This window comes from Aquarana catesbeiana, linkage group LG01 (genome assembly GCF_042186555.1).
Source record: "Aquarana catesbeiana isolate 2022-GZ linkage group LG01, ASM4218655v1, whole genome shotgun sequence".
NCBI lineage: Eukaryota > Metazoa > Chordata > Amphibia > Anura > Ranidae > Aquarana > Aquarana catesbeiana.
Window position 1 is genome coordinate 256,277,846 of NC_133324.1, and position 288,358 is coordinate 256,566,203.

At 42.2% G+C, this 288,358-nt stretch overlaps 1 protein-coding gene across 5 annotated transcripts; it reads left to right on the forward strand.

Moving 5' to 3' along the window:
* The first annotated feature begins 32,077 nt into the window (after positions 1-32,077).
* On the forward strand, positions 32,078-200,104 carry GLT1D1 (glycosyltransferase 1 domain containing 1). Of its 5 annotated transcripts, none has more exons than XR_012243962.1 (13): positions 32,078-32,363; positions 54,039-54,187; positions 62,749-62,854; positions 75,327-75,378; positions 83,293-83,329; positions 83,685-83,741; positions 117,114-117,209; positions 132,062-132,111; positions 140,360-140,403; positions 154,077-154,197; positions 172,096-172,194; positions 184,162-184,295; positions 199,409-199,535. XR_012243962.1 is itself a non-coding variant. In XM_073628031.1 (13 exons), the coding sequence occupies exons 1-12, from the start codon at positions 32,296-32,298 to the stop codon at positions 184,207-184,209; spliced, it is 927 nt and encodes a 308-aa protein (XP_073484132.1). In that variant the 5' UTR covers positions 32,078-32,295; the 3' UTR covers positions 184,210-184,228; positions 199,409-199,482. The 5 variants fall into 5 exon arrangements, 4 of the variants coding, with proteins under 4 accessions (XP_073484132.1, XP_073484116.1, XP_073484124.1 ...); XM_073628031.1 differs by having other exon boundaries at positions 184,162-184,228; positions 199,409-199,482; XM_073628015.1 differs by lacking the exons at positions 140,360-140,403; positions 184,162-184,295 and adding an exon at positions 119,593-119,618 and having other exon boundaries at positions 199,409-200,104.
* Positions 200,105-288,358: the final 88,254 nt, after the last annotated feature.

The window sequence follows — 288,358 nt, forward strand, 5'->3', positions numbered from 1 at the left end:
TACAGTGTTGTATGACCGCGCAATTGTCATTCAAAGTGTGACAGCGCTGAAAGCTGAAAAATGGCCTGGGCAGGAAGAGGGTGTAAGTGCCCTGTATTGAGGTCGTTAAAGGGATTGTAAACCCTCGAGGTTTTTCACCTTACTGCATTGAATGCAGTAAGGTGAAAAACCTCCTGTCATGCAGCAGCCCCCCCGAGCCCCTCATGTCCTGATTGGATAGATTGATAGCAGCGCAGCCATTGGCTCCCGCTGCTGTCCTTTAAATCCGATGATGCCAGGGGCGGGGCCGAGTCCTGCTGTCTGTGCCAACAGACGTAGCAGCAGGACTCGGGAGTGCGCCCGCACGGGTGTCCCGAAGGAGAGCACTCGAGAAGAGGAGGAGCCACCAGCACCGCTGAGGCACCCCAGAAGAGGAGGATCAGGGCCACTCTGTGCAAACCCAACTGCACAGAGGAGGTAAGTATGACATGTTTGTTATTTAAAAAAAAACAAGGGTTTAGTAACCCTTTAATGGCACCCCAATCTTAGTCTGTAGGGTTCAATATTGAGTTGGCCCACCCTTTGCAGCTATAACAGCTTCAACTCTTCTGGGAAGGCTGTCAGCAAGGTTTAGAAGTGTGTCAATGGGAATGTTTGACCATTCTTTCAGAAGCACATTTGTGAGGTCAGGCACTGATGTGGATGAGAAGGCCTGGCTCCCAGTCTCCCCTCTAATTCATCCCAAAGGTGTTCTATCAGGTTGAGGTAAGGACTCTGTGCAGGCCGGTCAAGTTCCTCCATCCCAAACTCCCTCATCCATGTCTTTATGGACCTTGCTTTCTGCACTGGTGCGCTCTGACTATCTGTAATAGGTGTCATGGTGGTCTGATGGGTAGAATGTTTGCTTTATTCTGGTGGAAGATCACACTTATCTCACCTAGCAACTAAGGATTCATCACTGTTTCACTGGACTGAAGATATTTTGGTGGTGGTTTTTTATGGACATTTGATTTGATCTCACATGGACATTATAATTTAACTTTTTAGTAGGTTTCCAGGTGTATACTGTGTTCTATATATTTTTATTATTTATAGAGCATGGTATGAAATTATATATTTAGTTTCATTTACATATTTAGACTTCGGTCTCACTACGAGCTGCTCTACATAGATTTATCAAGTTTCACATCACTATTAGTTAATATTGTTGATCCAGGGTGTGCGGCTTATTAATTACACCTATTTTTGTCTGCATGTCTGATCGAGTTCCCCCTTTTTCCTCCCTAAGCCCGTTCCAATCCAGCCACTGTTGCTCTCCTCATTTGGGCAGATTGAAAGCAGGAGCCATTGGCTCCCGCTGCTGACACGGGACTGTGGCCAGGTCCCGCTGTCTGTGTGAATGGACGCTGCAGCGGGACTCGGGAGTGAGTCTGCAGGGTACCCCCATGGAAAGCGGTTTTCCGTGGGGGCACCTGATGAAGAGGAGGGGCCTGAAGCACCTGCGGGGGACCCCAGAAGAGGAGGATTGGGGCTGCTATGTCAAAACCATTGCACAGAGCAGGTAAGTATGACATGTTTGGTTTTTTGTTATTTTTTGTTATTTTAACTTCACTACCACTTTATTATTAATTTGATCTTGAAAGAAAATTGAAAGCTTTCTTAAAATGTTTACAAGCGACAGAATTAATCAACTGAAAGAAACAAAAACTTTACATTAACCACTTTCCGCCCCCCCGCCCACAGTATATTTACTGTAGCAGGATGGTAGCTCCAGGCTGAGGGACACACTGGTATGTCGCTCAGCACATGAGCACTGGCGAGCCTCCTCCGGGCAGGCAGCTGCGTGATCCTGGTGGACACATCGGATCACAGGGGTCGGTACCTGGCCACTATCATGTTATCGCTATGACCAAAACAATCATATGAATGAGTAAGCAAAACTGTCATGAATGGCTTCCAATAATGACAGCTTGCTTACTGTTGTGATGGTACCTGTCACTCTGTACAATGTGATTAACTGTAGCCAATCACAGCATCACAATAGTAAGCAATCTGTCATGAATGACTTTCATTCGTGACAGTTAAAACTACTGCTTATAGCAGTGATTGGCACTGTTATAAGCAATAGCAGTGTAAAAAAAAATCCTAATTACCCCTGACTATGACGTTAAGTTAACTGTTGAAAAAGCATTCTGAGAACATTATTTATGCAAAAAGGTGGGGCAGGAAAATGTGAGTACTGTGACAAGGTGGGCATTTGGCCTGAGTACGTAGGACAGAATATAGTGGAGTTTCTCCTAAAGTCAGGTATGTGCCTACCTTTTATCATGATATGCTAGGGTGGAATCCCTGGCCAGCTTGGCACGGAACAGCTTCGAATCCAGGTCACTTACAGGCTGAGAGGGATGGATAATGTCATGATCTCTGCCTCAGCATGGCGGGATACCTTGTTGGGGGGGTTGCCCCCCTGGCAAAGCACCTTTCCCTCATGAGGACAAGGGCCTCTTCCCCGCAACCCTGGCTGGGTGGCTGTGGAGGTTTGAGGGTGGTGGGGGGGGGGGTACTTATTAGAAACTGGAAATCCCCTTAAAAATAAGAGGGCTCTCAAATACTACCCTAACTCCAGTTAAATATGAATGAGTAAGGGGTACATAGTACCCCTACTAATTAAAAAAAAAAATTGTAATAAATAAAAATACACACTTTTTGACAAGTCCTTTATTAAAAAATAAAAAAACAAAACGTCTCACAATGTAAATCCATTGTCAATCATGTTGTCCAGCAATGCAGATCCTTATCAGTCATAAAGAACTATACCTGCTGATATATTTGATCCCCCCCCCCCCCTGGCAAGGTACCCTCTCCATATTGAGGTTATGGAATCCGCACACTCACCCCTTCCTGCTTTCCTGACCTTATGGGCTGCATGCTTGGATATGGGTCTGCTATGGAATCTGGAGGAGACCCCACACCATTTTTTTTAACATTATCCCTGCCCCTTTGTTTATATTCACTTGTCAGCTGGAAATCCCCAGCTGACCGGGGGAATGTCACTGGTTGTAAGGACAGCCTGAAGAGACCTGTCACATTAAGCAGTGATGTAAATTCTGCAGCTACATATTTGACCTCCTGCTGTAACCTGAGGTTTGGCTGAGATCAACACTCTTTTATTTTGACAGTCTCCTGAAGCAAGATTCAGTCCAAACATGAGAGATCATTCCTCAACATAATTGATGTGAATGTTACTAGGGGAAAAAAAAAATAGAAGAAGAAGAAGGGTGGTGCAAAAGTGGGCAGTCATAACAACAATGGTGATGTTCAAGAAAGCTTGCCCAAGGGGTTCCACATGTTGTCCAGAAGCTGATGGCTGCTTCCTCAGCAATAAATATTGTCGTTTTTTTTCTGGAAACGTGTATATGGGACACATGCATCATGCAAAGTATTCTAAAAATCAATTATATAAATGTTGGTCAAACAAGATAAATTAAAGTGTAACAAAAGATATACAGTGTGTGTGTTTATATTGTTGGAACTATGATGAAGAAAATAAACATATCTCATAAATTTCAGATGGAGATGAGAGGGTGCAAAGGCCTCAAAACAGAGGTGAAGCCCAGGGCAGTCACATGAGAATTTTCTTCAAAGTAGAACATACTGCGTTCTTATCACTCAGTTAGAGATCTGTAAATACCTTGTCTGATCAATGTAAAATGTAAAAAACTAGATTTTATGATCTCTAAACAGTACTCAATAGAGAAGCCTTAAAGTAACAATAAAGCTGGGGAAACCCAGCAAACTCCATTGTTTTCCCAGGTGAGATGATGTGGGGGATGTTTACCCAGCTGGACACTTCTAAGAATTGTAAATTAGACAACGTTAATAGATATCGGGTTTGTCTACTTAGCCACTTGACCACTGGGCACTTAAACCCCCTTATAACCAGACCAATTTTCAGCTTTCGGTGCTCTCACATTTTGAATGACAATTACTCAGCCATGCAACACTGTATCTATATGAAATTTTTGTCTTTCTTTTCACACAAATAGAGCTTTCTTTTGGTAGGAATTTAATCACCGCTGGGTTCTTTATTTTTTGCGCTATAAAAAAAAGACTGAGAATTCTGTTAAAAAATGCATTTTTCTTCGTTTCTGTTATAAAATGTTGTAAATTAGTAATTTTTCTTCATAATAGGCCAAAATTTATACTGCTACATATTTTTGATAAAAATAACCCAAATCGGTGTATATTATTTGGTCTTTGTGAAAGTTATAGAGTCCAAAAGCTATGGTGCCAATATCTGAAAATTGATCACACCTGAAGTACTGACGGCCCATCTAATTTCTTGAGACCCTAATGCCGCATACACGCGGGGGGAACTTTTCGATCAGACTGGTCTGACGGACTTTCTGACGGACCTTCCGATGGAATTTCGAGTGAAATGACTTGACTACACACGATCAACCAAAGTCCGACAGATTCATAATAAGGAAGTTGATAGCCAGTAGCCAATAGCTGCCCTAGCGTTGGTTTTAGTCCGTCGGACTAGCATACAGAGGAGCAGATTTTTCGACCGGACTCGAGTCCATCGGAAAGATTTGAAACATGTTTTATTTCTAGGTCCGTCTGACTTTTGGGGAAAAAAAGTCTGTTGGAGCCTTCACACGATCGAATTGTCCAACGGAGTCCGATCCTCCGGACCAAGTCTGCCGGAAAGTCCACTCGTGTGTACGCGGCATTACATGCCAGAAAAGTACAAATACCCCCCAAATGACCCCTTTTTGGAAAGAAGACGTTCCATGGTATTTAGAAAGATGCATGATGAGTTTTTTGAAGTTGTAATTTTTCCCCACAATTCTTTGCAAAATCAAGATTTATTTTTCTTTTTTTTCACAAAATTGTCATATTAGCAGGTTATTTCTCACACACAGCATATGCATACCACAAATTACACCCCAAAACACATTCTGCTATTACTCCTGAGTATGGCGATACCATATGTGTGAGACTTTTACACAGCGTGGCCACATATAGAGGCCCAACATGCACAGAGCATCTTCAGGCGTTCTGGAGCACCCAGACCAATTCTGACATTTCTCTCCTACATGTAAAAATCACTGGCTCCTCCCGACCGGTTTCGTCACTGGACACGTGACTTTTTCAAAAGACCTTTGAAAAAGTCACGTGTCTAGTGATGAAACCGGTCAGGAGGAGCCAGTGACGAGCAGTGCTGTGTGTACACTGTTGGCGTGTGAGGAGATCCCAGCTGTTAGCTGTATGCAACTGACCTTATCATATGCGATTTATTCTGCTGAAAAGTGTGAGTGAAATTTTTTACCCTTATATAGGGATTACATATCACACTGCCTGCGCAATGGTCTTTCTTTCTTTGTTGTTTCATACTGCGGAAGTTCTTTGAAAGCCAGAAGCCAGCCCATGCTAATGAGCAGCTGAATATATGAGCAAGCCAGCTATCACTGGGGATTACTCATTGAAACCTGTCTATATTCATCAAATCACCAAAGACGTTATATTTTTTCACAGCAGTATGCTGTCCTATTGAGATACTGTGCTCTGTGGTTCATCACATTAATATATCTTATCTTAATTTTCTCTTTTTAATTGTGTTCAATAATTTATTATCACATTGATATTTAGTTATAGGATTTTGTTATGGTGAAGGATGTTATGTTATTTATAATAGGCTCTATTTGATTATTTTGCACATGATTAATCATTAAGAGATCACACCGTGTTATATTGGGAGGTTAATATTAGCGCATTATACATTTTGAATTTATAAAATTTTTTACTGGTAACATGTTTTGAGTTACAGAGAAGGTCTAGGGCCAAAATTATTGTTCTCGCTCTACTGATCGCAGCGATATCTCACATGTGTGGTTTGAACACCGTTTTCATGTGGGCGGGACTTATGTATGCGTTCGCTTCTGCATGTGAGCACACAGGGACAGGGGCGCTTTAAACAATTTATTTTTTTTATTGTTCATTTTACTTAATTTATTTTAGTTTGATGCTTTTTTCCAAAAAATACATTTTTTGATCACTTTTATTCCTATTACAAGGAATGTAAACATCCCTTGTAAAAGGAATATGGCATGACAGGTCCTCTTTACAGTGAAATATGGGGTCAATAAGACCCAACATCTCACCTCTAGGCTGGGAAGCCTGAAATTAAAAAAAAAAAAAAAAAAAAAAAAGCGATCCTGGCTTCGATCGTAGCGGTGAGTCGGTAGAAGCACCTGAGGGCGGCGGGAGGGGGGTCATCCCCTTTCGCCTCCCGTAAGAATGATCAAGTAGTAGAACAGCTGCTATGATCATTCTTATAGTGTAGGGAATCGCCAGCTAAATAATCTGATATCTGAATGATGCCTGTAGCTGCAGGCATCATTCAGATATCCACGCACAAATTCAAGGACGTCGTATGACGGCTGGCGGGCGGGAAGTGGTTAAAACGCATTTTATTTTTTAACACCAAGTTGTCCATTTATACAATATTTCTAACACATAGCATGTACATAGCAAAAATGACACCCCAAAATAGATTCTCCTACTCCTCCTGAGTACGGCGATACCACGTGTGTGAGACTTCCACATCCTGGCCACATACAGAGGCCGAGTACAGCCGAGTATGGCTGAGCATGGCCGAGTATGGCTGAGCATGGCCGAGTATGGCTGCGCATGGCTGGGTATGGCTGGGTATGGCAGAGTATGGCTAGGTATCACCGAGTATTGCAGAGTATGGCTGGCTATTGCAGAGTATGGCTGGGTATCACTGAGTATTGCAGAGTATGGCTGGGTATGGCAGAGTATGGCTGGGTATGGCAGAGTATGGCTGGGTATCACCGAGTATTGCAGAGTATGGCTGGGTATTGCAGAGTATGGCTGGGTATGGCAGGGTATTGCAGAGTATGGTAGGGTATTGCAGAGCATGGCAGGGTATTGCAGAGTATGGCACTGTATGGCACGGTATTGCAGAGTATGGCACGGTATTGCAGAGTATTGCAGGGTATTGCAGAGTATTGCAGGGTATTGCAGAGTATTGCAGGGTATTGCAGAGTATTGTGGGGTATTGCAGAGTATTGTGGGGTATTGCAGGGTATTGCAGAGTATTGCAGGGTATTGCAGAGTATTGCAGGGTATTGCGGTGTATTGCAGGGTATTGCAGAGTATGGCAGAGTGTTGCAGGGTATTGCAGAGTATGGCAGAGTATTGCGAGGTATTGCAGAGTAGTGCAGGGTATTGCTGAGCATGGAGGGATGGCTGAGCATGGATGGCTGGATGTGACTGCATTTGTCACAGAGCAGCGCTGTGGGCACTACACACCCAGCCCACAGCGCTGCTGCCATCCGATCCCTCCCCCCCTGTACCGATTGGTGGCGTATAAGCCACAAAACGCGTAGAGCTATCGATTGCCTTGTCCTTATTAATTTATCAAGATTTCTCAAGATATTATGCATGTCTACCTCTCCAGGTCGTGTGAGGCCATAGGTCTCGCAGATTTACCACTTCTCTCATATTATACACTTTTCCTGTAAGATGAACTGAGGAATTTAATGTATTTACATCATATGAGATTATTATCAATTTTAGCATGTTGTCATTATTACATGTGTACATGGACTGTCATCAGGAGTCTAATCAGTATATGCATGTAATTTTTGTACCATTGCTACCAACATTATTTATGCTTTTTTTATCTAGTCTTTCAATTAAATTCCTTTTTATTCTTCTAAGTACTCCCTTGCTGTCTGACACTTCATTTAAAGTCCCACCTTCCTTGCCAACATATCCTCCTCTCCAAATGTTTGGTGGTTGAAAGAGATATTGCCTGAATCTACAATAAGATACTCAATAGAACTTTTAACCAATAGAAAAAAAGTTACACCTTTTGGGCTAGGCTTATTATAAATTTTATGAGCCTGTTGTCCGAGATGGTATTTAGGATCAGGATAGATGCCATGGGGACTCAATCAGACACGCAGACCCTGGATCAACAATTTTAAATAATAGTGATGCGAAACTGCGAAAATGTAGAGCAGCTCGTAATGCTCTAAATATGTAAAGGAAACTAAATATATAATTTCAGACCCCCCCCACCTTTTTTCTTCCCTAAGCCCGATCCAGTCCAGCGATGTGTACAAAATGGGGGGGGGGTTAGGGGGAGCTGCAGCACAGAAGGTTTGTCATCCTAATGTATTAAGGTGAAAAACCTTAAAGTGATTGTAAAGTCTCGTTTTTTTGTTTTTTTTAAATAACAAACATGTTATACTTACCTGCTCTGTGCAGTGGATTTGCACAGAGTGGCCTGGATCCTCCTCTTCTTGGGTCCTTCTTCGCTGCTCCTGGCCCCTCCCTCCTGTGGAGTGCCCCCACAGCAAGCAGCTTGCTATGTGGGCACCCAAGCTGAGCTGCAGCTACGCGTGTCCATTCAGATACGGAGCTGCGGTTTGGCCCCGCCCCCTCTCTCTTCTAATTGACTGATGGACTTTGACAGCAATGGGAGCCAATGGCGCTACTGCTGTGTCTCAGCCAATCAGGAGGGAGAGGCCAGGATGGCCGAGGGACTTGTGGACATCATTGGATAGAGATGGGGCTCAGGTAAGTATTAGGGGGCTGAGGGGGACTGCTACACACAGAAGGTTTTTTTATCTTAATGCATAGAATGCATTAAGATAAAAAAACTTTCAGCCTATGTTGAGAGGCCCGTTAACATCTTTACACCTCAACCCTACGTTCCTTCATGGTATGTCTTTCTACGTCTGTCTAGGCCCGTTAATATCTTTACGCCTCAACCCTACGTTCCTTCATGGTATGTCTTTCTATGATTGGGCTGGCCTTACCGTGATGTTCTAGCCCAACACTTCTTTCAGGAAGGGAACTTACTCTCACGGGAAACTATCAATGACTTGATGTGCCCGCATCAGATTCCTTTTTGGTCGTATCTCCAGATTAGGCACTTTCTGACTTCGCAAGGCTCATCTGCTAGGTGGGGGAGACCTCTAAATCCAGTGGAAGCCTTTTGCAATCGCTCTCAGCCACAACGACATGTAGTTTCCTATATTTATAAGTTACTTTTAGATCCAGCTCCTATCTCCTCTACTCCTTCTTGTCATGCATGGGCCAGGGACCTGAATTTGACTTTCTCGGATGTGGAGTGGGAAAACAAGTGCACCCTTATTCATAAGGGCTCACTCAATGTGACAATCAAGGAAACGGATATAAAGTTTTTACCCGGTGTTATCAGACCCTGTCCAGACTTCACAAATTCTACCCCACCATCTCCAATCTTTGTTGGAGATGTGGAATAGAAGTTGGCACCATGCTTCATGTGTGGTGGTCGTGCTCTAGGCTTCAGGCCTTCTGGAAACAAGTACACAGTATTACTTGCAAAGTTACCGCTTACAATTTGGACTACTCCCCGGCGCAATTTGTCTTACACCCCACTTCTCTTCCACAACATGTATGTAACAAATCACTAGCAATGTGCATGATTATAGCTGCTAAATTATGTATACCATGTCATTGGCTTTCTCCGATAGTTCTGTTGACTTGTGAGTGGTTTCACAGGATTACCCACATAGAGGACATGGAAGAATTTATCTACATATCACAGGACAAGATGTCCAAATCTACAAACATTTGGTACTCTTGGATTGAGTATATAGAATCTTCAGACTTCCAAACATATATAGTGGTCGGTCCGGGTAAGCCTGAACGGAACTTCCTTATGTCTCTCTCTCTCTCTCTCTCTCTTTCTCTCTGCTTGTATTCTTGGGGCTCCTACCCCTCTTTTTTAGTACAATACTCCAATCTCAGAATTTGGACTGCAGTCGTTTAGGCTTAATGTTTTTATTTGTTATCCTGGGGTGAGTCAAGCATTTTAGGCCTTGTAGGCATACTATACCAATTTCTAGTATATGTTTCTTTTATGCCTCTTATGATGATCTCCCCGACATAGCTCATCAGTTTAAAGTTGTTAAGTTCTTGTTGGTCCTATTTCTTTGGAAGCCGTCATGCTGAAATCATTTGTGTATTGACTGTACTTTCTCTATTTTTTTGTCTATTCTTTTGCAATAAAAAAAATTTCATGCAAAAAAAAAAAAAAAAAAAAAAAAAAAACCTTCTGCCTTTACAACCCCTTTAAGGCTTTAGCCTAGATGCCTAGATTCACACTGCTGGGGGATTGAAACTGTGCAAGTTCCGCTGAACTCGCACAATCTCATTCCCGCATGATAGTCCGACTTCAGGGGCGATTTCAGAGACATCTGTGTAGGTTCCTGCACAGGTGTCTATTGAAATCGCACCCGAAAGTCACAAAAAGTAGTACAGAAACTACTTTTAGGAATCAGTGCGTCGCCGCAATAGCCGCCGATTTGGCATGCGATTTGACATGTCAAATCGCATCAATGTGAACCTAGGCTTACAACCACTTTAAACATTAAAGTGGTAGTGAATTCAAAAAGTTTGAATCCACTGACAGACAGGTTTTTTATAACAAAATAGACCCTAGAGGCCTCTGCTTTCATAAATGTCCTTCTCGCCTGTCAGCGGTAATGTAATCTGAGTGTATGCATGTGCAGCTCAGATCACATTTAGGGCCCATTCTGTGTGCTGCGGTGATGTGACTCCTGTATGCATGCACAGGAGTAATGTCACCACGCCCCGGCCATTCAATCGGCCAAAGATACGAAACCTGGAAGGAAGCCTGGGCGAAGATGGAAGGACCGGGGGAGCCATGACAGCGTTGCCCTAGAGAGCTCTGTTTGCAGGTAAGTAAGCAGGGGCCCGTTTTTTACACTTTAAAAAAAAAAATATTCTGCAGACTTTACTACCGCTTTAAGCAGCACAGGGCCCATAGACCCGTGCCCAATCTGCCTTTTTGGTAATCTGGCATTGCACCTGCTTACAAGCCATCAGAAGAAGCCTTGCATTCATTTATAAAATGCAAAGCTTTCTGTGAATGGCAGTGCTGAGCGCAACTTAATTTTTTTCTGGGAATAGGATGGAAAGTTGCAATCCCACTGTCGGAACAAGGTGCTATATACTGTGTACTGTGACAGTGGCTGCATGTGTTAGTGATGGAAATAGTTCTTTTAGACTGTTTATTTGGCTATTAATAATTAATCATAATAATAGATTTTCCTTATTTCATAATTTATATTATTATAGGCTGTCTTGTTATATGCCGATTTTGTGTGTTTTTTTATTTTAGTTTATGTTTTTTCATAGTTTTATGGGTGTGTAAGGGGTAATTAATAAATATTAATATTTATTGATATTGTTGTATTTTCTATTGTATTGATGCACTTTGTGAGATAATTGTAATATCTGTGTTTGGTTGTCTGTATTTGGTTGTCGCCTTCATATTTCTTTCAATAGGTTTCCTGGAAATTGGTGACATCAGTGTTCAGATTTCATTTAGACTGTTAATACTACTTACAGTCATTTCTTTTCCTTAGGACATATATAACCACAAAGTAACACGCTGTTGTGCAATTAGAAATGTATTTTGCATACAGTATTATGGTACTGGGAATGATTGGAACAGGACATGTAGAAATCACCACGCACTAGTGATGATGACGTATAATACTTTGTAAACAGAAACCTGTTTTGTGAAAGCTGAAATTCAATGGGAAACTCCATTCCAAGAGAAAAGTTGAGTAAGTACCCTTATGTCTCGAGGGCAAGACAGCGTAGAAGCACAAAAATGTGAAGTGGGAACCAAACAGACCACATCAGACAGATTCAATTAAAGGTGAAATGTGGAAACCAGCAAGTTTTTATTTTAATTAATACTTTTCAAGCTAAGACTACCCCAATTGTGATATTTTAAAGATGAATCCACCCAAAATGATCACTATGTCAGACAGTAAAGTAGAACTAAAGGCAAAACTTTTTTTTCCTTTTGGATAGAGCAAGGGAGGGTTATAACCCATCAGATTTTTTTTTTTCGCCATCTGTGTCCCATTGCAGAGATATTGCTTCCCGTCCTGTCCCATAGCCAAACAGGAAGTGAGAGGAATTCCCTACAAATTAAGGGGGTCCCCAGGTCACCAGAACTAGTGTCCCTATTGGAAAGTGTGCCCTCTATTACTTTTCTGGGGACAACCCAAAATTTGGGTTTTAATTTCACTTTCAATGATAATGGTAAACAGGACAAATAGAGAGGGTGAATCTCCTAACGGGGGCACAGACTGCAATAAGAACTAACAGGTATTCTAATTCATCTCCACTCTATCCAAAACTAAAGAAATAAGTTATGTCTTTAGTTATACTTTAAACCACCTGACAGTTTGTTATATTTCTTAAAGCGGGGTTCTCATTTAAAAAAAAAAAAAAATAAAAGTCAGCAGCTACAAATACGGCAGCTGCTGACTTTTAATTGGACACTTACCTGTCCCAGGGTCCAGCAATGCGGGGGATCGAAGCCCCGCTCGTCCCCCCCCTCCGCTCGTCGGCACCGGCATTTCAACTGTGGGCGCCTGGCTGTGGCTTCACAGCCGGGCACCCACTGCGCATGCACGAGCCGCGCAACTTTACTGGCCCTGCAATCATCTGGGACTGGTCACGTGTCCCAGATGACTGACAAGAGGGAGGGTGGATAGGCGATCTCCCTTCCTGCGCTGTGGGAAGTTATGTCAGGAGCCCAGGCACCGAAGGAGGCAGACTACGAGGGACCCCCTAGCAACAGGCATTTAGGAGGTGAGTAAAAAAAAAAAACAATTTCTCCAAATGTTTTTTTTTTATTTTTTTTAAGAACATTACAAATTTTTTTTTTTTTGGGGGTGGAACTCCACTTTAAGGACTCTATTGGTGAGAGATTTGCACTAAGGCCCCTTTCACACTGGGGCGGGGTCGGCGGTAAAGCGCAGCTTTACTGTCGCTGTTCGGCCGCTAGCGGGATGGTTTTACCCCCCGCTAGCAGCCGAGAAAGGGTTAACAACCACCGCAAAGCGCCTCTGCAGAGGATGCTGCTAGCAGAAGATGCTGCTAGCAGGACTTTTTTCCCCGTCCTGCTAGCGCACCGCTCCAGTGTGAAAGCCCTCGGGGCTTTCACACTGGAGAGACAGCAGCGGCTGTTTCGGGTCGGTTTGCAGGCGCTATCATTAGCGCAATAGCGCCTGCATACCGCCCCAGTGTGAAAGGGCCAGGGTCTGCACACCTGTTGTGGCCAGTATGAGCGATTTCCACTCTTCCTGTTCAATGCATTGTTTTTTTATGCTGTGCTAGGGACATTGTAAAAAAAAAAAAAAAAAAGGAGCGGGAATACATAAAGATAGGTGCAGACAACCAGAAGTCAACAGTGAACAGGAGCAGAATCAAAAATTAAGGACAGGGATCCCACTTTTGGAGTATGCAAGACATATAGGCGGAGTTCAGGGGCTAAGGCCTTGTTTACATTTATGGTCTGGGGGGGGGGGGAATAAAAACAAATAAATAAAGTGAAATAATCCCTATGTGATACACCTCTTATTAGTGTTGTTGTTAACCACTTAAGCCCCGGAAGATTTGGCTGCTGAATGACCGGGCCATTTTTTGCAATACGGCACTGCGTCATTTTAACTGACAATTGCGCGGTCGTGCAAAACTGCACCCATAGAAAATGGACGTCCTTTTTTTCCCACAGTTTAGGCCGATCTGTATTCTTCTACATATTTTTGGGAAAAAAAATTGCAATAAGTGTATATTGATTGGTTTGCGCAAAAGTTACAGCTTCTACAAAATAGGGGATAGAGTTATAGCTTTTTTATTATTATTTTTTTTTTATTAGCAATGGCGGCGGTCTGTGATTTTTTTTTTTTGAAATTGTCGCTCTTTTCTTGTTTATAGCGCAAAAAATAAAAACCGCAGAGATGATCAAATACCACCAAAAGAAAGCTCTATTTGTGGGGGTAAAAAAAAAGGATGTCAATTTTTTTGGGTACAGCGTCGCACGACTGCGCAATTGTCAGTTAAAGCAAAACAGTGCCATATCACAAAAAATGGCCTGGTCAGGAAGTGGGTAAAACCTCCTTCTGGACCTGAAGTGGTTAAAGGATAAGTTCACCTTTTTACAAAAAATAATAAAATGTACATTTTTTTGCAGGTAAAAAGCGTGCATTTATTATTTTTTGTTTATCAGCAGATTGCTGATGCCATGCAGGACTCCTGCCAACCTGTCAGTGTTTCTGCTTGCTCGTACCTCATACAGGCAAACCAATACACTCTGACAGGAAGAGAGAATAAACTACCACAGCACTCCACAGCCCAGTGGTAGTTCATTGAGAACTACAAGCCGACAGCTGCTAAGGCTGTGGGGATTTGTAGTTTTCCATTCACAGAACACTGAATGAGTGACGCGGCTGGGCGGGCAGAGCAATCTACTATGTAAAAATGTCTATATGTCCATAATACCAAGTGGAGTTCCACCCAAAAATGGAACATCCACTTTTTGGATTCCTCCTCCCCTCCGGTGTCACATTTGGCACCTTTCAGGGGGGAGGAGGGAGCAGATACCTGTCTAATACAGGTATTTGCTCCTACTTCCTGGCATCGCTCAAGAAGGAACAACTTGCGCATAATTGGCTTGCCAGAGTCGATCCCGGCCTCCCACCTTACAAATATATGTGCGAAAACCATCCCAGAGCAACTTGGCCTCCGCATACCCTGCACTGTGGAACGGGCGCATCGTATGGGTCAACATTCTGACACACGCGCTAAACCTCGGCATGTGATAGTGAAATATTTAAACTATGCTGACAAAAACACCATAATGCAAAAATTTCGTCGCACGCGCTCACTGGTGGTAGATGGCGCGAAACTGCTGCTCTTTGCGGACTATTCCATAGAGGTAATGAAACAACGCAAGGCATTCTCCTCGGTATGCTCCACTCTGCACCACAATCAAATCCGATTCTCCCTAGCTTATCCAGCTGTCCTCCGCGTTCAAACGCCTGAAGGGGAGCAACTCACCTTTAATACACCTGAAGAGGCGGAAACATACCTAGCCAATAGAAGCTCCGAAATGGAACACAGCGCCGCTGCAGAGGGCTCACCATCGTCATCTTCACAGCACGAGTATGGACCCCCTAAACACCCCCGAAGCCCGACCAAACCTCCATACAAACGCAGTCGTTTCACCAACCAGGAGGATCGCTCTGGGAATCGTTGAAAGACTTCACATCACCACCTTTTTCACCTCGCCATCTACTAACGGGTAGTATCAACCCATCTTATATGTTTTTCTTAATTTTTTATCCTTAAGACAAAGGTACTTATGATGCCTCTAGAAACTGCCGTACATGCTCTCTATGGAGCACTACCTTTACCAGCCTGTAGCTAAAAGTTATGCATTTACAGTTATATGGTCATGCAACTCAATAACGGAGGTGGCCTCCCACTACCTGGGGGACCTTCCTTTTCAGGGACACCTGCAATGTTTTTGTTTTTCGTATTTTTTATCTTCTGGTTTGTTTAGCTTAACTTATAGAGAGGGGCCTTCCCCTGTGTTTAGCCTACCTCGCCATTGGTTAGTTTGAACCTGCACTGCTTCCTCAGGGGATCCCCCCCAGACTACCCTCCCTTCCTATCCTGTACCCACTCCCCCCCCTTATCCCCCCTTTCCTTTCCCCTACCTGCCCTATCCTCACCCCCCGTTGCTAACACCCTGCCCCTAAGTGAGGAGCTGGCAGTCAATGAGAGCTATGCTAACTAGAAAGGTGAGACCTCATGTGGAAAAAAGAGAAGTCCACTTGGCAAGTTCTATATTTCCTTACCCGATACTCTGCCTTATTCATTTTTATAACTTATTGTTGCTTAGAGAAGTTTAAGTTCATGTTTGCCAACCTAGTTCATATGTCTTCAGGGGTTCTGAGGCGCTTTGGTGGCTCCCAAAAGGTAGATAGCACATCTACAAAGGGGTTCTTATACAAACCCCTAAACCAAACCACTTTTAACTACCAATCATGTCACAGTCTACAGATGGGAGTCACCTAAAGTTTGTCTCGTGGAATGTTAAGGGGCTGCGTTCCCCAAACAAATGAATGTTCATCCTCAGACACCTGCGGCGTCTCCGGACTGATGTGGCTCTACTACAGGAGACACATCTGGCTGCAGACGACCTGCAACGTCTTCGTAGAATGTGGGTGGGCTCTGTTTATGGCTCATCGGCAGTAGGCCGTAAAGCGGGTGTTGCTATCCTTCTGCACAAGAATTTACAACACACTGTTAGGGATGTCAAGGTTGACTCGGAAGGAAGGAAAATGACTCTACATCTGACTATAGACGACAAACCTGTAGCACTTACTAACATCTATGCTCCTAACTCTCCTGACACCTCCTTCTTTCAAGATTTAGCGAAATGGGTCCTAACTACCCCAGAAACGTTACACTTAATGGGTGGGGATTTTAATTCAGTCATGTCCTCCCTAGCTGATCGCACAGGCCCCCCTACACATAGAACACACACTCGTACCCCCCATCATCTGCATCTACCCAGCTGTCACAATCCGTCGCCTCCATGCAATTTGTGGATGTTTGGCGCTTGATGCACCCGACGGATCGGGAATACACTTTTTTTTCGCCCCCGCACAATACGTTCTAACGAATAGACTATTTTTTTGCCTCCCCGGCTCTAAGCTCCGTAATCAATGCACCAGACATACAAGACGCAGTGATTTCAGACCACAGCCCAATTGTGGTTCACCTAACCCAAACGGCTCGTTCATCTCCCTCCCCTACATGGCGCTTCCCCTCCTATCTAGTTGACAATGAGGACTTCCACCATACACTATACTGCGCCTGGGAGGAATACATCTCCACTAATGGAGCTCACATTACAGACCCTAACCTCTTCTGGGAAGCAGGCAAGGCCTTCTTACGGGGTAAAATAATTTCATACACAGCCCAGTTCAAAAAAAGAGCCAAGCAACAATATAGTAAGTCAAGCGAAGCCTTACGCTTGGCACATGAACAGCTCACATTAAACCGCACCATAGAGAACATACAAAAATGGAGACAGGCTAAAAGCACCTTTGACCTCTGGGCAGAACAGCATGAAGCGGCCAAAACATCATACTCTGATGACCTAGACGTCCTACCCGTATCTCTGCTCTTAGAGCTACGACAGGCTCTCTGGTCACCTCCCCAGCTGAGATTAGCAACCTACTTGTGGAATACTACACTAATCTATACAAAGCTGACCCGACTGACTTACCTACTACTAACTCTCTGCTTGACAAAATACCTCTACCCAAACTCCACCACACACAACTGGAGACAATTAATGCCCCCATTACTGTTGATGATATCCGATATCCGATCAAAAACATGGCCTCGGCCAAAGCCCCGGGACCCGACGGATACACCGCCGAATTTTATAAAATGACCAGGGAATTTATCCCAGATACCTTAAAGCATGTATACGCAGCCATGTGGGACGGAGGACCCTATCTTCCTACGGGAACACAGGCCCACATCAAATTAATCTCTAAGAAAGGGAAAGATCCCCTATTACCGGGATCATACCGACCGATATCGTTAATCAATGTCGATGTCAAAATCCTATCCAAAATAATTGCGTCACGTCTAGCTCCCCTACTGCCATCTTTATTACACCCAGCCCAATCTGGCTTTGTTTCGGGGAGATCAGCTACCCTAAACATTCGCAAAGTATTAATGGCTCTGGAGTATGCTAAAACCCACCCTAACCAAGACATTGCCATCATGTCCTTAGATGCAGAAAAAGCCTTTGACAACATCAGTTTCTCCTGGCTCTTTAGAGTGATGACACAATTTGGATTCTCAGGCCAGATTTTGCGATTCCTTCTACAAATGTACGCATCCCCTACCGCACGTCTTGTTACCCCTGATTTTATTTCAGACACGATTCCATTAACAAAAGGAACGAGACAGGGCTGCCCCCTGTCTCCACTCCTGTTCAATCTAGCAATCGAACCCCTGTCCAGAATGTTAAATTCAGTTGATGGAATCAGTGGCATCACTCTAGATAACCACACTCTCCGTTCGGCGCTATTTGCAGATGACATACTATTGTTCTCCACCGACCCTATAGCAGACTTTGACAGACTCAAACAACTTTTCACAGACTTCAGACTTTTCTCGGGATTCAGAATCAATTTCGATAAGAGTGAGATCCTACCATTACACCCCCATCTCTCCAGTAAATGGAAACACCTATCCCCCCTGGCCATAGCCAACCAACATATTACATACTTGGGCATTAAAATAGGACGTGAACCATCCTCTCTGTACTCATTGAATTACCCCCCTTTGATAACCAAAATTGTGAAGGAGTTGGAGGCTTGGGGGACCTTACCTCTCTCGCTCTTTGAGAGATGCCACCTTTTCAAAATGGTATCTTTTGCACGCTTGCTTTATCCAATGCAGACCATACCTCTTCTAATTAAACATTCAGATACCCAAAAAATCCAGAAGGCCCTAACTGCCTTCATATGGTCTCGCAAGAAACCTCGCATAGCGCTGCAGAAACTATGTCTCCCGAAGGGTGAGGGCGGGGCGGGACTGCCCAATATGCGTTTCTACAACCTGGCATGTTTACTTAGACAGGGCTTAGACTGGTTAACTGGAGGTTCTAAATATTCTAACTTATCCTTAGAAGAGGCTATGGTGCACCCATATGACCTTTCGGCCATCCTCCATTCCAATCCCAATGCATTACCCCCCCACCTCAAAACCAGTGTACTTATTAAGGATACGGTCATTGCTTGGATAGAAGTAAGAAAGCTGCTTAAACTGCCATCCAGCATCTCGAGGTACCTCAAAATACAAGGCAACCCTATGTTCCTTCCATCTATCATCCATAAAGCTTTTGGCCAATGGAAACTTAAAGGCCTCACTGATGTCTCGTCTTTCTATCTCAACAAGCCGGGCAAATTCATACCCTTTCAAACCCTGATGCGGGAGTACTCCCTACCACCAACTCATGTTTTTTTCCATCACCAACTCATCAACTATCTCAAATCATGTTCTGGCCCCAATACCAATCCACTTGAAACATCCTGCATTGATACTCTCATCAAAAGCAATAACTATTCCATCTCCAATATTTACTCCTGTCTCATACAACATCAAACACGGAAATATGCTCTCAAACCCTTTCAGAAGTGGTCACACGTATTAGAAGACGAGTCCCTGCCAGAAAAAATCCTTGAGGGATACAAAACAGTCCGCAATCTTACTGCTTCCGAAACTTGGAGGGAAACGCAATTCAAGATCATTCACAGGGCTTATTTTCCATTTCACTTCAACAAGGCGGACCCCACCCAAGCGCAATGTTCCTGGTGTAACCTACCTCGCCCCACCTTGCTACATAGGCTCTGGGACTGTACCAAGATTGATGATTATTGGGCTAAGGTGATCACTTACATCAACGAGGTCCACAAAATTCAGTGTACTAAGGACCGCCTATTATGCCTGTTTAGCATACCCCCTTCACCCTCATCGCCAACGAGGGTCTCACAAAATATTCCACATTGGGCTCACCTGTGTCTTCTAGTGGCTCGCAGGACTATTATGTCTCACTGGATATCAGCGACTCCACCTACCCTAATAGTGTTTAAAAAGGCCTTGGCATCACTTTTCCATCTAGAGAGATTGGACACCATCACCCTTAATTTCCGATCGACTTCCCGTTTTTTTAAAAGATGGAGAAAATACATCGAAGTTACATTCGCTCCACAGGCACTAATGGATATAATGCACCCATTCCGCTACACGAAATGGTACTTGACAAAAGATCTCACCAACTCTCTTGGCCGACTTAAAATACCCCCCACCCCAGATTCCTTTACTTTTAACCCACCGTAGGATATCCACAAATTCATTTTGCTCCTTAACATCCACCCTCCCACATTTATTACTCTATATTTCTTAGTATAGTGAGATCAATCAGGATATTTATTATACCCTGACCAATATATACCATGCTCAGCCAGGTATGTACAGATGCTGCCTCCACTCCTGAAGATATCTAGATGTTAAGATTTCATATGTCGAGCAAAGTTACGCTCAATAATGTTGATAAGATGGCAAACATGAACTCCCCTGACCTCCCCTCCCCCTCATTTTTCTTTTTTTTTTTTTTCCTGTTTTCTGTTTCTTCTCTTTTGTTCTAACTGATATGAGAAGTCTTTAATTTAACTACTATGAGAAGTCATTGTTCTTTACAGATTGTAACAATTAATACTCTGTAACCTGTGTTACACTCAATTTTATACTATTGTATGCCATAAAACCCAATAAATATTTTTCAAAAAAAAAAAAAAGGTGGGTAAAAGTAATTAAAATTGGCACAAAATTGTGTGAAGTCTTCAGAGTCTGGCGTGTCTCATGGTGCCTTGGGTGACACAGAGTAGCAGAATGTTTATGGCTTTATAAGCAGTTGAAGCAAATAGTATCATGGAGAATAATAATTCAGACAACATACATTTTTAACCACTTCCCGCCCGCCCTATAGCGGATTGACGTCCGGGAAGTGGTTCTGTTATCCTGACTGGACGTCATATGACGTCCAGCAGGATAACATGCCGCAGCGCGCCCCCGGGGGCGCGCATCTCGGCGATCGGTGGAGCGGTGTGTCAGTCTGACACACCGCTACACTGATCTTGGTAAAAAGCCTCCGGCGGAGGCTCTTTACCACGTGATCAGCCGTGTCCAATCACGGCTGATCACGCTGTCGATAGGAAGAGCCGTTGATCGGCTCTTCCTCACTCGCGTCTGACAGACGCAAGTAGAGGAGAGCCGATCGGCGGCTCTCCTGGCAGGGGGGGTCTGCGCTGATTGTTTATCAGTGCAGCCCCCCCTCAGATCACCCCAATGGACTACCAGGGATGCCACTAGGACCACCAGGGAAGGGGTAACGTGGATGGCCAGGTATGTACCCCATGGCCATCCACATGTGCCCAATCTGTGCCAATCAGTGCCCACAAATGGGCACTGATTGGCACTATTATGTCAATGATATGCCCAGCAATGCCCAGATCTGCCCAGCAATGCTTTATCAGTGCCACCTGTCATTGCCCATCTGTGCCCCCTGTAATTGCCCATCGGTGCCACCTGTCAGTGCCCATCAGTGCCCACCTATCAGTGCCCATCAGTGCCACACATCAGTGCCACACATAAGTACCCATTAGTGCCACCCATATATACCAATCAATGCCACCTACGAGTGCCCATCAGTGCCGCCTATGTGTGCCCATCTGTGCCACCTATGAGTGCCCATCAGTGCCGCATACCAGTGCCACCTATCAGTGCCCATCAGTGTCACCTATCAGTGCCCATCAGTGCCGCCTATCAGTGCCCATCATCAGTGCCCGTTAGTGCCACCTCATCAGTGCCACCTCATTTGTGCCACCTCATCGGTGCCCATCAGTGCCGCCGTATCAGTGCAGCCATATCAGTGCCCATTATTGAAGGAGAAAGCGTACTTATTTACAAAAAAATTTAACAGAAAGAAAAACATGTTTTTTTTTTTTAATTTTCGGTCTTTTTTTATTTGTTGCGCAAAAAATAAAAACCGCAGAGGTGATCAAATACCACCAAAAGAAAGCTCTATTTGTGGGAACAAAATGATAAAAAATTTGTTTGGGTACAGTGTAGCATGACCGTGCAATTGTCATTCAAATTGCAACAGCGCTGAAAGGTGAAAATTGGGCTGGGCGGGAAGGTGTCTAAGTGCCTGGTATTGAAGTGGTTAAACTAAAAAAAAAAAAAATTCCAGCTGGATTCAGATTACCTTCAATGGGCACAGTTCCACTTTCATTTGTTTTATGCATCGCTTTGTTGGAAAACTAGTCTTTGCCTACCATGCACCACATCTAGATCGATACATGAGTACGGCAATGTGCAGTTTACATGAGCTTCTCTGTGCTTTTACTGTAATCATAGCAGAAATAATGACATAAATCATGTGTAAACAAAATGATTCTGACAGTAGAATGTGTCAGCAAATAATGCTCTCGATGGTTGGCAACTCCAACCGCGTACTAGAAGCCGTATATTGGCAAGCATAATCACAACAATAAAAGTGATTAAATAAAAGATGAAAGCTCAAACAATGAACAAGCCAGGCTTCCTGATGGCCTGGAAAAGGGGGGACGAAAGATAAATTTGTTGAATAGACTCAATTAACATAATTACATTTTGTATTAAGGATACAAAACACTGTGATGTAATTATACTTTAAATGAAAGCCATTAGTAACACTTACAAATACAATGTGTATCCAGATGTAGCGCTACCCTCGTGAGGGCCGCTGATAGGACCTGTACCCCACTGGTTGCCCCGACTCTGCAAATCCTCTGACACCCTGGGTTTTGTCATTTTTACCGCTGACACCAATAACAAGAAACCTACACGGTATTAGTGAAACAGTTCAGGTTTGTTTACTGTGATAAAATTGACACATAATAGTGCACAACATAACACTATAGGTAATGAAGATATTTTATCTGTACAACGTAGCACTAATATAAATTCTGTTTTGAAGTTTAAAGATTTATGGTAGCAAGGTAAAATACAAAAAACACAGTGCAACTAAGTTCAATCACAGAAACTTATGTGAACAGGCAGCAAAGAGGCAGGGGACTGACACTTAATAGAACTATGTCACGCAACTCCTCTTTATCCCCTCAGCCCACAGGCACTTAACAACAAACAATCATCAAACATAAACAAATTGTTGTAGTTAAATTGGCTGGCTCCTTTAAGCAGAGTTCCAAAGAATGAGAGCAGGTCCCCTTGTGTTAGACAACACTTAGTCACTCGTGACACTAGGGAGGGGATAAAAGGGGATAATGGCAACCCCACCGAATCCGGCAAATCTTCAGCTAGCACCTAAAAGTGGTTGTACACCCTGTGCAACCACTTTTACCTAGAGGTAAGCTTATAGGTGCTTGAAATATCTCCTAAACCTCCACGGTTTAGGAGATATTTACTAAAAAGAAGAGCGCCGATGCCATCGGCGCATGCGCTCTTTGGAAAGGGAACCTTGAAAAAGTCACGTGTCGGTTGACGCAATGCGTAGGAGGAGTCAGTGACGCATAATATTGAGGCTGGTCAGCAGCTTGTAACGAGCGGTGTGAGGATTCACTGCGCCCCAAGCGGCTGATTGTTATCGTCCATCCAGGCATTTGAATATCCAGGCTTATGTGAGTGCACTCGCTGCACAATGATGTCTCTTCTTTTTTATTGCATATATTCGTGATACCTGAGAATATCCTTTTGGAAACCTTTACATTATACAGCAATATTGGGGGAATGTGCTGAACAGATTCGGCTTTCATTACATATGGGACTATGCCTAATAATATTGATGAGTGAAATGCATACTTAATACAACTCAGAACAGCTATCAACCAACCTCAAGTTGGGAACCTTTCTAACTCTTTAACCATATACATTTTCCTATACTGATATTGGACAATATATATAGAGGTTATATTTTATTCATGTTTTATTTAATGGTTACCACAGACGGCATCCTGGGTTTTATTTTTATTTTTTATTTTTGTGGAGCACAATATTGCAGTGTATAGTTTTTAGTGTTCCTGACCCAATCACACCCACATTAATTCTAAGCAATTGATTAATTGGAGGGATTTATATATATACACTGAGCACGGATTGACTGGAAGGTTAATATTACCGCAATATATTATTTCCATTTGTTACTTTGTTTTGGTGTCTGAACACTCTTAAGTTTTGCAGCTTTTATTATTTGGTTTTCTTCTAAGTCACAATTGGATAATTTTCACAGGGATATAACCCTATAACAACACATTTAGTTTCACTTATATCCATTTCAGCGCTTTAGTAAATTTTTTTAGGTTATTAAAGGTACAAAAATTCTCGTAAGAAAGAATACAACTTTGGAAGTGATGTAATGTAGTGTATTGTAATGTAATGTATTCTTTTGTTTCCGAGCATGCGTAGACTTGGTCACACAAATTTTTTCGTACAAATACCATACTAATTACATGATAATTGTTAATCCTGTTATCATACGAGAAAAATATTTGGGCTTGTCCCTTCGGATATTTTCATATGAACTGTCGTGATCGTCTCTCCAAAGCTGTGTACTAATGATCAGATTATCGGATGATTGCTCAGAGTTCTCATTGTGTGTATGGCCCATTACACATACATCACTGTGGCACTGGCCTTACCAAGGCCCTTGTCTGTTTGCCTACAGATCATCCTCTCACAAACACTTGGACCATACTCTTGATCATCTGGCTCCCACTCTCCTAGCTGAGCTCTCCTGATTCCTGGACGGAGACCTTCTGTCTCTGCCGGGGTGGAGCCTAGAACCATGGTTGGTTCTCTACAAAAAGCGTAGCACAATCAACATGCCTGTTATTCACAAAACACGGACCCAGGATTATAGATTTCATCTCTCCCAGATCTCTAGGAAATCTCCAGTCTCCAGCTCCCAAACCGGGTTTTACCAACTGAAGAGCTAGTTTCCTCTGAATGGCACAAACCCCCTGGAGCCCCTCAACCTGCCTGGATGAGAGTCCTGGGTCATAAACTTTTTACACCACTATTCAAAAAAATTCTGCGCTATGGTTTAATGGCTAAAGTTATAATGAGTATCTGCCAGCACCTCAATTATATCTCCTTGAGATATAACTAAATGAAAAAGCCACTCCTGATGACGTCAAACTGACAAATCCCATTGGGCGAAGCTTCCTTATGTCACCTATGGCAGTTTCAATTTGCTTACTTCCGTCCCGTGGAACACAGGAGCATCCCTGACGTACTGTCATGTGTTCTTAGCTTACAGTTAGCAAGCATATCATTTGTGTAAGTGTTGTAAATGTTTTTTTATCATAAAAAATAAAGTGGTAATACATTATTTGGAGTATCCCTTTGGTCTGGTTCATGTATTTATGTGACAGTCCCTGGAGAAAACGAGACACATCTGGGCACAGCCCAAAAGGAGACAAAGGAGCCCTGGAGGAGAAATCCTTTAAGCACTATTAGACCCACTTAGTAAGTGTGACGGTGAGTGTAGGAGTGACGGTGAGTGTGGTGTTCAAAGGGGGAAACACGTGGACACGGACACTGGAATTGCACTTTGATTTACTGCAATAAACACAAAAGACACATTTCTGGCACTATATAAGCACTTTATTGGAATTTTATAATTAAATGAATTAAAATTTTTTTTTTAATGATATAGTAGCACAAATAATGTCATAGAAATTAGGGGATTATAGTTATATATATATATATATATATATATATATATATATATATATATATATATATATATATATATATATTTATATTAATTACAGTATTTTACTTATATATATATATATTTGTAATTTTTTACAACTCACATTCTATCATCCTTATTGGATTTTTGATAATAATGAAGTGATTTTGTTTTGTAGGCATTACATTGGAGAGGGGGAAGTGTATTATAGTATTATAGTGTTGCATTTGTTTTACTGATGAACAGGAATTGAGGTGGTCCTTACTTTAGTGGAACTGGATATACAACATCGTTTGATCAAAAAAGGGAGGAGGTGTATTGTAGTGCCACACCTATATATATTTTTTTTGTTCTTACCCCATGGGAGTGCACAGAATTGCCACAGAAGGTATAAAAGACAAATAAAAAATAACAGACAGCCAAGTTTACACAGATCATGTTGACTACCAGAGAGAACTGTATTGTTCTGAACACAATGTAACATGTGAATGTCCGACATGAGGTGTGTGTGTGGGGGGCATTGGGGAGAGTTAAAAGTGAAACCATAGCCAAGAGAGCCAAATTAATTTGCTCAAGGCTCCACAGGTCCTTTTATGTAGCAACCACTCCAGACAAGGACAGAGCTCTCAACATCTAATGGAAAAGGGAGAAGGCCTGGAACTGAGTGAAACGCGTAGGGACCTTGGGAGCCTGGGCTGAGGTTATCATACACCCTCTTATGGAGTTTTGCAGAGATGTGCGACTTCCAGGACTTTTACCTTCACATAGAAAAGAGAGGTTATCCTAGAAAAGAGGAAGGAAAAAGGTGGAGAGTTGTAAACGAAGAAATGGGGGGGGGGAATGGGAAGAGGACCCCAAATGGTAGGTCAGACAGGGTAACATTATTAAGTGTCACAAAGCTGTAAAGCTTCTGTATTTGTCATTTTTACATATTCTTTAGTGGAATTACAAGTACTAAGATGAATTTGAAAAACAAGTCTTTTAACTATGCCAACTTTATTTTATTAGCATTTTGTTTTTAAATCTTATACAGGTATATGAAAGAACGTTTTTATAAACTTGCTTAAAGGGGTTGTAAACCCTCCCGGTTTTTCACCTTAGTGCATTCTATGCATTGAGGTGAAAAACCTATTGTAGTGCTCTCTGGCTGGTGTCTCAGCTCTTGATTGGATAGATTAATAGCAACGCCCATTGGCTTCCGCTGCTGTCAATCAAATCCAATGACGGGGACGGGGACGGGGGGGCGGTGCCGAGTCCTGCTGTCTGTGTCTCTGGATGCAGCAGCCGGACACAGGATCGCGCCCGCACGGGTGTCCCGAAGGAGAGCGCTTCTCCAACGGGTCACTCGATGCGGGGAGGAGCCAGGAGCGCCGCGGAGGGATCCCAGAAGAGGAGGATCGGGGCAACTCCATGCAAAATCAACTGCACAGAGGAGGTAATTATGATATGTTTGTTTTTTTAAAAGAAAAAAAAGGGAACCTTTAGTGTCCCTTTAAAACAAGCACTTTTCATGCGTTTATTTTAAACACTTGAATTCCAGGATGTTTTAAAATGGCCTATGGAGAATTTAATAAAGGATGCTAGGTTATATAGGGTGGCCTATGGATAGCAAGTCAATAAGGGATAGCTAATTACTTATGTAATTGTCCCATATAGAAAATTCAGATGAAAGTTGTTCAGTTAAAAGCCCAACTGAAGTCTCGTTTTTTTCTACTTGTTATGTGGTCAGGTTGCATAACCAAGAATATTACATTTGTAACAAATAGTTGTAACAAAAGCCTGATTAAGGATCTCTTCCTCACTCTGTCCAAAACTAAAAGTTTTGAGAGAAGTTACGCTTTGGTAATGTATATTATAAATAGCACTTCCTATGCCTTCCATAATCCACCAATAACCCCATCGAATACATCTTAGTGAATACTAACTGGGTCCTTTTTTCTGGAAAAGATGCCTTTAATAGATAACCTAGAGCTAAATTCATGAAATTGTTCTCTACCCAAAGTCACTCACATCCATCTCTGATTTCAATCTTGTACAGCAGATAACTACAAAACACCCATAGGATTACACAAAAGCTGTTGACCCCTTTACCATTGGAGGTCAAATTGGCATATGCTATTCACTTTCCAGGAGCAGGCTGCCTCTTGAGGCCGGGTACACACCTAATACCGATGCGGCTTACAGCAGGGGTCCAGTGCATTCCTGCTCTCCATTTCAGGGATGAATCTGGCCCAAATTTTAGCCTGAATGAGGGCTGGTGAGCATGGGCTGCCTGGGAGCGGGGGGGGGGGGGGGGGGGCGTCAAGTACCGCTGGCAGACGGGGTTGAATGGGAGTTTTTCTCCCTGTGATCGCCCAGAGGAAGAGAGAGCTGGCTGGATCATCAGAGCATGGAACATCCCTGTAGCAGCTTACATTTCAATTGCCGTGTGTTCCCAGCACTTGCTGTCACGTACAGCCCCGCCTCTTGGCCCGGGCAAATACACAAAAACGGAAAAGGCTCACTCAGCTTTGGTTGCAGGACCTTGCTGCACTGGCCCACCGCTGGCCTTCAAACCGGGTTCTCCAGCCCCTCTGGGTTTGCTCACGCTTTCAGAAACTTCTAGACTTCCTCTAGCCCCCTTCGACTCTCCAGCCGCCTCAGCTTTCTCGACCTCCCAGAGCCTCTCTTAGTCTCCCAGGCCCATGTAGCTGTTGGGACTTATTCAGTCCTTTACGCAAGAAGTCCCCCTCACAAGGGATGCAGTCTTTGGTGGGAACAACCAGGTCTCCTGACAGGGGTCTGTCTTAACATTGCAGCAACTGGCCTAAGCTACGCTCAGATCTGGTTTGTCGATCCTGCACACTCGTGCACCTACACAGGCTATAGGCAACTAGCAAAGCCTGGACACTGGATTGATGGTTTTGTCCCACCCAAGACACTTCTGGAACGGGCTTTTTGAGTTCAAGTGTATGCGAATATAAAATCCTGTGTTTGTCCGCAAAGCTTGTGTACACAAGAGCAGCCTTAGCACTGTCATCTACTCTGTAAAAGTAAATCTACAAACCTTCATTTTATGACGTACAGTACATCAAATGCAGGAAAACAACTGTCTATGTACCTCCCAACATACTGAGTCAGAATAAAAAAACACATTATAGCATAAATTATGTAGGCAATGAACCCCCGCCTGTTATGTGGGCCATATTGAATATGCAAAAGATGAGTAAATTGGCAGGTGTTTTTTTATCGCCACCACTTCTCCTTTATGTTCACCTTTTAAAATAGTAAATGCAATTATTTAGTGCTTGGATACAAAGTTTTTTGCAGTAAAGGAAATCTTAGTAGTTGAATAATACGTTTCTATAGAGATCTATGCATCAGATCACAAAGAGGGACAGAACAGAAGGAAAGTGGGATTTGGTTACAAATGAGGAACAGTTAGTACCATGCATGGGCACTAAACCCACCAATGTATCTGTTTCCTAAAACCATTACATTCAAGGCATTCCTAGAATGATAACTGTTAGGCCCCTTTCACACGTGCGGACAGAATGTCTGTATTTCATCCATCCGTTTTCGGATGAAATACGGACATACATGCATCCCTATGGGATAGCGGGTGTCAGCGGATGAATATCCGCTGACACCCAATATCATCCGGCCCCGCTATTGTCCGATTCTACAGACGGAGGAAAATCCTATTTTATATAGATTTATATATAGATATATAGATTTACACAGTTGTGCTCATACATTTACATACCCTGGCAGAATATATGATTTCTTGGCTATTTTTTAGAGAATATGAATGATACCACAAAAACATTTCTTTCACTTATGGTTAGTGTTTGGCTGAAGCCATTTATTATCAATCAACTGTGTTTACTCTTTTTAAATCATAATGACAACAGAAACTACTCAAATGACCTGATCAAAAGTTTACATACCCTGGTGATTTTGGCCTGATAACATGCACACAAGTTGACACAAAGGGATAGGAATGGCTATTAAAGGTAACCATCCTCACCTGTGATCTGTTTGCTTGTAATTAGTGTGTGTATAAAAGGTCAATGCGTTTCTGGACTTCTAACAGACCCTTGTATCTTTCATCCAGTGCTGCACTGACATTTCTGGATTCTGAGTCATGGGGAAAGCAAAATAATTGTCAAAGGATCTGCGGGAAAAGGTAGTTGAACTGTATAAAACAGGAAAGGGATATAAAAAGATATCCATGGAATTGAGAATGCCAATCAGCAGTGTTCAAACTCTAATCAAGAAGTGGAAAATAAGGGGTTCTGTTGAAACCAAACTACGGTCAGGTAGACCAACTAAAATTTCAGCCACAACTGCCAGGAAAATTGTTTGAGATGCAAAAAAAACCCCACAAATAACTTCAGGTGAAATACAGGACTCTCTGAAAACATGTGGTGTGGCTGTTTCAAGATGCACAATAAGGAGGCACTTGAAGAAAGATGGGCTGCATGGTCGAGTCACCAGAAGAAAGCTATTACTATGCAAATGCCACAAAATATCCCGCTTACAATACGCCAAACAGCACAGAGACAAGCCTCAAACCTTCTGGCATAAAGTCATTTGGAGTGATAAGACCAAAATTTAGCTTTTTGGCCACAACCATAAATGCTACATTTGGAGAGGAGTCCACAAGGATTATGATGAAAGGTACACCATTCCTACTGTGAAACACAGAGGTGGATCGCTGATGTTTTGGGGATGTGTGAGCTACAAAGGCACTGGAAATTTGGTCAAAATTGATGGCAAGATGAATGCAGTATGTTATCAAAAATACTGGAGGAACATTTGCATTCATCAGCCAGGAAGCTGCACATGGGAGGTACTTGGACATTGCAACGTGACAATAATCCAAAACACAAGGTCAAGTCGACCTGTCATTGGCTACAGCAGAATAAAGTGAAGGTTCTGGAGTGGCCATCTCAGTCTCCTGACTTCAAAATCATTGAGCCACTTTGGGGAGATCTCAAACGTGCAGTTCATGCAAGATAGCCCAAGAATTTACAGGAACTGGAGGCTTTTTGCCAAGAGGAATGGGCAGCTTTACCATCTGAGAAGATAAAGAGCTTCATCCACAAATACCACAAAAGACTTCAAGCTGTCATTGATGTTAATGGGGGCAATACACGGTATTAAAGCGGAGTTCCACCTAGAAATGGAACTTCCGCTGATCCGGTTCCGCCGCTCCTCCAGTGTCACATTTAGCACCTTTAGGGGGGGAGGGTGGAGCAGATACTTGTCTAATACAGGTATTTGCTCCCATGTCTGACAAAAGATCGCCGCAGTATCCGCGGCGATCTATGCCATGTCCGACCCCTCCTTCGTCCCCCCTGCTGTCTTCTGGGAGACACACAGGTCCCAGAAAACAGCTCATAACGCACAGCGGAACTCGCGCATGCGCAGTAGGGAACCAGGCTGTGAAGCTGCAAGGCTTCACTTCCTGATTCCCTTACTGAAGATGCCGGCGTCTCCACTCAGAGCCGAGGGATGGGTCAGCTTTGGGTGAGCACATTGTGGGCTCCCTGGACAGGTAAGTGTCCTTATTTTAGAAGTCAGCAGCTACAGTATTTGTAGCTGCCGACTTTTAATTTTATTTTTTTCAGGTGAAACTCCGCTTTAAGAACTGGGGTATGTAAACATTTGATCAGGATCATTTTGCTAACACTAACCTTGAGTGAAAGAAAAGTTTTTGTGTTATCATTCAATCATGCATATTCTCTGAAAAATGGCCAAGACATCATAAATTCTGCCAGGGTATGTAAACTTATGAGCACAACTGTATACAGTATATATACAGGGCTCAACATTTAAAGTCCTGCCAGGCCTTAAGGGTTACACCAGTTGCCCCACCCAACCCCTACCCTTCCCCGCCCGTAATTCTGCCCATAAACACGCCCTCATAAATTATCTTATGAAATTATGCTTAAATGTTTTATGCAGAATTAAGTTACAAAAATAAATATTAACAACTTTATCAATGCCCATCATTGCAGTCTCACCAGTGCCCATCAATGCAACCTCACCAGTGCCCATCAATGCAACCTCACCAGTGCCCATCAATGCAACCTCACCAGTGCCCATCAATGCAGCCTCACCTGTGCCTATCAATGCAGCTTCACCTGTGCCCAACAATGCAGCCTCACTCATCAGTGCAGCCTCACCTGTGCCCAACAATGCAGCCTCACTGCTCATCAATGCAGCTTCACCTGAGCCCATCAATACAGCCTAACAGCTCATCGATGCAGCTTCACCTAATGCAGCCTCACTTCTCATCAATGCAGCTTTACCTGTGCCTATCAATGCAGCCTCCCCTGTGCCCATCAATGCAGCCTCACCTGTGCTCATCAATGCAGCCTTACCTGTGCTCATCAATGCAGCCTTACCTGTGCTCATCAATGCAGCCTCACCTGTGCTCATCAATGCAGCCTTACCTGTGCTCATCAATGCAGCCTTACCTGTGCTCATCAATGCAGCCTCACCTGTGCTCATCAATGCAGCCTTACCTGTGCTCATCAATGCAGCCTTACCTGTGCTCATCAATGCAGCCTTACCTGTGCTCATCAATGCAGCCTCACCTGTGCCCATCTACGCAGCCTCGCCTGTGCCCATCAAAACAGGTGGAACTCTGCTTTAAGTAACTACTGTAAAATGGTGTCTGACATGTACTGCTATATACATCTGCCAAACACTGACTTTGCTCTGTAGGGAGAAATAAAAGGTCAAGTATAAGCAGCTATCAGTGTGCTCTGATTCTCCATACACAGCAATCCTAGTGACAATGGACAGTCATTCTCTGTTACTAAGTGGAAAGCTGCAGCTAGGAACCTCAGCGGCAGGGTGCAGTTTCTGGGGGAACACTTTGCGGAACGGAGCGATTCAGTGTCAGAGATAGAGGGGGTGTGATCGGTGTGCAGGTGTCCGGTGTCCCCCCTCCCTATACTCCACCCATGTGTACTCTGCAGATGTCACAGCTTCGGACACTGATAGAGACGTGGAACACAGACAGGGGACAGTGACAGCTCACAGCCGGACTGACAGCTATGAGAATCCTCTTCCTGGCCCCTCTGAGAGCACACACCGGGAACTCCACCACTGCCCTCAGGATCAAGTAAGAGCACCACACTGTCCTCACCCCATACATCACCCACCACATCCTATAAAGGGGACACATCACCCCATACATCCTATATAGGGGAAACATCACCCCATACATCCTATATAGGGGAAACATCACCCCATACATCCTATGTAGGGGACACATTACCCCATACATCCTATATAGGGGACACATAACCCCATACATCCTATATAGGGGAAACATCACCCCATACATCCTATATAGGGGAAACATCACCCCATACATCCTATGTAGGGGACACATCACCCCATACATCCTATATAGGGGAAACATCACCCCATACATCCTATATAGGGGAAACATCACCCCATACATCCTATGTAGGGGACACATCACCCCATACATCCTATATAGGGGAAACATCACCCCATACATCCTATATAGGGGACAATTCAGTGTCCTCACCCCATACATCCTATATAGGGGACACATCGCCCCATACATCCTATATAGGGAACAATTCAGTGCCCTCATCCCATACATCACCCCATACATCCTATATAGGGGACAGATCACCCCATAATCCTATATAGGGGACAGATCACCCCATACATCCTATATAGGGGACAGATCACCCCATACATCCTATATAGGGGACAGATCACCCCATACATCCTATATAGGGGACAGATCACCCCATACATCCTATATAGGGGACAGATCACCCCATACATCTTATATAGGGGACACATCACCCCATACATCTTATATAGGGGACACATCACCTCATACATCCTATATAGGGGACAGATCACCCCATACATCCTGTATAGGGGACACATCACCCCATACATCTTATATAGGGGACACATCACCCCATACAGCCTATATAGGGGACAGATCACCCCATACATCCTATATAGGGGACAATTCAGTGTCCTCACCCCATAAATCACCCCATACATCCTGTATAGGGGACACATCACCCCATACATCCTATATAGGGGACATATCACCCCATACATCCTGTATAGGGGACACATCACCCCATACATCCTATATAGGGGACATATCACCCCATACATCCTGTATAGGGGATAGATCATCCCATACATCCTATATAGGGGACAGATCACCCCCATACATCATATATAGGGGACAGATCACCCTCATACACCCTATATAGGGGACACATCACCCCGTACATCCTATATAGGGGACACATCACCCCATACATCCTGTATAGGAGACAGATCACCCCATACATCCTATATAGGGGTCGCATCACCCCATACATCCTATATAGGGGACACATCACCTCATACATCCTATATAGGGGACCCATCACCCCATACATCCTATGTAGGGGACAATTCACTGTTCTCACCCTATGCATCCTATATAGGGGACAGATCACCCCATACATCCTATATAAGGGACAATTCACTGTCCTCACCCCATACATCCTAAATAGGGGACAATTCACTGTCCTTGCCCCATACATCACCCCATACATCCTATATAGGAGACAATTCACTGTCCTCACCCCATACATCCTATATAGGGGACAATTCAGTGTCCTCACCCCATACATCCTAAATAGGGGACAGTTCACTGTCCTCGCCCCATACATCACCCCATACATCCTATATAGGGGACAATTCACTGTCCTCACCCCATACATCCTAAATAGGGGGCAATTCACTGTCCTCACCCCATACATCCTATATAGGGGACAATTCAGTGTCCTCACCCCATACATCCTAAATAGGGGACAGTTCACTGTCCTCGCCCCATACATCCTATATAGGGACAATTCAGTGTCCTCACCCCATACATCCTATATAGGGGACAATTCACTGTCCTCACCCCATACATCCTATATAGGGGGCAATTCACTGTCCTCACCCCATACATCCTATATAGGGGGCAATTCACTGTCCTCACCCCATACATCCTATATAAGGGACACGTCACCCCATACATTCTATATAGGGCACAATTCACTGTCCTTACCCCATACATCCTATATAGGGGACAATTCTCGGCCCTCACCCCATACATCCTATATAGGGGACAATTCACTGTCCTCACCCCATACTTCCTATATAGGGGACAATTCACTGTCCTCACCCAATACATCACCCCATACATCCCATATAGGGGACAGTTCACTGTCCTCACCCCATACATCCTATATAGGGGACAATTCAGTGTCATCACCCCATACATCCTATATAGAGGACAATTCACTGTCCTCACCCCATACATCCCATATAGGGGACAATTCACTGTCCTCACCCCATACATCCTATATAGGGGGCAATTCACTGTCCTCACCCCATGCATCCTCTATAGGGGGGCAATTCACCCCGTACATCCTATGTAGGGGACAATTCACTGTTTTCACCCTATACATCCTATATAGGGGACAGATCACCCCATACATCCTATATAGGGGACAATTCACTGTCCTCACCCCATACATCCTATATAAGGGACAATTCACTGTTCTCACCCTATACATCCTATATAGGGGACAATTCTCTGCCCTCTCCCCATACATCCTATATAGGGGACAATTTTACTGTCCTCACCCAATACATCACCCCATACATCCTATATAGGGGAGAATTCAGTGTCCTCACCCCATACTTCCTATATAGGGGACCATTCACTGTCCTCACCCAATACATCACCCCATACATCCTATATAGGGGACAATTCACTGTCCTCACCCCATACATCCTATATAGGGGACAATTCAGTGTCCTCACCCCATACATCCTAAATAGGGGACAATTCACTGTCCTCGCCCCATACATCACCCCATAAATCCTATATAGAGGACAATTCACTGTCCTCACCCCATACATCCTATATAGGGGACAACTCAGTGTCCTCACCCCATACATCCTAAATAGGGGACAGTTCACTGTCCTCGCCCCATACATCCTATATAGGGGGCAATTCACTGTCCTCACCCCATACATCCTATATAAGGGACACATCACCCCATACATTCTATATAGGGCACAATTCACTGTCCTTACCCCATACATCCTATATAGGGGACAATTATCTTCCCTCACCCCATACATCCTATATAGGGGACAATTCACTGTCCTCACCCAATATATCACCCCATACATCCTATATAGGGGACAATTCACTGTCCTCACCCCATACATCCTATATAGGGGACAACTCAGTGTCCTCACCCCATACATCCTAAATAGGGGACAATTCACTGTCCTCGCCCCATACATCACCCCATACATCCTATATAGGGGACAATTCACTGTCCTCACCCCATACATCCTATATAGGGGACAATTCAGTGTCCTCACCCCATACATCCTAAATAGGGGACAGTTCACTGTCCTCGCCCCATACATCCTATATAGGGGGCAATTCACTGTCCTCACCCCATACATCCTATATAAGGGACACATCACCCCATACATTCTATATAGGGCACAATTCACTGTCCTTACCCCATACATCCTATATAGGGGACAATTATCTGCCCTCACCCCATACATCCTATATAGGGGACAATTCACTGTCCTCACCCAATACATCACCCCATACATCCTATATAGGGGACAATTCAGTGTCCTCACCCCATACTTCCTATATAGGGGACAATTCACTATCCTCACCCAATACATCACCCCATACATCCCATATAGGGGACAGTTCACTGTCCTCACCCCATACATCCTATATAGGGGACAATTCAGTGTCCTCACCCCATACATCCTATATAGGGTACAATTCAGGGTCCTCACCCCATACATCCTATATAGGGGGCAATTCACTGTCCTCACCCCATGCATCCTATATAGGGGGCAATTCACTGTCCTCACCCTATGCATCCTATATAGGGGGCAATTCACTGTCCTCACCCCATACATTCTATATAGGGTATAATTCACTGTCCTCACCGCATACATCCTATATAAAGGGACAATTCAGTGTCCTCACCCCATACATCCTATATAGGGGACAATTCAGTGTCCTCACCCCATACATCCTATATAGGGGACCATTCACTGTCCTCACCCCATACATCCTATATAGGGGACAATTCACTGTCCTCACCCCATACATTGTATATATGGGACAATTCACTGTCCTCACCCCATACATCCTATACTGGGGACAATTTACTGTCCTCAACCCATACGTCCTATATAGGGGACAATTCACTGTCCCCACCCCATACATCCTATATAGGGGACAATTCACTGTCCTCACCCAATACATCACCCCATACATCCTATATAGGGGACAATTCAGTATCCTCACCCCATACATCATATATAGGGGACAATTCACTGTCCTCACCCCATACATCCTATATAGGGGACAATTCACTGTCCTCACCCCATACATCCTATATAGGGGGCAATTCACTGTCCTCGCCCAATACATCACCCCATACACCCTATATAGGGGACAATTCACTGTCCTCACCCAATACATCACCCCATACATCCCATATAGGGGATAATTCAATGTCCTCACCCCATACATCATCCTGTATAGGGGACAATTCACTGTCCTCACCCCTACATCACCCCATACATCCTATATAGGGGACAATTCAGTGTCCTCACCCCATATACCTTATACATGGTAACAATTCAGTGTCCTCACCCCATACATCCTATATAGGGGACAGATCATACACCCCACAGAGGGTAACAGATCAGTGTCTTCATTCCACACACCCCATACAGGCGAACAGATCAATACTCTTGGTTCATACATCCCATACAACAGAACACCCCATACAAGTTCAGTAACAATGTCTTCACCCCATACACCTCAAATAAGATCAGTGACTGTGTCTTCACTCTATGCACCCCATATAAGATCAGTGACTGTGTCTTCACTCTATGCACCCCATATAAGATCAGTGACTTTATCTTCACCCCATACAAGGTCAGTGACTGTGTGTTCACTCCATATAAGATCAATTACTCTGTCCTCACCTCATATACCCCATACAAGATCAGTGACTGCACCCTCATCTATGTACACCTCGTACACCCCATACCAGATAAGTCTGTGTCTTCACCCATGTACACCCCATGCAAGATCACTGACTGTGTTCTTACCCCATACAAGATCAGTGACTGTGTCTTCACCCCATGGGCCTCAAATAAGATAAGTGACTGTATCTTCACCCAATGCACCCCATATACGATCAGTGATTGTGTCTTCACCCCATGCACCTCAAATAAGATCAGCGACTGTGTCTTTGTCCCATGCACCTCAAATAAGATCAGCGACTGTGTCTTTGTCCCATGCACCTCAAATAAGATCAGCGACTGTGTCTTTGCCCCATGCACCTCAAATAAGATCAGCGACTGTGTCTTTACCCCATGCACCTCAAATAAGATCAGCGACTGTCTTCAACCCATGCACCTCAAATAAGATCAGCGACTGTGTCTTCACCCCATGCACCTCAAATAAGATCAGTGACTGTGTCTTCACCCCATGCACCTCAAATAAGATCATCGACTATGTCTTCACCTCATGCACCTCAAATAAGATCAGCGACTGTGTCTTCACCCCATGCACCTCAAATAAGATCAGCGACTGTGTCTTCACCCCATGCACCTCAAATAAGATCAGCGACTGTGTCTTCACCCAATGTACCTCAAATAAGATCAGCGACTGTGTCTTCACCCCATGCACCTCAAATAAGATCAGCGACTGTGTCTTCACCCAATGCACCTCAAATAAGATCAGCGACTGTGTCTTCACCCAATGTACCTCAAATAAGATCAGCGACTGTGTCTTCACCCAATGCACCCAATATAAGATCAGTGACTGTGTCTTCACCTCATGTACCTCAAATAAGATCAGTGACTGTGTCTTCACCCAATGCACCCCATATGGGATCAGTGACTGTGTCTTCAACCCAAGCAGCCGATATAAGATCAGCGACTGTGTCTTCACCCAGTGCACCTCAAATAAGATCAGTGACTGTGTCTTCACTCTATGCACCCATATACGATCAGTGACTTTGTCTTAACCCCATACAAGATCAGTGACTGTGTCTTTACTCCATATAAGATCAATTACTCTGTCCTCACCTCATATACCCCATACAAGATCAGTGACTGCACCCTCATCTATGTACACCTCATACACCCCATACCACATAAGTGTCTGTGTCCTCACCCATGTACACCCCATGCAAGATCACTGACTGTGTTCTTACCCCATACAAGATCAGTGACCATGTCCTCACCCCATGCAGGGGAACAAATCATTATCTTCACCCCATGCAGGGGAACAAACCATTATCTTCACCCCATACAAGGGAACAGATCAATATCCTTTCCCCATACACCTTAGATAGGGGAACAGATCAGTGACTGTGTCCTCAACCCATACTGTATATGGGAACTGATATGTAATCATGTGCTGTTTTCTCTAAGTGTATGTGCTAGCTCAGATGCTGATTGCAGTCTAATGCTGATACACATGCACTTAGATGTCCTTGTCCTGACTATTGTATGAATTTTTGCTGGCTGTTTTTGGTTTTTATTTCACAAATATTTTATTAAGCTTTCAGATTTTTTTATTATGGTTGTACAAAACAATTGTGTGCACAATACAGCATACACTAAATAACAACGGCAAGGACAACAACGTTCAGGGTTTTTAATCATTGTTCCTGGACATCTGTCTGTGCAAAATGTCCCCTTCTTTTAATAGGGAATAGATACTGAGGTTTTAAAGATGAAGGATAGCCATTCTTATAGCACCCCGGTAGGGGTGATCACACAAAAGTCAAAAGTCAACGATGAGGGTAAATAACTCTGATACCCTGGATCAGGCTTATCTATATTGAACTGAACTCTGTGGATCTATATACAGTGGGGGAAATAATTATTTGATCCCCTGCAGATTTTGTAAGTTTGCCCACTTACACAAAAATGAAGGGTCTATCATTTTTATCATAGGTGTGTTTTAAATGATAGAGACAGGATATCAACCAAAAATCCAGAAAAAAACATATGATACAAATTTTATAAGTTGAGTTGCAGTTCAGTGAGTAAAGTAAGTATTTGATCCACAAGCAAAACATGACTTAGTACTTATATATTAGAACAAGGGGGTTGGTTGGGACTTTATATGGAGCACAGCTAAGAAGATAAAGATATGCAATCACATGTTAGTGGATTGCAAAGAAATATACATAGAATAAAAAGGATAACATGATAGAAAAAAGTAGCACCATAACAATTTGTTATACATAATGATAACATGATTCACGATCAATATAATAGTAATAGATACATTTGTATATAGTAATAAAATTGTTCCAATTCATAATGCACATAATTATGTTAATGGTGATAATGATTAATGATAAAATTCATATTATTGAATCTCAGAATCACATGATTGTGTTCATGTAGCATAAGGCTGGGACTTTCGTGGAGAGGTATGAACGTGGGGAATTGAACGAGTGGACACAGTGAGTGAACCACAAACCAATGGAAAGTTACCTTAAAACTCAGAAAATCGTGACAGCCAGTGTGTTGGGGTCTCGGGGGGGGGGGGGGGGGGGGATAAAGTGTGTGCTCCACCTGCCTGCAGTCTTTGTAGCCTCAGGCAGCCATGGTATGCTGCCAACGTCACGCTGCATAACCAGGGGGCGTCAATGCCTGGACACCTAGTGTCGCTCGGCAATTAGTGCTCAAAACCTCCCCTCGTGTTGGTCGCAGTTGGGAAACAGTGCGTCTGCGTGTGACCCAAAGTGTAATGTTTCCACCTCCATGCTTGACTGTAGAGATGGTGTTCTTGGGGTCAGCATTTTTCTTCCTCCAAAGGTCCCCCTTCTCAAGAAGGCACATGTATAGTCATACCAATAAACATTTAAATGATGAAGGCTTGGGAGAAAGTGCTGTGGTCAGATGAAACCAAAATTGAGCTCTTTGGCATTAAAGCAGAGTTCAACCCAAAAATGGAAATTCCGCTTTAAGGGAAGGTGACCCCCTGACATGCCACATTTGGTATGTCATTTTTTTTTGGGGGGGGGGGCGGATACCCTCTTTTTAGAGGGTCCCAGCTCCCACTTCCTCCCGATGCACCACGGCATTGGAAGGGAGATGACCTCTCCCCCCTCCCTCTCGGTAATCATCTGGGACACGTCACAGGTCCCAGATGATTGCCCGGCCAGTCACGGCGAGCCGCGTTGCTCGCACATGCCCGGCTGTGAAGCCACAGCCGGGCGCCCACAGTAAAAATGCTGGTGCCACAGAGAGGAGGGGAAGATTAGTGGGGCTTCATTCCCCCCGCATCGCTGGACCCTGTAACAGGTGAGTGTCCGATTATTAAAAGTCAGCAGCTGCAGTATTTGTAGCTGCTGACTTTTAATTTTTTTTTTCAAGCGGAACTCCGCTTTAACTTGATTCGCCGTTTTTGGAGCGCTCTGGAGCAGGTTTTCATCAATGATGTCTCTGTACATTGCTGCATTCATTTTTACCTCAATTCTGACTAGTCTCCCAGTTCCTGCTGCTGAAAAACATCCCCATAGCATGATGCTGCCACCACCATGCTTCACTATAGGGATGGTATTGTCCAGGTAATGAGCAGTGCCTGGTTTCCTCCAGACATGACGCTTGCCATTCAGGCCAAAAAGTTCAATCTTTGTTTCATCAGACCAGAGAATTTTGTTTCTCATGGTCTGAGAGTCCTTTGGCAAATTCCAGGTGAGCTGTCATGTGCCTTTTACTGAGAAGTGGCTTCAGTCTGGCCATTCTGCCATGGATTGATGGAGTGCTGTAGAGATCGTTGTTCTTCTGGAAGGATCTCCTCTCTCCACAGAGAAATGCTGGGGCTCTGTCAGAGTGACCATCGGGTTTTTGGTCACTTCCCAGACCAAGGCCCTTCCCATGCAATCGCTCAGTTATTTATGTATTTATTTTTAGTTGGTTGCTATCACAAAGGGTTAATAAACTCCCATGTGATAACATTGGACAGGTGACAGGTACTCTTTTTGGAGACCCTAATATCTCCCCTGCCCTTCACACCATCTATACGAGATCTGCTCAGTTAGAGCCAGAAAATTGTGTATCTCAAACCGGAAGTGAAAAAATCATTGTTGCTTCCGGTTTCTTTGTACATGTGAGATCAAGGCATGGATATGCTTGCTCTCTCACCGTTCTCCAACCTTAAATCGGTACTTCAGTCATTTTTTTCAACGTTCCATCTATTAAATCTTCTGCCCTTGTTGTTTTAACTTTGGGTAGTAAAACTTTTTTTTTCTGCCAGTAAATACCTTATAAAGCCAACTTCCTCTTTCTTGTCTGGTCGTTAGCTTAGGCTTATGATATCATGCACAGCTCTCTCTCTCACTCTCCTGAAAGTTTGCGAGGACTCTGGAGAATAAAATGACGGTCGTTGCAATATTTTATGTCGCACGGCGGTCTTTTGAATGCAATTTTTTTTGGAAAAAATACACTTCACTGAATTAAAAAAAACTAAACAGTAAAGTTAGCCCAATTTTTTGTTTAAAATTGCGCACATTCGTTGAATGGCGACAAACTACGGTACTTAAAAAACCTTCATAGGCGATGCTTTAAAAAATGTTAACGGTTACCTGTTTAGAGTTACAGAGAAGGTCTTTAGCTAGAATTATTGCTCTTGCTCTGACAATCGTGGCGATACCTCACATTTGTGATTTGAACACCTTTTACATTTGCGGGCGCGACTTGCGTATGCGTTTTCTTCGGTGCGCGAGCACACAAGGAGGGGACGCTTTAAAAAAAAAAAACTTTATTTATTATTATTATTTTTTTTTTTTTTTTTTACAATGTCCTTTAAAAATAAATAAAGATCTGATCACTTTTACTGCTGTCACAAGGAATGTAAACATCCCTTGTGACAGTAATAGGCAGTGGCAGGGGTCCCTCGTTTTGCAGTTAAAAGTATTAAAAATGCCAAAATCTGCGTTTTTGAATACCTTGGATTTTTTTTAAATCGGCACCATTGGCAGCCGAGTAAACCAGAAGTGACGTTGTGATGTCGCTTCTGGGTTACTACATTGGAGACACGATCGAAGCCGACTCCGGCCAGCCAGCAGAGGTGCCGGCTGGTTGCTCACCGGCAGACCCGGGCGGAGTGGCAGAAGGCGGCGGGGGGGGGGGGGGGGGTTGGGGGGATGGGCAGTGCGTCCCCTCCTATGCCTTATGACAACAAGTGAGCGGCTGCTTAGCCGCATCGGTTGTTATCACTAGAAAGCTGACTGCCAGCTCTAAAAATTGACCCGGTACAAGCACTTCCTCAAAGTGACGTAGCGGGAATTGGTTAAACGCAAAACGTGGTTACATTTTTTCTCAATCTGCAGAATGAAATATACTCTCCTAATCCGCTCCACTTCTTAAGAAATCTCCACCAAATTCCGGGTAATTAACTGGGTAATTAAAACTACACTGCGTCTGAGCACCAGAAATCAAAAACACTATTAAATTAATTTAGATATACAAAACAAACTCACCCATCCATCTATGGCTTTATGCTTCATTTTGCTGAGAAATCACTTTGAAAAACACCCTCCTAGCATTTTTGGCTGTGGCCATCTTCAATAAGGGGTGAAAATTCATGTGTTTTTTACTTCCTGGAATCAATTTCCCCTTAGCTCAGGCATGCAGGCAAGAGGGTTTGCTTAGCTGAGAAAGCCCCTCCTAAAGACTCCTGGGATGTATGACATCATTTGCCTATGCATGGAAACCAGGAAATAACTGAAGAAATGTAAAATAAAAAGTTTAAAACAAGTAAATCTAATATAATTTCCTATCTACTTAGTAATGCTAGCAGTATAAGGAATACAAATAGTCAATATTGATTAAGGCCCGGTTCAAAGTGATGCGACAATCGATCTGAGCACTTGTTGCATCAGAAGTCGGACCCCATTCTGTGCAATGGAACCGTTCTGATCTGCGCGACTTGTGTCGCTCCCCCTTGGAAAATGGTTCCTGCACTACTTATGGTTCAACTTTGGTACGATTTGCATTGACTTCTGTTAACCACTTAAGGACCACCCCACGTACATGTACTGCAGCAGGGCGGTCCTTAAGCGCAAAATCACGTACCTGTACATGATCATCTACTTCGGCTCTGGGGCGTGCGTGCGTGCGCCGCCAGAGCCCCTCTTTCGCTGTGGTTGGACACAGCGGGAGCCAATCAGTAGGGCTGGCAGAAGCGATGTGCACCGGGAACCCGGCGATGGATCGAAGAGAGGCAGAATGGCGGTCTGCCTATGCAAACAAGGCAGACTGCCATTCTGCCAGAGAGGAAAATGGAGATCTCGTGTTTCTGCTAAGCAGAAACACAGATCTCTGTTTTCGTTTAGTCAAAGCACTCCCCCTACAGCACAAAAAGCACACATAGGGAACATATTTAACCCTTTGATCGCCACTGATGTTAACCACTTCCCTGCCAGTGTCATTTATACAGTGACATTTATCTTAGCCCCTCTAAAAATCGCTGATCGCCGCCATAACTAGTAAAAAATATTTAAAAAAAAAAAAAAAAGTCCCTAAATCTATCCCATAGTTGTAGACACCATAACCTTTGTGCAAACCAATCAATATACGCTTATTGTTATTTTTTTTAACAAAAAATATGTAGCAGAATACATATTAGCCTAAATTGATGAAGAAATTAGATTTTTTTACATTTTTTTTTATTGGATATGTTTTATAGCAAAAAGTAAAAAAATATTGTTTTCTTTCAAAATTGTTAGTCTTTCATTGTTTAAAAAACAAATATTACCAAAAGAAAGCTCTATTTGTGGGGAAAAAAAGGACAACAGTTTTGTTTGGGTACAGCTTAGCATGGCCGCGCAATTGTCAGTTAAAGCGATTGCAAAAAATGGCCTGGTCAGGAAGGCGGTAAAACCTCCGGCCGGCGCTCCAGACTCTTTCTAGGCGCTTACCATTGACTACTAGCATGTGAGTGTATTCTTTTTGATTATTTTAATAAAGTTAATGATTTTACACTATTGGAGCCTTTCTATTTTACATGCCACATCCACTCTGCTGTGGGCTGATGCCCTAATACCTGTCAGTGTGAATACCTCCATCACGGCACCAAGGTCTTTGATGTCTCATCCCAATGCAAGGCTTGGTTGTTATCCGGATCACCATGTACAAACAGCTTTCTCTGATCCTCTGTAACGGGGGATCATGAATTTCTGGTAAGCGGCCAGTCTTTATTCATGGTGGTGGATCAAGAACTTTTGTCTTCACACAGTGGGAATTCCAGATCATTTCGATTTTTATTCATCACTCGGGTGGTTTACATATATCGTATATACGTGGACTTTTTCACTGTTGCACATTAGTAATGCACATTTGATGGACTATCATCTGCCAATATATTTTAGTTTTTAATTGTGTTTTATTTCATCACTTTGTGTTCATTCACATATTGAATATTACTGTGGACTGGTGATCACATGTATGGTCACTAGTCCCTTCTAGCGCAATTCCGTTATTTTCCATTTTTGGTTAAATAAATTGCATGCAAGTCATGCCGAGGTCACGCTGGGCTCCGACTTCAAAGTAATGCGACACTGAAGTTGCGATCAGACTGAGAGAGCGAAGTTCCATTTTAAAAATATACAAGAGAGAAGGTGCCAATAGTGTAATATATTTTTATTGATAAAACAATATAAACAAGCATTTAGGTTATATTTCATAGTACTATCTTAGCACCAGATACAGCATCCAATACTCACACTCCCTCGTTCCCCTGGCAGTGGAATGTGTTGCAGCCAGAATGACATCACTGACTCCACCCTATGCATTTTGTCACTTCTGGACTTCCTCAGGATAATCTCAGAAGCAGGAGTTCTGAAGAATGTTCCAGTGAAGAGAAATCCTCTGCTGAATTCTTCTTTAGTAAATGCCACTTCCGGAACTGTTGATACCATTGTTTCCCAACAGCTTTTGGTGGTTTCTCCACCTGACCTTCATGTCACAACTGTGGCCTATAGTGACATGGATGTTGGCAGAAGGAAACGCTAAGCTTTGCAGGGGGCCAAGGTGATCGACACCCCCAGAAGTGTCTGTTTCTAAAGAAAGTCCAACAAAAATAAAGCACTGCTGCAGGTCGATCGAGATCGCAACCAAGGAAACTTAACCGCTTGCCGACTAGCGCACTCTGATGTACGTCAGCAGAATGGCAATGGCAGGCAAAAGGGTGTACGGGTAAGTCCCCTTTAAGAAGCGGTGTTGTGAGCGCACTGCTGCGGTCTTTGAGACCGCAGGTTCCGCGGACTCGATGTCCGCCGGGTGGCCGCAATCGTGTCACAGAGAGGAAGAACCGGGAGATGCTTTTGTAAACAAGGCATTTCCCCATTCTGCCTAGTAACAGGATAGAGATCTACTGCTCTCTGTCATCGAGAGCAGTGATCACTTTCCTGTGTGTTGAAGTCCAGCCCCCTCACAGTTCGAATCACTCCCTAGGACACACTTAACCCCTTCACTGCCCCCTAGTGGTTAACTTTCCGTGCCAGTGTCATTTACATGGTAATCAATGTATTTTTATAGCACTGATTGCTGTATAAATGACAATGGTCCCAAAATAGTGTCAAAAATTTCCGATGTGTTCGCCATAATGTCGCAGTCCTGATAAAAAGCGCAGATCGCCGCCATTACTAATAAAAAAAAAATAATAATAAAAATGCCATAAAACTATCCCCTATTTTGTAGACGCTATAAATTTTGTGCAAACCAATCAGTATACGCTTACTGCGATTTCTTTTTAACCAAAAATATGTAGACGAATACATATTGACCTAAACTGAGGAAAAAATTGTTTTTTTTATATATTTTTGGAGGATATTTATTATAGCAAAAAGTAAAAAATATTGCGTTTTTTTTCAAAATTGTCGCATTTTTTTGTTTATAGCGCAAAAAATAAAAACTGCAGTGGCGATCAAATACCACCAAAAGAAAGCTCTATTTGTGGGGAAAAAAGGACGTCAATTTTGTTTGGGTAGAACGTCGCACGACCACGCAATTGTCAGTTAAAGCGACGCAGTGCCGAATCGCAAAAAGTGCTCTGGTCAGGAAGGGGGTTAAAATAGTGGTTAAATAGAAGAAGTGGATGGCCGCACCCTCTAGTAGGATGCTTCAAAAATCTTTATTATAGCAAATTGAAGATAAAACACATCACATCACCAAAACATTTTTGTGTTATGAATAAGAAAATTTCAGCATAAAACACGCCAACAGATCTCCCTTGGATTTCGGTGCTGTGATGTCTTTTATCTACAATTAGCCATAATAAAGATTTGAGAAGCATCCTACTAGAGTGTACGGTTATCTACGTTTTAAATTTCAGTTTCTAAATATTTCAGTGGATGATTAATTTTCGTTATTTCGATGTTAGAGCATTTGTCAATTTAGTATTGCAATCTGTGTCCTTTTTGGAGATTCCCCCTTTCACATTAAAGTGTTACTAGACCCAGGACCCTGCATTCACTATATCTGGTCTCCTACAGTACACCGAACATGGAAATGCAATTAATTTAGTAAATATAAACTGCTATATACCTTTTCTCATCAGCAGTATATAGCAGTCTTGTGACTTCTATCAGTGTATGGTTAAAGCTTGTAGGAGGATTGTCTTATGAGGCTGCATGCCCCCTGACACTCTGTCTGGACTGTGCTGATTGGCCCTGTGCTGATCACATGCACTCCCCAAAGAAAAAAAAAACTCTAGCAATACACACCAAACTGAGCATGTGCAGCTTGCCCCCATGGCTCTGTATTATCAGGATGGGTTTGAACTTCTGGCAGATGTTTTTACTACTGTCCATGCTTTCCTATCCTGGCGACAACCACTTCTACATTTCTTGTAGCAGCATTATCGAGATAGGAAGTTCGAGAAAATCTCTGTTCCAGTGCTGCAGCCTATGTAAGACTTTTTAGTACAGTATACTACACTTGTGGGAGTGTTGGATTTCTCTGTCCACCAAGGTATGTCCATGATTCAGTCTCTTCGACCCCCACATCACTACAGGACACATAAGTATTATAGGGGTCTGAGGAAGAAACCACATTGTGCAGCCATTGGCTCCTGCTGCTGTCAATCAAATCCTATGAGGAGGAGGAGGAGTTGGGGCTGAGCTTCACCTACACTGTATGTTTTAATAGATGTACACAGTGTGGCTTGGAATCGAGCCCCCTTGAGTGCACCATAGCAAACAGCTTGCTCTGGGGGCTCTTGAGGAAGAGGAGGAGCCAAAACTACCAGCGTGGGACCCCAGAAGAGGAGGATTGGGGCTGATCTGTGCAAAACCATCGCACAGAGCGGTAAACATGGCTTTATTATTTTAGTAAAAAAAAAGATAAACCTTTACAATCACTTTAATATGCATTCAGTTTGGTAAGCTATTTCATTCCTCGAACATCTTGCATCATTTTTGCTTAGAAGCAACTAGTTTTTTTTTTTTTTCACTCATGTTTAGTAGCAAACCAAGACCAAAAGCATTAGTGGCAGTTTGTCAGTTACCATGGTGACTAATTGCCTTTTGATAGGAAAAATAACATATCATGTAATATAACCTGTTCTTTCACAAAAAAAGTTATTTGTACCTGTTCAAAACTTTTCTTTTTTTATGACGGTGCATTTGGTAAGTCTACTTTTATTAAATACAGAACACCACGTTAACAGAATTGTAATCGGATCCTGCAGGTTTTTGTACATACAGTAAGTGTTTGTTGTAATTTATTTCTTCCACAAGCATACAAAAAAAGAAAGAAATTGAAAGCGGAGTTCCACCCACTTTTTTTAAGTTTCCCCCTCTGCGTTGGTGATGATATTTCCATTACTCATTGGAATTTTTTTTTACCTTATTTGTCCACCAGAACGGTCCTCTTCTGCTGTACCTCACCACGGCAAGGTATGTCATATCTGGCCGCCAATTGGCTCCTGGGATATGAGTGTCACCAATTCCAGGAGGTAATGGGCAGCCTCCGCTTCTATTTCCATAGCCATGCTTTGCACGCAATGCGAGTGCGCAAGATCGGGAGGTCCATGCTGGGTAGCCAGCAGCACCGTATCCCGGAAGGAGCAACGAGTGGGCTTCAGAGGCCCACACTGAAGATGGGAGCAGGCTTGCTAAGGAGAACAGGGTGAGAACAACCTAATAAGAAAAACTTCATTTAGTACAAATGCTAGAATGTATTCGATAAGATAGATCCATCACGGGGGTGTTTTTTATTAAAAACAAAAAAGGATGGAACTCTGCTTTAATCTTTATATATTCATCATATTAACCACTTCAATACCAGGCACTTATACACCTTCCTGCCCAGACCAATTTTCAGCTTTCAGCGCTGTCACAGTTTGAATGACAATTGCGCGGTCGTGCTACACTGTACCCAAACTAAATTTTTATCATTTTGTTCCCACAAATAGAGCTTTCTTTTGCTGGTATTTGATCTCCTCTGCGGATTTTATTTTTTGCTAAACAAATAAACAGCTAAACAGCCAGATGATCTAGCAGGACTTAAAGCGAATACCCATAACAACTTAATAAAAAGAAACATACATTCTACCCTAATAATTATGCTATCAAAATGAGTGTGTGCTAAAAATTGCCTCCAGCATTGCTCCTGTTTCTTCTGGCTGGAGACTGCCATTTTTACCAGTTTAAAAAAACTGTAATGCCGCGTACACACGAGCGGATTTCTCGTCGGAAAAAGATATGACGGCTTTTCCGACGGGATTCCGCTTAAGTTTGCCTTGCATACACACGGTCACACAAACCTTCGCTGAAATTACGAGCGTTAAGAACGCGGTGACCGACAAGCCGAGAAAATTAAGTTCAATGCTTCCGAGCATGCGTCGAATTGTTTCCGAGCATGCGTAGGGATTTTGCACGTCAGAATTGCCATAGACGATCTCATTTTCGAATAGGAACTTTTCCCGACTGAAAAATTGAGAGCATGCTCTCAATCTTTTGCTGGCTGGAAATCCGCAAGCAAAAGACCGATGGAGCATACATACGGTCGCATTTTCCAACAAAAAACTGTCATCGATCATTTGTGGGCCGAAATTCCGATCGTGTGTACGCGGCATTACATTCCTGGATTGTTGGAAATGCAAACTGTTACATTTGATTTTTCAACCAAACTGTCAAACCATCTAATGACTTGTGTCATAACTGATCACATGTGTAGCACCATGACAGTTACAGTTCAAACATAAGCAGCTTCCTTGGCTGTAAGGGATAGGAGGGTTTAATTCCGCTTTAGGGCTGTCAGCAGATCGGCCTCTACAAACTCAGCAGTGCCTAAAAATGAAGAACATTTTAGCATGTGCAGAGCACGGTGAGACCGGGTATTACTGGATTTTAACCACTTCAAGAATTTGTCCCCTTAATGACCGGGCCATTTTTTGTGATACTGCGTTGCTTTAACTGACAATTGCGCGGTTGTGCGACGCTGTACCCAAACAAAATTTTCATCATTTTTTTTTTCCCACAAATAGTGCTTTCTTTTGGTGGTATTTGATCACCTCTGTGGTTTTTATTTTTTGCGCTATAAACAAAAAAAGAGCATCAATTTTGAAAAAAAAAAATGGCTATAATACATAGCCAAAAAAAAATATATAAAAAAACAAACGTATTCATCAGTTAACCACTTCAATACAGGGCAGTTTCACCCCCTTTCTGCCCAGACCAATTTTCAGCTTTCAGCGCTATTACACTTTGAATGACAATTGCACTGTACCCATATGAAATTTTGATCATTTTTTTTCCCCACAAATAGAGCTTTCTTTTGATGGTATTTGATCACCTCTGCTGTTTTTATTTTTTGCGCTATAAACAAAAAAAGAGCGAGGATTTTGAAAAAAACACAATATTTGTAACTTTTGGTATAATAAATATCCCATTAAAAAAAACAAAAACAAATTTTTTCCTCAGTTTAGGCCAATATGTATTCTTCTACATATTTTTGGTAAAAAAAAATCGCAATAAGCTTATATTGAATGGTTTGCGCAAAGTTATAGCGTATATTTTTATTGTTTTTTTTTTTTATACTAGTAATGGTGGCGATCTGCAATTTTTATCGTGACTGTGATATTGCGGCGGACACTTTTGACACTATTTTGGGGCCATTCATTTATACAGCGATCAGTGCTATAAAAAATGCACTGATTACTGTGTAAATGTGACTGGCAGGGAAGGGATTAACACTAGGGGGTGATCGAGGGGTTAATTATGTTTCCTAGGGAGTGATTCTAACTGTGGGGGGAGGGGACTCACAAGGGGAGGAGACCAATCGGTGTTCCTCTGTACTGGGAACACACCATCGGTCTCCTCTCCTCTGACAGGACGTGGATCTGTGTGTTTACACACACAGATCCACGGTCCTTCTGTGTTCACGGGCAATCGCGGGTGCCCGGCAGACATCGCGGCTGCCAGGCACACGCATCGGGTGCCTAGTGACGCGGGGCGCGCGTGCTCCCTAGAGTCTCAGGAAGAAAAGACATCATATGACGGCGGCCCGGAGGGACAAAGGGTTCCTGCCGCTGTCATATACATGGTAGGGAAGTGGTTAAGGTTGATATATATTCTTCTACATATTTTTGGTAAAAAAAAATCACAATAGGTGTATATTGATTGGTTTGCGCAAAAGTTATTGCAGCTACAAACTATGGGATAGATTTAGGGACTTTTATTTATTTTTTTTATTGTTTTTACTGGTAATGGCAGTGATCTGCGATTTTTAGTGGGGACAAATCTGACCCCAAATGTCACTTTTCAATGTAAAAATGACACTGGCAGGGAAGGGGTTAACACTAGGGGGCGATCAAGGGGGTTGAGTGTGTTCCCTGGGTGTGTTCTAACTGTAGGGGGATGGGCTACCAGGGACATGACAGAGATCACTACTCCCGATCACTGGGAACAGAAGATCTCTGACATGTCATCTGGCAGAACGGGAAATCGTCTTGTTTACATAGGCAGTTCCCCGTTCTGCCTCTGTACACTGCGATCGCGGGTCGCCGACGGACATCGAGTCCGCAGGACCTGCAGGCACACTCCCGCGTCTGCTATCTCCTGTGCAACCTCCAACCTGCTGCAGTTTAATGACGGCGTCTGGTCGACAAGAGGTTAAACAATATTTTATACCCGTAGAAGGGGCCAACCTGAAGTGATCTAGCAAGACTTCATTTTCTGACTAAAGTTCCACTTTAAAGTGATTGTAAAGTCTCGTTTTTATTTATTTTTAAAAAAAATAACAAACATTTTATACTCACCTGCTCTGTGCAGTTGGTTTTGTACAGGGCAGCCCGAAACCTCCTCTTCTCATGTTCCTCTTCGGCTCTCCTGGCCCCTCCCTCCTGACAAATGCCCCCACAGCACTCGGCTTGCTATGGGGGCACCCGAGCTGAGCTGCAGCTCTGTGTATCCAATCAGACACGGAGCTGCTGGCTGGCCCCGCCCTCTTTCTCTTCTCATTGGCTGACTGACTTTGATTGACAGCAGAGGGAACCAATGGCATAGCGCTGCTGTCTCAGCCAATGAGGAGGGGAGTCTTGGGCAGCCAGGACAATCCTACAACATCGCTGGATAGAGAGAGTTCTCAGGTAAGTATTAGGGGGGCTGAGGGGGGCTGCTGCACACAGAATGCTTTTTATCCTAATGCATAAAATCCATTAAGATAAAAAACCTTCTGCCTTTACAAACACTTTAAGTTTGCTGTAGGACAGGGTTCTCGAAGTACCGGCCCGGACCGGTTACAAATGGCTCACAGGTCTGGTCCACCAGGATCAGGGCCGGACTAGCCTACCAGGATAGCAGGAAATTTCCCATTAGGCCGCCTGCCCTGGGGCTGCTTTGAGCTGTGGCTGCAGTGGTGCCCAGGGCCGATCCTGGCTGCCAGCTGGGGCGGGGGGGAGGCGCTGCTGAAGCTCAAGTGCCACACTCCTTCTCTCCTTCCTCCTCTCCTTGTGTACGTCACAGCAGGGATCTCCTGCTGTGTCACAGAGCTTGGGTCTGAATTGTTTTAGCGGAGCTGTAACAAAGTGCCGCCTCCTAGACCGGCTCCTGTGATAGGTGGCACACTGATCCAATTCCCGGGAAATTCAGTGTCAGTGTGATGTGTATCATAGGAGCCAGTCTAAGAGGTGGGACTTTGTTACAGTGGCCGCCCGGTTAATTCAAATCCAAGCTCCGTGACACATTGGGAGATTGCCGCTCTGTGTGATCCAGGCACTGGTAGGCTTCATTTGATGGGCACTGGTGAGGCTGCATTTGATGGGCACTGGTGAGGCTGCATTTGATGAGCACAGTGAGGCTGCATTTGATGGGCAGAGTGAGGCTGCATTTGATGGGCACTGGTGAGGCTGCATTTGATGGGCACTGGTGAGGCTGCATTTGATGGGCACTGGTGAGGCTGCATTTGATGGGCACTGGTGAGGCTGCATTTGATGGGCACTGGTGAGGCTGTATTTGATGGACACAGTGAAGCTACATTTGGTGGACACTGATAAGGATGAATTTGATGGGCACAGTGAGGCTGTATTTGATGGGCACAGTGAGGCTACATTTGGTGGGCAATGATAAGGCTGCATTGAGGCTGCACAGTGAGGCTGCATTTGGTGGGCACTGATGAGGCTGAATTAGATGGGCACAAAGAGGCTGCAGTAACTACCACTGTATATAGTTTAATGTTGTTTTTGAAGTTTGAAAGTTTGCATGCGGCCCCCATGGGATATGAAAACTTGTCCAGTGGCCCAGTGGTAATTTGAGTTTGAGACCCCTGCTGTAGGATAAAATAGAGAATTTTTATCCTTATATTTATTGTTGAACAAGGCTGAACGCTGAAAGCTTTTTAATGCAACATTTTAAAACGAAATATTCAGAAAAAAGTGGGGTCACGGTAATCTGTCAAAGGTTAACTTTTGTACTATAAGCTATGTTGGAAAGTCACCTTAGAAACATGATTGTTTTCATGAAAGAGCAAGTCCTGTCTAAAAGAAAAAAAATGGCAACAATATTTTCAAGCAATTAAAATGGCAGACGGCCTACTGGAAAATACATTCTTGTGTACGTCTAATCATGGTCTTATCAGTATTCATTTTAGACTAGTACAAGACTCCCATTTTTTTAATGCTGCAGTTATTCCTGCGGGAATTGAAGCGTGTCTGAGCCTACTCATATACCTGTCACTCTTACGGATGTGGAAAATGAAGTCTTTGTCCTCTTGCTGCAATCCCCATAGTTTAAAACAAAGGAAGAGTACTAGATAAAAGGAGGAGACACCTGCTCATTGTTTGTGACAATTAGAAAATCAAGGTGGTGATATCCTGCCACCATATGCCTACTTTCACTGCCAGTGTAAACTTTGCCTTAGGATAGGTTCACACTGCTGTCATCCGATTTTGATCCACCTTTCAATATGATTATGTAGTGCAACTTGGATCCTGCTTTGAAGTTGTTTGCATATTCTATGGGGCCAAAATCATTAAAAAATGCCACCAAAGTAGGACAAAGACCTTTGCCAAAATCACACAATGCTGAGTACCATGTGATTTCTATTGTCATGTGATTCTGTGGGAGTCAAGTCACATCTAAAATCGCACTAGTCTAAACAAAGCCCTGTATCTGTCTAAGTTGTGATATTATCTGTTTTCTTTGCCATTCAGGAGTCATCTTGAAGCTGCAGGACATGAGTGTGATCTCCGAGACGCCTCTAGTTTGGAGAGCCCATTAGAAGTGGCAAAACTTATTTCCCAGAAGAGGTTTGATGCTGGGCTGGTCATCCATTTGTACAAAGCTGGAAAATTATTGCTGGGTAACATATTGTGGTTATTTTTTACTTGCTAGAAGTAGAGATGGGCTGAACACCCCCCTGTTCGCTTGGCACAGAATTCCTGAACAGAGAAAAAGTTCTGACCTGAATGGTGAATCCCATTGAAACCTATGGGAGCTGAGCTTGAAAAAGCAAAAGTCCCCATTTTAAAGGCTTATATGCAAGTAATTGGCCATAATTGGGGTCCAGGTACTGCCCTAGGGGACATGTATCAATGTAAACATTTAGTTAAAGGTAAATAGCTTTTACGGGAGCAGTGATTTTAATAAAGTGCAACAATAAACATGAAAAATCCCTTTAAATATAGTGCCTGGGGGGTTCCCTTAGTCTGCCTGTAAAGTGGCACATCTGTAGCATGTACAGAATATGCTGCAGCAAAAATGACATTTCTAAAAAAAAAAAAAAAAATACATGATATGACATTTAAATTGCTAATAATATAATACCATTGTGGGCTTTAGAAAATAAAAGAAAAAAATGGCATGTGGTCCCCCCAAAATCAATACCAGACCCTTATCTGAGCATGCAGCCTGACAGGCCAGGAAAGGGGGGGGGGGGGTGAGTGCCACCCCATTCCTGAACCAAGCCACATGCCCTCAACATGGGGGGGTGGGTACTTTGGGGCAGGGGGCCCCCAAAGCACCATAGCTTCCCCACAACTCTGGGGTGTGGGCTCCAACCACCACCACTGACCCGGAAAAGAAAAATAAGTCGCTCCACTGTCAACTAAGGCAAACCGTTGAATGCCAGGCTTGCTGTTTGACAGTTCTTATATAGGTAAAGGCGGGGCCACCTGGTGGCACCACCCCCTTGTAAAGTCACCAACCCAGCATCCCAGCATGCATCAGTCCATGACGTCGCCAGGTGGCTCCGGCCCATACATATATAAGAACCTTTTTTGGTAAATGGGTAGTGGTACTATGTACCCGATACTTATTAACATGGGGGGGGGCAGGATCTGGGGGCCCCCTTGTTAAAGGGGGCATCCAGATTCCGATAAGCCCCCTGCCTGCAGGCTTCCATAGCCCAGGGTTGTGGGGGCATGTGTCCTGGTATGGTTCAGGATGGGGCGCTCGCTTGTCCCCCCCCCCCTTTTCCCATTTGACTACCGGAGTGCAGGAGAGAAGAGGCTGCGGGAACCTTGCAGTATGGAGGATCAAGTAAGCAAAAATGTGCTTTTCCTGGTCTATCTATTCTGCACTGGTCACCACTACATCTGTGCATTTCTGCACTGATCACCACTGTATCTGTGCTTCTCTGCACTGATCACTATTGCATCTATGCATTTCTACACTGATCACCACTGCACCTGTGCATTTCTACACTGATCACTGCACCTGTGCATTTCTACACTGATCACTGCACCTGTGCATTTCTACACTGATCACCACTGTACCCCGTGCATTACTCCATTGACCACCACTACATACATGCATCTCTGCACTGATCTGCTCTTGTGCATTGCTGTACTCATAACTGCAATTCAGCACCGATCACCTCTGCACTGACCACCACTACATCTATGCATTTATACAATGATCACCACTGTATCTGTGTTTCTCTGCACTGATCAATATTGCACCTATGCATTTCTACGCTGACCACCACTGCATCTATGCATTTCTGCTCTGATCGCCACTACACCTGTGCATTTCTACACTGATCAACACTACGTCTGTGCATTTCTACACTGATCACCACTGCATCTATGCATTTCTGCTCTGATCGCCACTACACCTGTGCATTTCTACACTGATCACCACTACATCTATGCATTTCTACACTGATCACCGCTACATCTATGCATTTCTACACTGATCACCGCTACATCTCTGCATTTCTACACTGATCACCACTGTATCTGTGCATTTGTACACTGATCGCCACTGCACCTGTGCATTTGTATACTGATCACCACTGTATCTGTGCATTTCTGCATTGATCACCACTAGATCTATGTATTTCTACACTGATTGCCACTACACCTGTGCATTTCTACACTGATCACCACTACATCTATGCATTTCTGCACTGATCACCACTACATCTATGCATTTCTGCACTGATCGCCACTACACCTGTGCATTTCTACACTGATCACCACTACATCTATGCATTTCTGCACTGATCACCACTGTATCTGTGCATTTCTACACTGATCACCACTACATCTTTGCATTTCTGCACTGATCACCACTGTATCTGTGCATTTCTACACTGATCACCACTGCACCTGTGCATTTCTGCACTGACCACCACTACAGCTATACATTTCTGCACTGATCACTACTGTATCTGTGCATTTCTACACTGATCACCACTACATCTATGCATTTCTGCACTGATCACCACTGCACTTGTGCATTTCTGCACTGACCACCATTACATCTATACATTTCTGCACTGATTACCACTGTATCTGTGCATCTCTGCATTGATCACTATTGCACCCGTGCATTTCTACACTGATCACCACTGCATCCTGTATATTTCTCCACTGACTGCTTCTTTACCCACACACTACTCCACTGTACCTCACATTTCTGCGTTGACCACCAATATACTGTTACGGTTCTTCATTCACAAAGATATGGCTTTCAGATTGATGCGGTGCAGGAATAGTGAGTGCAGTGTACCCGTGGATTTGGTGCTGGTTAGCTTTGCTTTCCCATAGAGTTATATTAGGTCCTGTGGCTTTGGTGCACTTTCTGAAAACACACCAAAACTCCTGCATGCTGCATCTTTGGTATGCTTTTAGAGAGCACAGTAAAACTGCAGGACCTAACCAAACTCTTTGAGAAAGTGCAGATACAGTGGGGACAGAAAGTATTCAGAACCCCTTAAATTTTTCACTCTTTGTTATGTTGCAGCCATTTGCTAAAATCATTTAAGTTAATTTTTTTTTTCCTCATGAATATACACACAGCACCATATATTGACAGAAAAACACAGAATTGTTGACATTTTTGCAGATTTATTAAAAAAGAAAAACTGAAATATCACATGGTCCTAAGTATTCAGACCCTTTGCTGTGACACTCATATATTTAACTCAGGTGCTGTCCATTTCTTCTGATCATCCTTGAGATGGTTCTACACCTTCATTTGAGTCCAGCTGCCTGAAGAGCTCAGAGACAGAATTGTGGCAAAGCACAGATCTGGCCATGGTTACAAAAAAATTTCTGCTGCACTTAAGGTTCCTAAGAGCACAGTGGCCTCCATAATCCTTAAATGGAAGACGTTTGGGACGACCAGAACCCTTCCTAGAACTGGCCGTCTGGCCAAACTGAGCTATCGGGGGAGAAGAGCCTTGGTGAGAGAGGTAAAGAAGAACCCAAAGATCACTGTGGCTGAGCTCCAGAGATGCAGTCGGGAGATGGAAGAAAGTTGTAGAAAGTCAACCATCACTGCAGCCCTCCACCAGTCAGGGCTTTATGGCAGAGTGGCCCGACGGAAGCCTCTCCTCAGTGCAAGACGGAAGCCTCTCCTCAGTGCAAGACACATGAAAGCCTGCATGGAGTTTTTGGCCTTAATTCTAAGCGGTATGTGTGGAGAAAACCAGGCACTGCTCATCACCTGTCCAATACAGTCCCAACAGTGAAGCATGGTGGTGGCAGCATCATGCTGTGGGGGCATTTTTCAGCTGAAGGGACAGGATGACTGGTTGCAATCGAGGGAAAGATGAATGTGGCCAAGGGATATCCTGGACGAAAACCTTCTCCAGAGTGCTCAGGACCTCAGACTGGGCCGAAGGTTTACCTTCCAACAAGACAATGACCCTAAGCACACAGTTAAAATAACGAAGGAGTGGCTTCACAACAACCCCGTGACTGTTCTTGAATGGCCCAGCCAGAGCCCTGACTTAAACCTAATTAAGCATCTCTGGAGAGACCTAAAAATGGCTGTCCACCAACGTTTACCATCCAACCTGACAGAACTGGAGAGGATCTGCAAGGAGGAATGGCAGAGGATCCGCAAAATCCAGGTGTGAAAAACTTGTTGCGTCTTTCCCAAAAAGACTCATGGCTGTATTAGATTAAAAGGGTGCTTCTACTAAATACTGAGCAAAGGGTCTGAATACTTAGGACCATGTGATATTTCAGTTTTTCTTTTTTTAATAAATCTGCAAAAATTTCAACAATTCTGTGTTTTTCTGTCAATATGGGGTGCTGTGTGTACATTATTGGGGAAAAAAATAAACTTAAATGATTTTTAGCAAATGGCTGCAATATAACAAAGAGTGAAAAATTTAAGGGGGTCTGAATACTTTCCATCCCCACTGTAATTCAGCCTTTTGAGGGATCAGAAAGGAGTTGTTTTTTTTTTTCCTGCTGGAGCAAATTAAATCATGCTTTATTGGGTGTTTTTTTTTGCCTTCCTCTGGGTCAGCTGTGGGTATAGGATTGTGTATATGGAGGTTTGTGTGTGTGTGTTTTTTTTTTTTTTCCCTCCGTGGGTTGAACTGGATGGACTGTTGTCTTTTTTCAACCTGACTAAATATGTCATTCGCACCAAAACCGCGGTTACACTGCACTGCTCCTGTGGTACCAACACATCAGTCTGAAGGCACTGTAATGGCACAATTATTCACCAAACTGCATACAGCTGCAAAATGTAAACTGTATTAGGGCTCTTTCACACGAGCGCTGGTGGACTCCGCTTTGCTCAGCGGGAGATCGCTCTGCTGATCAAGTAGATGACAGGTCTGTCTCTGCTCACTGTGCTGAGATGGACCTGTCAGAGCCCCTCTCTCCTTTTTGGGGTGATCGGATGAAAACAGACCACCTGTCCATTTTTATCCGATACCATCTAATCTGATCCTCCAGACGGATGGAAAATAGGGTCACCATCCATCTGGATTTTACGCACAGGATCGGATATCGGTGGATGTCAGCAGACATGTCACCACTGACATTTACTGCTCCATAGAGGTGAATGGAGTGTCCGATCAGGTCTGCCTGAAAAACTGACAGGCAGACTTGATTGGAAAGTCTGTGTGAAAGGGGCCTTATACATTTTTTTACTCAGACTACATTGTATTTAACATTTGTAACACTAGAATTTTTTTGTAAGAATATAGACATACTTTTGCTGGTAGTCTTATAAAGAAATGTTATGCTAAGCTGCAATTTACAAATTAACCTAAAATAGCTAGGACAAAAAAATAAATAAATAATTATAATGAACACGAAGGCCTGAATTTGATTTATTCAGATTTCTGTTTGCTAAAGAAAGCCTGCACCATTATAATTATATTAAATATGCATGGGATAAATGCTTTGGTATACAAAGTGGTCAGGGCACACACAGCTAACCAACACAAGAATGTGTTAATGACATTACTGCTCTCTTAATTGAGATTTACAACCTGTCCTTATGTCTATAATCTTGTTTTGTCTCTATATTTGCTAAACAGTCTCCCATTAATGTGCTTGATGGTGCTAATAACTTTTAACATTTATTTTCTGCATGAGTACTTAAATCAACTCTTTCGTTTGCCAACTCTACTGCCAAATATAAAACAATCCACTCATAAATAACTCACCCATGCACAAAGTGAAAAAAACCTTGTTCTAGTCTGCCCCGTAAGACTAGGGCCGAAACAACTAATCGATTATGAAATTAATCGATTACTATTTTCATAATCGATTAATCGGCCAGTAACATAATGGGGTTAAAAAAACTAAAAATAGCCCTTTATAGTACAAAAAGAGCAAATAATCGCTACTGTAAATATTACTTTCCCTGTTGCACAGTAAAAAACTAACCCCTTACAGTAGCGATTATTTGTTCTTTTTATACTATGAAGGGCTAATATTTTTTTTTTTTTATTAACTCCATTATGTTACTAAATGTCTTATGCCGCGTACACACGACCGGACCTTCCGGCAGAAAAGGTCCGACAGAACGAATCCCTTGGACATTCCAATCGTTTGTGGGCTTCATCGGACCTTTTCTGTTGAAAAATCTGACGGACCTTAGAAATAGAACGTTTCAAATCTTTCCGACGGATTCGATACCTATCGAAAAAAACATTCGTCTGTATGCTAGTCCGATGGACCAAAAACGACGCAAGGGCAGCTATTGGCTACTGGCTATTGAACTTCCTCTTCTAGTCCGGTCATACGTCATCACGTTCGAAACGATCGGACTTTAGTGGGATCGTCTGTAGGCAAGTCCGTTTCGTCTGAACTCCGTCTAAAAGTTCTTCGGAGTTCAGTCCAGCGAGAAGTCCGCTCGTGTGTACACGGCATTAGGCCTGGTTCCCACCCATGTTTTTTTTGGTGCTTTTTGCAGAAACGCACTACAGTTCATTTAGCGTTCACATCTATGCTTTTTTCAGCTGCTGTGTATTTGAAAAAGGTCCTTGACCCTTTCCAACGCAAAACAGTGCTTTTTTTTTTTTAATATACTTCAATGGAGAAGCTGCAGAAAAGCATGTAGTGCGTTTTTGCAGCAATTTGTATTTTTTAATCTGGCCAACAACAAATTGGCCAAAAAAAAGGCATAAAAAAAAAAGCAAAAATGCAAATTGCAGAAAAATCGCGTGTGCAAAAATCATCACAGCAAAAAGCACTGCATAAACTAATCAAAAACAAACTGCATAGGTGTGTACCGAGCCTTATGCTGGCCACACGGATCAATTTTCAGATGAAAATATTCATGCGAAAAATCTTTGTACATTCGCTGAATGAAAGATTGTTCGAAATTTTCACTTGCTTTTAACATTCTGTTTTTAAAATGAATGTAATTTCTGAAAGAAAACCACATACACTGTCTGAAAATTCCTTTGACCAAGAAATTTTCTATTATTTCTAAATTTTCCCATCACTGTGGTTGAAAACAAACGTCGATTTGACCACACAAACGATTAGAAAATGGAATGATCGTTCTTAAAATGACATATTTTTTTTTTAAGGAAGACATTGTTTTTGTATGGCCAGCATATAATATTACTGTTCTGTTTGAAAATCTGCAAAACAGTCTTTAAATAAAAAAAAATGTGATCTGAGTCTGATGATATTTACCAGATTCACCCTTTAATAGTATATACAGTAGAGTACATCCCTTCTGTCTGTTATTCTCAGAGTGGATTAGAGATTTTGCTCTCTATCCATATAGTTGGTTATTTATATTTACCCCTGCGTATAGAGATATTTAGGAATAAATTGCCTTTTTTTAAATTTTACATATTAACTAAATTATACACCACACTTTTTTTTTTTAGCCCGGGTTCACACCTATGCGAATTAGAGGTGCGTTTCTGCACCTCTAATTCGCATAGCAGGAGAATGTGACTGGCTCCCTATTCGTTTCAGGGCCGAATTCAGGCATAGAATCTGCCCTGATTTGTCCCTGAAACGATGAACAGGGACGCACAGCGCTCCTGTGCGATCCGCAGCCCGTTGTGGTGTGAACCCGGGCTTAAGGTTATTAACCGATTAATCGAACAATAATCGGCCAACTAATCAATTATGAAAATAATCGTTAGTTGCAGCCCTACGTAAGACCCAGCTATCCTTCTTGGTGCGCCATCTTGCTCTTACATAGCATAGGGAAGGTAAAATCGGTAGTAGCTTTGCCGGTCCAAACTTGCTTCTCTCTCTGTTCCTCCAGCTCCCATCAGGTGCATCCCCACACAGCTGTGCCACTTGTCTACATGCCTCTATGATTAAGCCCTTAATGGGGAGACACATTGGAGCAGGAGGTGGACAGACAAGACTATATGTTGTTAATCCTCTAGTTATATTTATGCTGGTTTGGGTATCAGTGTGCGGCCCATGTATTGCAGAAAGGAAAATCGTTCAATCGTTCAAAATTTGTTCAAATCCCTCCCGCGTAGCCATTGTATTCTCCCAGTGGGAGAACACAGTGATTACTGCTAGCGGCTATTATAGCCACTAGCAATAATCTCATGCAACATTCGGCAGGCTGGTTGTATACATGTTGATCAATCCATCAACTTGGGTGCATTCAATCTGCCCATACATGGTTCGAATCTCTGCTGATTCCTGCTGAACCGACCGAGATTCAAACCGTCTATCGCTGGCTTAATTGAACAAGCTGAAGTTAGAAGCTGATTGGCTAACATGCAGAGCTGCGCCACATTTTGTACTCTCTAGTTTTAGTAAATCAACCCCACTCTGTTTGCGTACAAGGTTGGACATCTCTCCTGAAAGCAAAAAAAAAAAAAGTAAATACTGTCTTTCGTTAACAAATGAACAGGCACCAACCTGGACTGTAAAATTGATCATTTTACTGTGCGGATTGGTGTGGACATGGTGGTATTAAAGTTTTGTTGTTTTTTTTAATTAAGGAACATGTTATACTTACCTGCTCTATGCAATGGTTTTGCCCAGAGCAGCTTCGATCCCCTTATTTTCAGGTCCCCCTTCAGTGCTGCTGGCCACCTCCCCCCTAGAACAGTGTCAATTTTGTTGGTACTTGGAGACAATATTTTTAATTAACAGATAATCTGGACGTTGTTGCATGTGTTTGTACAGCTAAGGTTACCAAATAAAATGTTTTATTGTTGTGTTAAAGGAAATGGAATTCCTTTTGGGGCGGTATTTGGTGGGACAGACATCAATGAAGATGTGAAAAATGAAGAGAAATACAGGGTTATGGGAGCTGTCCTTGAAGATGCCAGGTAATTTAAGGTTTTTTATTGTTGACTCAGCCCAACAGCTGTGCTTCATGTTCAGCTAGAACATGCTATGCAGACTTTCCTCACGCCAGGAATAAGCTGTGACACGTTCATTTCCCATTCTATGTGAAATGTCAAGTTCACTGCTGGTGGTGACATTGTTCACCTAGTCACTTGTATGCGTCCCCATCCTGTTTTTTCAGTGCATTGATTTTACTTTTATTATTCTTTTATTAACACTTAAAACTGCACTCTAGGCAAATGACTAAATACACAATTAGAGTATATGGGATTTGTATTACCTACTAAATGATTTGTATTTCTATCTATCCAATCCTTAGATTTACAACACAGCACAGCCAGTCTGGACGCTTTGACTTTTTTCTTCTGCAGTTATAGTGATTGTAAACCTCAGACATGAAATATAAACAGAGCATATCCCTCTATAGTGTGTACTTGTCTCAATCCAGAGCACTAAGGCCCCATTCACACCTGAGCGTACTGGTTTCAGGCAGAAATTTGAGCGATTCTACAGCGTTTTTGCCGCGATTTTGTACAGGTCAAAAGGTCACCAAAAAAAGCAGAAAAAATGCCCAAATCTGCCTTAAAAAAAGTTCTAGGACTTGTTTGAGCTTCAGGCGCTTTGGAGATATTGGCTTCAGGCATTTTGGAGTGGAGATCCATCTCCATAGAGAATAATTGTTTTTTTCCCCTCCAGCGTTTTGTAGCTTCAGGCTTGAAGCTACAAAACGCTCAGGTGTGAATGGGGCCTAAAAGTAATTCCTGTCTGCTGCTTCCTTCCTCTGCTATCAGCATGAATCACTTCTGAGAAGTTTTCCTGACACCAAGAGAAAAATGGTGACAGGGGAGGGATCTCTGAATGACTGCCTCAGCTTTGTTCCTGTGTGGAGGGGGTGTGTTCCTTCCCTCCAATCAGCTCACAGAGTGAGCCCTGAAGTGTGTAACTGCATCTCTTCTCCCCCTATTTGTAACTTTCAGACAAGCTTTATAATTCAGCACTTTGAATGGATGTAGAACAGAGAAGACTGCAGATAGACAGATACAACTTATGTAGGAGGATTTGTTTCATCTCTGTGTATCCACAGGCCAGTCACTTCACTGGGTATATGGAAGGGCTTACAACCACTTTAAACTACACAGCTAAGTAACCTCCCCACACCTACCTTGTGAACAGACAATGCAGGAGCAGCAAAAGACTGATAAGGTCTTCTCTCTGCTCTCTCCTTCTGTTAGCATCATTTTTTGTCAGGACATGTGAACGTAGAACACCCGACTCACCCCATGTACTAAAAAAAAATAAAATAATATCTGTGCTTGGCTAGAAAACTATAACGCTGGCAGCCAGCACCACTTGGTTGGTTTGATCATACACCCACATACAAATATACAACACAAAAGGTGCAGCGCTTTGACCCCAAGAACTGCCTTTTCTCTCCTAGAGAGTGCTGTTTATATGGTGATTACAGGAGACTGAATTAAAACAGTATTAAACCCCAAAGCAAACATTTATTATATTGCGGCTTACCAATTCTTAGGCTTCATAGCCATCATGCCTACAATTACCACGGCCTCAGGAAAACTTAAAACCTTTGCAAAATCGTGGCAAAATGTTGTCGCAGTTGTGCCGTATTTTGCGTTTTTCCCGCGGCCAGTGGTCAAAACGTTCCTATCCTAAACGCTATTCTCCCGCTCTCAGGAGAGGGAGGTTAAAATTCACCTAGACGCAGCAGCTCCTAAACTCTGGTAAAAACCTATGTGTACATGGACACATACTGTAGGCTAATACGGAGTTGAGTTTAGGAGCTTTGTAAAAAAAAAAAAAAACACCAAACGCTTTTAAGCTCAAGTTTAGGAGCTTAATGGTGAATTTAATGGTTGTATTAGTTTTCTTTTTTAGGCTTTATTTTCTTTCTTTTCACCTGGTGATCCTGCTAATAAGTCTGTTGTTCAGCAGAACAAGCTCTCTTAAAGATGTATCAGTTAAGAGTGTTGATACAAACCAGTTAGCACTGACAGGGGTGCTTAAAATGATCAGCTTTATTCATGTAAAACCTTTATCCCAAAACTGTCGCTGTAACTGTTTGTATAACTGCCCTCCCCCCACACTGACAATACTGCTGTCTAAATGTGCCCCCTGTACTCCTAAGCCTAGAAAAGAAAACCAATGCAACCACCACATCTAGGATTTGGAAGGTTGCAATATAATCCATTTTTGTTTTTGGGTTTAATACCGTTTTAAGTCAAATGCTGGTCTTTACAGGTAGTTCAATTGTGTTTTTTTAAATATCTAAGTGGAGTTCAGCTTTATTACACTAAAACAAGTTTGACGTATGTCTTTCTGTATGTGAAATGTCTGCTTGCTGTGAGAACATCAAGAGATCTCTTTTATTCATTTAGTTACTCAGTTTTCACTATATATAATAACTTCCCCTTTTTTTAGCTTTTCGTCATTTCAAAAGAATGTGAATGCTTCTGCTTTCAGGGGCAGCGTGCGCACTTCAAGTGGGAGGGACTGTATGTCAGTTTTTTAATAGACTCATTCAGAAGCACTGAGAGTTTTTGAGTTTCGTTTATTTGTCCCTGGAAACTGATAGCGGTCAGCATTTGCCTTCTTTAAATTCAGTTTTTTAGGCTCGGTTTCCACTAGTGTGACTTGTCATGCGACTTGGCACTGCAAGTCGCATCCTATGATTTCCACTGAGTACCGTTTATATCTGTGCGACTTCAAAGTAGCCCCTGCACTACTTTGGTCCCACTTTGATGCGACTTGCGATGGTATTTAACCTGTTAAGGACCACCTCAAGCATATATACTGCGGCAGGGCGGCCCTCCTGCACAAAATTACGTACCTGCACGTGATTTTGTGCACTGGGTCTGTGGCGCGAGCGCCGCTGGCGACCCGCTTCCGCTGTGATTGAGCCAATCAGCTTCTCCAGCAGACGCGATGTCCACCGGGACACGCCGATCATTCTCAGGAGAGGCAGAATGACGGTCTGCCTATGTAAACAAGGCAGACCGCCGTTCTGTGAGAGGGGAGGATGGAAATCTTGTGTTTCTGCTAAGCAGGAACACGGATCTCTTTCTTCCCCCAGTCAAAGCATCCCCCACACAGTTAGAAAGCACTTCCTAGGAGCAGATTAACCCTCTGATTGCCGATGTTAACCCCTTTCCCGCCAGTGTCATTAGTACAATGACAGTGCATTTTTTTTAACACTGATCACTGTATTCGTGTCACTTTGTGTCAGATTTGTCCGCAGCAATGTGGCACTCCCGCTAAAACTCACTTATCGCTACCGTTACTAGTATTACTAGTATAAAAATAAATAAAAATGCAATAAATATATACCATAGTTTGTAGATGCTATAACTTTTGCACAAACCAATAAATATATGCTTATTGGGATTTTTCTTATCAAAAATATGTAGCAGAATACATATTGGCCTAAATTGATGAAGAAATTCGATTTTTTACATTTTTTTTAGGGTTGTCCCGATACTGATACCGAGCATTTGTGCGAGTACTTGTACTCGTGCAAAGGCTCCCGATGCTTGATCTGATACCTGGGCAGTCAGGGGTGATCGGTGCGGCGGTGGGGGGAGTTACAAGCACCGATCCCCTGGATAGATTTCAATATAGCAGCTTCTCCTCCTTCCCCCCTGCGGCTTTCAGCTGCTTTCAGCTGCTATATCGAAATCTATACAGGGGGATCAGTGCTTATAACTCTCCCCACCACCACACCGATCATCCCTGACTGTCCCCATAGCCTCTTCCAGTCCCCCTCTATGTCCTCCTCCATGCTCCTCCGCTCCCACCTCCGTGCTCGGCTCTCCCCTCTGTTCTCTTGTCCCCCTCCTTGCTCCGCTCCCCCCCTCCGCTCTCCTGTCCCTCCTCCGTGCTCGGCTCCCCCCTCCGTTCTCCTGTTCCCCCCCCTCCATTCTCTTGTCCCCCCTCTGTGCTCGGCTCCCCCCTCCGTTCTCCTTTTCCCCCCCCTCCGTTCTCCTGTCCCCCCTCCGTGCTTCGCTCCCCCCTCTGTCCTGGATCTTTCAGGATGCGGAGGAAGGAGTCGGTAAATCTGTAATTTACTGGCTCCTTCCTTTTCCGAATGAATAGTCTCTGTAAACTCTGTTTACAATGCTTCGGTTTATGAATGGAGAGGAGCCACTCTCTCCTGTCCATTCATTTCCAGTGCAGCTAAGGCTACAGAGAAAGGGACTCGGGAATCTGTGTCCTCAGTCCCTCTCCCTGTTTTTAAAGGGTAGATGTCAGGGGTCTGTTAAGACCCCTGATATCTCACCAAAGCCCACCAACAGGGCTGATAAAAAAAAAAAAAGAATTGTAATAAATATTTAAAAGGTTACATTGTAAAAATAATATTAATAAAAAAAACACACTGACAACCCTAGTGTTATAATAATAATGTTTTATAGCAAAAAGTAAAAAATATAATTTTTTTCAAAATGTTCAGTCTTTTTTGTTTCTAGCACAAAAAATAAAAACCGCAGAGGTGATCAGATACCACCAAAAGAAAGCTCTATTTGTGGGAAAAAAAGAACATTAATTTTATTTGGGTACAGCGTCACACGACCACGCATATGTCAGTTAAAATAACGCAGTGTCGTATCGCAAAAAATGGCCTGGTCATTAAGGGGGTAAAACCTTCCGGGGCTGAAGGGGTTAATCATCACTGGGTTTTTTTATTATATAAACAAAAAAATATATATATATCTATATAAAACTATATTTTCTACTTTCTGTTTTAAAACATATCCAATTAAAAAAATAAAAAATTCTTAATAAATTTAGGCCAAAATGTATTCTGCTACATGGCTTTGATAAAAAAAAATCCCAATAAGCGTATATTAATTGGTTTGTGTGAAATTTATAGCGTCTACAAACTGGTATATATACTGAAATGTATGCAGCTATAGAGGCTATACTGTAATGGCAGTGATCAGAGATTTATAGTGTGAATGTGATAGTGTGGCTGGCAATCTGGCGCTAACAAACACTGGCTGGGAGGGTCACTAATTGACACCGACGTTGCTAGTGACACTAATACAGTGATCAGTGATAACACTGTACCCTGACACTGTACTAATGACACTGGCTAGGAAAAGGTTAACATCAAGGGGCAATCAAGGGGTTAACTGTGTGTCTAACAAGCGTAATGTGTGCTGCTTTTACTTATTCTTCTGGCTGTTTTCTCTTCCTGCTTTTCAGGAAGAGGAAATAGCCAGATCGCTGTTTAATGTACATAGAGTTTTGTGTGTAAACACAGAACTCTGTGTGTAATTGGACACAGCTGATCAGCAGGTTTCAGCCAAAATCATTGGCTGAAATCTGCTGCCAAACTTGTGCTTTGTCCAGTCAAACCTAGAAGCAAGCTAGCAACGTACATGTACGTTGCCGAGCTCACACCTGCCGCCCACACGCAGTATATTTACTGTGAACAGTTGGCAGGAGGTTAAAGTGGAGAGTCAGTCAAAGCTAACTATTCTTAAGCCTACTTCCATCCCTAGTCTAAGCCTATTTTAACTGCCCTGCGAAAGGAAAGATCTGTACACTTACCTATTCTGAGGGCACTCCGGTCCGGTCACCTGATCAGCACTGTCTTCAGTGTAGAGGAGGGACAGCCGACAATGGACGCCCCATAGTAAGCCTATGAGTGACGTCACTGCACAGGCTCTGCAGCCGTTGGCAATCTCTCCTCTTCAGAATAGGTAAGTATACAGATCTTTCCTTTCCTAGGGTAGATAGGATAGGCTTAGAAGGGGGAGGTAGTAGATTTAAAGTGGTTCTAAAGGCAGAAGGTTGTTTATCTTAATGCATTCTATGCATTATATGACTCGGCTGTCTGGTACACTCTCTCCCGATTGACTGGGGCACATTGGCCATTGGCTCCCACTGCTGTCAAAGTCAGTGAGCCAATGAGGAGATAGAGGGAGCAGGGCCGAGCCGTGGCTCCGTGTTTGAATGGACGCACGGTAAGCTGCATGCTCTGGGGACACTCGGCAGGAGGGAGGGACCAGGAACCCTGATGAGGGACCCAAGAAGAGGAGGACCAGGGCTGCTCTGTGCAAAACCACTACACAAAGCGGGTAAGTATAACATGTTTGTTATTTTTAGGCAAAAAAGCGCAAGACTTTAGTATCACTTTAAGTATAGTTCGTAATTTGACTGAACTTCCACTTAACTCTGTAACTGTAAGTTGAAACAGGAAGCCTTGAGCTGCACATATAAATAGTGGGTATGGATGAGGAACTGAAAGTGATTTAGTTCTAGAAGGGACATCCCTCACCTATTGTGGGATGACATGTTTTCATTTTTTTTTATTTTCCTAGTTACGTTATATCTAGAAATCTAAAGATATTCTTTCTTCTGTCTAGTAAATTTGTGACCACTCTAGAAGCATCTGTCTGCAGGGATGGCTGTGTTCACTTGTGATTCAGTTTACATGTAATGAATTAGGCAAAACCATGCTTATGTGAATACACCGCTCCTCCACAATGGGGCAGCGCCACCTTACTGCTGGCAAAGTGCCACTGCAGCAGCGTTTTGCAGGCGGATTTAACCCTTTTTCGGCCGCTAGTGGGGGTTAAAATCGCGCCGCTGAAACGACAGTAAGGCGGCACTAAAAATAGCGCCGCTTTACCGCTGACGCTCGGGGCGGCTCAGTGTGAAAGGGGTCTAAGATTCACTTTGCCACATGGCCACAGACACAAGTATATTTTCAGAATAACAAAAGGTAGGAATCTGCAACAAAGTTTGTTAAAATCCTTGTCACCCAGAGGGGAATGTTTTTTTTTTTTTGTCAACAGAAGTGGAGTTTCTCTTTAAAGGAGTTCTATGGTCACATCACACACTTTCATTTTATAATATCAGCATTTTAATAACAATACAGATATTTATTTTTGACAGATCCAGGATAGGTTTACTTAAAAAATCTTCTTTTGTGTTGTGAGTTTTGCCTGTCTGCTGGTCATCTCTTACCACAACATCCTGCATTCCATGCGTGCTTTGCAGCTTCTCCTCTATTGTTTACTTTTAATCTCTAAGGACTACATGTCCCGTGGTACCGTACTACCTGCATGCAGTGATTGCTGTACTGACTCTGTCTCCTGAAACTCCTCCTCTCAGCTCCTCTGTAGTTCAGAAGGCGGGCTCTGTGAAATGTGTGACGCAACAGTGCCTATCAGCAGGGCATAGTGCATAGAGCAGGGCATCAGCAGGGCATAGTCACAGAATGCAAAGAAACAAATATGTGGGAATCTTCACAAAGATAGACTTCAGGATCATTCAGAGTAATAGCAGTAGACTAGAAATATTTGAAATACAATGTGAAAATGAATTTATGATTTTACACTATAACCACAGATACACTTTAATGTAGTGGACCATGTAGTGAAAAAGGTAGCGGTAGACTAGTCTGACGTGGTTTTTAAGAAGCAACAGAAACGTATGTAACTAGCTGAACATTAAATTGATGGAAACCTGAAAGTGTATTGATAAATGGAAAATAGGATTAGACTTCTGACACCACAATTTTTCCGCACATACGGCTTATTGTTACATTCATTTCTCCAGTGCTGTTTCTGATGTTTATATATGAATAGTGGCTTTTGAATAGCTGCAGATTGCTTAAAGTGATTCTAAAGTTTTTTCTTTAAACAAACATGTTCTACTTACCTGCTCTGTGGAATGGTTTTGCACAGAGCAGCCCAGATCCTCTTATTTTTGGGTCCCCCATCAGCTGTCCTGGCTCCTCCCCCCTTTTGAGTGCCCCCCAATAGCAAGCCTCTTGCTATGGGGGCACTCGAGCAGGCTCGTTCCCGGGCCACGCTCCTGTGATTGAGTATTGTCTATTCACATACAGAGTGTGGCTTGGCCCCTCCCGTCTGCTCTCTCCTCATTGGCTCACTGGCTGTGATTGACAGCTGCTGTGTGAGCCAGTGAGGGAAGAAAGACACAGGAGAGCCAATGCTCTCATGCACATCGCTGTAAGTATTAGGGGGGACTGGGGGAATACTGCGTTCAGAAGGTATTTACCTTTATGCATACAATGCATTAAGGTAAAAAACTTTCTTCTTTTAGAACCTCTGTAAAGTTGAGCTCCAGGGTAAGCCCCCTTATACTTAATTGAGCCCAATCTCGATCCAGCGCTAAGCCCAAGAACAGCAGCTCTTTCTGCTCTCTCTCTCCTCACAAGGCAGATTGATCGCATCGGGATCCATTGACTTCCGCTGCTGTCAATCAAAGTCTGTGACGAGGAAGCAGGGGGCGGGCCAAACCACTCTGTCTGTGTATATAGACGCAGGCAGGGTGGTTTTCGGGGCACTCGTAAAAAAGGAGGAGCCAGGAGCACTGGTACAGGACCCCAGATACTCCTATGTCGGGACTACTCTGTGCAAAACTGTTGCATAGAGCAGGTTAGTATAACATGTTTGTTATTAAAAAAAAAAAAAACAGAAAGCTTTCAATTACTTTAAATACAAGAGGTGCATGTGTTCTTTTTTGAACTCCTGCCCTTGTGTAGGAGTTTCTTTTAATAAAGACCAGTCATTGCTGCTCTCTCTCTCATTGTGCAGAGTGACTGGTCTTGTCTCCACCCCCTCCTGTAGTTTTTTGCAGGCAGCCTGTAGTGAGCGGGGTCTACTGGGCTCCTTCCACAGTAGGGATGAGCTCCGGCGTGTTCGCATGGCGCACGTGCCGAGCCCGCCAGGAAGTCGGCACGGCGCAGCGCTAATCACAAGCAGTGAGACATTTCCCGATGTGCGGCTGCAGAGATCGGGAAATGTCTCCCTGCCTGTGATTAGCGCTGCGCCGTGCCGACTTCCTGGCGGGCTCGGCACGTGCGCCATGCGAACACGCCGGAGCTCATCCTTATTCCACAGCTCTGCTGTCTGCACAGGCTACGTACAGCACTGCGATGATGTCACTTTTACAAGGTAATAAGTGTGTTTGCAAAGGCATTTGGTGCACATAAAGTAAATGTATATCTGTTGTGTCTATTGATAAATATATTTAAATGGAGGTTTTTGTTCCTGAAGTTCAGCTTTAAGCATATGCACACACTTCATAAGTGTCTAGGCTTAAAGATCGGTGATCAGGTCACATACTTTGCACTATATGCGATGGGAACATGGAAATGCATATACTTCACGAGGGAAGGAAGAAACTGCAGGGTGCTTTGTATGGTGCTGGAGGGGGTAATGTGAAGGTATCTGCTGGGAGGCTTTAATGTAAACTAAAAAAGGAGAACAGAGCAGATGCGGGAGTTTTAATGTAAACTGACTGACTCTGCTGCTTGTTATTATGCAATTTAAAGTATTAACAGTAAGGCTGGGTTCCCACTGTTGCGCTATGGTGACACAGGCATTACCATAATATAGAGCTGCACGATTCAGGAAAAAATGAGAATCCCAATTATTTTGTTTAGACTAAAGATCACGTTTTTCTCACATATCTTGGCATAACATCATCTCTCACATTATTCATAGAAATTAGGTTAACTTTACTGTTTAGTTTTATTTTTATTCATTGAAGTGTATTTTTTCCCAAAAAAATTGTGTTTGAAAGACCGTTGCACAAATACAGCGTGACATAAAATATTGCAATGACCGCCATTTTATTCTCTAGGGTCTCTGCTAAGAAAATATATATAATGTTTGGTAGTTCTAAGTAATTTTCTAGCAAAAAATACTGATTGTTAACTTGTAAGCAACAAGTGTCAGAAAAAGGCTAATAGGGCGTACACACGGTCGGACTTTGTTCGGACATTCCGACAACAAAATCCTAGGATTTTTTCCGACGGATGTTGGCTCAAACTTGTCTTGCATACACACGGTCACACAAAGTTGGCGGAAAATCCGATCGTTCTAAACGCGGTGACGTAAAACATGTATGTCAGGACTATAAATGGGGCAGTGGCCAATAGCTTTCATCTCTTTATTTATTCTGAGCATGCGTGGCACTTTGTCCGTTGGATTTGTGTACACACGATCGGAATTTCCGACAACGGATTTTGTTGTCGGAAAATTTCATCTCCTGCTCTCCAACTTTGTGTGTCGGAAAATCCGATGGAAAATGTCCGATGGAGCCCACACACGGTCGGAATTTCCGACAACACGCTCCGATCGGACATTTTCCATCGGAAAATCCGACCGTGTGTACGGGGCATTAGTCTTTAAGTGGTTAAACTGACCTCATTTACAGACAGAAGTGCATCCCTTTGATCTATTCTAAAAGAACTTAATGTTACAATGTTTATAGTTATCTCACAATGTTGATAAACATTTTGGAGGCTCTGTTTTTTTTTCTTTTTGACAGCCGTGAGTGAGCAGAGAACAGCTCGACACTGTTTACAAAGAATCCTGGAAATGCTGGATTAAGATCGTGAGGGGGGTTGAATCGAGATCATAATTTTTTAACAATTAATCATGCAGCTCTACCATAATATGTGAAAATACATTTTGTCTAATGTGGCTCCATTCATTTTCAGTGGCACTCCCAACACATTTTGCTGACAGATATGTGTAGCAGCATACAGCAATGCAGAGTAATGCACTGTTGTGCAATGTTAACCACTTAAGGTGGTTAACATTGCCCATAGCAGTTTTACTGCTACAGGGCGGCACCTGTGCATCGGATCACGTGTCCATATATGTGATCTGACACTTCTGGGTACGGGGTGCACTTACACTGTGATTACACACAGAGGAAGCCGATCAGTGGGTGCACGGTACTCAGTGTTCTCCGACACCCCCGCCGATCATTAGGCAGAGAGACAGAATGGTGATCTACCAATGTAAACAAGGCAGATTGCCATTCTGACAGGAGGGGGGAAGGGATGGAGTTTGTGTCCCTGCAATGCAGGGAATACATTCCATCTCTTCCCCTAGTAAAAGCACCTTCCACAGTATAGTAAAACACTGGCTAGGCACACAGTTAACCCTTTGATCGCCCCTGATGTAACCCCTTCCCAGCAGCCAGTGTCATTAGTCCAATGACTGCATATTATTTAGCACTTATCACTATTATGCCCTGTACACACGGTCGGACATTGATCGGACATTCCGACAACAAAATCCATGGATTTTTTTCCGCCGGATGTTGGCTCAAACTTGTCTTGCATACACATGGTCGCACAAAGTTGTCAGAAAATCCGATCGTTCTGAACGCGGTGACGTAAAACACGTACGTCGGGACTATAAACGGTGCAGTAGCCAATAGCTTTCATCTCTTAATTTATTCTGAGCACGCGTGGCACTTTGTGCGACGGATTTTGTTGTCAGAAAATTTTATAGCAAGCTCTCAAACTTTGTGTGTCGGAAATTCCGATGGAAAATGTGTGATGGAGCCCACACACGGTCGGAATTTCCGACAATAAGGTCCTATCACACATTTTCCGTCTGAAAATCCGACCGTGTGTACGGGGCATTAGTGTCACTGGTCCCCGAAACATGTCAGTGTCAGAATGTTCGCCGCAAAATCGCAGTCCCGCTATAAGTCACCATTACTAGTAAAAAAAAAAAATCCCATAGTTTGTAAATTCTATAACTTTTGTGCAAACCAATCTATATATGCTTATTGGGATTTTCTTTGCCAAAAATATGTAGCAGAATACATATTGGCTTAAATTGATAAAGACTTTTGATTTTTTACATTTTTTTTATTGAATGGGTTTTATAGCAGAAAGTAAAACATATTTTTTTTTTTTTTTTTTTAAATTGCCGGTCTTTTTTTTTGTTTATATTGCAAATTAAAAAAGAGCTTTATTTGTGGGGAAAAAAATGACATAAATTTTATTTGTGTACAACATTGCATAGCCACGCAATTGTCAGTTAAAGTAACGTAGTGCCGTATCGCAAAAAATTGCTGGGTCACGAAGGGAGTAAATCTTCCAGAGGTCAAGTGGTTAAGCAAAAAATGACATTCCAAATGAATGGTCTGCCCTAACACAATACACATTATTGCTTGGCAAAATGCACATGTTTAAAGCACCTCAACAGTGTGAAGGCAGCATAAAGATTCTACCAGGTATGCTTAGTTATATTTAGCCTCTTTGGTAAAAAAGCGTTAGGCCAGTGGTTCTCAACTCCAGTCCTCAGGACCCACTAACAGGCCAGGTTTGCAAGATAGCTGAAATACATCACAGGTGATATCACTTGCTGCTCAGTGATTGCAGTATTCTAGTCTGCAACTCCCCAAGGTAATACTTAAAATCTGGCCTGTTGGTGGGTCCCGAGGACTGGAGTTGAGAACCACTGCGTTAGGCTATTTAGTCTTCTCTTAGGTCTGACCAAATTCCCTTTAGTAGATATGTGTATGGAATCTAAGTATAAGTATGTTGTCTTTCTCATTAATAGTTTTTCTCATATGACTAATGTTAAAAAAAATAAGTGACTTGAGTTTTGTTGTATCATTTAATCATTTTTTGCTTATTCTTCTCTCCAGATTTGCTGTGGCATTTACTAACGAGATTAAAGACATTGCAGCAAAACACTGGGTATGGCAAAGTATGCTTTTTTTTTTTGTTTGTGATAAGTTGTAGGCTCCTAAAGAGAACTGGTTGGAACCATAAGGTGTCATACCTACCACTTAGGCTCGGTTCACACTGCTGAGAGCCCATGCAGTGCGACTTGCTTACAACTTTCATACCACATCTATGTGGTCTATGGGACTCTAAGTCGCATCAAAGTAGTTCAGGAACCTTTCAAAAGTTTCTGTGACTTGAGTTGCATTTACTGTAACGACCGCCATTGAAATAAATGCTTTTTTATTTGTAATGCGACTTTGTGTCACATGGCAAGGCAAAGCAGTGTAAACCAGGGCTTACATTTAATGTCTTGTGTATTTAAAAGCATGCTCCTCCCCGCCTACAGCGCCACCTCTGCCAATTAGCCATTTCTGATGGCCTTTAGAGAAACCATGAGGCTGGAAACAGCACGAAATTGCTGGACTCTTTCTTGTGAATTGCAGATCTACTTGCACAATCATGAACGAAGATGATCACCTTTAAACCAAAAATTAAAAATCTTGGTGTCATCTTACTGACTTCAATATTCTGCACTCATTTATGCTCAAGGTCTGCAGGAACAAAAGTTCATTACTGTGATTATTATTATACAGGATTTATAAAGCGCCAACACTGCACAGTGCTTTACAACATGAGACCTAAGAGTACAGCTACAATACAATTTAATACAGGAGGAATAAGAACAATAAGAATTATTCCAGCTTAATGTATGTTTGACTCAGATGTTTCTTCACCTCTTCTTTCTTTATTCAAACCAAAAAAAAATTTGACCTTAGATATGCTTTAAAGCAAAACAGCACCCAGCAATAGACCCTTGGTCAAATGCTGCCAGTAAGCATACAGATTGACTGTTAGTGTGTTGTTTAGCAAGATCCACGTGCTGTACATTCAGTGCTGTCTTCCTTTTCACTATAAAGTATATACTGTATACAGTATATAGTATAGAATATACTGTGTGTGTGTGTGTATATATATATATATATATATATATATATATATATATATATATATGTTGAAGTGTAGAGGAGAACCGCACACAGCTTTCAATCTAGTGCCAGCAAACAGGTCCTCCCACCGACCTTGTATATATAAGAATAAAGTTCCAAAGGTTGCTGCACTTAAACATTTGTTGCTTTACTCCATCAAATCTTTGGGAAAAGATTACAAAGTAAGTAGAATTATTGCAGACAAAGTCATTACAATCATCTGTTCAGACAAAGATTACGTTTCGGGCTGATTTGTGACATGTATCCATTACTAGGGTCCCTATATGTAAATTCTATAAAAATAAATATAGATCATAGTCTCTGTGAGAGACTATGATCTATATTTATTTTTATTTTTATAGAATTTACATATAGGGACCCTAGTAATGGATACATGTATATGTTTTACGTTTCTCTTTAGATCCAGTGGAATGAATCCCCGTTTGAGAAATTGGCCAATCAATTATTTGTTCAGTATGTAAAGAAGTCTGAGGCCGCACTATTGTGAACTGGATTGATAAAAACATTTGATGACATTTTATGCTGCTGATTTGGACATCCTGTAAAATTTAAATGATATTTTTTGTAATTAGATGTATATAGGTCTTTTTTTGTACATATGTTTATCTATGGATTCACAATGTCACTTTTGTTCTCTTTAATATGGAGGGGGTTAAACCTTTCGGATGCCGTTAGTTACTGGTGGTGATGACTAGATTGTATACATGTGTGGTAACTTGTTGGGTGTGGATAAAGGAGAGGGATTGTATCAGGGTTTTCACACACAGCCAGAGAAGCCTGAGGAAGAGCGATCTATGCTCGATACTGTACAGTTGCTTGCACGTTTGCACTTTCATGTTTTTTGGAGACTTCATGTAAAAGAAAAAATGTATCAAAGCATCCACATTATCTCACAAAAGTGAGTACACCCCTCACATTTCTGTAAATATTTTATTCTATCTTTTCATGTGACAACACTGAAGAAATAACACTTTGCTACAATGTAAAGTAGTGAGTGTACAGCTTGTATAACAGTGTAAATTTGCTGTCCTCTCAAAATAACTCAACACACAGCCATTAATATCTAAACCGCTGGCAACAAAAGTGAGTACATCCCTAAGTGAAAATGTCCAAATTGGGCCCAATTACACATTTTCTCTCCCCCGTGTCATGGGACTCGTTCGTGTTACAGGGTCTCAGGTGTGAATGGGGAGCAGGTGTGTTAAATTTGGTGTTATCACTCTCACTCTCTCATACTGGTCACTGGAAGTTCAACATGGCACCTCATGGCAAAGAACAAAAAAAAAATTGTTGCTCTACATAAAGATGGCCTAGGCTATAAGAAGATTGCCAGGTCCCTGAAACTGAGCTGCAGCACAGTGGCCAAGACCATACTGCGGTTTAACAGGACAGGTTCCACTCAGAACAGGCCTCGCCATGGTCGACCAAAGAAGTTGAGTGCACGTGCTCAGCATCATATCCAGAGGTTGTCTTTGGGAAATAGACGTATGAGTGCTGCCAGCATTGCTGCAGAGGTTGAAGGGGTGGGGGGGTTAGCCTGTCAGTGCTCAGACCATACTCTGCACACCTCATCAAATTGGTCTGCATGTGTGTGTATATATATATATATATATATATATATATATATATATATATATATATATACACACAGTATATATAAAATAATAATTTTTAAAACATTTTATAATACTTATATTATAACTATAGTGCATTGCGTAGGGAGCTGTGCTCAATGCAATTATATATTATACATTAGTTTATTGAAAAGAAGTTTGGGGCAAAAGGATTTTTCTTGGTACCAACAGGGATATTACAACAGAGGGTTAAAAACATATAATTTTTATTAGAAATATCTTTTAATTATTTTGTATTATATTTGTAATAAAAAGTATATGTTTTCAAACCCTCTATTTGTTGTAATGTCCTTGTTGGTACCAAGAAAAATCCTTTTGCCCCAAACTTCTTTTCAATAGACTATAGTACATGGTAGTAATAGGTAAGGTAGTATCTCCATTTTTTTAGATAGTTACATAGTTTCTAACATAGTCTATTTTTTTCCAAATATTGCTACCTCCTCCCATTTGAGGTTCAATAATTATCCTAGGATATATACTCACACTTGGGTCAGTTTAACTGAAACGTGCCCAAGTTAAATTCTCTCCCTGCTCACTCCCTCGCTGGTTTGCACAGAAGTGTTCCCGGGAACCAGACCTGCGATCCCTGTATCGCTGTATAGTTCTCTATGGAGAGGACTGTACTCCAGCACAGTTTTGTACTCACATTGCAGCAAACCGCATTGGCTTACAAGTGAACCGCACCCGGGATCACCTAGTCCAAGTGGTTGCAGGCACAGTGTGCTTAACTGGTCCCAGGAGTGGTTTGGAGCACTCACACTACACGTACATGCCCAAGGGGCTGAACCACACCTGGGACTGGTTGAAAGTGCTAGTGTGAGTGCACCCTTATGCCGCGTACACATGAGTGGACTTTTCGACCGGAATGGTCCGACAGACTTTCGGCGGACTTCCAACGGATTTTCCCAACGAACAGACTTGCCTACACACGATCACACCAAAGTCCGACGGATTCGTACGTGATGACGTACAACCGGACTAGAATAAGGAAGTTGATAGCCAGTAGCCAATAGCTGCCCTAGCGTCGGTTTTAGTCCGTCGGACTAGCATACAGATGAGCAGATTTTTCGACCGGACTCGAGTCCGTCGGAAAGATTTGAAACATGTTTTATTTCTAGGTCCGTCGGAATTTTGGGGAAAAAAAGTCAGCTGGAGCCCACACATGATCTAATTGTCCGACGGAGTCTGGTCCATCGGACTAAGTCTGCCGGAAAGTCCGCTCGTGTGTACGCGGCATTAGTCCTAGTCTCTATTTAATATTTTATAATGTATTATTGATCCTACCTTTTTCACTTATGTTTCTAATACAATTTGATAAGATGTAGGCCTCATGGACACTGGATGTTTTTTCAGCTGCTCCTAGGGGCATCAGACGTTTTTTTTCTTGCCTCTAAACTCCCCCGCTTGATATCCTATGTCTCCATGCACACATAGGCTTTTAGCAGTGTTTAGTGGCAGAGGCTTTTAGAGACAGGAAAAAAAGTCCACTGCCAGTGCGTCCAGGAGCAGTAGAATTTTGGCAGATAAAACGCTTGATGCTGCCTGAATGCATTTAAATGTGACTAAACGCTAGGCGCCTTTAGCACTTGAGCGTTTCTTCATTTCACTAACCAGAAAAATTATTCTGGCCAATTAAATTAATTTATGTCCAAGCTCTTGACGCCTGTAAAGGCACCTAAAAATTTGTAAAAGCTTTAGACACTTTTACAAGTGCCAGGCTTTTTTTCTGCCAAAACGCCAAAAGGAAAAGCGTCTTGGAGAGTTTGCAAACCATCCTGTGTACACGAGGCCTAAGGATTTGTTCTGGGTAACATTTTAGGAAGCCCAGTGTCTGGTGATTGGATTTTATGATTTTAGAAGCTTTTTTTTTTTTTTTTTTTTTTTTATTTGGCTGCCAATTATAAAATCTTTGCACATGTGCCGAGTGCCATAAAATCCAAGACCTGAATGTTCTGTTGTCATGGATTGCAATGTTTAATGCCAGGGAAAGCACAAATTAACTTTTTTAGGTTTATTAGGTTATTATGAATTTTCTGCTGTTTGATTCAACAGTTAAAGATAGGTCACAAATATGCAGTTTAATGATGGCTTTTATTGTAAGCACAATAATAAATAATAATATCAATTTGCTGGATGTAATTACAGATTATAAAAGGGAAAAAGGCAATAAAGCTTAGCTTCAGTAACGATTGTGGTCTAAATCTTCAGCTTTATGTATACAGGTGGGACTTTACTACAGCTAAATCATTAAAATCTGGCAGTGTTGCTACAACAAATTTCTTCTGATCCATTGTCAGTTAACTGTCTGCAAGCTATCTCAGATCTGTTCACAGAGTTACATTGTAGTTTTTTGGTAAATAACAATTACATCTGTTGCCTTTTCTTTAGCCTCGTACACATGATGAGAAAATCAGACAAAAAATATATATTTTTAAGTGATTTACGATAATCTGATCTTAAGTACACAGCTTTCCAGAGCGGAGCACGACAGTTCATGTGAAATTATCTGAATGGACAAACAACCATTTTTCTTTGTACGATACCAGATAGAACAATTTTAATTTAATCAGTAGAGTATTTGTCAAAAAATCGGAAAACCACGACCACGCAAACGTGGAAACAAAAGAATACATTACAATTCAATACAACACATTAGATCACTTCTGAAATTGTATTCTGTCGTACGAGAATTTTTGGAACTTTAGTAACCTATTGGATTTTGATATGAGACTAGCATGCTTAAAAAAAACAAAAAACCGACAATCATTCATCCGATATTCTCAACATGTGTAGGAGGCTTTAGGCAGAACCTCTAGTTTCACATTTTAAAATTGATGATAGGTTTGCTTCAAACCCCAGATGAACTCTCAGTTTAAATCAGCTATACATAGTCTAGGTGCTCAATGTTCTACAGTTTGCTTTGTTTCTAAAGTAGCTACATCTTGAGTGGAAAAGCTTAATCCCTTCCATCAGCTACAGAGTAGAACCCTTGCCTTGTGTCTGTAAGCAGTGGTCTCTCTGCAGAGGTCAAACAAGCCCCCTGTTCAGTGAGACCAGTAGCTCACTTCATTTAATGTTCATAGTGTTCTGGGATCCTTGAGTCCTTGGGGCACTTACATATACTGACTTATGAAAGAAAAGTCAAGACTGGGCTGCCCACTCCTGTACCTAGTATTTTGCCATTGGACACTGATGCTTCCCCTCATTTTGAACAACCGGTAGGAATTGAAGAATAAAGAGCTTGTGTAAGGAGCAGTCTCTCTGCAGAGGTAAAACAAGCCCCCCCCCCCCCCCCGTTCAGTGAGACCTATAGATCACTTCATCTAACTTTTCAGAGTGTTTTGGGATCCGTGAATCTTGGGGCGCTTTACATATACCATTAATGTGATTGTGTGATCCAGTGCTAATCACAAAAAAATATGCAGTCAAATCTTAATTACCACATATCTAAAGAAGACACGAAATGTCCATAAATGTTTTAAGATGTGACTTGATATAAGAAATCCACAAAAATGATCCACCAAAAAGTGCAAAAAAATTCCAAAGTGCTTGTGCTCGCCTTCACCAGTGTATTATGGCCACTCAGCTAATGTTTTGACCCCTGTTTCACCAGCGGTCAAAATCAGTGGCTCCCCTCTGGAGATAAGAGATGAATCTGGTCTGCTGCTGGCGCTTTGATCCTCTGTCACTCACACTTCCTCCAGCTGGCTCAATGAGCCCCAATAACTCCCACCAATATCGGATATATGAAGGAAAGAGATGTCAGAATCTAGTGCTCTCCGTAAATTAAAATATTATTTTACACATAAAATGAATGGTAAAAGACTCACAAGTGTGGCACTTAAAGCAGTGTTTAGCTGATCGGGCATAAAACCATCGGTTTCACATAGACAAGATGGTCGTGACATGATGTCAGCACGTAGGCTCCGCTCCAATACGCGTTACGTCAAGGCATAGACTTCTTTAGTAGGGGCACTTACATATACTGGCTTTAAGAGAGAAAAGTCAAGGCCTGGTCTGCCCACTCCTATGCCTAGCAATTTGACATTGGACACTGAGGCTGCCCCTCATTTTCAACAACCAGTAGATATTGAAGAATAAAGAGCATGTGTAAGCAGTGGTCTGTCTGCAGAGCTCAAACAAATCCTGTTCAGTGAGATCTATAGCTCACTTCCTCTAATGTTCAGAGTGTTCTGGGATCCATGAATCTTGGGGCACTTACATATACTAACTTATGAAAGAAAATGTAAAGGCTGGGCTGCCCACTCTTGTGACTAGCAATTTGCCATTAGACGCTGAGGCTTCCCCTCATTTTGAACAAGCAATAGGAATTGAAGATTAAAGAGTCAAGAAATGGCCTGCCCTCTCCTGCATCCTTCCACATTCTGATGGACACTGAGGACACCTGTCATGCTAAACAACTGTAAGGAGTAGTTGGGAGGTGAAGGGGCAGCATTTGACTGTTCATTCTGTGGTTGATATTTGCATGATTTTGAGCCCCCAGGATTTAGGTTCCCCAAGACCTCATGAAAGCACTTAGATGATAAATCTCAGGCTGACTTTTTATCTAATGTGGGGGTTGTGAAGGATCACTTTAACCCCTTCTTGCCTGGCCCACCATCCCTTTCAAAAGTTGTAAACACCCGAGGGGCAGGGACCCCTGTGACCACTGTGATTGGCTGTCACAGTGGACACATAATCAGGAGCTGGTCCCGCTGGCTGCCAATAGTTAGTCAGAACTGAGAGCTGTCTCTGTGCTGAGAGTGCGCAGTGAGTTCTGTCAATATTGGCTGCCTAGCGATGCATATGTGCGCCGTGTAGGTCTTAAAGCCCACCCTTTTGCTGACGCATATGTTACAAGATAGCAACAGGTTAAACATGTTATTAATAAGGCCTCTTGCACACAGTGTCTGAGCCCATGAAATGTAAATTCTGGTGTATTTCCCCACAAGGGAAGCCCAGTGCTATGTGCATGGGTGTATGCTGATGTTCGTGTAAACATGAGTATAACACTTTTCTTCAAAAGATAGTGCAATTCTAGTCACATAAAAAAAACCTAAACATTTTCTGAAAATGTGAAAAAAAACTGTCACCATCACATTTATTGTTGCAGGATTCAAACTTCCTGCATGATTGGCTTTCACTGCAGTACTAGTGGGAGAGTACGCTCTCCAATATATGAATTATGATGTTTTTATTCTGTAATAAAAAAGGCTTCTTTCTCTTTTGTCATTATTTTATAGCCACAAGCAATCTATAAAATACACATCCAACCTCAAGGTAAGAATTTCCATTGTTATTAAATGCGACAGTGCCTATATAATGAAAAGATGCTTGTATTTAACCAGGATTGGAAATACAGTAACATTTGTATTAGCGCATTTTGATGCTTTCATTTTTTATTTGCTAGTTATTAGCGGAGATATTAATAATGCACCTTCAACTTGCCATCTGCTTTACTACCAAACATGACTAATCAGAAAGGATTAAATAGGAATGTAAAAACCTCTCAAAGTTAGGAATGTTAGAGGAGGGGATTCTGTCTTTTTAAGTGCTTTTTCAATTTTGCTAATTCATCTGAAGTGTTCATATTATTTGTCAATTTTAGATCTTTTTTTTTTTTTTGTCTTTGCAGGGATAATGACGATGCCAAATGTATTATTTAATTGCGAAGACTTTCTTCAAAATGCAGGTAAACCAAAAGTAAGTTTATCATTAACCTGTCAGCCAATCAATGTAGTACAATTAATATAGGTTCTGTATAGCAGGCGTCCTCCATAACCGCACCATACCTTATCAGGGTCACCATGTTGCCCCAATATGCCCCAGGAGCCTAATGAAAAACATAGCGGAGTACTTTTCAGTTGGCATTTGCGTATGATTTTCAGGGGGCTCGCTGGGAAAGCATTGAGGTACCGTTGGCCTAAATTTTGCTTTTAACCAGAGAAATTTTCCAACCTTGGCATCAAGTGCATGTCTGGGCAAAATACAAAGAAACGTGCAGTACATCTCTGTAATACATGTACATTTTGCCATGTTTTATTGCATAAAAAGTAATAGTAAACAATACAAAGTAATATGTCAGTATTACTAATAAGTAATAGTAACATAAATCTACCTGTTGCTCCTGCCAGGAATCCGGTGATCTCCTTGTTTCCTGTTATACAGTACCTGACAGTGCTACCTCTGCTGGCTAGAAATACCAAGCAGTGTGGCTATTGCTGCCTGAGTTCCCTCCTGCTGGACTACAGAACCCACCCCCTTCCCATTCTCTCCCAGTAAAACAATATTGCTGCCTCCCAAAAGCCTGCCCACACAGTGTGTGTAGGAAAGTGGCTCTTGGGAGATGTAATTCTGGTGGGCATGCCTACATCAATAGGAACTGACCTAGGGCACCCTGCTAATACCTCCTCCCAACAGCTGCGCCTGCAAGAATCTTACAAGCCTGGAAAGCATCCAGTCACTGGAAATAATACAAGTTTTTTTTTCTCCAGGAAAAAGAAAAGAAAACTTAAAGTAGAACTGTAGGCAAAATTTGTTTTTTCATTTTGGATCCATGTGAGGATTATTTTTTTCCCTCTTTGTCCCAATGGGGAGATTTCCCTTCACTTCCTGTTCCATAGCCAACACAGGACGCGGGAAGAAATCCCTGAAAGTTAAGGGAATCTCTTGGGGACCCTCAGTTCACCAGAACTAGATTTCCTCTCTATTGTTTTTCTGGGGACAACCCAAAATTTGGGATTTTCTTTTACTTTCACTTTCAATGATAATGGTAAACAGGACAAATAAAGAGGGTGAATCTCCTTAATGGGGGCACAGACAACAGACAGGTGTTTTAATCCATCTCCACTCTACCCAAAACTAAAAACATGGGTCATGTCTATACTTATCTTTGAATTTATTTGTTTCCCATTTTCTAGTAATAGAATAATTAATGTGTTGCATAATTCAATTGAAACCACTGTAGTGCTAGTCAAAGGGCATTTTTAAAATAATTTCAATGGCAAGTTCAGTCATTAGCCCACCCGAAAATCAGAAACTATGGGTAGCTTTTGGAAAGCTGCAGAAATGCTAGGAAAAAGTGCCAGCGATATGACGCAATAAGATACAGTGGGGCACTAGAGGGTGTTTAATATACAGAACAAGTGTTACTTGAGTTACTTTGACCTGTCATTAGGTTTACGTTAAGTGAAATAACTTTATCGAAATTTGCACATGTATTTATATTTTGTAATTACAGTTATTGTGGAGTTTCCCCTCTATTCCTGTTCTGGTGACAGCTCAAATTTCTGGATATTCCCTCACTTTTATTCATTGAGACAGTGGTCACCAGAAAAAAAATAAGCAGTGAATCTTGCTAGCCAGGACACTAACAACCATAGGTGTGCGCACAGGGTGTGCTTGGTCACACCCTAACCCAAGGAACGGCAACCCGTAGATTGCGATCTACCTGTCGATTGCGGGCAGGTGGCAGGTAGACCGCGATCTTCCTTGCTGACCGCTGGGACCTGGACAGCACCAGCAAAAAAACATTTAATTGTGCATGCGCAATAAGTGTTAATTTAATTAAAAAATATGTTTGAATATATTTTAAAATGTTTGTTTACATTTATTTATAGGAGTGTTTGTGTGTGTGTGTTTATATATATATATATATATATATATAGGCGTGCGCATGGGGAAAGGCACACCCTAATCACTTCGTGCAGTGCCCCATACTGCCTGGACTTCCCTCGTGTTAGCTCCCTGCCCCGCGGTGCTGCTGGTTTCCCTCCTCTTCTCCCCCCCCCCCCCCCCGGCTGCTGCGGGAGATGTTTCAGGATGGAGAGTGGGAGAAGTGGCTAGTAAATATGTCATTTACCAGCACCTTTCTTTTCTAAATTAACATACTAACTCACTGTGTTCATTCGGAACTGAAGCATAGTACACTATGTTTACTATTCTTCAGTCTGTGAATGAACGGGAAGCCATTTACCACAGAGCACTTCCCATTCATTCACTGTCCCATGCAGCTGAGGCTGGAGAAAAAGGCATGTGTGTTTGAGCTTTGGGGTGCACATCCTAATGCAATAGGCTGCACACACACACACACACACACATATATATATATCCAATTGTCGGGTGAGTGACTCCTCTTGTAACTTGTGTAAATCAAGGAAAGGTGTCAGGGTGGGCTCCCAATTATCCACTAATTTCAATAAAAGGAACAAAAGGGACACAATCTTCAATGCAAAAGGTTTACGGAATATATAAATTATATATAAAGTGCAAATATTAGATACAAACATTAACTAAGTGTGAAAGAAAGTGTCAATGCAAAGATAAATCAAAAAGTCTCAAAACCAAAAAAATTCCTGTTTACGAGTGCATCATCTTAAACCGTTTGTTCTCAAGATGTGCCAGCAACATCCACCAACACCAAAAAATGATAAAGGGGCAGGCTTACCAGACCAAAATGACCCCCTTATTCAGAGCGGTCAACCCAAGCTCAAATATTATTCATCTACAACAATGGCACCTCTCCTCATGGAACACCAAGGTAAACCTCTGGACCCAGCACTAAATGGACTTCTCCAGATCTCTATTGGCTCATATCCATGTAGGAACAAACAAATATACCCTCCTCATAGTGTAGTAAGTTAAAAAGTACATTTATTCAATTAAATACACATTTACATTAGTACACATTTAATGCGTATTGTAAAAAAGTCACACCACTAATGCGCTTCGTCATCAGAAAGGACGGAATAAGGATATACAGTATGGCCTAAAGCGGAACTATACTTACTTTCTATCCAGCACTGTAGTGTCCTGAAGCTCCCTGCCGACCGCTGACATCTTTGGCTGGACTGCTTCCGGGTATTGATCTCCAGCCGTTTTCATTGGCTGGGTGGAGATGATGTCACTCTCACACATGCACGGGAGTGTATAGTGTGGACAGCCTGGTAAGAAAATTGAATGCCGAAGAGACATACTGTATCTCTTCTACATTAAAAATCTCGCCTCTTCGCATTTTATTTTTACTAAAACTCCACTTTAAATATATGCAACTTGCAAGAAGTTATAGCTTTGTATAGGGTTATCATTGAAAAGAACACTGTCTGTGATGCTCTTCTTTCTTTTTGGTGGATGCAGACGTTTATTTGAACTATAACCTCACATGGAAGGATTTGTGGAGATTAAAGTGGCTGTAAAAGCTGAAGGTTTTCTTTTTCTTCACGCATTCTTTGTGTGTTGCTTCCCCCACAATCCTCCTAATACTCACCCTCTCGATCCAGCGATGTGCACGAGAGCCTCGGCCATCCCGGGACTCCATCTCCTCATTGGCTGAGACAGCAGCAGGAGCCATTGGCTCCTGCTGCTGTCAATCACAGTCAGTGAGCTAATGAGGAGAGAGTGGGGGGCAAGGCCGAGCCACAGCTGTATGTGTCTTATGGACGCATAGAGCAGGGCTCGGGAGCAAGCATGCACCAATGCCCCCATGCGTCTTGCTTTTAGGGGACACTGGTCAAGGGGGAGGAGCCAGGAGCACTGACCGGGGATGAAGGGGATTGGTGCTGCTCTGTCCAAAACCATTGCACATAGCAGGTAAGTATAACATGTTTGTTATTAATTTTAAGAAAAAGCTAAACCTTTAATACCACTTTGATTCATAATTCTAGTTTGGTCATCCAGTGTAGTTCATACATGTGATTTATACATTTATGGTAAATCTGTATGTCCATTGCGATGGGGTACCTCATGTACCTATACAGTATGTACTGCAAATAATATAACTTTTTTGTTTTTTTTAACACAAAATGTACTATGTGTACATATCCAATTTCATTTAGCTACATACAAGCACTGCTGCACTTACCCAGTTTTTCTTGTAATATGTAGTTGCCACATTTGATTATCAGTGAAACTGGGAGGGCGCCATTTTCTTCTTTATTTCTTTTTTCTGCTCAGAAGTCTTGTAAGAGAACTGTGAACATAGAAAACCACGCCGCAGCTTCTTGCCTGCCCTGGGCTAAGGTTACTGATATCATGTTGTATGGCCAATATGTTTTGTAACTTTTTCCCTGCTCGGCTGAGTCTGTGCTGTCTTAATGTTTTAGAATCCACTGAAGTGATTAGCAGCATTTTGTTCTCCACATTTCAATTACTTTGCAATCATAAGTGTGAAATCAAAATTATACACTTGAAATACAATTACATTTTTTTTTTTTTTTTTTTTTTTTTTTTGTGCAGGGTCTGTATTTTGTGTTGGTAATGTGTTCGCATTTAGGCGTGCTTTATCAAGTGCCTTGGTTCGCCCAAGCATTTGCTACTCACATGAAAGAGTGGGTGTAGCAACAGCGGCAGAATAATGGCACGTCTGAAATTTCCAGAAACCCTACTGTTCTGCTGGTTGCAAAATTTGTCATGCAAAATAAAGGTGAAGTTTATTGCTAATTCCCAGTCGGTGCTGTGGATTTTAATTTTGTCTACAGAAGGGCTATGCTAGTTTTTGGACAGTAAAAGAACTGAACTGCTAACTATCAGGAATGAAGTTGTTAAAGGATGACTGCATAAATTTTCCCGTAATCTGCCTGACTAGCATTCCTGCTGTGTCTAACAAATGAACTGCTGCCACAGAGCAGGTTCATCACATTTTTAAGTACATGTCATTACTCAGTACGTGCGTCCCAGTTTTAAACAGAGCAGTGCCAGGTTATAACATCCATCATAAATCACTGCACATGACACTACCGATTTATTCTTGGATTGAAATAATCTTTCCCTATGAGAACATGATTCTGCCAGGCTGACTTGGTTTTAACTATTTACGATCTTGGGTGTACAGTGCATCCGGAAAGTATTCACAGCGCTTCACTTTTTCCATATTTTGTTATGTTACAACTTTATTCCAAAATAGATTCAATACATTAATTTCCTCAAAGTTCTACAAACAATACCCCATAATGACAACGTAAAAGAAGTTTGTTTAAAATCTTTGCAAATTTATTAAAAATAAAAAACGAAAAAAAAAATCCCATGTACATAAGTATTCACAGCTTTTGCTCAATACGTATGTATGAGTATGATGCTACAAGCTTGGCACACCTATTTTTGGGCAGTTTCTCCCATTCTTCTTTGCAGGGCCTCTCAAGCTCCATCAGGTTGGATGGGGCGTGTCAGTGTACAGCCATTTTTTGATCTCTCCAGAGATGTTCAATCCGGTTTAAGTCTGGGCTCTGGCTGGCCACTCAAGGACATTTACAGAGTTGTCCCATAGCCACTCCTTTGTTATCTTGGCTTAGGGTCATTGTCCTGTTGGAGAATAAACCTTTGCCCCAGTCTGAGGTGCAGAGCACTCTGGAGCAGGTTTTCATAAAGGATGTCTCTGTACATTGCTGCATTCATCTTTCCCTCGATCCTGACTAGTCTCACAGTTTCTGACACTAAAATACATCCCTACAGCATGATGCTGCCACCACCATGCTTTACTGTTGGAATGGTATTGGCCAGGTGATGAGCGGTGCCTGATTTCCTCCAGACATGACGCTTGCCATTCAGGCCAAAGAGTTCAATCTTTGTTTCATCAGACCAAAGACTTTTGTTTCTCATAATGTGAGAGTCCTTCAGATGCCTTTTGGCAAACTCCAGGCGTGCTGTCATGTGCCTTTTACTGAGGAGTGGCTTCCGTCTGGCCATTCTACCATACAGGCCTGATTAGTGGAGTGCTGCATAGATAGTTATTCTTCTGGAAGGTTCTCCTCTCGCCACAGAGAAAAGCTGGAGCTCTGTCAGTGTGACCATTGGGTCCTTGGTCACCTCCCTGACTAAGGCCCTTCTCCCCCGATCGCTCAGTTTGGCCAGGCGGCCGCTCTAGGAAGAGTCCTGGTGGTGCTAAACTTCTTCCATTTATGGATGATGGAGACAACTGTGCTCATTAGGACCTTCAATGCAGCAGACATTTTTCTGTATCGTTCCTCAGATCTGTAACTTGATGCAATTCTGTCTCGGAGATCTACATACAATTCCTTGGACTTCATGGCTTGGTTTGTGCTCCGACATGCACTGTTAACTGTGGGACCTTATATAGATAGGTGTGTGCCTTTCCAAATCATGTCCAATCTACTGAGTTTACCACAGGTGGACTCCAATCAAGGTGTAGAAACATCTCAAGGATGATCAGGGGAAACAGGACGCACCTGAGGTCAATTTTGAGTGTCGTGGCAAAGGCTTACTTATATACATGTGATTTTTTTATTTTTAATACATTTGTAAAGATTTCAAACAACCTGTTTTCACATTGTGGTTATGGGGTATTGTTTGTAGAATTTTGAGGAAAATAATGAATTGAGTCCATTTTAAAATAATGCTGTAACATAACAAAATGTGGAAAAGTGAAGCTCTGTGAATACTGTATTAATGTGAGAGATTTCTCTAGAATTCGGTGACGCAGGAGCTCTGTCTAGCCCCCCCCAGCCGTCTTCCTGTCTGATATGGAAAGGGACGGGGGTTCTAGCCATGCTGCGGACACTACTAGGACACCTCTGAGGTAGGGGGGGGGGGCGCACCGCTGTGGGACTCCTGATGTGATGGGGGGGGCTCCTTTGGGGACACACACCTGATGCAAGGGGGGCTCCACTGGGGACACCTGATGCAAGGGGGACTCGACTGGGGACACCTGATGTGAGGGGGGGGGTCCACTGGGGACACCTGATGTGAGGGGGGCTCCACTGGGGACACCTAATGTGAGTGGGGGCTCCACTGGGGACACCTAATGTGAGGGGGGGCTCCACTGGGGACACCTGATGTGAGGGGGGCTCCATTGGGGACACCTGATGTGAGGGGGGGCTCTGCCGGGGACACCTGATGCAAGGGGGGTTCCGCTGGGGACACCTGATGTGAGGGGGGGCTCCGCTGGGGACACCTGATGTGGGGGGAGCTCCGCTGGGGACACCTGATGTGAGGGGGGCTCCGCTGGGGACACCTGATGTGAGGGGGGCTCCACGGGGGGACACCTGATGGGAGGGGGGGTCCGCTGGGGACACCTGATGTGAGGGGGACTCCGCCGGGGACTCCTGATGTGAGGGGGGGTCCGCCGGGGACACCTGATGTGAGGGGGAGCTCCGCCGGGGACACCTGATGTGAGGGAGAGCTCCGCCGGGGACACCTGATGTGAGGGGGGCTCCACTGGGGACTCCTGGTGTGAGGGGGGCTCCGCTGGGGACATCTGATGTAAGGGGGGCTCCGCTGGGGGCACCTGATGCAAGGACGGACTCTGCTGGGACATCTGACGCAAGGACGGACGGCTGGTGGCAGGCGACGTGGCTAGTGACACGCTCAGGGATCCCACTGATTCTGCATTATGGTGAGTTGAATGATTTCATTTTATATTACAATGTAATAATAGAAATAATGCACTTCAATCATCCTGACACCATAACAACCATGTGTTAGTGCTAACACCAGGTGTTTATCTGCTGATTGTTAAACTTTCTATAATACACATATTTTTATTGTGTAGATCTGGGGCTGCTGTCCCATCATTTCCCTCTCCCCCTCTCCCCCTCTAATCCCTCACCCCCTCTCCCCCTCTCTCCCTCTCCAGCCCTCATTCATCTCAGACTCTAACCACACCCTATTGAGCCACGCCCATTTAAGCCACGCCCACTATGCCACGCAAACCACGCCCATTTTTCGCTGCGACCTGCTTCGCGATCCGCACTTGTGTATTTTCCCTAAGCCACGCCTACAAACGAATGCCCCGCCCCCTAATTATTGTACGGCTCCGCCTACAGCCACAAAAGTGTCCCACATTTTTTTTTTACAATGTTGGCAACTATGTCAGCACTGTAAAACTTCTTTTAGCCTGCCTCTATATCTGAGCCAAGACATACAATCAAGGCTGGAATTGTACATATTTTAATTACAGAAATTGACATTGTGGGGTTGAGTTACTAAAACTGGAGATTACTAAATCTGGTGCAGCTCTGCATAGGGACCAATCAGCTTCTATTTTTTTTTTGTCAAGACTTAATTAAACAAACTGAAGTTAGAAACTGATTACCTACCATGCACAGCTGCACCAGATTTTACACTCTAGTTTTAGTAAAACAACCCCGGGGTTTTTGAGACTAAGGAGATGGGAACTGTTTGCAATAAGGAAGTGACTGCTCTGGGCTTCAACAAAATGCTGGCCTCCAGCAGGAAGAAACAAGAGGAATGCTGCAGGGAATTTACAGCACATATTAATTTTGGTAGCATAATTATTAATGTGGAATATAATGTATATTCTTTTGTTAAAGAACATCAATTGTTATCAAATTGTTATGGGTAAAGTTCCCCTTTAATTGCTAGTGTTACAGGGAATTGGTAGCAAATATTAGAAGCGAAACAATCACCTGGCCTGAGTACAATTTGTATCAAATACAGTAAAACCTTGGTTTGAGAGTAACTTGGTTTGAGAGCGTTTTGCAAGAAAAGCAACATTTTTAAATAAACTTTGACTTGATATACAAGCGATGTCTTGATATGCAAGTAGCGTCAAGTCACAACTGAGTATAAAAGAGAAGAGAGGCGCCTCTTATGCCCCGTACACACGGTTGGATTTTCCGATGGCAAATGTTTGATGTGAGCTTGTTGTCGGAAATCCCGACTGTATGTAGGCTCCATCAGACATTTTCTGTCGGAATTTCTGACAACAAAAATTTGAGAGCTGGATCTCAAATTTTCTGACAACAAAATCCGTTGTCGGAAATTCGAATCGTGTGTACACAATTCCGACGCACAAAATTCCATGCATACTCAGAATCAAGCAGAAGAGCCGCACTGGTCCCGTCATACGTGTTGTATGTCAGCGCGTTCTTGCTGATCGGAATTTCCGAAAACATTTGTGTGACCGTGTGTATGCAAGACAAGTTTAAGCCAACATCCGTCGGAAATAAAGTCACGGTTTGGTTGTCGGAAATTCCGATCGTCTGTACGTGGCATTAGTGTAGCAATATGGTTACATTTATTGAAGGTACAACATTTAGCAAAATGTTGCTACACTTAGAGGTGCTTCTCTTCTCTTTTATACTCTGTAGCTTCTGCTGGATTTTGCTTCTAATCCCCTTGTGGAAGCTTCCATTTGTGGATGGACATTTTATGGTTACACAACCTGGTCACATTGCTATAATCTCTTTATACAGACTATAAATTGAAGGACTTATGAATAAATGGTTGTGGAATGAATCATTTGAGTTTCCATCATTTCTTATGGGGAAATTTGCTTTGATATACGAGTGTTTTGGACTACAAGCATGTTTCTGGAACGAATTATGCTCGCAATCCAAGGTTTTACTGTACAATGATTTTATACAACTATATCTACAAAAATATACTTAGAGTAATGGCGTCATGCTACTGATTCTCGCATCCAAGTTTTGACATCCTATCTTTAATCTGTTGCAGTTCCTGTTCTTCCAGGGCATGTTTAACCACTTCAATACCAGGCACTTAGACACCGTCCCGCACAAGCCAATTTTCAGCTTTCAGCGCTGTCTCACTTTGAATGACAATTGTGCGGTCATACAACACTGTACTCAAACAAATTTTTTATCATTTTGTTCCCACAAATAGAGCTTTCTTTTGGTGGTATTTGATCACCTCTACGATTTTTATTTTTTGCGCAACAAATAAAAAAAGACTGAAAATTTTGCAAAAAAACAAGTTTTTCTTTGTTTCTGTTAAAAATTTTTTGTAAATAAGTACGTTTTCTTCTTCAATGACGAGCACTGATATGGCTGCACTGACGGGCACTGATAAGGCGGCACTGATGGGCACCGATGAGGTGGCACCAATGAGGTGGTACTGATGAGGTGGCACTGACGGGCACTGATGATGGGCACTGATAGGCGGCACTGATGGACACTGATAGGTGGCACTGATAGATGGCACTGGTATGCAGCACTGATGGGCACTCATAGGTGGCACTGAGGGGCACTCAAAAGCGGCACTGATGGGTACTTATGGGTGGCACTGATGGGTACTTTTGGGTGGCACTGATAGGTGGCACTGATGGGCACTGATGGGTGGGCATGGATGGGCACTGATAGGTGGCACTGATGGGTGGCATTGCAGGGCATCACTGAATTTAATGTGGTACATGATGGTGCCAGTCAGTGCCCATTTGTGGGCACTGACTGGCACAGATTGGGCATCATTTGCACATGTGGATGGCCATGGGGTACATACCTGGCCATCCACATGTTGCCCACTTCCCTGGTGGTCCTGGGGGCTTCCCTGGTGGTCTAGTGTGGGCACTAGGGGGGGGGGGGCTGCGCTGATAAACAATCAGTGCAGACCCCCCCGTCAGGAGAGCTGCCGATCGGCTCTCCTCTACTCGCGTCTATCCGATCAACGGCTTTTCCTATTGACATCGTGATCAGCCGTGATTGGACACGGCTGAGCACGTGGTAAAGAGACTCCGCCGGAGGCTCTTTACTGAGATCGGTGGAGAGCTGTGTCAGACTGACACACCGATCCACCGATCGCCGCGATGCGTGCCCCCACGGGCGGGGGGCGGCATGTTATCCTGAAGGCCGTCATATGACGCCCGGTCAGGATAACAGAACCACTTCCCGGACGTCAATCTGCTATTGACTGGGCGGGAAGTGGTTAAGGCCCGGTTCACACTAGTGCAATGGCAGACATTGCATGTGTTCCGCACCGCATTGCTATGCATATCACATGCGATGTCTGTGCAATGCTAATTCAGCTTATAAACTGTATGGCAGAATTCGCATTACATTGTACCAAACTCAAGACCCTTTTTTTTGTCCGCCCCAGAATCGGATCGCATGGGTGTTCTGTCCACTGTGATCTGCAAACCAATCTTGGGGTGTCATTAACTTTGTATTGACACCCGCAGCGGTTCGCAGAGGGCAGTGTAAACCGCCGGCGAGTCAGGTGCGATGCATGTCCCACCTGGAGGCCCGAGCAAGCTGGAATCGGCTTTGATCGGGTCTCAGATCTAGTAACCCAGAAGCGATGTCATGACATGACTTCTGGTTTACTGAAGACTTAAAGGCGCCAGATTTAAAAAAATGACAGTATTCAGAATAGCCAAACTTAGCATTTTGAATGCTTTTAAGTGCAAAGGAGTGATTTTGGATCTTATAGACCCCAGATCTCTCCATAAAGAGAACCTGTCACTGCCTATTACTGTCACAAGGGATGTTTACATTCCTTGTGACAGCAATAAACGTGACCAAAAATAAAAAATTTAAAGGGACAGTATGAAAATATAAAAAAAAAAATAAGAAAAAAAAAAAGCATCCCTCCGCGCTCGTGCGCAGAAGCGAACCCATACGCAAGTCACCCCCACAAATGTAAACAATGTTCAAATCATTCATGGTCGAGGTATCGCCTCGATCAGTAGAGCGGGATAAATAATTATAGCATAAGATGCCCTCTGTAACGCTAAACAGGTAACCTGTAGAAATTTTTAAAGCGTCTCCCATGGAGGTTTTTAAGTACCGTAGTTTGTCGCCGTTCCAGGAGTGCTATTTTAAAGCATGACATGTTAGGTATCTATTTACTCTGCCTAACACCTTTCACATTCTACAAAAGAATTGGGCTGACTTTACTGTTTTGTTATTTTTTAATTAAGGAAAGAGTATTTCTTCCCAAAAAATTGCATTTGAAAGTCCGCTGCGCAAATACAGTGTGACATAAAATATTGCAACAATCGCCATTTTATTCTCTAGGGTCTCTGCTAATATATATATATATATATATATATATATATATATATATAATGTTCGGGAGTTCTAAGCAATTTATCTAAAATCTAACAAATAATACTGATTTTAACTTGTAAGCAACAAGAGTCAGAAAACAGCTTAGGCATGAAGGGGTTAAATTAATGGGCTGCCATGCCCATGAGATGTGAACCAAGTCTATGAAAATTGCACAAACGGAGCATCCCCACTTTCCTGATCTATATCAAGCAGCAAATCAAAATAAACAAATCAAAAAAAGTGATAAATCAAACAAAAATTAGCTTAATATTATGTGATCTTAACTAATAATCCAAAAACAATATTTCTGTGAAATCCAAGACATATATTCTCCTAGACTGTGCCACTTTTAAACAGAGCAAACAAATTGTGCAATCTCAATACAGTCCAGTATACGTGCAGACAAATCAAAAGGAACACACGTCATTCCCCTTCATGTGCAGCTGTTAAAACCTTCTTAAAAAAAGTGCCCCTCAGACTCAGCAGTGGCCCATCCGTTAGGAAGCACACAAGCGCCGCCCCCCCCATCCATGCATCCGGCTCCCTTATCTACATACAGGGCGCTGGACGCATGAATTCCAATGGCGGGGGTGTTTTTTTGAAGCACGTGATTAGAGCCAGAAGCTCTAATAGGCTTGAAAAAAGGGTGAGCTTCGGGCGCAGAGCACTGTGCCCCGATCCCACCCAGTTGTGTGACAATAGCAAATTAATGTTCGTTAATATTCCCTATAACCACACTGGTCCTCCCAGCCAATCAGGAAGGGGGTCTTAAGACCGTCACCCGATTGGCTGAAAGGACAGGTGATCCTATTGCATGCCGAGGAGGGAGGAGCCACACAGCAGAAGCAGCCATGATGCAGAGAGGACACAAGATCCGTTGCCCGCAGCCCATAGGGGCCTGCGACCTGCCCGTAGGAGTCCACAACTCAGCCGCTGCCTCCCTCCGGTAGGAGCCCGCAACCCGGTCGCTGTCCGACGCCTGTAGGAGCCCACCCGCAACCGATGGAGTAAGTGCGGGGGGGGGGGTTGCTATTGACCAACCAGAAAAAAAAAAAAAGAAAACACCAGCCGCCTCTGCTCAGACTCCACACCATGTGCTTATGGCTATCTCAGCTTCTCAGAGGGACCTCTGAATTGAATAATAGGTAAAAAGAAGCATCCACAGTAATGTGATCACTGCACTGCTCTCCCCTTGTTAGACAACATTGGTGTAGTGGGCTCAATCTGAAGCTAATCCAGGGTGTCAGTTAAAATGATATACACCCTTAGCCTCAGAAGCCCCCTTAACAGAAATGGCTTCTTGTAGGCAATTTATGTAACTGCCCACCAGTCATTACATTTTTGACCATTCCTCTATGCAAGATGTTTGTTTCCTTGCAGACTCTTCCCATTTCATATGACTTCACTGTGGTCCATGTTATCACATTTACAAAATACAAGATATATAAATAATAAATCCCATTACAATGTTAAAGGTTACATATTCTGCAGTACAACAATAAAATGCTAAATGTATTGCTTAAAGAATATGTTACGCTAAAGTGTTTTTTTAATACTTTTTAGATAGAGTAGATAGAACCTCTGTCTGTTTTTTCTGGCACACAAATGCCAGAAGTCAGGTTAATCAAATGGAAAAGCTTCTACCTGTGGAGGTTTTTGACTTTGTGGGTGTATTAGAGGGGAATATCATAGCAATATACAATTCTTTAAAGTGTTTTTTGCCAGAAACTCCTGCAAGGTAAAGCCATAATGTGCTAGTATGCACTGCATACTAGCATATTATGTGACACTTGCCTTAGAACAAAGCCCTCCAGCGGTGCTCTATCACCGCTGAAGGCACTTCCCTCTTTACCCGGTCTTCCTACTGGGTTCAGTCACACAGCCGAAGCCGCGATGACGTCCCTCCCATGCATGCGCGCTGTTCCTTCAGAGTGCATGCGCCAGTGACGTCATCGGTTGCATCAAAAGTAAAGATCTTCTAAACAGTGCAGATATTACTATAGACTTATCTATAGGTAAAAGTCATGCATGGGCGTTTACTCCCACAGTAAATGAACATCAATATCATGAACAAGCATCACCAGCAGCCTAGAAACATTAGATGGAGACTGGTCATGCATGTACTCCAAGCAACCAGCTAAATATACAACGGAATCACTCATATGTGATATCTGTAATAATTTGTAATTCTCTTAAAGGAGAAGTACGGTCAAAGCTCATTTGGTTGTACTTCTGAGGATCACAGGAGTGCAGTGCGTTCTGCACTCCTGTGACCCATTTTCAGTAGACAGTGGCTAAAGCCTGCTGTTGGCTGACGTTGAAGTGCCGTTCCAGGCTCAGGAAAGATCATGACCATATGGTTTGGATCCACCCACATGCCTGGGCCAGCACCCAGAGAAAAAATGGTCAGCTCTAGGTGTCAAAAAGGCAGTTTGAATCAGTGTTTATGACCAACACTGCTCAGACTGTGATTATTAAAAGATACAAAGTAGCATATTGTTACATTTATATGTTTTTGATCATTCATCTGCAGATCAAGGAGATGAACTTAGATCAGATGATGCAAGTTAAAGCAACCTGACCAGTAAATAATTTTTTTTTTCTAAATAAAATGTTCCTCCGTTTAACCCCTTATTAAGGCTGGGTTCTGAATTGGATGAGGGTTTCCCGGCATCCAGTTTACATGTCAGAAGATTGTGATCGGCTTTCTATGGAGGCGGTTCACACATCTCTGGAGCGAATTGCAATGGAGTCCTGTGCATCTTCTGATCCATTTCAGGTCCGGATTCAGCCAAAAATTCAGACTGAAATCGAACCTGAAATGGTGAACAGGGACACACCGGACCCCTGCTGTGAGCCGTTCCGTGCTTCAGTGTGAACCCAGCCTAAATCTTAATTTACTCGAATCAGCCCTAATTAACTCCTTAGTCTTCTTCTCGCCTTAGCTATTTTTTTCCTGCTGATTTTTTTTTTTTTATATTTTATTAACTGTTAATATTGTTTTTTGTTTTGTTTGTTAATGTTTTTACACATTTAAGATATATATTTACACATTTCCCAATTAAAGTGCAAAACTGAAAAAAAAACAAAAAACTTTATTTCATTTGTAAATAACTTTGCAATGTTTTGTACTAAAATCATAATTTCAATGTAATTTTAAACAGGACACATTTCAGAATGCATGCGTTGTCCTTTAAAAAACATTATACAGTGGGTATTGAAAAGAATCACCCCTTTTAAAATAATCACATTTTGTTGCTTTACAGTCTATAATGAAAACACAGTTTTTGTTTTATCCAGCTGTATTTACTCAGTGCAACTTATAACATCCAAGTGAAAGATATAACACCAATATATCAGAAAAAAACAGAATCAATGAGTTGAAAAAAGAATCACCCCCCCCCCTTTTGTCAGTATTTTGTTGGACCACATTTTGCTTTAATTACAGCCTTTAGTCTGTTGTGATATGTCGCTACTAACTTTGCACATCTAGACTTTGCAATATTTGCCCACTCTTCTTTGCATAACTGCTCAAGTTCAGTTAAATTTGATGGTGACCGTTATTGGACTGCAGTCTTCAAGTCATTCCACAGATTTTTAATGGAGTTTAAATTTGGGCTCTGACTAGGCCATGCAAGGACATTCACCTTTTTTCTCATTCAACCACTGTATGGTCATTTTTGCTGTGTGCTTTGTCATGTTGGAAGGTAAACCTTCTTCCCTTTGACAACTTTGCGGTAGAGGGCAGCAGATTTTCCTCAAGAATTTGGTGGTATTTTGAAAAGATGGACTAGGTTTCTGTGCTTAGGAGAAAACTGGTATGCAGCCTCCCCTGAATCATACCACCCTAGGGGGGGGTGAGATAATAGATTTAAGAGAAAATAGGGGTAAGTGGTGCTCCCTACGAAGGGGGGGGGGGGGGGGTAACGCTATGTAAGTGTATAATCAAAACACCTAAAAGTGTGGTGCTGGGACCTCATAAATATGTGTGAAACCGAACTTATGTAAATGTGTGTATCTCAATACCTTGTCAAATAAACATAGCATCAATACCTGTTAATGAGAAAATGTGAACCAATACCACTAAAGTAACATAAATAGCCTAATATAGCAGTGGGAGAAAATGTGACCATCAAAATCTACCCCTGCTGGCCCACAATATGTGCCTTGGTCAAAAACCATAAAAATTAAGATAAGTCAAAAATAATATAAGCTAAAAATAGTAATAATAGAAGCTAAAAAATATATATATAAATAATATAAGCTAAAAATAAAAACTAAAAGCTAAAATAATATAAGCTATAAAAATTAAGAGAAGTCAAGAGAATTAAGAGACCATAAAAATTAAAACCATAAAAAAAATTTTTTTATTTTTAGCTTATATTATTTTTGACTTCTCTTAATTTTTATGGTTTTTGTTCACATATATATTTGATGTGGAGTATTCTATATAATACTTACTTTTACTGGAGTACATTGAAAAAATCAAGTTTCCTCTAGATGGGACTTTAGAACAGGGCAGATAGCACAATGAAGTATGAAAAAGATATATAAAAAATATATATGATTTTATTAAGAAACATTTTTAAAATAATGAGCACAAGTGAATAATACACATATCAAAGTCACAATCAGATTCTGGACAAAACTGGTCATACAGTAGCAGTTCAATGAACACAACTAGTAATCGCAAAGATCTGTTGAGTTGATAATAAACACGACAGAAAAAACCCAATGCGTTTCAAAATTACTATTTCTTCATCAGGGGTGTATGCGATTTAGTCGCAGAACGTACAAACGTCTGCAATTAAACAGATAATCACAAATTAAATGCGGAATATTGGTTATACAAAAAGTTCAGTTTTAGAGTAAACACGTATATCATCACACCATAATTTAACATACGAATGTTTGGAAACTGACCATGCAAACTGTGTGGCTCTTGAAATAGTTTCCTATCCAGAATTTCTCGTTTAAAAACAGAATGTGTTGCAGCTGTCAGCCTGCGAGACCCCCGTCCCGGTGGGGTAAGTCAATACACCGACACAGGGAGGTAGGTCCAACGGCAGCAGGAGGGGGAAAGAGAGCAGAGTCCCACACAAAGGACAACCCCGGGTTGGCCCTCCGAGATGTACCCCTTGCTGTGAAAATATGGGAAGAAAGGGAAGACAGAGAGGTGGAGTCTGTTAAGTAGTTCATAGGGCTAGCCCCACCAAATCCACACCCAGCAACAATGGGAAGAACTAATAAGTCCCATCTACTCAGCAATATAGGATGTATGTATATATATATATATATATATATATATATATATGTGTGTGTGTGGTCGTCAGGGGGGAATGCGGGGGGGAACCCCTTGGTCCATATTTTGAGACATATTGCTGTCTTACATTGGGGGAGCATTTGACAGGAAACCCCTACATAAAGAGTAATAAGAAGAGATAAAATAAGAAGTGACAAAGTTCCAAAGCAAAGAGTGTTACCTGATCAACCAGAGAGCACAGAGCTGCAGGTCCTCGCTTGTGTCCACCCTCACTGCGAACAGATATCAGCTGGGGGGTGGAGGGGTTTAAGAAGCATGGGTGACTGGCAAAAAGCCAATCACCTCGTGCATACACTCGGAGAGGCGGGGCTAACCGGGGCGTCCCCCGAGACGGCGGCGCGCAAACGGCGCTTCTCAGCACACCAGGGGGCGTGTAGATGGTGATGCACTGCATCAGGGAGGATGCAGTGACGTCAGGCCCTAAGTTCACCTGAGTGCCAGGGGAATCCTGCGTGCACTGGCTGCGCCGCCGTGCGCCGTCCTCCTGGCGCACAAAACATTGGTCACGTGACCCGGGAGAGGACCGGGCACGCGATATCATGTAAATAAGAGGCCGCCCATGCCAAGATGGCAACGGGCGGCCCCTGTGCGCCGAGTGTGAAACCCATGCAGCCGTGGGCCTAATGTGACGGTGCACAAACACCCCGCTGCGCATGAGGCACGGACAGGCCGACCAGATGGCACACAATCATGGGGAAACATCACTAAATAGACATGCCCTAAAGCAAAAGAAGGAACAGCAACACCAAAATATACTGCATATTGTACAGCGTACATGTATACAACCATGCCAAAAGGGTGGGGGGGGAGGGGGGGGGAAGAAACATAAGAGGGGGATGCAGGCATAGTCAATATATATATATATATATATATATATATATATATATATATATATATATATATATTCTAGGCAAAGTGATAAGCCAGAATATAATTTACATCATGATAGTGATATTTGCATTATAAGCAATGCGGATTCTCGCCTAAATAGACAGTGTATGTACATTCTAAACAAGGCAATAAGCTAAAATATTCACATCATGATGGTAATATTTACATTATTAACAATGCAGATCATGGCCTAAATAGACATACATGGTTGCTGAAAGCACCTGGACCTGGAGTGGTCCTGAGTGGAGGTTGTAAACAATCATAAGCCAATGAAGGTTAGATGGGAAAGGAGAAGAGAGAGAAAACATCATGGAGGGAAAGGAATTCAAATACTTGATGGAGAATTAAACAATGGCCAAGGTGTCAGTGCATGTAATAAAAAACGAGCCGAATAATTTTGAATTTTTAAGTCGGGTCTGGTGGTTGCCATTCTGACCCTCCAGAGGAGAAACCCTCCAGGAAGGGCCTGTAGGAAATTAACCCATTTAGACCAGATGGCGAGGTGGCGTAAATCCACCTCTGCTCCCGTTGGAGCAGAGTTCTATTCCAATCGCCACCTCGCATCCCGGGATGGACACGGTCAAGAATCAAGAAAGAAACTCTGGGAAAAATACCATCATGGACATTGGTAACATGTCGTCCCAGAGGGAGACTTGGATTACATGTTTGCATGGATGCGAGATGGCGATAAGCACGTCGCCAAAATTCTTGGGCAGTTTTACCAACATAAAAGCACCCGCAGGCACATAGAAGGAGATAAACTACGCCAGACGTATTGCAATTTGCAAAATGTGGTGAGTATTTCTCACCATTGGGAAGTAATAAATTCTTAGAGGTGTTCATAAAGCGGCAATAACCACAGCCCCCACATGTGAAGGAACCAAAGCGTCTACATGGGTCCTTTCGGCCCCCTTCCCTGAACTCACTGGCCACCAGTTGATCCCGAAGTGACCTAGCCCTTCTAAAGTTAAAGGAGGGGGTATTTGGCACGAAAGGGCCTATGATTGGGTCCATCGTTAGGACATGCCAGTATTTTTTCACAATTGCTTTGATTTTTTTGTGTTGATTGGAAAAACCTGTGATGATTGATATTGGATTCTCTTTTCGAGTTTTGGAGGATGGGTTGTACAGTAGGTCTTGCCGGGTTTAATTACATGCCCTCTTATAGGCTTTTTTCAAACAAGTCTTGGAATAACCTCGACTCAGGAGTCTCGTCCTCAGTAAGTCGGCCTCCCTCTTGAACGTAAGACTATCCGAACAATTGCTTTTAATCCTTAAGTATTGACTGTAAGGAATGGAATTTGTAAGTGCCCGAGGGTGAAAACTGCTTGCATGTAAGATTGAGTTGCCTGCTGTTGGCTTTCTGTAAAGGCTGCTGCTTAGATAGCCATTTGCATCTTTGTGTCTGGTCACATCAAGAAAGGTAATGCTAGAGGTATCATGAGCCATAGTGAATTTGAGGTTGAACTCATTGTGATTGAGTTCTAACAGGAATTTGTCTAATAGTTCAACAGATGTGTCCCATATCAGGAACACGTCGTCGATGTATCGCATCCACATCACCATGAAGGGGGTAAGGTTGTCATCTTGACTAATTGCCAGCTCCCACTCCCCCAGGTACAGATTGGCGTACGATGGGGCACATGAGCTCCCCATCGCAACACCCTGCACCTGGAGGTAGTGGGAGCCGTTAAAGACAAAGTGATTATGATGACGAATATATTCCAGAGCTCCCAAGACGAAGTCCTTGGTAGACTGGTTAAGTGCATTGTCTCGCGAGAGAATGTGTCGGATGCATAAGAGCCCTTTATCATGTGGGATGCTGCTATAAAGTGCTTCCACGTCGATTGCCACTAAAGAGGCCGTTGAGGGGATACAGATCCCATCAATGTTTTGAAGTAGTTTCAGAGTGTCTTGTATGAAACTAGGGAGTTTGGCCACATAGGGGCGGAGGTATCCGTCCACATATTCACTAAGTTTTTCAGAGATTGACCCGTTGCCTGATATGATTGGTCTACCAGAAGGTTTCTGTAGACTTTTATGTAGTTTTGGTAGGCAGTAAAAGGTTGGTATACGTGGATTCTTAGTTCTTATATACTCCCATTCGTTTTTACTGAGTGCGTTAGAAGCCATGGCCTTATCAACCAGGTCATAGAATTCTTGTTTAAATTTCGTAATTTTGGTGTCCGAAATCTTCTGATTTTATTACACATGTTGACATAGAGGGCATTGTCCATGACCACTATGTTCCCACCTTTATCGGATGGTTTAATGGTTATGGATGTATTGCTGGCTAGCGATTTTAATGCATCTCAGTCCTGGATAGATTGTCCTGGTTTGATTGCAGGGTCTTGATCTTACATATTTCACTGCACGTCAGTTTTGATAAAAGCTAGAACATTTGCATTAGTGCTTAAAGGTGGGAATTTGTCGGACTTCTTTTTAAGTGAGGGTTTGGGAATTGCAATTGGTTCAGTTTGATCGTGCCATCCCAGAAGATGTTCGAGATTGATTTGATCGATCAAGTCAGGGGGTCGTTTTTTTCAAGGAGATCTATAAGGGCGTCAAGCGCCTTCAGTTCCTTAGGTTCAAATTCTGGTTTGATATGTTTTTCTTTGGAGTAGAGTTGTTTTAGAATGAGTTTCCTGGCAAACAGCTGTAGGTCTTTCAGGACCTCAAATTTGTCCAGATTTTGGTTGGGGCAGAAGCTTAAACCACGTGCAAGAACCTGGATTTGAATGGGGTCAAGAGTGTAGGAAGATAAATTAATTACATTCAAGTCGTTCGAGATGGGGCCTGGAGGTGGCTTGTGGTGATTATCAGCCCCAGCTTGAATTCATTGTGACTCCATTTTGTCACTATGTGTGACTGAGCGATCATATGCTGGTTTACTACTTATAGATTGCGCCATGGAAGCTGCTGTGCCTGTATTGATATTGAAGAGTGATGGCGGGATACCGCTGGTGCCTGCCGGATTACCCGGAGTGGTTTGATTAGGAGTAGAGGGCATGAATGGCCCCATCGCCTCCGTAATGTGCTATGTGCTTTTTGTTATTGCGTTTCTCATTTGAGTTTGTCCCACTGGAGTCTCTTTTTACTTTTTTTAGATTTTCTGGGCCCCCGAAAGCCCTTAGAAGAGAATGGTGAGACAGAGGAAGCATCTGAGAGGCCAGGATCTCCACTCTGTGTTTTTGACCTAAAATTTGGCCAAGCTTTCATTTGCAGATTTTTCCAGATTTTTATATGCTCTCTGTTCATGGAAAGCCCTCTGGTCTCTCTGGAATTTATTCTCTTTTTTTAGTATAGTATTCCTCTGTTGAAATGTTCCAAATGTTGGTTAAGTTCATTGTCATATTGCATGTAAAGTTCATGTTTCTTGAAGGCTGTTCGTTGAGTATAAATGGTCTTGAGTTCTTTGTCCAGGTCTCTGTTGATTCTATGGTATTCCTCCATAAGGAGAGACATCATTCCATTTGAGCAGGTTATTAAATTCTTCTCCCATTCCTTTTTGAAAGCCGGTCCTACATTCTCCAAGGTGGGGAATATTTGGACCCGCAGTCCCAGGGGATTGATCTTATGTTTTATATAGTTTTCAAATGATCGTATGTGCCAATGATTGGCGGACTTATTCTCCAATAATTTCCTTAGTTTGGAGAAAATGGATAACAGCTGGGTCTCCTTTTGTTCCTTTAAGGCAAAATCCCTATAGTGGCCCGACATGGCAGTGTCCCAATTGGCACCTGCATAGTTGGTCATGTTGAATTCAGTGATCTATATATTGTAGTGTGGTATATCAAAATTATAGGTGTAGACACAAGTAGAAAAGTGAAAATTAACGCACTAGATGAGGAGTGGATATCTACTATCCGTGACTGAAAGAATAATTGAAAAAAAGTGCTATATGTCACAGAGTTTACGCTAACCTGCCCCACATCCCTAATTGCAGTACATTGAAAAAATCAAGTTTCCTCTAGATGGGACTTTAGAACAGGGCAGATAGCACAATGAATTATGAAAAAGACATATAAAAAATATATATGATTTTATTAAGAAACATTTTTAAAATAATGAGCACAAGTGAATAATACACATATCAAAGTCACAATCAGATTCTGGACAAAACTTGTCATACAGTAGCAGTTCAATGAGGACAACTAGTAATCGCAAAGATCTGTTGAGTTGAAAATAAACACGACAGAAAAAGTCGCAGAACATACAAACGTCTGCAATTAAACAGCTAAACACAAATTAAATGCGTAATATTGGTTATACAAAAAGTTCAGTTTTAGAGTAAACACGTATATCATCACACCATAATTTAACATATGAATGTTTGGAAACTGACCATGCAAACTGTGTGGCTCTTGAAATAGTTTCCTATCCAGAATTTCTCGTTTAAAAACAGAATGTGTTGCAGCTGTCAGCCTGCGAGGCCCCTGGCCCGGTGGGGTAAGTCAATACACAGACACAGGGAGGTAGGTCCAACGGCAACAGGAGGGGGAAAGAGAGCAGAGTCCCACACAAAGGACAACCCTGGGTTGGCCCTCCGAGATGTACCCCTTGCTGTGAAAATATGGGAAGAAAGGGAAGACAGAGAGGTGGAGTCTGTTAAGTAGTTCATAGGGCTAGCCCCACCAAAACCACACCCAGCAACAATGGGAAGAACTAATAAGTCCCATCTACTCAGCAATATAGGATGTATATATATATGTGGTCGTCAGGGGGGAATGGGGGGGGGGACCCCTTGGTCCATATTTAGAGACATATTGCTGTCTTACATTGGGGGAGCATTTGACAGGAAACCCCTTCGTAAAGAGAAATAAAGCCCTGCATCTAGGCAATCCCAATAGTGAATAATGTGCTTTGAAAGGTATTGAGATACACACATATTTACATAAGTTCTGTTTCACATATATTTATGAGGTCCCAGCACCACACTTTTAGGTGTTTTGGTTATACACTTACATAGCGTTACCCCCCCTTCGTAGGGAGCGCCACTTACCCCTATTTTCTCTTAAATTGGTGGTATTTTGCCCCATCCATTTTTTCTTCAATCTTGACAAGTCCTCCAGTCCCTGCTGCAGAGAAACACCCCGATAACAGGATATTACCACCTCCATGCTTTACTGTTGGAACGGTTATTTGGATGGTGAGCGGTATTGAATTTCCGCAAGACATATGGTTTGGTGATGAGGCCAAATAATTCAATTTTAGTCTCATCTGACCAGAACATCTTTTTCCATGTGACCTCAGAATCTTCAAGGTACGTTAAAGGTGGTCAGATGAAACTAAAATCAAATTATTTGGTCTCAACACCAAATAAGTCTGGCGGAAATCCAATACAGCTTACCATCCAAATAACACAATTCCTAGAGTAAATCACAGAGGTGGTAATATCCTGTTATTGGAGTGTTTATCTGCAGCAGGGACTGGAGCACTTGTCAGGATAGAAAAAAAGAAAAGATGGGGGAAAATAATCATCAAATTCTTAAGGAAAATCTGCTGCCCTCTGCCAGAAAGTTGTCAATGGGAAGAAGGTTTACCTTCCAACATGACAATGACCCAAAACACACAGCAAAAAATGACCACACAGTGGTTGAAGGAGAAAAATGTGAATGTCCCTACATGGTGTAGTCAGAGCCCAGACTTAAACCCCATTGAAAATCTAAAATGACTTGAAGATTGCAGCCCACAAACGATCACCATCAAATGTAACTGAACTTGAGCAGTTCTGCAAAGAAGAGTGGGCAAATATTGCAGTCTGGATGTGCAAAGTTAGTAGAGACATATCCCAACAGACTAAAGGCTGTAATTAAAGTAAAAGGTGGTTCAACAAAATGCTGACACAAGGGAGTGATCCTTTTTCCAACTCAGTGATTCTGTTTTTGAATTATTTTTTCTGACATGTTGGTGTTTTATCTTTCACTTGAATGTTATACATTGCACTAGTGAATACAGCTATTTTTTTAAAAAAAGGTGCCTGTCTTCATTTAAGGCTGCAAAGCGTCAAAATGTGGTTATTTTAAATGGGGGGGGGGGGGGGTATTATTTTTTCTACCCACTGTATGTGTTTTACCTTGTTATCTTTAGCCAAGTAAACAGGTTTATAGCAGAAATGTAAAAATATTTCTTATCCATAGGGGAGTGAGCAGGTATGAGAGGTGAAGTGGTTAAGAAAATATAACTCAATATATTATTTAGCTTTCTGGAGTTCAGCACTGATAACCTTTTATAGAGTTACCAAGTCCTTATAACATACTTAAGTCCTGAGACAGCTGAACAACAATATTGTTGAGAGTCTCCTTGCATTGTTTAGCAGATCAAATATCTCCTGTCATTTCCCTTAAGCTGGCTCTTCATTCAGACTCAGTACACAATTCTACGTAATCATTATATCCTGTTTATGTTTTACTTTTATTTTGTTTTCAAGCCATACATTTTGTTAACTTCAATCAAGTAGTCTTCTACTGTTTAGGTTTGAAGTTCTGTGAACTCTCTTACCTCTTCATAAACAATGACGTATTTGCAGATCAAAGTTCCGTGTACATGCCAAACAAACTGTTCTCCTGTTGCTTGCAGAAGTATGCAGGCGTTTTAATGCATGTGATGGCCGAGGAAGCACGGATGCTTTATTTGAATGCTCTGTCACAAAGTAGATATAACAAGGCAGACTGGATGGTTTACAAATGTTCAATCTAAAGCAGTGGTCATCAACTCCTGTCATCAGGGCCCACTAACAGTTCAGGTTTGCAAGATAGCTGAAATACATCACAGGTGATATCATTTGCTGGTCAGTGATTGCAGTATTCTAGTCTGCATCTCCCCAAGGTAATACATAAAATCTGGCCTGTTAGTGGGCCCTGAGGACAGGGTTGATGACCACTGATCTGAAGGCATGTAGGCTCAAGGAGGTAACTCACTTGTCAGTTTTAATCTAAATTAATGGTTGTGTTCATTAAATGGCATCTTCATATTATGCAGCGAAATAAACATTTGCAAAGCAAATACAGCGTAAAAAGCACAATTTATGTGGATTCTAAGGACAGAGCTGTTTATATCTCTAACTACAACAAGTCATTTTGTTTTCTCATTTTTTTAAACTAAAATTGCTGCCTATATGCAAAAGAGCTGATCTTTTATGCCAGAAAACTAGGAATAATTTGTTTGTGCCTACCACATTACTCATTGTGCTGGGGACATCCTTTTTCCCCTGACATTTTCTCCAACATTAACACAGACATTAAAGCCCAAGTCCAGGAAATGTAAAAAATATCCCTCGCAGTGGACCTACACCCGCACTGCAAGCATTAACTGTTTGTTTAGTCTAGGGGAGAAGAGAAGCACTTTAACTTACCTTATCCTGTGCTCCCCGGCAGATGGCGCTCCCTGATGTTCTGGCGCTGGACTGTCCCTTGGCATCATCGCGTCCAATCCATGCCTATGCATATTAACAACTTGCGGAGAGTCTGCCCACAATGTACTGTGGATAGGCGGTCCATAAAGGCAAAGCGACGTACCTGTACAGCACTGACTACGCCTAAAGTGCACACCCCCCCCCCCATCCGCACTCGCTGTACACAGAAAGAGCCTGTCAGCAAGTCCCGGCCAGTGATTTATGCCTGGGACCTGCTGATCGGCTGTGTACAGCCCAGAGTTATGTGTTAAGAATCAACACAGAGTTCTGTACAGAGGAAACAACCTCTCTGTCACAGGGATGAGAATTTAAGAGATCTTTTAGTAAAAGCAGCACTCTGTACACACATTACACATAGTTAGGCTCACACATTTAACCCCTTGATTGCCCTAGATGTTAACCCCTTCCCAGCAAGTGTTATTAGTACTGTGACAGTGTGTACTGTAGCATTATCACTGATCACTGTATTAATGTCACTGGTGATGTCAGTGGCAGTTAGTCAGTTCCCCCCAGCGTCAGTGTCAGATTGCCCGCCGCACTATCGCAGTCCCATTATAAGTCGCTGATTTCTGCCATTACTACTTTAAAAAAAATTTAAATACAAATTCCAGTATATACAGTGGGGACGGAAAGTATTCAGACCCCCTTAAATTTTTCACTCTTTGTTATATTGCAGCCATTTGCTAAAATCTTTTAAGTTCATTTTTTCTCCTCATGAATGTACACACAGCACCCCATATTGACAGAAAAACACAGACTTGTTGACATTTTTTTGCAGATTTATTAAAAAAGAAAAACTGAAATATCACATGGTCCTAATTATTCAGACCCTTTGCTGTGACATTCATATATTTAACTCAGGTGCTGTCCATTTCTTCTGATCATCCTTGAGATGGTTCTACACCTTCATTTGAGTCCAGCTGTGTTTGATTATACTGATTGGATTTGATTAGGAAAGCCACACACCTGTCTATATAAGACCTTACAGCTCACAGTGCATGTCAGAGCAAATGAGAATCACGAGGTCAAAGGAACTGCCTGAAGAGCTCAGAGACAGAATTTTGGTAAGGCACAGATCTGGCCAAGGTTACAAAAAAATTCTGCTGCACTTAAGGTTCCTAAGAGCACAGTGGCCTCCATAATCCTTAAATGGAAGACGTTTGGGACGACCAGAACCCTTCCTAGAGCTGGCCGTCCGGCCAAACTGAGCTATCGGGGGAGAAGAGCCTTGGTGAGAGAGGTAAAGAAGAACCCAAAGATCACTGTGGCTGAGCTCCAGAGGTGCAGTCGGGAGATGGGAGAAAGTTGTAGAAAGTCAACCATCACTGCAGCCCTCCACCAGTCAGGGCTTTATGGCAGAGTGGCCCAATGGAAGCCTCTCCTTAGTGCAAGACACATGAAAGACCGCATGGAGTTTGCTAAAAAACACCTGAAGGACTCCAAGATGGTGAGGAATAAGATTCTTTGGTCTGATGAGACCAAGATAGAACTTTTTGGCCTTAATTCTAAGCGGTATGTGTGGAGAAAACCAGGCACAGCTCATCACCTGTCCCATACAGTCCCAACAGTGAAGCATAGTGGTGGCAGCATCATACTGTGGGGGTGTTTTTCAGCTGAAGGGACAGGATGACTGGTTGCAATCGAGGGAAAGATTAATGCGGCCAAGTACAGGGATATCCTGGACGAAAACCTTCTCCAGAGTGCACAGGAACTCAGACTGGGCCGAAGGTTTACCTTCCAACAAGACAATGACCCTAAGCACATAGCTAAAATAACGAAGGAGTGCCTTCACAACAACTCCGTGACTGTTCTTGAATGGCCCAGCCAGAGCCCTAACCTAAACCCAATTGAGCATCTCTGGAGAGACCTAAAAATGGCTGTCCACCAACGTTTACTATCCAACCTGACAGAACTAGAGAAAATCTGCAAGGAGGAATGGCAGAGGATCCCCAAATCCAGGTGTTAAAAATTTGTTGCATCTTTCCCAAAAAGACTCATGGCTGTATTAAATCAAAAGGGTGCTTCTACTACTGAATACTTAGGACCATGTGATATTTCAGTTTTTCTTTTTTAATAAATCTACAAAAATGTCAACAATTCTGTGTTTTTCTGTCAATATGGAGTGCTGTGTGTACATTAATGAGGAAAAAATTAACTTAAATGATTTTAGCAAATGGCTGCAATATAACAAAGAGTGAAAAATGTAAGGGGGTCTGAATACTCTCTGTCCCCACTGTATATCATAGTTTGTAGGCACTATAACTTTCATTAAAACTAATTAATATACACTTATTGGGATTTTTTTAATCAAAGACATGTAGCGGAATACATTTTGGACAAAATTTATGAAGAAATTTTATTTATTTTTTTTATTGGATATGTTTTGTAGCAGAAAGTAAAAATATTGTTTTTTTTTTTCATTTTATTTCGCAAAAAAAATAAAAAAAAAACAGTGGTGATCAAATACTGTAGCTCTATTTGTGTGAAAAAAATTATACAAATTTAGTTTGGGTACAGTGTTGCGTGACCGTGCAATTGTCAGTTAAAATAGTGCAATGCTAAATATAAAAAAATGACCTGTTCATGAAGATCCAGGTAAAACCTTCCGGAGCTTAAGTGATTAATCTTGATGACATCAGGACGCTGCGGGGGACTAGTCTAGAGTAAGGTTGGGCTCGGGCGTGTTTGCACACACCATGTGCAGAGCCCGCCAGGAAGTCGACACGGCGCTGCGGTAATCACAGGCAGTGAGACATTTTCCCGATGTGCGGCTGCAGAGATCGGGAAATGTCTCGCTGCCTGTGATTAGCGCAGCGCCGTGCCGACTTCCTGGCGGGCTCTGCATGTGGTGTGTGCGAATACGCCTGAGCCCATCCTTAGTCTAGAGGTGTGGAGGATTGAGTAAATAAAGAATTCCCGTAGACCTAAACAAGCAGATAACCCTCAGTGCAGGAGAAGCCCCACTTAAGGGGATCAGTTATACCTTTCCTGGAGTTTGGCTTTAAGTAAGGAAATGCTAGAATCTCTGTTAGCTTTTTATTGTGGTCTGCTTATTTTCTACAGATTTTTCCCCGGAACAGAAAACGAGGGAAAATCTCTCTAATGGAGCCCTAGATAGCAGTAATAGCTGACAGGGCATACTGACCTTTCCCATTCTATCCAAAACAATAAATAAAATGTTGAAAAAAAAAGAAAAATAGCAGTGTCTGTATGGATGCAAACACTAATGCCCCGTACACACGGTCGGACATTGATCGGACATTCCGACAACAAAATCCTAGGATTTTTTCCGACGGATGTTGGCTCAAACTTGTCTTGCATACACACGGTCACACAAAGTTGTCGGAAAATCCGATCATTCTGAACGCGGTGACGTAAAACACGTACGTCAGGACTATAAAGGGGGCAGTAGCCAATAGCTTTCATCTCTTTATTTAGTCTCAGCATGCGTGGCACTTTGTGCGTCGGATTTGTGTACACACGATCGGAAATTCCGACAACGGATTTTGTTGTCGGAAAATTTTATAGCCTGCTCTCAAACTTTGTGTGTCGGAAAAGCCGATGAAAAATGTGTGATGGAGCCTACACACGGTCGGAATTTCTGACAAGGTCCTATCACACATTTTCCGTTGGAAAATCCGACCATGTGTACGGGGCTTTAGATGTGCAGGGAAATCTGTGCAGCCGCTCCTTTCAGTGATTATTAACAGGCTGCTGCCAGTGACTGCATGGCACATCTATCCATGCCAGGTGCATAAACACACACTGTATGGGTCCCTGTACTCCAGGTAAACGAGCCCAATGAGCCCTCAAGGAGTTCTTGGTTGGCAGCCAAATTATTGGCTGCAAAACATGAACTTCTGGCAGCTTATCCACATGGTAAGTGTGCCCTATCAAACATGCAAGAACCTAAAAGAGACTAATTGACTCTTGTGATATCAAAAACACAGACATTTCTAGGGGGCAGAGGGCTAACACCAATTAGTTACAGCATAAAATATACCTTACATTCATTTGAAAGTGACATTGTGACTGTGACTGTGCAAAAAGAAGCACGCACATACCTCCCCATTGCTCCTCCGCTACGCTTTTAAGCCACTGGAAACAGAAAGAGGAGGCCTCAAGTTGTGATAGCATTGGGCAAATCACCAAGCAAAGCTGACACATTGGAGAAATGGGAATGAGTCACATGGTCCACAATACTTAGAGATACACAGTACTATTTTTTCTCCCAGTGGCTAGATGAAGCAACAAAGAAGTGAAGGTTGGGTGAGTATTATCTACTGGGGAGGAGAGTAAATCTGTTGTTTTGCCCTACGCAGGAAGAAGATATGTTCACTATAATTTAGAGATGAATTACTCACCCAAACTCCTAACTTTGTGTGAATAGAGAATTGTATTTTTAGCTTTTTGGAAAAGTCATATAACCCTTAAGGGTACATTTATGACTTGCATTGCGTTGTGATACAGCATTAACTTGTGTTTCATTAAGGAAGCCTATTCATATCGAATAGGCTGGCAATGCACCACAACACAGCCAAAATGAGTCATGTCTAATTATTTCAAACAAAGCACGGCTTATGTGTTGTGGTTCAATGCAGTAGGGGAGCATTGTTTTTTAATGAAGTAGTGCCTGAGGATGCCATTCAAAATAAATGAATGAACTTGCTAAGAAAGTGTGGATATTCAGATAGGAAGTTTATAAAAAACAATCCTAAAAATGGTGTAGTCTAGCACTTCACATCTTTATGAATAGCCTCCTTAGCATCAGTAATGTGTGGCAGTAAATAGAACATTTACAAAACACTTAAATGTGTTTAATCATTCACAGTAATTTAAAATACAAGCGATCAAAAGATCCACCTGCAGTGATTAGGTGAATGTCACATTCACTGCTATGTAAATATGTTGTTTCGTTTTTTCAGCTGTGTTATTTTTTTTTTTATTACTCTCACGTTAACTGAAGTGTGATAAAATGTGCTGTCTGGGGAATCTCTATAGGCTTGAAGCAGAGCTGTACACTGTGACTCAAAACATATACATTAAGGATCTCTCAAAGAATAAAACCTCTCTTGTTCTCTTATATTCTTATAATGTTCATTTCAGTCTATTTTTCCCTTTGCATTCACTCACGCCCTGTATTGTATTGTAGCATCTTGTTTTATCTTCTGTTCTATACAGTAACTCCCCATTTGCTCTTTTATCAACTTCACTTCACTTTTATTCATTCAATTAGCCACTCTTCCCTATTCGTTCCACCTTCATCACCTCTGTTTTCTTCTCTCCTTCAGCTGTTCTTTGCTTTTTTACTTTGTTTTGTTACCTTTTTTTTTTTTTTTTACCCTTTTCACCTTGAGTTTTACTAAAAGCACATCTGTACTTTAAAACCTCATTAGCTTTTTGTGAAGGAATATTCAAATTTATATCCAAATAATAATTTATAATCTTTGTCTTCCCTGTTCATTGAGAACCATTATATTATATCCAGACCTAAGCAGTTTATTGCTATGTTTAAATAAAGCGTGTCTGCATTTGCACTGTGACTGCAGACAGGGAGTGAAAACAAGTAAGGCATCTGTTCTGCATACCGTTTTGATTCCATTTCTTAACTGCCAGGAGCCATAAATGATTTCTGTGCTGCTCTGCACTCCTGGAGATGACAAACTGCTAGAAGCAAGCTGCTGTATGAGTCTAACTACAGAGCACATCTACAGATCAACATGGAGAACAAGGAAGGCATCAGGATTCCCCCTCCAGGAATCTACTTTGCACAGTTGGCTTTCGGAAAGAGTATTTATTGGGAGGATGGAAATGGCTTAGCTAAGCTTATCTGTCAAACTTTGGTCTCCAGTATTCAAACAAGCCCATTGTAGAATTGATATGTATGATTTTTTTGAGTGTAGTAATTTAATCAAATTTACTTGTTTGCATGTGTCTGGTATTACGATACAGACTCATACAAACTGAATGTAAATGAAGCAGTGTTAACACTGGCTTGGGTCTGTGATGATAACTCATGGGACAAAAATATAAAACAGGAAATTATATTTGTACAGCTTCCTGGTATCTTTGGATGAATTAGAAATCCTAGTTTTTATTAAGGCTTGGGTGGTAAACCCCAAAACAATTGAATATATGGCAACTTACTTGTGGCATCCTTAAATGTAGTGGCTGCATTTGTTTTTTTTTTAGGCTTTTTTCACCGGATCTGGCTTGTAACACACATTTTGTCCCCATGAGTAAGCTCCAGTGGGCAGAGTGAAACACGTTGGGAGCGTAGCCTAGTTACAGCAAGAGTTTTTTTCCTTTTCGGGGTGAATATTTTACATATATAAATAAAAGATAAACATTGTATTCACCCCAGTCAGTGGTATATGGTTTATCTCAACACTTTAAGGGCTCGTTTACAGTAGCAGTTGGGGGGGCGGTACAACCATGCAGTTGAGCTGTAGCGGCAAAGGCTGGGGGTGTACACCCTGTCTTGTTTAGCGGGCACTGCCACCTGCCAAACCTGAGCCATTCAGGTGATTGAATGTGATTGCCAGACAGTAGTGCGATCTTTAGTGGGTTAAAGCAATCAGTGAAGGGGGGGACATACTGTATCACCTCCTCACTGCCTGTCAAATGCCCAAGAAAAGTGATCCGAATGCTGAATCTGAATGCATGTGCAGTAATATCAATGTTTTCAAACCACCCTAGTTCACATCGCTGCGTTTGGTTCCAGCGCTTTAAAAAAAAAAAAAGAACCAGAATGCACCAGAACACATATGAGCGCGTGCAATGGGGAGAAAAAAAATCAAGTTAAATAAAAGGAAAAACTGGAATGAACGTCAATATTCAGAGCACTTCCTGTTCTTGTGTAACTTCTGGTTTCAAATTGTGCTCCTACCTTGTCACCCATGCACACTTATTTAACAACCGTGCCAGCATGAATTGAGCAGGTATGGTCCACAATTGTCACTGTCAGCATTTATGATTGCTGCTTAACTTGATTGAGGGATTTTCGTTTGATGTAGCTTGATATTTTTTTATATATGTCACTTTAAATCCTTTGCCTGTATAACAAATACAACAAGTATGCTTGAAAACCAATTTCTTTTCTATTCCTTTGGATACACTCTCATTGAAAGGTATCTATACACATGAGATGATCATTGCCCAGTCTGGCTAAACTCTTTAGGATTAGGAGATACTGCTTGTTTGAGGCCAGTAAATTGCAGTGGCCAAATTGTGACTGCTCCTGTGTCTATAGACACTGGACTGCAGCCGAACCCCCCCCCCAGCCAACAGTTCATTGGCTGCTATTGTTTTATACAATTTTAGGCCAGCCCCCAGGGTGGTTCTTTCTGTCACCCTGTTTTAATAAGCATGAACATGAATTACACACAGTCCTCTAAAAAACAAAAAAAACAAACAAAACTATAGAAAAAGAAAATATAGCATTTTGTTTAATTAACCCTTCAGTATTATTTGTTTGGCATTTGCCATATGTACTGGGCTAAGTTGGGCAGGATTGCCTTGAACTTTTATTTTTTTTTTTTTAGCCACCTGAACTCATTCTTTTAATCTGTTTTTCAGCTGCAAGCCAGAACTCATTACAGAAGCTTATAACCAAAATTGAAATCTGTTTATTCAATTCTCTTCCTTGACACTAAAATAAATCCTTTTGTTCTGCAGGAATTCAACAGATTTCAGAAAATTTACATATTTTCCTCCTGATATGTGGTCTCCGCAGAGTTAAAGACCCCCTCTATCTGGTTGATACGTTTGCAGGTAAGCTCCATTCTGTACACAACTTTTTTGTAAGGAGAGGACATCTAAGTAGTTAATGCACATAACATATTAGGAATCACACTCTATTATTAATAGAAATAAAAATATCCTCAGATTTCTGTATAGGTTTTGAATTGCATTTATAAGGCTTTATTTGTTTTTGGTTTATATAGCAAAGCTGTACTTATTTTTTATATCACATTTTTTTTAAAAATTTCAAATGCATTACTCATCTAACAATGTACAGAGTAACTTGGCTTGAAAGCGTTTTTCTAGACAAGCAAAATTTTTAATACATTTTCATTTGATAAACAAGTGATATGGTTTAATGAAGGTACAACATTTAGCAACTCACATGGTTGATGTTTAAAAGAGGCACATCTAAGTATGCAAGCATCCGGGGTAAAGCTGTCCGCCTAGGCCATCCTCCACACTGCCACTACGCCATCCCTTCCACGCTGTGCTCCCTGGGCGATTCCAGCTTCGCTTTCATATCGCTCTACTGCAGGGTAGTCTTCCCGGTCACGGTTGCAGACTGACAGCGGTGAGAGTCGGTGGTGCGGGTTATGGTCTGTGTGCTTTACCCCGGATGCCTGCATACTTAGATGTGCCTTTTTTAATCATCAACCATGTGAGTTGCTAAATGTTGCCATATTGCTACACTTAGAGGCGCCTCTCTTCTCTTTTATACTCTGTAGCTCCTGCTGGATTTTGCTTCTAATCCCCTTGTGGAAGCTTCCATTTGTGGATGGACGTTTTATGGTTGCACAACCTGGTCACATTGCTATAATCTCTTTATATGGATTATAAACTGAAGGACTTCTGAATAAATGGTTGTGGAACAAATCATTTGAGTTTCCACTATTTCTTATGGGGGAATTTGCTTTGATATGAGTGCTTTGGATTACAAGCATGTTTCCGGAACGTATTATGCTTGCAATGCAAGGTTTTACTGTACAGTGAAATGAATTGCTCCACATGACTTATTATTAAACCCTACATAGCTCCAATTTAGAAGTACTCACCTGTCACAGGCTAAAAACATCATTTTTGCTATGAATGACTGGTGCTATTCTCATTATAAAGCCCTCCAACATTAGACAGCACATATTGCAAGGGACTGTAATTCCCACAGACAAAACCTAGGAAATTAGGAACAGTTGGAGAGCAGAGAAGAGGTGTTCATTTGTCATATTAAGCGCATGAGTGTCATTTTTTATAAGATAGCTGAAGCTGACTGTCAGTAAATTAAGAATTTGTCTGCTGCAGTTTAGCGGTTGAAGAGTTCTTAAGCTGGCCATACATGTTACTTTGTGAATGCACAATCTGTTCAGCTTAGATAGAATTGTACAGAAATCCTAATGTACAAGTGCTCACATAAGATCCCTTGTAGTCATAAAAAACATGATGAGGTTGATGAAACCGCAATTGATAAACTGGATTTTTCCCATTACAAAGGCCTATGTTAAAGTGGTTGTAATGCCTTACATCTAACCAGTGAAGGGACTATCCTCAGGTGATGCACAGAGATGAAACAAATCTCCCTACATAAGTGGTATCTGTCTATCTGCAGTCTAAAAATGCTGAATTTATAAAGCTTGTCTGAGGGTTCAGAAAAAAGGGGAGCAGAGAGCTGAAGTTACACTCTGCAAAACTTAGTGAGGAGAGCTCTGAGAGCTGATTGGAGGGAAGAGGCACACCCCCTCCACACAGCACACAGGAACAGAGCTGAGACTGTTAATCTGCTGGAGGTCTCTCCAATCACCATTTTCCTCTTGGTGTCAAGAAAACTTGTCATAAGTGATTCATGCTGATAGCAGAGGAATGAAGCAGCATACAGAAATCTCACTTAAATTGAGACAAGTACACACTATAAAGGGATATGCTTTGTTCATATTTCATGTCTGAGGTTTACAACCACTTTAAGTTTACATACGCATTGTCGGCCATCATGTTCTATTTTTCTGCTTCTTTTGCTATGTACGTTACTTTCTTCCTCTCCCCTCTACTTGGCTCCTATCATTGACCATAAATACAGTCTCAACAACCAACTACTAACCCGTAATCTATTCCCTTTTATGTATATCAGACTTCTGTTATTTCTGTTTTACAGATGCTTCATTCATACTTATTACTTGTAGCTTTCCTAAAGTATACCTTTTCTTTTTTTTTTTCACCACCACAGCCATATTTATATGCATGTAATTGGTTAGAATAACTGACAGATGTTCAGTTGCTAAGGCTGGTATCCAGTTCCATAATTTTGCCTGTATGGATATCCATCATCTATCCTTAACGAAAACCTTGCAGCATTGCGTTAATGTCCATAGAGAGTTTTGAGATTTGTATTTAGTTTCACTATGTCTGCATGTTTATATTTCAGTTGGTGTAGGGTCCAGCTCTGTCCAGGTGAGATCTGATGAATAATAAAAATTTGGCTGAATTGCCAACTGCAAATTCAATTGCTAAAATCAACCCAATCATCATCACTAGTATGATTGCTGTATTCTACGGATGATGGATGTGAATGTTGTTCCCAAAGTCACATAAAAAGGCTCTCTCCATACTGTTATGTGCATATTTATATTTGTTTATTTTGCCATTGGTATATGTCCCCTATGGCTGTCAGTCAAAGCCTGTGAGATGGCCGAGCCACGCTGTTTATGTCTATGGACGCACACAGCACGGATCAGGAGCATGCCAACACGTGTGCCTCCATAGTAAGCGGCTTCCTATGGTGGAGTGGAGAGTGCTGGCGGGGGACCCCAGAAGAGGAGGTTTAGGGATGCTCTGTGCAATACCCTTGCACAGAGTAGGTATGTATCTTTTTTTCACTTTCAAAGTTTTTATTAAGAAACAAAAAAGAACAAAAACATAACAGGTATGACATGAGTCTACGCCAGAAAATGCGCAAGGTTGTGTGTAGAAATTGTATACAGAATAAATTGACAAATAACAGCCATAGCAACAAGCACAAAATATGAATGTACTATCAGCGCCAGAATAATCTAATATAACCAAAATGGATCAGGAACTAAACAAATACCCAGGGCATCAAATACCTATATAGAGTATGTACTGTGAACATAGATCCAGGATTCAGAGAGGACATTGGTAAACATATTAGGGATGTGAACGAACATAAGGAGTAACGTAGACTCCCGGTGGACTCATGTCATTTAGTAACCATACTAAAGTTTTATAGGAGTGAATAAAGCAGAGAAGTGAAGACCAGAAAAAATAAGGGGGTCGAGGAGAGTGGGCAAGCATAGTGAGGGGGAAGCCCAAAGTCCCGACCTGCATCCAGCTCCGTGGACTGGGCAAATCACAGTAGTGGCTGAGGGCCTGATTTGCTCATGGAAGCAAGAGGGTTTCATCAAAGTGAGTAGGGAGAAAGTGTTGTAACCACGGTAGCCACATTTTGGCATAGTAAGCCACTATATTCAGAAGGACCGCATCTAATTTGGCATGGATCATGTAGAACATCTTTTTTATTTTAGTTAAAAAAAAAAAGACCTACAACTGCTTTAACTTGCTTATGGCTGTAACTTGCAGTGAGAATTGACAGCTTTGCAAGGTGCAACAAGTGTTATTATCACTTATGCGTTGGGTATATAAGGCACAAAACCTTCTAGTAACCAATCATTTTCAGATTGGTTAGTGGTTCTCCAGGCCATTTATAGAGCCAAGTAAGGAAATCTTTGAGTAACTTTTAGGCTCAGTTCACACTACTTTGACCTGAAAGTCGCATGACTTATGGTGTGACTTTGCCAGGCAACTGCCTGCCAATTTGATGGCGACTTGAGTATTACTTTAATGTGACTTTGAAGCGAGGGAGGGGCTACACCACAGGGAATGCCTGGGTAATCTTTCTGTAATGTTGGATCCAAATCCGTTTAAAGTCTATGGGCACAAAAGTGAGTACACCCCTAAGTGAAAATGTCCAAATTGGGCCATTTCCCCTCCCCCGGTGTCATGTGACTCGTTAGTGTTACAAGGTCTCAGGTGTGAATGGGGAGCAGGTGTGTTAAATTTGGTGTTATCGCTCTCACTCTCTCATACTGGTCACTGGAAGTTCAACATGGCACCTCATGGCAAAGAACTCTCTGAAGATCTGAAAAAAATAATTGTTGCTCTACATAAAGTTGGCCTAGGCTATGAGAAGATTGCCAAGACCCTAAAACTGAGCTGCAGCATGATGGCCAAAACCATACAGCAGTTTAACAGGGCAAGTTCCACTCAGAACAGGCCTCGCCATGGTTGACCAAAGAAGTTGAGTGCACGTGGTCAGCATCATATTCATAGGTTGTCTTTGAGAAATAGACGTATGAGAGCTGCGAGCATTGCTGCAGATGTTGAAGGGGGTGGGGGGGTCAACCTGTCAGTGCTCAGACCATATGCTGCACACTGCATCAAATTGGTCTGCATGGCTGTCGTCCCAGAAGGAAGCCTCTTTTAAAGATGATGCGCAAGAAAGCCCACAAACAGTTTGCTGAAGACAAGCAGACTAAGGACATGGTTTACTGGAACCGTGTCCTGTGGTCTGATGAGACCAATATAAACTTATTTGGTTCAGATGGTGTCAATCGTATGTGGCGGCAACCAGGTGAGGAGTACAAAGACAAATGTGTCTTGCCTACAGTCAAGCATGGTGGCGGGAGTGTCATGGTCTGGGGCTGCATGAGTGCTGCCGGCACTGAGGAGCTACAGTTCTTTGAGGGAACCATGACTGCCAACATGTACTGTGACGTACTGAAGCAGAGCATGATTCCCTCCCTTTGGAGACTGGGCCGCAGGGCAGTATTCCAACATAACGACCCCAAACACACCTCCAAGACGGCCAGTGCCTTGCTAAAGAAGCTGAGGGTAAAGCTGATTGACTGGCTGGTGAAGCATGTCTCCAGACCTAAACCCTATTGAGCATCTGTGGGGCATATTTGTATATGTGCCTCCCACTTTTTAAGGGACCAAAAGTAATGGGACAATTGGCTGCTCAGCTGTTCCATGGCCAGGTCTGTGTTATTCCCTTATTATCCAATTTACAAGGAGCAGATAAAAGGTCCAGAGTTCATTTCAAGTGTGCTTTTTGCATTTGGAATCTGTTGCTGTCAACTCTCAATATGAGATCCAAAGAGTTGTCACTATCAGTGAAGCAAGCCATCATTAGGCTGAAAAAACAAAACAAACCCATCAGAGAGATAGCAAAAACATTAGGTGTGGCCAAATCAACTGTTTGGAACATCCTTAAAAAGAAAGAACGCATCGGTGAGCTCAGCAACACCAAAAGACCTGGAAGACCACGGAAAACAACTGTGGTGGATGACCGAAGAATTCTTTCCCTGGTGAAGAAAACACCCTTCACAACAGTTGGCCAGATCAAGAACAGGAGGTAGGTGTATGTGCGTCAAAGTCAACAATCAAGAGAAGACCTCACCAGAGTGAATACAGAGAGTTCACCACAAGATGTAAACCATTGGTGAGCCTCAAAAACAGGAAGGCCAGATTAGAGTTTGCCAAACAACATCTAAAAAAGCCTTCACAGTTCTGGAACAACATCCTATGGACAAATGAGATCAAGATCAACTTGTATCAGAGTGATGGGAAGAGAAGAGTATGGAGAAGGAAAGGAACTGCTCATGATCCAAAGCATACCAACTCATCAGTAAAGCATGGTGGTGGTAGTGTCATGGCGTGGGCATGTATGGCTGCCAATGGAACTGGTTCTCTTGTATTTATTGATGATGTGACTGCTGACAAAAGCAGCAGGATGAATTCTGAAGTGTTTCGGTCAATATTATCTGCTCATATTCAGCAAAATGCTTCAGAACTCATTGGATGGCGCTTCACAGTGCAGATGGACAATGACCCGAAGCATACTGCGAAAGCAAAGAGTTTTTTAAGGGAAAGAAGTGGAATGTTATGCAATGGCCAAGCCAATCACCTGACCTGAATCCTATTGAGCATGCATTTCACTTGCTGAAGACAAAACTGAAGGGAAAATGCCCCAAGAACAAGCAGGAACTGAAGACAGTTGCAGTAGAGGCCTGGCAGAGCATCACCAGGGATGAAACCCAGCGTCTGGTGATGTCTATGCGTTCCAGACTTCAGGCTGTAATTGACTGCAAAAGATTTGCAACCAAGTATTAAGAAGTGAAAGTTTGATGGATGATTGTTTATCTGTCCCATTACTTTGGGTCCCTTAAAAAGTGGGAGGCACATATACAAACTGTTGTAATTCCTACTCCGTTCACCTGATTTGGATGTAAATACCCTCAAATTAAAGCTGAAAGTCTGCCGTTAAAGCACATCTTGTTTGTTTCATTTCAAATCCATTGTGGTGGTGTATAGAGCCAAAAAGATTAGAATTGTGTCGATGTCCCAATATTTATGGATCTGACTGTATATAGACGTGTAAATGTGTGTATACATGCATACAATTCTTCTTCCTTTTCTTCAATGGTTCTGTATTCATCATTGTATAACTAATCTTTGTGAAGCTCCCTATTCTCCACTGATAAACAATTACTAGTGTAGAGTGAGCAGTGTGCCATTATTTCTGGTCAGATGCTTTACTGAGTGTGGCTGCGTTCACATACACAAAGGGGGCATGGAGAACGAATGTAGCCACCCTAGAACCGGAAGTATGAGAATAAAAAAAAATGCTTGCATTTGAGAAATGAAACTGTAACTCTAGTTATATTTAAACATATCACATTTATTTCATTTGATAAAAAATGTGAGTTTAGTCACTTTAGAAGTCTAAAAGGTAATGGCAGCTCTTTCTTTTGGGGCAAGTTATCAGCAAATCTCCTGCAGTATTTATAGCAATATGATTTTTATCATTAAATGCAGACTTCAGTTATTTTATTCTTTAATCCATGTCCTAGGTTAATCCATGTCAAAGCTTATGAATATTTAAACCTGAATAAAGAATTTGAACTACACTTACTTTGCTTTAAAATTCCCAGTGGCTAATATTAAAGGTACATTTAAGTTCCAATAAAAAAAAATTAAAAAAAGTTAGCCTTAAAATTAACACCAGAAATGCTGCTTCGCTGCCCAGAACGTCTATTTTTTTATCCTGGCATTGTTATGCATCAGCCCCCATAATTTCCCAAAATCATCCTGTTGTCAATATCCTAGAACAGGGGTCTCCAGACTGCGGCCTGAGGGCCAAATGTGGCCTTTTGCTAGCCTTTATCTGGCCCTTGGGGGTCTATTCCTTACACTGGTTTGAGGCACTATTCCTCCCACTGACACCAACAATGGGGCACTATTTCTTCCACTGATACCAATCATGGGATACTATTCCTCCTACTAATAGGGGCACTACTCCTCCTATTGACCACCAACCCCGAGGCCATATTTATTCTAACTGATGCTGGATTCAGGACATTTTCTGCCCCTGCTGGCCTCAATACGGCCCCCCTAAAGTCTGAAGGACACAAAACTGGCCCTTTGTTTGAAAAGTTTGGAGACCTCTGGTCTAGAAAAGAGAATACACCGCTCCAGGTGAGACCGCCGCCCACATCACACGATCTCTATAGTGGGTGCTCGCCACTGTCACACAGCAAAATAGAGAAGATTGGCCGCACACCATTGCTGTAGATGCTAAGTCCTGTGGCTTGTTCTCCTACAACTGTTTGAACAGTCATATGAGAACAACAAGCCACAGCATACTCTGTGTTCTTTGTGCTATCTTCATCTGATTATGGAATAATGGATTTAGCATCTACAGCAATGGTGTGCAGCCAATCCCCTATATTTTGTCAATAGACTGGTGGTCCTCCTGCTGCAGTTTTCTTTCTTCATGCAGTGGTGGAACATGCGTCATCATATATCAAACCAACTGTCCTCGCTTCCCAACAGCCCTTCTTGTGCCCTTCACTGGCTGCCTGGCCAAGAACAAACCCACATTTATAGGCTGCTATAAACCCATAATCTTGTGGTAGTAATCAAGTGGTAGTCAACTCTGCCAACATTTTTTTTTAAAAATTCCCCCTCTGCAGCGTTATGCCATAATATGCTAGTATGCACCGCATACTAGCTCATTATGACAGACTTACCTGTCAAATGCAGCCCTCCAGTGCTGTGCTGTAACTGAACCCCCGGTCCCCTATGCTTGCATCTTTGCCAAGTCTTCCTAAGAGATCTGTCCTGTTGGCCGCTTAAATAGTTGGGCCACAGCAGCATCACTCCTGCACATGCGCATGGGAGTCACATAGCCACAACACAGCAAAGGTGCCGTAAATGTGATGGGGGGGGGGGCGGCAGGTGAGAGCTGTGTGTTGTATAAATGGTTTTGTGTATAAGGTAAACACAATAAATATCCAGACTTCAACACAGTTGCAGGGTTTTGGACCAGTGTTAGCAATTCATTGAATGATTTTACTTTTCTGCACTGAATAACTACAATCTTATATTGCACATGTTGCATAATTCATAAAAAATGCAAAGGGTGCTTCCAGTATTGATTTTTGTTACCTATCAGAAATGTACCGTTGCTATCTGTAAACCTGGAAAATGAAATCTAGTTTATGTAAAATTAAGCACAACAAAATTCACATTATCTAAAGTTTTGATTGTAATGATAATTTAATTATCTTTTGCACCTGTTGAGAAAATGAGTTTTTTTTTTTCTGTGACTGCTCTGGTGTAAGCTGGTAGATAGCTGTAATATATATGTATAGTATGGAAAATCATAAACATTGGAAGATTGTTTTCTATTTAAAGTTTTTTTACTAAACTTTTTTCATACGGAGAACAGAAGCAGGCCTTACTCAGTTAAAATCTATAAGAGCGATGGCATACTACATTTCTTGCATGGACTGTAAGCAGTATACTCGAACAGGTGATCAACAAACACCAGGAGACCTAAGGAGGGTGTTGATCTCTCTTTAAAGAAATAAAATGTTTTGTATACTTTCTGAAAAAATATGTTGGCTCACTTTACAAGTTCATATTATGATTGGTGACCAGTTATGTTATATCCCTTTCGAAGTGGGCTGACACAGTTGTTTCAGAAGGTATGCAACACAATTTCTTTTTCATTTATTGAAGGACACAGGATTCAGAGACCGTTGTTTTATACTGCCACCTAGTGGCGGATATTGATACCGTTTAACCAAAAAAACACAGACTGGCCTGGTATATATTCCCACTCCCACCGTGTCTTTTTGCTAGTGTCCTAGAAGAATGGACACCTTTTCTCTATTGAGAAAAATGTAACCATGTTTGCTAGTCCTTTTTCCTGCTTTCAAGATTTTTTTTTTGTTCATTCAAGATTTCCTTACAGTTAGGTCCATATATATTTGGACGCAGGCACAATTTTCATACTTTTGGCTCTGTATGCCACCAGAACAAAACAAAACAATCCAAATAAATTTGAAGTGTAGACTATTTAGCTTTAATCCAAGGGGTTGAACATAAATACAGTTGTGCTCATTAGTTTACATACCCTGATTTCTTGGCCATTCAGAGAATATGAATGAGAACGCAAAAACATTTCTTTCACTCATGGTTAGTGAAGCCATTTATTATCAATCAACTGTGTTTCTCTTTTTAAATCATGATGACAACAGAAACTACAAATATGTCCCTGATCAAAAGTTTACATACCCTGGTGATTTTGGCCTGATAACATGCACACAAGTTGACACAAACGGGGTTTGAATGGCTATTAAAGGTAACCATCCTCACCTGTGATCTGTTTACTTGTAATTCGTGTGTGTGTATAAAAGGTCAATGAGTTTCTGGACTCCTGACAGACCCTTGCATCTTTCAGCCAGTGCTGCACTGACATTTCTGGATTGTGAGTCATGGGGAAAGCAAAAGAATTGTCAAAGGATCTGCGGGAAAAGGTAGTTGAACTGTATAAAACAGGAAAGGGAAATAAAAAGATATCCAAGGAATTGAGAATGCCAATCAGCAGTGTTCAAACTCTAATCAAGAAGTGGAAAATGAGGGGTTCTGTTGAAACCAAACCACAGTCAGGTAGACCAACTAAAATTTCAGCCAAAACTGCCAGGAAAATTGTTAAGGATGCAAAGAAAAACCCACAAATAACTTCAGGTGAAATACAGGACTCTCTGAAAACAAGTGGTGTGGCTGTTTTAAGGATAACAATAAGAATGCACAATAAGGAGGCACTTGAAGAATGATGGGCTGCATGGTCGAGTCGCCAGAAGAAAGCCATTACTACGCAAATGCCACAAAGTATCCCGCTCATAATACGCCAAACAGCACAGAGACAAGCCTCAAACCTTCTGGCACAAAGTCATTTGGAGTGATGAGCCCAAAATTGAGCTTTTTGGCCACAACCATAAATGCTACATTTGGAGAGGAGTCAACAAGGCCTATGATGAAAGGTATGGAGGTGGATCGCTGATGTTTTGGGGATGTGTGAGCTACAAAGGCACAGGAAATTTGGTCAAAATTGTTGGCAAGATGAATGCAGTATGTTATCAAAAAATACTGGAGGAATATTTGCATTTATCAGCCAGGAAGATGTGCATTGGACGTACTTGGACATTCCAACATGACAATTATCCAAAACACAAGGCCAAGTTGACCTGTCATTGGCTACGGCAGAATAAAGTGAAGGTTCCGGAGTGGCCATCTCAGTTTCCTGACCTCATCATGATTGAGCCACTCTGGGGAGATCTCAAACGTGCAGTTCATGCAAGACAGACCAAGAATTTACAGGATCTGGAGGCTTTTTGCCAAGAGGAATGGGCAGCTTTACAATATGAGAAGATAAAGAGCCTCATCCACAAATACCACAAAAGACTTCAAGCTGTCATTCATGTTAAAGGGGGCAATACACGGTATTAAGAACTGAGGTACGTAAACTTTTGATCAGGGTTATTTGAGTCGTTTCTGTTGCCGTTATGGTTTAAAAAGAGTAAACACAGTTGATTGATAATAAATGGCTTCATCCAAACACTAACCATGAGTAAAAAAAAATGTTTGTGTTATCTTTCATATTCTTTGAAAAATGGCCAATAAATCATAAATTCTTGGCCATTTGTAAACTTATGAGCACAACAGTTGATTGATAATAAATGTCAGCCAAACACTAACCATGAGTGAAAGAAAAGTTTTTGCGTTATCATTCATATTCTCTGAAAAATGGCCAAGAAATCATAAATTTTGCCAGGGTATGTAAACCTATAAGCACAACGGTTTATATGGACCCAACTATATATGCTGCATGTATTGCTATACAGATTGGCATATCCTCAGCAAAAGCTTTGAAAGCTATACCCCACTGCACTGTACGATTGCGTGCTTGGCTGAAATTAAAGGAATCCATCTTGTGGCACTCTCCAGACATGAGTGTACTGTGTTGGTTAGCCACAGAGCCCTTTCTGGATCTAGAGCATTGGAACAGCCATCTGGGGTGACCATGTCTATAAAGACTCACTTTCTGAGTAGGCAGAGCACCTCACAAAGACTTTTGGACATCATTATTACCCTTCTTTTTTTTTTAGTTTACTGCAGAAAGAGTTAACAGTGAGGGACTAACCGCTTTGTTATTAGGTAGAGTGTTGCACACATATACTCTGCTCTCTAGTTTCTTGTATTCAGCGCAAGGTAGCATCTTTCCGCTACTGCTTCTAGTTGCAAGAGGCACGTGGTTTTTCCACAATTGGACTTTGCTGTCCACCTACAGGGACCTGTCACCTCTGACCGTCTAAACCTCTCCTGTTACCAGCAGCCAGTTTGTGAGTATGAAAGACTTATCCTTGTACGCTGAGCTACATTGTCCCTGCTTGACAGCGTGACATGCAGTGGCGGCCCGTCCATTAGGGGCTCACGGATGCCACCACCCCATCCAAGCGTCCTTCCCCCTAATTTTCATGCAGGCCGATGGATGCATGGATTCCAATGTTTTTTTTTTTTTGAAGCACCTGATTAGAGCCAGAGGCTCTAATAGGCTTCAAAAAAGGGTGGGCCCGGGGTGCAGGGCACTGCGTTCCGAGCCCACCCAGTTGTGTGACAATAGCAAATGAATATTCACGATTCTCACACTGATCCCCCTCCCGGCCAATCAGGGACCCGTCACCCGAATGGCTGAAAGGACAGGCGATCCTATTGGACGCCTAAGAGGAGGGAGGAGATGCATGGCGGAAGCCGCTGTGATGCAGAGGAGGAGGAGACAACCGTTCGCCTTAGGAGCGCTGCCCGCCTGGAACTTAGATGGGGTAAGTGCAGGGCTGACCCGACGGGGGGGGGGGGGATGTGTGTGACCCTACAGAACGGAGGGGGGAGTTGGTTGTTTAACACCCCCCCCCAAAAAAAAACAAAACACTGCAATTGATGATATGTCAGATCCCAGACACACGGTGGGCAACTCTGCTGTATCGGGTCCCTCCAGTTCATGATCCACTAACAGTTCTGGTGCTGCCTGCAGTGCAGTCTTCTGAAGTGTCAGCCATGGTCCCCCTCTCTAGTTCTATCCTGAGAGAAAATGACTGCTGTTATGCTGGATTTCTTGGACCAAGCTGCATCCTTGAATGCTGAACCTGATCTCAGAGGCTGTAAGTGTAATGCTAAGTCTTCTTCTGCAGGATCATGATCTGATCTGCTTGCAGCCTTTAAGCCTTCTGCCAGAGGCTTTGTTTGATGAGGAGGCTCAGAAATACTTATTGTATGCAGTTTTCCCTGAAAAGTCTCAGGTTGTTGTCATTGCTTTCAGGCTTAGAGAGACCATTTCAGCTCTTTTGAGCGCTTTCAGCCTGTTTGAGGTCCTAAGACTACTAAAACCTTTTCGGTGCAACTAAAAGTCCCAGATGTCCTTTTAAAAGACTTCTGATAAACTGTCCACACCTTCAAAACATTTCTCAGCCTTATACCTATTTAAGGAATCTTTTATTAGGCCCCATTCACGTGTGCAAAAACATTTCTCAGCCTTATACCTATTTAAGGAATCTTTTATTAGGGTCCATTCACATGTGCAAATAGGGCCATGTGCAATCATATGCGGGAGTTCACAGCGATTACTTGCGGAAGGAATTAAAAGTAATGAGAAGCCAACAGCTCTTGGAGCTAATCATAGTGGCTCACATGTGATTGCTCATGCAGCGATCGGCTCTAGATTTTGTCAGTCTGCACCCAGGGCCAATCACGCGCAGGTAATACCTGTGAGAAATGTAAGTGGAGAACCAGGAAAGAGTCACAGAGGCCCATGGAATAGAGTTTTTTGAGGAGGAGGGGGTGGTCAACTACATTAAAGATATCAGAGAGGTCTAACGGTAAAAGTACTGAGTAGTTATTAATGGTTTTAGTTAGTGAGTTTTAGGAGAGCAGTGTCTGTGGAGTATTGCAGATGCAATTCAGACCGAAGATGGTTATTGAGGAGGTGGTAGCTCAGCTGGTTGTAAACAGGAACAAACAGATGGTCTTAGGTTGTGAAGATTTGTGGGATCTAAAGATGTTTTTTTTAAGTATGGGATCACCAATAGTTGTTTAATGGGAACAGGAAGCAGGGCCACATGGTTAGGTGGGCATTAAAAAAAAAAAAAAAAGAGTTAAGCAATCTCATCTATGGTAACAGGGTTAAAGGAGGGAAGTATTGAATGTGCAGGTGGACATGGAATGTTAGGTGGGAGAGATATCTTTACAATTGATATCTCATCATGAAATGTATTAATCTTATTTTGTAAATGCTTGTCAATTTCCTGGGCAAAGAGTGCGTTATTGGGTTGAGGAAGTGGAGGACAAAGTAGAGTTAATGGGTAGTAAAGAGCTGCAGGGAACTACAAATTGTCACTTTCTGGATATCTGCTTTAACTCTTGAAAGCCTGCAGCATTGTGCAACAACCACTTGCATTTATAAAAGGTTCTAGGACAATTGCAGCGCACTCCTATTCACTTGAAAGGGTCACATTTGCTGGCAGTACTGTCTACCGAACGAACATGACCTGCAGCAGTGTGTACTAGCATGGCTCATAGCCATATTTAACTGAAAGGAAGGGGGGCGGGGGGTGTTGGGGTTGACAGTAAACGTGCAAGTCAACCACCTACTTTTAACACTGCCCATGTAAGCAAGGCCTTGATAAATTAGCCTGAATATGCAAGATTGTTGGAGATCATTGCTATTACACCTCTTTTTCCAAATCAGTGCTTCCACAGTTGTGATCTCTGTAGCCCACTTTAAAATGACTTGCATCACAGCACGATCATTTGTAAAAGTTTAAAGGAAAAAGGTGATAAGCAGCACAGAAAAAGGTAAGATCGTAAAAGCAATAACTTTAGCATATTAGCAAAAACCATTATCTACTAGAAGACAGTGTAAAAAATATTTTTTTGCAGTTGACTGAGGGGACACAGTAAGTGCCAGAGGACTAAATGTAGCATCAGGCTGCAGGTTGGGCACCAGGGATTTAAACAAATTCTTCCATAAAAATATGACTGCGTTAAATGCTATTATGTATTTTTTTACGTTTATTTTTTCCTTATGATTTAGTGAAAGATCAGGTCCCATTTTAGGAGCCATTCATTCAGGGATAATGCCTTAGGGTTCACATCCGTTTTTTTTTTTTCCCTGTACACGCTGCTAGTAAGATTGCGAAATTTCAGCATCCGCTACCTCTGTGTTACAAGAGCATAAAATATTAAAAGTGCATGCTGTACTCGCTGCCCCTAAGCAGCAGTAACATGCTTCGCTGCACAAATATTTGCCTAATCTGAATAACAGTTCTCTTGATAATATTCTGCTGTTAATTAAATTGCAATCATAGCAACTCACTGTAAGCTTTACTAATTCTAGATGCTTCCGCTCCATGCACATTATATTAAAATCACATTAAATCATTTAGTACCAATCTAATGCAAATCCTTTATCCTAGAGTGGCATAAAAGGGAACCAACTGTTCACTTGGCTATTATTGGACCAATGGTAAGTACAGCTTTACATTTTTCTAGATAATTTACTAATCTGGGATTTAAGTGCATATATTTTAATATCATTTTATTGTTTTGACTGCTAATACATTTTTTGTATTGATTCTGCAGTGGTTTTTATATGTTTGGCTGTTTATCTTACCTTTTTTGCTGGGAACAATTAGTAGGTCTGGGTCAGGGACAGGCTTATACTCAAACACAGCCCCAGTAATTACGCTGGTACTGAGCTCCTCAAAACTCTTGTCGTATGAAACATGTTTCCTGTAACCAGCATAATTTAGATTTACAGGTGTTCTATATATATTGTATATGACTTCTACTGCCACCTTGTTTTATCTCATGACTTCTGGAGGACCTGGTATGTGAGCAGTGTCACAACATCATAAAAAATAAAAAGCCTTTTGTGATGCTGGATTGGTGTTAATGAAATTCAAATTTACATAAACACAATAAAATCCAACATGGCATATGCATCATGTGGACAAGTCATGAGGCAATAGGGATGCAGTAAGAGTAGTTCTAGCAAGTTATGGAATCACAGCTGCAGCAATAAGTTTAGTTTTGAGAAAAAGTTGTAGCCTTCTAGTTTGTTTGTAGTGTATGAGTGTAATTTCATAGACAAAATGCCTCCTTAGACAATTGTGAATCAAAAAACATTTAACTAAAGTAATTTATTCTGCATTAAATGCTGAGCCATATATATCTGTTGGCACAGCTGAAGGGGATAGTTGAGATCATCCAGGACAATTATCTTCGTAGGCACCTTCTACCTAAAAATGTTGGCCCAGTCAGTTTACAAGAATGACTTGGCAGGAGAGTCCACTGAACCTTTGGTTGCAGGTCATATAGTGAGGTCTTATTCTAGAAAAGCTTTTTTGTAACTCAAAAAAAAAGATTATTTGAGCAGTTTGCTCGAAACTTGCAGGAAATGTTTTCTATTCCCTTTCTCATTATTAAAGCCTGGTGAGAGCTAAATTTTTTTTTCTAGTTTTGGATAGAGTTGAGATTGCCAAAACAGAGACAGCTGTTTACTGACAGTGTTCATTGATAGCACTCCTATGTGTAAAAGTCACCAGCTTGCTAATCCAGGAGAGCTGTCAAATTGTTTAGGCACCTGCCCCCTGCCCACATCATTCTGCTGTCCATTTACATCCTTGGTCACCTCCTCCTCAGACTGCTCCTGTTCCAGCAGCAGAAAGATGCAGGTATGGTGTGAGGTAAGCATACCCCACAAAGTCTCGATCTGACAGCGCTCCTGTATTAATGTGATTGTAAAGACTGAATGTTTTTTACCTTCATACATTCTATGCATGAAGGTAAAAGCCTTCTAAGTGCAGCTCCCCCTCTATATTCACCTGAGCAGATCTCCATCCAGCAATGTTCAAGAGAGCTGAGGCTCTCTCGCTTTTCGTTGGTTTAAAGACTGCAATGAAAGCCTAGCTAGCCCCAGTTTGCTATGGCGGGGGAGGTGCCAGGAGTACTTGTGGGGGACCCAAGAAGAGGAGGATCGGGGCTGCTTTGTGCAATACCAATAAACAAACCTTTAGAATCACTTTATCAAGTTGATCATGTCTTGGTTATCCCTCCTCAACTGAAACTCCTTAAGTCTTCCCCCAGTGAGACCGCTCCGGCAATGGCCATCTACATTGTCAAACTGTAGGCCATCTACCCTGCCGACGGACCACTCCCCTCCAACTAAAGCTGTATACACACTATAAGAAAATTGTAAGAAAAATTTAGTACGTGGAACGATCGATCGGTAATGTGATTGTTAGTATTGTGCTTTCGACAGGTGATTCTGATTGTTTGGACGAAAAAAAAAAAACCCCAAGGTGCAAGCTCTAAAATTTTTATTGTACGTGAACGTCCAATTTTTGCTCAGTGTGTGCAGTAAAACATACAAGTTAATACCATTGTGTTAAAGAAGTCAAATAAATTTCATACCGCACTCTAAGTACTCAAATATACCACCACCAAAATATTCTATCAACATTAGTGATGAGAATCCTTGCGAACTGGGTGAGATAATGTCTTCCACCACCACCAGGCAAACAATCTACTCACCAGAAGAAATTGACATGCATTACAGATAGTCAGACCAAGCGCAGATACCAATAGGAGTGTGCCTTTTGAAGGGAGACTGGTCCACGGCCCAATATGCTCCTTGATCATGTATTCAGAGATAACAAGAAAAAGGGGCTCCTCATTGTGTAGTATAAAAAAATCCCTTTATTCCATACGGGGCATAGTAAAAATGATATGCCCAATTCAAAAAGCATGCAGGTATGCCGTTTGGGTTCCACCTGTGTTCCAACTAGCGTATCACGTGCTCTACGGACCGACACGTTTCGTCAGTAACGTCTGATGTCATCAGGAGAAGATTTGGTGGTGCATGGTCATTTAATTTGAATTTAATTATCTTTGGAAATTATATGGACGTTTATCATTAGTGCTTCAGCACATATGTTTTATGAATTCACCTATGATTTTTCAGCACTGTTATTTGTTTATGTATGCATATTTGAGTACTTAGAGCACGGTATAAAATGTATTTGATTTCTTTAACACATCATTAGACCCTCGGTCTCATTACCAGCTGCTCCCTAAAGTTATTTAACACAATTTACATTTATTCACGTTAATCGTTTTACAAGGTGAGCGACTTATAGGTATTTCCTAAGTTAAGGTAATATAATTGTGTGTTATATCATGATACACACTGTTCGTCCGATTTTTCTCATAGTGTCTCACCCACTTAACACAGCTACAGTCTCCGGGGATCACTGTTATTAATGGCTTTGTTTATCTTTTGACCCATTCTTGATGTGTGAATGTGTTTTAAGGTAAATAAAAAGCCATTCATGTTAACATAAGAAAGTGAAGTGAGGATAATTGTGTCTTTTTACTGTATTCAGAGATCAGTATTATGAAAAATCTAAGCAGAAATTCATTCATAAATTTAAAAGAAAGAAATTATGAATACAGAAATATAAAATAACTTATTTGTCAAAGTCAGTCAGCCAATCAGGAGAGAGAGGGGGCGGGGCTGGGCCACAGCTCTATGTCTGACTGGATACAGGAAACTGTGACTCTGCTTGGTTGCCCCATAGCAAGCTGCTTGCTGTGGGGGCACTTGACAGGAGGGAGGAGCCAGGAGTACAGATGAGGGACTTGAGAAGAGGAGGATCTGGGCTGCTTTGTGCAAGACCAACTGCACAGAGCAGGTAAGTATTAGGCCTCATTCACACGGGCACCGTCAGTTTTGCCACGTTAAAAATGTTTCAGTTCTTATCCGTTGCTTCATCCGTCTTCTGTTCCGGTAATCTCCGGTTTCATCTGTCTTCCGTTCTGTTAATATCCATTGTCATCCATTAATGTACACGTTTACATCCGTTTTTTCATCTATTTTGCTATCCATTTTGCTATCCGTTTTGATCCGTTTACAGCTGTTTCTGTGCCTTTAGAGAGATTACCCAGAAAGCATTGCTCCTCCCATTGCAGTTTTTCAGTGAGGTTTATAAGCTCCTCATGGGAGACATCTCTTGCCATGTTTCTCCTTGGGGATGTACTACCTATGTCCAACTACTGCCTGGGTCATAGGTTGAGTTCACAGATAAACAAAAATCAAACGGATCTTAACTGGTCGGACGTTGACGGACATTGTCTGTTAACGTCAGTTGATATCCATTTTCATGGATCTGGACATAGCCTTGTACGTTAAAAAAAACGGATAAAATTGGAAGCGGAGGGTAACAGATGGTCATCCGTTTGCCCATAGGGATGCATTGTTGTCCGGTGACAGATGGAAGAAAAACGGATAGACGGTCCGTCCGTGTGAAAGGGGCCTAACATGTTTGTTATTTTTATTGAAAAAGAATTGACTTTACAATCACTTTAAAAAAAAAAAGACATTATGGTCAGCATGCAGTATATACTGTACCATGTGATTGCGGCGTGATAGTACGGCAGTTGTATCGCTAAATATGACACATCCAAGCGTGGACCACGTTTCAGAGGGGCGGCCTGGCGCACTTGTAAACAAGCCCTTAATCGTAGAGATCTATGATTAAGTGAAATATTTTTTAGACGATGACTCCAGGGTGGGGATTGGCAACATGTATTGTTCATTTGAATAAAGTTTGATGGAAGGAAATAACATCATTATTGTGCGGCCTCTCTGTTTCCTGTACACGGAGAGAGGACAAGCTTCCAGGGTCAGCGCCCAGAGCACCTGCAGCTGAGGCGATTTATGGAGATTGGGGTGGAATATATCCTCCAGAACTGTACTAGCAAATCCAATAAAGTTTGAGAAGCAGTTATACTCAAGTTTTATTGCGTTCTTCTTACTTCTAGAACACGCAGTAGGAGTAACATTTCCTTATGAGGTGGTTTGATACATTATGTATAACTTCATTTACCCACATGTTTTTTATTATAAGATAAAGGATATCCATTGTTCTATATGCAATTTATACTGCTCTGCTGCACAAAAACATTTGTATGTCAAGCAGAGTGGAAGACAAATGTGCAAACCACACTGACACAACTTTTGATTTGAATAATATGCTTTTCTTCACAAGTAACCATTGTAGATATATTGTACGTTAAATATTGAATATCACAAAAATAAAAATGCAGAGTGCAATTTTCATTTTATCTATGGGAGCATATTGTTGAAATCAAATATTATGCTGGTCATTGTAGTGGAATAAACAAAATTCATGCAGAACTTGTATATGTATATGCTGGCTTTCGAGTACAAAAAACATGACCTTTATCATGACACAGTTGTCTTCTGATATGAGGCCATGCTATGACAGCAATAGTGTTTACTAAAAAATAGCATGCTGGTAGTTGTCTGGCTTTTTCTTGTCCTTTTCCTACTTTTTTATTAAGTAAAACCTTTTTTATTATAAAACAGTTTTGTTGAGAAAGAAAATCTCCTGTCAAGGTATGTTACAGTGCCTTGAAAAAGTATTCGTACCCCTTGATATTGTCTATATTTGTCATGTTACAATCAAAAACGTAAATGTTTTATTGGGATTTTTTGTGATAGACCAACACAAAGTGACACATAATTGTGAACTGGTAGGAAAATGATAAATGGTTTTACAAATTTTTTACAAATAAATATCTGAAAAGCGAGTCGTGCATTTGTATTGAGCCCCGCCCCCCCCCCCCCCTCCCCGCCCCTCCGGGTCAATGCTTTGTAGAACCAACTTTCACTGCAATTACAGCTGCAAGTCTTTTTGTTTTGGGGATGTCTCTACCAGTTTTGCACATCTAGAGAGTGAAATTTTTGCCATTCTTCTTTGCAAAATAGTGAAAGCTCTGTCAGATTGAATGTAGAGTGTCTGTGAACAGCAATTTTCAAGTCTTGTCACAGATTCTCAATTGGATTTAGGCCTGGACTTTGACTGGGTCATTCTAACACATGAATATGCTTTGATCGAAACCATTCCATTGTAGCTCTGGCTGTATGTTTAGGGTCATTGCCTTGCTGGAAGGTGAACCTTTGCCTCAGTGTTTTGCGGACTCTAACAGGTTTTCTTCTAAGATTTCCCTGTATTTGGCTCCATCCATCTTCCCGTCAACTCTGACCAGCTTCCCTGTATCTGCTGAAGAAAAGCATCCCCACAACATGATGCTGCCACCACCTTGTTTCACGGTGGGGATGGTGTGTTCAGGGTGATGTGCAATGTCTGACCAGAGCACCTTCTTCCACATGTTTGCTGCGTCCCCCACATGGCTTCTTGCAAACTACAAATGGGGCTTCTTAAGACTTTCTTTCAACAATGACTTTCTTCTTGCCACTCTTCCATAAAGGCCAGATTTGTGGAGTGTACAACTAATGCCCTGTACACACGGTCGGATTTTACGATGGAAAAAGTGCGATCGGATTGTGTTGTCGGAAATCCCGATCGTGTATGGGCTCCATCGGACTTTTTCTGTCGGAATTTCCGACACACAAAGTTTGAGAGCAGGATATAACATTTTCCGACAACAAAATCCGATCGGTTAAATTCCAATTGTGTGTACACAAATCCGACGCACAAAGTGCGACGTATGCTCAGAATAAATTAAGAGACGAAAGCTATTGGCTACTGCCCCGTTTATAGTGTGGGCGGCACAGTGGTGTAGTGGGTAGCACTCTCGCCTAGCAGTAAGAAGGGTCGCTGGTTCGAATCCCAACCACGACACTACCTGCCTGGAGTTTGCATGTTCTCCCTGTGTCTGCGTGGGTTTCCTCCGGGTACTCCGGTTTCCTCCCACACTCCAAAGACATGCTGATAGGTTAATTGGATCCTGTCTAAATTGGCCCTAGTATGTATGAATGTGAGTTAGGGACCTTAGATTGTAAGCTCCTTCAGGGTGTAGGGACTGATGTGAATGTATAATGTATATGTAAAGCGCTGCGTAAATTGACGGCGCTATATAAGTACCTGAAATAAATAAATAAAAAATAGTCCCGATGTACATGTTTTACGTCACCGCGTTCAGAACGATTGTATTTACCGACAACTTTGTGCGACCGTGTGTATGCAAGACAAGTTTCAGCCAACATCTGTCGAAAAAAATCCATGAATTTTGTTGTTGGAATGTCCGATCAATGTCCGATCGTGTGTACAGGGCATAATAGTTGTCCTGTGGACAGATTCTCCCATCTGAGCTATGGTTCTCTGCGGCTCCTCCAGAGTTACCATGGGCCTCTTGGCTGCTTCTCTGATTAATGCTCTCTTTGCCCGGCCTGTCAGTTTAGGTGGACAGCCATGTCTTGGTAGATTTGCAGTTGTGCTATACTCTTTCTATTTTTGGATGATGAATTGAACAGTGCTCGTGAGATGTTCAAAGCTTGGGATGTTGTCTTTATAACCTAACCCTGCTTTAAATTTCAACACAACTTTATCCCTGACCTTTATGGTGTGTTCCTTGGCCTTCATGATGTTGTTTGTTCACTAAGGTTCTCTAACAAATCTCTGAGGGCTTCACAAAACAGCTGTATTTATACTGAGATTAAATTACACACAGGTGGACTCTATTGACTAATTAGGTGACTTCTGAAGGCATTTAGATCCACTAGGTTTTAGTTAGGGGTATCAGAGTAAAGGGGCTGAATACAAATGCACGCCACACTTTTCACATATTTATAAAATCCCAATTACATTTACATTTTTGGTTGTAACATGACAAAATGTGGAAAATGTCAATTGGTATGAATACTTTTTCAAGGCACTGTATATACACTGCAAGGGTTTTATCAATTTTGCAGTGTCTGACCTGCTCCAGTTTGCACTCTCCGGGGTTAAAGGGTATGTAAACTCCAAGAATAAACCGCTCCTCTTTAAACTGTTACATAAACAATTGAAACTGTTTTGATAAATCTGTTCAATAAGTGCAAAAAAAGGCTTCTGCTGATCCTGGCAGAAGCCTTGTAAGCTGATGAATGTGCCCTTTGTTGCTGTCTTAGTTACATTATTATCTCTGATAACTATAGAAACCTCCCTTTTATGTTATGGAGAAGAGGAGAGCTGTAGATGTTCTGTGAGGATGAAAAGCCCAATGTTTTTGGAATGTAAGAACCCCCTTTCTCAGGATATGGCATACTTGTATATATTTAACTACTGTATAATTGTATGTATATGCCTGAAACAACTTTATCACACAATACTATAGCGCCTCCTGGAGGGATTCCCCCATCAACACTGATTGTGTTGATAAGGGAAATGAGCGATTTCCTGCAACCGTGGAAAGAAAATTGCATCATCTATGGCTTGCCTTAAGCAGCCCATACATGGGTTGCAGGAAAGAAATTCGCTCAATTCCCCCATCAATACTGTGTTGATAGGAGAATCCGGCAGGCTGATTGTACCTCAAGTTGATCGATCCATCAACTTGGTACATTCCTGCTGAACTGGCCGAGATTCAAACCATCTATGGCCAGCCTTATTGTCTGTCCCACCCCTGGCACTGTCCTCCCATACTCTTCACAGTCAACATTGGTGACTTTAAGTATTGATTATACAACTCCATTCTCCCCTAGGCTGTGTGCTAGAGCTTCCTCCCTTGTCACCTCCCAGAAGTGACTCATATAGATACCAGAGGAATGAAGCAGCAGACAGAAATGATACTTAGTGCTCAGGTTTGAGAATAGTACACTATAGAGAGTTATGCTTTGTCAGAGGATTCAACCACTTTAGGATTATCGGCCATCTTGGTTAGATTTCCCACTTTTATTTTTGTAGGTCGACCCACTGTTTACAAATGAAGTCAAAGCCAAGCTCAGCAAGTAAGTATGTTATGCCTGGCACACACAATGAGATTATTTGACAAATGATTTTCCGTTTTTATTTTTTCTTACATGCTAATCTCATATCAAAAAAAAAAAAAAGGTTACTAAAGTTACGTAAATTCTCTTGTGACAGAATAAAAACTCAGAAGTGATGCAATGTGTTGTATTTTCGGACAACAACTGTACTGGTTAAGCTAAAATTGTACGATTTGGCATCGTACGAGAAAAAAGTTTGTGCTTGTCGCATAGGATAATTGTGCATGAACTGTTGTGACCGGCTCTCGAAAGCTGTGTACTAACGATCAGATTATTGTCCGATCAATTCGAACACAGTATTTTTCGTACAATTTTCTGATCATGTGTATGGGCCTTTAAACTTTCCTTCTTTATTTAATTAGTCATGTACAGTGGGGGCAGAAAGTATTCAGACCCCCTTAAATTTTTCACTCTTTGTTATATTGCAGCCATTTGCTAAAATCATTTAAGTTCATTTTTTTCCTCATTAATGTACACACAGCACCCCATATTGACAGAAAAACACAGAATTGTTGACATTTTTGCAGATTTATTAAAAAAGAAAAACTGAAATATCACATGGTCCTAAGTATTCAGACCCTTTGCTCAGTATTTAGTAGAAGCACCCTTTTGATCTAATACAGCCATGAGTCTTTTTGGGAAAGATGCAACAAGTTTTTCACCCCTGGATTTGGGCATCCTCTGCCATTCCTCCTTGCAGATCCTCTCCAGTTCTGTCAGGTTTGATGGTAAACGTTGGTGGCCAGCCATTTCTAGGTCTCTCCAGAGATGCTCAATTGGGTTTAAGTCAGGGCTCTGGCTGGGCCATTCAAGAACAGTCATGGAGTTCTTGTGAAGCCACTCATTATTCATTATTTTAGCTGTGTGCTTAGAGTCATTGTCTTGTTGGAAGGTAAACCTTCGGCCCGGTCTGAGGTCCTGAGCACTCTGGAGAAGTTTTTCGTCCAGGATATCCCTGTACTTGGCCGCATTCATCTTTCCCTCGATTGCAATCAGTCGTCCTGTCCCTGCAGCTGAAAAACACCACCACAGCATGATGCTGCCACCACCATGCTTCACTGTTGGGACTGTATTGGACAGGTGATGAGCAGTGCCTGGTTTTCTCCACACATACCGCTTTGAATTAAGGCCAAAAAGTTCTATCTTGGTCTCATCAGACCAGAGAATCTTATTTCTCACCATCTTGGAGTCCTTCAGGTGTTTTTTTAGCAAACTCCATGCGGGCATTCATGTGTCTTGCACTGAGGTGAGGCTTCCATCGGGCCACTCTGCCATAAAGCCCCCACTGGTGGAGGGCTGCAGTGATGTTTGACTTTCTACAACTTTCTCCCATCTCCTGACTGCATCTCTAGAGCTCAGCCACAGTGTTCTTTGGGCTCTTCTTTACCTCTCTCACCAAGGCTCTTCTCCCCCGATAGCTCAGTTTGGCCGGACGGCCAGCTCTAGGAAGGGTTCTGGTTGTCCCAAACGTCTTCCATTTAAGGATTATGGAGGCCACTGTGCTCTTAGGAACCCTAAGTGCAGCAGAAATTTCTTTTCATACATCAGGGGACACAGAGCCATAGTAATTACTATGTGGGTTATAGGCCACCTTTAGGTGAAGGACACTGGCACGCCCTAAATTAACAAGTGCACTCCCTATATAACCCCTCCCACTACTGGGAGTATTCAGTTTTTTTGCCTGTGTCTAAGGTGTTGGTCACGAGTAAAGATGTGCTGTGCTGAGCTCCACTGGAACAATCCTTGCTGGGGCTAGCCATGCTGACCGGATCCATTCAGAGTGTCTTTCAGGCCAGGTTGAATGGTACACGGGCCACATATCAGAAGAAACGAGGTTTTTGCTTGCGAATGCTTCTCTTTCTAGAGAGCTGGACCCTGGAATCCAGTACTTTTGGTAGTAAGGCCAATAAAGTTTTACTGGCAGGGTGCTGTTGCAGGTCCAGGATTGTGGGATACCTCGAGGTTCCCCTGTTCCTGAAGGTTTTACGGAGCCCACTGTGAAGGGTGAAGATTGGGTCTGATGGTTTACCACAGAAAACCCTGCGGCGGGAAAAGGTAAGTGGAGATTTTTAAATTTTTATGAAAAGTCTCCTTTAAGTGTATAATGTTGTCATGTCTATGTGTCACCACTGGGGGCTGTATTGAGCACTCACCGCCTCATGCTGGAAACAGCCACTGTGTCAGGAGCGAACACTTCTTCCTTCTCCTCCGGCAAAGCAGCAAGATCCTGTGGTAAGAAGGGGTAACTTGTCCTCCTGTCGGTAGCCCCTGCGCTGGAATTCCCCCCTCGGGGGGATTAAAGGCCCAGATTCAATTTTAAAAAAAAAAACGCTGCGGCCGCCTGGCGGTTGTTTTACCCCCCCGCTGGACCGGCTCAGGATTCCAGTGGAACCTATAGCCTGCCGCTCTTGCGGGAAAACCCGTCCTTTTGAAAAGGAGGGTGGAGCCATAAAACAGCACGGGGGGGGCGGGGCTAACAGCATCAGCGTTCTCCGACGCCAGAAACACATGGAGGAAGTTTTTAAAAGCACACTGGGTGCTGCTGCAGGCTGTGGAGGGACACAAGAGCAAAGAGGTGGCATTACTTCAGGTTAATGACACAGGCATTTCCTTTGACACATTATTATTATTGCTTCAGGCTGGGCATTAATAGCAGCATTTTTTATTGCTGGACTATAGCCTAGCAGTGTATGCATTCTTTTGGTAGTGCCTCTGTTGAACATTAGGCTTTGAGTGGTAGTGGTTTGATTATTTTACAAACAACCTAAATCCATGTCCAAAAGAATGTCATCCTCCTCTGAGAGTGATGCGGTCACTCAGAATGAGCCATCAGGGGAGACTGGTGTTGCAGCAGCGCTGAACACTTCAGTCCCTGTATATATATCACACAGGAGGTTTTTTCTTCTACCATTTCTAGTGGAAAAGAAGATTGATGCTATGATCACTTTCCATAGTGGGTTCAATCCTAGCAGATCCCCATCCAGTGCTCAGGACCCTCATTTTGAGGTACAAGAGGCAGGGGATCAGGAAGGTCTTTCAAAGAGACCTGGAAGATACTAATATATCCTCTTCTGAGGATCCTAGTATGGAGGGAGTAATCTCACATTTCTGGTACACTCCCTCACTAGATTGGTTCGTTTAACCCTTTTGCTGCCTGTAGTGCAGTCTAGTGATGAGCCCACCCCCGGTTGGGATCACTAACCTTCCCCGTCTGAGGACGCCTATCCATTCATGGCTAAAAAAGCTGATATATTCAGAATGGGAACACCTGGATAAGCTGTTTTTTTCCTCCAATAAAGAGTATCTATGGAGGAAGAATTCAATAAGAAGTGGGAGGTTCCAGCAATTAATGCTGCAATCACCTCGGTGAATAAAAATCTCAATGTCTCTGGCAGGTTCAGTAGCGCAGCCGATTCTTACGGCAATTGGGGTATCTCAGTCCATAAAAGGATCAGTTTGTAGAGATACTTAAGATTCTTCCTGATCAGCAGGCCCAACAATGGGATGGCATATCAGATGCACTATGTTTTACGGTGGATGCGATCAAAAATTCTATCATTTAAGCCTCACGGCTTATGTTGGGACTAGTACATACACAGAGTCCTGTGGCTGGTAAATTGCCAGTCAGCCGAAGCACCATGTAAAAAACTCCTAGCCAGGTTGCCTTTTCATGGTGAGCGGTTATTGGAGACGATCTGGATAAATATATCCAAAGGATTTCTAATGGGAAAAGTTCTCTTTTGCCAGTAAAAGAAGAAGTTCAAACATTTCTCATTTTAGCGTGCTTCCTCTCCAGTACCAGGAGCATCTGCCCCTAGGCAGTTTCGACGGCCTCCAAGTCAAGGCCAAGAGTCCCAGGGCCAGAAGAGTTCTTGGGGCAGGTAGCCTGCAAAGCAAAATGCTAAGGCCTCCTTATGAAGGAGCGCCCCCGCTCGCACGGGTGGATGGAAGGCTTCTGCAATTTCCAAATCTGGCAGGAACAATGTCAGGACAGTGGGGGGGCTTCCTCAGTTTCTCTAGGTTACAAACTAGAGTCCCTAGAATTCCCGTTTCCTCGTTTTCTAAAATCAAATGTTTCCAGAAATCCAGGGGAAAGAAAGTCTCTCTTTTTAGCTCTGGATCATCTTTTATCTCAAGAGGTGATATCGGAGGTTCCCTTAGAGGAACAGAGTTCAGGGTTTTATTCAAACTTTTTCACGGTTTCAAAACGAAACGGGGAGGTAAGTCCTATTTTAAATCTCAAAGATCTGAACCGGCTCTTAAATATCTGGTCCTTTCACATGGAGTCAATCCGATCGGTGGTCTCCATTTTGCAAGGAGGAGAGTTCTGGCATCAATCGATATCAAAGATGCAGATTTCCACGTGCCGATATTTCCCGCTCATCAGAAATTTCTACGCTTTGAAGTAGAAAATCGCATTTTCAGTTTGCGGCTCTGCCATTTGGTCTAGCCACTGCTCCACGGGTATTCACAAAATTCCTGACACCTCCCTTAGTCAGGTTAACGGCCCAGGGCATAAGTCCTAGCCTATTTAAACGATCTGCTTTTAGTAGATCAATCAGTCTCTGGCCTAAATCAAAGAATCTCTGCTGTAAGCTACCTGGAATGCCTAGGTTCGATACTCAACCTAGAAAAATCCTCCTTAAAACCACCAAGGAGATTACAATACTTGGGGCTAGTCATAGATACCATACAAAGAAGGTATTCCTACCCCAGGCAAGAATCGGTTCCATTAAAGAACTGATTCAACTTGTCAAAGCAAAGAGAAATCCTTCCATTCAGATGTGCATGAAATTGTCAGGGAAAATGGTGGCCTCCTTCAAGGCCATTCCTTATGCGCAGTTTAATTCAAGACTGCTACAAAACGCTATTCGGTCTGGAACAAGAAGGTTCAGGCTTTGTTTTTTTTCCAATACTCTCATCCACCTAGGTGTGTCTGAGCCTCAATTGGTGGTTAATATCAGCAACCTCCAAAAATGGAAACTCTTTTTTTACCAGTATCTTGGAAAATGGTAACGGACGCCAGCCTTCTAGGTTGGCAAACAGTCCTGGAAGAAGCTTCTGTCCAGGGGAAATGGTCCAAGAACCAGAAAGGACCCTGTCCATCAACGTTCTAGAAATTAGGGCAGTACATCTGGCCCTGGAATTCTGGACGCTCAGGCTACGGAATTGTCCTGTCAGGATTCAATCCAACAATGCCACGGCTGTGGCTTACATCAATCACAAGGGGGCACGAGAAGTCAAGCAGTCCAAAAAAGAAGTGAATCATGTTCCAGCTTGGGCAGAAAGCAACATACCTTCTCTATTAGCAATGTCCATTCCAGGGATAGAGAATTGGCAGGCGGACTATTAAGTCGCCAACTATTGTTTCCGGGAGAATGGTCCCTTCACCCCGACATCTTCCTCTCAATATGTCAAGAATGGGATTATCCGAACGTAGATCTGTTCACGTCCAGATTAACAACAAAGTCGACAACTTTGTGTCTAGGACCAAGGATCCACTAGCGTGCGGAACAGACGCCTTGGTCTTCCCATAGGATCAGTTTTCACTGATCTATGCGTTCCTCCAGTTCTGCTACTTCCGCGACTTCTCCTCAGGATCAAGCAGGAACGAAGAGAGGTGATTCTGGTGGCACTAGCGTGGCGCCGAGATTATAAAGATGACAGTAGAAGTCCCTTGGATCCTGCCATTATGGCCAGACCTTCTAGCTCAAGGTCCGGTATTTCATCCTACCTTACAAACGCTAAATTTAGCGGTTTTGCTATTGAAACCCACATTCTAAAGGATCGTGGGTTATCTCCTTCAGTAGTGTCTACTTTGATTGATGCTAGGAAGCCGGTCTCCAGAGTCAGTTGCTTAGAATCTGGAAGGCACATATTTTCTGGTATGGATCCAGGGGTTGGCACCCCAGGAAGTATGTCATAGGTAGGATTCTTGAATTTCTGCATATGGGATTAGAAATTAACCTGGCCCTGAGTACGATCAAGGGCCAGGTCTCGGCCTTATCAATATTTTTTCAACGGCCTCTTGCTTCTCACTCTCTGGTGCGTACTTTTATTCAGGGGGTAACCAGAATTAATCCCCCTGTCAAGGCACCTCTAAATCCTTGGGATTTGAATTTTAGTCTTGTCGGCTTTACAGAATCAGCCTTTTGAACCTATATGGGAAATTCCCTTAGTTCTTTTAAAGAAAAATAGTCTTTTTGGTTGCCATATCTTCTGCCAAGAAGAATATCAGAATTGGCGGCTCTGTCTTGTAAAGAGCCATATTTTTAATCATGCATAAGGATAAGGTGGTATTGTGGCCTCATCCTAAATTTCTACCGGAAGGGATGACCAGTTCTCATTTGAACCAAGATATTATTCTGCCTTTTTTCCCAGAGTCTCGATCTAAGGAAAAGAAGGCACTACATTCCCTTGATGTAGTAAGAGCGGTTAAGGCCTATTTTTAGGAAACCGCTCAGATTTGCAAAAACTTGTCCTAAAAGAGGACAAGCAGCATTGAAATCTACTATTTCCAAATGGATTAGTTAAGTGATTGTTCAATCTTATGGTCTGAGGAAGAAAGTTCCTCCTTTTCATGTTAAAACACATTCCACCAGGGCTGTTAGTGCCTTACGTTACCAGGCCTCTATGGCTCAGATCTGCAAGGTCGCAACTTGGTCTTCAGTCCATACATTTACCAGATTCTATAAAATCGATGCGTAGTGTACTGCAGGCTGCAGTATAAGTCCTCTGGCCTCTTAATGCCCTACCTTTTATTGTGTATCCCTCCCTTCTGTTGCCATTGCTATGGGACATCCAACATAGTAATTACTATGGCTCTGTGTCCCCTGATGTATGAAAAGAAAACAGGATTTTTTAAACAGCTTACCTGTAAAATCCTTTTCTTTGAGGTACATCAGGGGACACAGAGGTCCCTCCCTTTTTGGTATACACGTGTATTGCTTGGCTACAAAACTGAATACTCCCAATAGTGGGAGGGGTTATATAGGGAGTGCACTTGTTAATTTAGGGCGTGCCAGTGCCCATCACCTAAAGGTGGCCTATAACCCACATAGTAATTACTATGGCTCTGTGTCCCCTGATGTACCTCAAAGAAAAGGATTTTACAGGTAAGCTGTTTTAAAAATCCTGTTTTTTTTTTTGTAACCTTGGCCAGATCTGTGCCTTGCCACAATTCTGTCTCTGAGCTCTTCAGGCAGTTCCTTTGACCTCATGATTCTTATTTGCTCTGACATGCACTGTGAGCTGTAAGGTTCTATATAGACAGGTGTGTGGCTTTCCTAATCAAGTCCAATCAGTATAATCAAACACAGCTGGACTCAAATGAAGGTGTAGAACCATCTCAAGGATGATCAGAAGAAATGGACAGCACCTGAGTTAAATGTATGAGTGTCACAGCAAAGGGTCTGAATACTTAGGACCATGTGATATTTCAGTTTTTCTTTTTTAATAAATCTGAAAAAATGTCAACAATTCTGTGTTTTTCTGTCAATATGTGCTGTGTGTGCATTAATGAGGAAAAAAATGAACTTAAATGATTTTAGCAAATGGCTGCAATATAACAAAGAGTGAAAAATTTAAGGGGGTCTGAATACTTTCCGTCCCCACTGTACAGGCCAGATCTGCTTAGCTCTGTAATCATTTGCCAGCACCTACCATGATCAGGTCCTATACCTGCATATTGAACATGAGAACTCAGCTCGATAATGCAGGAATTATAAACCTACTTCCACCAGTTAGTTAAACAGTTGTGGCATAGACTCAATTCACAAAGTATTAACACATGCGTACAGAGGTTTGTTTAGGCCATGTGATTGTCATTTTCAAATCTAACTGGACTCGGCTAAAAAGAAAAACTGCCCCTTTTTTTAAAAATATTGATCCTTCTACTGGTGTGTTAGCTTTGTGAATTGAACCTATTAATTAGCTGCTTGAAGTGTCCAATATGCTGGGCTTGTTGGCATTACATTATTAATAGAACTAGGTCATAATCAATATTAGTCATCCTTTCTTACAATATATACTGTGAATTTAACCAGTTCGATATCTAGTGAAGCAGCTTCAACTTAAAATTGGAACCTTTGGGAACGCTTTGGCAAATAATGAATAGCTGTACTTCCTTTTTAAGTGTTTCAACCTTAAAGTTAAAGTATAGGAAAAACGTTTGTTTTCATTTTGAATAGAGCAAGGGAGGGTTATAACCCCTGTCAGATTTTTTTTTTCGCCATCTGTGTCCCATTTTGGAGATATATACTTTTCGCCTTGCAAAAGTATTCACCCCCTTGGCATTTTTCGTGTTTTGTTGCCTCACAACCTGGAATTAACATGATTTGTTTGAGGATTTGCATCATTTAATTTACAGAACATGCCCACAACTTTGAAGATGTTTTTTTTTTTTTTTTTTAATTGTGAAGCAAACAACAAATAAGACAACATAACAGAAAAAGTCCAATGTGCATAACTATTCACCCCCCTAACGTCAATACTTTTTAGAGCCACCTTTTTGCGGCTATCACAGCTCCAAGTCACTTTGAATAGTTCTCTATGAGCTTGCCACATCCTACCACTGGGATTTTTGCCCATTTCTCCTTGCAAAACTGCTCCAGCTCCTTCAAGTTGGATGGTTTGCGCTTGTGAACAGCAATCTTTAAGTCTGGCCACAGATTTTCTATTGGATTGAGGTCTGGGCTTTGGCTAGGCCATTCCAACACATTTACATGTTTCCCCTTAAACCACTCAAGTGTTGTTTTAGCAGTGTGTTTGGGGTCATTGTCCTGCTGGAAGGTGAACCTCCATCCTAGCCTCGAATCACACACAGAGTGGTACAGGTTTTGCTCAAGAATATCCCTGTATTTGGCACCATCCATCTTTCCCTCAACTCTGACCAGTTTCCCAGTCCTGACTGCTGAAAAACATTCCCACAGCATGATGCTGCCTCCACCATGTTTCACTGTGGGGATGGTGTTCTTTGGGTGATGTGTTGGGTTTGCGCCAGACATAGCGTTTTCTTTGATGGCCAAAAAGTAAAGTTTTAGTCTCATCAGACCAGATCACCTTCCTCCATACATTTTGGGAGTTTCCCACATGCCTTTTCGCAAAATCAAAACGTGTAATTTTGTTTTTTGCTGAGTGTAATGGCTTTCTTCTGGCCACTCTGCCATTAAGCCCAACTCTATGGAGCGTACGGCTTATTGTCGTCCTATGTACATGTATGTATGTATGATACTTCAGTCTCTGCTGTGGAACTCTGCAGCTCCTACGGGATACCTTAGGTCCCTGTGCTGCCTCTCTGAATTATGCACTCCTTGCCGGGTCCATGGGTTTTGGTGTGCAGCTGTCTCTTAGCACGTTTGCTGTCGTGACATATTCTTTCCATTTGGTTATGATAGATTTGATGGTGCTCCTAGGGATCATCAAAGATTTGGATATTTTTTTTTATAACCTAACCCTGACTTGTACTTCTCAACAACATTGTCCCTTACTTGTTTGGAGATATCCTTTGGAGATTTCCAGTGTTTGGTTAGTGGTGCCTCATGCTTAGGTGTTGCAGCCTCTGGGGCCTTTCAAAACAGTGTGTATATGTAATGACAGATCATGTGACACTTAGATTGCACACAGGTGGACATCATTTCACTAATTATGTGACTTCTGAAGGTAATTGGCTGCACCAGAGCTTTTTATGGGCTTCATAATAAAGGGGATGAATGCATACGCACATGCCAATTATCAGTTTTTTAATTTCTGAAAAATAGTTTTATATATATATATTTTTCTAATTTTACTTCACCAACTTAGACTATTGTGTTCTGATCCATCACATATAATTCAGATTAAAAAAAACATTGAACTAAACTCTGTAATGTAACAAAATAGGTAAAAATCCAAGGGGGTGAATACTTTTGCAAGGCATTGTACCTTCACTTCCCGCCCCATAGCCAAACAGGAAGTGAGAGGAAATCCCTTCAAATTAGGGAAATTCCTTGGGGACCCCAGGTCATCAGAACTAGTGTCCCCATTGGAAGATTTCCGCTCTATGACTTTTCTGGGGATAACCCAAAACTTTTTCTTCTTTTATATTTTCTTTTACTTTCACTTTCAATGATAATAGTAAACAGGAAAATTAGAGACAGTAAATCTCTTTATTAGGGGCATAGACAACAGTAATAACTGACAGGTGTTCTTATCTCTCTCCACTTGATCCAAAACGAAATAAAAAAGTTTTGCCTTTTATTGTACTTTAAAGCGGAGTTCCGCCTGTGAAAAAAAAAATAAAGGTTAGTAACTACAAATACTGCAGCTGCTGACTTTTAATATAAGGACACTTACCTCTCCAGGGAGCCCGCGATGTTCTCACCCGAAGCTGACCCGTCTCACGGCTCTGGGTGCAGGCACCAATATCCTTACTAAGGGAAACAGGAAGTGGAGCCTGTTTCCTACTGCACATGCGCGGGGGGGGGCCGCACATTGCATAGTTCATCGCACAATAGTGCAGCGATCTATGGCCGGAAGTGGGAGCAGATACCTGGACTTAACAGGTACCTGCTCCCCCCTGAAAGGTGTCAACCGGAGGGGGGAGGAATCATTTCAGTGGAAGTTCCATTTCTGGTTGGCACTCCACTTTAACTGAGATATAGTGAAAAGAAAAGTTTGATTTAGCATATCAAATATACAAAATGGTAGGTTCACACTGAGCTGCGGGAATGAAGCCGTGCGAGTTCAGCTGTTCAGCTCCCGCATGTCAGCCCCGATTTCGGCAGGGATTTCACAGACATCTGTGCGGGTTTCTGCACAGATGTCAATTTTAAATCACACCCCTAATTCGCAAAAAATAGTACAGAAACTACTTTTTGAAATCAGTGCGGCGCCACAAATGCGGCATCGCACCGATTAGGACAGTGCCATTGCCGCCGATTTGACATGTCAAATCGCATGTCAATACGCACCAATGTGAACCAGGTCCTAAACACTGATCATATGATCATGAAGGAATACAGCTTTTGTTGCGTGTGAATTTTTTAAGCTGAACTCGAGGAATTATGTATTTTTTAAAGCTTACATTGCTTCAGTTTCATCACGGGCCGCTGGGGACTGCAGAAATGCCCTATAGTAGCCAGTACTACATACAGCCAGCTCTAGTAGTATCTTCCAGGTGCTGCTCTAGTGGCTTACTATCTGTATACTGACTTGGTTGCACGCTCAGCACCTCCACCATTTAGAGAACGTCTTGTATTTATTTCAATAACTTTAAGGTGTTCTCTCATTGGATGATGTAGAGAGAAGGGGCAAATGTCACCATCTCTGCCTCGTCGAATCAGAGAAAGCCTTATATTCATAAAAAGTAATACAAGATGTTCTCTGAATGGTGACGGTGCCAAGCGAGTGATCTGTTTCATCTGTGCCTGTCTGTAACCTGTGGTCTGTATACGATGGCAAGTCACTTGAGCAGGACCCGTAAGATGAAGATGTAGCCAGGCTGGGCCGATATAAAAATTAGCCCTTTAATCTTGCAAGGATCACCAAACCTTAAAGTGATGTAAAGTCTCGTTTTTTTCCCTATAAAAATAACAAACATGTTATATTTATCTGCTTTGTTGCAGTGTTTTTGCACAGAGCAGCCCTGGATCCTCCTCTTCTCTTGCTATGGGGGCACCCGAGCCAAGTGACAGCTCCCTGTGTCCAATCAGACACAGAGCCCCAGCCCCGCCCCCTCTCTCTCCTGATTGGCTAGCTGACTTTGACAGCAGTGGCAGCCAATGGCGCCACTGCTGTGTCTCAGCCAATCAGGAGGGAGAATATCGGACGGCTGAGACACTCGTGGACATCGCTGGACAGAGAGAGACCTCAGGAAAGTGTTAAGGGGGCTGAGGGGGGCTGCTGCACACAAGGCTTTTTATCTTAATGCATAGAATGCATTAAGATAAAAAATCTTCTGCCTTTACAACTCCTTTATTGTATATTTGTTCTACTTGTTTTTTTTTTCCCTCAAATAGTTTTCCCTTTGCAAATTAGTTATAACTTTTTTTAGATATGATTTTATAGCATAAAATCCACATCTCAAATGCTACACTCTACTTGAATCAGTACCATTCGGAAAAACTGCTACTTTTTATTGTAATGGTTACAGTGCCTTGCAAAAGTATTCACCCCCCTTGGCATGTTTTGTGTTTTGTTGCCTCACAACCTGGAATTAACATGGGTTGTTTGACGATTTGCATCATTTAATTTACAGAACATGCCCACGACTTTGAAGATTTTTTTAAAAATTTTTTATTGTGAAGCAAACAACAATTAGGACAACTTTGAAGATGGTTTTCCCAGTTCCAACTGCTGAAAAACATCCCCACAGTATGATGCTGTCACCACCATGTTTCACTGTGGGGATGGTGTTCTTTGGGTGATGTGATGTGTTGAGTTGGTGGCAGACATAGCGTTTTCTTTGATGGCCAAAAAGTTAAATTTTAGTCTCATCAGACCAAAGCACCTTCCTCCATATTTTGGGAGTCTCCCACAGGCCTTTTCGCAAACTCAAAACATGCCATTTTGTTTTTTGCTGAAAGTAATGACTTTCTTCTAGCCACTCTGCCATAAAGCCCAACTCTGTGGCGCATATGGCTTATTGTCTTCCTATATACAGATACTCCAGTCTCTGCTGCGGAACTCTGCAGCTCCTCTAGGGTTACCTTAGGTCTCTGTGCTGCCTCTCTGATTAATGCCCTCCTTGCCCGGTCCAAGAGTTTTGGTGTGCGGCCGTCTCTTGGCAGGTTTGCTGTTGTAACATGTTCTTTCCATTTGGTTATGATAGATTTGATGGTGCTCCTAGGGATCATCAAAGATTTGGATATTTTTTTATAACCTAACCCTGACTTGTACTTCTCAACAACATTGTCCCTTACTTGTTTGGAAAGTTCCTTGGTCTTCATGGCAATGTTTGGTTAGTGGTGCCTATTGCTTAGGTGTTGCAGCCTCTGGGGCCTTTCAAAAAGGTGTGTATATGTAATGACAGATCATATGACACCTAGATTGCACACAGGTGGACATCATTTCACTAATTATGTGACTTCTGAAGGTAATTGGTTGGACCAGAGCTTTTTATGGGCTTCATAACAAATGGGGTGAATACATACGCTCATGCCAATTATCATTTTTTTATTTCTGAAAAATAGTTTTATGTATATATTTTTCTAATTTTACTTCACAACTTAGACCATTGTGTTCTGATCCATCACGTATAATTCAGATTAAAAAAACATTGAACTAAAATCTGTAATGTAACAAAATAGGTAAAAAGACAAGGGGGGGGGGGGGGGGAAATACTTTTGCAAGGCACTGTATATCATTATATTGATACTAAGGAACAAAGAACTGCATGCTTTTTAGAATGTTGAGATATTCTGAAATGTTCTTCATTGATCTAACCCACTCAATGAGGCCTTTTCTGAAAGTCACCCCCTGTCCTCAAGGTTTTCAAAATTTTGGAAAGAGTGGTTTTGTGTGAATGAATGCCTAATGATTGTATTTAAACAAATTTTTCACTTGCGTAAAATATGTGGTATGAAGAAACATTTTATAGTTGGTCAGTTTAAAAGATCAATGAGCCTGTGAGTGGAACTGTATTCTTATTTTTTCAGCCTTGATGGAGTTCATCTTATTGAAGAAATTCCACAAGCAGATCTGCAGGCTGTAATAAAGAAAAGTTTTGCGGTAGTAAATAGTTCAGTGTCTGAAGGGATGTCGGCAGCAATACTTGAGGTAAGAGGTATCATATTTTATGTCCGGAGTAGAAAATGAATAAAGAACACATTAAATAATGTGTACAAAGTATTTTGCAATATTGGTGGTGTCATTAAGTGTTCAGATGGAATTTTTTAAGCATGTCTCGTATTTTTTCTTAATACATGGTTAATATGGCATATGCTGGGCTTGCTAAAAAGTAAGATCAGCACTCCTTAATTCAGCAAAGACCTAAAGCATAGGTAAAGGCAAAACTTTTTTTTGTTCTGGATAGAGTGGAGAGACACTTGTCAGTTTTTATTAATGTCTGTGCTCCCATTAAAACGGAGTTCTGCCAAAAAAAAAAAAAAATTAAAAGTCAGCAGCCACAAATACTGCAGCTGCTGACTTTTAAAATACGGACACTTGCCTGTCCAGGGCGTCCGCGATGTCCTCCCCGCTCCCGGGTGGAGGCGCCGGCATCTTCAGTAAGGGAATCAGGAAGGGTTTCCTCCTGCACGAGTCGCGCCTCCTGAATGGTCCTTACTGTCTTCTGGGACCTGTGTGTCTCCCAAAAGACAGCGGGGGGGGGGGAGGTGGAGGAGGGGCCAGACATGGCGTAGATCGCTGCAGATTCTGCCACGATCTATCACCAGAAGTGGCAGCAAATACCGGTATTAGACAGGTGTCTGCTCCCCCTACCCCCTGAAAGGTGTCAAATGTGACATCGGAGGTGGGGGGGACCGGATAAGCGAAAGTTTCATTTTTAGATGGAACTCCACTTTAAGGAGAAGATTCACTCTCTCTGTTTATCATTATCATTGAACGTAAAAAAAAAAATCTACATTTTTGGGTTGTCTCCAAATCTTCCAATGGGGAACACTAGTTCTGGTGACCTGGGGGTCCCTAGGAATTCCCTTAATTTGCAGGGATTTCCTCTCACTTCCTGTTTGGTTATGTGACAGGAAGTGAATGGAAATCTCCACAGTGGGACACAAATGGCGAAAAAAGGGTTGTAACCCTCCCTTGCTACATCCAAAATGAAAAGAAAAAATGTTTTGCCTATAGTTCTACTTTAACTTGTTAATCCACAAGTTAAGTCATTGGTGTCTTAGTGTTTTAAATAGACAGTTCAGTTACCTCCAGGCTAGAGTACATAAGTGGGTGCTTTTACTAATATTGCTGCACTGTATATTAAATTGCACAGAGCTGCCCCTTACCACCTCTTCTGTGGTCCCCTGCTAGCGATCTTGGCTCCTCCTCTTCTGTGTCTGCTCCCATAGCCATGTGCTATGGTGCAGATGTGCAGGCTTGTTCCTAAACCAGGCTGTGCGTGTCCATAGACACAGTGCAGGTTGGCCCTGCCCCTCGCTCTCTGCTTCCTGGATTTGACTGACAGCAGCAGGAGCCGCTGTTCACAGCCTGTGAGACCAAGAAGAGAGGAAGAGAAGACCTGCAGCTGGGCACAGCACTGGATCTATACAGGAGTCAGGTAAGTGTTGGGGAGGGGAACACAGTGGAAGGTTTTTTTTTACCTTAATGCAGAGAATGCATTAGGGTTAAAAACCTTTAGACCCATTTTATTCACTTTTAGGAACAAAGATCTTGTGACTATAGAAGAGCAGTCTTTGTGGCTGTTCAGGTCATGCGTGCCATTTCTTCACTAAATGTTGTCTTTGTATAATTCTACACACATTCTGTGATGTAATATGCTGGTTATCACCATTGAAAACAGAAGTAAGTAACATGAGCTGGCACCAAGGTTTAAAGTCCTTTTAGGCAAAAACATAGCTAGAATATATTTAAATCCTGCTTTAGTTTTCTATGCCCCATTATTGTCATTGTCAGAAATGACTCCCTTAGCACCGGTTTTGTACCAACAATCCTCAAAACTGCCACTATCACCCTGGTACCAAAATAACCCATTATGACTCTGGACAATTTAAACAACTTTCACCCAATATCTAACTTGCCCTTCCTTACCAAGATCCTTAAATGGGTTGTGATAACTCGGCTACAAAACCATCTGACCCTAAATTACCTATTTGAATCCCTCCAATTTGGTTTTCAACAACTGCACAGCACAGAAATTGCTTTGGTCAAAGTCACTAACGACTTCCTTTTAGCTTCTGATTTTGGCTCACTAAGTATTCTTATTTTACTGGATCTTAGTCCTGCCTTTGATACTGTAGACCACAATCTTTTGGTCTCTCACCTTGAAAGGATTGGCTCTGAAATGGATTAAGTCATATCTTGCTGAACGCTTTCAGTTTGTTTCTCTTGGTGGATTCCAGTCTGAAGTCTGTCCAGTCAAAGTTCCTCAAGGCTCAATCTTGGGTCCCTTACTTTTTAGCATTAACATGTTTCCACTTGACCAACTGCTTAGATCTCATGGGCTCAATTATCACTTCTATGCTGGTGACACTCCAATATACATCCACACTGAACCGTATTCTACTTTGGCTTTTTCTTTCCTATCCAACTGTATTTGTGATATAAAAACTTGGATGCCCCATAATTTCCTGCAATTAAACAGTGACAAAACTGAAATCATGCTTATTGGCACCCCCTATCAATTACGTAAGTTTAGTCCTAATAGATTATCTATAGATGGCACTGTACTTGAGCTTCAGTCTAAATTGAAAAAACTAGGGGTGATATTTTATGCTAGCTAGCTTAACCTTTGCTCCACATGTACAAATTGTTGTCAGAACATCCTTTTTTCAATGTCCACCAGCCACAAAAATCCCCGTTCTGACAGGAGAGGAGAGACAGATCTGCTGTTCCTACTAATCAGGAACAGCGATCTGTCTCCTCCTCTAGTCAGTCCCATCCCCCCACAGTTAGAAACACACATGAGGGAACAAATTTAACCCCTTGATTGATTGGAGTGTTAACTCCTTCCTACCAGTGACATTTACACAGTAATCAGTGCATTTTTATAGCACTGATCGCTGTATAAATGTCAGTGGTCCCAAAAAACTGTCAAAAGTGTCCGATCTGTCCACCGCAATGTCACAGTCCTGCTAAAAATTGCAGATCGCCGCTATTACTAGTAACAAAAAAAAATAAATAATATTAAAAATGCCAAATACATCGTAAGACCCTTAAAGGTTACACAATTTCTAGTAGTAAGATAATGATACATGATCTGCACTCTGGATGGATCTACTCTTTAGGTTTTGTTAATGTGATAATTTTTCAAAGAAGCATTGTAGACCTTTTTGTTTGTTTTTTTTTTGTGCATAATGGTTTTCACATGGACAAAGTAATCCTTGAACTGTTAATAACGATATTGATGTGTTTGAACATGTCTTTAATTCACGGACTTTGTTGATTATTATGTCTGTATAAAAGATGTAATCACTGTATGTCAAGGAACTTTGCCTTAAATAATACAGAATTAAAAAAAAATGCCAAATACCAAAAACATGTAAAAGAATACATATTGGCCTAAACTGATGAAGAAATTCGTTTTCTTACATTTTTTTGGAGGGACATTTATTATAGCAAATAGTATTAAAATATAGGTTTATTTTTTCAAAATTGTTGGTCTTTTTTTGTTTATAGTGCAAAAAATAAAAACCATAGAGCTGATCAAATACCACCAAAAGAAAGTTCTATTTTTGGGAAAAAAGGACGTCAATTTTGTTTGGGTACAACGTCGCATGACTGCGCAATTGTCAGTTAAAGGGATGCAGTGCCATATCGCAAAAAATTGCCTAGTCATTAAGGGGTGAAATCCTCCAGGGCTGAAGTGGTTAAGATACTCTTGCTCACCTATAAGGCTCTTCATGGCTTGGCACCCCATTATCTCTCGGAAATTTTATTAACTTGCCTACCCCTCCACCCCCCCTTCCCCCGAAACCTCCGCTACTCAAATTCTGGTCTTTTGTGTGTCCCCTCTACTTACCTACACTCGATGGGAGACAAAGCCTTCTCCTGCTATGCTCCAAAACTTTGTAATTCACTTACAAAGAACATCAGTCATCTTCTGTAAACTCATTCAAATAAAATCTAAAAACGTTTTTCTTTAGACAAGCTTTCATGTAATTGTCATTTTTCCTTTGTTTTATCCTGTGTATTTCTTGTGTTTTATTTTTAACCACTTAAGGACCAAAAGAATTTCCCACCTAATGACCAGGCCATTTTTTGCAATACGGCGCTGCGTCGCTTTAACTGACAATTGCGCAGTCATGCGACGCTGTACCCAAACAAAATTGACGTCCTTTTTTCCCCACAAATAGAACTTTCTCTCCACTGTAACTCAAAACATGTAACCAGTAAAAAAATGTAAAGCGTCACCTATGGGGATTTTTAAGTACCAAAGTTTGGTGCCGTTCCACGAGCGTGTGCAATTTTGAAGCATGACATGTTAGGTATCTATTTATTCAGCGTAACTTCATCTTTCACATTATGCAAAAAAATTGTGCTAACTACAGTTTTTTTTTTTTTTTAAAGCACAAAACTGTTTTTTTTCCAAAAAAAGGCGTTAAAAAAATACAGCGCAAGATAAAAAGTTGTAACGACCGCCATTGTATCCTCTAGGGTCTTTGCTAAAAAACATATATAATGTTTGGGGGGGGGGGGGTTCTATATAATTTTCTAGCAAAAAAAATGATGATTTTTACATGTAGGAGAGAAATGTCAGAATTGGCCTGGTTGGCAAGTGATGGCAAGTCGGTGACTGGTGCCATGTTCACTGTGTAATCAAATACATGATAAGTATATAGCAATACCATGGCTAACCAGTTAGCAGTCAATCATTAGTCCCCAGGGGGGAAACATTCTTTTATTACAAGAGGTATGGACTCCAGAGAGAGAGAGACATCATTTTTCCCCTGTACCAGTCATTCATAAGACCTCATCTGGAATAAGTAGTTCAGCTTTGGGTCCTAGTTTATTATATATTTTCTAAAATCAGAGGTTCTGTAGAATAAAAAAATTGTAGTTGTGTTTTTTTTTTTATGTGGCATGCTATTTGCGCACCGGTTTATCAAATCTACACTACTGTGCAAAAGTTTTAGGCTGGTGTGGATGTGGTATATCTGGATTTTGCAAAAGCATTTGATACAGTCCCCCACAAACGCTTCATCTACAAGCTATGGTCTGTAGGCATGGACCATAGGTTATGTATCTGGATAGAAAACTGGCTACAGGGGCATGTCCAAAGGGTTGTGATAAATAAGGTTGAATGGAGGGGTTCCCCCACAGTGTTTTTAAGCAGCAAAAATATCACAATTTATTGAATGTATAAAAAGGGTCTTTATTAAGAAAAAAATAGAAACACTTGTTTAACATTAAAATATGAGCTCTGGTCATGAGGCAAAAATACATATACCATAATACAGCGATGTGAACATGGATATATAATATTACATTACAGTGATAGTCATGCTAGAAGACCAACGCGTTTCGACCTAATCAGTCATGGTCTTCTTCTGGGGGATAAATTGCTCTAGAATAAATGCATTCAAATTTAGACTTTTCAAAACAACATTTTTCAACATGCACCACTTTTTTTGTATATGGACATTGATATATTTGCCACTGAAAGCTGGAATGATGGCCTCAAGGTTAGTAATCTAGAATCGGCTGAACGATCCTTGAGGGAACCCCTCCATTCAATATACAGCTACCTATTTCTCACCTCAGTGTAATTTTCCACGTGATAAATAAGGTATACTCAGAATGGTCTAGAGTGGTTAGTGGGGTGCCCCAGGGCTCTATCCTGGGACCAATTCTGTTTGATTTATTTATAAATGATATAGAGGATGGGATAAATAACTCGACCTCAGTGTTTGCTGAGGACACAAATATATGCAGGGCAATAACAACACAGCAGGATATAGAAACTTTACAAGAGGACCTAAAAAAATTAATGGAGTGGGCTACTGCATGGCAAATGAAGTTTAACATTGAAAAAAGTATGGTAATGCACTAGTAGAAGACAGACTGAGCAATAGCATGCAGTGTCAAGCTGCAGCTACCAAAGCCAGCAGAATATTAGCATGCATTAAAAAGTGAATTTAGTCCAGAGATAAAAAGATTATTCTGACACCTTATAAAACTCTGGTTCAGCCGCATCTGGAGTCACAAACCCTCAGAAGAATGTGCTGGAGCTGGAAAGAGTCTAGAGGGGATTGGAGGACCGCAATTATGAGGAAAGACTACAAGTGGTAAATTTATTCTCCCTGGAGAAGAGACGCTTGAGAGGAGATATGATTTCGATATACAAATATCTCAACGGTGATCCCAGCGTAAGTATGAAAATTTTCAGTCTCGGAGAGAGTAAGAGGATACAGACCACATGATAAGACTGGAAGAAACGTGGTTTAACCTTAAGCTGCGTAGGGGTTTTTTAACTGTCAGGACAGTAAGGATGTGGAACTATGGATAGTTTTCAAATACTCTTGGATGTGTAGCTTAACGAAAACAATTTAAGGGGGTATGGGAAATGATTTTTACACACACACACACACACACACCTACACAGGTTGAACTGGATGGACTCACACCTACACAGGTTGAACTGGATGGACTGTTGTCTTTATTCAACCTTACCAACTATGTAACTATGTACAGTATCTCACAAAAGTGAGTACACCCCTCAAATTTTTGTAAATATGTTATTATATCTTTTCATGTGACAACACTGAAGAAATTACACTTTGCTACAATGTAAAGTAGTGAGTGTACAGCATGTAAATTTGCCGTCCCCTCAAAATAACTCAACACACAGCCATTAATGTCTAAACCACTGGCAACAAAAGTGAGTACACCCCTAACCCTAAGTGAAAATGTCCACATTGGGCCCAAACTGTCAATATTTTGTGTGTCCACCATTATTACCCAGCACTGCCTTAACCTTTTTGGGCATTGACTTCACCAGAGCTTCACAAGTTGCCACTGGAGTCCTCTTCCACTCCTCCATGATGACATCACAGAGCTGGTGGATGTCAGAGACCTTGTGCTCCTCCACCTTCCATTTGAGGATGCCCCACTTATGGGTTTAGGTCTGGAAACATGCTTGGCCAGTCCATTACCTTTACCCTCAGCTTCTTTAGCAAGGCAGTGGTCGTCTCGGAGGTGTGTTTTGGGTCGTCATCATGTTGGAATACTGCCCTGTGGCCCAGTCCGAAGGGAAGGTAATCATGCTCTGCTTCAGTATGTCACAATACATGTTGGCATTCACGGTTCCCTCAATAAACTGTAGCTTCCCTGTGCCAGCAGCACTCATGCAGCCCCAGACCATGACACTCCCACCACCATGCTTGACTGTAGGCAAGACACACTTGTCTTTGTACTCCTCACCTGGTTGCCGCCACACATGCTTGACACCATCTGAACCAAATAAGTTTATCTTGGTCTCATCAGACCACAGGACATGGTTCCAATAATCCATGTCCTTAGTCTGCTTGTCTTTAGTAAACTGTTTGTGGGCTTTTGTGCATCATCTTTAGAAGAGGCTTCCCTATGGGACAACAGCCATGCAGACCAATTTGATGCAGTGTACGGAGTATGGTCTAAGCACTGACAGGCTGATCCCCCACCCCTTCAACCTCTGCACTAATGCTGGCAGCACTCATACGCCTATTTCCGAAAGACAACCTCTGGATATGACGCTGAGCACACGTACTCAACCTCTTTGGTTGACCATGAGAGGCCTGTTCTGAGTGGTCCTGTTAAACCACTATATGGTCTTGGCCATCGTGCTGCAGCTCAGTTTCAGGGTCTTGGCAATCTTCTTATAGCCTAGGCCATCTTTATGTAGAGCAACAATTCTTTTTTTCAGATCCTCAGAGAGTTCTTTGTCATGAAATGCCATGTTGAACTTCCAGTGACCAATATGAGTGAGAGCGATAACACCAAATTAAACACACCTGCTCCCCATTCACACCTGAGACCTTGTAACACTAACGAGTCACATGACACCGGGAAGGGAAAATGGCAAATTGAGCCTAATTTGGACATTTCCACTTAGGAGTGTACTCGCTTTTGTTGCCAGTGGTTTAGACATTAATGGCTGTGCCTGTCACAGGGAGGGGGGCATCGAAGGGAGGGCTGCAGGAGCTAGAATATGTTACATGTTCCACCCTAAAAATGGGTGGAACATGTAACATGTTCCCAAAGGTGAACTTATCCTTTAAAGTGGTAGTAAACTCTGTACTACAAGCTTACCTGTAGGTACTGTGAATATCTCCTAAACTTGCACAGTTTAGGAGATGTTCAGAGTGCATGCAGCCAATAACATCATCGGCACATGTGCTCTGAAGGTCAGGCTTAGCCCGGGTTCACACCTATGCGAATTAGATGTGCGTTTCCCCGCATCTAATTTGCATAGTAGGAGAATGTGACATATCTCCGGGGCGGCTGTGGAGCGCACTGCACAAAAACGCTGTGCGTCTTTGGCTCCATTTCAAGGCCGAATTCAGGTATAGAATCGGCCCTGATTCATCCCTGAAACGGGGAACAGGGACGCACAGCGCTCCTGTGTGATCCGCAGCCCGGTATAGTGTGAACCCGGGCTTACAGTGCCGGACCTTCAGAGCCCGTGCTGGAAGCTGCGGCCGCCAACCCAGAAGAAAGGCCAGGGGAAGATGTCAGCCGTCTCAGCATTGACATTGTGGCGTGGGAGGGCTTTGTTCTAAGGTAAGTTTCTCATAATGTGCTAGTATGCGATCCATACTAGCACATTATGACATTGCCTTGTAGGAATTTTTTTTTTTAAACACCAGCGGTTTACAACTGCTTTAAATCCTGTTTTTAATGTTTGATTCCCTATGTGTGAGCACCTGCCATTTTACAGGTTATTAGGACCAACAATATGTGTGATTTTAGCCACTTCAGCCCCGGACCATTTGGCTGGCCAAAGACCTGAGCGTTTTTTGCGATTCGGCACTGCGTCACTTTAACTGACAATTGCACGGTCGTGCGACGTGGCTCCCAAACAAAATTGACGTCCTTTTTTCCCCACAAATAGAGCTTTCTTTTGGTGGTATTTGATCACCTCTGCGGTTTTTATTTTTGCACTATAAACAAAAAAAGAGCGACAATTTTGAAAAAAACACAATATTTTTTACTTTTTGCTATAATAAATATCCCCCAAAAATATATATTTTTCCCTCAGTTTAGGCCGATACGTATTATTCTACACATTTTTGGTAAAAAAAAAATTGCAATAAGCGTTTATTGATTGGTTTGCGCAAAAGTTATAGCGTCTACAAAATAGGGGATAGTTTCTATGGCATTTTTATTAATAATTTTTTTTTTTTTTTTACTAGTAATGGCAGCGATCTGCAATTTTTATCGTGACTGCAACATTATGGCGGACAGATCGGACACTTTTGCCGCTATTTTGGGACCATTCACATTTATACAGCAATCAGTGCGATTAAAAATGCGAAGGGGTGAAGGAGTTAACCAGTAGGGGGTGCTGCAGAGGTCAAGTGTGTCCTAGGGAGTGATTCTAACTTTAGGGGGGTGGGCTACGCATGTCACAACACTGATCACCGATCACAGGGAGCTGTGATCAGTGTCCTGTCACTAGGAAGAATGGGGAAATGCTTGTTTACATCATATTTCCCTGTTCTCCCTCCCCGTGAGACGATCGCGGGTATCCCCGCGGACATCAAGTCCGCGGGGCCCGCGATCACACTCACGAAGCCGCGTCTTAAAGGGCAGCGTACAGGTACGTTAATATGCCTGTACGTGCCCTTCTGCTGACGTATATCGGCGCAAGACGGTCGGCAAGGGGTTAAAGCGGTATCAAGCCCAAAACAAAAAATATAATGTGTTGCAGTGTACCAATTATTAAATGTGGTGGCTTCACAAATTTTACCTTTTTAGGCTCTTTTCCTTCTGTTTTCACCTGGTGTTCTGACCAGTAACACACTTATTGTCTTAGGATGTCTGCATTCTGAATGTAGTAAAAGCAGACATCTTTGGACAGCCGGATTGTCATTTTAGGGGTAGGGGAGTGTTAAGGCCCATACACACAATAGGACTTTTTGACAACAAACATGCAAATTAGCTATTTTAAGGCAATATCCTACCGTGTGTATGCTCCATCGGACAAACTTTTTCGGTTTTCATCGGACAAATGTTGGCTGTGCAAACAAACTTTCCGGCAACAAAAGTCCTGTGGTGCAAAATCCTATTGTGTGTACACAAGTCCATAGGACTTTAGTCCAAAGTACAAACACGCATGCTCAGAACCAATGCAAAAGATCAGACAACAATACAGACCAAAGGGTGGTGGTAAAGAGCTGAAAAACCACGTGATTTGGTGAAAGTTGGCTGAAAAAGTCCTGCTGTGTGTATGCTTAAGTAGTTTACGGCCGACGCCCTTTGTACAAAAATCCACGGGAAAGTTTGTACAAAGTCTGATCGTGTGTATGAGGCTTTAGATCAGTGGTTCTCAACTCCTGTCCTCAGGACCCACCAACAGGCCAGATTTTAAGTATTACCTTGGGCAGACTACTGCAATCACTGAGCAGCAAATTATATCACCTGTGATGTGTTTCAGCCATCTTGCAAACCTGGCCTGTTAGTGGGCCCTGAGGACAGGAGTTGAGAACCACTGCTTTAGATGTACTAGCAGATTTAGATATACTATCACATTTAAGCTAAACGCCAGCTAACACTGTTTAAGCAGTTACAGCAGCAGTTTTTTTTTTCCCTTTTGGGATAAAGGTTTTACATAAATAAATAAAAGCTGACCATTGTGAGCACCACTGTCAGTGGTAAATGGTTTGTCTCTACCCCCTAACTGCTACACCTGCAGGATGGCTTTTTCTGTTGAAAGACAACAGACTCACTGGCCATTATTATTTTATTATTTCACATATTTCAAAATAAAAGAAAGAAAGACAAAAAAAGAAAACAAATGCATTACATCTAAGAATCGGTAAGCTGCAATTTATCAAAGGTTTTCTTTTGGGTTTAATATCGCATTACGTATTGCACACCACTGAAGTACTTGGACTGACAATCACCACTACATTTGGATTGGAAGTTAAAGCATAAGGCAGTTTAATGTGCAAATATAGCTGAAATTCATAGTCACTTTTCTAGTTTGAAACAAATTACCTAGGAATGTGTCAGCCATCATATTCCACATGCTTACGCCTCCATCCAGAACACATTAGTTGATGCCTTGTTTACTGGAAAAGACAAATGAATGTTTGTCAAGCTTTGTAGTGGGTTTTGTTTGCTTATATGATGAGATTGCAGGCAGAATTTATGTGAAAATATATGCATACTGTGTGTTCAGCTTTTAAACTAGTTTATACTGTAGAATAGGGAACATAGGTAAAGTATGGGTGGGAGTTTAAGTGTTGTGACATTAGCTGCCACTTTTAAGTACTTTTATTTGGTCTGCTTGTGTAATGTCTGCGTTCATTATTGGCTTAGCCCATAGACATTATTTTTGCAGATAGCATACAGTAACCCATAACAGCCAAGGCACATTTATCTTTGGCTGACCAAAGTAATGGTCTTTGTTTGCTATGGATTTCTGCACTTTGCTTATTAGCCTTAAGTAAATCAGCCTGTTAGCATTGGGCCATTTACTACTATCAGCAGCAATTATTTCATAATCCAAGCTTGAAGACTCTTGCTGCTAAATGCAATTTTTATTCTACAATAGTTTTTTTTATTGACTACATTTCAGTATGTATTATATTTACTTTGAAGGTTATCCATTAAATGTTCCTCTTTTTTAATAATAATAAAAAAATCTGTCTAAAGGTCATAAAATATTAGTTGCCATAGAGATACTTCCATAATACAGTAAGGGACTGTTCAGAAATAGAGATTTGATTGAGCAGTGCCTTCCTGCTGCCAGGTGGAAGTATGCTAGATGATACCATGCTAGGTGTTAATACCTTCAGTCTCTTCTAAATGCCAGATGCTTTACACTGATACTGAAACATCAATAAGTCCAGCCGCTTTCTCAACTGCTCAGTCCACTTTACTGTATCCAGCTTGTAGGATCCTTGCCCTGGTATAATTAGCAGTATGTAAGTTTACTGCTGTAGCATCTGCTGGTGATTTTAGAGTCCAGCAGGGAACCTAAATCAGTGTGCGAGGCATCAAAGTATGGTACATTTCCAAAGCTAAAATCTGAGTGGGACATTAGTCATCTCCAGTCTAACAGGTTCAGAACTAAAGGATATAATCTGTTACAGTGGGGACACCAAATATCTGTTAGAAAGCTGTAAATCACATATGAAGAGTCGCTGAGCAAAGCTTTCATCGCACTTTATATTAGCCCCGGGTATTTTTTCACAATATAGGCATAGACTGCCTTCAGAGTAGATTTGTCATTACCTTTCCTAAAGCACAAAGTATCATAAACACCTGCCATATTTTGTATCACATAAACTGAATCATGATTTTTTTTTTTTTTTAGTTCGTATTTTAGTGCTGCTGACCTCCTCTAGCCCATTTCAACCACTTCCTGTCTATATGCACGTGATCCAGAGCACATCAATGCTATGGACCAGCTTCCTGATAGGGACAACAGAGGATCCTGCACACAGAGTGTCAGCGCAGTTGTGTGTAGTCTCCTTCAGTAGAGCATGTGGCAGGGTGTGACAATGTAGGAGTGCAATTGAAAGCCAGTGGACATCTCCATAAATGAAACTGCCTAAACAAGGACCTTTACATTGGGTTTCTAGGTATTTTTAAGCTGCATATTTAAAGCAATAGTAAACCGTATCCTTTAAAAAAACAAAACAAACCCTGCAAGACAGGGCTTCCATCTTCACCCGGTCTTCCTTCTGTGTTCACTTGTCCTGGCTGCCTGATTGGCTGAGCTGCAATAACGTCATGCCCGCAACACGGATCTCTGAAGGGTGCATGCGCCGGGGACGTCACTGGCTGCATGGAGTGTGAATATCTCCGAAACAGTGCAAGTTTAGGAGATATTCACTGTACCTACGGATAGGCCTTATTATAGGCTTACCTGTAGGTACAAGTGAAAAAATAAAGACTTTAGCAAGAATAGAAAACATCCTTAAGCCGGGTACACACAAGCCAAATATTGGGAGACAACTGTCGGTTAAAAGCTAACGGCCGGCATTCGGTCGTGTGCATGTCAATCTCCTCGACAGAAGCCGGCCAAACTGTCGGACGAGCATGCTGAAAAACCATCAGCCGACCGATTCCCGATCAGTGCTCATAGCCAATGACAGAGAGCGCTGATCGAAGTGTCCCCGGCCCCCTGACGGAACACAACAGTTCAGCGGGGCAGATGTCTTAACTAACCTTGCATGGTAAGTACAGCGGCCCCAGAGCTGACAGTTTTTATTTTTCGTTCAACCAGCAGGGTTGTACGAAAAAAAAAAAAATAATAGAGTCTACCCAGCTTTAGTGTGTACTTTAAGATGGTAAAGATTATATGAGATTTAGAGATGGGTAAGGCCCCATTCACACTTGAGTGTTTTGTAGCTTGAAGCTCAAAAACGCTCAACCAGCAAAAACCTATTGTTTTCAGTAGCCCTTGTTCACTTCTGAGCATCCTGTCCCTTGTAGCAAAATGCCTTTCTCTCAAAAAAGTACATGAGCTACTTTTCAGGCAGACTTGAGCGCTTTTTGTCCCCATAGGCTTCAATGGAAACGTCAGAAAAGCCCGACATTTTTTCGAGCGTTTTTTCAGTTTTTTGAGAGTTTTGTTGTGCGTTTTCTGCTCAAATAGCAGCTCTCCACCCTTTTTTCAGCAGCACTCCCCACCCACCTTTTAGTTGAAAAACCCCTAACAAAAGCTGCAGTAACCTGCAATTCTGCTCCAAAAGAACGCTTCAAAAAATGCTTGAAAACATGACGCTTAAGCGTGAATGTAGCCTAATCATCTTTAGTTATCAGTTACAGTATTTCATACTGAAATTTAAATGTGTACTGCAAATCATAGTACAAATTTATTACTAAAATGTGTTTATTACTTTCAGGACTCAAGGGGTGGGCTTGGGTGTTCCAGACCTCCGGAAATATTATCATGCAACCCATATCACGCAGCTATCTCAAATATACACTAAATATATACCTACAGACCTGACTGGGTGACGTTGGAGGCTCAGGCTTGTCCACCCCAGCCTATCGACCTCTTGATGTAGAACCAAGTTAGACATCAGTGGGCAATTCTCTGTCCTACATTATCTAACTTGTTGCGTCTGTGGGACACTGTCTAAATCAGTGTGACTTCAGTCCCCCCATGCCCCCATTGCACCTGTTTTTAATAACCCAACATTTCCACCCGGCCTGTGACCCCAGGAGTTCCAATGGTAGCGTAACAAAGGCCTGTATCGTATTGGACACTTTCTAGAACACCAAGGACTTCATCCTGCTTCGTATTTTACCCCACAGCTTGAGTTGCCGGCCTCTGTGGCTTACCACTTACAGCAAATTTTACATTTTCTTAGGTCTGTGTGCAGACTCATGCTTGATATTACGTCTCATACTGCATTTAAAAAATAGATGTTACCGCAGTGAGCATAGGAAAGGTAGTGTCTCGGAGCTGTATAAACTTTGTGTCAACATCATGGATAAACTGCCCTAGGTGCTGGCTGGGGAAAAGGATTTGGGAGTGGACATTTTGGAAAATGAATGGAAGGAATGGTCTATGCGAGCCAGTATCATGAATGTCTCCCTAGTTGAGGCTGGTTTTAAAGTGGTCTCTCTGGGTACACAGAATGTACCCAGATTCTTCGGCTCTTTGTTTTCAGGGTTAAGGACAAGTGGGCTCAATGTTCCACATGTGCTTGATATTACATCTCATACTGCATTTGAAAATAGAGTGAGCATAGGAGAGGCAGTGTCTCGGAGCTGTATAAACTTTGTGTCAACATCACGGATCAACTGCCCTACATTCTGGCCTGGGAAAAGGATTTGGGATAATGACTAATGAAAAGCTGGTCAGCATACTTTGTGATACTTCTGTCCGGTTCGAGAGAGTCTGGAATCCATGGATACAATATCTTCAAACTCATAGGTTGTACTCTGATGGTGGACAAGGGTGCGGACGGCATGGATCTCGACTCCTTTTCTCTGTTTCTTTCTGCTCTCTCCCTCTTTTTTCTCTACTCCTTTTATTCTTCTTCACCCTCTCCCTTTCTCTTCTCTTTACAACTCTGCTTGCACGTTCCCTCTATTCCCTGAGGATATTTTGAATGTTTGGAACTTGTTTCTCCCCCACTGAAAAGCCTATAATTTAACCCACAAATTGGGTTATCTTTTTTTTGTTTGTCAATGTTTGTAACGTTGATGCAAATTCCTACTGGTGATCCTATGACTGTCAATATGTTATTCCCGAAGCTCATTGTTGTCATTATTTCCATGTTGACACTTCATGCTGCCTGCATAGCGGTTTCACACTTATGTTTACTCTTTGATAAATTAAGCAGGGCTGACTATAGGCTTTATCCTTTCATGTTAATATCTGCTTTTCATACTTTTGTAAAAACTCTTTCAGTATATTTTATTGAAACAGAGAATGTGTTTATTACACACATCTAGAATAAGTTCCTATAAAACTCCTTATTCTCCCCTGCACAGGCGATATCAGGCTGTGGGTTTAGGGCCAAGACTTTGAGCTAATCAGGCTTCTCCATATTCCTTAGTGCTTTCTCTCTAACATTTTTTCAGGCTTTTCTACAGCAGAGATTGGAAAAGCGAGATTTAGTGTAGTGATGATTCTTCATTGTCTATTCAGCAGGAAGGTGACTTAGCTGTACAGTGAGGTTTTCAGGCATGCAGAATGGCCAAGGTACATGAGTCACAAAAGTGCAGCTATCTCTGCAAGTAAAATAGTTTGCTGGATTTCCCTTACTGAAGCTTGCGGTCACGTAGCCCTAGGCACTGAATGCAATACCTCACTACTAGGATCACCTACTTCACACCAAGAATGTTCTTGTTGTACTGTTCCAAAAAGGCTAGGAATAGTGTGACAAGATGCCAATATCTATACAGTAAAAGGTTGCCTTGTTGCCTCTGCCCCAAATAGGCACAAGCCTACTGAACTCTATACTTTAAACTTTGTAGATGTTTGTCCAGATTTTAGCTTCATTGTAACTTCTGTTTCATAGTCTATGTAAATCAAATCACTAAAATCTCATATAATCTTTACTATGTGTATTGCTCTTTTCTGTTTTTTTTTTGTGAGAAATGTCCCTCCCCAAAAAGGTTATTGCATTTAACCCATAGGTAAAAAGGAAACCAGAACTTTTGCTAAGTGGAAAAGTGGGTTTAATAATAAAGTTGCCAGGACAGGACCTCTGTGATCAGAGGGATTCCTTTCCTGGGAAACTAACCAGTAATCTATTCAGAGTAATGCGGAGCAGAAGGACTACTGCAACCAGCATATAACATCCGTCACTTGAGTGCATACATATAGACAGAAAATGGCTGCAAATAATGAGATCAACAGCCCCAGGATGCAACTAAGGATGGAAAAATGTGAAAACAAGTATTTTGTTTAAAAATAAAAGGAGCGGTTGTTTGATATATAGTACAGTGCTTTAGAAAACGTCAAATGTCATTCAAGCACAGCTAGAGCTGTATTTTACACACCAGCAGATAGAGATTTATGGTAGTAGAGGCTCTGAATGTCTCTGCTGCCATTAAAATCTCTTCCCCCTGTATACTACAGGGGCATATCTACTGTGAGGCAAACAAGGCGTTTACCTTGGGCGGCATTTTTCAGGGGGGTGGCGTCTGTACCGGGATGATGCCTGCAGCTCCCACCGGGAGACCGGTGGGTCTCCCGGTGCCGGTTGGTTGGACAGCAAAGCCAGGATTGCTGTTGCACAGGCATACATAAATTTAAAGCGTCTGGGATGGGAAAAAATTAGAGGGGGGGGGGGGGCTGATTTTAGTCTTACCTAGGGCAGCACAAAACCAAAATACACCCCTGGTCTGCTAGCAATTTTTTGCACAGCATACTGACAGCCATGCACGTGCAACTATATCAAAGAACAGATCTGGAGACGTTTTAGGCATTCCACATATGTACACATAGAACTTGATAAAACATCGTTTATTTTAATGACACCCCTTTTGGGATTGCACCCCTGTGATGTGAGTGCCTGTTAAGCCCCGCTTCTTGAAATTCTAATATTCTGTGGTTTCTGGTAGTTTTGGAACTCCTGTTTGATGCAGCAAATACATAAGAGAGCTGGCGCCCATAGGTTTTTCTGAGTAATATGGCAGTGATTTTAATAGCTGCATATCTCTGTGATTATTTGGGTTTTTGTCCATACATTTTTATTTCCCCCAAATAAGAAAGCAGTTTTGAAATGCGTTAGGATGAAAGAGAATTGTACCCAATAGGTCTTGATCACACAGTTCTATTGGCACATTGTTTTAATGTTTCTGTTTTTAAAGAATGTGCTCTAAATAAACTATTTTATGCAGTTCTATGTATACATTTGTGGCACGCCTAAAAAATGGCATCCAGTTATATGTACAATCCCAGATGCTGAGAATTGGTAGAGATAAAGTAACTTGTGTCCACGTGCACGGAAGTTATGTCTTACTAGCACAGTCATTTAAGACGGGTGAAGATTGTGGACCCAGAATAAAACAAAAAGAGGAAAGACATCGCTTGATGAGAGCATTTTGCAAGGTTAGCGTGCCATAATGTGCAAACAGGCTGTGCATGCTTGCACATCATTGTAAGAGCTTCCGGGGGGCCCAAAAGTTTAGTTCCACTTTCATTTAGGGTTTACATCTGCTTTAATGGCATGGCAATGATTTTGTTTTGTCATTTTGATGAGAAATCATGTATACGTGCATGTAGGGAACATTTGCAAATAGAAAGCGTCATATGCAAATGTTGCTACTACAACTGCATTTTACAAACACAGAAAAACAATCTGTTTACGAATTAGTGAATATTGAAGTACATTTCTCAATGGCTTATTTTTAATTTGTTCTCAGGCTATGGATCTTGAAATTCCAGTACTGGCAAGGGATATTCCAGGCAACAGTGCAATAATAAAACATGAAGATACAGGTTTACTTTTTTCAACCCCTAAGGTAAGGTAGATATTGACTTGTGCTTGGCAGCAATACTAAACCCACAAATGACACCTGATAACCTATCTATGTAGGAAATTTTGTTTGATATTCTATCATCCCTTTTGTGTTAGTGCAGGAACACATTTCAGTATAAATATCCTGCCTCTCTTGGTGCATAGGTCTTGCTTAAAGAGGTTGTAAACCCCTGAAAAAAAACCTGCAAGACAAAGGCATAATAAGCTAGTATGCATTGCATACTAGCTCATTATGAAATGCTTACCTTAGAACGATGCCCTGCAGTGCCACCCGCACTCCGCTCCCGTGGCCGACATCTTTCCCGAAGTTACTTCCGGGTTCGGGGTCTTCAGCACTGTGATTGGCTGGAGCCGCGCTGACGTCATTCCCACGCATGCGTATGGGTGCTGAAGAAATGGCACCAGCGGCCAGTTACTTCAGTGCGCATGCGCCGAGGATGTCGGCAGCAGCGCATATAGTAAATCTCTCCTAAACTATGCATGTTTAGGAGATATTTACAGTATCTGTAGGTAAGCCTTATTATAGGCTTACCTGTAGGTACAAGTGGTGTAACAGGGTTTACAACCACTTTAACCGCTTGCCGCCCAGTGCATGAAAATATACGTCAGCAGAATGGCACGGCTGCGCAAATGCAATTACACAAGCAACAAACACATGCAATGGTGTCTCCGGTAAATTATATGCATCTGTGTAGCCTGTTTACATCTTGAGCCCACCTGCCCTTCTTACAACAGAGAATGGGGAAAAAATAGGAATGAATGTATGAGCACTGTACACAACACAACAGCAGCAGCTGCAAAGAAAGTTTAACCCTTTGACCTCCCCCTCCTACACTACCAGTCTCCAGTGTGTCTCTGTGATCTGCAACATTCACCCCTTTGTCGCCGTCAGGGACATGATTAGGATTGAGAAAAATCTGGGGCATCCTTGGAAACACTAAGGAGAGCAACGATGGGTAGTGTGCTGCGGCAAATGGTGATTGTGGCCAAATTGTGCTAAAAGTGGGAGGGGCTTAAAGAGGAAAAGTTAAAGTGATTGTAAAGGCTTGTTTTTTTTTTCCTATAAAAATAACAAATATGTTATACTTACCTGCTCTGCTGCAGGGGATTTGCACAGAGCAGCCTAGATCCTCCTCTTCTCGGGTCCTACTTCTGTGCTCCTGACCCCTCCCTCCTGTTCAGTGCCCCCACAGCAAGCAGCTTGTTATGGGGGCACCCGAGCTGAGTCACAGCTCTTTGTGTCCATTCAGACATGGAGCCCCAGCCCCCTCTCTCCCCTAAATGGCTAGCTGACTTTGACAGCAGCGGCAGCCAGTGGCGCCGCAGCTGTATCTCAGCCAAACAGGAGGGAGAATCTCGGTCCGCTGAGGTACTCGTGGACATCGCTGGACAGAGAGGGACCTCAGGTAAGTGTTAGGGGGGCTGCTGCACACAAGGCTTTTTATCTTAATGCATAGAATGCATTTAGATAAAAAAAATCATTCTGCCTTTACAACCCTTTTAAGTAAAACCCGAGCCTACTGTGCTCTGGGTCAAGAGTAAGTAAGAGTACAAAGTGCAGGAGTAAGTAATGCAAGCCAACAATGCCCACATTCGCCACAGTCTTTATAAACACAAAATATGCCTAGTTACACAAAAAAGTTATTGCTTTATCTGAGCCAAACATAAAAAGAACAAATTCTTAACAGTATGTGGGTGTGCACACTCGGCTGCTGTATTCTGTCCTTGCCTAGAGGACCTAATGTACAGATTCGCCAGCACACCACGGATCGTCAAATACATCCAAATCTTTATCTTTATCACAGAAGACGCAGTCCAACGTTTTGGAGCCACACAGGACCCCTTTATCAGGCATGTGATCATCACACCATCACATGCCTGATGAAGGGGTCCTGCGTGGCTCCGAAACATTGCATTCTGTGATGTGATCGTTGTTTGATAAAGATTAGGATGTATTTGACGATCCGTGTGAGTATGTACATTTGATCTTTGATGTCTCCAGTCCCATCTGGTTTTTGCTGCAGCATCCTTTACTCCTAAAGCCTTATTCAGGAAAGTGTGCAATGGGAATATTGTTACTGCCTAGCAGACCTGCCGAACATATAATACCGCCCCTCGCCGAGGTGGAGGGTATAGAAAAAATGATAAGCGGTCACGTGCGTTGTGGAAAGTAATACATTGATGTGATAAATTAAAAAAAAAATTCCATGACTCATGTACCATTTGCTTTATTCTGTGTCTTTTTTTTCGCTCAATTCTTGACCCTCTAAATTGTAAGCATTAGCTGGAAGGAAGGTTGGGTAACGCTTTGCAACAGGAAGAAAATGTTCTTATCAATTTCACTTAGTCTTGAGAAGAGTACCAAAAAAAGTTGTATTGATCTAATGCTCTTGCCAAAGGAAAACTTTGAAATCAAATAAAAAATGCACTTCAAGGCATGTTCAGGAGGAAAGGTCAGAAAACTGTCTACATATCTAGAGTAAATATGTTTTTCATGAGATCTAAGCTATTTCTAGTGAAGAAATTATACCTATTGAGTACATCCAGTTGCCATAATTGAAAATGATTGACTGTTATTGTTCGTGGAAACATTCACAAGATGGAAATATCTTGTTTTTCTCCATTGTAACAGAAAAATATATTGGACGTGAAAATGCACCATAGTTTGTCTCTGCAAGGTGCATGCTGTGCCTTTGATAGAAGCTGTGAATTGACATGCCAGAGACTGTTCTTGGAGCTTTCACAATAATCACCTTCTTGTTGAACACTTTATATAATTTAAAGCCCGAGTCTAGTTTAAAAAAAAAAAAATTCCAAACATGTTTTAAAAAATGTAATTTCTTATGCAATACTCACCTTCTTTCCGGTGCTGACCTCCATAGTCTTACTGCTCCAGTCATCATATTCCTTTCTTCTGGGTTGAATGACACCCAGTGTTATCTACCTCTCTCATTGTAAGAGCAGAGTATCAAAGACCTGCTTTCTGGAGGAACAACAGAAGACCCAGGTCTTAAAGTGATAGTAAACCGACAAAAAAATAAATTGGGTCCTCTGCAGTTTTATGCCATAATGTGCTAGAATGCACCGCACAGGTAAGTAATGATAGTGCGTTTACTACCATTTTAAAAGACAATTTGGTAAAGAACAGCACCACATCATGATGTGCTTCTGCTCCGCAACAGTTAGGCTTAATGTACACAGGACATTTTACAACCTCCCCTGAACGATTTAACTTAATAGATAGTAAACAATGTTTAAAAACGTCAGTTTTGCCACGTTTACATGCCACGTTTAGCCGTGTTTGCGTTTAAAAGCATTTTTTTTTTTTTGCAAATAGTCAAAAATGATAAACGCCTGTAAACGCAACACGGCTAAACGCACGTTACCGCGTTTACACGCGTTTACAAGCTGTTACAGGCATTTGGCGTTTCAAATGCCTCTGAACATACTTTCCAAACGCATTTCCAAAAAATGCTTCTGAACTCAACTGCCTAAAAATGACTATAAATGACCCTGTGTACATGTACTGATAAGATAACATAGGTTCAGGGGCTACTGAAAAAAATGCCCAACTGCTCCCAAACGTCTGTTTACCAGCAGCAGTGTACATGAAGCCTTAGGGCCCGCTCATAGCAGGAGTAACATGAAGAAGACTTGTGATGTAAAACGACTGGAACAAAGACTGCTGGAAAAAAGTTAAGTATTATGTGCAGAGGTAGGAGGGGTGGCTGGAAACTGTCAGTAGAGGTTGATTTTGGCTTTAGCTAAAGCAAATTAAACTGATTCATGGACCTAGAACCAGCATGCAGCAAGAGAAGTCAGAATACTTGATCTGCATGCAATCACCGATTTAGAAATTGTTGTAGCAAATGCATCAGCCTGACTTCCAGACAACCACCATTTTTAGAAGGTAACTTAAAAAATGGTAATTAGTTCTTTCAGTACAGATTTCATTTTGTAGCGTACTGCTAAAACTGTTGGCGCTGTAGAAATCCTTAATATAATAATAATCGAAAGCCCCTTTCACACTTGTTCGACACGACAGTAGTACGGCTGGATCTGACCTGCGACTTGAAGTCCGATATGCGTCTGACTTCAATGAACAGTGATCCGACTTTGATCCCCGACAATACCAGGCACTGTCTGGTATGAATCTTTAGGGGGAAGTCCACGCACAAAAAAAAAAAACAGCATGGTTTCCCCCTCCAAGAGCATACCAGGACCTTTGGTCTGGTATGGATTTTAAGGGGATCCCCCACGCCGAAAAACTGCATGGGGGTCCCCTTCAAAATCCATACCAGACCCTTATCCGAGCACACAGCCCGGAAGGTCAGGAAAGGGGGTGGGGACGAGCGAGCGCCCCCCCCAAACTGTACCAGGCCACATGCCCTTAACATGGGGGGTGGGTGCTTTGGGGCAGGGGGGCTCTGCACCCCCCACCCCAAAGCAACTTGTCCCCATGTTGATGAGGACAAGGGCCTCTTCCCGACAACCCTGGCGGTTGGTTGTCGGGGTCTGCAGGCGGAGAGCTTATCGGAATCTGGAAGCCCCCTTTAACAAGGGGGCCCCCAGATCCCGGCCCCCCACCCTATGTGAATGAGTATGGGGTACATTGAACCCCTACCCATTCATCTAAAAAAGAGTGTCAAAAATAAAACACAGTACACAGGTTTTAAAAGTAATTTATTAGGCAGATCCAGGGTCTCTTCTGACTTCTCCCCGCTCTGGCTCTTCTCCCTCTTCTGGCGATGTCTTCTGCCTCCTCCGCTGATGTCTTCTGCCTCTGCCGGTTCTTTTCCCCTCTCCGGGTCTTCTCCGCTGATGTCTTCTAGCCCTCTCCAGTTCTTCTCCCTCTATCCGCTGTCTTCTGCCTCTGCTGGGTCTTCTGCGCTGTCTTCTCTCTATTTTGCCAGGTCTTCTCTGCTGCCTTCTCCCTCTGTTCTTCTTCCGATGTTGACTCAACGCTCTCCCGCTCCAGTGCTGGGTGCTCGGTGTGCACTTACTTATATTGGCATGGGGCGGGGTCACTGGAGGTCCGCCCCTTATGATGTCACCGCCCATCATGCCCCGGGAGTTGATGTCATAAGGGACGGGCCTCTGGATGAGGTCACCTGGTGACCCCGCCCCATGCCAATATAAGTAGTGGCACACCGCGCACCCAGCATCAGAGCGGGAGAGAGAGTTGAGTCAACATTGGTAGAAGAACAGAGGGAGACAACAGCGGAGAAGAGCCAGCAGGGGCAGAAGACAGCAGACAGAGGGAGAAGAACCAGAGAGGGCTAGAAGACATAGGCGGAGAAGACCCAGAGAGGGGAGAAGAACTGGCAGAGGCAGAAGACATCAGTGGAGGAGGCAGAAGAGCCGGAGAGGGAAGAAGTCGTCAGAAGAGACCCCTGGTATGCCCTTTGAGCGGGAACCCATGCCGTTTTTCTTTTTACATTGTGGAGTTCCACTTCAAGATCATCAGAGCACAAGTCGCATGACAAAGTCAGATCAGTTAAGATGGCGATCTGACTTTGATCCAACTTCAGTGATATTCCACTCGATATTCCACTCGATCCACAACATTGACATCAGCAAACCACTCGCCCACACAATGCCATACATGTTGTCTGCCATCTGCCCGGTACAGTGAAAACCGGGATTCATTAGTGAAGAGACCCACCTCTCCAAAGTGCCAGACCCCATCAAATGTGAGCATTTGCCCACTTAAGTCAGTTACGACAATGAACTGCAGTCAGGTCGAAACCCCGATGAGGACGACGAGCATGCAGATGAGCTTCCCTGAGACGGTTTCTCACAGTTTGTGCAGAAATTCTTTGGTTATGCAAACCGATTGTTGCAGCAGCAGTCCAGTTTCTGGTCTCAGACGAACTTGGAGGTGAAGACGCGGGATGTGGAGGTCCTGGGCTGGTGTGGTTACTCGTGGTCTGCAGTTGTGAGGCCGATTGAATGTTCTGCCAAATTCTTTGAAACGCCTTTGGAGACGGCTTATGGTAGAGAAATGAACATTCAATTCAAGGGCAACAGCTCTGGTGGACATTCCTGCAGTCAGCATGCCAATTGCACGCTCCCTCAAAACTTGCGACATCTGTGGCAATGTGCTGTGTGATAAAACTGCACATTTTAGAGTGGCCTTTTTTTGTGGCCAGCCTAAGGCACACCTGTGCAATAATCATGCTGTCTAATCAGCATCTGGATATGCCACACCTGTGAGGTGAATGGATTATCTTGGAGAAGTGCTCACTAACACAGATTTAGACAGATATGTGAACAAATCCAGCTCATGATAAATAGGGGCAAACATAAAAGTGTTGCGTTTATAATTTTGCTCATTGTATATACCATAGTTTGTAGACACTATACTGTTCGCGTAAACCAATCAATATATGCTTATTAGGATTTTTTTTACTAAAAGCATGTAGCAGAATACAAATTGGCCTAAATTTATGAGGAAATTTGATTATTTTTTTTTTTAATTATTGGATTGTTTTATAGCATAAAGTAAAAAATATATATTTTTTTCAAAATTGTTGGTCTTTTTTTGTTTATAGCACAAAAAAAATGCTGTGGTGATCAAATACCACCAAAAGAAAGCTCTATTTGTGGGGAAAAATAACATACATTTTATTTTGATACAGCGTTGCATGACCACGCAGTTCAGTTAAAGTATCGCAGTGCTGTATCGAAAAACATGGCCTGGTCGTGAAGGGGGTAAATCTTCCGGAGGTCAAGTGGTTAAGTATAACTAGTTTTGGAGTGGAGAGGGATTAGAACACCTCCCAGTATTTTTTCTGTTTGTGACCTCTTTGGGGATATTCACCCTTTGTCCTGTTTACCGTTATCATCGAATGTGAAACTAAAAGAAAATCCCAAATTTTGGGTTGAAACCAGAACAGTAATAGAGGGGAAATCCTCCAAAGAGGATACGAGTTCTGGTGACACACAGGGATTTCCTCTCACTTCCTGTTTTAGCTATGGGGTAGGAAGTGAGGGGATATCTCCCCAATGGGACACAGATGGCAAAAAAAAAAAAAAAACTGTCAGGGGTTATAACCCTCCCTTACTCTATCCCAAAAACAAAAAAACGTTTAGCCAATAGTTCTATTTTAACCCTTTCGCTGCCAGGTCCGGCATACAGATCTGACAGCAGAGGGGAAGGTTCACACACAATCCGATGGCTGCAGCCACCTGGATTGTGTGTAAATCTGACAAGCAGCCTCCTGCCTGTCAGGTGGAAGCATTTGGGCGGCTGCGCTACTGCACGATTGCTTCCACATATCCCCGGTAATGTGTCCTCGCCATATATTCCAGGCTCCACTTGCCCATCTGTGGGCCCGGGACCGACATAGCAGGTGCCGCCGGGTGGAGAGCGAAGACATGTATGACGTCACTTCTGGGTCACCCTGTCACTTTCCCTGGCTAGCACAGCTGGGAAGGTATCCATTACAAACATATGTGCATTAATCCGGGGGTCAGCAACCTGTAGATCGCGATCTACCAGTAGATCGCGGACAGGTGACTGGTAGATCGCGGTCTAGGCTTGCTGGTATCAAACAGAGTGCAATGCAGAGGGACTACTTGTAAAGTTGGAGCTGTAGTAGGAAGCAAGAGCCATATAAACTGATGCCTCCTCTGTAGAGTTGGTTCCTGTCCTATGCAGAGTATCAACTACACTCCACCTCTTATCCCGGCTAGTGGTCCCCAGAGTGGTGCCAGCAGCAGGAAAGAAGAGATCTTCAGGTCAGTGTTAACCAATACACTGGGCATATTAGTATATGGCTGCTTTCACAGTGACGTGCTGTGGTTTACTCACATCGTGGCTGCAGGGCATTGTACCTGCAGCTTTCCTGTGGGTTTGCTGCACTTAGCCATAGACCTCTATTTAATCTTGCTGTTTTACCACCACCCAACTTTACGTGTGAATGAGCCCTAAGGGTGCCGCTGCTGAATGCAACTAAGGGCTCATTCACAAGTGCAGCAGGCACTGCTACTCCTCTGAAAAGCAATTTGAGTGTGTGTTGACAGGTGGTGAGGATACGTTGCCTCCACACTACCTGATTTAAGCCCATTATTGCCGTGCAAAGCACACGATTGCGACACAGTAGTCCGGCACTGAGTGGTTTAAATCAGGTGTGAGGAGGCGACACTGTGCCCGGTGATCTTTGACTTCCCCGTGTTGTTCGGGTAGATCTCAACCTCTTTAAGGTTGCCTACCCCTGGATTAATCAGTGCAGCTGCCTCAGACAAAAGTCCACAAAATAAATCAAGTAACTGGGTTTCCTCCTTCCACCTTACTTAGGACATTGTGGGGGTCATTTACTAAAACTGAAGAGTGCAAAATCAGGTCTCTGCATAGGAGCCAATCGGCTTCCAGGTTTTATTGTCAAAGCCATATTGAATAAGCTGAAGTTAGAAGCTGATTGGCTACCATGCACAGCTGCACCAGATTCTCAGTGCTCCAGTTATACAAGTGTTTCCTCCACCTGATGTCCTGCTTTGTAACATCATGAGGAGCTTTCCCTCCTCTTTCTGAATATGGTATGTTCTTTGGAAGTCTAATTCTCAGCTACAGCCTCCTTTTGACAATTGGATTCCCCCTTTCCCTTCCCAAGGGTTTCCGCAAGGGGCTCACTGCCTCTTGCTCCACCATTGCTAGGTGGATTAGACAAGTTATTATTTGAGCCTGTGGTTTTCCACCTTTCCCTGCTAAGCCCTGGTACACACGAGCCGAATGTTGGGAGACAACAGATTGGCTAAAAAAAACTGTGTAAATAATCAATCTGCGCAATCCAATACTATATCAATTAAATTAATTTAAAAAGTTGCTAGCCAACACTCAAAAGTGATTCAAACCTTAGTGAGCTAATATGTACAACAGAATGATGTAGTTCAACTTACAAAAAAACCCACAATATAATAAAAGTGCAAACAATTGTGCAAAAAATGTGTATAAAAAATATATACATATATGTAATCCAATGTATATTTAAAAATATCAAAGAAGGAAACAATAAAAGTGCAAACAATTGTGCAAAAAATATGTATGTACAAAAATAGTCCAATGTATATCCAAAAATATCAAAGGAAAAGAAAACGATATCCAATTTGAATTCACTCCAATCACCAATGTGACATGTAATCCAAAGTGTGAATCCTCCACCCTTGTGAAGAAGCCTCTCACCTCACTGCCATGACCCAGCATTACCAGTAGGTCTCACCACATGTTTTTCCCTCTCTGGAGATGAAGACAAACTGCTGCTGCTTCAAATGCCCTTTCCTTCTCAGTTTCCTTGCATGTGATTAGGTATTCTTTGCAAAGTGAAGCTTTACCTCATTTACTAAGTTCTGGAGCAACTGCACTTGCAGAGTGCAACTGCACTTTTCTAAGTGCACAGTCTATTTGCTTTTAGTAAATCAAACCCTTAGGGGTTTATTTACTAAAGCTAGAGAGGGCAAAATTAGTCACAATTCTGCATTTTAACCAATCAGCTTCCAAGTTTTATTGCCAATGCTTAATTGAACAAGCTGAGGTTAGAAGCTGATTGGTGTGCGCAAACCCTTTCTTAAAGTGGATATGAATTTGTATGCAAAGTCAAACAAATCGTGTTATTTAATCATTCACTGCTGAGTCAGCAACTAGTGCAGTGTCAAGGCTGGAATCTTAAAAAATCCTGGTAATTATTTGGCTCCATTTGATTTACCTGTGTAATCTTAAGGTCATTGTTCATTGCACACAGCTTGCGAATAGTTTAAACTAGACATCTGTCTATATTATGTTCCATACTGCCATCTCCATCAATATCAGACACACTTCAGTAGCCACTTGTCATTTTTTACACAGTGCTAACTGATTTCCTGCTATCATCTTTCCAAGCCAAAGTCAATGTTACAGCCCTGTGACCTGACTTTGTTAGGTTAATGAGTCTGAATATTTTTATCTGCACAGATATTGTTTCCAGAAGAGACTTTTCTCCCATTAAGTGCCATCACATGAAGCAAGCCAATAAATCAGCAAAATAATGTAGTGGAACAAGCACCCTTATTTGATTAAGGAAAAAAAGACTTCGGTACTGGAGTGTATGTTTGTGCAATATCCTTTGAATAATTCTAACTCTTTCTGCAAGTAGCAAATTATATTTACAGTGCCTTGAAAAAGTATTCATACCACTTGACATTTTCCACATTTTGTCATGTTACAACCACAAACGTAAATGTATTTTATTGGGATTTTTTGTGATAGACCAAAACAAAGTGGCACATAATTTAGAAGTGGAAGGAAAATAATAAATGGTTTTTAAAATGTTTTACAAATAAATATCTGAAAAGTGTGGCATGCATTTTTATTCATCCCCCCTGAGTCAATATTTTGTAGAACGCCCTATCGCTGCAATTACAGCTGCAAGTGTTTTTGGGGATGTCTCTACCAGCTTTGCACATCTAGAGAGTGACATTTTTGCCCATTCTTCTTTGCAAAATAGCTCAAGCTCTGTCAAGTTGGATGGAGAGCAACCGTGAACAGCAATTTTCAAGTCTTGCCACAGATTCTCAATTGGATTTAGGTCTGCTCTTTGACAGGGCCATTCTAACACATGAATATGCTTTGATCTAAACCATTCCATTGTAGTTCTGGCTGTATGTTTAGGGTTGTTGTCCTGCTGGAAGGTGAACCTCTGCCCCAGTCTCAAGTCTTTTGCAGACTCTAATGCCCTGTACACACGACCGGTTTTGCCGTTGGAATAAACTCTGAAGGTTTTTCCGGCGGAATTCCGCTCAAGCTGTCTTGCATACACATGGTCACACCAAATTCCGACCGCCAAGAAAGCGGTGACGTACAACACGTACGGCGGGACAACACGTATGACGTCTCGTACTTGCTTCAGAGGATGCGTCATTTTTGGTACGTCGGAACAGCATACAGAGGAGAGGTTTTCCCGATAGGAATTTGTTCCGTCGGAAAAATATAGAACATGTTCTCTATCTAAGTCCATCTGAATTTTCAACGTAAAAAGTCAGATGGAGCATACACATGGTCAGAATATACGAAAAAGCTCCCATCTGACTTTTTCTGTCGGAAATTCAGACCGTGTGTACGGGGCATAACAGGTTTTTCCTTCTTCTAAGATTGCCCTGTAATTTGCTCTGACCAGCTTCCCTGTCCCTGCTAAAGAAAAGCATCCCCACAACCTGATACTGCCACCACCATGTTTTACGGTGGAGATGGTGTGTTCAGGGTGATGTGCAGTGTTAGTTTTCCGCCACACATTTTGCTTTTAGGCCCAAAAGTTAAATTTTGGACTCATCTGACCAGAGCACCTTCTTCCACATGTTTGCTATGTCCTCCACATTCTCAGAAACTGGACTTCTTATGGCTTTCTTTCAACAATGGCTTCTTGCCACTCTTCCATAAAGGCCAGATTTGTGGAGTGCACGACTAATGGTTGTCCTGTGGATAAATTCTCCCATCTGAACTGTGGATCTCTGCAGCTCCTCCAGAGTTACCATGGGCCTCTTGGCTGCTTCTCTGATTAATGCTCTCTTTGCCCGGCCTGTCAGTTTAGGTGGACGGCCATGTCTTGGTAGGTTTGCAGTTGTGCCATACTCTTTCCATTTTTAAATTTATAGGTTTGAACAGTGCTACGTGAGATGTTTAAAGCTTGGGATTTTTTTTTTTTTTTTTTTTTTTTTATAATTGACAATTTTTATTAGATTTTTCCAATATACAACATAACAAAAGGTAGAAAATAAAGCATAAAAATTTATATCAAACAAGGACATCTGATAGAGTTCACGTCAGACTGATGCACTGTAACAGCAACATACAAGAAAAAATAAAAAATGTATGGGGGCTGCACATACAGGGGGTTCTTCCAAAGAAGTGGGGTTCTGAAAATAAGTGGCACTTCTGCTCTTACAGCATCCATCTGAACATTTTCTTCTCTCTTCACAGGTAATCTGCGTTTATATTCCCATGTCCTGCAAACTGAAAATTGACTGACCGCTTATAGACATTTTTGGTAATCTGCGTTTATATTCCCATGTCCTGCAAACTGAAAATTGACTGACCGCTTATAGACATTTTTGGTAATCTGCGTTTATATTCCCATGTCCTGCAAACTGAAAATTGACTGACCGCTGTCTCAACTACATCTGTAGCCATGCTCACATTATTTCAATGTTTATTTAGCCATTAAGTCTTACCTAAATTATGGGTTTCCTTATCTTTACAATTTTGGCCTTTTAGTCCCCTTGCAGTTTGATTGTGGTGTGAAAGTTATGCCCTGCTTGCTGTGTTCCTAATATCCCCTCCTAATTGATTAATTGCCAGATTCCATCCACACCCAACACAGTATATAACAAGGCCTTCTTTACGGGGGAGCACATACAGGGGGCTGCACATACAGGGGGTTCTTCCAAAGAAGTGGGGTTCTGAAAATAAGTGACACTTCTGCTCTTGCACTTCAGCGATTTGCACAAAGCTAACCATAGCAGATTGCAGGTGATCTCTTTTTCATATTATCTCACCTTCTCTGAAACATGCTCTCTTTACCTCTCCTCCTCTTCACAATTGCAGCCTCTCTCCTCAAGCTCTCTTTTCTACATCCCTCTGCTCCACCACACAATCTGTACATATCACCCTCACTTCTCCCCTCCCCCTACTACTGCACTCATCACCTCTTTCTAACTCTAAGCCCACTTGCTAACATACCCCCCAGGATATTAAAGCATGTCCCATCATACAAATCATATTCTCATATTACCTCCCTCACTCTTCTGCTTCTCCTAATCGCTGGAGATATTTCCCCAAACCCTGGGCCTCCCTTATTTACCTGTGTCCAACACACCCATCACCATCACCCTACACCCTCTGGCAGTAGTCGCAATCTACACAATTTAGTCTCCATTCCTCTTCTTCCCAACGCTAGCCTCCCTCTCTCCTGCGCCCTCTGGAATGCCCGCTCTGTCTGCAACAAACTCACTGCTGTTCATGACCTCTTTGTCACTAATTCCTTTAATCTACTTGCTCTCACCGAAACATGGCTCCATGAATATGACACCCCTTCTCCTGCTTCCCTCTCCCAGGGTGGCCTTCACTGGACTCACTCCCCTAGGCCTAATGGACGCAAGGGAGGTGGAGTGGGATTCCTCCTATCCCCCCAGAGCACCTTCCAGGTTATTCACCCTCCTCCCTCTTTTTCCCTCTCATCTTTCGAAACCCACTGTATACGTCTATTCTCTCCTACTTCCCTAAGAATTGCTGTGATCTACCGGCCTGCTGGACCATTATCGACTTTCCTTGATGAGTTTTCTGCCTGGCTACCCCACTTTCTCTCTTCGGATATTCCCACAATCCTTCTCGGTGATTTCAACATCCCCGCTAATACAAACACTCCTGCTACTTCTAAACTTCTTAGTCTAACCTCTTCATTTGACCTGAAGCAATGGGTACAGGCTTCTACTCACTCTGATGGCAACACCCTTGACCTTGTATTCTCCTACCTATGCACTCCATGCAACTTCTCAAACAATCCTTTTCCTCTCTCCGACCACCACCTTATTAGTTTCTCTCTCCCCCTGTCTTCCACCACCTTTCCCTCCAATCGCCTAACCATCACCCATAGAAACTTTTGCAACTTCAACTCCTGTCTCCTCTATTCTGCTACTGACCACCTCTATGACAAAATCTCTCCCCTGTCCTGCCCCAACCAAGCCATGTCCATCTACAATAAATCTCTGTCCTCCACCCTGGACAAGCTCGCTCCCCTCACTACACGCAGAATCAGGCCTCGACCCCTACAACCCTGGCAAACAGATGACACTAAAATTCTCAAAAAACGTAGTCGCATCTCTTGAGCGTCTGTGGCACAAGACTAAGTCTCTCAAAGACTTCAACCAATACAAATCTGCCCTCCAAATATACTATTCTTTCCGCCACACTGCCAAGCAAACCTATTTTACAACTCTTATTAACACTTTCTCATCCAATCCCTGTAAACTCTTCTCTACCTTCAACTCTCTACTTTGTCCTCCACCGCCTCCACCCACTGACTTACTCACTGCCCAGGAAATCGCTAATCACTTCAAAAACAAGATTGATACAATCCGTGATGAAATCTCCATTCTACAGGTATCTCCCCCAGCTAAGACCCCATGTCAACAGGTACAACTGACACTCCCCCTATTCAAATCTACTACTACAGATGAAGTTGCTAAACTCCTTTCTATCGCCCACCTAACCACCTGCCCCCTGGACCCTATTCCCTCTCAAATGCTACGGTCACCCTCTGACCCCATCCTACACTCTCTAACCCACATCTTCAATCTCTCCCTCACCTCTGGCATCTTCCCCGATGCTCTAAAACATGCACTGGTCACCCCCATACTCAAAAAGCCGTCCTTGGACCCTACCAATCTTAACAACCTACGCCCAATCTCCTTGCTCCCCTTTTCCTCTAAACTCCTTGAACGCCTGGTTTACAACCAACTGAGTGACCACCTCATTAAAAACAACCTTCTTGATCCCCTTCAATCTGGATTTCGCCCTCAACACTCCACAGAAACTGCTCTTTTAAAACTCACAAATGACCTACTAACTGCAAAAACCAACGGACACTATTCTGTACTCCTACTTCTGGATCTTTCAGCTGCCTTTGACACGGTTGACCACCCCCTCCTTCTCAAAAAACTTTACTCCCTCGGTCTCCATGACTGTGCTCTTCAGTGGCTCTCATCCTACCTATCCCAACGCACCTTCAGTGTCACTTACAATTCTACTTCCTCCACTCCTCTTCCCTTCTCTGTCGGGGTCCCCCAAGGTTCTGTTCTTGGACCTCTTTTATTTTAAATCTACACCTCTTCCCTGGGTCAGCTGATAGCCTCTCACGGCTTTCAATATCATTTCTATGCTGATGACACACAAATCTATCTCTCCACCCCTCAACTCACTCCATCAGTCTCTTCACGCATCACTAACTTACTAACCGACGTATCTGTATGGATGTCACACCACTTCCTCAAACTCAACTTGTCCAAAACCGAGCTTATAATATTTCCTCCCCCACATTCCTCTTCCCCCGACTTCTCTGTCAAGAGCAATGGCAAAACCATCCACCCGTCCCCACATGTCAGGGTACTAGGTGATATCCTGGACTCTGAACTCTCCTTTCAGCCCCACATCCAATCACTTTCCAAAGCTTGCCGCCTCAACCTCCGCAACATCTCTAAACTACGTCCCTTTCTAACCAATGAAACCACAAAGCTCCTGATTCACTCCCTGGTTATCTCTCGCCTTGACTACTGCAACTCACTCCTCATTGGCTTACCTTTAAATAGACTATCCCCCCTTCAGTCCATCATGAATGCTGCTGCCAGACTCATCCACCTTACAAACCGCTCAGTGTCTGCTACCCCTCTCTGCCAATCCCTCCATTGGCTACCACTCGCCCAACAAATTAAATTCAAAATACTAACAGTAAGTTACAAAGCCATCCACAACTCTGCCCCCAGCTACATCACTAACCTAGTCTCAAAATACCAACCTAATCGCCATCTCCGTTCCTCCCAAGACCTCCTGCTCTCTAGCTCCCTCATCACCTCCTCCCATATCCGCCTCCAGGACTTCTCCCGAGCCTCGCCCATCCTCTGGAATTCCCTACCCCAATCTGTCAGACTGTCTCCAACTTTATCCACTTTTAGGCGATCCCTGAAAACTTTCCTCTTAAGAGAAGCCTATCCTGCCTCCATCTAACAACTGCACTATTTTCTCCACTAGCTCATCCCCCACAGCTATTACCCTTTGTATAACTTGACCCTCCCTCCTAGATTGTAAGCTCTAACGAGCAGGGCCCTCTGATTCCTCCTGTATTGAATTGTATTGTACTTGTACTGTCTGCCCTAATGTTGTAAAGCGCTGCGTAAACTGTCGGCGCTATATAAATCCTGTATAATAATAATAATAATAAGTGTTGCAACTGCTTGCCATTATGAGTGACTATGATGCCATTTAACTTAAATAGTAAGCCTTCTGGCTTCAGAAGGGATATTTTTATAACCTAACCCAGCTTAAACTTCTCCACAACTTTATTGCTTATAAATGTAGAATAAAACAAATATATTTCCATTTCTTCCACACTTCAGAATAAAAAAGCTTTCCAATAGTGGTAGTTGAGTTGCACAGTAGTCTTGCTCTTGTGCACGCCCTCTAGAATAGAGCTCAATTAAGCTGGCTATAGATGGATCAAAATTTGACCAATTCAGCAGGGACTGGCTAAATTACAAAATTTGACCAAATCAGCAGGGACTGGCTAAATTTCGATCCATCTATGGCCATTCCCATTGAACAGGAATTATTCTAATGATCTACTCCTCTCAAATGGCTCTCTTGGTATATCTTTGTTCGATCAGCGCTTTCAGCCAATCGGCTGCAGCGCTGATCAGTGTATTCCTACAGTGGAGGTGTGTCAGTGTCAGAATACAATACAAAAGCAGGGAGGATTCCCCACCCAGCTTGCTTGTGTGGATAGGGGAATCTGCTCAGTTTTTTTTTTTCGAACAGCCTCCTGGCTGATCAAAAAAAATGGTTTGTGTATGGCCAGCTTTAGAGACGTCATTAAACTAGCTTGAAAATAGGGGCGCGAAAATTGAAATAGCAATGATTCCCATAGTATAGCCTGAGCAGAAATAGGAAGGAGGGCTCCCTATATGGCCAACTTACAAAGTACATAACATATGTGCAAGGCCAGAAACCAAAGGAGAATTTTAACTCTCCACAAAATGGCCATCAGAACAACAGAGAAATCATAAGTTCTCACAAAAGTGAGTTACAGGGACAGGGAAACTGACATATCTGTGGACCCTAGACATACTGGCATGACCTGAATAGCGTTGGCCTGTGTGAACTGCAACCCAGACCGGTAGTCACTGCAAACTGTCAAAGAGAGAACACTGGTATAAAATTATGAACTGGGAACTTGCACTGCACTGGTGAGCTGTCCACGATTTCCATTTCTGGCCTGAATCTTTCAGTAGCTGTAGATGACCTGAGGAAATTTGCAGAAATTATGGTCTGTCACCAACCCAATATAAAACTAGGAAAGCTTTCAAACAAACAGAACAGTTGGTCCACTCTCCTGAGAAATTATAGATATGTAGTAATGATTTGAATTGTATTCAATTTTAAACTAATGATAAAATTACTGAGTTAATGGACAAGTGGTATATCTGTATAACTAAGTAGTGCGTTTAAACACAAAGATTTTGTTCTTCACCATGTACTCTGACAAAGCACTGAGTACCTCGGGAAATGGCCTTTATTTTGCATTGTCTGCTAATTTGAACATCTTTTGTGTACAACAGCACTACATATACTGTAAATGCAAATGGAATATACAGGGATATGGGAAATGACAGTAACATAAACACACACCCACACAGGTTAAACTGGATGGACTGGTGTATTTATTCAACCTTACCAACTATGTAACTATATAAAAAAAGGATAAAAAAAAGTGTGAACAACACTTGCCAACCACAATACGTATATATAGGTTGCGGCTTTCAGGTGGTTTACCAGGGTTATGGCTGAAGCTATCAGCTATAGCCCCGGATTTTTTAATTTTTTATTTTTTCAGCTGGCAACTGGCTTTCTCATCAAAGCGGTTCCAGCAGCTAATTAGCCTCTGGGTTAGGAGCAGTGTTTTTATCGGAGCGCCCGAGAAAGGATCTGACGGGTCGTTCGGCTGGCCGTAGAGGTTACCTGATTGTCTCTGATCGCTTCTATGGTCTAGGAGGACCAGGGCAACCTGATGACGTCATTTCCGATCTAGAGCAAAAGTAAACCTTTTTTTTTTTTTCAAGTGAAAGATGATTTTATTTATTTATTTATTTATTTTGCTTTTAAAGGTATAGGAGAGATTTGGGGTCTTATTGAGTTCAAATCTCTCCATAAAGAGGACCTGTGATACCTTAATCATGGTGTATACATTCCTTATAATAGGACTAAAAATAATAAAAAAAAATTAAGGGACAGTGCACCACGGTTCCAGTAATCCATGTCCTTAGTCTGCTTGTCTTCAGCAAACTTTGCGGGCTTTCTTGTGCATCATCTTTGGAAGAGGCTTCCTTCTGGGATAGCAGCCATGCAGACCAATTTGATTCAATGTGCGGCATATGCTCTGAGCACTGACAAGCTGACCCCCCCCCACTCCTTTAACCTCTGCAGCAATGCTGGCAGAACTCATATGTCTTTTTCCCAAAGACAACCTCTGAATATGATGCTGAGCACGTGCACTCAACTTCTTTGGTCGACCATGGCGAGGCCTGTTCTGAATGGAACCTATCATGTTAAACCACTGTATGGTCTTTGCCAACGTACTGCAGCTCAGTTTCAGGGTCTTGGCAATCTTCTTATAGCCTAGGCCATCTTTATGTAGAGCAACAATTCTTTTTTTCAGATCCTCAGAGAGTTCTTTGCCATGAGGTGCCATGTTGAATTTCCAGTGACCAATGTGAGAGAGAGAGCGATAACACCAAATTTAACACCCATGCTCCCTATTCACACCTGAGACCTTGTAACACTAACGAGTCACATGACACCGGGGGAGGGAAAATGGCTAATTGCGCCCAATTTGGACATTTTTACTTAGGGGTGTACTCACTTTTGTTGACAACGGTTTAGACTTTAATGGCTGTGTGTTCAGTTATTTTGAGGGGACAGCAAATTTACACTTTTATACAAGCTGTACACTCACTACTTTACATTATAGCAAAGTGTAATTTCTTCAGTGTTGTCACATGAAAAGATATAAAATATTTACAAAAATGTGAGGGGTGTACTCACTTTTGTGAGATACTGTATATATGATCCATTGATTGTGGGGGAGGACCCAGTGGATTGCCTAGGGTCACCTGATTTGATGCTCAAGTTTGAATCCATTGATTGATAAAGTGCTCCTTGAACTCTCTGAGTAAGGGGGTTCGCTGGCTTTCTGGTAAGCCCCTAGTATGAATATTTTTTGGGTGTCACATTTGCTGTCTTTGGATCCCTTTCTCACTTGGCACGGAATTTCTTTAATTCATAATTTTTTCAAATTTTTTTATTGTACAGTTTTTTTTATATAATTTTATTTTTTTGTGCCCACTTCCACATATGTCTTCACTGGATATATTTTGGATTATAATCTTTATCTGAATCATATGTTGTTCATTAATTATTTTCATTTATTACACATTGATATAGCGCTGCACTCTTTTGTTCCACTTGTTATATGCCTAGTATCAAATGTATAGTGTTCAGATGCTAAATATATGATCCAAGCGCAGATATTTTTTTTCCCTTTCTTTTCATTTGACATGTTAAGTATCTATTCACTCAGCGTATTATCATCCATTATATTTTATCAAAAAATTGGGTTATATTGTGTTTTTTTGCATTAAAAAAAAAATTAAAGTGCATTTGAAAAAAAAAATGCGTTTGAAAAACCGCTGCACGAATATGTGCATGTGAGGTAAAATATTGCAACAATCTCCATTTTATTCTCTAGGGCAGGGGTAGGCAACCTGAGGCCCTCCAGCTGTTGCAGAATTACAAGTCCCATCATGCCTCTGGGAGTAATTGTAACTGCCAGCCTTGCAATGCTTCATGGGAAATGTACTGTAGTTCCAAAACAGCTGGAGGGCCTTAGGTTGCCTACCCCTGCTCTAGGGTTTCTGCTACAAAAAAGTATATAATATTTGCAGGTTCTAAGTAATTTTTTAGCAAAAAATACTGATTTAAACTTGTAAACAGTGCCAGAAAAGGCTTGGTTAGCAAGTGGATTAAAAAAAGGCAATTGCTTAAAATACAGCACTTAAGTAAACTAAATGTCATCCAGTCAATGTTAAAAACTACTTTAGACACCTTGAGTCTTTAACCTTTAATATAACTGCCATATTGCGATAAATTGTTCAATGTTGTAACTCATTGAAACCACTTAACAGATAACCCTCACCAATTTTATGAATTGTGTTTGTTGAACTAACCTTTAGGTTGTTCAAAGTGTTTTTGAATGCACAAGATTTATAAAAAGACGTGACATAAGTTGCTTTTATATACTGTTTATGACGTGCTTCTTCTGGCACCCGTACTGTATATAGAAAGTTATTAATGTTGAACATTGCACAAGGACAGTTGTGAGCTGCATAAATGCTCTGTGTACACTTTTGACATGAAACCATTAGCAATTAGTTGATTCCTTGAAAATAAGAGCTGCTGATATATGTGGTATTTTTTAGCTTTCCCTTCTTTCATGCTAATGTGATATGTAACCAGCCCTCAAAATTTTCACTCGCCTGCTCTCATTTTGCGATTGAAAATTTGCTGGGGGCGAGTGAAGAGGGGACGCTGAGAGCAGATGAGTGACACTGAGTGCCCAGCTCTATAGCTGCCTGAACGATAGGAGTGACGCTGCCGTCACTCCTATCATTCCGAGCACCACACAGTGCAGGCTCCAATGGCTGCTGAAGGGTGGATTTTGCTCCCCCTCTCTCCAACTCCGAGACCGGCAGTTTCAGGCTCTGGCTGCTTGTTGTGTGGGCTGGATGGGGATGCAGCAATTTTCTGAGATCCCACCCACCTGCCTAATTCATCTGCCTGCTGACCCGCCCACTCGCTTGTCCATCTGTCTGAATAGCTCAGGACTTAAAATTTTGAGCCCTGATGTAACCATTATTGACTACATTGCCAACAAAAGTAAGAGTAGTTTTACTATTAGTTTTTGAATATAGTAAAATCTGGTGTATCCATTCAGGCATAATAGTATTCACATAACCTTCAAGAAAATATTTTCAAACCCTTCCAAACTCCCTGGATTCCAGCAAAAATAGCTTCTAAAATGTGCTCTGTTCAAATTAGGCACAGTAAGACCCCTTTCACACTGGGGCTGGCAGGCGTTAACGGTAAAACGCCACTAGTTTTAGTGGGACTTTACCGTCAATTTAGTGCATTTAACCCCCGCTAGCGGCCGAATTAAGGGTTAAATGCGCCTGTGTATCGCTGCTGCTGAAGCACTTTGCAGGCGCTCTGGCAAAGGTGCCCATTCATTTCAATGGGCAGGAGCGGTGTGTACATCGCTCCAAAGATGCTGCTCACGGGACTTTTTTTAATGTCCTGCCAGCGCAGCATCCCAGTGTGAAAGCACTCTGGCTTTCACACTGGGACTGCAGGGGAGGTGTTTTTTAGTCGCTATTTTTAGCCCAAAAGCGCCTGAAGATTTTACCCCTTTATTGACCAGAGCATTTTTTGCGATATGGCACTGCGTCACTTTAACTGACAATTGTGTGGTCGTGCGACGTTGCACCCAAACAAAATTGACGTCCTTTTTTTCCCACAAATAGAGCTTTCTTTTGGTGGTATTTGATCGCCTCTGTGGTTTTTATTTTTTGGGCTATAAACAAAAAAATACTTTTTGCTTTAATAAATAATAAATACACCCCAAAAATATATAAGAAAAATAATTTCTTCCTCACTTTAGGCCAATATATACTCTACTACATATTTGTGGTAAAAAAAAATCGCAATAAGCGTATATTGATTGGTTTGCACAAAAGTTATAGGAGATAGATTTATGGCATTTTTATTATATATTTTTTTTTACTACTAATGGCGGTGATCTGCAATTTTTATCAGGACTACGACATTGCAGGGGGCAGATCAGACACTTTTGAGACTATTTTGGGACCATTGAAATCTATACAGCGATCAGAGGTAAAAATAGCCACTGATTACTGTGTAAATGTCACTGGCAGGGAAGGGGTTAAAGATTAGGGGGCGATCAAGGGGTTAACTGTGTTCCCTCAGAGTGTTCTAACTGTAGGGGGGATGGGCTACCTAGGACATGACAGAGATCACTGCTCCCGATGACAGGGAGCAGTGGATCCCTGTCATGTCACTAGGCAGAACAGAGAAATGCCTTATTTACATAGGCAGTTCCCTGTTCTGCCTCTCCTCGCCGCGATTGCAGGCCACCAGTGGACATCGAGTCCGCGGACCCACGGGCACGCTCCTACAGCGCGTGCGCGCCCCCTATGCGACTATGATGGAGGGACATATGGGCACGCCCTTTTGTCCACCCGTGCCATTGTGCTGACATACATCATCTTGCGCTGGTCGGGAAGCCTTTAAAGTGATAGTAAAGGCTTGTATTTAAAGAAAAACAAAACAAACATGTCATACTTATCTGCTCTGTGCAGTGGTTTTGCACAGAGCAGTCCACATCCCCCTCTTCTCAGGTCCCCTGGCAGCGCTCTAAGCCCCTCCTTCCTGCTGAGTGCCCCCAGAGTAAGCAGCTTGCTGTGTGGGGTGGGGGGGGGGGCAAGGCACGTTCCCAGCCCACAACAAACTGGATCCACAAGGAACTGGATCATCTGGAAATGTCCTTCATACTGTGATAGATATTCAGGAAGTTCAACTGGTAATTTATGCTCCTTGAAAGCCCAAAAGTGCTTCTTGGATTTTGGGCCCCTTTATGCATCTAGGCTGTGAAACATTCTCACACATATGGTATCCTCAGGCTCAGGTGGCATAGCAGAATGTGTTTTGGAGTGTAATTATAAGTATGCCCATGCTGTGTAAGAAATAACTTGTTAAAATGACAACTTGGAAAAAAAAAAAAACTCACCATGCTTCTTACTAAATATTTTGCACTGTCTGCCTTCCAAAAAGGGGTCATTTAGGGGGTATTTGTTCTGCCCTGGCATTTTAGGGCCTCAAGAAATGAGACAGGCAGTCAGTACATCAGGATTGATAATTTTTCAAATATATATATACACTCTATAGCAGGGGTCTTCAAACTATGGCCCTTCAGTGATTCCGGAACTACAATTTCCATCATGCCTAGTCATGTCTGTGAATGTCAGAGTTTTACAATGCCTCATGGGATGTGTAGTCCTGCAACAGCTGGAGGGCTGTAGTTTGAGGATTCTGTTCTATAGTTCATAGACTATATAACTTTCACACAGACACTGATTTGGATTGCTTTTTCCAAAGAAATGTAGCAGAATGCATTATGGCCTAAATTTATGAAGACAGATATTTTTTTTTGCAAAATTGTATAACAGACACTAAGAAAAAAGTGTTTTTGTTTCAAAATGCCAGGTATTTTTTCAGTTATATAGCAAAAAAAACAAACAGTGGTGATTAAATAAAAATAACAATTTCATTTTGGTACAGTGTTGCATGACTGGGTAATTGTCACTCAAAGGGTGTAAAAGTGCTGAAATCTGAAATTTGGTCTGGGCAGGAAGGGGGTGAACGTGTCCCATATTGAAGTGTTTAAAATAACACACAGGCACACACATATAAAAATACGTAGACTCACACATACATACACAGCCTTAAAAAAAAAATCTGTGTTACTGTACCTTCACCTGCTGCCAGGTACTGCCCTGTAGGGGGAAGCAGGGAGACTCAGGAAGAGGCTTCCCCTTCACTTAGGCCCCTTTCCCACTACCGCAACTTCAAAGTCTCATGATAGTGCAGGGACTACTTTGAAGTCGGCACGACTTGAAGTCGTACTAAAATGAATGGTTGCCATGGGGAACGACTTGTCATGCGACTTTGCAGTCCCAAATCGTAGGACAAGTCGTACAAGTGTGAAAGGAGCCTTACTGTCAGACCGAGCTCCCTCTGTGAAAATATACAGTTCAGTGGAGGAGCAACAGCTTGGTGTGATGTAAGTGCCTCTCTGAACCAGAATGCCACAGCATCCCTGACGACCTCAGATGCCAACCCGGTTGAGAGAGGCTGGTAATGTAAGGGATAATAAAAGACTAGTTAAAATACAAATATAGTTAAAATACATTTTTTTTGTTCATTTTTAAAGAATACATAACCACAAAAATTAGTTTTTTATATCTACTTGGGAAAGGTGAATACTGAAATTATTACAAGAAATAAGGGGAGCTGTTTTTACTGGAATAAGACATGAAAAGCAATATTAACCTGGCAGAGGTTCTAATCCTTCACCCATTTTACTGGTAAAATGCCTGTCCCCACTGGTGAGATTTTCCATTACAGGATAAGAGGGAAAACTCAGTGGGTGCACATACCGCAAGTATAGATCACTCTCCTCTATGTCCAAAACTAAAGAAATAAAAAAATGTTTTGGTTGGATTTGCTAATCCAAGCTTTATAATGTCCTTGTTACAACTGGTTATATAATGTAAAGGCGAGCATGTTTGAAAACATCCATTAACATTCAATTGCAGCCAGTTCCTAACAAAAAGAAAATGTTTTCCATTATTACATCTCACAGAGCCATAATGAGAGCAGGTAAGCTTGTTTGTATGCCATTTTGACAATAAAGCCAAGTGCTTGTTCTTTCCTGAAAATACATTAATGGCTAATATGCAGTAATCTATTGAAGACCATTTGTTTCATTTTTATTTCCCATTGGGATATATTTGTTAGCTAAGAAAAGTGTTATAGGGGTGTACAAATGTTATTAAATCCCCTTGAGCACTGCATACACCTTCTGTCAAGCCTTTCCTGTCTGACAGCCAGATGCACATGCAGATTTTTAACCCAAGTTACTAATAAAATTCTAGCTTCTGCACACTTTTGAACCCTCTATTCATTGAGTCCTCCCACACAATCTCTGTTTCTCTAGGACAGACAAAGTATGCCTTATGCTGTGTACACGCGACCGGACTTTTCGACAGCAAAGGTCAGATGGAACAAATCCGTCAGACAATTCGATCGTGTGTGGGCTTCATCGGACCTTTTCTGTCGAAAAATCTGACGGACTTTAGAGATAAAACATGTTTCAAATCTTTCCGACGGACTCGAGTCCTATCGAAAAATCCGTATGTCTGTCTGCTAGTCCAACGGACCAAAAACAACGCAAGGGCAGCTATTGGCTACTGGCTATGATCTTCCTCATTCTAGTCCAGTCGTACGTCATCACGTTCGAATCAGTCGGACTTTGGTGTGATCGTGTGTAGGCAAGTCCGTTTTGGTGGAACTCCATCGGAACTCCGTTGAAAAGTCCTTCGGAGTTCAGTCCGTCGAAAAGTCCGCTCGTGTGTACGCGGCATTAGACAGTTGCAAAACCACTTGTACCTTGCCTTTTTCCCTTAGACCTCATTGACACGTAAGAATAGGGCCAAACGGTGAATTTCTGTGGCAGGAATCAGTGAATTTCTATGATTGGAATGACAGGTGTTTGCAAACATCTGCCGATGCTCAACCTGAACAAAGCAATGACAGACTGACAGTAGTCACAACTGACTGCTGCTGTTTGCATGTATCCACATCTCCAGCAGTTACTAGTGGTTAGATACAGATTGCATCCAGGGCAGGTCATCTTTCCCTAGCTGCAAGTAAACTACCAGACATGTGGATATATGTGTACAGTCGTGGTTCCTGTCAGCCTGTCATTGCTTTGTACAGGCTGGGAAGCCACAGCTGTTTGCATACTTGTGATCCACTGTCCAACCCTATTCTGACATGCAAATAAGGCTTTGCTGCTTGTTTGCTGTGACATCCAATTACTTATTCAGGAATGGCTTGTACTTTTTTTGTATAATTTTTATTTATTAGGTTAAGAATTAGACATATCCATCAGCGATGAAACAAGTACATCACTACAAATACTCAGGGCATCGTTTATCTTCAGTTTCTCTGGGACAGGCATATGACCAAAGCAGACGTATGTCATGGATAAAGAAGAACAAATAACAATAGTAGACGTAACCATGTAGGGGGTATATAGCACTTTACCATAGACTATCAATGCATGGGTAAAATATCCTGATATATCAACCAGGAAGACTGAAAAAAGCAAGTGCACTACAACCAGTAGCAAATCACAATAAGCAAATTCACTACAACCAGTAGCAAATCATAATAAACAAGGTTAACCATGACCTGCTTCAAATCTATAATGTATCCAAATAGCCCAGATTTTATAAAATGTATCATATTGCAGGTGTATACCCATAACCTGATTTACTTTTTTGTCCATTCGCTTATAGTGGGCACCGTTGGATTTTTCCAAGGGGATCAGACTATTTGCCTCAGTTTAATAAAACTTTAACTACATACTTTCTATGGCCTTTAAGAGATGGAGGCAGGGGATTCAATAAACAGAAAGCTGGATCATCTTGTATTAGAATGGTTGTGATGTCTGAGATTAGCTTTCTGATCTCATTCCACAATGGCCTAAGGATGGGACAATACCACCAAATGTGGATCAGATAACTTTATGACCCACAGCCTATGCAACAGCAAACTGTAGCTGAAGGATACATTGGTGCTAACCTCTTTGGGACCCTGTACCCCCTAGTTAGAAGCTTATAATTTGTTTCTTATAGTTCTGAGTCGCTTGTACATTTTTCAAGAGATTATTTAGCAGAGAAAAAAAAAAAACATGCTTTTACACTTGTTTAGAACTGTTGGCTTTAAATATTAATTGGGATACAATAAAACGTGCATATGCATGATAAATGAAATTAAGATTTTGGAAGCCATTATGACTTAATTTTAGCTTCAAAAAATATAAAATAGAATGCATAATATTATGTGGAATTTCAGGGGAAAAGGGTTTAGCATACGGTAGGTAGGAAAAGAAAATCCAGAGAATTAGATGTTTGTGGATCAGGTTTGCACTCCTACTGCAGCCAGGATGTGGGGTCCCACTGCTGCTATAGGGTCTTTAAATTATTTTATAGTATATTATGTAAACTTCAACTGGAAAAGTTACACTCAATGGTGGGTAGAAAAAAAGCCAGGAGAGCCCACTTTTGGTTGAACTAAGCCTTTTACCAAATGTCATATTGGGGTTGATTTACTAAACTTGAAAGTGCAAAATCTAGTGCAGCTCTGCATAGAAACCCATAAGCTTCCAGGTTTTTTTTTGCCAAAGCTTAATTGAACAAGCTGAAGTTAGAAACTAATTGGCTACAACGAACAACTGCACCAGATTTTGCACTAGCATGTTTTAGTAAATCAACCCCATAGAGGGGGAGAATAATAATGAAGGTTCCCAGAAACTGATGAGGTGTGTCTCATTTTATGCTTAGCTTCATCAGTGAAGATTGGTCATCCTTTATACAGACGATCAGAGTTTCGCATTCCCTCCTCCAAGAATATATGATGTAAAAGATTTATACTTTCAGTATATCTTGAGTTCTTTTAATTGATATTCCATGTTCTCTTTTAGGAATTTGTCCAGATGTCCATAAGACTGATGAAGAAACCAGATCTAAAAAGGAAAATTATTCATAGAGCTAAACAATATGTCTGCACTAACCATTCTTGGGAACTTGAAAGAAAGACATATCAAAAACTTGTCCAAAAACTGACTGGACTGTGATCCAAAAGAACACTATCACAAAATTTTGTTTTGGACTTATTTTATTCTATTGTATTTTTACTATGCGATGTTAAAGGGAGTGCTGTAATGTTTTTATTTTGGGAACAATGGACTACTTTAAACAATTACCTCACTGTAGCGAGAGAGTTTTCACTGCACAGGTATGGATTCAAGCCAGGTGTGAAGAGAATGATTGTCTCCAAGAGTAAAGAGCCCCAGGTGCTGGCTAATGCTAAATCATGCTGAAGGTAGATGAGAAAATCCGGACAGCCGCACACTGGGAAGATATCCAAAAATGTTTATTGTAAAATCAGGATCATACAAGATATCGTGGCAAAAAAGTACAGGCAATCAGTGAACGCGTTTCGCACTTATGCTAAGTGCTTACTCATAGATTACCTCACTGTGTTCCCTCAGTGAAGCTCTTTTCTCTTTTGGTGTTTTTCCTTTTCCTGTACTTTATTTCCTAAGCTAAATTTTAAATTGTAATGGGTTCTTATGTTTAACTTCTTTCAAAAAAGATTAAATTCATGTATTTTTGTATTGTTGTGTATGAGCGATATTGTAAATAAGTGATGCTGTTGATACTGTGAGATCAGGCTGTACTGGGAAGGATTTCTACATATGCCTGTCTTAAGGCTAGACGGAACTGCCCTTACTTCTGTATTGCCATGTGAAAATGAATGCACAACCTATGGAAATTGTTGATTTTGTTCAACATATTTCAACACGGTAGGAAAAAAATATTTGCTGTCCAAATAGAACATTAGACCAAGACTATAGTTTGCCTTTGAACATATACAGTAGGTAAAGACAAGGCCTTCTGGAACAATGTGCTGTGGATTGATGAAACAATCCCACCTCCCGCCCCCAGTCGATGAAAGGCCATTTAATGGGTACACATGAATTGGTTCCCTGAATTCCAATGAGAGTAAGGAACTTTTCCAGGATGATGTGCTTTACTTTTACCAGCTCAGGGTGAACAAGTGTGACTTCTGCTCTGGTGTGTTGGAAGCCAGTCATGGTTCTGTTACTCACAGCGAAAGGCTGTAGGTTAGTATTGTTCCCCATGAGTAAGCTCAGGTGGACAGAATGAAATGTGTTGGGGGCGTGGCCTGGCGGGTGTCCAGGCTATGACCTGAGACTGCCATTCATTATCGCACAGCAGGCTATACTTGATGTGTGGCTCCCGGGACACCTATCACTCTCTAACATTGCCTGGAGCAGTGTTTCTCAACTTCAGTCCTCAAGGCGCATCAACAGGTTTTGTTTTCAGGCATTCCATTATTTTGCACAGGTGATTTGATCAGTTTCAACTCCTTAGTAATTACCACAGCTGTTTCACCTGAGGGAAATCCTGAAAACATGACCTGTTGGGGCTCCTTGAGGACTGGAGTTGAGAAACACTGGCCTGGAGCATAGATGAGCTCCATTCCCAGCCAGCATCAGACTTCATTCCCATACAGCATGAGCGTCTCACATATCTTAGTTTGCAGTTAGTATTGTAGCCCCTCACTTTTCCATGGACAAATGACACAGAGAAATAGGAGTTGGCCAGCTAGCCAGGTGATAGCCTTTTCTGCTCATGACCATTTCTCCTGAGGTATCCAGGCTTGCTACAATTATAGCTTCTGTGGGTGTCAGACGAAACTGCCTTTTTCTCAGGAGCTCCATATGCTTGTTGCAGGGAGGCTTGACTCACAGGTGCAGCAGAAGATGCTGGTGATTTCCTTCCTTTCCAGCCACTAGGGGGAGCCATTCGGTGGTTAGAAGCCCAAGTGTTAATGTAGATATCTGCCAACTCTGTTGCCACTTTGGCAGGCTCAGACTTGTGTTCAAACACAACTGTCAATTTTCAGCAGAACAGATATGTAGAAGTTGATCCCGGAATGTCAGGTTCATAGAAATCCTTTCTCAATCTGTTAGTTCACTGCTAAAATGTATGCGTAAGTGGCCTACCACCTCTGTTTAGAAGTCTGCAGGTTTTTTTTCTGCAGTGACCTGGATTTCTTATGGTATTCTTCTGGTGTCAATTGATAATCGCAGATTATTGCATCGCTTATGGCCTCATAGTCCTCATTCTGCTTAGTTGGCGATGCCATATAGGCCTCCAGGGCTTTACCTCTCAGCACTGGCGTCAGATATTTGGTCCCCTGCGTCTGCAGCAAGTGGTACTGACATGTTTTTGAAAACAATTACCACATTGGTATTAACTTTTTTTTAGTCTTTCTCCATGACTGGATATTTGGTTACATAGCTCATAGCAAAAAGAATTCCCCTGTATCCAGGGAAACTTATAGTTTGATTCTGTCATTGTTGCTTGAGCTTAACATGTCCAGTTCATGCTGACTGGCAACTTCCTTCTTAACCCGGCACCCTCACTCTTAATCACATCTTGATGTACAGGTATTCCATACAGTTCAAAATAATAGCAGTCCAATATCACTAACCAGATCAATCACTGTTTTTGGTATAAATTATATTTCTACATGGCAAATAATTTACTAGTAGGTGTAGTAGAGTAATAGAAAACCGACAGATCCAACAGTGATGACATGGATGCTGCTGATTCTGTGTAATTTATTCATTCATTGAAAGGGACGTGTTCAAAATAATAAATAACAATTTATTAACCACATCAATTTAACAACAACAAAAATAAACAAGTGGCCCTTATTTAAGGACGAAGGCAGCAAATGTCGTACATGCTGGGTATAGTGCATTTCTCTCTGAAAATCTGAGTAAAATTGGTTGTTTCAGACATTGTTCAAAAGAACAGCATACTTTGATTAAAAAGTTGATTGGAGAGGGGAAAACATATAAAGAAGTACAGAAACTGATAGGCTGCTTGACTAAAATGATCTCAAATGCTTTAAAATGGCAACTAAAACCAGAAAGACATTGAAGAAAACGGAAAACTACCATTCCAATGGATTGAAGTATAGCCAAAATGGCAAAATCTAAAGTTACTTGTGAGTACTGTAACAATCAGAAGATGCTTATGTGAAGCCAAGCGATCGACAAGAAGCCCACCTAAGGCCTGCAGGTCGCCCACCTAAGGCCTCACAAACCACAAACACATGGCAGCGTTGCCCTGGAGAGAAAGATTTATTTAATTTATTATCCACTGCTCCAAAATTAATGGAGACAAGTGCTATGTAGACAGGAACCCCTGGGGGGTTTACCATCATTTTTTTCTTCTGATGATAGATCTTGAAAAAGTGTTGGCTGGAGATCAGGTTTAATTTGTTCGTTAAGTCCATCTAAATTTGGTAGTGCATCTAACTCTTCCTCCTCCTCAAATTTAAAATGCTGCTGTCCAAAGGTGCTCCTCAATCCACAGTGGAAAAACCATAAGACAGGAAGCGTGTTACTGGCTGGATCACCAAGTATAAAATAAAGGAAATAAAGTAAACTAATGCAGCCACCATATCTAAGGATTGGTAAATTGCAATATATTAAATGTTTTGTTTAACACCACTTTATTAAATTGTTAATAAATCACTTGTGCAATCAGTGACGGCCCGTCCATTAGGGACCCAGGGGTACCACCCCCCTAAACCATGCACCTGGCCCCTAATCTATATGCACACCTTGCCAAATATGCCAATATATGAACACTAAGCAGGATGTAATACTCCCCAATGGACGGCCGTATAAACCCCATAATTTCTTCAATTGCAAAACTGAGGTGGTGGTGTATCTCCTAACATGTCAGTGCCGACAATTTTATGTCGGCAAAACTAAATTGAAATTTTATAAGCGTGCTTCTGGACACGTAACATCTATGAAGGCGGAGACAATTTGGGCTGTGTGTTTTTCTTCCCTGGAGGACTACAGTGCCATCACATTATTCCCCTTGGAAATTTGAATTAATGAAGGCTACATCACAAGTGACCTAAGAGAGGGTTCCTGGCCAACTTGGCAGCCATTATCATGCTGCTATTATACCTCTTGTCCTGAAAGTGGAATACTTGAAGGTTATATAGCAAGATAGAGACCTTTGGAGATGTAGAGGGGCGATATTTGCATTTGTGGTTTCTGTTTGTGCCGAGTGTGGGAAATCAGTGTAGATGAGTGGGGACCCACTATTCCTGTGTTCCTTGGGACACCGGTGGTACTGTTCCACGACATATATGCCGCCGCGCCTCCGGCAGTGAAAATGCATGGTGTTCATTTTGGTGTGATTTCCTCTGGACTGTTGCCCCTGACGAAGGGACGCAACTTGTCCCGAAACGCGTTGGGCCACCTGGACAAATTGTGGGAATCATCACCATCTACACCATTATTTTATTGGTTTGGAGTATTGCGATTGATGTATATTTGTATATTTTGTAATAAAATAATTTTTTCTTAATTACTACTCTGTTGCCGTTAAAGTCCCATTATTTTGGGGGTACTTTTTTCTTAATCTATATGCAGGGCGCCAGACGCATGAATTCCAGTGAGGGTTTTTTTTTTTAAGCAGGGCCAGTCAGGAAGCTGGTCCTGAATCTCGATTGGTCAGGGAGTCCCAGAACCCACTTCCTGTTTAGCACTGGAGGAGAAGCCCTGGCTCTTCCCTCGTCAAGCTCATCTCTTCATCTCAGCTCAGATCCCATCTGCCTCCTTACGGTAAGGCCTCCGATTGCGGCCTCCTGACCGTCTCCCACACGGGCAGGATTGCGGCCTCCCGTCTGTCTCCCTAGAGGGTGGGGGGGTTGGAGTTGGTGGCGTCAGTGCAAATGAGGGAGGGTTTGTTTGCTTGAAATATAAGGTGCTAACTTGTCTTTTTCTTGTTTTTGTTCACACATGCTTCCAAAGATATCACCATATATATCAACAGGTATTTAAAATTTGAAAGCCACTCACCAATTAATTTACCGTCAATGCCCAACTTCCCATTACAGAAAATTGAGGTCACCAATATCTTTGCTTTTATGTTTGGAACCAGCTACCCCATGTGGTAAAAAGATGCAGATTAAACCTTTGGGGAGTGGACAACATGGAAGATATCAAAGATCCCTGGGGTTCTTCAATCTTTTTTGTAAGAAAAAGAAAACTTTTGAGCCCACAATAAAAACAAGGCATGAAGAACACATAGTGTGTTACAGTAGTGTCCTCTGCCCCCCTTCACATCATCCCTCCCACATTAATGTACTCTGCCTCACCCCCCCGATAGCAGTGTATTCTGCCGCCTTCACCTCAACCCCCCCACTGTAGTGCCTCTGCCCTTCCTTAGCAGTGTCCTCTGCCCCTTCATAGAAGTGTCCTCTACCCCCTTCACACATCACCATTAGCCCCACAGTAGTGTCCTCTGCCCTCTTCACATTATCTTCCCCACATTAATGTTCTCTGACCCCCCATAACAGTATCCTCTGCCCCCCTTCACATCACTCCCCACTGTAGTATTCCCTGCCCCTCTGCCCCCCTCTAATATCATGTTATTATTTATGGTACTAAGGTTTGAACAAACTACTGGACAGTCTGAGGAGGCCTGTTATGCACAGTGAATGCTCTGGGTGGTCTGAGGAGGCCTGTAATGCTGCACAGTGCTCTAGATGGTCTGAGGAGGCCTGTAATGCACATCGTTCTCTAGACAGTGGTCTGAGGAGGCCTGTAATGCACACAGTGCTTAGGACAGTTGGGAGGCATGTAAATGCTGCACAGTGCTCTGGACAGTCGCCTGAGGAGGCTAATGCACACAGTGCTCTGGACAGCCATCTGAGGAGGCCTGTAATGCTGCATAGTGCTAAGCACGCTACACCACTAAGCACGCTATGGTCTCTACCTTACTTGCTAGGAGGGCAAACACCCAGGGGCTTTACAGGCAGAGCTCTAAGGAAACCAGAAGTTCATGTGGGTAATTGTCCCTCCCTCACATTTTCATTCAGTTTTTGTTCACTGACGAAAATGGGTATTGATTTTCATCATAGTTTTCGTCAATTGACAAAAATGTGGGGTAATTTTCCTTTAATTTTTGTCACTGGAAACATTCTGCTGACGAAAATGATGACAAAAATTTTTTCGTTGACAAAATTAACACTGCATAGGTGCAGAGCAGAGAGCAGGGGCCAGCATAGTTCTAGATGGAGAGTGGGAGCTGCCAGAGTTGACTTTTCAGATTAACAGGCTAGTAATTGGTTGCTAGGACCACCCTGTGTCTTAGCAACCAATCACCTGTTGCTTAATTTGAAAAGTTAAGTGGGGGCAGCTCCCACTCCCACCAAGAACTGTGCTGCCTCCTGCTCTGCACTCTGCTGTGAGGATGAAAGCTGCAGAGTCTGAGGGCAAGGACTGGCAAAGCAGGGGCATGTTCACGATCTACCCGCCGCCTGCTTGCGGTCGATGGGTAGATCGCGATTGGCGGATTGCCGACCTCCGGGTTAATTCATTTTACCTAAAATATAAAAAACACAAAAAACATCCACTCACAGTGCTCAACAACACTATGAAATATTGCTCTATTAGCTCCAATCTAGATACACCTCCATCCAATGCGTTTTGTCAAAAGTGTTGACTTTTTCAAAGATAATATTTGCAAAAACACAAGCTGACAGTAACTAACTTTTGTCCATCTCCCTACTGTGATCTGTCAGCTGGGCTCAGCATTTCTTTTCAATATATAATTACATATATTCAGTACAAAGTAGGTGGTAGAGGAGGCACAGGGAAGCAAGATTAGATGAAGGGCTGCAGATGTTCCTGGCAGCTTTTAGAGGGGGTTGTGTAGGCTCTGTGTACCCTATGATTCACAACCCCTCTCCTACAAGTATTTGTTGTGTCAGTCAGAACTAATTATGGTAAGTCATTGTCTCTTCGTAAGCAGTACGATTGGATAGCAGTAAGGATGGAGGGCAAGCTATTGACCACGCTATCTCAACATCCAATGCATAGATTTAACTGGATCAAGTGCTATGTGCACCAAGTCCCCTGGGGAATTGAGCAGTGCTTTTCAACTTCTGGCAATACTTCCAAAACCTGGTAGTGACATTTGATTTAAAGGCTTCAATTAATTTATTGGAAGCTTTGCTAGTTCTCTTACATAAGCTGAATAATGTGAACAAGACTGACCTACTTGACCTGCATATCCAGTGAAGGGTTCAGTCTGATGCAATCAATTTTTTTGTTCCAAGAGCTGATACATGTCACATGAGGCCATCAGAGGTAAAATGATAACTTTCAGCTCTTTAAAGGTAAAATTCAAGATCACATTTCACCTTTTCTTAAGAACTACACAGATAACTGCTAACACAATGTTCCACAGAAGGGATTCCCCCATCAACACTGACTGTGTTGCTTGGGGAATTAAGGATTTTTCTTTCCTGCAACCCGTGGTTGCAGGAAAGAAAATCACATCATCTATGGCCTGCCTAACTATGCTCAATATGCAGGATCCTATTCTTTGCAATTGTCTCTGTTCAGTTGTATATTCAGTTGTCCGATTCTTTATGCTCAAAAGAATACATTGCATTTTTGCTCCTATAGACCTCAATGGGAATGCCTGTAAACATGCGATAAGTGTGGTCTTGCGCATTTTCATGCACATTTTTATGCCTGAAGAACTCATCTCCTCCTATAGAACTGCTGTCTTCCCCTTGTCCAGCCCAGGAGACAAACTTTGAAACTTGACACATGAAAAAACACTTGTAAAAATGCCTGAAAATGCACTTCAGTCGCTAGGAATATGCTCTGCTCAGATATGAATGCAGGGTGCTGCCCTTCCTGCTGTTCATGGGATAATGGAAGAATGACTATACGCACAGTTAGGCTGGGTTCACACATATGCGAATTGGATGCAGCTTACACCACATCCAATTCACAGAACATTTGAAAATATGTTCTTTTCAGTGGGTCTGATTCACATATGTGCATTGCATCCGCACTCCGCATTGCACAAAAAACGTGTGCTTTTTCTAGGCAATGAGGTGCAAATTGCAGGCCCATAATCTTCAATGGGAACGCATCTGATTCACCTCCCTCTCCCAGGTCAGCTGATCCGCACCTACAAGAGAGGAACCTCTGAATGGATCATTTTTAACTTTGCAGGGAAACCGAAGCTGCAGTTCGCATCGGACTAGTGTGAACCCAGCCTTAAAGGCATTAAAGTGTTACTAAACCCACAACAGTAAAATCAGTCTGTATATGCAGTAAAGCATACTTGTTATACTCACTGTGGAACCTAAGGGGTTAATCCTCTGCATTGTGTAAAAGGGCTGTTTGATCCTGTATGTAAAGATCCTCCCCTCTTATATTGCCCCAGAACCTGTCCGGATAAGACAGAGTAAATGGAGTCAGGCTGCACATGCTCAGTTTGTTGTGTATTGCTAGAGAGTTTTGTTTTTTTCATGGAAGAGTGCATGTGATCAGCACAGGGCCAATCAGCACTGCCCAGACAGAGGGTCAGGGGTCCTGCATCCTGATAGGACAGCCAGCGTAGTATGAAAAGTCCTTCTAGACGCTTTAACCAGGCACTGATAGAAGGCACAAGACTGTTCTAACTGCTGATGAGAAAAGGTATTTAGCAGTTTATATTTACTAAAATGATTGTATTTCCATGTTGTGTGTACTGTGGGAGACCAGATATAGTGAATGCAGGGTCCTGGGTTTAGAACCACTGTATTGCTGGTTCTATGTAAAAATACATTTACTTTTTTCTTTTTAGTTACTGGAATGAATTGTATTTTATATACAGTATCTCACAAAAGTGAGTACACCCCTCACATGTTTGTAAATATTTTATTATATCTTTTCCTGTGACAACGTTTAAAATATCACTTTGTGATATATTTAAATGAAGGTAAAAAAGGTAAATGCAAGGCACCCAACCCTCTTCTCTTTCCTTCTCTACCACCCATACACAGCATATCATCTTTAGCAAGGAAGCTGGTGTGAACAAAGCCGAATAGCTGATTCAGAGGGATCATCCTTATCATCACGTTACTCATACTTGGCTTAATTATATTATGTATTAAAATCTTTTATCAGCGTATCTATGTTCCTTTATAGCCACCAATGAAAATATTATTGTAATTTTTTGACATTTTCTATTTGAATGCTCTATCTTCAGATACAGTTTTGTTTTGTTTTTATAGTCATTATATTATATGCTTTAGGCCAGCAAATCACAGTGAAAAATACAATTACCTCTGCAGATGATGGGCTGTTTCAGTTTTTATAAACATTTTTTCTTCTTTTATCTGAATTTGCAAGTTTATGAAACTTGGGATGATAAAATAAATTATCCTTAAAGAAAGCTGATGTTTACAATTCACAACGAGAAAGCTTTTGATCATCCTTTCAATTACATTTGAAGCGGTTTTACACAAAATACAGAAATGGCATGCTTATGTTCTAATAAAACACATATCGGTATTCATCTATCAACATAGATACAACAGCAGCTCACTACGTTAGCCAAAATCTTCTCAAATCCAAAAAAAGCTATGCTCCACATTTATGACTGCCACCAAACACCTGCATTCAGGGGTACTCATTGACTCCTTGTGACCACACACATAGGTTGGTCATTTAGCACTCATGTAAGCTTACTTAACCTGCTTCTCGGCCTTGCATATCAGCACTGATTTCTTGCTGTTGCTATCCACAGAAAGCTCTTGAACTGTCTCCCTAAGTTGCTGGGGGAATGACTGAAAGTGAATGACCATCTTCAGCCAAAGAGCTACATCTGAGATTTAGGCCACAAAAGAGCAACACTCCCTGACCTCCACATGTGTCCTGTACTATTTAGTTTGGCAAACAAATCAGTCTCGGGGTGGAGGGGCTGATGGGTATTTGGAGGTGTTTAATGGCAACCATGACTATTCTGTTACCTTTCCTTTTTATGCTTGTGCCCATTCCAGTTAGGGCTGCCTTTAATGTGATGTGTCTCCTGGTTGAAGCTGGAAAATAATAAATATTAGCCCATTGTAGGTTAGGAAATTGCTTTACTCCCTTGCTGCTGGCCATCTCTCTATGAATCTACAAATAATCGGTTCCTGGAGCAGGCTCCTTTGAGGGGTTGTTTTGTTGAAGTGTGATGCTGCACGTTTAACCACTTCCCATCCAGCATACTTTTATAAACATCCTGGATGGGAAGCGGTTATACAGCCATCCTACACCATCTGGCAGCACTGCCCTACAAGTGCTAGCAGCTGCTATCTCCTCTGCACCTCTGCAGTATCTGCTGCCAACAGCACCATTGAGATCTGCAGCCCCTGCCTGTGGTGTATCATGCATGATAAAAGTACCAGCTCTTTGGGTACCACATGCATAAGGAAACAAATAAATATAAAAGAAAAAGGTTTGGTGCTCACACCATACTTACCATCAAAACCAGTGCAAACCATAAGGTTCGGCGCTCACACCATACTTACCATCAAATCCAGTGCAAACCATACTTATAAAAAATATATTATCTCACAAATGTGAGTACACCCCTCACATTTTGTAAATATTTTATTATATCTTTTCTTGTGACAACACTGAAGAAATGACACTTTGCTACAATGTAAAGTAGTGAGTTTACAGCATGTATAACAGTGTAAATATGCTGTCCCCTCAAAATAAATCAACACACAACCATTAATGTCTAAACCGCTGGCAACAAAAGTGAGTACACCCCTAAGTGAAAATGTCCAAATTGGGCCCAAAGTGTCAATATTTTGTGCGGCCACCATTATTTTCCAGCACTGCCTTAACCCTCCTGGGCATGGAGTTCTCCAGAGCTTCACAGGTTGCCACTGGAGTCCTCTTCCACTCCTCCATGATGACATCACGGAGCTGGTGAATGTTAAAGACCTTGCGCTCCTCCACCTTCCGTTTAAGGATTCCCCACAGATGCTCAATAGGGTTTAGGTCTGGAGACATGCTTGGCCAGTCCATCACCTTTACCCTCAGCTTCTTTAGCAAGGCAGTGGTCATCTTGGAGGTGTGTTTGGGGTTGTTATCATGTTGGAATACTGTCCTGCAGCCCAGTCTCTGAAGGGAGGGGATCATGCTCTGCTTCAGTATGTCACAGTACATGTTGGCATTCGTAGTTCCCTCAATGAACTGTAGCTCCCCAGTGCTGGCAGCACTCATGCAGCCCAGACCATGACATTCCCACCACCATGCTTGACTGTAGGCAAGGCATACTTGTTTTTGTACTCTTCACCTGGCTGCCACCTACCATCTAAACCAAATAAGTTTATCTTGGTCTCATCAGACCACAGGACATGGTTCCAGTAATCCATGTCCTTAGTCTTCTTGTCTTCAGCAAACTGTTTGCAGGCTTTCTTGTGCATAATCTTTAGAAGAGGCTTCCTTCTGGGATGACAGCCATGCAGACCAATTTGATGCATTGTGTGGCGTATGGTCTGAGCACTGACAAGCTGACCCCCCACCCCTTCAACCTCTGCAGCAATGCTGGCAGAACTCATATGTCTATTTTCCAAAGACAACCTCTGGATATGAGCACGTGCACTCAACTTTTTTGGTCGACCACGGCGAGGTCTGTTCTGAGTGGAACCTGTCCTGTTAAACCACTGTATGGTCTTGGCCACCATGCTGCAGCTCAGTTTCAGAGTCTTGGCAATCTTATAGCCTAGGCCAACTTTATGTAGAGCAAAAATTCTTTTTTTCAGATCCTCAGAGAATACTTTGCCATGAGGTGCCATGTTGAACTTCCAGTGACCAGTATGAGAGAGAGCGATAAATCCAAATTTAACACACCTGCTCCCCATTCACACCTGAGACCTTATAACACTAACGAGTCACATGACACCGGGGAGGAAAAATGGCTAATTGGGCCCAAGTTTGACATTTTCACTTAGGGGTGTACTCACTTTTGTTGCCAGTGGTTTAGACATTAACCACATTAACCACTTCCTGACCGTATATATACATCGGCAGGTTGGCAGCCCTGCGCAAAACGATGTACAGGTACATCGGCTTGTTTAGGAGCCTTAGCAGGTGCGCCTGCTGTATGGCAGGGGACCTGATGTGCGTGGCCGGCAGTTGCGATGAATGTGGGCCACCCACGATCGCGGGCACGAGAGACAGAACCGGGATCTGTGTGTGTAAACGTGTGTTCCTTTTAGTTAGGAACAGCGATATGTCTCCTCCTCTAGTCACTCCCATCCCCCCACAGTTAGAACACACACTGAGGGAACACATTTAACCCTTTGATCGCCTCCTAGTGTTAACTCCTTCCCTGCCAGTGAGATTTATACAGTAATCAGTGGCTATTTTTAGCTCAGATCGCTGTATAAATGTCAATGGTCCCAAAAAAGTGTCAAAAGTGTCCAATCTACCTGCTGCAATGTTGCAGTCCCGATAAAAATCGCTGATCGCCGCCATTACTAGTTAAAAAAAATGAAATAATAAAAATGCCATAAATCTATGCCCTATTTTGTAGACGCTATAACTTTTGCGCAAACCAGTCAATATACGCTTATTGCAATTTTTTTACCAAAATTATGTAGAAGAATATATATCGGCCTAAACTGATGAAGAAATTTGTTTTTTTTTTTTAAATTGCTTTTGTTTTTAAACATTTTTTTTTCTAAATTGTCGGCTTTTTTGTTTATAGCGCAAAAAATAAAAACCGCAGAGGTGATCAAATACCACCAAAAGAAAGCTCTATTTGTGGGTAAAAAAATCATGTAAATTTTGCTTGGGTACAGTGTTGTACACCCGTGCAATTGTCAGTTAAAGCAACGCAGTGCCGTATTGCAAAAAATGGTTGGGTCAGGAAGGGGGCAAATCCTTCCAGGGCTGAAGTGGTTAATAGTTGTGTGTTATTTTGAGGGGACAGCAAATTTACACTGTTATACAAGCTGTACACTCACTACTTTACATTGTAGCAAAGTGTCATTTCTTCAGTGTTGTCACATGAAAAGATATAATAAAATATTTACAAAAATGTGAGGGGTGTACTCACTTATGTGAGATAATATATATTTAACATATAATGAAAGTCCCACACAACCATTGTGAAAAAGTGGATAAAAAGTAAGCTGCGCTCCTAAAGTGACATATTAACCAAATAAGTGAACACAAAACAAAAAAATAAAAAATAAAAAGTGATTGAAAATGTTAAGGAAGTCCCAAACAGTGAAACATGTGACTTATGTAGAGTACTCCAATATCTATTGAAGATTCTGATGGTTCCTTCAATGAAGGACGAACCAACTACCACAGGTTCAGTGAAAATCTTGTGACTTTATAATGTGAACACAATGAATTCACCACCACGCAAAGTGCATGCTTACCAGCTGCACAATTTTAAGTACTTGTGGCTAATACCCAACCAGGGCCTTTTCCTCCAAAGACTGCAGATGTTTGGTCTGGTCAGATGACATAGTAAGCCGTTTTGGTCAGGAACGTAATTGGTGGTACAGCTTATGGACCCATGTACAGTTCAAGTAGCGATGAGGCGATGGCAGCTCAAACCGAAAGAGCAGGGAAAATCGCCATAGGTAAAACCAGATGGTTATTTATTCAAAAAATAAAAAAGCAGTATTGCGGAGGCAGGAGGCGGAGCCTAGCGGAGCAGACATGCATTGTTAGAGCTCCACACCGCTGAGGAGAGAAGAGAAGGACAAAGCGGAGCCTGCAAACTCAAAAGGTATCCATTTGAACCTTTTTGCCCCTGGGAACAAACTGTGAAAGTTTGGGCAGGAAATATGGTACTGGGAGGAAACCGTGGCAGAAATAAAAATCACCTCACAAAGAGCTCACAGACACTCACTGCAGCTGAAGCAGCTCCAGTCACCTCACAAGATACAGCATCAGGGTGCTCTCACAGACAGAAAATGTCACAGCAAGACTCTCCATTTGAGTCAGATACAGAACAAATCCTCTCACAAACTTCTCCACAAGCCTCCTCAGTATCCCCAGTAATATTATTACAATTTGAAAAGATGCTTCATAAGGCTTTAAAACAAACCTCAGACCAAATAACAAAAAGCCTAACCAAAGAAATAAGAGAGCTGGGAAACCGCACCGCAGCCTTAGAAATAAAAATGGATGAAATTGAAATTACAACCCAAGAAAATATAACAGAATTGGAACAATTAAAAAAAGAGAATTTAATACTTCAAACTAAGCTCGAAGATTACGAAAATAGAGCCAGACGTTCAAACTTGCGCATAAGGGGAATACCTGAAACTGTGACAGACCTGCAATCTACTATTACTGCTCTATTACAAGAACTAAAGCCAGATATCCCTATTGAACGTTTAGAACTGGACAGAGTACACAGAGCCCTCACAGCCAAAAAGAAAGATGGACCCCCACGTGATATAATCACAAAATTTCATTATTACAGAACGAAAGAACAAATACTAATTGCTGCAAGAGAAAAAAAGGAACTTAATTTTCAAGGACACAATTATCAAATTTTTGCTGACCTATCCCAACTTACTATTACTAAAAGACGATCCATGAAACCCCAACTAATGGAACTGCAGCGCCACAACATTATGTATCAATGGGGCTTCCCCTTTTCAGTCAGATTTAACTACCAAGGTACAATTTACAGAAGCAGATCAGCAGATGAACTACAACAAACCCTTTTAAAATTAAATCTGACAGAACCCACAAGCAGCAACACTCCCACACGCAGAAGAATGGCATCATCTTCACCTTCAGGCAGCACCCATAAAATTTCAGAACAAAATGGGAATCATCATTCTCACAAAAGAGGCCGTTATGCCACATCATCCATGGACAAAGAAGATTCAATGGACTGACATCCTAATTCCTGATATCTCTTCATTTATTATACTAAGAGATGGTTCTCTATAAAAAACCTGTATTTATAACTGAATGTAACTGCATTCTGATAGTCACACACTGTCTGGGATCATGTTACATTCCAGTTATATTTCTTATTACTTCTGATTCATATAGCCTTAGAATATATAAGTGTAATAAGGAAATTCTTGTTCAGTTATATATTATCAGGTAATAACAATAGATTTATTACTTTTTAGGACAAATATGTTCAATAATCCAGAAGTAATGGAAGCTTTTTCTTTCTTTTCTTAAAACAAATATATTATTACCTAACTAGTTCCTAGAATTATGTTTTTGTTTATTCTAATCTGAAGCAATACAACCTCAATTTTATGAGTTAACATATCTAAACAGTTACATATGAATAAAATATGTAATTGTTTACTCTAAAAGGGTTAAAATCCCAAAATAATTCAAACTATCTTCATCAATACCAAAGTTATTAACAGTACCTTTCTAACTGAATTATTTAGCCTAGGGCAAGACTAACCATATACAACCACCCTGGAATAAATAATTTCAACAAAAACTATATTCTGCACTCCAATTAATGAAACATCATTTAATGTCTTTTGACATAGCACTTCTCTCCTGTAAGCGGAAGATCCGTGTACCCCCATTAGCCCTCCTCATTCTCCCAACCATATTATGTGGGAGTGTGACGAAGGCACTTATTCCCCTGAGAGAGATATTTATTCTCTTTCACGGGTAAATTGTGATTACTTGCAAAAAATAATTTATACAATGTATCATCTAATCTCATATGTTTTTTGTTTACTCTTTACTCCAGAATTCACTGGTTTCTTTTCTATCTATTCATCTCTTCAGTCCACACAGGTTGATCTGCGCAGTCAGCTCTGCATAACAAAAAGTAAGTCAAAACTATTTGATCTATTGCCATGGCACCACTGAATATACTTTCCCTGAATGTTAAGGGGATAATGTCCCTCAAAAAAGGACCAAAGCCTTCCGTACTTTCCATAACAAGAAGGCTCACATAGTATGCCTCCAAGAAACACACTTCACCAAAGATTCTACTCCAAAATATATTTCTCCTTTTTATCAACAAATTTACACGGCTTCTGCCTGTACCAAGCAAAGGGGAACTCTAATTGCATTTCACCGATCCACACCATTCACCTTATCATCAGAAATTAAAGACCCAGAAGGTAGATACCTGATACTCATGGGTTATATAATGGATACAGCAATCACGGTGATTTCCTACTACGCTCCTAACAAACAACCTACACCATTCCTCTCACATATATTACAAGTGATTAATACACACAAAATAGGAACAGTGATAATGTGTGGGGATTCGAACCAGGTCCTCCTCCCATTTCTAGATAAATCACCTTTTACACCATCCAAAATAACCTCTAGATTACCTTTTTCTCAACTTCTTTCCAAATACAATCTGGTAGATTCATGGAGAGAAAGTAACCCAATGAAAAAGAAATTCACTTATTTCTCGCACCCTCATCAAACCTTCACCAGAATAGATCATATTTTTCTAACAATAGGAATGATACCAGAAATTATTGCATCAGATATAATTCCGATTCCGTGGTCTGACCATAATGCAGTATACACTATTATAGCCTCAGCCATACCAAAAGCGCATGACCCAACGTGGTACTTACCGGACATAATGCTCAAACACCCACTACATCAGATGGCCATTGAACAAGCTTTAAAGGAATACATATCAATTAATAATACAACAGACATCTCCCCAATAACACTGTGGGAAGCTCATAAGCCTGTCTTGCGTGGTACAATACAAAGACAAATGGCACTATTTAAACGGGAACGCAAAAATCTAGCAAAAAACTCAATTTTAATGCAGCCTACATATCATTTCAAGATAATCCATCTCAGAGTACAAAATCTCATCTGGAAAAATCTAGATTGGAATACGATCTATTTCTCACCGAGTCAGTTGATAAATCCCTCAAACGCTCCAAACACAATTTCTACATGAATACAAACAAACCAGGTACATATTTGGCTCGGGCATTAAATTCAACTAACAAATCTTTCAAACCAATACGTTTGAAATTATCAAAAAATGTTTACACTTGTAATCCAGTTAAAATAGTCCATAAATTTCACTCACATCTCGCAACTTTATACAAGACAAACAATGAATTTAATCCTACAGAGGCTGAATCCTTCTTCTCAAAAATAACCTTACCTGAGTTATCTCAGAATCAAAAAAGCAGTTTGGATGAGCCTATAACTATAGATGAAGTTGCTAACGCCATAAAAGACCTAAAACTTAACAAAAGACCAGGCCCAGACTGTGAATTATCGGCCTATTTCTCTGTTAAACCTCGATATTAAATTATTAGCAAAAATAATAGCAAAACGCCTCAATAGCATTATAGGAAAATTAATACATAGAGATCAAGTAGGCTTCATGCCAAATAGACAGGCAGCCGATAATATACGCAGGGCAGTGTTATTGGCACATATTGCTAAAAAACGGAAAATCCCTTTATGTTTTCTATCTCTCGATATTAAGAGGGCATTTGACACAGTATCCTGGCAATATATGCAATATTCATTACAAAAATGGGGTTTTGGACCCCACTTTTTAACATGGATCAAAGCATTATATAATAAACCCAAAGCCTATATAAAATATGCTGGATACAAATCTGAAGCCTTTAATATCGAAAGAGGTACCCGACAGGGTTGCCCATTATCTCCCTTATTATTTGCCCTTATACTCGAACCCATGGCCCAATACATCAGAACAAACCAAACTATAACTGGCATTGAAGTAGGAGGTATTACACACAAATTATGTATATTTGCAGACGATATATTACTTTTTCTATCATCACCACAGGTCTCTGGTCCTAACTTAATACCAGCTCTTGATGGATTTGCAGCCCTATCCGGCCTTATGATTAATCCTAAGAAATGCCTAGTGCTTAATATTTCACTCACAAACATGGAATTGATCCCGGCTAGGGCTGCACTCCCATTCACATGGGCAGAAAAATCAATCCCATATCTTGGAATTCATTTAACAGCATCTCATTCTGACTTATTCTCAACCAATTATCCTCCTGTATTAAGACAGATCACAAATCTAATAAAACAATGGTCGCAACTTCCTTTATCCTGGATGGGGAAGATTAATGCAATCAAAATGACTATTCTACCCAAATTGCTTTATCTATTCAGAGTCCTCCCTATTCCAATTCCTTCCTATTTTTTGAGAATAGTACAAAAAAGAGCAACTTCGTTTATATGGGGCTCTTCTAAACCACGTATACCTATACACACACTACATCTTCCCAAAAATAAAGGAGGCCTGGGATACCCTAATTTTACTAACTACTACAGAGCAGCACATTTGGCCAGTCTGTCCAAATACCATGCAAAACAGGAAATCCCATTGTGGGTGTTTGTAGAGGCTTCAGAGAATGACCCTCTATTGATGTCAAATTTATTATGGCTTGATCCTAAAGACCGCTTTAAAATTCATAATCCCATAACTAAACACTTCTTATCTCTCTGGGATAAACTAAAAACCAAATATCAGTTACAATCTCCACACAATCCTCTCCTTTCTTTTATCAGAAATCCGGCCTTTTATCCGGCATGGACCTACCCAAATTCTTTTAAAGCTTGGACAACATCAGGCATTCAGACACTAAATGACTTCATAGCATCTAAATCATTCCTTTCATTCCCATCGCTTAGAGAAAAATATGATCTACCAAACTCTGAGATATTTAGATATCTCCAAATCAAAAATTTCTATACACCATTCCTAAAGGGGGATACACCATTATCCCAATTATCCATTTTTGAATCAATCTGTACAAAAGATCCATTTGCTAAAGGTACAATTTCATCACTTTATAATCAATTATATGGAGTAGCAAATCTTAATAGACCCTCTTACGTTCAGAGGTGGGAGGAGGACCTGGGACGAACTTTAGAAGACACGGACTGGTCTAACATATGGCTCACATCTAAGTCATCTTCACCCAACATCTTAGCACTGGAGACAAATTATAAAGTCCTAACTCGCTGGTACCTTGTACCCGCTAGAGTGGCAAAATATTCACCTAATACCTCAGCTCTTTGTTTTCGAGGATGCCCAGAAATAGGCACATATTTACACATATGGTGGACGTGCCCAGTAATCCAAACCTTCTGGAAGGAAGTCTTCGTGATTGCATCTAAAATATTTAAAAAAATAATACAACCAGATCCATATTTAACTTTACTTAATCTAAAACCGGAATGGTTAACACTCTCTCAATTCAAACTAATGATCCAACTAATAACGGCTGCAAAACAAACAGTGGCCAAGGCATGGAAATCTCCTACATTGGTACTAGCAGAAACAATTCACAGAATGAATAATACAATGTCCCATGCTAAGATGGTAGCCATCGATCAAAATCAAATTCCAAAATTTGAAAAACTTTGGCATCCTTGGATAAAACAACAGTTCCTGTCAAACTTCAATGACTCTGTCCTGTTGCCATGGTAACAGATTAAATGACTTACAGAGACACCCATTCTAAGGCTTCAAAGAGAACTAAAAAGAATAATAAACTGACGAGCGGGACAACCTTGTGGACCATACCTCTACCTTTCAACCCTTTTTCTTCTTTCTCTTTCCTTTTCTCCACCTTACGATTAAAGCTCATTATCAGAATTTATTTGACCTATATACACTCTACTTGTAAACAATATGTATAGTAGGTATAAATCATTTAAATACCTACAAAAGTAACTAAGGAAATTATATATATCTTTAATTTAGGTTTACGTGAACCCAATGTTTAATATTTGAAATTTCATGATATTTACCTATATAAACCCTACTGTAAAACAATGAGCTTACTTTATAGATCCTTGTAAACTTACTTTATGTATCTTTATAACATTGTATACTCAATAAACTTCTTTTGACAAGGAAAAAAAAAAAAAAAGCAGTATTGCTTATAAAGTGTATACAGATTCAGTAAAAGGTTCCAATAAAAACATGCGGCCGGCCGGCAACAGTACAAACGCCCCTGCAATCGGGACGTATAACGCGATGACATCAGCACGTTGCTCTACCCGATGCGTTTTGTCGCTAATCTGACGTTGTCCTGGGACACGGGTGGCGTACTGACGCACCGCTTAATATAATAAACACATGGAACCAAGCCTCGTTTTGAATCCCAGGTGGCTGATGCTAGAAAACGTCATTTTGAATGTGGGAAAGGAAAACTAAAACCCAAACTAGGAGCCCTATAGAGTGGAAAACGCTAGGATAAACATCAAGCGCAACAATCAAAGCACTCACCGCTATACCAGCATATCCACCACACCTGAAACACCAAATTGAGCTCACAGGGTGACTTGCATACTCAATGAGTAAAGATGGTGCTGGAAACTATAATACTCAGACAGCCACCTTTAGATGCAAATGAATGGTGCTAAAAACTAAGATACTCAAACAAGCACTTTTAAGTGCAAATTAGAACACAAAATTGGCAAACAAAACATAAAAATATCATAGCATGCCATCCACGCTGGTACTAGACAGTAACCCCCATGGATAACAAAGGACCTCCATGTCAATATCATAAACAGGGAATGGGCGACCAATCAAGACAAAATCGGTCAGCCATCTCCACTGTGAATGAACAAGATAAGCGCCAATACACAGGCCAATTATCCATCACAATATCGCCAAAAAGAGGATGTTTCCTTTAGGGGCCACATCAAAAAGGATGTTTCCTTTAGGGGCCACATCAAAAAGTAGGTTTCTCATATAGCACCTCACATAAAGGGTATAATACCCCAAAAGGGACATTATAGCCCATATGGGCAGATCGGCCGATATCATTGAAATCAATCGAAATTCTCCACAGCAGGTATTCCTAACAGATGGTGTTTATAAACCCAATGTACCATATCAGTGTATATATTATGATACCTCACATAGAAAACTCACATTGAAATTGTCAAACCCCCTCGAGGGAAATGTAGCCAATGTGGACAAATCAACCGATATCATCGAAATCGATCAAAAATCGCCACAGTGAAAGCTCCTAAGATGATGCTAGAGAACTTGATAGGACACATTAAAAATGTCGTACCCAATAGACATATCCATGTATCTTACCCTAATCAGAGCAAAATACATGAACCATCCACTGCATTGGATAATTCTCTTGTATTGATATATGTTAACACATTGACGGGCATATCGCAGTCCAACCCCAATGTTGTTAATCCAGATGGGTCATATGGGCCAGTGGGGTGAACAGCGAATAAAGGGGTAGCCACCAAGGATTCAAATCAAATTTACATCACAAGTAACCATAGCAACAGTCAATCCAATAAATACAATTCCATTTATATGATCATACTGTAAATTGGAAAAATGGCAATCAGGAGTTATCAATAAAAGCATTGACATCCGCATCTACATTTAAACCGTAGGCGACATAAGTCTTTAATTTATGTACCCACGCCATCTCAAGTTTGGAGATACTCCATACAAGACAGCTTCCCCTCCAGTGGGGACTAAATTTGTCTATCCCTAAGAAAATGGTCCTGGATGGGTCTCTATTATGGGCAGTTAAATAATGCTTAGATACCGAGTGCTTAGTGAACCCCTTCCTAATATTATTGATATGCTTGTTAAGGCGAACTTGGAGGGGGCGTTTTGTCCTTCCCACGTACTGCAGTCAACAGGGACACTGCAGTAAGTAGACTACCCCTTCAGTAGAACACGTAATAAAGGGCTCTATCTTGTGTTCCTTGTACGTATAGCTGGATAGAAAACTTGTCGTTCTCCTAGCTCTACATCCATTAAGAGAACAGGGGGAGGGGGTTGAGGGCATTGGGAGCCAATTTATCCCTCAAAGGGAGCACCTCTAAATACACCAGGGGCTTGACTGGCAAGATAGGTATTCAGTATTCTGTCATTGCCTAGAATGTTTCAGTGATTGATAATGATATGCTTGATGTTCTGATGTTGATTAGAGAAACCTGCGATGAATGGGGTTTTGAAGACATTATCCCTACCCTGTACAGAAGATCTTTATTTTAATAAGTCTGCCCTATCTAGCAACATAACCTGATTGAGAGTATCGGACAAAGACTCTTGAGGGTACCCTTTGTCACTGACTACCATCAATGTAGAAAATGTCAAGTGTGTTCTCTAAATGGATGTAGAGCTAGGAGAAGGACAAGTTTTGTATCCAGCTATACGTCCAAGGAACACAAGATAGAGCTATCACGGGCGCACCGCTATATTAAGCAGTGCGCCCGTGCCCCAGGACCAGTGTTAATTTTGGCAGCAAATTTCGATTTAGTTTTAGTCTTAGTCTTAGGACTAAAATGTAATTTTAGTTTTAGACCCATTTTAGTCCTCTGCAATTGTTTTAGTTTTAGTTGTATTTGGTCGACTAAATCTCCAGTACATTTTAGTCAACTAAAATGTCCAATGTTTTAGTCAACTAAAATTTCCAGTACACTTTAGTTGTCTAAAATCTAATAGGTGTAATTAAATTATAATGCATTAGTTAACATTTCTCTACAATTTCCAAACTCATTATATACAGCTGTAGTGAAAAATCTAATATGTTATTTATTATGGCATTGAGGTATGAACATGCACTACAGACCAATGTTAATTTTGAAGTCAAATTTCAATTTAGTTTTAGTCTTAGTCCTTTGACTAAAATGCCATTTTAGTTTTAGTCGTATTTTAGTCATCTCAGTTGTTTTGGTTTTAGTCGTATTTTAGTCGACTAAAATAATATTCACTTAGTCGACTAAAATGTTTTAGTCAAAGAAATTAACACTGCCCAGGATGACGTCAGATTAGTGATGAAACGCGTCGGATAGAGTGACGTGCTGGCGTCACTGCGATATAAGTCCCGCTTGCACAGGCGTTTGTATTGTTGCCAGCCGGTTGCATGTTTTTATTAGAACCTTTTACTGAATCTGTATACGATTTGTAAGCAATACTGCTTTTTTTTTTTTTATAAATGACCATCTGGTTTACCTATGGCGATTTTCCCTGCTCTTTCTTTTTGAGCTGCCATCGCCTCATCACTACTTGAACCGTGCATGGGTCCATAAGCTGTACCACCAATTATGTTCCTGACCAAAACGGCTTACTATGTCATCTGACCAGACCAAACATCTGCAGTCTTTGGAGGAAAAGGCACTGGCTGGGTGTTAGCCACAAGTGCTTAACCACTTGCCGACCAGCCGCCGTCATTATACTGCTGCAGGTCGGCACGATCCCGCGAACTGTCATAGCTCTTCGTTGGTCCATTTAAGCGGGATAGCAGGGGGTGCACATCGGAGGCTACACAGTGGGGGTGCTGATGCTTGCAACCGGCTGTCACAATGACCGCCGGCCACGAGCGATTGCAGGCACGAGAGGCAGAACAGTTCTGTGAGGAGAGAGAGATCGTGAGTTCCAACGAGCTGGGAACCACAATCTCTCAACTCCTATAGTCAGTCCCATCCCCCACAGTTAGAACACACACATAGGCAACACAGTTAACCCCTTGATCGCCCCTAGTGTTAACCCCTTCCCTGCCAGTGACATTTGCACAGTAAGTGCATTTTTATAGCACTGATCGCTGTATAAATGCCAATGGTCCCAAAAATGTGTCAAAAGTGTCCGATATGTCCGCCATAATGTCGCAGTCCCAATAAAAATCACAGATTGCCACCATTACTAGTAAAAAATAATAATAATAAAAATGCCATAAATCTATCCCCTATTTTGTAGACGCTATAACTTTTGCGTAAACCAATCAATATATGCTTTTTGTGATTTTTATTACTAAAAATATGTAGAAGAATACATATCGGCCTAAACTGAGGAAAAAATTAGCTTTTTCAAAAAAAAAATTGGGGCTATTACAGCAAAAAGTACAAAATATTGTTTTTTTCAAAATTGTCGCTCTTTTTTTGTTTATAGAGCAAAAAATAAAAACCGCAGAAATGATCAAATACCACCAAAAGAAAGCCCTATTTGTAGGGAAAAAAATGAAGTCAATTTTGATTGGGTACAGCATCGCACATCCACGCAATTGTCAGTTAAAGAGACACAGTGCTGTATCGCAAAAAATGGCCTGGTCATTGAGCAGCCAATTCTTCAGCAGGGGCTGAAGAGGTTAAACTTGTGCAGCTGGTAAGCGTGCACTTTGCACTTTGCATGGTGGTGGATTCACTGTGTTCACATTATAAAGTCACAAGATTTTCACTGAATCTGTGGTTGCTGGTTCGTCCTTCATTGAAGGAACCATCAGAATCTTCAATGGATATTGGAGTACTCTACATAAGTCAAATGTTTCACTGTTTGGGACTTCCTTAACATTTTCAATCACTTTTTATTTTTAATTTTTTTGTTTTGTGCTCACTAGGCTCCATTCACACAGGGGCAACTTTGGATCCGACTTCAAGTCGCCCCAAGTCGCCCCTAGTCACCTCAAGTCACGCTACATGAAAAAATCAATGTAAGTGAATGGATCCGTCTTAATGCACACTACTGCAGTCTCTCCGACTTCAGAAAAGGTTCCTGTACTACTTCAAGCCGACTAGAAGGCGACTTGTACTCATTGATTTCAATGGAAGTTGCCTCCAAGTCTGATCACCGTTCATACTGAGGCAACTTTACAGGAAGCAGAAAGGAAACAGAAAGTAAGTTACTCCACTAATCAGCCAGCCCCCTCCTTCTCACACACAGCTGATAAGCTCTGATTGGCCACTTGTAAAGTTCCCTGTCCTGGAGGCGACTTCAAGTTGTGTTGTAAGTTGCCCCAAGTCGTGCTGTGATTCATACTCAAGTCGTGTCCAAGTTGCCTCCCAAAGTCGCACTGGAAGTCACGTTGCCCCTGTGTGAATGGGCTCTTGGTTACTTTAAGAGCGCAGCTTACTTTTTATCCATTGTTGTTTTGTGTGTATTTCACTTTGAGTTTTAGCTACAATTGTTAGGTTTGTTTCCAGTGCAGTTTTCTTTTTTACATTGTGAAAAAGTGCTTTGTGCTCTCTTCCTTTTTCTTCTTAGTTAACCACTCCTGTGCTCCACCACGTGTTACACACCAATGCACTCACTGCATGTAATGTGACCCTTCGGTATAGGAAGTAATTTTGTACTTAATATGGGTCTGGGGTGAACCTTCATATGATCTTGTAAATGACTGGTTCTTCCCTCCAATGGATTATCCTCAATTTTCTCCCAGGTAATATTAAATCAGCACCAGAAAAGAAATACTATCATTGTCCAATATTTATTGTATAAAAATCATGGACATAAAAGTTGAAACCATATACACTTACATTTATTGGTGCCCAGTATCTCGGCACCAATACACACAGCCTGTCTCCACTAATACCATCGCTGTTCGGCTCACTGGAGCCAATGTGCATTACAAAACCCGGAAACAAGATGTGACATCAAAACGTACCCGAAATCTGGCATGCGTAGTCCTGCCTCCACACGTTTCGCCGTAATAGAGTCTTCAGGAAGTTCTCGCCACCATCTTACTGAAGCCTAAAATTCTCCCCCTTAATCCTGATTGGTGGACTAATCCCGGCTCCTGGCCTGGAACTCCTATCCTTACACCAGTGGACTACAAAAAAAATTGTCTGCGAGCTGTGTGGGTAATGATGAGACCTTTACAGAACACCTGTTTTATTACAGATAATTACAATTGTATATATAAAAACATAAAAAATGTATATGTGTAAAACATATATGAAAATAAGAAATTATAATAAACATAAAACAAGGTGTCACCTCCTTGGCCGATGATGACAGCACATTGACCTGTACACCTTTGTCCTCATTGGTCTTATCCTTTGATTCTTCTGAATCAACTTTTACTCCCTGCAAGCGTCACGTATGCAATGTCCCAGGCTAAATACTGCTGGGGAAGTGATTAAATAAGACAGGCTTCAAAAGTGATGTTTTACCCCTTCCAAACTCTGGGAGTTGTGTGTGAGTGGGGTAAGATTGTTAAGAACTGTGTGTCCTCAGCAATATCATGGATCTTCTGCTGCAGACAATTTGTGGCAAATTGAGTCCTTTATGTTCAAAATGCCTGCACAAACACAAACCCCAACATTCACACCAAGAGGTGGACCACCATATTAGATCCCCAATACTAGGGCAAAATGGTTGTTCTACAACCAACATAACAGGGGGTGTCCAAAATGTGGCATTTTGAAGAGGTGCTGCGTATAAATCTCTTTTTTGCACTTGCTGATAATGGCGGAATCCTTTCTGATAACCAACGTGATGCTGATCCTGTGATTACTGAAGGAGCTGCAGCAGTTGCAATGGCTATCTTAGTGTCCTTTTTAAGTGTTTTTTTTTAAACTACAACAGCCAGGCCTGGCTGCATGCAGCAGTCAAGGACAGTCCACATGATTGCTGATTATATGGGGCCCAGGACTATTTTGAACATCCTCAGAAGTAAAGATTCAATGGACTGATGGGTGTCAAGGCAGGGCCACTGGGCTGTGCTTGCAAAGTATGTGCTAGAGCTTCGGACTTGCTCAGCAGCTAGTGTGTTATCTAAGGGGGTCTTCAGCACAGCAGGGGTTTTTGTTACATAGAGGTTAATTCACCAGTCCACCGATAGCGTGGACAGGCTCACTGTCATTAAAATGAACCTTGCTGTAGATTACAAATGACTGCAGAACACCTGCCGTTAATGTTACAGACTAAACTTTGTTTGTCATCAGCCCTCCCCCCCTAAAAATAAAACAAAATTCTTGCCACCAATATCAACTCCCGTCACTTCAGGTGGTCTATTTCAGTGCTGTAGCACTGCAAAAGTGTCACATTATATTTCCACAGCTGGACTTCAGCTGCCAAATTTTAAATGTTTGCTGCAAGAAAAATCCTGATTTTTGCTTCAAAGTTGGTGGTGTATAGCAATGCTTCAGCACTGTTAAGGAGCCACACAATGTTTCTACAGCTGTACCTCTGGTACCAAACTTCTTATTTTACTACAGGGTAGATGCTTCCCTTTGCTTCATAGCAGCCTATTCTGTTGCCAAGGTGCTGTAAAGGTACCACACAATGTTTTCACAGCTATGCCTCAGCTGACAAATGTCTAATTCTAATATATGCTGCAGAGTAATTAGTAATTCCTGCTTTGTGTCTTGACGTTTTTGTTTGTTCAAGTGCTCAGACACACAGAAATATTTCTGCCTATTGTCTATTAAATACCACATTCTGATGTTTATTTAAAAAAAAAACCTGTCTCATCTCTCCTTCTTATATTATTTTCTAACCAAGCTGCTTATATACTGTTCATGTAAGGTCCAGATGCAGATACCTAAGTTTAAGTAAATTGTGGATGAGTGTAGCATCAGCTTTAGCAGCCCCCTGCCGCTAAGGCAAGAAGAGCTACCGGTACCAGGTTGCCTATGGGGCTTAAAATACCAAACAACATACTCTGGCTGTAGAATGTTGCTAGCAGACCCAGGTTAGAAGAGATGGGACTTACCATAGAATGATGGGGGAAAGAAGATGGGAGGCATGCTAGAGGAGTCTGGGCTGGTGACTAGCCGCAGGGTAAACCGTGAACATAGCAAGATTAGGACAGGCGGCACAAAGTATCTGGTGATGTAGAAAAAGTGAGGGCAGTCAGCAGGCAGTAACCGTATCTGAAAATGTAGCAGAAGTCAGCAACAGGAACAAACAACTCAGGTGCACTTGGTCAGCAGGAAACGCTCTCACAAGCACAGAGGCACGGGCTGATGTACTTTAAAAAAGGGGAAGCAAATGACAGCAGCAAATAGAGAGAGGAGCTTGGAGGGAGCGTCCCATTGCAACTGGGACGGTAGGTAAACAGAGGAGGAGTGGCACTGCAGCTCATTGCCAAGCAAGCAGGATGAAGGCCACTACTAATAGGGGAGACACTGTGTCCCATTGCCTAGCAACCAAGACACAAGCAGCCACTGAACAATATTTCTGGCTAATACACTAAATTGTATGCAAGATAAAACCTGCCTCTTCTACCATTCTTTTAACCAAGCTTAAGAACATTATTGTGACTGTTCATGATACAGAAAACAAGGGTGTCATTGCTATAGAGATCTTGTCTGTTCTAACATAGACGATTTCTGCAGAGCTCCAGTAATACTGGGCACTAACTGTATAGTATGCCTTCCTGAAGTTTCTTGAAGGATGTCAAACTGTTTCTTCTGATCAAGTTGATATCCCAAAAGAACTTGAAAAACTCTGTTAGTTATTGGCATGGTGAGTGGTGTACCATATTGGTGAGCTCCCACTAGAAATTCCACCAGAGAGTGCTGAGAGTAGCATCCATTATTACCCCTGAGCTGCTTGAGAATGGAAGTTATGTTCTCATGAAAACTCTTGAGGAGTTATCTACAGTTGTGACTGAAAATGTGTTCTTCCCATTCTGTCATAACTGATCCTCACTAAGTTGTAGCTAACTGTAACCCTGTGCTGGGTGTTAATCCACATGAGCTACAGTAGAAGAGTTTGAAGCATGACTCATGCGAGTATTACATCACCTAAGAAAAGAGGAATTGAAATATTCAGCTGACAAGTGCAAATTCTGCAGGTCATCAGTCACTTATGTGGGTCACATTGTTTCTGCTGAAGAATTGGCCACTGCTCCAGCTTAAGTTGAAGCAGTGGTGAACTGGCCTCAGAAAATTACAGTTACATTATTTCTTTGGAATTTGTGGATACTACTGCAGATGTGTAGAAAGGTATTGAAAAGTGGCCAAAGTACTTCCTGACCTGCGGAAGATTGATATGTGCAGTTGAGGAAATCAAAAGAGGCCTTTCAAAAGTCCTTTTGGTCTTTCAAAAGTATTTTTGAAGCTAACAAAAGCACCAGTCTTAGTATATACTAATGCCCAGAGGCCACATGTGCGACTGTATATGTAAATGAAAACTTTGAAAAATTGGGTGGAGTGCTGCACCTAGAGTATCTAGCTGGGCTACATCCAATAGCCTTCATCAGCTGAGGTCTCACTCTTAGTGGCGCAACTATCCAGTCAACAAATTAGAGTTCCCGGTGCTTAAATGGGCCATCATTAGCATGTTTCATGATTATCTGTATGAAGCTACAATTGAAGTAAGAATGAATAATAATCCTTTGATGTGTGTCCTAGCCTTAGCCAAACTAGATGCCATGGGACATTGATGGTTGCCTGCCTTATCCAACTATCAATTCACCCTGAAGTACAAACCTGGCCCAAAGAACATGGGGTGGATGCTCTAGACAGCCAGGATTAGCTGCACTGAAAATAGTGAATGGGAACATATCCCTGGTCCCAGCATTGGGGATCTATGTGCTATGGCTGCAATAAGTGAAGATGAAGTGGCCTTTTCTGAAATGCAGCTGACATATTTGCCTACCCTGCAGCATTGGGGTTGTTTGAGCACTGGAGTCATTTGAGAACTGCTCTATTGGGGTTGTTTTGGGACTGCTCCATATTTCTACAGCAGATGATCAGAAAGTCAAAAAGAGTCAAAAAGCTAACCCCCTAATTGGACCTCTGTATAGGGCCATCAGTGCCCGAGGAGTGCTGAGGAAGGTCTCACCTACCAAGTATGGTAAGTTCCTAAGAGATAGGGAGAAGTTTAAGGTAGACAAAGGCCTTCTTTATTATGTGGTGATGTATCAAGACCACTTTGAGAGATGACAACTGGTTCTCCCATATTGTTTGTGAAAAATGTTTTTCAGAAGTCTGCCTGGTAACCATGGCCATCTAGGACTTCAGAACACAAATGACCTAGTTCAAGACCATTTCTATTGGCCCAAAATGAGAGATTCCATGATTAGTGTATGTAGATGTTGCCATAGATGTTTACAGAGGAAATACCTGCCAGTTGGAACTGCTCCAATAGAGCACTTACACAGTTCGGGCTTTATCGACTTATATATATAGATTTTCTCTGCATTGACAATGATTTAAGAGGAATTGGAAATGTACTGGTGGTGACTGACCACTTTACCCAATATGCCCAAGCTTTCCAGCAAAGGATCAAAGGGCAGTTACAGTCATGAGTGTGCTTTGAGAGTATTTTATTCATTGCAGCCTACCCCGCAGGTAACACTTAGGGCCAAGATTTTGAATGCAAGTTAAAGAGTTACTTCAGAGAGTTACTTTACTTGACGTTCTCCCTGAGAGAATCAACAGGGCCTTGCTTTATATGCTAGGTGCCCTACAGACTGAAGACAAGTGTACCTGGAGCTGCAGGGTTGAAGCCATAGTCCATGCTTATAACATAACCAGGCATGAGAGTACAGGAATTTCTCCCCTTTTCTTAATGTTCAGGAGGGAGCCTAAATTGCTCATTGACCTTCTTTTAGCAGTAGGGATGCACCGATACCATTTTTTTAACACCAAGTACGAGTACTGATACTTTTTTAAGTACTCACCTATACCAATTACAGGTACCTATCGCCTAGGAAGAGTGGGCAGAGGAGTTAGGGAGTTGGGTGAGAGCAGGATGGGGGGGAGGCTGAGGGTAAGTGAGGGCAGGTCGGGGGGAGTAGAGGGCAAGTGAAGCCAGGGTGAGGGAAGTAGGGGGTGAGGACGGGGGGTGAGTAGGGGGATAAGTGAGGAAAGGGTGGAGGGAGTAGGGGGGTGAGGGCAGGGTAGTTGAGAGTGGGGTGGGATAGGGGTTGAGGGCAGGGTAGTTGAGGGTGGGGTGGGATAAGAATTAAGGGCTGGGGTGGTTGGGATGCAGCTTCTCATGCAGGTGGATCCTCTGGAGCTAGGAGCCTGGGACCAGCTGAGCACTGCTGATATATCTGGTCCTGTCCCTTCCTCGTGGGCAACTGGGGCTAGAGGGAACTCAGTGGGGGGGCGGAGGTAGAGAGGGTGGGGACTCTAAACTTCTGTGTACCAATGAGCTAATCCCCCACTGTGCAGTTATGTAAAAAAAAAACTCTGCATCCCCTGTGTTCAGTGGGTGCCAGGGGACAGAAAGCGGACTATTTAACCACTTTCAGGTTTAGGAGAATTAATTCATAGCAGCGCTCCCGACCAGCCCTCCCGACCGGACTGATATAGAAGAGGCCGGCCTTCAATGTAATTGTGTGGAGTGCTGCTGCAGATTAATCCACCTAAACACAGAAGTGGTTAGTCTGCTTTCTGTCCCCTGACACCCACTGAACATAAGGGACCGAGAGACGTTTTATTTTTTTAATAGTTGCACAACAGGGTATTAGCTCATTGGTACACAGAATTTTGGAGTCCCCACCCGCTCTACCCCCCCACCTCCCACTCAGTTTTCAGAATCAGGACAGGAGGGCTGGAGACTGGTGTGGTATGAGCCGTGGGGGTGGAGATGGGGGCAGAATTGACAGCTGGCAGGAGGGGAGGAGGAGTCAGGGAGGGGAATCCTGTGGACAGCTGAAATGTCATTGGTTGTTAAGAATGCTGCAGCCCCGCTCCTTAACAACCAATAATTGCTGACATTCTTTTCTTTACATTTCAGCTGTTAGCAGGGAAATCTGCTGTGGAAGTGCTGAAAAAGGCCCAGACAGCTGAGCTTTGGGGAGTGGGCCAGGAGATAACAGCTGCAGAATGTGATGGAATAGGGTGGCTGCGCTCTATTCTTTCTGGATGTCGGCCTCCTTGGGGTTGTGTCGCCTCACCTTCAGTTTCCTCCTCTGCTCTATCTGGCACTCAAGTCACTTCAGTGACCTAATCATCTTCATCATCTCCATCTCCTCCATCTTCATCATTACCACTGGAGACAACTTGGCTATACGCTGCAGCTTTGGCTAACATAAATGTCAATTTGTCTACCAGTGTTCCTCCCTCTCTCTAGGCTCATGTTCCTGTCATCCTCAACCTTAGAACCAACATCTGAATCCAGTAATGGCTGGGCATCATCAAGGAGCAAGTGGCTGACGTTGTGGTCAAATAACTCAGCTGACTCCTCAATAGCTGATGTTGGGGCTATGGCAGGAATAGATTAGGACAAGGAGGCAGGTTTATCCACTTTGGCAACTGCAGGGGACTGCACACTTGTCTCTGCTTGCGTGAAAGAGGATGAGGAGGATGAGGAAGGTTTAGTAAGCCAGTCCACCACCTCCTCTGCATGCTGTGGCTGGATAGCACGGGAAAACTCACTAAACAGAGGAAATGATGCCCTGCCTGAGGACTGACCACCACGTCCACTTTTGCCTGTTGACACATTTGTTGCTGGCCCCCTTACAGTGCCAAGGGAACGTCTGCCTCTCCTTGTTGTCCTCCCAGACATTATTGGGAGGCAGAGGGTGGTGCTTATAAGCAAATGTAAAGAATAAGTTGAAATCTGTATGTAGATGCACTTTAATCAATGTAAAGAGGTGTTTGGTGCACTTTAATTTGAGTACTCACACTACACAGACACACTCCATGGATACACTATAATATACTGCAATATAATGCGCCAAACATACAGTGGTGCACAGAACTATAATGGTTTAAACTGGCAGTAACGCACACAGAACTATATGGCGTTAAACTGGCAGTAACACACAAAACTATATGGCGTTAAACTGGCAGTAACGCACACAGAAGTAAATGACGTTAAACTGGCAGTAACGCAATCAAATAGACGGGGTTCAACCATCACTACACTGACCCTATCTGAACTGTCTCTACTATAGCTATACACTAATGTAAAGATTACTGACACGGTCTCACTACACTACACTGAAACTATCTGAGCTGTCCCTACTCTACGCTAATGTATGTATGAATGACACGGTCTCACTACACTACAGGGAAACTGAACTATCTGAGCTGTCCCTACTTTAGCTGCACACTATGCAAAGCTGAATGATGGTCCTCCTCACTACACTCACACTATCCCTAGACTGACACTAAACTAATATTCTACACTGACAATTGAAGCAAAATAGCACAGTATAGCACACTAACTAATAGCACTGAACAGAGCCCTGTTCTATCTCTCTCCACACCAAAATCACACTGAAAATGCCTGCCATTGAAAGAATACTTTTATACTGTGGGGCGGAAATGAGCCATGATTGGATAAAGTCATGATGACAGTGTGCAATCATGACTCTGACAGTGCTCTGTGCCCTGATTGGCTTAAGCTTTCAATGCTTCAGCCAATCCAGGCTTGTAATGCACTGTTTAGCGCCGGGATGGATTGTGGTTGGTTCGGAGGGGCAAACAGACAGTTGAACAACCCGTTTGTTTGGCTGTTCGTCAAACGTCCGAACAGCGAAAGTTCGGCCCGAACTAATGCTCGGTCCGAACCGTTTGCCCATCCCTAGTTATGAGTCAAAGTCATAAACAATATGTGGCTATCCTGAAAGATACCCTTAGGTCTGCTTAGCGTTTAGCTGAAGAAAACACAGCTAAAAAAACAAATGGAAAAATGGAAGATCTGACCTCCGTGTGAATTACTTCACAGGAAGAAGATCTTTACAGTGGTGAACAAACTGCCCGGGATCCCAGTATACAAGATAAAGGGACTAGAAGGTAGGTTCAAAGCCTGGCAAAGAACTAATTTGTTGCCTATTCCTCAAGTCAGTGATAAGGATGGCTCGGATGACATTTTGGATTATTACCCACTCCAGCTTCACACAGAACTCTCATCTGATTTTTCTAAAATCCATGGGAGTGATTAGACTGTAGTTCCTGAGGCCTCTAGTTCAACAGCCAATTGTTTAATAAAGATATTCCTGCGCTATCGGATGTGGAGGTGGCTAAAAGTGGAACAGCTGCATGCACCTATTACGGTACACTAAACCTATATAACTATCATATGGATGGATGGTGCCGCGCTAATCCTGTTGTATAAGTCTCTAGTGATTATAAAATAAACTAAATGTGTATAAATGGCCTAAAAAACCAGTGATGTATTCATGCAAGTGATATAGCTCACTGCACAGAATTAAATTATTAGAAATTATTATTAAAAGTGTAGGTGTAAACAGATTACAACCTAAAAATCAGATTAAAATAACAATCTTAGATAACCATAACAGTGGCAAATTCAGCATAAGTGGCAAGAAACAATAATAAATATAGCAGCGTGAATTATATTAAATAATTATCAATCTCAAATTAGCAAAGTGCATTGTGCAAAACACTGTGCAACATAAATAGCTATTTCATATGATGATTTAAGGTGTTACACAACAAACATTCCATAAAGTGCAAGTGTGCAGACAAAAAATATATAAATCAAATATATAAATAAACACTCCAAACTAGATATTAATAAAGTAAAAGTGAATGTCCCAAAGAAAAATTGATGAAAAAAAAGGAAAATCACACAAGGAAAAATGTCCTTATTCTTGATAATATCTGTGACAGTATGGTGCTGGCATGTGCATGTAGCAGTTAAAGTGCCTGGTGACTCAGGATCTCATGCAGCTTCGTGTGCAAACACTACAGTGGGTAGTGGCCCCTTACCTCAAAGCAATGGGGCAACAGCATATGACCAAACTGGTTCTTTATCTTTTCCACCTAGCGGCTCCTATGTATTCCTCACCGTCCCAGGGTAAGGTTCCCTCAGATGTAATGCAGGGGGGTGTTTTAAAGTAGAAAAAAGGAACCCAATAGTGTAATTCCGTTTTTAAGATTACCGGTTTATTAAGCAAAGAAAGCAGGTACTCACATTAAAAACTAAATGATACAGTGTTTGTATCCGACGAGCGGCGAGCTCGTAGCCTTCTCTCAGTGTGTCCAGCCTATCCCGTCCCTACGCGTGACGTCACACCACACGTGACTTCTTCAGGGGATCCGCTCGTCGGATACAAACACTGTATCATTTAGTTTTTAATGTGAGTACCTGCTTGCTTTGCTTAATAAACCGGTAATCTTAAAAACGGAATTACACTATTGGGTTCCTTTTTTCTACTTTAAAACATCCCCCTGCATTACATCTGAGGGAACCTTACCCTGGGACGGTGAGGAATACATAGGAGCCGCTAGGTGGAAAAGATAAAGAACCAGTTTGGTCATATGCTGTTGCCCCATTTCTTTGAGGTAAGGGGCCACTACCCACTGTAGTGTTTGCACACGAAGCTGCATGAGATCCTGAGTCACCAGGCACTTTAACTGCTACATGTGCATGCCAGCACCATACTGTCACAGATATTATCAAGAATAAGGACATTTTTCCTTGTGTGATTTTCTTTTTTTTTCATCAATTTTTCTTTGGGACATTTACTTTTACTTTATTAATATCTAGTTTGGAGTGTTTATTTATATATTTGATTTATATATTTTTTGTCTGCACACTTGCACTTTATGGAATGTTTGTTGTGTAACACCTTAAATCATCATATGAAATAGCTATTTATGTTGCACAGGGTTTTGCACAATGCACTTTGCTAATTTGAGATTGATAATTATTTAATATAATTCACGCTGCTATATTTATTATTGTTTCTTGCCACTTATGCTGAATTTGCCACTGTTATGGTTATTTAAGATTGTTATTTTAATCTGATTTTTAGGTTGTAATTTGTTTACACCTACACTTTTAATAATAATTTCTAATAATTTAATTCTGTGCAGTGAGCTATATCACTTGCATGAATACATCACTGGTTTTCTAGTTCAACAGCACTCTCTCTTCCAAGAGAGCCATTGAACCCAGAATCTCAAAAGTCCCAGAGTTTGTGCCTGAACTAGTGAACATAAAACTTGATGCATTCAAAATCTGGTGCAGCTGTGCATGGTAGCCAATCAGCTTCTAACTGCAGCTTGTTCAATTAAGATTTGACAATAAGACCTGAAAGATCATTGGTTTCTAAGCAGAGCTGCACCAGATTTTGCACCCTGTGGTTTTAGTAAATATGCCCCAGAGTCCTAGTTCAGTGCCTTAAAACACAGCATTACCTCAAAGGCAAGTGCAGGGAGGGCAGACATCCTCCTCCCGTTTTGTTATTTAAACATTTTGAAACATTTTGATCATTTAGTGGACCCCAGGTTTATCACTCAGCTATAAGTGTACCATACTTGGGTAGGAGCAGTCTCCAATTGAATTAACATGCTGCTTGTTTTTGCTTCACCTGGCATTTGTTGCAACTAATATGTTGTTTTTCCTCAGCAAGCCATTGTTAATGTGGAGAGGACAACACCATTTCTTAAACTGATGTTTAGTATGCACATTGTGCAAGGTTTAGGATATTTTTACACTGGATGCAGGGGAAAGTTTTGTTTTTTATTACTGTAGCAGTTTACAACCGCTCTATTTAACAGGTCACATACAGTGGGAGGATGGAGACGAGGGGGTTAATGTGCAGGCTAAGGGAGATGAAAACATTAATATACAGGTCAAAGAGAGGTTGGAGATAAAATACACTGCTCACACTCATAGGACAGGACAGGGGGAGTGAAAGGCAAAAAAATCAATCCCACAAATTATTCATCAAATGATTGAAACCACCTCAAAGCTGTTGCCGCCTAATCTCCATGTTTTAAATATTCATTCTGAAATACCACTTCCTCCCCATCCTTCCATTGTTAAAGGAGGGAGGGCTCTCACTTGCAGTATTTACAGTTGTGATTACTGTGATTGGGAATCACAACGCACAGAGCCAATCTGATCTGATAATGTCAGATTGGAACCCCTGTCAAATTTTTAATTGCTGAAAGTGATAAAAAAAAAAATCCAAAAACTTGTCACTAGAACAGAAATAAAGGAGAAATCTTCCAATGGAGGCACTAATCCTGGTGACAACTGTATAAGAGGGTATTTTCCTCATGCTAGAGATTTTTTTTCTCACTTCCCCTGGAATCTTCCCTATGTGACACAGATTGCAAAAAAAAAGGGTATTAACCATTCTCTACTCTATAAAAAATAATGACTTTAGATGTACGTCATAAAATATAGCTAATCTTCTGTACTTTTAAAGTACCATTTAGATCTAAATTTGCAATTCGGTTGAGTGTACTTCATTGTACTTCACTGAATGTAGTTTTTCTATACACTCTTGCAAAATGTGTTTTTTTTTAACCTAACCTTTCCTTCTCCAGTTTTTTCAAAAAAACATTGAAACTTCTCTTTGCATTTTTTATTATCTAAGTCCACAAACACTAAGTTTGGGAAATTGTTTAATGCAGGGTTCTTATGCCAATTTTCCTTGTTATTGCCAACATGTAATGGTTGTTTAGTGTTATAATTTTCTGCTATTGTTGTGCAATCATATGATTATAGCAGATGCCATATGTCCCATTATATTGTCTGACAGAATCAAACAGGATGACTCAGATGACTCAGTTTCTGTAAATCTATTGTAAAGTTCAACTTATTTTATTTGCAATGCAAGATATATTTATCCAAAAGAAAATAAACCATTCCAGCCTGAAAGGATTTTTTATTTTTTTTTATATAAAATGATCTGACTACAGTAAAATGGAAAATTGTATACTCACCTTTCCGTAATTTTCCTTTCCTGTTGCATCTTCATGGCAGCATACATTTGGGTTGTGACTTCACCCCCACAACCTGATAGGACTAAATAGCTATAAATTGTAAAGAAGGACCCACCGCAGCATTCTCTGTAACTATCACCTCAGAAGAGTGGGCATTTGTATGCTGCCATGAAGATGCGTCAGGAATGGAAAATTACAGAAAGGTGAGTATACAATTTTCTGTTTTCCTGTCACATCATGGCAGCATACATTTGGGAAATAACTCAACAAATGGGTGGGTTCAAGAAGAAAATACGTTTATTTAACAAGCAATTGAGGTATTGGCTTGGATGACCTCCCGAAATCCATAGTCGACAACTGTGCGGAATCTACTTTGTAGTGAGTCATAAGGGTATTTTTGGATGACCAAGTTGCTTTACATATTGTTTCTGCAGATACTCTGCAGTATGCTGCCCATGAAGTTGCCACTTCCCTGGTGGAGTGAGCTTTTAGACCCTCAGGTATTTGAATCTGTTGTAAGAAATAGGCTTTTTTGATAATCTTCACCAACCATGAGGAGATGGTCCGCTTTTGAAGCCATGCAAAATGACTAGGAGGTTATCTGTTTTCCTAAATGTGCTAGTTGCTGTAAGGTACAGGGATTTGTGTTACCTCTGGTGATGATGTGTCCCAAGATTGTTGTTGTGCAAATGAGATGAAGTTTTTCCAAATTCTCTTGTAAGTGTTGTTGGTAGTGACCTTCCTGGCTTGGAGCAGAGTTTCTACCACTCTTTGAGAACATCCCTGGACTAGAAACCTAGACTTTTCAGCCTCTATGCCATCAGATGTAGTTTCTCTGGAGACCGGTGAAGAAATTGGCCCTGGGATAATAAGTCTGGTGTTATCGGAAGAGGCAACGGATTTTCCGTGTTCAACTGCATAAGCGTTGTGCAACATGGTCTCCACGGACAGAAGGGAATCACTGCTATCACGTTCATGTTGATCGTTTGAGCCAGAGCAGAAATCTCACTATAAGCGGTGTTGGAGGGAATATGTAGCCTAACTGGAAGTTCCAGGAATGTTGCAGGCAGTCTATCCCTTCCGCAGATGCGTAAGCGGCCCTTGAAAGATATCTCCAGCATTTCACATTCGGTGGAGTTGCTGCCAGATCTATGTCCAGAATGTCCCAGGTCTGGGTTATGAGAGAGAAGGCCTGTTGGCTCAGAGACCACTCGTTGTTGGATAGAAAGTTTCTGTCTAAAATGTCGGCTAGTAGATTCTAGGTTCCAGGGACGTACACCGCCCTCAGGTTCGTCAGATTCATCTGTGCCCATTCTTCAAGGATGGGACGAACTTCTTCCATGAGTTAACAACTTCTGGTGCCTCCCTGCCTGTTGATGTAAGCTACTGCCACTTTGTTGTCCAGGCGTAGCAACACCCCCTTGCCTCTCAGGAAAGGTCCAAATGCTGCAAGGGCTTGAAAGGCGACCCTCATTTCCAGTATGTTCAAGACAATGTCCTGACATTGGAACGGCCAGAGACCCTGAACTGTTTGATACCTGAAGTGGGCACCCCATCCTTCCATGCTAGCATTGGATGTGACCTGAATGAGGTTGTGAACATGGGTCCACCGCCATATGGACTGTTTGACTTGTCTGGAAATAAGGATTGGTTGAAGCATCGATATCCTGTCCCACTGCTTCAGAAATGAATTCTGGAACGTTCTTGTGTGCCATTGAGCCCACTGAACCATGGTAATGGTTGCTGACATCGAGCCTAGGGTGCTGAGGCAAGTTCTGGCCGGTAGCTGCTGCTAGCAACTTTTTCATTTTCTGAATTAGAAGGGTTATCTTCTCTTGGGGAAGTTGCACCCTGTTTAACCAGGTGTCCAGTTCTGCCCCTAAGAAGACCATTTTCTGTGTGGGTTGGAGATTGCTCTTTTCCCAGTTTATCAGCCAACCGAAAAGTTGCAGTGTGGAAATCAGTGTCTCCAGATGAATGATAAGAGATTCCCGACTGTCTGATAGGAGAAGGATGTTGTCCAGGTAATGATGGACTCTTAGGCTCTTCTCCCTTAGGAGGGCTATCACTGGTAACAGAACCTTCATGAAAGTCCTGGGTGCGGTAGGGAAGTATCCTGAACTGAAAATGTTGATGGTTTATCGTAAACCGAAGGAATCTTTGGAATGTAACTTGTATGGGTATGTGAAGATATGCGTCTGATAAATCGATGGATAGCATCCAGTCTTCCAGATTTATCGCGCAAAGTATTGACTGAAGACTTTCCATCTTGAATGATTCGACCATGATTCTTTTGTTGAGGTTCTTTAGGTCTAACATTGGGTGTAGGTCTCCTGTCTTCTTTACGAGGAATAGTGGAGAGTAGAAGCTTTTCCCCCTCTGGAGCAATGGGACTTCTACTATAGCCTGTTTTTGAAGCAAATCCTGAATGTACTTGACTAACAGCATTCTCTTCTCTCGTGATGCTGGTAGCCCGGTTGCGCAAAACTGATCCCTTGGATTTCGGTTTTTGAATTTCCACCTGTGACCAAACTGAACGGTAGCCACCATCCAAGGATCTCTTATGTTCTCTGCCCAGACCTTTGTGAACTTCTTGAGTCTGGGCGGGCGCACCCTCAAATTTATTCTGCTGGTCTCCTGTGGCAGGGGGTTTTGGTTTTTGAAATTTAAGGAAGGAGGTCTGGGGATTCCTCTTGTTTCTCCTATATTCTTTCCCAGGTCTATATGACTTGGCCTCTTTGTACCATTCTGGGAGATAACTTTTGAATTGTCGTGGTTTCTGTTGTTTTTGTCTCCTGTCTGAGGGAATGAGTCCCGATTTTCCCCCGATAACTTAAGATATGGCCGTGTCTAGTTTTTCTACAAAGAGGTTTGCTCCGTCATACAGAATCTTACACCAACTGGTCTTTGAAGCGACATCTGCTGTCCACGGTTTTAGCCATAGGGCTCTTCTGGCGACCAAAGAAGCCAGCATTGCCCTTGAGGAGGATCTGATTGTGTCCACCGAGGCCTCTGCAACAAAATTGCCTGTGAGACTAAGTTTCTAAAGGGCTGTAATCACTTTCTACTGTTCAGCCCTGTCATGGTTATGCAATAGAGGTTGTTTGTCAGCATACCTGTTTCCATGTGTTCATCTCCTAAGACCAGCTGTCTCTCACCTGACTGCTTTTATTAACTCTCCTCTAGCATAGCTCCACCCCAGCTCCTATCAGAGAACTCTATATTAACCTCTGCACTGCAGGTCAGCCCTGCTGATCAACCTTTGTGTGTTTGGCTTCCTGTTCCTGCCTGCTGTGTGCTCTACATTTATTTCTGTTACCGACCTTGGCGTGTTCTATACTATTCCTATCTGCTCATGACCCTGACCTTTTGGCGTGTCCCCGACTATCCCTGTTTGCCTGTGACCCTGAACCTTGGCGTGTACTCTGTTGTCCTTGTCTGCTTGTGGCCCTGACCATGGCTTATTCCTTACTATCCTTATCCTTCTGTTGCCTACTGTGGGTGTGAGCTGGGGGACCCTGGGGGTCGCGACCTGGAGCCAGTTGCAGCCCAGTCCATCCTCACCATCTGAGGCTCTGGTGAAAACCTGCTGGCTCTTAAACTCCGCGCCCCAGGGAATCCTATGCTCTAACCCCGGTGGGATCCTGGTTGGTGTTCCAGCGACCCTGCCTTCCTTATACCCAGACTCGCATCCGCAGCAGTCAGCCGTAGGGTCCACTGCCTTGCGGTGCACTCTTGATCCCAATGGTGTGCATCTGTCACCTAGCCTCAAGGTGACCTGACAAGCCCCTTCCAAAATCATCTTTTTGATGTTAGAAGTCCAGCTGGAGATGGGTTTTCCCACAGCCGCTAAGGCAATGGCTGGCCTACATGCGCCGCTTGCTGCCGAATAGGCTCTTTTTAAATCGAGGGCGATTTTCCAATCTAACACCTCTCTGAATGTCACAGTATCCTCAAGAGGTAGTGTTTCATGCCTGGCCAAGCGAATTAGTGATGCATCTACCACTGGAGATGACACAAACGGATTTACATTAGGTTCTTTTAGTGGGTAGAGTGTTGACAGTCTGTTGTTTTTTTTTCTCCGGCTTTTGCCACTCTTCCTTAATCAGATCTTCCAATTCATCAATGAATGGGAAAAATTTCCAGGTCCTTTTTCAGATTTGGAAAATATTTTTTCATTTTCTGAGGAGCTTCTTTAGGCTCCTCCCATTCAATTGATTCATTCACAGATTTAACAAATGGTTTTATCAGAGTGAAGTTGAATCCTGCTGAGGTATCAAATCTTTACTGTCAGATGAATTATCCGCTGTTTTTGATGTGTTAGGTGGAGCCGATGAGGAACTCTGGGCGGGTATGTCTGTATCAGGTGTTTATATTTGCTGGATCGATTCTCTGACCAATTCTCTAATGATGTCTGTCACCTCCCTGGCATCCATCTCTTTCTCTCTTGTGTCTTCTTTGAAGCACGTACGACATGCCAATTTTTCTGGTAGAGCTATGGACAGGACGGGGGGGGTGAAAAGCAAAAAAATCAATCCCACAAATTATTCATCAAATGATTGAAACCACCTCAAAGCTGTTGCCGCCTAATCTCCATGTTTTAAATATTCATTCTGAAATACCACTTCCTCCCCATCCTTCCATTGTTAAAGGAGGGAGGGCTCTCACTTGCAGTATTTACAGTTGTGATTACTGTGATTGTGAATCACAAGGCACAGAGCCAATCCGATCTGATAATGTCAGATTGGAACCCCTGTCAAATTTTTAATTGCTGAAAGTGATAAAAAAAAATCCAATAACTTGTCACTCAAACAGAAATAAAGGAGAAATCTTCCAATGGAGGCACTAATCCTGGTGACAACTGTATAAGAGGGTATTTTCCTCATGCTAGAGATTTTTTTCTCACTTCCCCTGGAATCTTCTCTATGTGACACAGATTGCAAAAAAAAAAAAAAAAAGGGTATTAACCATTCTCTACTCTATAAAAAATAATGACTTTAGATGTACGTCATAAAATATAGCGAATCTTCTGTACTTTTAAAGTACCATTTAGATCTAAATTTGCGATTCAGTTGAGTGTACTTCATTGTACTTCATTGAATGCAATTTTTCTATACACTCTTGCAAAATGTGTTTTTTTTTACCTAACCTTTCCTTCTCCAGTTTTTTCAAATAAACATTGAAACTTCTCTTTGCATTTTGTATTATCTAAGTCCACAAACTCTAAGTTTGGAAAATTGTTTAATGCAGGGTTATTATGCCAATTTTCCTTGTTATTGCCAACATGTAATGGTTGCTTAGTGTTATAATTTTCTGCTATTGTTGTGCAAATCATATGATTATAGCAGATGCCATATGTCCCATTTTATTGTCTGACAGAATCAAACAGGATGACTCAGATGACTCAGTTTCTGTAAATCTATTGTAAAGTTCATCTTGTTTTATTTGCAATGCAAGATATATTTATCCAAAAGAAAATAAACCATTCCAGCCTGAGAGGATTTTTTATTTTTTTTTATATAAAATGATCTAACTACAGTGAAATGGAAAATTGTATACTCGCCTTTCCGTAATTTTCCTTTCCTGTTGCATCTTCATGGTAGCATACATTTGGGTTGTGGCTCCGCCCCCACAACCTGATAGGACTAAATAGCTATAAATTGGAAGGAAGGACCCACCACAGCATTCTCTGTAACTATCACCTCAGAAGGGTGGGCATTTGTATGCTGCCATGAAGATGCATCAGGAATGGAAAATTACAGAAAGGTGAGTATACAATTTTCCGTTTTCCTGTCACATCATGGCAGCATACATTTGGGAAATAACTCACCAAATGGGTGGGTTCAAGAAGAAAATACGTTTATTTAACAAGCAATTGAGGTATTGGCTTGGATGATTGACCTCCCGAAATCCATAGTCGACAACTGTGCGGAATCTACTTTGTAGTGGGTCATAAAGGTATTTTTGGATGACCAAGTTGCTTTACATATTGTTTCTGCAGATACTCTGCAGTATGCTGCCCATGAAGTTGCCACTTCCCTGGTGGAGTGAGCTTTTAGGCCCTCAGGTATTTGAATTTGTTGTAAGAAATAGGCTTTTTTGATAATCTTCACCAACCATGAGGAGATGGTCCAAGGTGAGGCCGCCTGCCCCCTTTTGAAGCCATGCAAAATGAATAGGAGGTTATCTGTTTTCCTAAATGTGCTAGTTGCTGTAAGGTACGGGGATTTGTGTTACCTCTGGTGATGATGTGTCCCAAGATTGTTGTTGTGCAAATGAGATGAAGTTTTTCCAAATTCTCTTGTAAGTGTTGTTGGTAGTGACCTTCCTGGCTTGGAGCAGAGTTTCTACCACTCTTTGAGAACATCCCTGGACTAGAAACCTAAACCTTTCAGGCTCTATGCCATCAGATGTAGTTTCTCTGGAGACCGGTGAAGAAATTGGCCCTGGGATAATAAGTCTGGTGTTATCGGAAGAGGCAACGGATTTTCCGTGTTCAACTGCATAAGTGTTGTGCAACACGGTCTCCACGGACAGAAGGGAATCACTGCTATCAAGTTCATGTTGATCGTTTGAGCCAGAGCAGAAATCTCACTATCAGCGGTGTTGGAGGGAATATGTAGCCTAACTGAAAGTTCCAGGAATGTTGCAGGCAGTCTATCCCTTCTGCCAATGGGTAAGTGGCCCTTGAAAGATATCTCCGGCATTTCGTGTTCGCTGGAGTTGCTGCCAGATCTATGTCCGGAATGCCCCAGGTCTGGGTGATGAGAGAGAAGGCCTGTTGGCTCAGAGACCACTCGTTGTTGGATAGAAAGTTTCTGCCTAAACCGTCGGCTAGTAGATTCTAGGTTCCGGGGACGTACACCGCCCTCAGGTTCGTCAGATTCATCTGTGCCTATTCTTCAAGGATGGGATGAACTTCTTCCATGAGTTAACAACTTCTGGTGCCTCCCTGCCTGTTGATGTAAGCTACTGCCACTTTGTTGTCCAGGCGTAGCAACACCCCCTTGCCTTCTTGTGGAGGAGGGACTATGTTCCTGAATGAGGTTGTGAACATGGGTCCACCACCATATGGACTGTTTGACTTGTCTGGAAATAAGGATTGGTTGAAGCACTGATATCCTGTCCCACTGCTTCAGAAATGAATTCTGGAACGTTCTTGTGTGCCATTGAGCCCACTGAACCATTGTAATGGTTGCTGACATCGAGCCTAGGGCGCTGAGGCAAGTTCTGGCCGGTAGCTGCTGCTAGCAACTTTTTCATTTTCTGAATTAGAAGGGTTATCTTCTCTTGGGGAAGTTGCACCCTGTTTAACCAGGTGTCCAGTTCTGCCCCTAAGAAGACCATTTTCTGTGTGGGTTGGAGATTGCTCTTTTCCCAGTTTATCAGCCAACCGAAAAGTTGCAGTGTGGAAATCAGTATCTCCCGATGAATGATAAGAGATTCCCGACTGTCTGATAGGAGAAGGATGTTGTCTAGGTAATGATGGACTCTTAGGCTCTTCTCCCTTAGGAGGGCTATCACTGGTAACAGAACCTTCATGAAAGTCCTGGGTGCGGTAGGGAAGTATCCTGAACTGAAAATGTTGATGGTTTATCGTAAACCAAAGGAATCTTTGGAATGTAACTTGTATGGGTATGTGAAGATATGCATCTGATAAATCGATGGATAGCATCCAGTCTTCCAGATTTATCGTGCAAAGTATTGACTGAAGACTTTCCATCTTGAATGATTCGACCATGATTCTTTTGTTGAGCTTCTTTAGGTCTTATGCCCCGAGTTGTCGGAATTTCCGATCGCCAAGAACGCGGTGACGTAAACCACGTACGACGAGACTAGAAAAGGCCAGTTCAGAACCAAGCGCGGCACCCTTTGGGCTCCTTTTGCTAATCTCGTGTTAGTAAAAGTTTGGTGAGAGACGATTCGCGCTTTTTCAGACTCGTGGTTTTCAGGTCGTTTTCTGCTGTTCAGTTTGTGCTTGTGGGTTTGTATCTGCTCTTCAGTGCGTGCAAGCAAGCTACGCGTGACTTATTTGAGTCATTGTGTTCTTGTTCGTTCGTTACTGTTTTTCAGGTCGCTCTTCACAGGCCTTGCTGTTCTTCAATGCGTTCTGTTACTTCGTTCTGAGCAGCCGACCGTTTTCTAGCCTTGTTGCGTATACGTACTCCTCGTAGAGTTCGTGCTGTGCGGGGGCTTGGTGTTGGGGTCCTGACCTTGACACAAGTCCAATCCATGAACAGGGTGGGGAGGAGTTCATGGACCAAGGATTGGTTGCTTCAGCATGACCAGTTCTGTCATATGCCTTTGCTCCGTGAGATCCGTGAGAATCATCCTGATGATTTCAGGAAATTTCTCCGGATGACGGACCCCGTATTTCACCATTTGTTGGCTTTGCTGGCCCCCTATATTAGCAGGCAGGATACCTGCATGAGGCAAGCCATCACTCCGGAGCAAAGGCTCATCACCACCCTGCGGTACTTGGCGACGGAGAGAAGCCTGCAGGACTTGAAGTTCTCGACAGGCATCTCCCCCCAGGCTCTGGGGATCATTATCCCAGAGACCTGTTCTGCCATCATCCAGGTCCTGCAGAAGGAGTATATGAAGGTAAGATTTTTATCCTTTAATATCACATTTTAGTGTATTTAATGTTTGATAATATATTGTATTTATTTCCTCATTCCCTAATTACCATGATTGTAATATGCTGTGAATGTCCCCTTTGTCCTCATGCATGCTGGATTTTTATGTAATTATTATTTGGCTCCTTCATACATATTTGCCTTCACTTACCTCCCCAGCATGATCTACAGGCCCTATATTCACCTCATGTAGCCACTTAACAATGTATTTTGTCAGCTCCATAGTAGTGCTTTACCCCAAACACTCCCTAAAATGTTGTAAAATGTGATTTGTCCTTTAAATTCAGGCAGAGTGCCAGAGGCTTTTTTTTGGGGGTCCCGAAATCATTTTGAACCCTCCCTCCCCCCAACTGCTAAGTCAGCTGATACCAATTCTCTATCTATCCTCAATCATCTATCTGCTGACTTTGGCAAACCCATACACACTATACCCATCTCTTTTGTGGTCAGATGTATGGATAAATTCCTCAAAGCTTGTAGTGCAAGGGCCTGCCTGTATACTTTCAAATGGTACTGTTTAAAGTTTTTTTTATCCTATTATTATCTTGATAGGTAATAGCAGAATGTCCAAATGTGCTCAAATGTGTATTTATATCTTTGTATTATGACACTTCTTACCTGTCCAGTGGGCTGCCAATAGTGTAACTAAGGAGGGGCTGTTCAAAGTTATACCCATTATTTAGGCATTCATCAGAAGAGTGGTGGAGAACACATTTGGAATCATGGCCAGCCGGTTCCACCTATTTCTTACACCCATCCATATGGCGGAGTATAAACTGAATCATATAATCCTGGCATGCTGTGTTCTACATAACTTTTTACGGCAACATTCTGCCAACTATGCTGGCTCAGTTGGGCCTGAGGCCGGAATTATAAATGAAACAACCCTGACGGTGCTTGAAAGTGGCCGTCCTGGCTTGCTACCTTGCTAAGATACCTTGAGTTCTTTGCGGGTAGGGGGGCCATCAATATGCCAGACAATTTGTGAAACCTTGATCAAATAAAAAAAAAATTAAGCAAATCTTTGGCGACATTTACTGCTTGTGTTTGTTTTAGCTGACCCTGACCGAAATGTGGTGAGTCCTGAAAATGGCGTGATTGTGTAACCTTATACAAAGCACTGTTGGGTGTTATTTACTAAAGGCAAATACACTTTGCACTACAAGTGCACTTGAAAATGCACTGAAACTGCACTTGTAGTGCAAAGTGGATTTGCCCTTAGGAAATAACACCCATTGTCACAGAAAGCAGCAATTACATCACCACAAAAGTGTTGTAGCGTTGAGACAATAATCCACACATTCTTGATTAACAATCTTTTTTAATACCTGCACAATCATATGTGCATTTAGAAAAGGTTTTTTAAAACAAACCAACATGTTTGTTGTATAACAATTTTTGTGGTGGCATTATCAAAAATAGAAATGTCCATTTAAGATAAAACAGGCATGTTTCAAAACAACAAGAAAGACACAAATCTTGAACTTACAAAGTTCACATTAGGTAAAACTTGAAGGCAATATCAGACATGAGTATTTAGGAACTGTGTTTGATATTGCGTTCAGATGGGGTGAAGTCACCCCAGGAAAAGCCAAATTTTGAAGATGCACACCAATTTACGAATGTCAACATGTGCTAGCTGCCATTACGGGGGATCAAGGGACATGTTTTGGGGGAGAAACCCCTTCCTCTCAGCTACTTTATTATTGAGGAAGGGGTTGCACCCCCAAAACTCGTCCATTGATCTCCCGTGATGGCAGATAGCACATGTTGACACACTGTGTGCATCCTCAAAATTTGGCTTTTCTAAAAATCGCTAAAACATTTTTAACATTGTAGCACACAAAAAACAAAGGGATTTGAAGGGGTTTTAAACTCTCCCCATTTTTTTGAATAACATCATTGATGTTTTTCTTGAGGTTTTCCAATGCTAAATTACACCCCATGATCTCCCCAATAAGGATCTGTGCACTTTCCGAGGTGAAATGCCCTGGATCCACAACATCACGATCACATAAAAAGAGAGAAACCAAAAAAAAAACAGGTATTATAAATATGCCGGCATCCTTCTCTTACCTGAGCCTGTGGTCGCAGACACTCACCTGTTGTGGTGCCTATTTCCACCACGTCTTCTTCCTCTTCCTGCTCTGCTTGTGTTGGGGGTATTTCCCCTTCTTCCCGAGGTGGGGGGTCTGTGGTCTCCTGGGATGAGGGGTGTCCTCCGAGTCTTTTCTCCCCTATGTAAAACAAAAATGGTATACTTAGCACACAGATATTTGAAGGCAGAACTATAAAGATGAAACATTGCTTGGAAGTAGTGTACAATTGTCTATTTTTGCAGAGTTCCAAGATGTAGAATTTTTAGTGTCTTTTGTCAAGCTTCTATATTTTACCTGTTTTGTACAAGCTTCACAGATGGAGACCCCTCTATAGTATCCACTGGAGCACCTGTGTGGACCCCCTAATAAAAAGGGTGTTCTTGTGTCCCACACTAGTGCTCCAGCGTCCAGATGTGAAAACAGCTACTGAGTGTCCTCTCCTTACACGAAATCTAGTTTGCAGTTCATTCTAGTAACAAACCCATCTACACAACCAAATATTTTTCATACAAGTAGGCCCTAAAAAATGTGGGCAAATGCATATGGTCTAAACAATGGTGTTTCATAGGCCGAAAGAAAAATGTTTGATATGAACGAATAATGTGCCCATGAACATGAAAGTTGCCATTTTAAACTGTACAGCACTTAAGAAAAGCACATGGAGCAGCACGAATGTAATAAAGACAAAAAGAATAGGAACACAGCACAACTACTTACTTTTTTGCAGCACTCTCCGGATCTTTCTGTACTGCTCAGGCTCTCTTAATTTCAGGTCTGACCACCGCTTCCTGAGCTGATCTTTCAATCATCGTACCCCGAAATTCCGGTGCAGACTTTTGACCACTTTCACCATGATCTTGGCCTTTCTGATATTGGGGTTGGGGTAAGGTCCATACTTTCCGTCATAGTTGGCCTTCTTCAGGATATCGACCATCTCCAACATTTCACCAAAGGACATATTTGAGGCCTTAAATCGTCTCCTTCTGGATCGGGACGTTTCCGGATCCGGGCTTTCCTCCTCCTCCTCCTCGTTGCTATAATTAGCACGCACCTGCTCTGACTCTGCCGTGTGCTCTTCACCCACTGCGCCAAACGAAAAGGGGCGGGGAATAGACTAGAAAGAATGTCAGGGGCGGGCGGAGTTACACGCATGCGCAGTGTGTATAAAGCGCAACACACGTGCGTAGTACGTAGGATCTGTGAGCACTTATCTAAGGGAGCACAAGAAGGTCCAGGATTCCCAGAGATCCGGAGCAGCAGATGACATCTATATCCCCAGGATGTGGTACTATGACAGGCTGCATTTTCTGGCAGGCCAGACTGAACCCAGGTCATCACTCTCCAGTCTTCCTTCCATGCTTCCTTCCCCCCCAGCTGAGGCTTCTGCCACCCAACCTGGGCCTTCCAGGCAGCAACATGTGGAGGAGCCCAGCTTGAGCCAGGCATAGCATTCCTCTAAATATTTCTGCTTGTCCAATCAATGATGTTAACTAGATGTTAGTTTGGAGTACTAATTTATGATTGGGATTGATGATGCAAAAACTAAAACCATGTCCCTTTTTCATACACAGGGAAGTCTCAGCCAGGAGGTGGCCGGGCCGAGCAGGCTGCCTGATATCCAGGTCCCTCCCAGCCACCTGCAAAGAGAAAGTGGCAGGAAGAGGAGTACCCTGGAGGAGGCTGCCTTAGGCCTCTTTTGGAAGGCTACAGATGCCCTGACAGCCCCCCACACTGTGGAGGAGGACTTTGCTGGCATAATTGCCTGCAAAATGCAGCGGATGGAGGAGGACCAACAACTCATGTGTGAGTCCTTAATGTTGGAAGCTCTCAATAAGGGGTTGAGGGGCCAAATAACATCTGCTACCCACGTTTGTGACCTCACACATGGTCCTCCTCCTCCTCCAGGTCCTACTACTCCTCCTCCTCCTCCAGGTCCTACTCCTCCTCCTGCCACATCTCCAACAGCCAGGAAGGAAGCGTGGAAAGAAGACCAGAAAGTGATAACCCTGGGTCCAGTCTGGTCTGGCAAAAGATGCTGTAGTACCACAGCCTGGGGACACAGATGTCATCTGCTGCTTTCCGGATCTCGGGGACTTCTGGATCAGACTGCACTCCCTTAGATATGGACTCCTCAGGCCACCAATTTTGATGTTAAAGAATTAATGTCTGCCCTGGGGGTCCAAGGCTTCGCCAGCGTTGCCTCCCTCTTTGTTTGGTTCTGAGCCCTTAATGAAGGAATTTTTGTTTCAATTATACCTGCCTATGTGTGTTTTCGTTCAAAAAGGGCAGTTTGTTTGTGAGGATTCAGGTACATTTCTAAAGTACAATGTGAAATTAACAAGAGACACCAACACCAAACAATCTCCTTGAGATTAAATAATACAAGATATCAATGGTGTTGTGGTAACTTGATACACAAAACACACACAAAAATATTCTGAAGTAAAACTAAAAATAAAATAAAACAAAGATCAGCCTTAAAAAAAATACAAACCTAAAAAAAACATAAAAAAAAAAAATAATGCCTTAAAATAAAAAAAAAATAAAACAACACAAAAATAATTTTGTCAGATGTGACAAATCAAAATATATTGAGGGAATCCCGATAAATAATAAAGAAAGAAGTTTGTGAGAAGTCTGTGTGAAAATGAGCAGCAAAACTACTTCATTCTTCTTACATTATAAAGAAGAAGAGAGTGCGCTGTATTAAACCATTTTTAACATTGCACCATGACGAAAGTGTTGTATCCATTGCGAATGCTAATTTTACCAGACCGAGCGGTTCCGTCTCGGTATTTCTTCTGAGCATGCGTGGCACTTTGTGCGTCGGAACTGGCCACACACGGTCGGAATTGACGCGATCGGATTTAGTTGTCGGAAAATTTTATAGCCTGCTCTCAAACTTTGTGTGTCGGAAAATCCGATGGAAAATGTCCGATGGAGCCCACACACGGTCGGAATTTCCGACAACACGCTCCGATCGGACATTATCCATCAGAAAATCCGACCGTGTGTACGGGGCATTATACTGGGTGTAGGTCTCCTGTTTCTTTACGAGGAATAATGGAGAGTAGAAGCCTTTCCCCCTCTGGAGCAATGGGACTTCTACTATAGCCTGTTTTTGAAGCAAATCCTGAATGTACTTGACTAACAGCATTCTCTTCTCTCGTGATGCTGGTAGCCCGGTTGCGCAAAACTGGTCCTTTGGATTTCGGTTTTTGAATTTCCACCTGTGACTAAACTGAACGGTAGCCACCATCCAAAGATCTCTTATGTTCTCTGCCCAGACCTTTGTGAACTTCTTGAGTCTGACCTCCTACCACAGCCGTCTGGGCGGGCGCACCCTCAAAATTACTTCTGCTGGTCTCCTGTGGCAGAGAGTTTTGGTTTTTGAAATTTAAGGAAGGATGTCTGGGGATTCCTCCTGTTTCTCCTATATTCTTTCCCGGGTCTATATGACTTGCCCTCTCTGTACCATTCTGGGAGATAACTTTTGAATTATCGTGGTTTCTGTTGTTTTTGTCTCCTGTCTGAGGGAATGAGTCCCGATTTTCCCCCGGTAACTTTAGATATGGCCGTGTCTAGTTTTTCTACAAAGAGGTTTGCTCCATCGTACAGAATCTTACACCAATTGGTCTTTGAGGCAGCATCTGCTGTCCACGGTTTGAGCCATAGTGCTCTTCTGGTGACCACAGAAGCCAGCATTGCCCTTGAGGAGGATCTGATTGTGTCCACCGAGGCCTCTGCAACAAAATTGCCTGCGAGACTAAGTTCCTAAAGGGCTGCAATCACTTTCTACTTCAAATAATGCACAATAAAAATCAATTGTGTAGGTGATCCAGCGCAATGCCTCTAAATATACTAATACAATAAATAAAATAAAAAATATAAATGCACAAATTAAAAATAAATAAAAATGGATGTTGCAATTTCAATCCTCAAAATAATAGATATATATTCCACAACTGATTAGCGAATTAGTGATAGTCCATATGTGTATTAAACCGTGACTAAAGTGCTATTATAATATATACAATGTGAACAATTGCAGTGAACATGAGTTGATAGAAGATCTGGTGACTTTCATGATACTACACCACCGCTAAGTGCTCACAAAAATCTCACCTTAATGGCACAGTATATATGCCTGTATATATCTATTGGAGATGTAATCCTTGTGGCCGGGTTGATGGTGGCGATCCGTTCCGTTTATGGGGAGAGAGCCCTCCCTATGGTTGGTGGACTCCACATAAAAGATAATAATAAAGGTCTCCAATAGGGTGATATCGTATTGCCAAAGATTTTTATTTAAAAATATCCGCTTACATTAAAATAAACACTGTTGAGCCAAACATCAGCAAAGAAACAACGTGATAACGATACCCGATACGTCACTTCCGGCCTGCGCTGTGTATTTCTGGTTACGTCCTACGCGTTACGTCATATCACATGACTTCACATGACTTCCTCAGGGTTCCCTGAGGAAGTCATGTGATATTACGTAACGCGTAGGACGTAACCAAAAATACACAGCGCGGACCGGAAGTGACGTATCGGGTATCATTATCAGGTTGTTTCTTTGCTGATGTTTGGCACGGATATTTTTAAATAAAAATCTTTGGCAATACGATATCACCCCATTGGAGACCTTTATTATTATCTTTTATGTGGAGTCCACCAACCATAGGGAGGGATCTCTCCCCATAAACGGAACGGATCGCCACCATCAACCCGGCCACAAGGATTACATCTCCAAAGGATATATACAGGCATATATACTGTGCCATTAAGGTGAGAGTTCTGTGAGCACTTAGCGGTGGTGTAGTATCACAAAAGTCGCCAGATCTTCTATCAACTCATGTTCACTGCAATTGTTCACATTGTATATATTATAATAGCACTTTAGTCACGGTTTAATACACATATGGACTATCACTAATTCACTAATCAGTTGTGGAATATATATCTATTATTTTAAAGGATTGAAATAGCAACATCCATTTTTATTTATTTTTCATTTGTGCATTTATATTTTTTATTTTATTTATTGTGTTAGTATATTTAGAGGCATTGCGCTGGATCACCTACACAACTGATTTTTATTGTGCATTATTTGAAGTTTTTGTAGTGAGTAGTGTTCACTATTTTGACCTTGCAGCAATACCCACATTATTCATTACACGACATAAGATAGTAGCGCAGAAGTCTATCTAAGGAACCCTTTTGTAATCACTTTCTACTGTTCAGCCCCTTCCAAAATCATCTTCTTGATGTTAGAAGTCCAGCTGGAGATGGGTTTTTCCACAGCCGCTAAGGCAATGGCTGGCCTACATGCGCCGCCTGCTGCCGAATAGGCTCTTTCTAAATCGAGGGCGATTTTCCAATCTAACACCTCTCTGAATGTCACAGTATCCTCAAGAGGTAGTGTTACATGCCTGGCCAAGCAAATTAGTGATGCATCTACCACCGGAGGTGACAAAAACGGATTTACATTAGGTTCTTTTAGTGGGTAGAGTGTTGACAGTCTGGCTTTTGCCACTCTTCCTTAATCAGATCTTCCAATTCATCAATGAATGGGAAAGATTTCCAGGTCCTTTTTCAGATTTGGAAAATATTTTTTCGTTTTCTGAGGAGCTTCTTTGGGCTCCTCCCATCCAATTGATCCATTCACAGATTGGTTTTATCAGAGTGAAGTCAAATCCGGTAGAGGTATCCAAATCTTCACTGTCAGATGAATTATCCGCTGTTTTTGATGTGTTAGGTGGAGCCGCTGAGGAACTCTGGGCGGGTATGTCTGATTCAGGTGTTGATATTTGCTGGATCGATTCTCTGACCGATTCTCTAATGATGTCTGTCACCTCTCTGGCATCCATCTCTTTCTCTCTTGTGTCTTCGTTGAAGCACTTACGACATGCCAATTTTCTACCAATTCTGGTAGAGCTATGGCGCCACAGACCCAGCAAGCGTTTGCCATTGGGCGGGAGTGTTGGTTGGCCGATGAAGGTCTGTGTGAGGGAGACCTTCTATGGTATGAATGACGGTGCCGCAAGGATGATTTTGAGCGGCTTCCACTGCGTCCTGAGCGACTCCTTTTCCCTGAGAAACTTCTTTGGTGGCCTGAGTGACTTCTACGGTGACATGAGCGGCTTCTACGGTGATCTGAAGGTTTTGTGGACCTGACAGAGCTGTCCAATAATGCAGCATTAGTGGCAGGCTCTCCTTCTCAATCTTCACTACTTACCAATTCCTCCCCTTACCTATTAGGCTGTGGATGGTCTGCTTGGGCAGCGGTCTCCATGAGGAGTGAGAGATAAGCTTCCACCTGGAATATACATGCAGCAGTATTCAGCAGGCATAGAGGAGGAAGAGACCTGGCACCCATAGAAAGAGAGAGGGAGAGACCAGCTCACCTTGGTGAGGAAGCAGTAGTAAGGATGATAGCATCCAGCAAAGGGAGATGACAGGTGTATCCCGGTTGGTGCGTCGTTTAATACCGCAGTATCAGGGTATTACAGGAACTGGGGAAATTTTAAAATCCCCGCCATCGTGCTGGAAGTGATGTCACGCTCACGCATGTACAGACGTGCGCCGAGGAGCCCCGCGCCATATTGGAGACTGGAAAATGGGCTCCCAGCGCAGAAGCGGCCGGATGCTCGGGCACCATCTTGGGATAGGCTGTATGGGAGTACAGAGCCCAGAGGAACCATAGGAGTGTCAGAAAGGAAAAATGGAGACCGCTGTAAACAAACTAAGCCTGTTTAAGGCTTGTATGACACCAGGAAACATACCCCTGAGACCATCAGAGTGGGGTTCCTTCCATCTAGCTCGTTTAGAGGCTGTACAGGCAAGGACTTCCACCCAGGAGAGGCTTGAACCTGGTTGGGGCGAGAGTGGTAAGGGGTGCTGAGCGTTCCATCCAGTCCTGGACAGGTGAGGAAAAAAAGGAGAATGCTGCGGTGGGTCCTCCCTTACAATTTATAACTATTCAGTCCTATCAGGTTGTGAGGGCGGAGTCACAACCCAAATGTATGCTGTCATGATGCGACAGGAAACGGAAGTGTAGGGCCTTCATGGTCAGAAATAGAAATAAATGACAATACCGCCCCTGTGACTCCAACTACCAATGCTAGAGTGAATGTGTTCTTCCCTGTCCCGAGGATGTAATAGGAAGTAAAAGGAAATAACTACAAAGTAAGAGGAATTCCTCTAGTAGAGGAATTCCTGTTTTTTCACAAAAACAGGTGTTCGCACTGGAAAATGTTCCCTCCCCTTTTGCAGGTACACAGACAATAATAAAAAAAAAATGACATAGATTCTATTCCTTCCCTACTCAATCCGAAAATTGGAAAAAAAAAAAGGTTTAAAGCTATGCATACATTTTAACACACCCCTCTTTAGACAGGGGCACAGTATAATCTGGTCCAGGATTCTATTTTAATGTATCGATACTGCACTGTTTTTTCCTCTAAAATTATACACAGCACATACTGTCATCTAAGTATAAGTATACTCTAACAATTAACTTCTAGAATTTGCTTCCTTTTTATCCCTTAAATACACAGTTGAAAGAGTTTTTAGTTATTCCTGCTAAATAAATGCAAAACACAGTTGATCCTGACAGAAATCTAGTGCTGCCATGTGTTCTGTGCACCACAGTGTTTTCTCAAACAATTAAATCAACCATGCTAAGTTCTCTTGTGATCACCTCTCCCCTATGCTTTGGAGAACAAGTGAGGGGAAGATGTTCTGTAGTGCTAGCACATTTCCTGCCCTAGTGTGACACCACTGCTCCTTCAGAGATACAGTACAGAGTGTGAACATGATCACCCTTGAGCAAGAAAAAATGTAATGCTTGTAAATCAGAATTGCTAAAGAAAAAAACAACAGCGGATAATAAGTAATGACGGGCAAGTTACTTTACCTAAACTTGGAATTGTCAAATATGGCAGACCCAGCGATCAGATGTATAGAGTCCAGGAAATATGTGGGCCAATAGGGCAATCAGATATTGTATCAGAAGATAAGTCATCTTGATGTTAGATGCCCTTACTTAAGTTGGCAATACATGGATCAAAGTTTGACAGGTTACACAGGGACTGGCCAAATTTCCATCCATGTATGGACTAGCTGGTTGTACACAATTTAATCTATCAATCAAGTTTTTCCCAAATGATCAGTGCCATCAGCTATAGCCAGGAACACCGATCAATGTATTCTGCTGGCAGGGAAGGCTATCCGCCGACAGAATACAATAGCTCAGTGGGAGTGATTTCCCCATCCACACTGAATTTTTTTTTTCTTTAACCTGCCTTCTGTGAATACTTTTTAACAATCTGATCAAAACTTTGTGGCACAATAGACCGATTGTCTATTAATTAAAAACTACTGATGCATTAAGAGAGCAAGAGAGCAGGAAAAGGAAAAAGATGGATGGTTTCAGGTAAATATTTATTGCCGTTTGTATGAGTTACAGAGCAGTACGGTTTTTATGCAGTCTGAAAAAAGATATTTATATATATTTAGTTTCCAAAATGTGTTATTTGATATTGAATGAGGAAAAATTAAGTATGATGACCTATTGCAGATTTATATCTGCCAATGTTCAACTGTTACATGAATATATATGCATAGCATATACTGTACATGTAAGGAAGGCTGAACATTCCTTTCTTTTATCAGAATTTTCTCATTTTGCGTGAGTCGCCCACAATTCTTCAGCAGGGTGCCTTTGATGTTATTCATATTTCATAATTACAAAGTACATTGCCATATAGCCTTGAAAAAGTACTAGATGCCCACATACAGTCTCATAATATTTTATTGTTATTTCTGTTCGTTTTCCTTATATAGAAGTATATGCAGGATAAGTTTCCTTTGTTAAGTGCTGCTTGTGTACACAGTGATAATATTATTTAGACTGAACAGGTAAGCAGTTAAATGTTTACCACATATATAATAGGTAATGATTTGTGATCTTGTGTCATGGACTAGTAAGGTGTTTATGTTTTTTTTTTGGATGATTGCTCATTCCACTTTTATCAGTTTAGACTTGAGGATCATGACCACTGATGGGCAAAAGGAAATATGAAAAGTTAATAGGACACCGATCTTTCTCACAATACCCCTATAAAAACTCAATAAGTAATGTAAGTACTGGTTTCCCTTGGAAATTAATATTGCTCATCTTCCTTGAGTGAATCACTTCTTACCTTTTATCTGCATTCATTCATGTATGTTTATTTCTCTCTGGAGAAGAGACGCTTGAGAGGGGATATGATTTCAGTTTACAAATACTGTACTGGTGACCCCACAATAGGGATAAAACTTTTTCGCAGAAGAGAGTTTAATAAGACTCGTGGCCACTCATTACAATTAGAAGAAAAGAGGTTTAACCTTAAACTACGTAGAGGGTTCTTTACTGTAAGAGCGGCAAGGATGTGGAATTCCCTTCCACAGGCGGTGGTCTCAGCGGGGAGCATTGATAGCTTCAAGAAACTATTAGATAATCACCTGAATGACCGCAACATACAGGGATATACAATGTAATACTGACACATAATCACACACATAGGTTGGACTTGATGGACTTGTGTCTTTTTTCAACCTCACCTACTATGTAACTATGTACTTTTGCACCATTGAGCAGTTATCACAAGGTTATCATAATACAACCTTCACCTTCAAGACTTTTTCTTTCATGGATCGAAACTTGGCTGGTTCAACAGGGACTGGATGAATTTCGATTCATGTATGGGCAGACTGGTTGTGCACAAGTTGATCGATTGACTTGTGTACAACTAGCACAACAAGCCTGTTGGAAAATCTTCTCTTGATCGGTGACGCAGGCTATAGCCAGTAATGGTCATGAATATATTATGATGGAGGGGAAGTCTCTATGCTGTCAGAATACAATGGCTCAGTGAGAGGGATTCCCCCATCCACATCTAGTGTGCGAATGAGGGATTCAAGTCATTTTCTTTTGTTCAACCTACTGATTGAATGAAAAAAATGACTGTTGTATGGCCAGCCTTGCTCCTATAATTTGTCTCTATTATAATGGATTAGTGTGAAGGTTGATGACTTCTGTTTCTGCCCAAGATTGTAGCATGTTGCTGTGAACACAACAGGCTAATGTCTCTTGGGTATGTTGGTATAGGTCAGGGGAGCTCAACCTTTTGAAAAATGAGGGCCACTTAAGTGATTTAGTAACTGGCCGGGGGCCACAATAAAATTAATTGGTTCAGAATTTAACTTTTTTTTAAAATTTTGTATAGCATAATGAACATTTTCCTCCTGCAGCCACTGAATGCCAGCAGGATGGAGAAGAAGAGAAGGCGGATTTCAGCAGTTGCAGGAGGAAAATGGAAAGGATTGGTTCCTGTATATGCCGCCCATGCCTGTCCATATGTAAAAGAGAATGTGACAGGAAGGCTGTAGGGCCCCCTGGAGAATGTGGTGGGTCGCCATTGTGACCCCTGATGCTACACCAGTGATTGGGGGGTGTGGTAAAAACACATCTTAACTATGGGGTTTTACCAAACCACCAAAAGTAAGCAAGCCCTTACTGCCCTGAGCCCCCTATAGGGTTGCTTTCACACTAATGCTCTGCGGTTTACCCACACTGTGGGTGCAGCACAGTGCACCCTTGGCTTTACTGAGCGTTAGCTGTGCATTGCTATAGACTTCTATTATATCTTGCAGGTGTGGTGAACTTTCTGAAAGAGCTCCAAACTTGCAGAATATAATAGAAGTCTACGGCTCAGTGAAGCTAGCCCACAGGAAACCTGCAGGTGCACTGCACTGCACCTGTGGATAAGTGTAAAAGCAGCCTAATAGTTGTTAACCCTTTTATAGGTGCTAATATGCCCATTAAAAAAAGAAGTGTATGTGTTGTTTAATACACTGACCTTCTTTTACTCTTCCAGCTTCTGGTGGCATTGCTCTTCAGGCTTCTTAAAAGGTTTCAGGTGAAGTGCACATGGCTTCATCCCACCTGGGACAGGAACCTGTGCTACAGAGGAAGCATCGGCTTATGCAGCTCCTGCTCTCTTCATGGCTGTCTGCTTTCCTCAGAGCTGCTGGCGCCAGCTTGATGCACTCTGACGCCCTGGGATGCTTGGGTCCACAAGCCCAGATCGCAGTCAACGGGTTGCCGACCCTGGGCATGTGCTTCCCTGGTTTGAGGCTGAGGGCCACATTAGAGGGCTGACAGGTTAAGCACCCCTGGTATAGGTAATAATATTTTGTGACTTTTCAGATAAAAGGTGTGGCTAAAGCTAGTTAACGGTCTGCTAGCCATGCCGTTTTGACATAAGCATAACTATTGAGTCATGACTAGGGATGAGCCAAACACCCCCCTGTTCGGTTCGCACCAGAACATGCTAACAGGCAAAAAATTAGTTTGAACACGTGAACACCGTTAAAGTCTATGGGACATGAACATGAATAATCAAAAGTGCTAATTTTAAAGGCTTATATGCATGGTATTGTCATAAGTGTTTGGGGACCTGGGTCCTGCCCCAGGGGACATGGATCAATGCAAAAAAAAGTTTTTAAAAACGTCCGTTTTCTCAGGAGCAGTGATTTTAATAATACCTAAAGTGAAACAACAAAAGTGTAATATTCCTTTAAATTTCGTACCTGGGGGGTGTCTAAAGTATGCCTGTAAAGGGGTGCGTGTTTCCGGTGTTTAGAACAGTCTGACAGCAAAATGACATTTCAAAGGAAAAAAGTCATTTAAAACTACTCGCGGCTATTAATGAATTGCCGGTCCGACAATACACATAAAAGTTCATTGATAAAAACGGCATGGGAATTCCCCACAGGGAAACCCCGAACCAAAATAAAAAAAAAAAAATGATGTGGGGGTTCCCCCTCAATTCCATACCAGGCCCTTCAGGTCTGGCATGGATATTAAGGGGTACCCCAGCCAAAATTTAAAAAAAAAATGGCGTGGGGTCCCCCTCAAAATCTATACCAGACCCTTCAGGTCTGGTATGGATTTTAAGGGGAACCCCGCGCCCAAATAAAAAAAAAAAAATAAATGCAATAAAATTAATTTATTGATCACAGAAGCTGTATAAACAAATGGGAACAGCAATAATTGTGCGTTACCCGGCATAGTGGCCTCGTTAACAGCATAAGTAAACAAATTCACTGCAATTCATTTATACATCCATAAAAAGTAGCAAGATCCATAATAAATTGCTAAAACTAATAGATACATATACATCATCTGAAATGTAAAAACACACATGCATGAATTGAGGCAGTGTATAAACATGAAGTGACCAACTACGGATACCCAGCAGAATGGACGTGTGGATGGCATCGATGGTGCCCTACGTGTTTCGCAAGTCTCTTCTCGTTCTTCAGGGGCAGATGCATAGTAGGTGTATCTATAACAAAAATGTTCAAATAGTGAATATGTGTAGATGACTAAATGGATCGGGGCAGAAGGGATGGTTGGCAAGGGAGGTCAGTGGCATAAAGACCTCATACTCACCACTCGACTGGTCTGGATCGCCAAAACACTGGGTGTCAGGATGGCGGCAAAGAGCAATGCCGGTGTCTTGCTGAGAAAGTTCCCCCGGCGGATAAGGACCCCCTTGTACTGCGCAGACACAGCGCTTGCGCAGTACGAACGACTAGGTGCCGCCGAAAATAGCCGAAGCTGAGAAACTTCAATCAGCTGTACACGGCGCCTGCGCCCTAGGTCCAGGTTTAAGCCCCACCATCCAAGTGGATCTAGAGGGAGAATGAAAAAATGCCGAGCGAAGCGAGGCCATGCCCGAAGCGTGGCGAGCGAAGCGAGCCTGCGAGGGGCCCTCCTACAGGCGCCGTTTACAGCTGATTTGTATTCTTTTTGGCTATTTCCACCAGCTCCTACTGCACAAGCGCTGCGCCTGCGCAGTAGAGGGGGGTCCTTATCCGCCGACCAGAACTTTCTCGGCAGAACACTGGTACGGGGGCTGAGGGGCGTGGCAACCAGAGACCGCAGCAGAGAAAGATCAGGACGCATGGCACGGACTGCAGGAAAGCATCTGGTCTGTGGTCTGGATGTGTCCATGCACATATCTAAAAAAAAAAAAAAAACAGGGACAGGGAAGTCACCGTGCATCCTAGGGGGGCGGGGTCAACGGGTGGCCCCACCCTCCATTATTTAAGAACCTTCAGAAGAGGAGAAGCGTCACACAGTGGGAGCTTCCCATCATGTTGGATGCGGAGCGGCCCAAGAAGACAAAGGGAAGAAGACACCGGCGCCGCAGAGAAAGATGCCGGACGAGAACACCGGAGGAAGAACCAGAAGAACCAGAAGAAGAAGAAGATGGAGGAAGAAACCGAAGGAAGATAGAAGAAAGAAGATAGACGATAGAAGAAAGAAGATAGAAGAAAGAAGAAGCAATTAAATAAAGGAATTGTCAAAAATGGTCTCTTGTCATTTTTAACATTTTTGACAGTTTTTTTGTGAAATGGTAGGGGTACTTTTGTACCCCCTACCATTTCACACAGGGGGGAGGGCCGGGATCTGTGGGTCCCCTTATTAAAGGGGGCTTCCAGATTCCGATAAGCCCCCCGCCCGCAGACCCCCACAACCACCGGGCAAGGGTTGTGGGGATGAGGCCCTTGTCCCCATCAATATGGGGACAAGGTGTTTTGGGGGGCTACCCCAAAGCACCCTCCCAATGTTGAGGGCATGTGGCCTGGTACGGTTCAGGAGGGGGGGCGCTCTCTGGTCCCCCCCTCTTTTCCTGTGGCCTGCCAGGTTGCATGCTCGGATAAGGGTCTGGTATGGATTTTTGGGGGGACCCCACACCATTTTTTTTTTAATTTTGGCGCAGGGTTCCCCTTAAAATCCATACCAGACCTGAGGGGTCTGGTATAGATTTTGAGGGGGACCCCACACCATTTTTTAAAAAATTTTGGCCGGGGTTCCCCTTAATATCCATACCAGACCTGAAGGGCCTGGTATGGAATTTAGGGGGACCCCCACCTCATTTTTTTTTTAAATTTTGGTTTGGGGTTCCCCTGTGGGGAATTCCCATGCTGTTCTTATCAATGAACTTTTATGTGTATTGTCGGACCGGCAATTCATTAATAGCCGCAAGTAGTTTTAAATGACTTTTTTTCCTTTGAAATGTAATTTTGCTGTCAGACTGTTCTAAACACGGGAAACATGCGCCCCTTTACAGGCATACTATAGACACCCCCCAGGTACGAAATTTAAAGGAATATTACACTTTTATTGTTTCACTTTAAGCATTATTAAAATCACTGCACCTGAAAAAATGGCCGTTTTAAAACTTTTTTTTGCATTGATCCATGTCCCCTGGGGCAGGACCCAGGTCCCCAAACACTTTTTATGACAATAACTTGCATATAAACCTTTAAAATTAGAACTTTTGATAGACTTTTAAAGGGTGTTCCGCGGCTTTCGAATTTGCCGCGAACACCCCAAATTGTTCACTGTTCGGCGAACTGGCGAACAGCTGATGTTCGAGTCGAACATGAGTTCGACTCGAACTCGAAGCTCATCCCTAGTCATGACTGTTCTAACCCACGTGAAGCAACACACTTTCTAGAGCATATCCCTTATGTTCACCTTGTCTCCCCTTGCAGCCACTTCTCCACCGCAAATACCAGCAAATTACAGCTGCAAAATTACAGCCAGGACTTGTAACTTGTGTATCCCATAGCAAAAGCAGCTGTCAAAATGCAGTTGCACCTGTGTAAAATGACACTTGCATAGGGGTCCTTTGACACGGGCGTTCAGTTTTTTTAGTTCAGTTCAGTCATTTTTTTTTTTTGTAATTAAACGGATCAAAAAGGGATACGGATGTCAATTTTTACATCCGTTTTCAAGTCCACTGACATCCATTTTTGATCAGTTTTTTTACAAAACAAAAAGTGACTGAACTGCATTCTGCAGCTGCTTTTGCTATGGACATACACTTCTTTTTTAATGGGCATATTAGCACCTATAAAAGGGTTAACAACTATTCGACTGCTTTTACAGGATATTTCCTATTGACAGGCAACGGTACACCATATGCAACAGGGCTGCTATAAAAACAAAGAAAAACAAGAGAAGGAAAGCGCCTCTGAGTGCAAGCATTTAATGTAAAATAATAAGCACATATTCACACTTACAGTAAAGTAAATAAAGTTCAGCTCCAGTGAAGGGATCATCCTAGGTCAGTCCTGCGTCCATTAGCAGAAAGATGTGGTATGGCTCCGAGGGGATAGCCGTGGACCTCCGCTCGGAGTGACAAGCCGCTGGGCTGCTAAGCTGGATGGAAGCTTCCGTGTTCCGGAAGGGCGCTTGTGGACGTGTGACATCACCAGGATGGCTGAGATGGAAGGGAACACACGACACGTTTCAGAGCATGCGCGAAGCTCACAATGGGCATGCGTGCTCCTTTATCAAGTATGGACACTCCGGGCGGAGGTCTGCGGCTCTCCCCTCGGAGCCATACCACATCTTTCTGCTAATGGACGCAGGACTGACCTAGGATGATCCCTTCACTGGAGCTGAACTTTATTTACTTTACTGTAAGTGTGAATTCGTGCTTATTATTTTACATTAAATGCTTGCACTCAGAGGCGCTTTCCTTCTCTTGTTTTTCTACGGTTGTCTAGAGAGCTGACTTCGCTCATTATGAAAGCTGCCCTTAGCGCTGGTGTCTACTAAAGATAAAGATTTTGTCTGTCACCATATCCATCCATTACTACGGACCTTTATAGACTTCCTAGCAAGCATTATTGGACATTATATAATCTACGGACATATTTAATGTGATGTATGCCATTGGTCCTGAGCGCTGTTACATATACACGTGCTATAAAAACAAAGATACACATACACATAGATAGTTACATAGTACTCAATGAATTTTGAATGTATGAAAGGTATATATGGGACAGCAACTAGATCATGAGCCAGACTTGACTGAGCACCCCATGGAAACTCGACACGTTTCATGGCTATATACCATTCATCAGGAGTTGGGTACAGAAATAAAAGGTCGGCTAAAGCACTGTGCTTGGCTAACATCAAGAGAGATGGGACCCCAAAATGGTTGTCTGTTCCGGAGCTGAGGCAAGGGACCCCACCCCAGCCAAGAAAACATCCACATAGCGTATTCGATTGCCACAACACAATCCACATGTGTGAGGATGATTGCAAATATAGTGTTGTATGTGTATCCAGTGAATGAGCTGTGTGTGCTACCTCCCTGGTGTAAAACACATAGTGAAATTTCACTATGTGTTTTACACCAGGGAGGTAGCACACACAGCTTGTTTTATTCCTGTACCCAACTCCTGATGAATGGCATATAGCCATGAAACGCGTCGAGTTTCCATGGGGTGCTCAGTCAAGTCTGGCTCATGATCTAGCTACTGGCCCATATATACCTTTCATAAATTCAAAATTCATTGAGTACTATCTAACCATCTATGCGTATGTGTATCTTTGTTTGTTTTTATAGCAGCTCTGTTGCTTATGGTGTACCATTGACTGTCAATAGGAAATATCCTGTATTATATCTACAATTAATCATGCTCAAGATTGACATTGCTCACCTTATTGCCAAATGCCGTTTCTATGACATGTTACATATTTGTATTTATACCTTTTTATCAATATTCAATACTTCTCATGTGTTGTCAAGCTGAAACATTTGTATCCATCATGCTCATGCCATGTGTGCATGTGTATGTATATATATGAAAATACTTTTTTACTTGTTTCATACTATTGTTACTAAATAAACTATGCTTACCAACTACTCTACCTCCACAAGTCAATTGCCTCATTTAAAGTCCCACATTCTTATTTACCTGAATCAGGGATGGAGGTACATTTATTGTGCCTCATTCAAAGTCCCAAACTCCCCCCTTTTATTGAAACCATGTATGTATTACTTCATAATCCTAAAATATGACAAAGTTATTGCTGAAAAAACAGGATCACAGTGAAAATGTTAACATTGCTGGTCCATAAGGGGTACATAGCTATGAGAGCTGAAGTGGTTAGACATTCAAAATAAAAACCACTAATGCCTGTTTCACATGGGTGTTCGGGAACGGTAAAAATAAGTGGTTGAACTACAGTTGTACTGTAAGCCACTGACTCCCTCTGAAAAGTAAAGAAAATGCAAACACGCACCCAGGTCCCGCACGCACGGAGATCGTACCACACGTGAGGTATTGCTCCAAACATCAGAGCAAAAGAAATAATTCTAGGGCCAGACCTCTTGTGACACTTGTAACCTGTAAAGGCTTTTAAAGTGTCACCTTTGGAGTTTTTTAGATACTGTAGTTCGATGCTGTTCTATGAGTGTACACAATTTGACATGTTAGATATCTACTGACTTGGCATAACATTATCTTTTATATTTTACCAGAAAATTGGGTATTTTATTGTGTTTGTGTTCAGTAAAACTCAATAAAAGGGTATTTTTTCCTGAAAATGTGTATTCAATAAACTGCTACGCTGCGACATAAAAAAAATTGCAACAACAACAATTTTATTCTCCAGGGTCTCTGCTTAAAAAAAATAAAAGATTTTGGGGTTTAAGTAAATCTCTATCAAAAAAAAAAGGCAGATTTTTACATGTACGAGATAAATGTCAGAACTAACCCCCGCTGTGTTTACACTTTTTAAGCCAACTGTTGGCTTTTTGTTGGAAGTAATTACTTCTGCAGACCCCAGAATGTGTGGTCCCCACCTTACCAACCCCAACATGTATCCTGGGCTCCACTGCCCCTCTTACGAGCCCGGGTTGGCTTAAAAAGTTTACACTTTTTAAGCCAACTGTTGGCTTTTTGTTGGAAGTAATTACTTCTGCAGACCCCAGAATGTGTGGTCCCCACCTTACCAACCCCACCATGTATCCTGGGCTCCACTGCCCCTCTTACGAGCCCGGGATGGCCATGCCAGGTGTCAGTGGGTAGTCCCCTGAAGTCCCCTTAAAGATGATTTGTCCATTATGCTATCACAAAGGGGGCTCAGTAACATCAATTGCTGGAAATTTGATAAAAACACAGTTTTTTGAAAGAAAAAAAACACTCCAAGGTATTTGCTAAGAGGCATGGCAAATATTTTGCAGATCTCATTTGTTGCCACAAGTTTTTGGAAAGTTAGGAAAGAAAACAAAAATGTATTTTTTTTTCAAAACCTTGTGACAGAAAATGATATCTGCAAAATACTCACCATGCCTCTTATCAAATTCCTTGGGGTGTCTACTTTCCAAAAACGGGTCTTTGGGGGAGTTGGACTATCCTGGCATTGCAGGGCCTCCAAAACTTTGATAGGTAGTGAGGAAGTGTCATGAGGAAATTACGCTCTTTGGAAGCCTGAAGGTGGTCATTGGATTTTGGGGGCCTATACTTGGCTAGGCTGCCAAAAAGTCTCTTGCATGTCATCTCCCCATACTCGGGAGAAGTAGCAGAATGTGTTTTGGGGTGTTATTCCACATATACCCATGGCATGTGTGAGAAATATAGAATTTAATGACAACTTTTGTAATTTTCCAATAACTTGTGGCAAAAACAAAATCTTTCATGGACTCAGTATGCCCCTCAGCAAATTCCCTGAGGTGTCTACTTTTCAAAAAGGGGTCATTTGGGGTTTTTTTGTGCTGCCCTGGCATTTTAGCACCTCAAGAAATGTGATTCCAGTATACTGTATATACCATAGATTGTAGACATTCTAACTTTCACACAAACCAATTAATTCACACTCTTTGGGATTTTTTTCTTACCAAAGACATGTAGCAGAATAAATTTTGGTCTAAATTTATGAAGAAATGCGATTTTTTTTGGATATCTTTTATAACAGAAAATAGAAAATATTGTGTTTTTTTTTTTTTAATTTTCGGTCTTTTTTCGTTAATATTGCAAAAAATAAAAATTCCAGTGGTGATCAAATATCATCAAAAGAAAGCTCTATTCGTGTGAAAAAAAAAATTATATAAATTTTGTTTGGGTACAGCATTGCATGACCGCACAATCGACAGTCAAAGTAGCGCAGTGCCGAAAAGCAAAAAATGGACTGGTCATTAAGGGGGTAAAATCTTCTAGAGCTGGTTAATGATTCATGAGTCTGATTGTACTGTAAACAAGGCATTTGATTTTGCAAGAACTCATTAGTGTGGTATGTAACATTGAGTCAAGTAAGTATAACTAAAGGCAAAACATTTCAGATTGGGATTGAATGATGTTGGCATAGAACTACTGTCAGGTTTTTATAGTTCTCTGGGTCCCTGTTGGGGAAAATGCGCTCTTCTAACTGTCCTGATTACCAACATCACAGACAAGAAAGTGAGGGTAAAATATTGAGTTGGCACTAGAACTAGAATGTAGGAAAATGTTTAAATGGGTACACTTGTTCCCATAACAACTGTTTAAAAGGAGATCACATTGGAAATATATCCTGTCACTTCCTGTTAGGTCTACAAAATGAAAAAAAAGTTTTGGCTTTACCTATTCTTTATTTGAAATAGTTACCACTGCTAGTAAACTGTTTGCCTTTGTAAATTATATCAAAAAGCTGGTTAGGGTTTTACAGAAGAAGCAAAAGAAAGAAAAAACAAAGTAAATCAAGTCCATATTGAATATATCATTGCATGTTATTCAAGAAAAAAAAAAACATTAGCATGTAGGCTTAAGCAGCAAACTCAATGTCACAACGGGAGAGATTTACTAAATCTGAAGAGTGCAAAATCTGGTGCAGCTGTGCAAAGAACCCAATCAGCTTCCAGGTTTTAGGCTGGGTTCACACTGCTCCGACATGAAAGTCGGACAATTTCCAATCCAACTTTGCCCTATGACTTCATGTCCGACTTCCATCCGACTTCAATGAATGGGATTCGACTTTGATCTGACCATATCAGGCTCTTTGATTCTGGTATAAACCTTGAGGAAGGAACCCCATGCCAAACAAAAAAAAAAACAGCTTGCCCCCCCCCCCAAAAATCCATACCAGACCCTTATCCGAGCATGCAGCCAGGCAAGTCAGTAAAGGGGCGGATATGAACAAGCACCCCTTGAACCATACCAGGCCACATGTCCTCAACATGGGGGGGTTGGATGGTTTGTGCTTTGGGGGAGCGATGGCTCTGTGCCCCCCACCCCAAAGCACCTTGTCCCCATGTTGATGGTCCCTGACAACCCTGGGCGGTGGTTTGGGGGGTCTGTGGGCAGGAGACTGATCGGAATATGGAAGCCTCCAGATTCCGATAAGCCCCCTGCACGGAGACTCTGTTCTGCTATTATTCAGGTCCTGCAGAAGGACTATATGAAGGTAAGTTTTATCCTTTAACATTACATGATATGTACTTAATGTTTGCTAATGTATTGTCTAAATGTCCTCGTTACCTAATTACCATGCTTGGAATATGCTGTGAATGTCCCCTTTATCTTCATGCATGCCTGTTTTTTTACATTAATCATTTATTGCCCTACATGCATATTTACCTTCAATAACCTCCCCACCATGCAATCCTGGGTCCATTTATACCTCTAGCCTATAGTCCCTTGAACAATGTATATTGTCAGCTCCATTGTACTGTTTTACCCTCCCCCACCCCCTCAAATGTTTGCAACTGTCAGGTGTGTTTTGGCCCAAATTAGAACCCCTCCCCCACCCCCTCAAATGTTTGCAACTGTCAGGTGTGTTTTTGGCCCAAATTAGAACCCCTCCCCCACCCCCTCAAATGTTTGCAACTGTCAGGTGTGTTTTTGGCCCAAATTAGAACCCCTCCCCCCACATACAAATGTATCAATGGTCCATCAGAGGGGGTGAGTAATCTTATAAGTGGGCCTTATGTTTTTCTAATTTTTTATAAAAATGACACATATTAATAATGTTCTACTGCTGTTCAAGAATGTTTTTGTGTAATCTGATATTAAAGTTATGTTTAAAAGTACTTATATATATTTTTTTCTTGTTTGACTCCACAGTTTCCTTCGAACACACAGGAATGGCAGACTGTGGCGTCCCAGTTCGCTGACCGTTGGGACTTTCCCAACTGTGTCAGGCGATCGATGGGAAGCATGTCTGCATTGTGCCACCACCCCATTCGGGGTCCTATTACTATAACTGTAAGGGGTTCATAGTGTAGTTTTGATGGCGGTGGTCTCGGCACAATTGGATTTTATGTTCATGGACGTGGGGAAGAACGGCTGGATGTCAGACGGAGGAGTCTTTGCACAGACCGAGCTGTGCCAGCGTCTCCAGACTGGTGGCCTGGGATTGCCACCTGATGACAAGAACATGGATGGACTCCCCTCAGTTTTCATCGCTGATGAAGCGTTTGCTCTCGGCGAGCACTTGATGAGGCTGTTCCCCCAAAGGGCCCTCACCCCTGAGAGGAGGGTATTTAATTACTGGTTGGCCAGAGCAAGAAGAGTTGTGGAGAGTGCCTTTGGGATTCTGGCCAGCTGGTTCCATTTGTTCCTCTCCACAATAAATCTTGCAGAATACAAGATCAATTATGTCATCATGGCTTAATGCATTCGGCATAATTTTTTAAGACGTCATTCATCGACATATCTTACGTCAGTTGGGCCTGAGGCCGGACTTAGTGGTGAAGATCCACTCACAGGCCTGGATAGTGGCCGTATTGGCTTGGCCCCCCCAAACTGACCAGCAAGTGTGTGACAGATATGTCAATTATTTTAATGGTCGGGGGGCCATTGCAATGCAACAAGAGCTTTAATCTTTTATTCCAAAAAATAAAAAAAATTGGCAAAAATCTCTTGTTTTGATTCTTGTTCGCATTTAGTTTTGTCTGTCTCCTAGTGCACTTGTAGTGGCAAGTGCATTTCCCTTTAGTTAATAAGGTCCTTTGTCACTGTAACCACACAAAAAAATAACAATCTGTTATTGATAAATAATAAGCCAAACATTTTACTGTGTGCACATTGAAAGGTGCATTTTGTTTGAACGTGTTTATGTTTTTTTTTTATTTATTTTTTTAGTAACAATAGATTTTTATTTTATTTTAGTTTAGGCATATTTGTTAAAAATATAAATTGTTGACAAAATTAGGCTTGACAACAGGGTTTTTAAAAACAGAAGAGCAAAAAATAACACAAACTTACAAAGTTCAACATGTTAATAACGGTGCTGGTGATGTCACCCATGTAAACCAAAAAATTTGCAGATGCTCCCAATTTGCGACTAAAAAAGGTTCAAGTCAACATGTGCTATCTCCCATCATGGGGGAGCAATGGACGTGTTTTGTGTGTGCAACCCCTTTGTTCCTCTCACAAAACAAACATTATTCTGATGAAGGGGTTGCAAACACAAAACAAGTACATTGATATCCCCTGATGGAAGATAGCACATGATGACACACCGTGTGCATCTGCTAAATTTTTACTTTAGTATTTAAGAACTTCAAACATTTAAAAAAAATAAAACTTGACAATGAAATGAAGAACATGATTGATGTTTTTAGGGCAAAAAGTTATTAGATTCTGCCCAAAACATCAATCATGTTCTTCATTTCCTGTTGCATGGTGTCCAGCCGATTTCTCATGCTGTCAGTTTGGCCATTCCACACCATTACCTGCCCAATCAGTCTTTGTGCACTGTCTGTGCTAAATGGCTCCGCCGCTTGGCCTTCCACAACCAGAACATCACCTAAAATGTGTGGATAAAAAAATTTATAAAAATATGCACGCCTAAATAGACTTACTTAAGTCGGGGTGTCACTCACTTGGTGGGGTGGAAATATCACACACTTCCTCCACCTCTCCTTTCTCCAGCTCGTCGGGTGGGGGTGGTCTTGGGCTGGGGCTTGGGCTAATTGCTGCCTGAGGCTGGTGACTTGGGGGGGTCCTGGGATCCTTGGACTGTTGTCTGAGTCTTTTCTCCCCTATGAGAATTAAACAAAAGGTATAGTTAAAACACAGTGATATTTCAGTCATGGAAAAGGAATATGAAACCTTGGTTAGAAGTTGGGGACAATTGTCATTTTTTTTCCTAAAAAATTTTGAAGACAGGACTAAAATTCACTCTGACAAAAAATGCAAAACAATACACATTTTCATGCAAGTTTCACAGATGCAGACACCTCAAGTATCCCCTATGTGTATTAGCCTCAAAAATTTTATCTGGTGTCACATAGTACACTAGTGCTCGTGAGTCCAGATGTGGAAACAGCTGCTGTGTCCTGTCCTTACATTACACTGAATCATTTTTGAAGAAGCATTATAGTTTCAAATACATCTACACAACATCACCACATTTTTGGAATACGACAAATTATCAAGACCTAAATGTATGTCCAACCCTGTACCATCGTATTTGGCAAAAAACAAACGTCATTTTCTTAGTATTATATGTATTTTCAAAAGAAAGGTCTTTACGAACGTTGCTGTATAAACGAAAAGCATATGGATCAGCATGCAAGTTAAGTATCTCAATAGGACAAAAAAGAGAGAAAGGTTTCCCCACAGGCGGGGTTTTTAGGCAGCACAGTAACAGGTGTAGTCAGTATTGTATGAAAAAAATACAATTTTATTGAAAAATATACCATAAGTTAAAAACAATGAGCTCCAGTGAGGAGTGCTTAAAAGCTAAGTAGCTGGACATACAATGGCAGACATATATTCATAACAAATCCTATCATGAACATAAGACCTGACGCGTTTCAACCCTTAATAGTTGGGGTCTTCTTCAGAGGTTCGGTCTGCTAGAAAGAACATATAAATAGCATTGGTATATACATACATCGCTTACATTGTATAACAGTAACCACATTCATCATGCAATGCACCAATACAGTATAGTTACCAAGTGGTGTATGTCCAACAGAAGAAAGAAAACTTCCCACATGGAGGTCCCTTAGAAAGATATGCTGTGTTTCCCTCACAGTCCGAGGGAGAATTCCGGATGCCTCCACCACCACCTCAACCCAGACCGGGGTAGCGAGAGGCGAAAGTGACTTGCGAGAGGCCACACACTGAGGCACCGCCCGCCAGAGCAAACAGCCGGCCGACGAGCACAAAACCTAGGATGAGAGCTTTATGAGACAGGCCAAATGCACACCCAAGGGATCATAATCAGATTCTTCAGATTTTTTGTGGACAGAAACAACCACCAAGGGACCGAGGTCACCCATATATATTATCTATGGTATATGTGGTTCAAATCAAACCAGAGAGAGTTTCCAACCATATTTGTATGGTATGTCTTTGGAGGCTAGTAAATAGTATCTAACTATGGAAATATTGGCAGAAGTGCTCTTTCCATATACAAATGAAATAGGTAGTGAAGGGTGTGATGGAATGTGAAAATGATGAAAGCATACAAACAGCATGGAAGAGAGAGTGAAGTATAGGGGAGGAAAAGTGCAGTGAAGTGTGAACAGGGTGATGATGGGAGGGGGAGGGGGGGGAAAAGGGAGTGTTGGGGGGGGAAAAAAGTAATAATAATTATAGTGAGGTGCATGCATATTCATTACCTCAAAAAGTGCTAGCCATAGTATGTAACTGCATCAGAGTGCCCCATGAAGACTAGATTAGCACCTGTTTGCCAACCCGGGATTGGTCACAGGTCATGTGGAACTTAGAGGGTTAGTGTCCAAACCTAAGTCCACTAGTCTAGAAGCAAAACAAAAGAAAAAAATTTGTATTTTGTATCTATGAAAAAGTATACAACCACTATGGTCATGAGTAGTCAAAAAAAAAATAAAAATAGCAAATAACAGGGTCAAAAGGCCCTGATTACATGGGGTAGAAACAAAGATGCAGAAACATAAGGCTGGAGGGGTGTACTTACTTGGTAGTGACCACGAGTGGCAAAGAGTGATAGCAAGCAAAGGAGGGTGTGTATGATCCTCCAGGCAGGAAAGGATTATGAGACTATTGCCAATAGTATTTATATGTCCTTAGTTAATTAGGGGTGTGCATAGCCCGTCCCACCCCATCCCAGGTGTGCCCAGTCAGTCATCAGCTGCGTGGGGGGGGGCAGTATGGCCACCATTAGGGCAGCCGTGTGTGGTCTCCCCGGCGTCCAGGAAGAGCGTCAGCCCCGAATTCTCGTCATTCTCGCCGAAATCTCGCGATACCCATGACGTCACGTCGCACGCGCGGGGCCCCGCGCATGCGCAGTGGCGCGGAGTATCCGAGAATGTTCAGGGACGCCGCCGGCAAGGAGGGATAGATCCCCAGTGCGGCGCTCGGTGGCCACCCGAGCGCCGGACGGGGAAAGACAGGGGGGGGGAAAAGAGCCGTCTAATCGTGTCGGCCCATGTGCCCCCCCCCCCCCTTGCCGGGAAGGCACATCACCAATCACCCCCGCACTGGGAGCGATGGCGGAGAGAGCACCAGCGCCCCCCCTGGCCGGAGGGAAACAGACACATATACAATATACAGAGAACATTGTATTTTCAACTTAACATTATTAGATACATATTGCTATTTGTACATTACATACATATAAAAGGAGCATCAGTAAAAAAGGAGAAATTCAATCATATGCATTGGTAACCTGATAACATCAAATTGAGGGGTAAAAAAGCAAGGTCAAACGGAACAAACCAATATAAAATGAAAAGTAACAAGTATGGAAAAAATTATCAAAAGGTCAAATCGGAAATATAATAACACTAGAGGCAAGGAAAGAAGAAGAAGGGAGGGGGAGGAAGGTTGGAAGGGGGGGGGGGGGAAAGAGAGGGGAGGAGGGAGGGAAGAAAGAGAGGAGAGAAAGAGGAGGGAGGGTAAAAAATGGATCCTAACAATGAGGTGCTGATTGATAGACTGCTTTAGGTATACTCCACTCTCAGCATTATAGAGAGAGGGAACATACCTATTGGGTTTTACCAGAAACAAAACCCTTTAGGAATGGAGCAAAAGAGATAGCATCATTCAGTCCTGGGAAAGAGGTGGAGTTTAGTTTAAATATCCACCTCTGTTCATGCTGCAATAAGATTTTGTTCCAGTCGCCGCCTCGCGTTGGTATATGAACTCGATCGAGTGCGGCGAAAGTTACTTTAGGCATTCTGTAATTGTGGGTTTCCATCACATGTCGCCCAAGTGGCAAGTACGGGTTGCTGATTTGCATATGGTAGATGTGTTTAGATATGCGTTGGTGGAACTCTTGTTTGGTCTTTCCGACGTAGTGTGCCCCACATTCGCAAGACATGAGGTACACTACGCCCCGCGTTTGACAGTTGGTGAAGTGTGATGGTTTAAAAATTGTTCCATTTGGGAGATTAAAGATCTTTTCATGTCTTATGTACTGGCAGTAAGAGCAGTGTCCACAAGGGAAGGATCCCAGGACTGAACAATGCTTTCCTCTTTTTTGTGCGTTTTTAAACTCACTTTGAACTAGTTTGTCTCTTAGTGAGGTTGCTCGTCTATAGGTGATTGAAGGGGTATCTGCAATGAACTTACTAATTTTTGGGTCATCCCGGAGTATGGACCAGTGTCTACCAATAATGTTTCTAATCTGCTTGTGTTGTTTGGAAAAACGTAAAATCACTCTGGTGGGATTCATGTTGGAGTCACCCTTCGGCTTTTCTCCAGATAGCAATGCATGTCTGGGTTGTATGGCCGCTCGATTGTACGCCCTACGCAGGCATGAGCGGCTGTAGCCCCGTGCCAGTAATCTAATTTGTAGTTTCTGTGCTTCCTGCTTGAAGAGGGTCTCATCGGAGCAGTTCCTGCGTAAACGCAGGTACTGACCGTATGGGATAGATCTCTTCAAGCCTGTGGGGTGAAAGCTATCCGCATGGAGGATGGTATTTCCTGCGGTGCTTTTCCGAAACAAAGTACTGGAAATGAGGTCCTCTGAGGTACGTCTCAGGTGCAAATCTAAGAAAGTTATTTGATCGCAATCATATGTCATGGTAAACTTTAGATTGCGATCGTTTTGGTTGATATAGTCAAAAAACTTTAATAGAGATTCCTCAGGGCCCTCCCAAATCAGGAGGACATCATCAATGTATCGTCGCCACATACGTATGTGACTCACGTATGTGGCGAGGCCCTCATCCTCTTGGAGTGCCCTCTCCCACTCCCCCAGGTACAGATTGGCGTAGGCCGGGGCACAGCAGGTGCCCATGGCCACGCCCTGCACCTGGAGGTAGTGGGAGTGGTCAAAGATAAAGAAATTGTTATTCAAGATGTATTCCAGGGCGTCAATGATAAACTCATTTAATGCTACATCATATTTGCGGCTTCTTAAAAGGAGTGTACGTACAGCCTCAATCCCCTTGTGATGGGGGATCGAGCTGTACAGGGCTTCGACATCGATAGCCACAAAAAAGAATTTGATGGAAGAGATACTCCCTGGATGAGTTGGAGTAAATGCATCGTGTCTTTTAAGAACGAGGGCATGCTTGTAACAAACGGTTGTAGAAATGAATCAATCACTCTACTCAGGTTTTCTGATATTCCTCCATTCCCGGAGACAATTGGTCGTCCGGGAGGTTTTATTTGACTCTTATGGATTTTGGGCAAACTATAAAACGTGGCCATGCGTGGGTACTTTGTTCGAATGAATTCATACTGATCTCTGGTGATAACTCCCTTGTCCACAGCGGACTGGATTAGATCATAAAATTTAGTATACGATCTTTGTATCATTTTGTTTGAGGCGATTTTGTACCATTCTTCATTGTCTAAGATGTCTTGACACATACGAACGTAGTCCTGATTGTCCATCAAAACTACGTTCCCTCCCTTGTCGGATGGTTTTATTGTGATTTCCACATTTTTACACAGAGAATCAATAGCTGCCGATTCCTCAGCAGTTAGGTTCTGTGATTGTGTTTTTTTGTATGGGAGTTTAGAAAGGTCTCTTAATGTTTGTTTGACAAAAATCTCTATGTTTGGGTTTAAACTGAGAGGTGGAAATTTGCCGGAAGGTTTTTTGAAACTCCTTGCAGGTTTCTGGGTAGGTTCATTTACGCTTTCCAATAGAGTTTCCAAGTCAATTTGATCTATAAGATCCAAAGTGTTGTTTTCTTGGAATAATAGTGTCAAATCGCGCAGGGCTTTGAATTCTTTTATACTGAAGGTAGCCCACTCAGTCATATCTGTATCAGTGTCGGTTTTTGCATGAAGGCTCTTCAAAAGGAGCCGACGTGCAAATAATTGTAAATCAGTTACAACTTCAAATAAATCGAAGTTTTCTTGGGGACAAAAGGTCAATCCACGTGATAGTACATCGATTTCAACTGCAGATAGTGAATGGGATGATAAGTTTATCACGCTGAGGGATTCTGTGGAATCCGCGTGATATACGCATCCAGGTTCCCTGCTCCCCTGTTTGATTGGGATGGGGAGGATCCCTGTGTTTGGTTTAAAGGATTCTGTAATCCCGATTTTGGACCTCCTAGGGAGGGATTTGAATGTTTTTTAATTGCTAACACACTGGGCAGGACATCTGTTTCATTGGTAGCTATACTCGATATATCAGATTTGGATCCTACATGTCTCACCTCCTCCCTATTGATCTCCGGACTGAGTTCCGAAGGGGCCTCCATAGTCCGTTTTTTCCTATCCTGTTCTGGGGAGCCCTTGTTGTTACGGCTCCTTTTGAATTTGCCGCGTTCTTTAGATGTTTTTGAGTTTTGGTTGGAATCGAAATCTTTTTTGGGCCTCGATATACTACCGATTTGTTTAGATTGTTGCTGTGATACATATTGTTTATTTTTTTGGAGATTTGTTTGAGAGTTGTTATTCCATTTATATGCTCGTCCTTCAGAGAAGGCGGCATGATCCCTCCAGAACTTCGACTCCTTTTTCTGCAGCACATTCCTGTTAAAGGTCGACAGGTCATTCCGAAGATTGGCCTGCAGCTCCGAGTACAGGGTGTGCTGCATAAAAGGCTTAAGGGAGGTGTCTATGTTACCAATCTCTGTGTCTAGTAGTGCCATTTGTTTGTTATATTCCCTAGTGAGGATGGCCATCATTTCCTGAGAACAGGCATTCAGATTGGCCTCCCATTCGCTTTTACATTCGGCGCTGATTTGATCTAGATTGGGAAATATTTGAATGCGTAAGCCTAAAGGGTTGATTTTATCCTCTTTGTATCTGTTCAAAGTTTTAATGTGCCAAAATAATGCAGATTTTTTCTCAAGTGTTCTATTCAGCTTGTGGAACAGAGATAAGATCTGAGTTTTAGCTCGATCACCTTGTTCAAACTCTGTTTCATAGCCTGACATCAAATTTACCCATTCTGTACCTTGAAAATGACTCATATTGATATCAATTCTTAACCAAAAAACATATAGGTACCAACAACCAAAAGAGAGAAATTAATCCTATATACTGAAGCTCATATTTCCACTCTCATGTGTCATAGGGGAAGGGGTGTTTAACCACCCAATTGACAGTCGAAGAAAAGGAAAAGACACTAGAGAGGGAGAAGGGAATTGCTGCTCACCCCTTAGATATTAAAACAAAAAAGAGAGAAAGGTTTCCCCACAGGCGGGGTTTTTAGGCAGCACAGTAACAGGTGTAGTCAGTATTGTATGAAAAAAATACAATTTTATTGAAAAATATACCATAAGTTAAAAACAATGAGCTCCAGTGAGGAGTGCTTAAAAGCTAAGTAGCTGGACATACAATGGCAGACATATATTCATAACAAATCCTATCATGAACATAAGACCTGACGCGTTTCAACCCTTAATAGTTGGGGTCTTCTTCAGAGGTTCGGTCTGCTAGAAAGAACATATAAATAGCATTGGTATATACATACATCGCTTACATTGTATAACAGTAACCACATTCATCATGCAATGCACCAATACAGTATAGTTACCAAGTGGTGTATGTCCAACAGAAGAAAGAAAACTTCCCACATGGAGGTCCCTTAGAAAGATATGCTGTGTTTCCCTCACAGTCCGAGGGAGAATTCCGGATGCCTCCACCACCACCTCAACCCAGACCGGGGTAGCGAGAGGCGAAAGTGACTTGCGAGAGGCCACACACTGAGGCACCGCCCGCCAGAGCAAACAGCCGGCCGACGAGCACAAAACCTAGGATGAGAGCTTTATGAGACAGGCCAAATGCACACCCAAGGGATCATAATCAGATTCTTCAGATTTTTTGTGGACAGAAACAACCACCAAGGGACCGAGGTCACCCATATATATTATCTATGGTATATGTGGTTCAAATCAAACCAGAGAGAGTTTCCAACCATATTTGTATGGTATGTCTTTGGAGGCTAGTAAATAGTATCTAACTATGGAAATATTGGCAGAAGTGCTCTTTCCATATACAAATGAAATAGGTAGTGAAGGGTGTGATGGAATGTGAAAATGATGAAAGCATACAAACAGCATGGAAGAGAGAGTGAAGTATAGGGGAGGAAAAGTGCAGTGAAGTGTGAACAGGGTGATGATGGGAGGGGGAGGGGGGGGAAAAGGGAGTGTTGGGGGGGGAAAAAAGTAATAATAATTATAGTGAGGTGCATGCATATTCATTACCTCAAAAAGTGCTAGCCATAGTATGTAACTGCATCAGAGTGCCCCATGAAGACTAGATTAGCACCTGTTTGCCAACCCGGGATTGGTCACAGGTCATGTGGAACTTAGAGGGTTAGTGTCCAAACCTAAGTCCACTAGTCTAGAAGCAAAACAAAAGAAAAAAATTTTGTATTTTGTATCTATGAAAAAGTATACAACCACTATGGTCATGAGTAGTCAAAAAAAAAATAAAAATAGCAAATAACAGGGTCAAAAGGCCCTGATTACATGGGGTAGAAACAAAGATGCAGAAACATAAGGCTGGAGGGGTGTACTTACTTGGTAGTGACCACGAGTGGCAAAGAGTGATAGCAAGCAAAGGAGGGTGTGTATGATCCTCCAGGCAGGAAAGGATTATGAGACTATTGCCAATAGTATTTATATGTCCTTAGTTAATTAGGGGTGTGCATAGCCCGTCCCACCCCATCCCAGGTGTGCCCAGTCAGTCATCAGCTGCGTGGGGGGGGGCAGTATGGCCACCATTAGGGCAGCCGTGTGTGGTCTCCCCGGCGTCCAGGAAGAGCGTCAGCCCTGAATTCTCGTCATTCTCGCCGAAATCTCGCGATACCCATGACGTCACGTCGCACGCGCGGGGCCCCGCGCATGCGCAGTGGCGCGGAGTATCCGAGAATGTTCAGGGACGCCGCCGGCAAGGAGGGATAGATCCCCAGTGCGGCGCTCGGTGGCCACCCGAGCGCCGGACGGGGAAAGACAGGGGGGGGGAAAAGAGCCGTCTAATCGTGTCGGCCCATGTGCCCCCCCCCCCTTGCCGGGAAGGCACATCACCAATCACCCCCGCACTGGGAGCGATGGCGGAGAGAGCACCAGCGCCCCCCCTGGCCGGAGGGAAACAGACACATATACAATATACAGAGAACATTGTATTTTCAACTTAACATTATTAGATACATATTGCTATTTGTACATTACATACATATAAAAGGAGCATCAGTAAAAAAGGAGAAATTCAATCATATGCATTGGTAACCTGATAACATCAAATTGAGGGGTAAAAAAGCAAGGTCAAACGGAACAAACCAATATAAAATGAAAAGTAACAAGTATGGAAAAAATTATCAAAAGGTCAAATCGGAAATATAATAACACTAGAGGCAAGGAAAGAAGAAGAAGGGAGGGGGAGGAAGGTTGGAAGGGGGGGGGGGGGAAAGAGAGGGGAGGAGGGAGGGAAGAAAGAGAGGAGAGAAAGAGGAGGGAGGGTAAAAAATGGATCCTAACAATGAGGTGCTGATTGATAGACTGCTTTAGGTATACTCCACTCTCAGCATTATAGAGAGAGGGAACATACCTATTGGGTTTTACCAGAAACAAAACCCTTTAGGAATGGAGCAAAAGAGATAGCATCATTCAGTCCTGGGAAAGAGGTGGAGTTTAGTTTAAATATCCACCTCTGTTCATGCTGCAATAAGATTTTGTTCCAGTCGCCGCCTCGCGTTGGTATATGAACTCGATCGAGTGCGGCGAAAGTTACTTTAGGCATTCTGTAATTGTGGGTTTCCATCACATGTCGCCCAAGTGGCAAGTACGGGTTGCTGATTTGCATATGGTAGATGTGTTTAGATATGCGTTGGTGGAACTCTTGTTTGGTCTTTCCGACGTAGTGTGCCCCACATTCGCAAGACATGAGGTACACTACGCCCCGCGTTTGACAGTTGGTGAAGTGTGATGGTTTAAAAATTGTTCCATTTGGGAGATTAAAGATCTTTTCATGTCTTATGTACTGGCAGTAAGAGCAGTGTCCACAAGGGAAGGATCCCAGGACTGAACAATGCTTTCCTCTTTTTTGTGCGTTTTTAAACTCACTTTGAACTAGTTTGTCTCTTAGTGAGGTTGCTCGTCTATAGGTGATTGAAGGGGTATCTGCAATGAACTTACTAATTTTTGGGTCATCCCGGAGTATGGACCAGTGTCTACCAATAATGTTTCTAATCTGCTTGTGTTGTTTGGAAAAACGTAAAATCACTCTGGTGGGATTCATGTTGGAGTCACCCTTCGGCTTTTCTCCAGATAGCAATGCATGTCTGGGTTGTATGGCCGCTCGATTGTACGCCCTACGCAGGCATGAGCGGCTGTAGCCCCGTGCCAGTAATCTAATTTGTAGTTTCTGTGCTTCCTGCTTGAAGAGGGTCTCATCGGAGCAGTTCCTGCGTAAACGCAGGTACTGACCGTATGGGATAGATCTCTTCAAGCCTGTGGGGTGAAAGCTATCCGCATGGAGGATGGTATTTCCTGCGGTGCTTTTCCGAAACAAAGTACTGGAAATGAGGTCCTCTGAGGTACGTCTCAGGTGCAAATCTAAGAAAGTTATTTGATCGCAATCATATGTCATGGTAAACTTTAGATTGCGATCGTTTTGGTTGATATAGTCAAAAAACTTTAATAGAGATTCCTCAGGGCCCTCCCAAATCAGGAGGACATCATCAATGTATCGTCGCCACATACGTATGTGACTCACGTATGTGGCGAGGCCCTCATCCTCTTGGAGTGCCCTCTCCCACTCCCCCAGGTACAGATTGGCGTAGGCCGGGGCACAGCAGGTGCCCATGGCCACGCCCTGCACCTGGAGGTAGTGGGAGTGGTCAAAGATAAAGAAATTGTTATTCAAGATGTATTCCAGGGCGTCAATGATAAACTCATTTAATGCTACATCATATTTGCGGCTTCTTAAAAGGAGTGTACGTACAGCCTCAATCCCCTTGTGATGGGGGATCGAGCTGTACAGGGCTTCGACATCGATAGCCACAAAAAAGAATTTGATGGAAGAGATACTCCCTGGATGAGTTGGAGTAAATGCATCGTGTCTTTTAAGAACGAGGGCATGCTTGTAACAAACGGTTGTAGAAATGAATCAATCACTCTACTCAGGTTTTCTGATATTCCTCCATTCCCGGAGACAATTGGTCGTCCGGGAGGTTTTATTTGACTCTTATGGATTTTGGGCAAACTATAAAACGTGGCCATGCGTGGGTACTTTGTTCGAATGAATTCATACTGATCTCTGGTGATAACTCCCTTGTCCACAGCGGACTGGATTAGATCATAAAATTTAGTATACGATCTTTGTATCATTTTGTTTGAGGCGATTTTGTACCATTCTTCATTGTCTAAGATGTCTTGACACATACGAACGTAGTCCTGATTGTCCATCAAAACTACGTTCCCTCCCTTGTCGGATGGTTTTATTGTGATTTCCACATTTTTACACAGAGAATCAATAGCTGCCGATTCCTCAGCAGTTAGGTTCTGTGATTGTGTTTTTTTGTATGGGAGTTTAGAAAGGTCTCTTAATGTTTGTTTGACAAAAATCTCTATGTTTGGGTTTAAACTGAGAGGTGGAAATTTGCCGGAAGGTTTTTTGAAACTCCTTGCAGGTTTCTGGGTAGGTTCATTTACGCTTTCCAATAGAGTTTCCAAGTCAATTTGATCTATAAGATCCAAAGTGTTGTTTTCTTGGAATAATAGTGTCAAATCGCGCAGGGCTTTGAATTCTTTTATACTGAAGGTAGCCCACTCAGTCATATCTGTATCAGTGTCGGTTTTTGCATGAAGGCTCTTCAAAAGGAGCCGACGTGCAAATAATTGTAAATCAGTTACAACTTCAAATAAATCGAAGTTTTCTTGGGGACAAAAGGTCAATCCACGTGATAGTACATCGATTTCAACTGCAGATAGTGAATGGGATGATAAGTTTATCACGCTGAGGGATTCTGTGGAATCCGCGTGATATACGCATCCAGGTTCCCTGCTCCCCTGTTTGATTGGGATGGGGAGGATCCCTGTGTTTGGTTTAAAGGATTCTGTAATCCCGATTTTGGACCTCCTAGGGAGGGATTTGAATGTTTTTTAATTGCTAACACACTGGGCAGGACATCTGTTTCATTGGTAGCTATACTCGATATATCAGATTTGGATCCTACATGTCTCACCTCCTCCCTATTGATCTCCGGACTGAGTTCCGAAGGGGCCTCCATAGTCCGTTTTTTCCTATCCTGTTCTGGGGAGCCCTTGTTGTTACGGCTCCTTTTGAATTTGCCGCGTTCTTTAGATGTTTTTGAGTTTTGGTTGGAATCGAAATCTTTTTTGGGCCTCGATATACTACCGATTTGTTTAGATTGTTGCTGTGATACATATTGTTTATTTTTTTGGAGATTTGTTTGAGAGTTGTTATTCCATTTATATGCTCGTCCTTCAGAGAAGGCGGCATGATCCCTCCAGAACTTCGACTCCTTTTTCTGCAGCACATTCCTGTTAAAGGTCGACAGGTCATTCCGAAGATTGGCCTGCAGCTCCGAGTACAGGGTGTGCTGCATAAAAGGCTTAAGGGAGGTGTCTATGTTACCAATCTCTGTGTCTAGTAGTGCCATTTGTTTGTTATATTCCCTAGTGAGGATGGCCATCATTTCCTGAGAACAGGCATTCAGATTGGCCTCCCATTCGCTTTTACATTCGGCGCTGATTTGATCTAGATTGGGAAATATTTGAATGCGTAAGCCTAAAGGGTTGATTTTATCCTCTTTGTATCTGTTCAAAGTTTTAATGTGCCAAAATAATGCAGATTTTTTCTCAAGTGTTCTATTCAGCTTGTGGAACAGAGATAAGATCTGAGTTTTAGCTCGATCACCTTGTTCAAACTCTGTTTCATAGCCTGACATCAAATTTACCCATTCTGTACCTTGAAAATGACTCATATTGATATCAATTCTTAACCAAAAAACATATAGGTACCAACAACCAAAAGAGAGAAATTAATCCTATATACTGAAGCTCATATTTCCACTCTCATGTGTCATAGGGGAAGGGGTGTTTAACCACCCAATTGACAGTCGAAGAAAAGGAAAAGACACTAGAGAGGGAGAAGGGAATTGCTGCTCACCCCTTAGATATTAAAACAAAAAAGAGAGAAAGGTTTCCCCACAGGCGGGGTTTTTAGGCAGCACAGTAACAGGTGTAGTCAGTATTGTATGAAAAAAATACAATTTTATTGAAAAATATACCATAAGTTAAAAACAATGAGCTCCAGTGAGGAGTGCTTAAAAGCTAAGTAGCTGGACATACAATGGCAGACATATATTCATAACAAATCCTATCATGAACATAAGACCTGACGCGTTTCAACCCTTAATAGTTGGGGTCTTCTTCAGAGGTTCGGTCTGCTAGAAAGAACATATAAATAGCATTGGTATATACATACATCGCTTACATTGTATAACAGTAACCACATTCATCATGCAATGCACCAATACAGTATAGTTACCAAGTGGTGTATGTCCAACAGAAGAAAGAAAACTTCCCACATGGAGGTCCCTTAGAAAGATATGCTGTGTTTCCCTCACAGTCCGAGGGAGAATTCCGGATGCCTCCACCACCACCTCAACCCAGACCGGGGTAGCGAGAGGCGAAAGTGACTTGCGAGAGGCCACACACTGAGGCACCGCCCGCCAGAGCAAACAGCCGGCCGACGAGCACAAAACCTAGGATGAGAGCTTTATGAGACAGGCCAAATGCACACCCAAGGGATCATAATCAGATTCTTCAGATTTTTTGTGGACAGAAACAACCACCAAGGGACCGAGGTCACCCATATATATTATCTATGGTATATGTGGTTCAAATCAAACCAGAGAGAGTTTCCAACCATATTTGTATGGTATGTCTTTGGAGGCTAGTAAATAGTATCTAACTATGGAAATATTGGCAGAAGTGCTCTTTCCATATACAAATGAAATAGGTAGTGAAGGGTGTGATGGAATGTGAAAATGATGAAAGCATACAAACAGCATGGAAGAGAGAGTGAAGTATAGGGGAGGAAAAGTGCAGTGAAGTGTGAACAGGGTGATGATGGGAGGGGGAGGGGGGGGAAAAGGGAGTGTTGGGGGGGGAAAAAAGTAATAATAATTATAGTGAGGTGCATGCATATTCATTACCTCAAAAAGTGCTAGCCATAGTATGTAACTGCATCAGAGTGCCCCATGAAGACTAGATTAGCACCTGTTTGCCAACCCGGGATTGGTCACAGGTCATGTGGAACTTAGAGGGTTAGTGTCCAAACCTAAGTCCACTAGTCTAGAAGCAAAACAAAAGAAAAAAATTTTGTATTTTGTATCTATGAAAAAGTATACAACCACTATGGTCATGAGTAGTCAAAAAAAAAATAAAAATAGCAAATAACAGGGTCAAAAGGCCCTGATTACATGGGGTAGAAACAAAGATGCAGAAACATAAGGCTGGAGGGGTGTACTTACTTGGTAGTGACCACGAGTGGCAAAGAGTGATAGCAAGCAAAGGAGGGTGTGTATGATCCTCCAGGCAGGAAAGGATTATGAGACTATTGCCAATAGTATTTATATGTCCTTAGTTAATTAGGGGTGTGCATAGCCCGTCCCACCCCATCCCAGGTGTGCCCAGTCAGTCATCAGCTGCGTGGGGGGGGGCAGTATGGCCACCATTAGGGCAGCCGTGTGTGGTCTCCCCGGCGTCCAGGAAGAGCGTCAGCCCTGAATTCTCGTCATTCTCGCCGAAATCTCGCGATACCCATGACGTCACGTCGCACGCGCGGGGCCCCGCGCATGCGCAGTGGCGCGGAGTATCCGAGAATGTTCAGGGACGCCGCCGGCAAGGAGGGATAGATCCCCAGTGCGGCGCTCGGTGGCCACCCGAGCGCCGGACGGGGAAAGACAGGGGGGGGGAAAAGAGCCGTCTAATCGTGTCGGCCCATGTGCCCCCCCCCCCTTGCCGGGAAGGCACATCACCAATCACCCCCGCACTGGGAGCGATGGCGGAGAGAGCACCAGCGCCCCCCCTGGCCGGAGGGAAACAGACACATATACAATATACAGAGAACATTGTATTTTCAACTTAACATTATTAGATACATATTGCTATTTGTACATTACATACATATAAAAGGAGCATCAGTAAAAAAGGAGAAATTCAATCATATGCATTGGTAACCTGATAACATCAAATTGAGGGGTAAAAAAGCAAGGTCAAACGGAACAAACCAATATAAAATGAAAAGTAACAAGTATGGAAAAAATTATCAAAAGGTCAAATCGGAAATATAATAACACTAGAGGCAAGGAAAGAAGAAGAAGGGAGGGGGAGGAAGGTTGGAAGGGGGGGGGGGGGGAAAGAGAGGGGAGGAGGGAGGGAAGAAAGAGAGGAGAGAAAGAGGAGGGAGGGTAAAAAATGGATCCTAACAATGAGGTGCTGATTGATAGACTGCTTTAGGTATACTCCACTCTCAGCATTATAGAGAGAGGGAACATACCTATTGGGTTTTACCAGAAACAAAACCCTTTAGGAATGGAGCAAAAGAGATAGCATCATTCAGTCCTGGGAAAGAGGTGGAGTTTAGTTTAAATATCCACCTCTGTTCATGCTGCAATAAGATTTTGTTCCAGTCGCCGCCTCGCGTTGGTATATGAACTCGATCGAGTGCGGCGAAAGTTACTTTAGGCATTCTGTAATTGTGGGTTTCCATCACATGTCGCCCAAGTGGCAAGTACGGGTTGCTGATTTGCATATGGTAGATGTGTTTAGATATGCGTTGGTGGAACTCTTGTTTGGTCTTTCCGACGTAGTGTGCCCCACATTCGCAAGACATGAGGTACACTACGCCCCGCGTTTGACAGTTGGTGAAGTGTGATGGTTTAAAAATTGTTCCATTTGGGAGATTAAAGATCTTTTCATGTCTTATGTACTGGCAGTAAGAGCAGTGTCCACAAGGGAAGGATCCCAGGACTGAACAATGCTTTCCTCTTTTTTGTGCGTTTTTAAACTCACTTTGAACTAGTTTGTCTCTTAGTGAGGTTGCTCGTCTATAGGTGATTGAAGGGGTATCTGCAATGAACTTACTAATTTTTGGGTCATCCCGGAGTATGGACCAGTGTCTACCAATAATGTTTCTAATCTGCTTGTGTTGTTTGGAAAAACGTAAAATCACTCTGGTGGGATTCATGTTGGAGTCACCCTTCGGCTTTTCTCCAGATAGCAATGCATGTCTGGGTTGTATGGCCGCTCGATTGTACGCCCTACGCAGGCATGAGCGGCTGTAGCCCCGTGCCAGTAATCTAATTTGTAGTTTCTGTGCTTCCTGCTTGAAGAGGGTCTCATCGGAGCAGTTCCTGCGTAAACGCAGGTACTGACCGTATGGGATAGATCTCTTCAAGCCTGTGGGGTGAAAGCTATCCGCATGGAGGATGGTATTTCCTGCGGTGCTTTTCCGAAACAAAGTACTGGAAATGAGGTCCTCTGAGGTACGTCTCAGGTGCAAATCTAAGAAAGTTATTTGATCGCAATCATATGTCATGGTAAACTTTAGATTGCGATCGTTTTGGTTGATATAGTCAAAAAACTTTAATAGAGATTCCTCAGGGCCCTCCCAAATCAGGAGGACATCATCAATGTATCGTCGCCACATACGTATGTGACTCACGTATGTGGCGAGGCCCTCATCCTCTTGGAGTGCCCTCTCCCACTCCCCCAGGTACAGATTGGCGTAGGCCGGGGCACAGCAGGTGCCCATGGCCACGCCCTGCACCTGGAGGTAGTGGGAGTGGTCAAAGATAAAGAAATTGTTATTCAAGATGTATTCCAGGGCGTCAATGATAAACTCATTTAATGCTACATCATATTTGCGGCTTCTTAAAAGGAGTGTACGTACAGCCTCAATCCCCTTGTGATGGGGGATCGAGCTGTACAGGGCTTCGACATCGATAGCCACAAAAAAGAATTTGATGGAAGAGATACTCCCTGGATGAGTTGGAGTAAATGCATCGTGTCTTTTAAGAACGAGGGCATGCTTGTAACAAACGGTTGTAGAAATGAATCAATCACTCTACTCAGGTTTTCTGATATTCCTCCATTCCCGGAGACAATTGGTCGTCCGGGAGGTTTTATTTGACTCTTATGGATTTTGGGCAAACTATAAAACGTGGCCATGCGTGGGTACTTTGTTCGAATGAATTCATACTGATCTCTGGTGATAACTCCCTTGTCCACAGCGGACTGGATTAGATCATAAAATTTAGTATACGATCTTTGTATCATTTTGTTTGAGGCGATTTTGTACCATTCTTCATTGTCTAAGATGTCTTGACACATACGAACGTAGTCCTGATTGTCCATCAAAACTACGTTCCCTCCCTTGTCGGATGGTTTTATTGTGATTTCCACATTTTTACACAGAGAATCAATAGCTGCCGATTCCTCAGCAGTTAGGTTCTGTGATTGTGTTTTTTTGTATGGGAGTTTAGAAAGGTCTCTTAATGTTTGTTTGACAAAAATCTCTATGTTTGGGTTTAAACTGAGAGGTGGAAATTTGCCGGAAGGTTTTTTGAAACTCCTTGCAGGTTTCTGGGTAGGTTCATTTACGCTTTCCAATAGAGTTTCCAAGTCAATTTGATCTATAAGATCCAAAGTGTTGTTTTCTTGGAATAATAGTGTCAAATCGCGCAGGGCTTTGAATTCTTTTATACTGAAGGTAGCCCACTCAGTCATATCTGTATCAGTGTCGGTTTTTGCATGAAGGCTCTTCAAAAGGAGCCGACGTGCAAATAATTGTAAATCAGTTACAACTTCAAATAAATCGAAGTTTTCTTGGGGACAAAAGGTCAATCCACGTGATAGTACATCGATTTCAACTGCAGATAGTGAATGGGATGATAAGTTTATCACGCTGAGGGATTCTGTGGAATCCGCGTGATATACGCATCCAGGTTCCCTGCTCCCCTGTTTGATTGGGATGGGGAGGATCCCTGTGTTTGGTTTAAAGGATTCTGTAATCCCGATTTTGGACCTCCTAGGGAGGGATTTGAATGTTTTTTAATTGCTAACACACTGGGCAGGACATCTGTTTCATTGGTAGCTATACTCGATATATCAGATTTGGATCCTACATGTCTCACCTCCTCCCTATTGATCTCCGGACTGAGTTCCGAAGGGGCCTCCATAGTCCGTTTTTTCCTATCCTGTTCTGGGGAGCCCTTGTTGTTACGGCTCCTTTTGAATTTGCCGCGTTCTTTAGATGTTTTTGAGTTTTGGTTGGAATCGAAATCTTTTTTGGGCCTCGATATACTACCGATTTGTTTAGATTGTTGCTGTGATACATATTGTTTATTTTTTTGGAGATTTGTTTGAGAGTTGTTATTCCATTTATATGCTCGTCCTTCAGAGAAGGCGGCATGATCCCTCCAGAACTTCGACTCCTTTTTCTGCAGCACATTCCTGTTAAAGGTCGACAGGTCATTCCGAAGATTGGCCTGCAGCTCCGAGTACAGGGTGTGCTGCATAAAAGGCTTAAGGGAGGTGTCTATGTTACCAATCTCTGTGTCTAGTAGTGCCATTTGTTTGTTATAT

Excerpts from the sequence above, each read along its gene's own strand:
- GLT1D1 (XM_073628007.1), top strand. The coding sequence starts at position 32,296 with ATGAGAATCCTCTTCCTGGCCCCTCTGAGAGCACACACCGGGAACTCC. Across the intron at positions 83,742-117,113 it reads AGACTTTCTTCAAAATGCAG|GAATTCAACAGATTTCAGAA; the intron begins GTAAACCAAAAG and ends TTTGTTCTGCAG. Across the intron at positions 117,210-132,061 it reads TCTGGTTGATACGTTTGCAG|AGTGGCATAAAAGGGAACCA; the intron begins GTAAGCTCCATT and ends CCTTTATCCTAG.